Source organism: Grus americana, chromosome 17, assembly GCF_028858705.1.
Source record: "Grus americana isolate bGruAme1 chromosome 17, bGruAme1.mat, whole genome shotgun sequence".
Taxonomy (NCBI): Eukaryota; Metazoa; Chordata; class Aves; order Gruiformes; family Gruidae; genus Grus; species Grus americana.
The window spans coordinates 6031174-6314726 of record NC_072868.1 but is presented as its reverse complement, the minus strand read 5'-3'; the positions used below and the strand labels follow the sequence as shown (position 1 = coordinate 6314726).

The window sequence follows — 283553 nt, the reverse complement described above, 5'->3', positions numbered from 1 at the left end:
GCACCGCCCTTTTGCCCTGTTTCGATTATTTCAGGTGACTCTTGGGAACGACCACGGCCACGCTATCGGGGACCCCAAGTTCCTGCAGCGAAGCAACACACACATCAATGTACAAAATGACTTCTTCCCCGCGAGCCCCTGGGGACGGGCAGGCGTGCTCCGGGTCCCTGTCCCACGCTGGGCTGTCCCACAGGGGACACAGCAGCCCATGTGTGACAGAGGCCTGTCCTGCTGCTCACTGTCCTCCTGGAAGGCCCCAACATTTGGGGAAAAGGGCTGTGATTCCTCCTGCAGAGGGCACTGGGAACTTGTGCTTTTTGCTTTCCGGGGAAGATCCCATGGAGCCGGAGCGGCTCCCGCTTTCCCGCCTGCCCACCGCCCCTCCAGTCTCCCCCCGTTTTGGGGTGTTTGCTGCGTGTAACGTGGACAAAGATCTTGGCCTCGCTGGGGGAAACCGAGGACCCAACAGCCGTGGAGCTGCTTAGGTGTGGAAAGCCCCCACCGAGAAGGGAGCTCGCTCTCCGCTCTGCCTGGCCGCCCTTGCTTCTCCATCTGCACCAGAGCTGTGATGGGAAGTCAGCTCCTCTTTGGGTGACACCGAGGTAGGGTTGGTGGCTTTATAGAGCCCAGATGAGACGCTCTGCCTGTCAGCTCGATTTTGACAGCGCCAAACCACTGATCTCACGTAAATCCCCCAATTACTGAGCCTGAACATGTTTGACCACCTCAATGTGGAGATGCTCACAGCACGGATGGGCACCAGTATGAGGATACAGGCACCCATCTGTGACGGATGGGCACCCATGTGAGGATACAGGCACCCATCTGTCATGGATGGGCACTCGTATGAGCATACAGGCACCCATCTGTGCAGTGAGCACCTCCGTCGCTGAGGATGTCCCCTTGCACCGGGTTATTCCTCTCCCATTTTCCCTTGGCAGATGTAGCTCCTCTGAAGCGTGTTGCGAAATCCTGTCGCTGCAGTTTTCCTGGAGGAAGGAAAAAATGTTCGGCATCAGAGTGTCTGATTTTGATATTCTCTCCCAGAAAGGGATTTTGCTTTGCTGAGTTGGGTTTGCATCACCTTACATTCTGTAGTAACCAACATATTTTGGCCAGCTGTGATGGTGTTTCCCATCCCATTGCCCTTCCTGGAGAGAAACTGGAGCAGGGGGAAGATTTTTTTTTCCCCAGGACTGGAGTGAGGCCAAACTAAAACGATCTCAAAATCCCTTGTGAGATGGCATTTCTCTTCTGTTCAAGCTATCAGATGAGTCTGTGACCTTGCTCTAGCCCTGCTCTAGGCCCTGTCAGGGGATGACCATGCAATCCCCAGGGATGCTGGGGACCCCTCCGAGAGGCTGCAGAGTGGCTGACCCCACCACTGCCCTGGGGGAAGGCGCTGGCTCCGACATCTTCCCCTGAGGCTGAAACACCCCACGTTCACCAGACCAGCCTCGAGAGGAGGCTGGAGTCCCGCAGCCAAGCTCTTCTGCTGTGACAGATGGAAATGGGAACGGTTTTTTTTTTTATGAGATGAGAGAAAGAAAAAGCTAAAGGCCACTTGTGCAATTAAGTGCCTTAAATGTGGATTTTATTTCGATGTAATGGGATGGTTATTGCATATAAAAGAAGTGCCAGATGGTTGTTAAAACCACATTTACTAAGTTCTAATAACCATGCATTTGACCTGTAGCCCATCAATAGCTGCAATCCCTCATTATAAAACAGCTTGGCAGCCCTCGCCCCAGGCAGAGCCTCTGGCTGGTCCTTGCTGGGACCTCTGCACCGCAGCAGCACTCACTGTCCAGGGCAGGGCTTGGCCTCGTGGCACAGCTCTCTGGCCACAGGATGCTTTGCCCATCTCTATTTGAGCTTCAGTTGGTGATGGTGACAAGGACAGAGGGATAGGGAGGTGCGAAATAAATCTGCCAGGTTGGGGAGAGGGGCCAGGACCCCTCCATGGGTGCAGGGCAGTGGAAGGTCTGTGCACGCCCCGGGCAGAGGTCTCCTCTGCTGCCCCGCCTGGTGCAAAGGGGCTTGGAGGAAGGAGCACGGAGGGTGGAGGGTTCAGGATGGAGGATGGATGGGGGAAGATCATAGAATCATAGAATGGGTTGGGTTGGAAAGGACCTTTAAATGTCGTCTATTCCAACCCCCCTGCAATGAGCGGGGACATCTTCAACTAGATCAAGTTGCTCAGAACCCCGTCCGACCTGACGTTGGATGTTTCCGGGGATGGGGCACCAAACAACTCCCTGGGCAATCTGATAGAAGATGAAGGATGGAGGGTGGAGGACAGAGGAGGAAGGCCCTGAGAGGAGTGGGAAGCTGGGGTATGGCTCCTTCTCCTCCCCCCGTGGGAGCCTTGCTTAAACACGGGCAGGTGCGGGCAGGGAAGGAAAGGGGAGAATTTACAGAGGGGACTGCAGGTCTCATCCCCCGCTCCCTCTCCACACCCCCTGCCCGGGATGCACAGGATCCAGGCGGCTCAGCCCTGCAGCAGCCCCGAGGAGGGCAGTGCATGGCACCAGCCTTCCCAGCACCTCTGGGCTGGATCTGACCCCCATGCATTCAAGGGGAGCTTGGGACAAGCAGGGGAACGAGCCCCCAAACCCGTGAGCTGTGCTGTGGCATCCCTCCCCCGGTTCTGCCGGCAGCACGGCCAGCCTTCCTTCTTTGGTAAAGACTCCAACAATTCCCTTTTTAGGCTCAATACCACCAGTGCCGGGAAGGAACGGGAGCCCATTCCCCAGCCCCGCTGGGGTGGCTCCCAGCAAAGGGGCTGCCCGCAGGGCTACAGCCCATGCGCCAGCTGCCTGCAAATGGCTTTTTCAGACAGCCCTTCTTCAGGGCACTGCCTGCCTGGCAGCTCCTGCCTCGCTGGGGAGGCACCGCTGGTCCCCGCTCTGCAGGAGCTCGGCTGCTCACCCTGCATTCCCAGGAGCACACCTCTCCCCGGCCAGCACGAAGGTATTACTGTGCTGGCCACGGTCTGCTTTCTGTATTATTACTCCTGGAAATCTCTCCCTGATGAATCCCAGCTGGGAGACATTTTCTTTTGGGGTCTTATTAAATTGTTTATATGTATTTTTCTGCAGTGCCATTTGTTCTCCTCTCCTTGTCCTGCTCTGCCCCGCCGGCCCCCTTCATAGGAAGGGATGAAGGGCTCCCACGGTGCCTGGACCCGAAACCAGCCCTTCCCTCAGGTGTCATATCTGTGGGGTCCCCTCGCACGCCATCCCTGGGAGCCCTGCCTGCTACGGGGCTCTCCCAGTCAGCCCAGTCCCTACACTGGCAGGAGCCGGCAGTGCCTCCAGCATCCCACATCCTCCTGACAGCATCCCCAGGGCATGGCCCCCATGTGAGCCCCCACAGCATCATCTTCCATTGGCAAGGTGATTTACTGACCCTCCCCTCCTTGCCCCCCCGCGATGTGACCTGCATCCTGGCGCTGCCCAGCCCCAGGCAGGAGGATGGATGGGAGCGGGATGGGAACTCGTTGAAAGGCTCCAACAGATGGGTTGCGTTTGTACTGTTCCCATTGTACATGTTGAAACTCTCCTGTTTTTGCAGGATGATGTCAGATTTGGGCTCCTCGGCCAGATTCCCTCCACCACAGGGAGGGAGAGGGAGCAGAGGAGGTGGGAGCAGGAGCAGGGTCATACACCTCCCTCTCTATCACATGAGAGATGAGATTAAGCAGACAGGTGAAATGCCGCTGGCTCGACCCACTGCTTTTCCTGGCTCCCGTTGGCTCTGGCATGCCAAGACCAGGCATTTTCCTGGCAGCTTCACCCCCCACAGACCCTGCCGGGGCGGGGGGCTCATGTAAAGACCCAGCAGAAGGAGCCAGCAGCAAAACCCACCTAACTGGGGGTCTGGAGTGATTGAAGGGAAAATGTATCCGGGCCCATCCAGAGGCACTGGGCAGGCAGAAGTGGCTGGGAGGGGGCGGTGGGGGACCCTGCCTGCCTGGGAGATGCCAGGTTTGCCCCTGCATTTGCCCAGCCTTAGCCCGTGCCCAGTCCCACTGGCAGCACAGTGGCTGCTTGGACCAGGGTGTTTCACCCCTCAACATCCCCTGGGCTTCAAGCTGTACTGGAGGGGGTGACGCAGCATGGCATCCCCCTTGGGGGATATATGGAGCCCTGCCTTTTGGAGGTCCCCAGGGGGTGCTGGAGGGAGCGGGAGGGAGCCCCTAACCATGGGGTGTACCATGAGGGGTGGCACAGGTCCCCCCCCCAACCTTCATCCAGCAAGCTGCATCTGCAAACCACTCCCATTTATCCAGGGCCCATCTCTCTGGGTGGCTCCAGAGGCATCCCTGTCTGTGGGGCTGGGGGTTGGAGCGGCCCTGCCCCACCTGGCCCCCAGGAAGGGGGGACTCAGTTTCTCTGCTGCCCACCCATGTGGGACTGGTTGCTGAACGCTTGACAGCTTGTTTAGATAGAGAGCAGGGGGAAAGGGAATGGCAAGTCCTGCTTCTGGCAAGTCCATGGGAGAAAAGCTGCTGGGAGCTGCTCACCCCAAAAGCAGCACCTCCAGCTCAGACACCCCTCGGCCTCGGGGAAGCCCCCGCCGCAGGCAGCGCCTGCCCGCATGCTCCTCCCAGGCAGCCGCCCCGGGATGAATCCCAGCCCTCAGGCCTGAAGATGTTTCCCATATGTTTGGTACGACAAGCCGCACAAACCCAGTGGTATTGCCTCCTTTGGGGATGCTGCAAGCAGCCCAAAGCTGTGCCCTCTGCACAGGGAAGATTTGCCTGTCTCCACACACCCCCCACCCCACCCCCCATCCCCTGGGACCAGTGGCTGGGCAGGCTCATGGGCACTGCTAGAAACTTGTCCCAGCAAACCATTCCCCAGATGGGCTGGAAATCCTGAGGCTTTAGAGCTGGAAAGCCCACCAAGAGATAATGCCAGGGTTTGTACTGGATCCACTAAAACTCTGAGAGTGCTGGCTACTGAGCTGTGGCATCCCGGGCGAGCCCAGCACCCAGCCCCTGCCAGGGCCGTGGGTACCACTGCCGAGCAGCTCTGGGCTTCCCTCCATGCTGCCAGAGACAAAGACTGTTAATAGATATTCCCTGCTCCTACAACACCTTTCAGTAATGAAATCCTCAAGGGTGCGACTTTCTGGTGCATCCCTAAGTGACTCCGAAACCCTTTCGGAAGACCCTGCTCAGCAAGCAGGGGAGGTGGACCAGTAGCCTTGGGGATCAGCGATGGTTTAGCATGGGCTCTGTGTCTGAAGGCAACAGTGATGCTGTATCACCAGGGGGTGAGGCTCATCAGCCTTGGGATAGCAGGGAATTACCAGGATGGGTCCGAAATCATCAGCGTGGAGAAGCCTGGAGAACACCGCAGCCTCAGTAAATATGGAATATTTGAGCTTGAGGTCCTCTTTCTGGTTTAGAAAAGAGTAAATTCAGCATTACCCATTGCACTGCCTCCTGCTACAGGTGGGCAGGTCCTTACCGGTGTGCTCTTGGTGGCCCCAGAGCAAGGACATGGGCAAGTCACTGCAGAGCTTTGGTGGTCATGCAGAGGTAGCAGCCAGGCCAGGGAAAGGATGGGCTGTGCTCCCCAGCGCTGAGTGACCAGAGAAAACCCTTTTCTTGGCTTTGGCAGCATATGAGTTTGGGGCAGGATGGTGATGGGCACGAGGGACGACCTGCCACAAGAGTCCTGCACGTGGTAGAAATCCCATCTTGGCTGATAGTATTTCCCTTCCACTCCAGCTTTCCTTGAGTCCCTAAATAAGAAAAAAGCCCCCAGGGAGCACTCAGAGAAACTATTAAAAATAATTAAAATAAAACAAAATAAATAAGTGCAGAGAGATTGAAGAAATAAACCCTGGCTGCACGAGCGCCAGCCTCTTGTGCTGCTTGTGCCGATGCAGCTCCCAGTGTTTCCGAAACACTGAGCCCATTTGGGAACAGTCACCTGGAGATGTTATCCTCTCCCAGCTGGATCAGGACAGCAGGGATTTACCTCTCCCAAGCGCCAGCTGTCTGCAGGCAGGGAAGCAACAGCTATTTCTTTGCACCAGACCCATGCAGGGACAGCATTGAATTTTCCAAAAAGACCTTAGGAGCAGGATCCTGCTGAAGGAGATGAATATTTTGGGGCTGGAGCAGCAGCAGGGGCATAAATCAGCTCCAGGTTACAGCAGCCCAGCTTGTCCCTGCTGGGATGGAGCTGGCTGGGGGGTTTTGACTGCTGTCTCCTGCCCCACTACCCGGGGGACACGCTGCTCCTGCCCTGCAGCGGGGGGGAAAGAAACCCATTCCCAACATTTTTAGGAACTGCAAGTATCAGGTTTGGTTTGCTCTCCTACTTCATAAATATTCAACCATCAGATGCTTGAAAAATAGCGCCTGCAGTTTCCCCCAGCCCCCTGCGTGTTGGTGGGAGCAGCGCCTGCAGCCCCTGGCCCCATCCCGCCAGGATCCAGCCCCACGGCTAGTGCACGGGAGAGAGCCTGCGGCCAAAGCCAACAGCTCATAAACAAACCCCATGCCGAAACACCCTCCCCTGGGGTGCGGGTACCAGGCCCACGATGCAAAACAGCTTGGGGGGGGGGCAGCTGCAGGCCAGGAACCGATGCCCTGCACCACAGTGGTGGCTCCAGAGGGACATCCTCAGAGGGTGATGGGGATGCAGCTGCTCCCTGGGAATTTGGGTTTCACAGGCGCTTGCTCCTTCGAGCATGCTGGGACGCAATGCAGTGTCTGCTCCCTCTCCATCCGCCCCCGGAGCCCAGGGGGTGATGGGGTAGAGGGAGGCTTTTTGCAGTGGAGCCTGATGTTTCCCTGCTCCCTTTCCCCCACACCACAGAGGCAGTTACCGAGCCCACTCGACCTGTCGCCACCTGGGGATGCACACCTGCACCACTGGCACACGCCAAATCTGCAAAGCTCCAGGCTGCTGGACACCCCCTCGCTGATGGCTTAGCCAGGGACAGAGGGACAGCAGTGAGGGAAAAAAATAAACCCAACCCCTCCATTACAGAAAGTTCCCTTTTCGGCAGAGCAGTGCCCCTGCAAAGCCGGGGCTGCAGATGGGTGGCAGCTTTGGGGCGAGGGCTCCCAGGTGGGTGCGGGGCTGGGGAGCACAGCAGCCCTGCAGCCGCCCCCCCCCCCTCCAGCCCCTCAGCTGCCTGCACAATCCTGCAAACCCCAGCTCCTGCTTAGCTTTCCCCTTTCTTGCCAAAATCACTCCAGAGCATGTCAGCACGCTGTCATGTAAGGAATCTCATTTCGGAGAGGCTTTTTCTCTCTCCCTCTAGATACAAACCAGACACAGCTACGTTTTATTGGGTGTGAGGGCAGGGCTACCCACATCCGGCCTTCCTCTGCTCCCTCCTCAAAACGATACCAGAGTGGATTTGGAGGGCTTAGGCTGCTGGTTTAGGATACTTTTCACTGTGCATGCAGGGACCATCTGCACACAGGTACTCGTGTGCAGGGTCCACCCCCCATCCCCCAAGCTGTGGCAATCTTGCACAGAAACCACAGGAAAAAGCAAAATTGATCCGTGAGGCAGCTTTGGGGCTTATCAGGATGCTGCCACTTCCTCCCTCCACTGCATCGTTATTTTGAGGACTGACACCCAGTTCCCAGAGGAGCCCCTGGGAGGTACTCACACCCTCCTCTCAGCTCCCATCACCCCAAACCCCCTCAGCGAGGCCACAGCACATTCCTCCCCCCTCTTATTCCAGGTGACTGAGCAGAGCCCAGAGCCCTTTACCTGCCTGACCCCGGGGCTGGTCCTGTGCTCTGGGGATGGATAGCGACAGACAAGTCCTGGCCTGGATTCCCCATGCCCCTCTCAACCCCCCTTCACCTCAGTCCTGCAGCAAAACAGGGATTTCCCTTCTGCAAATAACTGTCCATGTTTCTGGATGCCTGGGGGAGGCAGGGAGCAGCTCCCCTCGGCCCCCCCCACAGAGCAGTGATCAGCAAGATCATGCATTGGTTTGGGTGATATTTATGGGCATGGGGGTAATTTCACCAATTTGCTGATTTTAGCACCGCTCCATGCCTGGGGCTGGCTGCCACCAGTGCCGTTTGCTGAGACCCAGTGGGATCAGGGCTCCCAGCTTAGCCCTGCACCTTTAATGGAAGATCCAAGGTGGAGAGTCCCTGGGTGGTGCCAGTGGCTCAAACACAGGCGAGGTCAGGCCCTGCGATGCCAGCAAGCCTCCCTGGTGCCTTTTGCACGCTGTCACATCTGGTGGGCAGAGGTTCCCCAGCAGTGCAAGCACCTCCACAAAGACCTGTGTTCTCCAAGCGTGCTCTGCACACCTTGCCCTATCCCACCACCACCTCGGAACCAGCAGTCTCTAGCTCTCCAGAAATGACTGGGCTGAGAGTTGCTGGGACAGAAAGTATTTGGGATGTCTAGCGGTTCAGGGAATGGGAAGTCAGAGCATCTCCCCAACTCCTTCCCACCAGTGCCTTCAACAGGCCAGGCAAGGTAGGGAATGGCCACATCTGACCCATGCAAACATCAGGAAATGTATTTTCTTCAGAGGTTTTCCTGCTTCACTGTTTGTTATTCTTTCACTCCTCACCTCTCTTGCTGCCGAGGAGCCACCGTCCATCCGCACGCTGTGAGCCCTGCAGCCAGGCACAGCCTGCTTTGCACACCCGATGTCATCCTGCCTTTCTGAGACGCTTGGCCTGGGAAGCAAGAATAATCTGCTTAGGTCAGTGAAGGATTAAAACCCTCTCTCAGTCTTTTGAACTGTCCACCTGCAGCCCCACAGAGGGGGTTTTGGAGCCAGGGGCTCTGGCCAGGCATGCGGAATTTGCCTAAAAAAGGCTGAGAGCACCGGTGAGCCGTGATGTCCCTGTGACAGAGGCACAGTGCCCAGGGGCTCCAGTCCCAGCCAGCCCTGCTGCTCTGTCTGCTTCTGCACAGGGAAAACCACCCACCCACGAGGCAGCTGGGGCTTCCCAGGAGACCTCACCCCCACGGCCAAGCCAAGGATGCTGAAATAAAATGGGAGCTTTTTGAAAGGTTGTGAGTGCTGATGCTCCCAGGAGGTGCCCCAAATCCCACCTAACCCCCTTCCAGTTCTGCTCATGGCCCGTGCCATGCCAGCTGGAACAGGGAGCTCTGTCCCCATCACTGCCTGGGACCAGAGAGGTGACGGATGGTGAGTCCATGGAACACAATTGGTGTGTCCAATTTTACCTGTAGTAACCTGGGAGTAGCTTTGCTTCCTCCTCTAGGTTTAAAGCTCATTCTTACAATATATTGCAGCCTTCATCATGCAAGACATATTCTGAGGAACATTTTGGATGCAAAGGCTGTTGTACTCGGTGAAGCATCCTGCCAGCAATGCCAGGCCTGGACCTGCTCCCTGCCAGATGTGGTCCTGAGTGTCCCCCAGAATAACAGGGAGCTGAGGCAGCACATCCTCTCTGCACAGCATCCAGCACCTCTGCTCTCCCTGTGCTCCTGCACCAGCCCAGCCATCCCTGACCTCACCTCTCGCCATCTGCAGCACCGGCCAAAGGTGTCCTGAGCAGGTTCTGCATCCCCAGGGAGGGAACAACCCCCTCTCCAGGGAGCCCTGGCCCACGTGGAGCACAGCTTTGCAAATGCACAAGAATTTGTTCAAGAGTTCACCGAAGTTTAAAGTGAGAGCTTGTCTCAGACGCACCCTCTGTGATGCTTTTCCATCCTAACTCACATCAAATCATCGCTGGACATTTATTGTTTCTGGGCATGCTCCAGTTCCTCCAGAAGACAGCAGTCAGAGGGCCCCTCGCCTCCTTTTTCTCCTGCCATCCCCAGGCTCAGCCCCATCCCCCCTAGTTTCCATCCCTCAAAGCCTCGAAACTCAACACCCCCAAAGCCCCCACCACGAGCTGGGCTGGATCAAGCCCCAGAGGGGTGAGGGCTCTGCACGCACCTGGGACAGCCAGTCCAGACCATGGACCTCACTCTGCATGGTGGTAACAGAAGAGTAAGCAGTATGGGAAGGGCTGGCTGGGAGCAGAGCACTGCAATCTGCAGAGACAGAGGAGGTGAGGAGATGCTGCAGGATGCCAGGATCCCTGCTGACTAGTGGTTGATGCTCCCTGCTGCAATTTGAAAGCTGCTGCAGCCTCAGGATAAGGTTTCCAGTACAAACACTTGGAGGTTTTCACTCCAAGTTTATGTTCCAGAACTAATTTCTCAATATTCATTTAGGGAGTCTGCTTTTCTGTGGGTGTAAATTGGTGTACCTCCACCACCTTGGAGAGGCCTGCACTGATTTATATCAGCTGAGATGCTGACCCCAAATTTGCAGTTTGCACAAGTGTTCCTGCCAATAAAACTGTTATTTAAAGTATTCACAGAAAGTGAACCCAGGAGGCATGTGAACATGGTCCAAACAAATCTAATTAAAGCTTTCATCCAGAAAATTCTTCCTTGCTATAGGACAAGAATCCATACATTAATACTTGTCCTCACTTCACTGGGGCTAAAAAACTCAGTTTGGAGGCCCAGGGTAACTATACTTGTGCCAGGCTGAGTACTCACAAGCCCTGCTGGCTCCAGAAAACCTCAGAGCTCCTTTGGTCTCCCCCTGCGTCCCCATCCTCACAGTATCTTTCTGGATGGCTCTTAGCTTTGTAAAGAAGCTCACTGCTTAATTCAGACCAGTTGGGCTGGGCTGCAGCAGAGCAGAGCCACATGCTGCTGCCTGTGCTGGGGAAACAGCTAAAGAAAACATCCTGGCGGGGACTGACAGGAGCCAGGGAGGACAGAGGTGCTAGCATCAGAGAAACTTGGGTGCCACCAGTTTGCAGAAACATGGTGGAGCTGATCCAGCTGTTGCATTTCAGCTGGCCCAACAGCTGGGGTGCTGGCTTGGCAATGTGAATTCAAGCCCTTTCTTTGGGTAGATCCTGTCTGATTTTAATCACTTGATTTACACAAACTGTCACAGGACACCTACCCAGGAGGAGCTGATTCAGCCCTTGCAGCAGCATTTCAGAAGGCTCCGTGTTACCCACTTACTCCCCAGGATACTAGCTGCAAAAAATATAGATACATGATGCAGCATGTTACAAGCATCACTGTGTTACTGCCTCAGTATTAACAGTGCCAGTGCATGAAACATCTCGCCTTCCAGCACCTGCACAGCCACCCTCACTTGCCACCCCAGCCCATGCTGCTGAGACACAAAAATCTACCAGCAGCCTTGCTGGCAGATGAAATATTTCTTCCCTGGCTTGGAAAACAGAAACAGGGTAGAGTCTCCCTTCCCTTCTTCCAGTGCTACCACGGAGGGGCTAAAAGAAGCTGTGAGCTCAGCAGGGGACAAAACATGGCAGAGATTGCATTTGCATCCATCTCAGCAGGATCAGGGCACACAGAAAGGGCAAGGAGAACCTGCTGCAGCTGCTGGGTGTCCCACAGGGTATGGGCACACATCGGCCCCAGTCCTGGGCTGAGCTCCTTTCTAAGAGCATCACTCCCAGGACTGATTCTCACATCACAGCAATGGGGCAGCCTGTGGGGATGCTGTACTGGTGTATCTCACGGTCATAAGTGGGAGACAAGGACCAGATCTGCAGGACACATCTCTGGCCCACTAAAGTCCAAAGATGGGGGCACATCATCCCTTGCTGGTCTAGCCTCTTCCCATTTTCTCTACTCTTGTCTTTCTCTCCCTTGTTTTAGCTGACATTAAGTGGGAATTACCCCATCACTCACCTTTTTCTTCCTCACTGCCTCTCCAAGAAGCTAACCAAACAAATTCAAACCCACAAACCACTTTCATTTCATCTGCCCTCCCAACACCCCATGTTTTTCTGCAGGATTCCAGCAAGATAGCCCTGCAGGTATTTTCCAAGACAGGAGAAACTTCAGACAGCACCAAAAATGTGTAGAATTTGGCCTATTCTGTTCCCTTACCTCTTAGTGACCTTCAGGGAGCTTTAGACAGGCAGCATCTTCCCTCACTCCCTGGCATGCCCCAGGACAGCTCCTGCCAGCCCAGGCTGCCTGCTGGGGAACAAGACACAGAAATGGAAAAAAAAAAGAAAGAAAGAGACAGGTGCAGAAAAAACCATGAGTTGACTGCTAATGTAAGAATTATTTCCATGCACATTCCTTGTGCAACCAAATGGCTAGAGCAAGATCTTTCAGTGCAAGATGTGCTCCTCATCCCTGCTCCCACCCTGCCTGGCCCAGGGCACTGCAGAGATGCACTGAGATGGGCATTACTGATAAGTCTGTGGTGGGAGCCAGAAGCTTCACACTCCAGGGCCACAAGTTGTTGCTCTTTGGGCATGCACCAGCTGTGGAGGGAGTCTGGCTGCTCAAGAGGACCCCCAAGTTTTAGGTTTATGTTCATCATATTCACCTAGGAGGTTTTGGCCACTGTACAGCTGGAGAAATCCAAGATAAGGTCTAAAACAGAAGGCTTGACCTCAGTGGTACCTTGTTATCACACCCCTTTCCTCCATCCCATTGCCAAGGAATTGCCCAAAGGCACAGACATCCTTGCCCCCTGCAGGGAACCAAGCCTGGATATCACAAAAAATTTGTCTCCTGTCACTGAGCCAGAGAGCAGCGCTGCACAGAGGAGACTGCTCCTTCTGCAGCACCAGGGCCAAACTCACTGCTGCAGCTCACCAGGAAAATCCCACACTTGGAGCAGAGGATAAAAAAGTCAAAGGTTATCTTTTGTGTGGCATTGCAGAAGGAGGCTGGGGCAACAGAAACTGCCCAGACATGGAGGATGCTCTTTCTCCAGTTCTCTAGCCAGGGAAGCAGCTAGCTTTTGCCCAGACACCATGGGTTTCATAATGTGTCTGAGAACAACAAGCATCCCTCAGGATGGTCCACTGAGTCATGGCTGGTCTGTCTGGGTATGAGGTCTCCAAGGGGTGCAAAGCCCAGGGCAGGGTTGTCTGAGGGACAGATACTCCCAGAACAGATGTCATTGCATTCCCACCTTGGCTGTGACATTAACCTTGACCTGGAGGTCTTGTACATCAGGAGCCAATTCATTGCCTGTGCTCAGCCTGAGGGAAAGGGTACACTACAAAAGGGTCACTCAAAGCCACTCAGGGGGCTGTGGGGGACACCTGCATTCCCTGCACATACCACAGCTGCCCAGCACTGCCAAGCATCCCACTGGGCTCCCCAGACAATCAGGAAGCACAGTAGGACACACACTCTGCCATCTCCTCCCTGAGAGGGTTTTACAAGCATGACAGATGAAATGAAAGAGGAGGAGAGCTGTAAATAAGCTAATTTGAGTGTCTCCCTGGGGCCTTGTCAAGTCAGCTTCAGCTCCAGTCAACACCTCTCACATCAGCCAGAGCCCAGCCCTGAGGGACCAGCATGCTAATGGATTTCAGGTGCTCCAGCAAGGCATGGAGGAAGAGCACAGGGAAGGCTCTCCCTCCTTCCCACCCTTGTCCCTCATGAAGTCCCCTCAGCTGGCTCCTGGCTCTACTCTCAAACATACATTTCACTGCATGATGCTAATTTCTAGGCTACCCAGCATGCATTTCTAAGGAATGCTTCTGACCAGAGTGGAAAAATATGCTTTCACCCCCAAATTAAAGTTAAATCAGGGCCAAAAGCAAACAAAAGAGCATGAAGAGTGCCCATCAAAATCAGATCTTTTTAATAGACATCCAGAGAACATTTCCTGCCCAGGTCTTCTCCTCTTGTTTCCTTCCCCTTTCCCTGCTCAAGCTGAAGCCTCTGAGCCACCATCCCACCTGTTTCTAACCCAAAAGCTCCTGTGCCACATTTCCCAGCAGAAGCAACGAGGAATTCAATGGAAAAGTAAAAGGTCAGGATGGAGCCATGCCAGGGCTGCAGAACACAGCTACAGCTGGGAATGAACTTCCAGAAAATGTCCATCCTTCCCAACGACAATCCTCAGATGTCCTAGAGATGATACACTGAATGCAGCTTGCCAAGGAGGAGAAGTCCTCACTGCAGCTCAGGAGCCCAAGCATCATGGAAGAGGCAATGGCAACTCCAAATGGCAACTGGGAAAAGCGAGAACCTGGTTTGCAAGTGCAAAGGAGCAGGAAATTAGGTAGGCAAGCATCTGATCTGTGACAAACTGGGCCACCGACACATGAGACAGGCAATGAAACAAAGAGCCACTGATGAACCCAGCAAGCCACCGTACAGCCAGCAGCAGATGTGTTCAATTAGCCCAAGAGCCAATATCCAACCAAACACCAACCTAGCCAGCAAAAAATAGACAATAGACTACTTGTTCCATCAAACAGATGAGTTAATAGCAAAAACGTGCAGGGAGTGAGTGAGCAGCCAAAAACCCACGCCAGCCACTCAATAAGTCAATTAACCAAAGACCCACATAATCAACCACTTAAGTAAAGCCGAGCAAATAACTCACAATGAGTTATTTATCCATTGAATTTAGTCTCTAGTTTTGCTTGGGCCATCTCTGTGAGCACATGTCAAGTCCTTCAATTGATTTTCAATTAATCTCATTTTGGCTTGTTTACTCTGTGCATGGCTGGCCAAAAGTTAACATTTGAACTGCACTCATTAGCTCTGATTGCCCAGGAAGATTACATGTTACTCTCTAGTCTCAGATTAGATAAGCATAGTTTTGCCAGTGAATCTCAGTCCCCAAAATGCTTGAACAAGACTGCCTAAGCAGCCAGGACATGGTGATCACATTATTCAAAGAAAGAGCTCAACAAGCTGTTATTGAGCACTTATCCAGCCATCCAAGTTCAACTAAATAGTCCCACAGGAAGGAGGCTAGTGATGCTGCTCAAACAAGATTGGGAAATTGGAGGGTTCAGGTTTAGTGCCCTAAGGTTTGGTCCCATTTTTGGGGATCTTCTCCATCACTGCAGGACAGTTGCTGAGGACATAGCTTCATGGCAGGCAAGGATGGCCCAGCTCTGCAACTACCACTCCTTGTCTAGGGGGTCCTCACACTCTACCTGGAGTATTGCAGTGTCTTCTCCAGGGCCACAGCAGGGCCTCCTGGCAGACCTCAGCTCCTGATTTAGTGTCACGGTTTGAGGAGTGCCTCCATGGTGGCCAGCTAGGGGACATAGCCAGGCCAACTCTTTCTGGCAATGGCTGGGGACATAGCAAGGCTCTGATTGCATCTGGATGCTCCAGGCATCACCAGAGCATTAAAATAACAGCAACACCACACTGAAAAACCCAGCCACCTAACTGGGAGCTTCTCAGAGGAGAGACTGTGTTCCCCACCCCACAAGCCTTTGAGGAAAGGGCTAAAGGTGGCATGGAGTCCAGGGCTGCTGTCATCCTCCTCCTGGTGCAGAAATGCCTCCCTCCCCTGCCTCATACCAGGCTTTCACCTGCTGCCAAGGGACCACCCATCTTCTCATGGTCAAACGTGAGCCCAGGCAAAGTCCTTCCTCCTGTGGAGCCACACCACAGTGGGATTTTGCCCATGCAATGGGTCACGCTGCATTTCACAGAGCCAGATGCCACCAAGACATGGCCATTTCTACACCAACACTATGAATGATGGGGAAGGTGCCGTTCCTGGCCTTTTCCACCCCAAACTGACCACAAAAAGAAACAAGCCAAGCAGGCTGGGCTAGCTCCAAGCATGGCCCCACACAGCTAAGGGAGCTTTATATCCCTCTCCTCCCGGGGCTGCCGCGAGTGCTTTGTATTCGGTACTGGCTGGGGAGGAGGCATGTGCTGCCGGCTCGGTGCTGCCAAACCACATTGTCAACTGCTTCGCTGCTGCCTGTGAATCTTAATCCCGCAGGCAATATATAACCAGCGGGAACAACAGCATCTTTGAAGCGCAAAGTGGAATATCAGAAGACAACTGCTATCTCCTGCCTCTCCAAGAAGCAGTCGTGGGGGCTGTCAGATTAGGACTAATAATACTTAGCTCACTTCAGCAGCCAGCTGAATCAAATGATCCTTACACACCCTTATGTCCTAATGAATCGTGTCTGATTTTTCACCCAGCTCTGAGCACGGAGCAGCATCACAGCTCAGACTTTGCTGCTTTCATACTCAGAGGGCTGCGCAAAAAATCACTGCCCTCATTACCCTTGCAAATCTGGCCTGTGTTTTTAATCTAGACAGCATCTCCTGCAGCTCCCACTGCAGATTTGGGTTTGAACTCGACTTTCAAAGAGAATTGACCTCTCAAAAGCCAAGCTCGGCTGCAAGCATCAGGCTTCAGCTTCAAGACCAAACAAAAACCACTGATTTCACATTATTTCCATGCAAAGCTATAAATCAGCTCAGGCTTGGCTTGACTCTAGGCCAAGGCTTGACTGAAAGGTTCATGAACCTTAAGGAATCTTTTGACAATCTTGGTCTGAGATTCAAATTTGTAATGAAACCCCAAAACAGTGAAGCTCTGCTAGTTCCATGTAATTTCAAGGTTTTGTTGTGAACATTTCATGCAGCTCTGGGGACATAGTTACACCAGCATAAACCCAGTTACTCCTTAAAAATCAATAGAACTGGCCTGGATTTATGCCGGTGTAAGAGCAATCAACCCAGCCCAGAAAAACAGAGTTATTTTTATTCCTTGCCTTCTGTTTTGCTAGAATCCACCCAATAAAAGTTCCCAGCCTGAGTCCAGACTGTAGAAATGCAAATGCCAGTAGAGCATAAACCCCAGCATGTGTCTGGAGGAATTTGTGTAAATCAACAGGGTTACTCCAGCTGCACGAGGCTGTTGCGTCTCATGCGAGTTGATCAAGCTCAATGAAAACCAAGAAGAACCCAAGGACCTTTGTCCCCATCCAAATCTGCTAGTGCCCTGAGGGGCTCCTGCAAGAAGAGACATTTACTGGGCTGTTGCCCTAAGTGGTGGCTGTTTCTGAAGGGCTAAAAAAAAGTCACCATGCCCCATCAGACTGACCTCAGGAGAGAGGTTCCCCCAGCCCCGAGAAGGCTGGCTCCTGCTCCCCTGGTGCAGTGCTGAGCTCTCAGCAGGTCTGTCAGGCTTATTCCCACTGATTTTTCCACAGAGCCCCAACTCTAATAAAGAAAACTGAGTTTGTGCTCTGGAAGGAAAATGCTGTGGGGCTCAGGGGATGCTGTCCTCCACCCTTGCTCTAATTTTATAGTGTATCTGCAGCCATGGGTCAACATCAAATTGCTCCAAATGGGAGAACTGATGTGAGGTGCTGGGCCAAAGCCCATTTAACTCCTTTCTGTCCCAGCACGGGAACCCATCTCCACAGGTCCAGCCGGATGGCTGCTGGGGTAAGGTACTTCTGCTCCCTGGCCTCCCACTTGCACAACAGTGAAATCCTGGGCTCTGAAGCCTCGTGCACAAGCAGAGCATGGCAGCCAGGTGGTGAGCTCCATTGCCCTGCAGTAACATCAGCCCTTTCAACAGAGCCGCTCCAGATGCGTGCTGCAGCAGCATTTGGCCTGGCACCAGTTACTGCTCCTTCCTATGCCAAGCGCTTCCTGCGGCAAGACAGCAAGCAGCAGGAATTCCCTGTATTTGCTTATTTTAAAAAGTTTCTTATTGTAAAGGTTTAAGACTTAACAGGAAGCTGGAACTGTTTATTTACCCAGGCACTTGCAGCAGCCCCAGAGGTGTATCGCAAGGAAAGGCTCTTGCTCCCCATCTGCACCCCAGCCTCCCCAAAGGCTGGCAGGCAGCTCTGCTTTCACAGCTCATTGTAATACCCAGAAAGCCACTGGCTTTCCTAGGCTAATCTCAGCTTGCCAGAGCTTCCTGCCCTTGGTTTAATCCCTCACCTGCTCCCAAGGGCTAAGGTGCTTTGGTGCATGCTGCCTTCCATGCTTTGGGAAGGGAGGTGCTAAGGCAGCCAGGCTATTGCTTTGGCACCCATTATCATCCTACCTGTACCGCTGAGAGCCTGACTTGGCCCTCTGCCTTCCCTCCTAGGCTCTTCAGAGGTGTTAAGAGGGAAACCCTCGCTCCCTGGCAGCATCTTGCTGACCCATCAGTGCAGGGGCACTGAGATTTAAGTGTTTGTCCGTGTAAGAAAATCCATCATTGATATGCTGCCCCTTGATCTGAATAAGTAATGGTGCCCATCTCAGAGGGGTTTGAGGTGTGATCAGTGGGACTTTGGGTGCTGGTTGTGCCAGGCTGGCTCCCTCCCACATGCCCTGGGCAGGCTTGGAGCAGGGTTTTAGAAGGGCTCCCCACAGCAATCCTCTGTACTGGGTGTGGGACTCATTCCCACAAACACTGGGTCATCCCATGGCCATGTTTCCTAAGATATGGCCTTTATGTTCCTGGGGATGCTGCTGGGGTGAAGGGGCCAATGTCACTGAGGGTCTGGTGTTCCCAGCTAACTTAGCCATATGCTGAACACACCACACAGGGAGTCAGACACCTCCTGAGACCACAAGACCAGGTCTTCTGTGGCCTTGCAGCACCTGCCCAGCAAGGCCAGCATGTGCCTTGATGCACGGGCATAGCTTACTCCTTATGCCAGGGTCTCACTCCAACGCACAATCCCAGCCAGTGTGGTACCTGTCTGCTGCAGCATTTTGGAGCTTCCCTTTAGAAAGCACAAGGCCTGCTGTGCTAACAAAGATAAGATTCCAAACCCTGGGTGCAAACATGAACTTTAAAGGAGCTTGGTCCTAAACTGACCCCATCTTTAAGTACACAGCAACCTTAATGTTGAGGGGCACCACCTTATTTATCATTAATACTGCTACACATTTGTACTTACATTATAGTTTCCAGCAAAAACCACAGCAGTAAAGAAAATATTAGCTCTTGTCTTACCAGGAGTGGAGTCCAGGAGCAAGATGAGCAATCAAGGAAGAAGGCACACCATTGTCAGAGAGTAGCAAGATCAGGATTGGGGTGGAGGATGAGCCAGGAGCCAAGGGCAATGGCAGCATAGGGGGTACCCGCACTGATGTGGTGTAACCCTGCAGGCACCAAACAGCAGGTAGAGCTGGGCAGGGCACATTGAGAGCCCCAGGAAGCAATGAATCACACCCAAGGTGCCTAGTCAGGAGCAAAAGCAGCCAGAAAGAGGACTGGAGATGACCTTCAGCACACAGCCAAGACCCAGACCCACCACTCCAGAAGCAAAAGACATGCCCCCAACCCAGACAGAGAGTTCCCTGAGGCTGAGCTTAAATAGAGCCCAGGGTCCATGGGCAGGAGTGTGGGTGGGGTGCCAGGTGAGGCTGGTCAGGCCAACTGATGTGCATTAAGGTGCACCTGAAGGTGCTGCGGGGCACCTGGCAGATGTGGGTGCAGTACTGCGGTACCGAGGGGAGGCTAGCCCAGATGTTTAGAGGTGCCAGGTGCCTCTCCCCCTCACTGCCAATAGCACAGAAGAAAATCAGAGTTTCCAGCATTCACCCGGCTTCTTCTCAGGGCTGTGAACTGGTGTTGGGAAGGTGGTTTCATGGCTCTGCTGTCAGCAGGGAGCAAGACCAGCCTCTCCCCAGCAGCAATGCCAAGCATCTGCCACAACAGGCCAGGGTTCCCCCAGCAGCAATTCTGGCAGGAACCTGGACCAGCCATCCATGAATTCAAGTGAGGGGCTGCGCGTTGAATGCCTTGCAGCAGACACCGGGATTTGGCCCCTGAACGCTACACACGAGGGGAGAGACCCCACTGGGGAATACAGAGTTATTCAAATTGGATGCAAGCTACATTTTATCTTATTGGAGTGGTTTTGGAGGTGATGTAATCACTCAGTGTGCTCGTACGTTTGGGATCAGGATGAGATGCTGTTTATCATGAGCTGACAAGTCAAGGAAGGATGCGAGAAAATGATCTGGGACTTCCCATGCAGGACTTGCTGGAGCTGCGAACCGGAGTGGAGACGTGACTGGAAGCCGTAAGGATTAATGGCCCCTGTGCTGCTGTACAAGGCGCGAATGAATGAAATTCTGTTCCCCTTACAAAGGAATGCCATTAATTCTAGGGGAGATAGTCCAGATTTTTCTCCAGTGCGATGAAAGTAGAATTTGGCCCTTGATCTTGCACAGAAAACGCCTGTCTAGCAAGTTTTGAGGCGCTTCTTTCCATGTCTCTTTTGATTTGATTGCATTTTCTTCTGTAGAAACATTTTTTTTCCAGTAAATGCAAGGAGAAAGGAAAAGGAGATAGGCGGGCAGGCAAGTAGAGAGCCCGACAGTCGGGAGTGAAGGAAAAACGATTGAGCAGAGGGAAGCTGTGCCTGGGACACGGGGAGTTGCTCCCCCCCAGGCACTGGGAAGATGCTGGGGTGCGAGGGATAAAAAGCCCCGGGGGTGGGAGATCTCCAGCACCTTTGTAGCCTCTTTGGCTGGAATTCATAAGTAAATATGGAGTTGACTGAAACTGCTCCTGCTTGCCAGCCAGCCCCTCTTCGGTGCTTGGTGGAATTTGGGGCGGGAGGGGTCCAGGTGGGATTCGTGTTTGCTCACATTCCTTTTCGTGTGCCAATTTCGGGATGCTGGTGCAAAGCAGAGGACGGTGGCGGTGTGGTGTGTGCGGCCAGGGGGGGTGACAGGCTCCCTTGGCTCGTGGTGGCTTCATGCCCCGGTAGCTGGTCTGGACTGGAGCGCAGGGGCAGGGTTTTGCAGTGTAGAGGACCAGGCAGGCGAGCTGGGAGCCTGGGGCTGGTACTGGAAGCCGGGCAGGGATGGGAACCCCAGCAGATGAGGCTGTGCCGTCTCCCAGCAAGGGCCCCAGGGAGCACGAGGAAGCAGTGCCCTCACTGAAATCCTGTGGGCATACTAATGCAATGGGTGCTCTGCCCCATGCGTGCCCGGTTCCAAGGAGATGAGCGTCCAGGAGGAACAACTGGGCACACGGCCGCCCGCCAGCCCAGCCCCTCTCCTCTGGGCTGTGGTCCCACCAAGTTTCCAGCCATGGGGTGCTCTGGGACCCTGCCAAAATACACTTCAGAGCTATTTTTGCTCAAGCTCTCTAACCTGTGGCTTTGCTATCTATCACAGCAGGGAGCTTCACCTAATTCCCTAAATGAAGCTGTTGGTGCCTTTTCTTACGGAGCAGCTGAGACGGAGCTGTTTTGCTGTGTCTCACCCAGAACAGTGGCAGACTGAGCTCTGCCGAGCTCCACCGCCTGCCATGTAGCATCACATTTGCCACCCACGTCCTGCTTGGAGCTTCTTCCCGCTGGCAGGATGCACTGGTACGACAATCTACAAGCAGAAGCAGCAGATGTTTGTTAAAAAAAAAGAAAGAAAAAAAAAAAGAAAAAAAAAGAAAAAAAAAAGAAGGCAATAATCCAGAATTTTGCTGATATAAACACAATACCAGCACTGAATACAACTGAAGGAAGACAAAAACATCCCAAAGACATAAAACATCAGGCCTCTTGGAGAACCTCCAGCCTACATGCACCAAACTCCGTCAGCTTTGGAGAAATGAGTGCTTAACCCCTTTTCGATCTTTTTGGCAGTTCAGTCTTCGAAGATTTATAGTGGACTGTTTGAATGAGGGATCTTCCTCAGCATGTCCTGCTCCTTTAATTACGGGTGAGAAAACTAACGGCCACCCTGCAGACACCCATCTGACCATTCTGTTCCCCTCCCCATGGGACACGTGGCCCCTTCCTCGCTGTCAGTCCCCACCGCCTCCGCAGCCCCGCCGACACGTCGTGGCCCTGCCATGGCACCGGGGATGTCCGTCTGCCAAACACCTGGTGCTCAGATACCCACTGGTCCCCATGAGCCATGCCAGGGCAGGGGGGGCCATCCCTGGGATGCTCTTTTAGGAGAAGGGTGCCCTGCTGCCGTGCTCCCCTGCCTGTACCAGTGATGCACTGCTGGGTGCAGGAGTCGGTGCGAGCCGGTGAGGGCAGGGCAGGCAGCATGACCAAGCAGCGTTGCAAATTCCTCGCTGCCGGCGCCGCTCGTTCCCAAGCCCTAATTACGACGGTGCTGCAGGGACCAGCCTGGCACGGCTGGATCCCGGGGTCAGGCCAGGCTCCGAGGGCCAGCCGTGCTCCAAAGCCAGCACTGATGTATTTTGACAGGACTTAAGGACACCTGCTACTTTTGGAGATTTTTCTCTTTTGCTAGCGAGCTTTCGAATGAGCGTGTGTGTGTTGACAGGGGCAGATATCACTGGAGGGTGTTGAGGAGGGAGCAGGAGGGAAATCTCTGGAGAACATGTCAGGAAGGATTTTGCTTGGCTGCTCACCCTACGGTGAGCAATGGGCACCAAGGAACCGACATCCCTTGGACCCAGCTTGTGTGTGCTAGCTTTGGTTCTGAGGCCTTACCATATTCTTTTTAACGGCACTTTAAAGCCAATTAGTAGCTTTAATTTATGGAGACCACACACATGCCCAACTCTTGTATTTATGCTGGATGGCTTCCATCTTGGAAACTTTCTTGGCTTTCTGTCCATCCCTGGGACGTTTCCAGGACTCCACCTTCCCCTGCCCAGCCCTGTGGCCTCGGGGGAGCCGATAGGATTCACAGCCAAAGCATCAAGAGGGAAACTGAGCTACCAACCTTTCCCATCCATCAGAATCATCTCCAGCTGAGCAAAGCATGTGCTCCAGGCACGGGACGCGGACTGCATTAACTCATCAAATAAAGAGACTTAAACTGCGTTCTGCTCCGTGGGTGCAATACGGAGAAGGATGAGTTTCTTTCATGCCAGTGCCAAGCCTCGTGGGCTGCGGCTGAGACTCTCCACCCCGACAGATCTAGTGGTCTTGATGGATTTGCTCCAAACAGGCGTTGGAAAGCAAAACCAACCCTGTATATTCAGTTCACTGGCTTTATTAATCACCCTCTGTCCTCTCTCCACCTTCTGCCCCGGTTTCCCTACTCTCCCCACCTAAGGAACTGCCAGCCCAGTAACCACTGAGGCCAAGCTCGACTCTCCCAGCCTATTTCTCCTGCTGCAGGGTGACACTGATGCACAGCGGGCAGGAACGGCAGGTCTGAGCCTCACCTGCCTGCGCAGGAGCTGGGCATGGGAGATCAGCTGCCTGCTTTAGCATGGGCAGGTCCTCAGCGGGAGCCACTGGGAGCGCAGCGACATCAAAAGGTGTTTTTCAGCCTGGGAGCTGCCATCCCATCCCACCTGGTGTTACAGTGCAGAGCTCCTTCGTAAAGTGCTTGGTGGAGTGATGTAGAGCCATGCTGGCCAGATCTCCCTGTGACTTTCCAGACGCGTTATATATATCTATGTATGTATATATATAGCTGCTGTTTTGCAGCCAGTGGGAAATGAAGGCTGTTCTCAGCCTTGTTCCCTTCCTGCGCATTATCCACGCTCCCCTTTGCTGGCATTCACTGGACCCGTTCTTAGCGTGTATCTGTGGAAAAGCCAGGAATTCAATAGGCAACGAAGGTGTTTGATGTCTTCTCAAACTGCTCCCCCGCCTCTCCAGGAGTTTTTTGCTGGGTTGGAGCGCTGGGATCGTGTGAGAAGGGCTGGAACGAGCATCACTGCACATCTCCCCTGGCGTCGGAGCCTCTCCATCTGACTGCTTTCATGTGCAAAAGGCAAAACAGAAATGCACCTGACCTATGAACCTTGGACGGGCCCTTTCACCACCTCAAAGCAGTTGACATTATCTCTGTTTTACCTCCTTCCTCTCTTTGGTCCAAAGCCTGGACACTTACGCCAAGTCCGGTTCTCATCACATCTGCTCTTTCAAAGAATTGGGAGGTCCCAAGACCAGTCAGTCCCGGAGTCAGGACTCTGACATCTGTTTCAGCCTTGTCTATGAGTCACTTGGGGAGCTTGGGAAAGTCACGTAACTATTCCTAGCCAGTGCAGCTGACTGCTGGGGTGGCGCAAGTCCCACCCCGGCGGGCCCCAGTTGGCCGCTTTTCTCCAAGGCTTCACCTCCGAGCACATGCCAAGTGCCTTTAGCTCTTCCGATGGAAAGGTTCTTGCAAATGCCTGCACGGTGTGACATCCCATGATGGGAATATAGCTGTCCTACACCAGCGATCCTCTGCCAGCCCATCTCCAGAAGAGGAAGGTGCAGAGATGCTCTGTGTAGTCTTGCATCAGACGTCAAGACTTCAACAGGCACATTCATGCAATGCCATTTTGTAGGATTTACTTGCTGCTCCCCTCTGCCCTGCGGTCCACTCCATCCCGCTGTTTTAGAGAGATTTCAACTATTTTATTGCATTTGCTTCTCAGGACCATAGTCTGGTCACAGCCTCCCTGGTGTCGAGCCAGAGAAGCACCACCGGTCCCAGCTTTAAGCCAAGGTTAACTGAGCAGAGCCTGGCCCAGTGTGTGTTAATTGTTCGCAGACTCATTACTGCCCTTCCCTGGTCTTTGTTGTTTCCGTGGAGAGGCTGGGAGCCACGGACCTTGTGCGTGCCGGGTCCCAAGCGGAAGAGCGCAGCAGGAATGGGAGCTGGCAGCTCCTGGCCAGGGGTTGTTGTGGGGGATTTTGTTCCACCGCCTCTGCTGGGGCTTTGTTTTCCCATCTCCATCCAATGAAATAAAGTTTCACATGTTGTGAAGTCCTGCGGATGGAGCTTGGGAGCTTTGCTTTTGCTTTCCTCATCCTTGCGAAGTGGCTGCCCGCAGCAGCCTCCCCACCAGCCCGACTGGCTTGAGTGCCACCTCCAACCCCCTTGGCTGAGCGGCACCTCGGTGCTCTCCTCCTGGGGACTCTGGTGACACTTTTCCCCAAGGACGAAATTTCCCTGGACAAAACCTGGTGGCTGTGGGACATCACGCAGGACTGTCCCCACCATGTGTGGCTGGGAGCGGAGGTGAGCACGATGGAGCAGTCGGGGGGGACAAGGAACCCAAGCATGGCAGGAGGAGGGGACCCTTGCAGGGACACCCCTGGGACTTCCCGCTCCTCTCACCGTGGGACCCCAACTGTCCATCCCAGCTCCTTGGCCAAGCTCGAGGCTTCGTGCCCCCGGGATTCATCCAGACCTTTCCCCAAGACCCCCCTCCCCTTTCCTGCGAGCCCGGGGGCTGTATGGGAAAGGAGGAGAGGGGGACAAAGGGGAGGGAGCATATTTAGGCCCCATTATTTCTGCTCACAGACGTGGCAGTCCCCGTGCACGCTGCAGCTCCAGCACTGCCAAGCACAGCCCAGCCTGCTTTTATGTTTCCTGCCTCTGCTCCCAAGCAGCCCCGGGACAGCCCAGCACCGAGGCACTGCACCGGCCAGGACCCCCGCCGAGCTGGCTGCACTGGGGAAGATCCAGCCCCCGGGGAAACTGCGAGCCCCTCTGAGCAGCACGGGGTGCAGGGAAAGGGCAAGCTGGCTGCGGGAAGAGGAAAATCTGATGTGCTGTCCTGGTGTCCTCTCTGCTGGTGTGGGTGAGGAGATGCTCACCAGCCAGGGTGATGCCACCACCTGCATTAACCCTTCCATGGGGAGAGCCCGGGAGGGGTCTGGGGCTGGATGATTTGCATCAGCACAACCCAGATCCAGCCCTGATCCCATGGGGAAGATCCTGCCCCTCCTGCTTCCCCGCTTTGGCTTGGGGAGGGGGGGCAGTCCCTGGGGAAGGCTGAGACACAGGAGCTGTGACCAAGGCTGTGTGGGGCATCACACTCATGGGAGCATCCCACTGGTTTGGCTCTCCTGGGACATCCAAATTAGTGTGACCGTCTGCAGGAGGTCACAAACCAGGCAGCCCTCTCTGCCCTCCCTGCTGTCGCCACAGAGGTCGAGGTCTAACCCGCAGCAGAGCAGAGAGGGTCATGTTCTCCTAAAAGTCAGGTCTGTTGTGGCCTGGCTCTTTCTGGGTCCTTTGCTGCATCCCAGGAAGAACAGCTGCATTTATGTTTTGGGAGGATTCCTGCAGAATTAGGGGCTTCCCAGAAACGGGACCTGGGTGTCACATAGGACACCTGGAGCAGGGAGAAGGCAGCCCCCCAGCAAGGAAAAGGCTGGGCTGGGAAACTGCGGAGCAGGTGGCAAAGGGAATTAGTCCAATGGCCCCAATCAGAGGCAGGCCGGTCCTTTTTTGGGTGCTCAGCCTCGGACCCCAGTTTCTTGGAAAACCATTTTTTTGCAGCATTCCCACCAGGCAGCGGGGAACCAGGCTGTGGCCCAGGTGGAAGCCTGCCGGCTCCTCTCCTTCCCGCCGCGTCCCCGAATCTGGCAAGCGCCACCGGCGAGATACAAAGAACAGACATTTCGTGGCAGAGACACACTCATGTCCCCACCATGTTTGCAGCCTGGCTGCTTTTGCTCCCCCCAAACAGGCAAGCCCGAAGCTTCCCCTCCGCCTCTGCTGCATTTCGGCTCCACTTCTCTGATGCCATAAATAAAAGGCAGGATATAAATAAATAATAATAATAAAAAAAAATCCTTGCATAAACACGTAACAAATCAAAATGACCCTGTCTGTGAATGAAGGGAAAGAAAAGGCGGGTCCCTCCCTGGAAGTCTCGAGAGCTTCCAAAAATAGGCTGCGGCCCCAGCCAAGGCGAGCACGGCCAGGGTTTGCTCGGTCAACGCCAGCTCCGGAGGGGAGCAGCGGTTTCCCAGCCGCTCCTGCCCTGCTCCAGTGCCCACGGACAGACAGACCACGTCCCACTCGCCAGGGGCATGGCAGCGGGAAATCCCTCCAAACCTCAGGGTGAAATTTTATTTTGCTGCTTAAAGCCAAGCAACCCACGGGCCACAAAACACCTCGCAGGAAGGTGTGCCGAAGGTGGGCATGCTGGGAGGATAAAAAGGGTCCCATGAGTGTGCATGCCCCAAATTTCAGCACTCAGCTGCCTTCCAGCCATCGTGATGGTTGTTACGCAGACCTAGAGGATTTTTCCAACTTTCCCAGGAGCCTCCAATGCTGTGCTCAGCACACAAGATCGGATGCTTTCCACCTCTGGACACCCCTGAGAGCAGCGGCTGCTGGGGGTGGAGGGTGCTGGGGTGGCTGGGGATGGCAGGGGGACTGTGCCGTCCCCACAGCACCGGGGCGATGCTGGCAGCAGCCCCTCTTCCCACCGTGCACTTCCCCAGGATCTGGGCTTCTCCCAAGCCTTGCTACAGGACGCTCCTCACGCCGGCCACTGCCTCCCACATCTGGGAACCATGAGTGGAGCAACGGGGCCAGGGATGGAAATTTGGGCTTGGCCCCACTGGCTTACCTGTCTCGGTCCTGCACCCAGCCCAGGGGCTGCGCAAAACCCTCAGCAGACCTTGGCATCCCCCCTCTTGTCGGAGGCACCCCAGGCCTCCCATATCTGGGCAGGCTCTTCCATCCCGCCGCGTGCGGGCAGGAGAGGCAGAGACGGAGCTGGAACTCCTGCTGAGCCGGTGGCTGTCTGCGCACGGGCAGCACAGCCAGCCCTCTCCGCCGGCCGGAGTCACATTCCTCCCTTAACCCGGCGTGCCGCAGTTCAGCGAGTGTGTGCACGAGCGCACACGTCCTCCAAGAGCCCCAGCCGGTGGCCAAGAGACTCCAGATGTTGGAGGAGCTGTGCACAGCTGCCGGCCAGCAGCGGCAAAGGGGGAAATAAAGAAATAAAGAATTGACACCCTTTCCTTTCCTTTTCCTTTCCCTTTTCTTTCCCTTTTCCCTTTTCCCTTTCCCACCCAGGACAGAAGGGAAAAGCAAGCCCCCAAGTCCAGGCTCCCTTGCTGGCACCCTCCCTCTCTCCGTTCAGCAGTGGTGCTGCCTGACCCGAGCACAGCAGCGGGACATTCCCATGTCCCGTCCATCCTCCTCGGTCCATCATCCCATTCCCCAAGGCTGGGCTGTGCCTGCAAAGTCACCCTGGGCAGAGCCGCCTGCCTGGCTCAGCGAGGGGAACCAGCAGAGACCGTGGCATTACTGGAAAGAGAAAATCTCCCTGAATAATCAAACAGGAGCCGGTGATCTCGGCTGTGCGGGGCCTGCCTGAGAAATGAGAGCATGGTGCAGGAATGTCGGGTATTTCCTTCTGCTCCCCAGTGCTAGAGCAGCCCCAGGTAACGGGCGAGGGCAGAGGAAGGGACCGCTGCTGCTTCCTCATGTCCCTTTGCCGCTGGGGAGCTCTGGGGTGACCTCTGAATCGTAAGCAAAGCTGCAGGGGTGGAAGGGAGACTGTGTCTCACTGGTGAGATACAGATCTGATGCTGTCAGCTCAAATGGGAAAGGAAACGGAGAAAAAGCCTGCAAGAACTGCAGGAGGTTTTATTCGAAGATTAGATCGATCGAAACCTTTCTGCAGTGTGGGAGCTGGGAAGGAAGCTGCCTCAGAGGAGGCCAAGTTCTGTATTTAAAACGAAAGCATTTCCTGGGCCATCAGCCCAGCGTGCCTGCAGGAACGGGATGGGGAGGGTTTCACACAGGCACCAAAAACGCAGAGGCCCACAGACCCTCCCGTACCACGTCCTCCTCGGCAGGGATGGAGAGGAATCACCCCTCAGAAGCGAAGGGGGATGCAGGAATGGAGAGACACCAGCCCCCCAGAGTTGAAGTCAGGTCACAGTCTCACTGCCCCTTGGTTGTGTTTCTTCCTTTGCGTGGCTTGTGGTTGAAACTCTAAACCGGCTCATCTGGCCGGTCAGCCGACTTGGAGCAGGGCTGCAAAGCTGGATCTTGGCGCAAGCCTCGTATCGGCTCCACATAACCCCCAGCCATTTGCACATGATGGAAAAGCACAGTAAAGCTTTTGCTTCCTAGTTTGCATAAGCACCGCTGCCATTTCCAGAGAGGATGGAGAGGATAAGAGGCAGCCGGCAGCTTTGAAGGCTGGGGCAGGATGGAGAGGGGCTGGTGCTGAGGGGCAGAGGGATAACGGCAGCTACAGCGAGAGGCTGCGCACGCAACGGGGCGGCGGGTTTCCATCCCGCTGAGAGCCGGGACCCGTGTGTTTTGGACACGCAAGCACCGCCAACGTGGAGCTCAGCTGAGGCAGTTTGAGAACCGGCAAAGACCCAAATGTTGTTGTGCCTGCGTAGGGTTCCCTGCTGCAGAACGTGGCCAATGTGCAAATGCCCCCCAGCTCCCCCCACCGCCACCCCCCCGCCCTGGTTTTCCTGGCCCGGTGTTTCCAAGCGTTAGGTGTGCGAACACAGCACTTCCCGGCAGCTGCACAGCAGATGAGCGGTTTGCTCGCTTGCCTGGCAATGCTCTGCTCTGCCTGCAGACACTCCCCGATTACGCGTTGTCTTCCGAAATGCAACCAAGCAGCAAAAGAAACGAGCAGCTCTGTCCTTCCCATTACTAAACTCAGAGGCTGAGACACCATCACCTCTATGCTTATATCCAGGGATGGGGGCAGGTCTCTGCTTTACCAGCTCCCAGAAGATGATTATGAAATGGAAATCCAAGGGAATAGAGCAAAATAAGATGACCCCAAACTTAAAACCTATGATTTTGCTTTTACCTATTCCTTCCTCCTTATGTTTGTTTCTGAGCATCAGCAGGAGGACTGGCCATGCCAGCTATACCACATGTGAGCTTTGGCTTAAATCAACACAAATCCAGTCCCTTTCTGTGAAGAATATTACATTTTTCTTAAAGAATTGCAGCTGAATCTTTTGTGTTTGGGACACTCCCCCAATCCCTCCTGGCGTCTCTGCAGGCCGGGGCACCCTTATCTCTTCCTGGGAAAGTCTTGTTGGATGAGTCCTGCCCTGCCATCTCCGTCTGGGTCGCTTGGAAAGGGGGGAGAAGTGACCTTGTTGGGGTCATTGAGGAGCTGTGACATCTGCAGGTGCTCTGCACGTTGCAAAGCACCGCAGCAATGGTGCCGGAGCTGTTTGCCTTTACTGCTCTGCCCAGGACGCAGCTCCCGGCTTCAGCTCTCTAACCTCGTGCTTTACAACTCAGCAATTCCCATTTTTTTAGAATTTCCCAGACTTAATCCTCCCTGGGTGTTGATCCTGCTTGTTGCAGGATGTGTCCTCCGTGCTTCTATCAAGCTCCTCACCACAAGGCAGATGTTGGTGGGGCTGGTCCAACCTCAGACCTGGGGTCCCGCTGCCTCCCCCCTTCCCGGCCCCTCCTGCTCGCCTGATATCCGATATTGCCGTCTCCGCTCCAGGCTCCTCAAAGGCCATTTTCTGCCGCTTGTCTGTTCTAATTTGAGTCTTCGGCGGGACGAGTCTGTCTCCTCGCTGGGTGCAGATCCAGCTCGTGACCGTGGCTTGGACCAGTCTGCGTGCGGCCGTGCTGCCTGGCAGCGGCCCCGGCTGGGGATGCTCTCGGTCCTTCCAGGGAGAGCCAGGCTGCTCGGCAGAGCTTCGCACCCTGCAGCAAGCATGGCGGTGGCAATTCAGCGCCCTTCAGCTGGGTCTGAGATGGGGCACGGGCATCCAGTTTGGCCCCTTGGGTCCTTGGGGGAGAGAGGGAGCCCCTAATGCACCCACCTTGCCCAGAGCCCTGCTCTGGCATGCAGAGGGCTGTGGGGGTGTCCATGTTGCCCACCCGCCTTTTTGGCGTGAAGACCCTTCCCCTCCTTGCAGCCGAGGCGCAGGGCTGAGCAAAGACCGTCCCTTGTGAGCCAGCATTGGCTCCCCTCGTGAGCAGGGCATCGCAGCAGGGACAGGATCGGGCCTCTCTTCCCCTGGCCTCTGCGATTGTTCGCTGTGGGGATGCCTGGCAATTATACGGCCTGCTGAAGTGTTGCAATTAGGGTATCGAATCATTTGGCAGCAGGAAAACAAGGACACAAAGCAGAGGAGGAGGTGCTGGTGCTGCAGGTGGACATGCAGGTCCAGGGGTGGGGGGAGCCATGGGACTTTCCCCTTTGGGGGTCTCAGTGTCCCCCACGGGGTTGCAAGATTTTTTGTCAGTGGGAGCACACGTTTTGCTCTCTCTTTTTTTACCTGGCTGAGAGTGTGTGGAAGTTTTATCCTCTTGAGAGCTCTGCCCTGCTCCCTCCCTTCCCTCTCACAGAGCCCAGCTCTCACCCAGCCTTTGGCTCCTCCTCGGAGCCATGCGGTGCCAACGCCACTGCCGCCGGGGCAGGGAGGAATCCCGGCATGAAAACGGGGAGGACCAGGACCACTGTTGCATTTCTGGGAGGAAGAGATGGTGGCTTTTTCTTTTTTTTTAAAAAAAACCAGAAATTGGGTACCTGCCAGGAAAAAAAAAAATCAAACATATTTTCCATCGTGTCTTGGCTGTGGAAGTGGGGTTGTGACAGCCATGGAAAATGGGAGGGATTAGGTAATATGCTGGGATGTAAATAAATAAATAAATTAGGGAGTGGAGGTGGAGGAGGAAGATCCTAGAGCAACCCCCGCCCCCTTCCAGACCCAGCACCCCCCCACCGCCCCAAAGCCCCAGTGACCCGTAGGGAAGAGGCTGCTCCGGGAGGCGTGCTGTCCCGCTGTGTGCTGGCGCAGGGAGCACGTTTCGAACCGCGCCGAGAGATTCTGGGAGCAATAAAAAACAGCTTTGGGGTTTTTTGGGTTTTTTTTAGCCCTCCACTCCCCCCTCTTTTTTTTTCATTCACTGCATTTCCTACAATCTGATTTTCTTCTCTCCAGCAAATACAGGTTTCAGGTTCCCGAGCATGGGGCTGCAGTTTGAGAGGAGCAATGGAAACTCCCTTGTGGTGGGAAGGGGCCAAAGGCACGGGGGTGCCGGAGGGGAAGAAAAATGGGGCTGTTCTCACTGGGGTGTGGAGGCTCACAGGGACAAGGAACTAAAAACCCCACGCTCTGCCCCGCACCAGGCACGTTTTTCATTCAGTCCATCCTGTCTGAGGCTGAGTGTGATGATGCGTCGGGCTGGTGCCATCTCCCATGCTGGAAGAGGAGATCTCAGAGGGTTTCATCACCCCAAAGCCACCCCAGGCCCCATGGGTGACCCACGGGGGGATCAGAGCTGGGTTTTCCAGTGACTCCTACCCGCTGCCACCTCTGTCCCCTGCCCATGCACATCCCACGGGGCACTTCCCTGCCTGGCTGATGGCCAGCGTGTTCGCCTTTCCCAGACAGCTGGGGGAGAAGCAAAAGTGCTTCTCCCCATTCCCGAGCAAGATCTTTATTTACAGGGACTTCAAATATTTATCTAAAGCGCAGGGCTGCGGCGGGGACGTCAGCGCGTGGCAGCTGGGTCCCCCCACACAGCTCTCGCTGGGCGCTGCAGCTCTGTCGTCCCTCCTCACCTTCAGGCCATCTCCTGCTCTTTATTTATTTCCTTGAGGATCTTCCCTGCAGTAAATCACTGCTGGCAGGGTTGGTCTGGGGGTGATGGGATTCAGCTGCCTGCTGGGATTTTGGCTGTGACCTGCGGGAGCATCTTTCCTTCTCCTTATTTGGGCTGGATTAATCCTCAAAACAAGGAAAAGCACCAGGATCTCCGGAGGCTGTTTCCCTGGCCCAGGGAGCTTTGAGGCAATTTGGACAAGACCTTGAAAGCCATCCTCTTTCCTCTCTCTCTCACTGCCTCCCATGAAAGCCCCCTCCTTGCCAGGTATCATCTCAGGGCTCCTTCGTGCTCCCCATCCTGGCTCCCGAGGAAGCCATTTCAACCCAGGGCTTGCTTTCCAATTAGCAAAGTATTATTTCCAGCCCTTTGCAGTGCCAAAACAAGCAGGGCTTTTCCAATCGCTGCTCCCTCAGTGGCAGCTGCCAGGGCTGCGTGTCCTGACGGCTTCAGCACAGGATGAGTTTCTAACCCGGGGTCCAGCTGCTGGCTCTGGGGCTGGAAATGGCATCCCTGGCTCCTCAGGTAAGTGATGGGGGAGAAGGGGAGTTCACACCTTCTCCCACTTCCCCGCAGCCCCAGCACCCCCAGCTCACTCTCCATCCTGACTCACTGTCATCGTCGCCCTCCATCAGGATGTCCCCCCGTGCCCTGAGTGTGCACCCCCCATGGGAGCCGGCGGATGGAGACTCCTTCCCAGCTCCAGCCTCAGCGCAACAGCACTTCTGGTTTTCATATTTTCTCTGCTTTTTCTTCCCTTCTCTTTGTACGCTTCTCTTCACAACTGCAAAGGCAATGGGCAGAGGTGCACAGACAGAAGGGTGTGCTGGGATGGACACAACCCAAGAGGGGAACACTGCCTACACCACCAGGCTGGAGGAGGAGAGGAGGCAAAGATGCTCTGTACAAACAGGCTCTCCCGCAGTGCCTACAATGTGGCTTTCAAAGGGTGGGTTTCAGTTCAGATCTGCCCTGCAAGAGCAGTTTGCCAAAACCCTGTAGAGAAGACCCTGAGAAATCTGTCTTTCTTGGGGGTCTCCAGGTTCTTGGGGTGCAGCTGTGACTCACCCCTCAGCCCAGCCCCAAAAGCAAGTGCCTGGTCCAGGTGGTGCAGCCCCAGTGTGCAAAACCATGCAGATGCCTCATTAAAACAGGGTGGACTTCAGGAAGATGACCTTGGTGGGAGTCCCCAGAGGTACTGTGACCTTCATCTCAGTGAGGTTGCCCAGGGCACATCAGGGAGCATCTCCCAAGTGGTCCGTTGCTGCTGATGGGCATCAGCTGGGAGATGCAGGGACAGGACCAGGAGGTGTCTGGAGGATAGGTCCTGAGCTGGTCGTGGGCTTGTTAGGAATTAATTCCCAAACAAGTTTCTGAACGTGTTCCCATTTCCATCACCCATACAGGCTCCTCCAGTGGAAAGGCTGTCCGAGAGCGGCTCAGCCTGGCGAAGACTGGCTGCTCACCACAGCCCGTGCTCTCATCAGATAAAATATCCAATGAGAAAGAAAAATGAGTTTCTGAATTAGATTTTGGCATGAATAAACACTCGTGCTAGAATTTGCCAGTCTTTCAAGAACTGCAAGTATTTTCCCAGTGTCAAATGTTCATGCAGATAATGTATAAATAATGACCTCGATTATGTCAGATATTACAATGAGCAGAGCTCTGGGCTTTGGTTTATAAGAGTTTCTGCAAATCAGTGTCTTAACTTTTTGTTCTTCTTGGTAGATTCCTCATGCTCCAGTGCTTTGAGGCCAAACGCCTGTGTTCCTGGACAGGGCTGCGGCAGCCCGCCAGCACCTTCCTTGCAATGGGACCAAGCGGTACGTCCCCAGGACATGGCAAAGGGGCGCCGGGTGGTTTTGGGAGAGGTGTGGTGTGTGTGACCTCCTGGGGGGCATCTGGCCACGTACCATGGGTCAGGCAGCCCTGTCAGAGGCAGGTCCTGCAGCTCTCCGAGAGGGAAAGCCCAGGCTGACCTGCAGCCCGGGAGCTGCAGAAGAGGATGAGGGAACATCCAAGAGGGAGCTGGGTGTGAGGGGGCCCCGCTGCAGCTGGTCTGGGAGTGTTTCCCTGTGGGGCTCAGCAGAGCAGGAGGAATGTGGCAGCCAGCAGTTGCACCTCGGGAGAGAGCAATGCCATCCCTGAGGCTGGGGGGCATGGGGCTCCTCCTGTCCCCCCCCCGCCTCTGTGCCTCTTGGGGGATGGACCTGAGACAGGAGGGTGGAAGGTACCTGGGGGAGCTGGGGGCTTTCTTGGGTGTGACGAGCAATTAATGATCCCTGATTCCCCTTGGAGCATGTCTGGGGATCAGCCTCTGCCCCTGTCCCCATCGCTCATGGGAGCGCCTGGCATGTGCAGAAGTAAGTCTTTTTCCCTCGCCCCGGTCCCAGGAGCTGCTCCCCAGAGTCACGGGTGACCGAGGAGGATCTGTCTGCCAGAAGCACAGAAAAGCACCAGATCCAGGAACTTTGCTACTTTTCCAGCTAGAGAAATGACATCCACAGGCTGTGGGTGAGGAGAGCTGCGGTGGGAAGTAGCAAGGCAAATGCAAACTGAAGCTAATCTGAGGCTCTGTTTTTTCTCCAGATTGCTCTATTTATTCACAGACTTTCTCTGATAAAATTGGTAGAAAATCAGAGGCAACATACACTGCCTTCCAAATGCAAAGGGAGGGATAGAAGAAGAGCCAGAGAGAGAAGGCAGCTCCAGCAAAGAGTGCGATGCAGAGGGGCCATCGAAGAGGCATAGACAGAGTAACTGCACTCAGTTCGAGAGCCCGTCTCTCAGCAGCCTCCATTTGCTGCTCCTTTTGTGTAGGACTTTCCCGTTCATGTCCAGTGTTTGAATCTGCACGTTAAAAAAAGAAAGAGATGGAAAATAAAGACGTTTTGTTTTCAAGGCTTGAAGTAGCTGGACAACATCTCCAAGATGATGGCTGCAAAGATGAAACCAAAAGCAGCACCAGCTTCACGTCAGCCTGGAGCAGGGTTTTGGAGCTGGTGTCCTTGTCTCTTCTCTCCCTGTCCCTTCTTCCTCTTGCCCTCGGCTTGTCAGAAGCTGGCTGTGCGTTGTCCAGTTGGGATGCTCACAGGGCACAGGAGGGACTTCACAGCAGGTGAGAAATGAGGATGATATTAGGACTGCTTTGATTTTAGCCAGAGACTGCAGAATGGGAGAGAGTCTGCAAAAGAAAGGAAGGAAAAAAAACCCCCAAAACCCCAAAGACAGCATTCTTGCAAATTTCCAGCAGTTTTTATTGTAGGTGGAACTGGTAACCCCACCTGTAATGAAAGTAGCTGCCACTTCCATTTACAAGGCTCTGATTTCATTTGCCTTTAACTTTGTCAGACTCTAACCACTTGGCCTGAACTTCTCTAGGCTGGCTGCACATTAGCCAGAATAGCACCACCGTTTGTAAGGACAGGGTTAAGGAAAAAGAAAAGCATTTTCTGCACGAGAGCTCTAGCAGCCTTCTGCTCTGGCAGGGAGATGCACTTCACCCAAAGATGCGTCTGCTGGCAGTGAGATGAAAAGCTACCCAGGTTATAACCTCTGGAAAACTCAAGTCTGGCAGGTACATATGGCAGACAAAAGGAGAAGCTGGGCTTAAATTCATGTCTTTTATAACCTGATGTGGAAGGAAATGGTGCAGCCTTGCTCCGAGGCACTGAAGGTGTTAACCCCAAGCCCCAGCCCCTGTACAGAAAGCAGAGCTTCCACTGCGATGTGGCAACACAATTGCTGAAATCCACACAGAAATTTACCCTTCCAGTCCAAAGAGGGGATCTGCTTTCTTTCTCCTCGCTCTCTGCCTTTGGGGAATTACATGCCAGGAACGAGCCCAGCCGACATCACAGGGAGCAGCCGGGACCCAGCGCCGGGTACCTGGGCTGTCCCGAGGGCAGCAGTGTCCTCTCCTGCCAAAAGCTTTTAAGAAAGTGTTTGCAATAATCAGTCACTCTGCTCTTTTATTACTTGCCAGAAGAGCTTTTATCACGTGGCCTCATGTGGATTTGCCTTTCAGACGTGTCCAGGTCTGTTCCCGTGCCTGGCCACCTTGCCGTCGGTGCAGGCTGCAGGAGATGTTAAGGACCTGGCCCCCGGGTCCACGGCTCCTCGCTCAGCTGCTCTCCATGTGGAGGGAAGGAGGAGGTTTTACTCAATGTAACAGGCTGGCATGGAAACCCCAAAGCTTTTCTTCCAGTGGGTGAGAACCTGCCAGGCAGCAGACGTGGCCAGGGCCAGATGCTAGACGGGGAGCTGTGGGCACGCTGGAGATGGAGATGGTCTCAGCATCAAAAGGCAGCAGCAGACATAGAGTTTGGGATGAAGGTGGCTGAGTGGGGAATGAAGGCGAAGGATCACCCCCCTGCCAAGAGTGGCTGGGGCTGGGGTCGGCCCGGCTCTGCCTCCTCCCTGCCCAGCAAGCCCCAGCACAGCTGCTGGTGGGACCAGTGATGTGGCCTCGCTGGCTGCGAGGAGCTGGACCTTGCTGCGACGGGGTCTCAGGCTGCAGTGGGTGCACACGGTGGGTTTTCCCATAGCGCTGCTCTCTCCTGATGTTGCTGAGCATGGAAAGCAGCTGATGGTCTCTGTGCTGGTGTGCACCACTGTCTGTCCAGGGCAGGAGGTCAGGCAGTGCTGCACAGCCCCCCACCAGGCACCCCATCCCTCTGCAGGTGCCCCCCAAGGAGGATGGAGCAGGGGGTGCATATGCAAGAAGTGTGACCTGGCTGGGCCCCAGGGAGGGGGCTCAGGAGGGTGGGGAGCATTCGGCTGGTGGGTCAGATGTCTCATTTCTCCTTGTGCCAGGGCTTGGCCAGCCATGCTCTGGAGAGAGGAGCACATGGCACCCCCCTGCACGTTCGCTGGGGGTCCTCAGGACTGGCATCTTGATGTAGCAATGAAACACCCTGTCTTATGTGGGACTTATGTGTTCCGACTCCAGCAGCTTGGATCCATCCCGATCCAGCTCCACCCACCATTTAAGAAACCCGCTCCCTTTCTTGCAGATAGATGAAGCAAGGAAGGGATTTTCCACTATTCTTGTGCTGGTCCCATTCTGACCTGCGGACAAGACTGATAATTTGTGTCTGGGTAGCCAAACCCCTTCTCTGCTGCTGCTGCTACTGCTTCTGCTGCTGCTGCCCAGGGTCTGCTAGCATCAGGCAAAACCTCCTCGGCTGCAGGACCAGCTCTGGGCTGGGATCTGCAGGCAGTCGGCATATGGCCTGGACTGTCTGAGGAGCTTTGGAAGAGCCAGGATCGCAGCCATGACGCCAGAGAAAATTGCACCATTAAAAACCTACGGAAGGAACAACTGGTAGATGCTCAGACCAGATCTTGGCCGCAGCACCCGAGTTAGCCCCTCGCCCTGGCCAGGAGCACCGAGGTCTCCTTAGCAACCACACTTCAATATTTAGCACCAAACACATGTGCCCAAATGACCTTCCAGGTCCTTTCCAGAGTGTTGCTGCTGAGCTGGCTCCAGGAGCACGGCAGCTACCGAGTCACCGCCAGCTCAAGATTTCCTCTGTTTCTCCCAGCTGAGCACTTACTGGGCTTGCCACGACCTGGTCCGCTCGGCACTGGTGAGCTCACGGCCAGGGTGGAGTCTTCAGGAGAAACAAGGCGAGATGACCCACCGGGGAAGTTAGAGAAAGCCAAGGTCCAGAGGGTCCATGGATAGAGACCATCCTGTCATAGCCACCAGATGGAGAGGAAGGAGATGTGTCTGGAGATGAAATCTGGAAAGGGGTGGAAAACAAAATCTGGCAGGAAAGCCTCGATCCCATCATTGTCGTGACTTGCAGAAGGACAGGGGAGTTGGTACTGACGAGCACTAGAAGCAGACATGAGACCTGGGAAAGGTCCATGGACAGATTGCACCATGTCCATGAGGGCAGTGGGTCTGACTTGCAATAAGGAGCTACCAGGAGCTGGGGGAGAGACAGACACAGCCTGGAGACTGACTGCTCGGCCAGGACGATGGGCAGTGTTGCCTGTGCTCGCAGGGGCTGGCACAGCAGAGACTCAAGAGAAAGTCAGCAAAACAGAGAGGTGGAGGTTGCAGGAGCTCATTGCTTAGACTACTAAAAGGTAGAGTGAATGGTGTGAGAACAGGACTTTTAGGGACGTCTAGGGATGACACAAAGATTAGAAGTGATGATGAAATCCAGTTGGGGCTCTCAGTCAAGACTAGGCAGAGAGGAGATGGGGTGAAGTGCTGGAGAAATGTGTGGCCATGAAGTACTTCGGCTCTGAGGACTTAGCTGAGAGAGGATGGGGTTTCTTTTGGTTAGAGAATGAAATACTATTCAAGGAAAGGAAGAGCACCAGCATCCCTCTGGGCCCATTGCAGAGCAGGTTAACAAAGCTCCGGGCACAGAGGTGGGTCTTGCTGAAGCATTTCCAAAATTATCTGGACCGGAAGTTTTGGTTTAACCAAAATGTGAGGAAATTGAAACATGAGTTCATTTATCCTGGTCACCAAAGCTGTCAGGGGAAAGGACCTGAGGGCTTTCATCTGAGGCTTTGGGAGCCTAGCACTAACTCAAGCCAATATTTGCTGCTAACTTCCTAAGCTCCCAGACCCACAGAGGTCACAGTCATTGCTATCCCTCCTTCACCCATTTTAGCTATTGCTGTTTTGGCTTTTGGTCACCCCAGCTTCTCATTCCAGTAAGTGGTTGCTTATTCCAGTTGTCATGAGAAGCAGGTCTGACACTACTGTTTGAAAACCATGGATTTCCTTCCTTTTCTCCATTCATCTACCCTTCCACCCTTCCATCCCTGTAGTACCCAAGCACTTCCAAAGCAAACTGCATTTACTTCCTGTAGACTCACCCAGGAACCCTTCTCCTCCCAGCTCCAGGGAGCTAAGCGGAAAGTCCTTGGCCCCAGTTTGGAGATGTTAGCAAAGCCCACAGCTTGCTTCATCACGCTACACCTTGATGACAAAAGCGACCCTCTGCATCCTCCAGCTGTTGGTGGGCTCCTCACATGCAGCTCCCCAGTCCCACAAGCTAATACTCCCCCGCACTAGCAAAATGAGATTTTGGGTGCAGTCTGCCCAATTCTTTTGATCTCAGAGGCTCCATGAAGCCTACGCAGACCTCAGAGCTTGGGACCTGGTGAATCCTCCAGCTTTGCCCCTAGCACTGCACCTGCCTTCAGCCTGAAACCTTCCCCTCTGTGCCTCCGAGCATCAGCATGGAGGCACGGTGTGTGCACCGAGAGGAAACAACCCTGCCCCGAGCAGGAGGTGGGGGGTGTTTTATGAGAAGCAGTTACAGCCATTCTTGGAAGACTTTGGCTCCGAGCCCCTCTGCCACATTCTTAGGAGAGATCATATCAAAAAACTATTTTTACTAAAAATGTAGTGGTAACAGGCTCCAGATGTCCGTTGTTATGTAATAGGGTTTGTTTTAATGGATCCTACTTCCAGATGTGCGGCTTGGACTCAGGGCGTCTGCTTGGTCCTCTGCGGAGCAGGAGGGAGCAGCCAGCTCTCCGTGCCGTGCAAGAGTGGGCAACTGCCTCCATCGCGGACAGGATCTTTCCTGGCTCGTGTGTGTTTCCTGAGCATTGCTTTTCCTTGTCCTTCTTTCCGGTACAGCATTAGTCATCCTGGGCAGCCGTCTCTGGTCCCACATCTTGTTTTGGGAGGAGGTCAGTGAGAAGGGTCACTGAGCACTGGTTTGCTCAGCTCCGCGTGAGAAAGAAGGGGGCTCACGGGCAAGGCTGGGGTAAGGAGCAATTCCTGGAGGCTCCGTGGTCTCCCATGGGACTCACTGGGATTGCCTGTAGGCATCACATCACCATCACATAGATGAGAAGGGATTCACAATAACCAGGGACTGAGGGCTGGAAGCTAAAGGGAATTAAGGGACTGACCAAAGGGAATTAAGGGACTGACCATGTCTTGACGCGCCAGGGCCCATTTTGTGCTTTCCAAGCTGTGAGAAAAGCCCAGGCAGGATGGCTGCTAGGAGGAAAGAACCAGACTGGGGTTTCCTCAGTCAGAAACACTCTGGACCTGCAAGTGGAGAGGCAAATCAGGGGCATCTGAGGAAAGAGACTGCCACCTTCCCATTGAGCCTGTGGGAACAGCCTGGTAAACACTGATGGGAACAGCCCACACATCCTTCTGGACCAGTTACTATGCTGCCATTGATGTTTGCCTTGCTTCATCTTGCCTGGTAGAGGTACACTTTCCTGCTGGAGGCTGGAGAGGTTTTAAAGGCATTTTGGGGCATGGTGGTTTCTCCTTCCCTCAGTGCAGGTCTGGGTGCTGCAGGTTCAGTGTCCCCCTGTGATTAGCTGGAAACATTGGCTGCTCACCCCTTTGGTAGGAAGAGCTCCAAGCAGGGATGGAGGAGACGTCTGGATCCTAGCTCCTAGGTGGACAAGGGGATGAGTGGTGCATGCTAAGCCAAGGAGGATTTGAATTCAAAGTATGTGGCTCTGTGCCATTGCTATTAGCATCTGCTAATAAAATGCTAAGACTTATTAAGTGCCCAGATCCAGGAGGGAGATTTAAGGGGGATGCACTTGAACTGAAAGCAAGAGGCTTAGGTTCTTTCCGGATAGTGCAGAAATGCGAGCGGCCGGGGGCCAGCTCTCCCGAGCAGCAAACGTAACCACTGCCTGATGACAGAAGAAAAGAGCTGGAGAGGCAATACCAACGCTGTAACACCCCGCAGGACATGAGTGTTCTCCTGAGTCGCAGCTCCAAGGGGAAGGAAAGGGGAACGGGCCAGTAACAGATCTGCAGCCTGGGGAGGGGGGCCTGATCCTGCAAGATCAGGTCCTGCCCCAACATCCGTGACCTCCCAGGCTGGGACTTCCGAAAGCAGCTCAGGCAAAACTGCAGCGAGGGAAGTTCCCTTTGGGTTTGCTCTGTCTCAGTTTTAACCTCCCTAGTGTCAAAAAATAAGCAAAGACTGGTGGGACAAAATCACTGCTCAGCTGGAGCCTGGGAAGTCCAGGGGGGAAAAGAGCTGCCCTGGGCTCTCAGGTTCACGTCCCATCTTGTGCTTGATTTTATCTGGACCGAGACTTTTGTGGAGCTGTTTTTGCTTTGCATTGCAGCCACGTGCTTGTCTCAGCATTTTGATTTTTTGTTTTCGCCTCTTTGCAGAGCAGTGCAAGGTGTGCTCCGGGGCTCTGCTGCGCACATGCAGGCTGCCTCGGCCACGGAGCCGATCGGAAAGCCATCTGCTCACACACGAACGGGGAGGTTTCCATGGTTTTGTGAAAGAAAGGGACTCTTTTTTTTTTTTTTCTTTCTTCCTGTGATGAAGCCATACGTGTGCACAGATAGCAGTGCCAGAAATGTGGTGTTTATCAAAGGTGTATTCCCCACACTGCCACGGCACAAAGCCCCGGTGGAGGGGTGAGAGGGGAGGGAAGGGGAGAGCGGATGCAAAGGCGTACCCATCCCGGGAGACAGCCGGTGGAAGGTGTGGAAACGAAGCTGGGCTGGGGAAACGAATGAACGCTTCAGCCCAGGCCCTCCCCCCGCCAGCACGTCCATGTAAAATGTGGAGATTAGGTGGAAAATCCATATAGAGGGGAAATGTATGCCTTTAGCAGAGTGGGTCTCCAGACAGGCCAGCTAGATATTTTGAATGGATGTCCTGGCACACAGAAAGTCCTCTCTTAGTTTCTTTTCCTGTTTTGGCTGGTGTTTCTGCTGTTAACCCTTCCTCCGTGGGAGAACAGCGAGAGGGAAAGAGGCGACAGTCCCTACTCTGCTTAACCAGGGCAGCAACGATCCCTCCAAAACGTTCTGAAAGTTGCAAGGGGGGGAAACATTTCGAGATGCGATGTGAGGGGTAAACACACGGGACTGACAACAAACAGCCAACGGGAGGAGGAAAGTGCTCTGGCTTGTTTTCTGGCTGGCTCCTGGACTGGCAGGGATGAGACACAGAGGAGACTGAATTAACTTCCAGGCTTAACCATTAGTCATTTTTACAGTGCAAATGGATTTCTCCAAATACATTTAAATGTCAACACCCTTGGGAGAAAGAAGCCTCATGTGGCACTCAGACGGGGTGAGTAAATGTGGAAAGATGAGCATGAAAGAGATATACAGGCAACCAGGAGATCACCTCTGCAGGCTCCTGTGCTGGGCACACTGGTGCATGGCAGGGAGCAGATGTTACTCCCAAGTGCCATGAGGCACTCCAGGTTTGGCCTTCGGGCCTGGTCCCTTGCATGGTAAGAAGGAGATGCACAAAGGGAAGAGAAGGGAGTGTTGTCAAACATGGGCTTAGACCAAGGCAGGGAAGACTGATGTCCTGGAGGATGTTCTCCTGTCCTGTCCTCAGGTCTTCTCCTGGCCACCAGATGGGTTAGGGCAAGGCACATCCCCACTCTGGCCACCTCCAAACTGGGGAATAGAGGGATGAAGAAAGAGTCAAGCCTTTATCTCCTGCTTGGCACTTCTGTGACAGACAGAAGGTTTTATAACCCCCCCACCAGCTAAAATCCATGATTTGGGGGTCCCGGGAGATGCAGTAGCACAGGACAGGAGGGCAGAGCACTGTGAAGGCTGCACACCCCAGCGTGTTGAAAATACTACTGCTAATTACACAATGGGTTCCTTATGTTCCCTGGAAATGCAATATGCGAGAGGACTCCCAGCCAATTCATGTTTTAGGACAAATCAAGGCGATATATTACTCGACTCAGCTCCTAAATTTGGTCATACTTTAGCTGGTGTTTTCAGACATTTTTGAGTTAGGTTGGCCAATGCCACAGAGAAAAGTGATGGGGCAATTATCCTAATTAGGAACAAATGCATTACTCCTGCAAGTTATTTGGTGCTTGGAACAAGCCCTCCCCCATTGCGTGACTACTTTGCACAGAGTTAACCCCTGCTGAGACCTCTGGGAGGTCCATTTTTCTGGAAGATGAGAAGGAAATCCAGTGCCCATCAGATTCTGGGGTTAAAAGCCGGGCAACGCATGAAGCTTGCACAGCATCCGGGAACAGCATCAGCAACTTCACTGGTACTAGGCAGCTTTTCCCCTTCCCAGGGGTTGAGGACAGGCTGTGTGTCCTGCAGAGGGGTGAGGGACCAGCCCAGGGAAGCCCAGCAGCCCTCAAGCACAGAGCAGCACAGCAGCGATCAGCCTGGGCAGCGTGTGTCGGATAAGGCAGCATCTTCACCATGCGGATGAGCAAGTCTCCTCTTGCCTCATCCTTAAATCACAGCCTGCAGGTGCTGGTGAAGCCATGTGCCTGTGAGCCTGTTTTTGGGACTCTGGAGAAGAGCAGGATGAGCTCAGCCAAAGACCTGGCCCTTCCGAGCCAGCCACTGGCTTTGTAGATTTGCCCCTGCATTGCAGCCCCCCGTACCCCAGCACCCAGGGGGCTTCCTACAAGAGCAGGGGGCAGAAACTCCTGGCCCTCTATACCATCATGTTTTGCCTTTTTCCCCCCTTTTTACCAGCATCCCCAGGTGATTTTAGAAGCAGTAAGGACTGTCCTGCAGCCAGCTCTGCTTGCACAGACCGTGTGGGATTCACGCCCACGTTTGTTCGCAGCAGCTTGTCCCCCAGCCCCGTCGGAGAGCCCACGGGCCAGCGGTTTAACGAGACGGTCAGGGTCTTGTGTGGCATCAGTCAATGAGGAGACAGAACCTCATCCATCCCCCAGCCCTAATTACAGAGCTCTTAAATGGGCTACCAGCCCCAACATCCCAGCATCGTTTTGGGGCTCCAGCATCTCAGCTGGGGCTGGCTGGGGCTGGCTGCCGTCCCCACGGCCGGGCATCATTTGGCGAGGTGGGCTCCAGCAGCTTGCTGTACCTTTCTGGCAGGCAGCCCTGTCCAAAGCCAGACCCCCCAATTTCTGCATATCTATCCCCCCCTCCATGTGAGTCTGTGGCTCACACGGAGACCCCGTCGCCTGCCCGAGCCCCACAGGGAAAGCCAGGGGGGTGACAAGGGACACGGGGGGACTTGCTGGGAGAGGCACAGCCTGGCAAACCCCCGTCTCCGCACGACTCCCTGGCCCCATCCGCAGCGGGCGCAGGGGCACAGGCTGGAGGAGCTGCTTGTCTCCAAAATCCTTTTTGCTTTTGTATTTTGTCTTTCCTTCTTCTTTTCCTGCTTTCTCCAGAAGGGCCCAGATGCCTTTACTTTGGCTGGGCTCCCTTGGCCAGCAGCCCGCAGAGGCACCAGAAACGCCGTGTGTGAGTGCGTGAGCGTGTGTGTGCAATATTAATACACAGAAATGGAAGGCGACCAGCATATAAACATTCTTTACTGTTTGGGTCACAGCCCGGGGAGCTGTAAGAGCTTTTGTGCTGAGTTTTGAACACACAGACTAAATAGAGAGGGAACGAGAAGGGCAGAGAGGATGAGAAGCTGGGAGAGACAGGGTGGGAGAATGAGAGGGAAGGAGGAGTGGGGAGGACCCTCGCCAGACCATGGAGTCTGATGGGAGCACGTGTGGAAGGTGTTGGTGCAGGGCTGGGAGCTGCCGAGGACACCCACATCTGCTCCGCGCAGAGGGCTGGGCTGGAGGTGGGGGAGAGACCAGCTTGGGGCTGGTCATCGCTGGTGTATTTTTTTGCATTAAAGCAAAAGATAAATAATAATGACAAAAGGCAGCAAGCGGCTTGAAGGCTGAAATAACCAGGATTCCTGTGCAAATCTCGTTAGAGAGGCTTAAGTGTCTATTTGGGAATAAGGAGGAGGGGGCTGTGCTGGAAGCATTTCTGCAGCCGCCAACGGGAAGGACGGTCTCTCCGGAGCTAACGAGACCCAGCTGGGTCCCAACTGCAGCCGAGAGTGTTAAATCAGAAACTATTCCGTCAACAGCCAGTTTGGCCAAATATGAAACATTTCCAGGGAATCAATGGCCGGTGCTGGTGACGCAGAAGCCAATAGTCTTGACTTCTTTTCCAGAGCCTCCAGAAATACACTCGTCATTTTGGACTTAAAGGGACAGATCGCGCTTTTTCCACTCATCTCGGCGGCGTTCGGCTGAGAAATCCACATCCCAGCAGCAAGAGTGATGGCTGGGCTGGTTTAATCCACTGGTTAATGCTTGTGAAGGGCCCCAGGGGCTTTTGGACCTGCCAAGCTGCTCCACATGACGAATCCGAACTGGACGCATCCTCCCCAAATGTTTTCCGTCGAGATGAGCTCAGATGGAGGACTCGAGATTTGCGCAGCTGAGCTCGGACCACCGTTGCTTTTGCCCTCCGCCGACGTCTGAGCCTTTGACCCTCACCTGTGCAGAGCACGATGGAAACCAAATGTTCAGGACTTGCACGTGGGGGTCCAAGGAGAGGTGGGGATCACCAAACCCCCTGGCACAGGCAGGGCTCACTGGTGTCTACCTTTCTGCTTGATAACACATTTAATCTCTTGGTCTGCAAGGGGAACCAGCCAGCACATCTCCAACACGTTTAGCTCTTTTAGGAATAAAACAGGGGAGATGGTGTAACTCTTTCTCTAGGTCCCCAGCCCCTCAGGTCTGCTCCCACTTCCCAAGGCACCAGGGCATCCCAAAAGCTTACCCCAGCCCTCCTGCCAGCCTGAGTCATGCTCATCCCATCCCAGTGGAGAAACAGCATCGGTGACGTATGCCAAGTCACAGCTAAGCAAGACAGATAAATCATTATGGTATGCAATAAGGATCCTTGGCGATAACACAGAAGGGGAAAAATTGGCAGAAAAAGAGTATCGAATAAATGTAAACTGCTCGGACAATGGAACAGTAAGAACTGTGGAGCTGTATTTGCTACAAATCAGTCTGTATTGCTATTTGGAGCAATGCAAACTCCCCTCCTGCCCACCTCTAGGCTTGGCAGTGCACAATACGTCCATGTCCTCAGGCATCCTCCCCCTCTCAGAGACATCCTTTCCTGTTCCAGTCTCTGACTGATGCATCGTGTCCTCCATCAGAGGAGATCTGGTTGTGCTCTTTCCCCCAAATGGCTGCATTTTAGTTGAGGGCATGCCTACATCCGCAGCTTCACACTGTAAAAACCTCTGAAAACCAGTCCTCTGCCATGACTAACCATGATTTTCCTCCATGTAGCCAAAAGCTGCTGACCGGGGCACACCGGAGCAAAGCTGCCAGCCTGCTGGGACAACGGTGACATGGTCTCACTTTGCCCAGGGTGTGCTCAGACATACACGGCTCTTCGCACTCTGCATGGCTCATGGCCCCCAGCCCGGCAGGTGAAGGGCACTCTGCATCCGCAGCATCATTAGCTGAACGTGAACTCCCAGTTGTGCCTGGACTTTAAAGGCCTGGTTGGTGGTCTACTCCTGTGAGCATGGCTTTTATTGGGGGCCAGGGAGATGGAAAAAGGAGCCAAGCATCTTGTTTCTCTTTCCCTGCTGTAGGTAGCCCACATTCTCACCAGCTGCTCCGGCTGCAAAAATAAGCCTGGGAGTTCTCCTGTTAAGCAAATTTGGGGAAAAAGCAAAGTAGATGGAGAGGTTAACCTGGGGTGGGGAGGGCTGCACCCAGAAACTGGGCAAAATTAGAAGCAGGAGAGGAGAAAGGGGACTCTGCTGGGGCATGGCAAGTGTTTCCCATCATTTTTGGGGTGACAATGGAGCAACCTGCATCCAGAAGGCACCGGGGTGACACATGCCTTCAAGATGGTGAGGTCCCAGACTCCCTGCAGTGGCTCTGAGCAGGACAAGAGCTCAGGATTCAGTCTTGCCCAGTGAGGGCAGAGCATCGGCAGGGTAAGTTGAGATGATGGCTGGAGAAAGAGCTTGCGGCTATGCCAGGAGGCAAATGGAGAAGCCTGTCCATGGGCCATGTCCCGGTCTGTCCTGTCCCCGGCACCCCGCTGTGCCTGCACCTATTGCTCATGTTGACGGCTCCCCCTCCATTGTGTTTCCAGAGGTACTTCCAGCATGGAAAGTTCTATTTAAAGGGCATTTTTCCTGTCTCTTTTTTTCCCTTTTGGATGAGAAGCCAAGGGGCTGTAAAATGCAGAGTTTCCCACCTAGCTGAACTAGAGGAAATGATGCTGACAAAAAGTTTAATTTACCCCATCGCAGCAGTAACAGGCATCAGTTTTTGGAGAGGGACAGAAAAGCTGGAGTGGATGAGGTAGACCTTGGCTTTGGAGAAGAGGGGCTTAGCTCTCCCACCCCTCTCTAAGCTGCATGCAAGGCAGAGCTGGGAAGATCTGTGGGGGCAGAACAAATCTGCCCCATGGCCCTTCTACTTCTGGCAGCTCCCGGAGCCAAGAGGGCTGTGAAACACCCTGTGTCTCCGGGCACTGAGCAGGAGACCTTCCCGGTTTGAGCTGAGCATGCCTTGAGCTGAGCAGAGCATGCTGAAGATCTCCAATGGCTTCGGGCCACCTCTCCCCCGCCAGTTTCTCCTCCCGGGGATGTGGTTGTGGAAGGGTTGCCAGTGCAGGGCACTGCAGCCCGCAGAGGCGGTGTGGGCAGATGAGGGCTCCTCCATCCTGGCGGGCTCGCAGCAGGCTGGCTAACGAAGCAGCTCCCACGCATGCCCAATCAAACCTGGTCTGACTCTGCCCGACGTTCAGTGGGGAGGTTAATCAGCTCCTGGGAAACCTCTGGAAAAGCAGGCAGGGGGCAGGTCTGTCAAAGGCGCCGAGGGGGAGGGAAAAAGCATCATTATTTTTTTTCTTTCCCTTCTCTCCGCGCCGTCTGGGAGTGAAGAGCTCACGTCAGAGGTCACCGCTCTTGGGGGCAACACCGGGAAGTCACCGGGGTCCCTTGGCCAGGGGCTGCCCAGGACCCGCCAGCCTGTCTGGGATACAGCATGCCCGTGTGCCACACACTGGGGTGATTCCCTCGGGGGATTAGGCTTGATTAACGCTAATTCCTCCGCTCTGCAGCATTTTTCCAGCCTTGCTAGTGTGCTTGGTTTCAACACATGCTGTGGGACCCTGCTGTAATGAGTGGACAGTTTTCCTGGTGGGGCTGATGAATCTCTCCTGCCATCCCCTGCCATCAGGACAGATGCTTTGAGGAGTGCTTCGGTCCCAAAGTCACCCAGACACCAGTGGGACATGAGTGGGGACCAGAGAGGGACAGTGAGAGCCAGCCCCCACCGGGATCTTGAATTTCTCCCTCCCCTCCAAGCAGAGCAGCATTAGTGAGGCAGCGATACCCCTCTGCAGTGGGTCAGGTTCTCCCCTAGCCCAGCCTGGCTGTGTGGCTTCTGGAGCCCTTTCCAGACTCCAGACCACTGCCAGCATCCAGGTTGCAGCAAAAGTGAGCCCTGAGCCCATCCCTTGTAGCAGAAAGGGCAGGCTGAGAAGTGCCAACGCAAATGCCCGGGGCAGGAGGCCAAATCCAGCTCCAGCTGGAGGTTTGGTTACGTTGGCACTGCGAAGGAGCGCAGATCCTGGCCCTCATCTGGCTGCACCAGCCAGCAGGTAAATAAGAGGCATCCCCTCCTCCCCAAGCCCTCGCCGCTCCGCAGCATTTGCAGGCAACAGGGTCTGACCAAATGCTGGAGGTCAGGACCTCCTGGAGTCACTCATTCCCAATTAACAAGTCAGCTGCACACCAAGACCTGCCAGGTTTTGCAAGAAAGCAGCCAGGGACACACGCAGGTTGGCTGTGCAAGCGCTGCACACCTCCGCCGTGGGACCTTGCCTCCGGCCGCAGCCAGGGAGCTCTTTCTGGGCCACAGCCAGGCTCCCCGGGGAAGCTCCGAAGAGCAGCTGAAGATCCTGGACTTATTTGCACCCTCCAAGCCAAGCACACCAGGATCTCCCTCCTGCAAGCGAACACATGGACATTTCCCTTTGCTTTCATTTTCTGGCCTGGGTGGGTTTGGGGACAGCACTGTCTGTCCTCAGGAGTAGGGCAGAGCAGAAGAGTTCAGACTGGGATAGGTGCTTGGGTGTTGTATGTCACTGCTGGGCTGGTCACCGGGACGTGTCCCCCCTGCACACAGTAGCCTCAGCCACTGAGACTGCTCAAACTCAATGATTCTTCAAGGCAGCCTCAGTTTTGGGAAAATGCTGGCACTTGCCACTTGTATCACCCTTCTGCTGTTCTCTTCCCACGCTGAGCTCAGCAATGATCCTGTCGCCCCCCAGTTCCCCTTTTATTCAGAACAAAGCAAAAGAATTATCATTTTCAGGTGGTTTAGTTAATGGTACAACCTTGTTTGTTGTCCTCTTGCGTATGAGGAGCTCTGCCTTGGCTCTGCACCACCCTCTCCGGAAGATGCGTTAGATGCACCTGCAATGGCAGTGGTAGCCAAAGCAAGACCTCTCCTGGGGCAGCATCCTTCCTGCAGGCTGCAGATCACCTTGGGGAAATTGCTACTCTTTTGCACATTAGACCTCTGTGATGGGGGCATTTGAATTCAGACTTTCCATGGTGAAACCTGGAAATGCTGCAGCTCTGCCCCAGCAATGCCTCTAAATGCTGTGCTATTCCAAACTGCTAAATAGTTAGGATCTAAGTATAAGGAGCCAACCTCCCCCCCCCGATTCGGAAGCCACACTGGTCAGCACAGCCAGCTTTGCATGCTGCAACACTGGGAGAAAACGGAGATAAAAACATCCTGTAGGGCATGAGCAGGATGGTGATTAATCCTTGGAAAGGGCTAACTGACATGACCATCAATAACTACAGTAACTTGTTATGGCTGCCTCATTCCAGGAGGATTACATGCCTGAACACTCCTTAAAACATCTAATGAATGTCATTTTGTTTTTACTTTCGGTGCTCATGCAAGTGAAGCACTCAACAGTGCCGGCCAGAACCACGGGGAGAGCCGGCAGGGCTGCTCCCAGCTTCCCACACACCGATCCACCACACACCTCCCCGCTGACCTGAAATTTCCTCACTGGGTGCTCCCACCACCCTGCGGCCAGGTCTGCCCTGCCAGGAACCTCATGGATGGCCACGTCCCGGGTCTCGCTAGCTTCAGGTGGCTTTGGGTGACATCTCACTGGAGGACATCTACCCCATGGCATGGACACCGTGGCTCACGCCTTGCTCTTCACAGTGACCTGAAAGCAGTGTTTTAGTCAAGCAGAGCATGGGTCAGGTTTTCCTGTCTGGTGCCCATTTTGGGGGTTTCTTTGGCAATCGTCAGGGAGGAAGATGACAAAGGCATGAGCCAAGATGTGTTTGCCTGCTCCACCTTCAGTCTCCTCCTCCTTGTCCCTACTGAGAGAACAAACCAAAAAGGCAGCAGACCTGCCATTAAAGGCCAAGAGCCATGAGCGCTGCAGGCGTCAGTAAGCCAAGGCGAGGTGCAGAGTGTCCAGAGAGGGTTTCCCAGTCACAGCTATGTCTTGGTATGCACCACCCCAGGCAATGCCACTTGCCTGGGTCTCTGAGATCCATGCTAACTACAATTCCTCTTAATTTTGCTGAGGAATGCTATTTAGAAAGGTAGAATAGTGGAAGCAAAGCTGCAAAGGGCATTTTTTGCAGTGAAGGACTGTGTCATTTTGCCTTTCCTGCACAGACAAGCCATGATGCACTGCATCCTGTGGTGTATCTGTGGCAGGCTGGGAATCACTGCAGAGATGCTCACCCGACTTGCATGTATGGCATTTCAAGAGAGGGGGAGAGAGAGAGAGTTTTGGCAAGGATTGCGTACAGCTCCAGATCCCAAGGTTTACTGCTCTGCCTCATTCATGCTGTACAGGGACAGTATCAGTGAAATGCTGGAGCCAGGGTCTCTGCTGTGTCAGATCCTCCAAAGCCCCACCATGAATCCATCGATGTCAGGGAGCACCCTCGTTAACAGCAGCTGACGATGCGGTCTCTTGTTTCGAGGAGTGGTGATCTTCAGCCACTGCAAGTCACTGCCGGTTGCTGCTCTTGAACACGTCCATGTCTGGCATTTCCCTCTCTCAGACACGGGTCCAGGGAAGGCGTTTTTATTTTCTGCTTGCAACACTCTCTGGGTTCATACCAGGCTCGCTCATCACCCCCATGCGAGGGGCAGCCAGCAGTCCTACCTCACCCCCCTATGGTTTCATTTTTTGGGGGTGCTGGCAGCTTCTTGCCTGCTGATGCTGTGGAGACTTTCTGGGCACTTTCTGGGCTCACAAAAAGGTCTGGAGATGCTCTCTGGACTCCTGCTACCTGACCCCACCGATAGTCTGAAGCCATCTGGAGAGAGACCTCAGCACCGAAGGGGACATCAAAGCAGACCCTGCTCCTCCCTGCATCCTGCCAGTGTAAGCATCCTCACCAGTTAGTTACTGGATTTCCTCAGACATGAGACTGCAGAGACACAGCCTGAGCCCAGCCCCGTGCGGCAGCTCTCACCTGACCTTCCCTGATTTCCTCAGCCCCGGACGGCTCGGCTTTTCCTATTAGCAGAGGACCTTTTTGCCGCTTCTTGTACTCTCAGCCTCATATTTCAAATTCCTTCGGAGCTGTATCTGGTTTTCATTTAAACATATTACATTTAGAGATATATATATAAAAAATACAATGAGAAAGGATTTTCAAGGTAATAAATGGAACATGCGAGCCTAATTATTCAGGATGACCCAATGCAATTCGGTAAGTCCAGCGAGTTGTTTATATTGGCAAGATGAGAACAAAATATCATTGGATATGGTCATTACTCTTATAAGATTTCAATATATATACATTGTCAGGAGTCCCTGAGTTATGAAGTCCTCCTCGCTGGAGGAATAAACATGCTGGGTAGTAATCCTGGAAGCAATCAAAATGCCTTCAGCTCGGTGCCTCTCTCCCATGATGTCTGCAGTCAGCCCTGAGCCTGCGGGCTTCGGTCACAACCCAGACTCACACATAGATGGTTTATCTCGTGCTGAGGCCATGGGCAGAGCTCGGCGAGTGAGCAGAGGCAGAAATAGGATTCTTGGCATTTCAGGTTGAATTACTGGAGCCGTCTATGACCTGCCTCACTGGTCAAATAGGAAAAAATAACACCAGGGACCTGGTTTCACTCTCAATATGGCTGGAGGAGCCTGAAGGGCGTCTGCTCCTGTGTGCTGGCCTGGGAATATCCTTCAGATGCTTTGGTTTTGCGGAGGCAGAACTGGCTGCTCTGCAGTTTGTTCAGGGCATCCCACACGGGGTGCTGCTGCCCCCCATTCCCCACCCTGCTGAGCATGTCTGGGCGGCAGCTCCTCTGGCTCGGGATGCAAGAGCAGGCTGCGGCAGGCTGCAGGGAAGGAGAGGGGAGAAAGGGCTGGCCTCTGTTCCCACCTCTCATGCACCCCTTCCTGCCGCTTGAGAAAAGCCTTCCGAGCATCCTTGTTCCTAAAATCTGCTCGTGACCCTTGGAAGCGGGGCACCGTGGGGATGTGAGTCAGGGCAGCACTGGGACAGCAGATGCTAGAAATGCAACAGCAGCCCTTCGGCTGCCATGGGAGGCCTCCAACCAGATAGAAACCATTTTGTGATGGCGACACACAAGCTCCTCCAAGAAACAGGGATGATGGCAGCCGAGCTGCACCCTCATTTGCTGTGTGCATCCCTGGGTTTGCCTCTCCTGGGACCGCAGGGACTGTCGCAGGGTGCAGGGGCTCCGGGGCTAAAAACACCCAGCAAGTCAAAGCAGTGGCTCCTGTCTGTGCAGTGACACACTGCCTACCCCCCGCAGTTAAACCCCTGCTCGTTCCCAACGGGGCAGCCAGAAAAATCCTGGCAAGGCTCTCTGACGGGAAAAGGACCTACCCCTCAGCTGGTCCTGTGTCTGGGGGGTATAAATCAGCCCAAAAGACAGCGTTTCTGTTTCAGGGAGCAGTTAACTTTCCACTGAATGCACTGAGCTGACAAGCAGTGAAGCCTTGGCTGTTTACCCCAGAGCCCAGGCGTCATGGTCCACATGGCTGGAAGTCTCAGTGGGGCTCTATTCACTTTGATTTTACACCAGGGTTAACTAGACCCCGGTAATTATCCCCTTTTAACAAGGCAGTGTTTACACCTATGAGAAGGGTCAGCTCCTGACTTGCTCACCGCGGCTGGAAGGAGAGTATTGCTCATGGCAGCTGGAGAGGTGAAGTGACCGTAGGGGGGAAAGAAAAGACGGGAAGAAAGAAAGAAATGGAAATAGGAAAGGTGATCTTAAAGCTCAGATGAAAAATATCCCCCATGATCCTTGACTCCATGGCTCGCTCCCTCCCCAACACTTCTTCCACCCACCATGCTGCGATGCAGCCTGAGTGCACACAGAGATAGTTGGAAGCTGGGATAGGTTGATGGATTTCTTAGCTCCTGGGCTATTAAGTGTCTGGACCAGCTAATTTTAAAGCAAACAAGCAAAAGCCAAATGACAAATTGTTTGGGAGGCCCTTCAGCAAGAAGATGGGGTTTTACGACCACCAAGGGCACTATTGCTGCCATTAAATCTGTGGACATAGGGGAAAAATAAGATCTGATTTATTTGGTGATGGTGAAAAATATTATCCAAGCTATAATTTATTGATCATTGCATCCTCCCGGTTTTCAAGGCCTCTTTCTTGTGCGTATGGAACATATACATATTTTTCCTTGCATATGACGCTGAACACATCATTGCTCCTGCAGTTGAGGAATTTTTGCATGCTCTGCTGGCCATGGCACATGAGCCAGCAATGCCAGCAGCCCCCGCGGGGCAGGACTGGGCAACAGCTTTCTGCAGCGAGGGACAAGTCACCTCAGTGCTGGGGCTGCTCTTCAGCAGCAGCGATGGCGAGGAGCCGTGTGCTTACGGGGAATAACTTGACACTGGCGGGAGCTGCCGGTCCCATGGGGCTCATCCGGGTCAGTATGTACAGCCCAAAGACTTGGGCATCTGTCCGCCTCCTTCCTGCTGGACACTGATCACCAGATCACCGCTGTAGGCTCCTTCCTCTCCCCTCCTGCTCCCCTTGTCCCGGTGCCTGCCCCCCTCCTGGTCCCCAAGGCGTCATGGAGACATACGGAGCAATACTGTCCTTGGGGAAGGACAGACTGGCCCCTTGCACACCCATGGTGAGGAGAAAGCAGACCTCGAGGAGCTTTCATATTTGCAAAAAGGAGAGCAGGGACATGTTGCTGTCCCAGTACAAAACTACCACGGCCACATTGTACCTCCGAGCCATCGCCTCGCAGCAGCCCCAGCGCTCACCCCAAACTTCCTGCAGCAACATTTCCCAACCGCTTCCAGCCACAGGCTGTACATGGTTTTCATTTCCCAAAGCAAACAAGGGCTCGGTGCCTCCCCGAGCGGGGGCCCGTGGAGCCCAGCTGCCTCAGTTACCTGGCCCAGGGAGCAGGATTGCTTCCCGCTGCAAGCCCGGGTGGTGGGAGCAAAATTCAACATGGCAAATGAAAAGAGGGCAGCCCCGGGCCCCCGGGAGCCTCGCTGGAGCTGGAGGCTCTCTAAGCCGGTCCATCTGGTGAGGAGAGAGCCGGGCTCTGCAGGGATAGCCGGAAATAACAGCAATTTATGCAGTTATGTTTCCAGATTTTTTTCTCTAACCATCAAATAATACCACAAGAAAAAAAAAAAGGAGAAAGGAAATAGAAAAAGCAATATAGGGACCAGAGTTTTTAATCCTCCTTGCGTTCCCAGAGAAATCCAGGGCCTCTTTCCACCCTTTAACTCACTCCTGCTCTCTGTTAGAGCCTCCTCCAGCCAACCCGGCGAGAGGAGCCCAACCGCTCTGCAAACAGTCTGGGCCACCGTTTGCCTGTGCAAAGCTACCGAATGCAAAACCTGATCCCTGCAGCTTCCAAGGTGAGCTTGGTGGCCTTTCTGTGACAGGTGCCATTTGCAGAGCATCGCACCCCCCTCCAGCCCAGCAGCCCAGGGAAAGCGGGAGCCGGTACTGGGCGACCCCCGTGAGCCGAGGGCTGCTCCTGGAGCAGCATGGAGATCTTGGCCTCCCACCCCGCCAGGACGATGCTTGCTCCCAGACAGACGTTGCATTTCCCCGAGGCGTCTCCTGGACTGACTCGCTAGCAGTTATCACTGCAGCCCCGGTGTGCTGTTGATCCAACGGTAGCTGCAGCTCTACATCACTGGGGAATTACGAAAAAACAATTTATAGAGGGAGGCGAAGCCTCTCAGCCTCTGCACTGGAGCTGTTCTCCTCTGTGCCCTGCACAGCCTGTGAATATTACAGTCCCTCCCAGTGCTCAGGACATGTTTTGGCTCGGAGCAGAGCCCTGCTCTCTCTGCAGTCACCCAGCACCCAGGGCGCTGGACCGAGGGGTGCAGCCCAAGCGCCAGGCTCAACGTCACGGAGATGCTCCGAGCTCCTGGGCCAGCATCCTGCTTTGAAGGAGAGTGCAGGAGAAAAGCAGCCAGGCGGTTGGCGAGGTGGAGAGCCCGGGCAGCACAAGGCCTGTGCAGTTTGCAATGTGGCTGCTGCTCATTTGTTTTCTTGATTTGGGGAGCAAAGGCCGGGGGCAAAGGTGGGTCACCCAGACCACCCACAGCCCTTGGTGGTGACAGGGAGTGACAAGGCCAAGAGGGACCTGCCATCCCCTTCACACCAGAGCCGCAGCCAGGCAGGGGGGTGCAAAGCTGCTGAGCACAAGCTGTGGCACTGATGCACACAGTGATACCCAGCTGCTCGGCCACGGCTCCCAACAGCCTGAGGATGGGCAAGGGCCAGGATTGCCCGGGCAGCAGGGCTAAATCCAGCTCTGTGACAATACACTGCACAGCCTATTTTTCCTCTAGCATCTGGAAATGAGGTGAAGAAAACATTTTTGGTTGGACTGAGGGTTCCTATCATACCTCTCCAGTTGGGAAATCAAGGAGAAGATTGATAGCTGCATCCTCCCACTTGTCAGGCAGAAAATGAACGGTGCCCAGAGAGCTGCTGGGGCTCCTGCCTGCGGCACAGAAGGACCACAGTACAGGTCCCCATGCCCAAATCTCCTCTTAGGAGACCAGTGAGGGAATTTGACTGAATGAACATCCCAATTAATGTCTCTTCCTAAGGCTTCTTTCTTGCTGAGGGAAGAGGATGTGGTACCCAACCAGGCTGTCCCACATCAGCAGGGAGAGGGGGCCCTGGGAATGATGATTTCCTGCCTCAGCTCTGAATTAAACCAGCAAATATTTTCTCCTTATTTTGGAACAAAGTGGGAAGAGGGTTGTGCTGCTTCCAGGAGAGAGTAGTGCCTTTCAGTGTGCTCATCCATCAGTTGGACTTGATGCCCAAAGCATGGCAGGGGGTTTCTCGGATTGCCCAGGCCCGCTGGATGGGGGTGCCGGGGGACAGACTGGACTCGGGGCGACCCAACCCCTGTTTGTGCAGATCCCCCTTGATGGGAGCAGGCAGAGGACATGCAGCCCTCACACTCTCAAACAGAAGAGGATCTCTCTTGGCACTGGAGCTGTTTTCCCTTCCCAGAGTAAAATGCCCAAGTACTTGCTATATTTGGACACTGGGGTTTTTCAGGAAACAGAAAGAGGCTTGTACAAAACTCCGTGTTCACCTCTGGAGATAGCTCCTAGCCTCCTGACCCATTGCTCTGTCGGTGCCAACCCATGCGCCCTCCTTGCCCTGCCAGCCCTTCCCACAGGCATTGAGGGACCCCAAAACGCCCTTTGCCCATGGCAGGCTCCGTAAGCCCCAGCCAGCCCCCCTTTCACATGGGGAGAGGCTTAGAAAAGCTGGCGGAGAGCCAGCGCTGCAATGGGAAAGAGCAGCAGTGCCTGACTCTGGCTGCCACCGAGCCCTGGGAGCGAGGGCCGCTGGCGCCGGACGGCAGAGGGCACTGAAGATGGTGAAGCCATCCCATAATAAGAGCTTCTCCAGCTTTCCTGGTGTTTTTTCCTTGACTGCGAGAAAAAGAAAAAGGTTGCTTTTTTTACTGATTTGTTGTTAAAGGCTTGCCACTGCTTGCGGTGCCTGGGCTGGGGTCCCCATCCCTGCCACCCGCCTGCGGCTGCGGGGCAGCCCTCCCTCCAGCGCTCCCCCTTTCCAACTGGATGGCTTCCCAGCAAGGAGCAGCAGGAGAAATCTTGGCTTCTGGTGGGGAAACGCAGCCAGCGCCGGGGAAGGGCGGGGAGGGAAAGCGATGCATTTCCAATGCTCCAGCACACCATCCTCGCAAGCATCCCCGTAATTGCAGCCACATGCTGGCTCTCACAGCCCTCGCCTCGCTCGAGCCCCAAATCCCCTTCTCCACTCCTGGGGCTGCTGTACAGCCCCCGCCGGCCCAGACATTCCTTTTATCTCCTGCTTTAGGCCGAGAGAGAGCTGCACCCGTTCTGCATCACAAACCTGCAAACCCAGCGGGGCCGGCAGGGAATTTCCAACACACCCTTAACCTGCAGAGGAAAATGATGGGCCCTGGACTAGACTGGTCCCCAGGCCCTTCTCTCTCTTTCTTTCCTCCCTCTCTCGTCCAGCATGAATATTTATCCCCTCGCCTGGGCTGCCTTCACGCCGGCCGTCGCCATTGGCATTCCTGCAGGAATTCCTCCTTCTCCCGCTGCTGAGTGCAGCCCGGGGCCGGGGCGAGGGGGAGGCAGCCCTTTTCATTTCCAATCCCCCCATCCTCGATGGAGGGTAAACATTGTTCCTCTCACAAAGGCGGGTATTGTAGCAGGACGGGGAGGGGGGAAAGGCGAGCGGGAGGAGGCGCGGGGGAGATGAAGTGCGAGCGGGAGGGAGGGAGGGCACGGGAGAGCCCCCTGAGAAGAGGGCGAACGGGATGTGAATATAAATTCTGTAAATATTTTCTTTAAGGTGCTGCATGTAATCCCAGGAAATAGATCCAGTTTCACGGGAGAGCGGAGGGAGCGGGACTGACTTTGCTATGGGTTTCTCAACATTAATTAAAACCCTGATGGAGAGGCAGAGGGAGCATCCCGGGAAGCTTGGGAGAGCACCAGAACCTCCCCCTTGCCACCTTTCTGCCTCCCCCCTGCCACCTTTCTGCCTTCCCCCAGGTCTAGACACCGGCCAGGCAGCACCTTGTCCCCCATGCTGTCCCCACTTGCACTCCCCAGGCCCTTCTCCTCCTGGATAACAAGTGGCCAGGCTGGTAAAGCAAAATAAAACGGGGTTTGAGTCCTGCAGTGAAGGGTTTACTGCCCATCAGCCACATCTCCCTGAGCAGGGACAAGATCCTGAGTTAAGGTGGGGGCATGTGGCACCGAGGGAGGGTGCAGGGACACCTCAGCCTGGGCATCACCCAGTAAAAGTCAAGCACAAGACTTGAGATTTGTCTAAAGCGGACATCCCCGGTGATGAATACAGGCCCTGCTGGTAAAGCCAGCAGCAGCTGTGGGACAGCCCCACCGGCCAGGAGCTGCTGCGTCCATCCTTCGCCCACCCCTGGCCCAGCTCCCCTTTGCCCAGGGAGAAGACAGGAGGTGGGATGCCCTGGACTGGCACTGGTGGCCATGCCGGTGGGGAGGGCAGCTGCCTGCCCCCTGCTCGATGGGGCAGGGGCTTTCCCAGCCCTCCCACAGAGCAGCCTGGAGCGGATGAGCCATTACCCCATTCCAGTCAGACGAACCGTTGTGTCTCCTTCAGAAAAGGATTACCAGAACATCCAATTATGCTTTCTCTTCTGCCTGTCTCGCCTCCTTTTGATGCTTTTTGGCATTGTACAAAACCACTGTGTCCTGAGCCAGGATTTCCATGGACACTTGCTTTAATGGTGATTCTTCACTTGCCCAACTCCATCTCAGGAGCCTCATTTACTGTCCTGCAAGCACACAGCTGCTCTTCCCACCCCACAGCCCACTTGCCTTTGGGCATCGAGCAAAGCATCCACCACCAGGCAGAAGCCAGAGTCCTGGCATGGCTGGGGACCATCGCTGCATCCCATCACTCGTGTGGGAGCTCGGCCTGCATCCCGAATTCAGGCCTCTGGCGCAGGGGACCTCCCGATGCCTTTGACACCCACTGCCATCCCACAGCATCCCCCAACGAAGGGCAGAGGCTGGGAGGCCACCATGCCTCCACCTGCTCCCCGAACCACATGCAAGCACAGAAATTCCTAATTCTAAGGCACTTCTAGGAATTCAACAGTTACTCTCTATAATTATTAATTTTTAGCCCCCTTGCTCACAGGGGATCCCTGCCACCGCCAACCGGTCCCCCCATGCTCCCAGGGGAACGGATGCCGCAGCCACAATCCCCTTTCACCCGGGGCACCGTGAAACATGGCATTTGCTGGTCAGGGCGATGAGGAGGTCAGAAGTATAACCGCATTGCAAAAGAGATTAGAGCCATTCAGGGAGGTCCCGGGGGCTGTGCAGCAGGCAGACCCGGAGGTGTGCCTCACCCTTTCGCTGCCAGGAGGATCACTGCACACTTGCTTCATTCCTCCTTCCCCAGTCCCCATCGCTGGCTAATATCTGAGAGGGGACGTGGGGCTCCACAGACTTTTGATCTGCCCCAGCACAGCTGCTCCCAGACCTTTATGTAAGGGATGAGAAATGCGACTGAAATAACCAACAGAGTGAACAGAAGCAAGTGTGAAAGACTATAAATAAATATGACACGATAACTGTGATCACCACTAAATAAGTTTTAAATTGAATTGGTGGTATAAATAGAGTCGAAAGCAGCGATGCCACCAGCAGGCGACATGGGTTTGAGGTGGGGAGCGACTGGTGTGATGCAGGTGCAAACATGGCGAGGCCACACGCGTGTTCTAACTGTCCCGCTGCATCCCTGCTGTCTGTCAGCCATGGAAGTGGTTATTTCACCCGTTCCTGCTTTGGAGGAGGAGATGAGCTACAGCCGGTACTTGGGAGCGAGTCCTCCCAAGGGTGAGTGCCCGTGGAAGGGCAGCTGGGGGCACTGGGATGGGGAAAAGCCCGCGGGACCCAGAGGCTCCTTCACCCTTCTGCTCCCAAGTGCTCTCCCATCTTTACCTCCCCTCAGCCCCGACAAACCCAGGGGAACTGGACAAGGTGGGATGTGCAAGCCCACCCCTTGAGAGGCATGAAGAAGGTCAAACCCCCATGGCAGCCTGGGCCGCTCTCACCACCCCCTAGAGCCCACCTGGGCAGCCGGCAGCCTCGCACGTGGCCTCCAAGCAGCCATAAAATGGGGTTCAGATTTCCCTTTCAATGTTTAAAATCTTTTCTCCCTTTTTCTTTCCCTTCTTTCCCCAGCAGATGTGTTAACTCTGGCCTCAGCAGATCTGGGCTCTTTGCGGTGGTGCTTACAGCCCCGTTTGCAGCAAGAGCCGGGCGTGCGTTGACTCTCTTGCCAGCTGATGCAGGAGCCGTGCGAGCTCCTTAAGGCAGTCCCTTTGCACCTATCCCTCACCTCCCAGGCACCCAAATGCTCCGGGCACCTCAGTGCCAAACCCACACAAGAGTTAAAGTGCTGCACCTGCTATAAGCACTGCAGCTCCCACGTCCCTGGGACAGCATCCCACGTCCTTGGCCCCAAAACACAGACCAAGGAGCAGAGACCACAAACCTGCCCCTCCCGGCATCCCAAATTGCCGCTGCAGCATCACTTTGGTTGACTTTGCTATTCTGGGCACAACGATTCAGCAACAGCCCAGAGATGCTCAGCAAACACTAAATACTGAGATCAGCCACAGCAGATCCCCGCGGGGACCGTGACGGTGCTGCTGTCCGAGCCGTGCCATGGCAGGGCTCACACTGCCAGCCGCCCTCGGTGCCAGCGCAGGATGCTGCCAGCACCACGATGCTCAGCAGCACGTGGGAGAGGACATCCCACCCGTGGCTGGTGGGGCAGAGACCTCTTCCAATTTTATCCACACAGGATTTGCCCAGCTCAGATTCACAGCAATCCCAGCAGGATGGAGAACTTCCCTAGCCTCTTCTCCACCTTCCTCACCGTGGGTCCAAACCCAATCTATCTGCGGTGTTCTCCCTCCCAATTAATATTTGGGCAAACACCCCCTTGGTATAAGAGCATCCAGCTGGGTTCAGCTCAATGCAGAGGGCTGGAGCTGGAGGGAGAAGGGGGGAGCATGTGTGGGAAGGGGTGAGGGGGGCTGCAGATCAGGGCTGATATGGCCTGGCATTTTGGCAGAATTTTCTAGGACAGTTTGTACAGTGTCTTCCCTATACAATGGTTATGTCTAGCCACCGCGCTGCAGCTCTCATTTCCATGAGCAAGGAATTCAACCGAAAAGTAAACAGGAAAAAACGTTACATCTCACAGTTTATAAATATATACGGAATTATTTAGGCAGTCAGGCCAATTTGCACAGATGCCGCATATATGCTGTGACAGATCTCTATGTTGTTTTGGAGCCTCCCCTTGTGAATGGGAAACAGGGCTGGTTTCTCGCCATGTCTGCATGAAATATCAGTATCCTCCTGCAAGCTGGCTGCCAGCAGCGAGTGCTACGGCTCTTGGGAACAGCGCTATGAGCTGATGTGAGCTATTTGCACGTAGTGCTGAGAGACTCGAGCCCCCACATTTCCAGCTTGGGCTGCACGAGGCTTTTGGGAGAGGCAGGGAAGGTTTTCCTGGGGATTGCATGGGGATTTCAGCCTGGGAATCTGTCGGGGCGATGGGACAAACCATGCTTTGGTGAGGTGGGTGGCATTTTGGAGCCCCAGTTCCCTGTGGCCAGCAGGGTGAAGCTGCTGGTTCCCAGGGCTTGGGGACATAGAGGGGTGCAGGCAGGGCAGACCTGCCTCCAACTGCACCAAAAAACTGCTGCCCACAGGAACGAGGGTCCCGAGCCCCCATCCCATCAACCTCCTCCCCCGTGAGCATCCCAAGGCTCCCTAAGTCCAGAGCCACAACTCAAATCAAAATGATGGTACTGGGCTTTTCCCGACAACGTCCCTTCCTCCCCCTCTCACACCCAGCCTGAGCCCAGAGGTTTATTCAACCTGACAGCCGAGTGACTTGATCATTCGAAGCAACATCTTAATTACAGGACATCCTCCATGGTGTTTTCTGACTACAGCCAGTAAAAGAAACTTCTCTTCCCCGTCTCCCTCTGCCCCCCCCAGCTCTGCTGAGCCGTGCCGAGCCACGAGAGCTGCTCAGACAGTGGGGATATTGTTTTGGCCATTGCCTGAATGGCCCAGCCTCCTCAGCTGTAAAATTACCTAGAGGATAACTAAACAAACCCCAGACAAACACTTCTTTAAAGGCACTGCTTACTTTGCAGCAGCCATTTCCCCCTGCCCACCACATGTGCTCACGCTGGGTTTTCTTTTCCTCCCTCTCAACGGCGACACAGTTGCAATGCCCTTGCAGAGTATTGCATGGGGAAGGGGGGACAGTGAAGCGTAGGGGGACACGGGGGATGCCATGGGCTCTTCTGGACCAAGTGCTGCTCAGCCCCAGCTCCGGGCTTGAGACCTCACGATGCAGAGGCATCAGGAGCAAACAGGGAGGCAGAGACAGCAAATCTTTGGGCTGGTCCGTGTCGGAGCTGGGAAGGGGATAGTGGTTCAAAGGGTTCAGACCTGACCCATTGCCTAGAGAACTGGGTTTTTCCCCAATGGGAATCGGTCCCACCAGCCTGGTCCAAAGTCCACTGAAGTCAGTGGAAAAACTGTCCCAGGCTCCAGCATCATGCATGACCCGATGGGACTGCTGAGCTCCTAAGGATGAAATCAAGCATTAGGGGACGATAAAGCCCCTCCGGACTGGGCTGGATGAACAGGGAAGTCAGGATAGGTCCCCTCTGGGAGGTTTTGCTGTTTCCAGCTATCCCTCATAAATAGGAGAAATGTTCTGGCCAAATCCTCGTTCAGAGTCAATCTAAGCATTTCCTGACTCGGTGTTGATTTCACAGATTAAAGCTGGTCAAAACCAACCTGGTCGAAAACCAGCCAGCATTCGTTTTTGAAAAAAGACCTTGAGGAATTTCATTCGAGTTTGTTCTGACAGGAGGGGCTGTGCTTTTCCCCACCCGGAAGCTTGTTTGCTCTTGAAATATGTGAAATAAACACATGAATGCCAAGCCCCAGTTACAAGCAAAGAGGCCACTTTCTGGTGCAAAAGCATTATTTTTTGGTAAAAATATGGGATATTAGTCAATCTGGGGTTATGCCTTTAATTCCAGGTCTACCAGTGAGCCACTAACCAAAAATATTACAACTGCACCCAAGTTTCCATGTTCACATGAGGGCTGCAGCAACAGCCTGGGGTTTGGCAAGACAGGAATTTAGGATCAAAAATCTCATTGATCCCAAAAGAAAGCAGGGAGGATGTTAAATAAATCCCTGCATATTCCTGCAGCCGGTCAGAGGGAAGCTTTCCTTTCTGGTCTTCTTGACCCATTCAGATAGAGCGTGCCCGCGCAAAGACAGGGGTGGAAACCCAAAACACAACACCACGGTGCGTGCTCTGAAAATATGTGCAGTCCAACTGAGGCAGATCCCAAACTTTGGCAGATTCCTAAGATCAGGAAATTCCTTGAGAGTTCGGGAAATTCTCCAAGACTGAACCCAAGCTATTTCACTTGCAGAAGATATCAAGTTCTCCTCCTCTTCTTTTTTTTGTGATGGGTCAGTGGGACCTTGGCGAGCACACGCTGCTGTACAGTGAGAAAAAGGATTAGCAAAACACTGCCCAAGGCCAAATGCAGATGCAGGGCCCGCAGGAACAGCTGCTTGCAAAGGGAAGCCGGTGAAGCCAAATATCAGCCACGAGGTCCCAGCTCCAAGCAGGTCTGGAAAGAGCCCAAGCTGGTATCAGTTACACTTTCTTCCCTGCTCCTTTGCCTGTGCATAAATAACCGCCCGTTATTTATGGCCGTTCCCCATCGCACACCCTACACGCGTGCCTGCGGGGTCACCTCAGAGGATGGGGCAGAGCTGGCTGCAGCAGGGGGGCATGAAGTGCCCCTCTTCGGACCCGAAAATAACTCCCCCCTCATCCCCTTGCCTCCAGCAGCATGGATAATGGCAGGGTTTCAGCCCAGCTGTTGCCACATTGATCAATTCAGAAGTCATCCGGTGCTCAGGGACGCATGGGAGCTGCGCTGCACATGGCTTGGAGCAAGGTGTGGGAAACCACCTCCTTTCTGCCCCAGGATCCCATCTCCAGGAAAAGTGGCCATGGTTAGGCCAAACCAGGCACAAAACAGAATCGAGCGTGTAGGATAACTTGTCCCAGGCTCGCAGGGCTGCTCTCCATCATCCACCCCAGAAACACGTATTTGCCACTGAGACAGTCCCCATCCAAGCAGGCTGTTGGAGCAGCCAGGAAAACTCCGTGTGGCTTCTGCCCCCAAAACACAGGAGATAGCGGAGAAGACAACCCTCAGGCTGCTGCTTCGCAGAGCCCTGCGGCAGCCTCTGCGCTTGGCCATTGCCTGCTCAGGCCCACCACGTGCAGGGAAACCTGTCTCCAAAGCCACCTCTCAGATCCATCTCTCTTGCTAAAGTCACCCAGCAGACCCAGCTCCCCGCCTGGGTTATTTTCCTTCACACCTGCAGAAAGTGGGTGCCCAGAGGCAGTCAGCCCCCCAAGCATCCCAGCACCACAATGCCAAGCAATCTCTGCGCTTTGCAGGAGTGTCAGAGGTCACAGTTAGCTCAACTGTGCCTTGTTTCTGCATAACTTAAAAAAAAATCAGCAAAGAGGTTCATTTGTACTAATGTCCTTCAATATTCCCCAGGTCCCAAAGGAAAAGTATTTTCTTTCCGCTCTTGTGGTGTTTTTCTTCCACTGTGTGCAGCAGTGAGGTCACCAAACAGGTTTTGTGGCTAAATCACTAGGTTGCTACCATCATCCTGTTCCCAGGGAAGGCAGAAATTGGCCCAGCTGGACACGCAGTCAAGGAAGAATCTTCATGAAAGCCAGAGGCAAAGCTCTGCAAAGGACCTTGCCAAGCCCTGCTCAGCAAACATACCAGTCTATGGGCATTTCTTTAAACCAAAATGCCATGCTGCTGTTCTCTCCACTTCCAGTGAAAGTGTTTCTTGCACCAGGGACAGTCCCTACAGAAAAGCATTCCCACAGGAGATGGGAAGGACCATCTGAAGTACAAGCTACTGCAACAGTGGGGAAGTGATTAAATTATTTTGGTAACACATGAGGTCAACTTCTCCTGCTGAAGACAACATCCCCACAGCCTTGCAGCACGCCCCAGCTAGAATGCTGCGCAGCGCTGCTTTGGGAGACCCTTCCCCAAGCATGCCTGGCTGCAGGTCAGGCCAGCAGGTAGCCCTGAAGCCATGCGATTCCCCCAAAGCCAGGACTCCCCAGACACCACAGACAACAGGGTTTGTAGGTTACTGTGTTGGTGTCAGGGGATGAGCTGGCACCAAACCCCTCTCCTGAAGCCACAGGATAAGCAGCTCAGACACCTGATCTCATAGCTGACCCTGCTTCAGGCAAGTTGAACCATAGACCCCCTCCACCATGGTCTCAGCCAGGCTGAACAAGCCCACAATCTACTGCCAGAGCTCTCTCCAGCAAAGCCAGGAGGGACATACCTCCTTGCAAGGGCTCATGCTGGAAGAACCCCTCCTGCAAAAGCTTCCCAGCTACACCAGTACTTTCCCTCACAGAGCTGGCTGGAACCCTGCTCCTGCCAGCACAGCTCTGTGCCTGACCCAGCCTCAAGCCCCCACCCTGAAGGCACTTTCCTCCCCTACCACCTTTCCTTGGCTTCAGAGATATCCTTGCAGGTAGGCAGGAGCTGACAAACCTTTTCCTTGCAATAGAGATCCTGCTGCTCACCCCAGATCTTTACCTGCAGAGAAACCTCTGCTCACATACACCTGGCTGCAGAACCACACAACTCCTACAGCCAGCAGCACCCAGCCTTTTATAGCATTGCCACGCTGATGGGGACCAGCTGAGATCAGGGCTGCTCCTCCCTGGGGCTTACAGGGCCAGCCCGCCCCAGCACAAAGCCTGGGTCCAGCCACATCCCCAGTGCCCCACCATCAACATGCTGAGGTTCACTGGGAGGGTGTCACCTCCTCCTTGATGGGTCTTCATCCTCCTCACCCTGTGTCCATGTGCTGCTGCATCCAGCCGGGACTGCGCCTGGACACTGCTCCTGCTCCATCTCCATGGCTGTTGGCTGTTAATGCTCTCTTGTCCCCAGGGTCCTGGCATGGCTGGGAAGGGGTTTTTTAAAGCCCATCACCCCTGTCCCACATGAAGGACCTCCTGCCTGCCCCTTGCCCTTGCTATATCTCCCCTGCCAGCCTCTTCACGCATTTTCCTGGAGGAAGGATGCTAACGGATATATAAATAAACCAACCTGTGTATTCTTCTCCCCGCTCAGAACTTGTGTAACCTGCGGTTGACCCCTCCTAGTCCTCCCCAAACCACAGCCCCACTATGTGCTGCCTGCCGCCGCCACCGCCGCTGCTCTGGCATTTTTATGAATGGCCTTGAGCCCAGGGAAGAGATGTGAGCACGGATTTGGAACAGCTCCATCCCTTCTACCGCACGCGCTAATCTTGACAAATGATCAGCGTGTGGCTTTCGAAACCAGAGATAAGGCTGTCTGACCACTTCAAGTCACTACACTTTCCCACGAAGAAAGGGAGTTTGTTCTCAGCCCCCGGCCGCAGCTTCCTCCGGAGCCTGGGCAAACCCAGGTGCCCCCTGCCCCATAGCTGGGGGGGGGATGACACACTGCAATCACGCCCCTTGGGAGCGGGGCCAGGGTCTGATTCAGAACAAAACCTCAGCAACCTCCAAACAAGGCAGATGTTGTGACATTGTCTGGGTTTCTGATGCTACTGGCTGGACCACGGCTGCCTCCTGCCTGCAAGCCTGCATCTTCCCGTTGAGACCAAGCATGGAGCTGGGATGTGGCAGAAGCATGCACTAGGAACTAGCAAGACCTTCCAGTTCTGCAGCTGAACCATGACCATGGTGGGCTTCCTGGAGCTCAGTTTTAGCTGGGAACTGGAGCACCTGGAGAACTTCAGGCCTTACTGGGGACAGTGCTCTCCTTGGACTGCATCTGGTATTACAATGCTGCAGTCCTGTCGCATTTGGGACATGCATCTTGCCTGCCAGTTTGGGCAACGCAGTGTCCCCGTTCCTCCCTGGGGCTGGGGAAGCAGCCATGGGATAGCTGCAGTGTCTTCACAGGGGCTCTGAAACCGCAGGGTGAGCCCTAGGTGGATCCCGTTGGATGTGCACCTGGGAAAGCTGGGCTTTCCAGAAGTCTCCTTCTCTCCACAGACACAGCCCTGCTGCCAAGGGAAAAGGCCTCTGCGAGTGCCAATTCAAGGAATGCCTTTGATCAAGGGGAACCATCAGGGAGAAACTCTGCCTCTAAATTGAGCTGCTCTCTTGCCTTGCTACTTTGGGAAATGAATTTGTACTTGGAAAAACTCAGGCTGGGAGAGATCTTGGGAAGACATCCAATCCATTTCCCTACCCCAAATTGGTCCTGATGGCTCAATACAGTCTCCTCCAGGGCTATATTCATTTTACTACCAGATTTTTTTTTATTATTAATATCCAACTTAAATTTCCTTTCCTGCAGTCTGCTCCTATCCCATGGCAACACTGAGGGCAACTCTCCTCTGACCACTGCGCCTGGTGCACCCCACCCTGCCCAGTGTGGCGGGTGCCTTTCCAGCAGTGGTACCTATTTAAAGCTCAGGATTAGGGTGAACAAGGCTGGACCTGGCCAAGAGCACGTGAAGCTGAAGAGCCCCTGGACTGTCCTATCACTTTTCCTATTGCTGCGCTGGCATACGGGAGGGTTTGGTGGTGCGAGAGCGCACACCCGCTGTGCCCTGTGCAGGCACCAAACATCGTACCCAGGTGGGAAAGGAAGGTCAGGGGCTGCTGGCTTGTTGACCCATGAAGGGAGGCAATTATTCAGCTGATGAGGCCATGCAGGTGTTAATTAAAAAGCATGTGAAGCAGAACAGGTCACTGTTTGGTGTCATCCGCTCGTGAAATTAGCCTCATGGTGGTTCACCCAGCCCTCCCTGAGAGACAGGGCAGGGGAAGAGCAGCCTGTAGTACCTCTGCTCTTACCCTCATCTGCAGCTGAGCTCCTGTTCCTGGGTACCTCCTGGGTCCTGCCCAATGTCCCTGCTTTTTGGCCAAATCTCTGCTGGTTCCTTAGCAGGGAAAAATGTCTACCCACACCAAACTGGCCCGTAGCATAGCTGTGCAGGGGTGAGAGGGGTAACTGAAATAATAACTCCCGGCAGTCCAGGTGGAGAAACAAGCTCCCTAGTTACACACCGAGCTGGTGCAGGAGGTGCTCACATGGGGATGCTGATGGACACAGCCTCCCAGGTCAAGGAGGGATGTCCTTTGGTGGGGTCTCAGGTTTGCCCAGCATCCAGATTCGATCATCGGTGGCTCTGATCTGATCCCGTTTACTCTCCAGCCAAGGCCAGGAGGGAAAGCAGAGCTTTCCTCTGAGAAGCACCAAGGGCTGGTGCTCCCTGACCCAAAGGTTGCCAGTGAGCAGGTCTGCGGAGCCTTTTGGCAGCAGCTCGGCGGCAAAGCCCTTCCATTCTGCTGGAGAGCTCAGTGCTCCGCATGCGCTTCACAGCTCTGGGAGATGGGGCTTGGCATCTTCTCTGTCAACCCCTGGGACATGCCCATGTCAGGAGGATGCCCTGGTAGGAAGGAGTCTCCTGCTTCTTCTCCACATGAGCACTTGTCCGGAGCCAGGATGCTGTGCCAGGCTCCACACGAGCACCCTCCTGTGCCCGGCCAGAGCTCGCGGTGCGGTGGGGACCGGCAGCAGCACGGCTGATCATCAAAGAGTCAAACTCGAGCTGCTCCCTGAGAAATACAACTTAACGAATCCCAGTTTCCTGCCACTCTGTGTCTCATGGTTGGATTAGCTCACAGCTAATAAGGCACATGAGAGTTTTTCCCATGGTTTGGGGCACTCATAATGGCTCTCTCCCGTGTGGATTCTTTGATGTCTTATAATAGAGTTGATGATGAATCCATTTCCTCAGTGGGGACCCAAGTTTGGCACTCTCTTGTCTACCCAGATGCCTTTTTTTCATAAAACAATTAGACAATAGAAAAACAAAATGGAATTCAGTCTCTCTGAGGATCCTGCCTCGCTATGAAATCTGGCAGAAAGTGACCCCGAGTTTCAAAAGTGGGGTTGGACGGCAGGGACAGGCAGACAGATGCACACCCCCCCCACACTAGAGCAATGGCTCCCACCTCCTTCCCTTTCACAGCCAGGCTGGTGAGAACGAACGAGCACCCTTAACTCTGCCCTGTCGTGCCCGTTCACCACAGCACAGGCTGGAAGGCCAGGACCAAGGGCTTTTTCTAAAACTGTCCAACACCAGATGTTTTTTTCCTGAGGCCTCAGACACACACGTGCAGCACGCTGTTATTAAAACTGGCTCATACTCCCCGCGCACAGGGAAAAAAAATTAAGGCTGTGCGCAAGGTTAGTTCTCGACTTTGGCATCCAGCATTAAACCATGCAGGCTTGGTCGACTTCTGTTTGTTTTTATAGAGTTGCTTATAGACCGTCCCTCCTGCAGCATCCCAGCGGAGTGGAACAATCCGATGCACCAGCTGGATGAGAAGTGCTTCATGTGCTGCCAAATATACCATGTAAAAACCATAATGCAGCCACCTCTGGGGTGCAGCCTGACAAGCGCCCGGCGGCTCGCAGCAACACCCTGCAGCAGATTGAACTGAGAGGAGGGAGCCGCTTGAGAGGATGCACTGGTTCATTACACAGGCTTCCTCCTTTTGGTTTTCCGCCTGGTGTTTCCAGCCTGCCTCCCCCGGCACAGCTCTGCTATGGATTTTTCTTCCCCTGCTAATGTTTCTGTATTCAACTCAGACCGAGCCAAAGGCTCCTTTTAACTGAAAAAGGCCATTTGTCTCAGTATCTTATCATCTCTGTCTCAGTGTCAGCCCAAGCCTTGGATGCCTCCTTCCCCCAGCAGCAGGTTTCATTCCTGCATTTGGGATCCCACCCAGCCACCCTTTCTCAGCCACTTCTTGTTTTCCTCCAAGAGTTTTGGAGAAGCATTGCATGCCTCGCCATGGTGTTTCCCTGCCCAGACTGACTTGGGGCTGGCCTCTGCCAGACGAGGCAAGAGCCTCATTGAACCCCTGGTGTGGCCTCGGTGGGATGCCCAAGGGTGCAAGTGGCCCAGTCTCTGCTTATATGGCAAAATCTCCTGCTCCCCAGCATGGCCTCACCTCTGTGGAGCTACGAGCTGACCTCTACTGGATAGCACCAGGGATGTTAGCCCTCTCCCAAATTGCCCGGTGTCTTGGGCAGGGGTCCTCTCCCCCTCACCCAACAGCAAAGGCTCCCCATGGCTCACACAAAGGGTCTTACACGGCTGTGGTTAACGGTGCGGTGCCTGGGGAGTGCTGTTGGGGCACCCAGCACCCACTGCTGTGGGTCACATGCGGGTGGGGGCATCAGGGCGCAGGTTAGCAGGGATCTCTGCAGCACACAGGAGGGGTAGGAGACCTGAACCTGCCTTCCAAAGCCACTTGGGAGGAAATGCTGTGGGAGATCCACGGGTCTGCAGGGAAAAGCAAGGGATGTCCCCGCTCTCCTGGAGCCTGGAACCGAAGCCCAAATCTACCGGGGAGGGCTGATGTCAGCTCCAAAACAGCACTGCTTCCCTCTTCCCCTTCCTGCAGAAAGGGTGCTGGGTTCGCTGGGCCCTTGGTGGTGCCGGAGGCATCAGGCTGGTGCCAGTCAAATGATTGACAGCTGCCAATCTCCAGCGTGCCCAAGAGACAGAGTTAAGGTCCCTGCAGCCTTTCTCTCCCCCTGCGCCCCGGGGTGAAGCAGAGCAGGCCTGCGGGCTGGGGGTGGCCGAGGAGCTGTGCGGGTACCCCGCGGCTCCAAACCCCGCTGCACCTGCTACCCCCGCCCGCTGCCCGGGGAGGGGGCAGTGGGAGAAGGTGAGGCTTTGGGGCCGAGGCGGGGGTGCGATCCCCTTCCAGCTCCCGCCCGGGCCGGCAGCGTTCTCCTCCCGACCTCCGCTGGGGGCTGCGCGGGTCGAGCTTCAGCACCGCGGGGACTGCGCGGGGCTGCGCGGGGGGGGTGTCTGGGGGGTGGGGGTGGGGGGGCCGCTTTGTCTCCCCGCCCGCGGGGCCGGGGGTCGGCGGTTGTGGGAGGGCGGGAGGAGGAGCGCGGCCCGCCCCCGCCGCCGCGGTACAAAAGGGGTCGGGCGGGCGGCGGAGCAGCGTGTGCCGCCGGGCAGGGCAGGGCAGGGCAGGGCAGGGCAGGGCAGGGCAGGGCAGGGCGCAGCGGGCGGCGCTCCGGTCCCCTCCGCAGCGCCGTCCCGGCGGAGCCCGCGGCCGCCCCGTCCCGTCCCGCCCCGTCCCGCGCCACCGCCGCCGGGCCCGGGACCATGCGGCGGGCGCGGGCTCTGCGCCGCCGCGGAGCTCTGCTCGCCTGCCTCTCCCTGGGGACGCTGCTGGCCCTCGCCGACGCCAAGGGCGCCTTCTACCCCCCCGCCGCCCCCCTGCCCTACGGCGGCAGGTACAGCCTCTACACGGCCGGCTCCAGCCCGCAGCTCGGCCCCGGCAAGCCCGTGGGCAAGCACAAGTAAGCGACCCTTTGCGCGTCCGCGCAACCGCTCCGGGGGGCACCGGGAGCCGGCGCCGTCCCCGGGCATCGGCCCCAGGGTACCGGCTGCACGGCGGGGCTTTCCGAGCACCGCCTCCCGTCGGGCATCCCTTACCGGGCACAGACCGCAGGCACCGGGTACCGGCCGCACGTCTGGGCTCAGCAGGCGGCATCCCCGGGGGACCGGCTGCTGCGGGCACCCCTTGGTGGGTACCCGTCCCCCGGTACGGATCATGGGTACCATCCCCAGGGCTCGGTCGCGGGCATCCCTTGCTGGGCATCAGTCCCTGGGCACAGCCACGGGCGTCCCTTGCCCCACACCAGCTGCCGGGTACTGACCAGGGACTGGTGTGCAGGGTGGAGCAGGGGTGTCCCTGTGTCTCCGTGCACCCCCTCCGTGTAGAGCAAGGTGGGTGTCTGCTCAGTGCAGGGGGGGCGGGGGTTGTGTTTCCAAGAGGGAGCAGGCTACGTGCCGGGGGGACACGTGTGTGCTGCAGTCCCATGTGGGACAGGGCTGGGGGGGGCAGTGGGGTTGGGGATGCCTGTGTGTGTCTATGGGGTAGGTGCATGTACCTGTTCCGCATGACACGGGTGCGGGGCTGTGATGTGCGGGAGAGGAGGATGGCAGCGCGCAGACCTACGCGTGAAAACGCAGATTGGTTTGGAGGGAATTTGCCCATTTGCTTGTAAAGCACATACTTACTAGAGTTTAAATATATTTTCAAGTAACCTGGAAAGCTCAGGCAGAAGAGGAATGCGGGCTTTACACTTAACTGTAGATTTTTTCCATTCAGTTGCAGAAAGGCTGCTACATTGGTGGGGGGCTTGCTTCCCTCCCCGCTTGTTTGCTAGAACCATTTCTGTTGGGCTGCTTTGAAAAGGGGAGGATGTGGTGTTATGAAGAAGTTGAAATGAATAACGTAACATTCGAGACGAACAATACTGGCAGTGCCAGTGAGAGCTTTCCAAAACCCGTAACATTTTCCAGCTGCTCACTCTTAAAACATCAGGCTGGAGCTATAAAACTGCTAGCCACAGGTAGGTGAGAAAGAAAGGGGTTTCTAGAAGGAGAGTGAGCCAGAACCACCTTAACCCAAGTAGTCACAGGTAGGTAGTGTTTATTAGTAGTGACTAGTAGATCTGCATGTGTTGGCTACTAGCTTGCTTACAGAGGGGGTTAGCAGTGTGTTTGTAAGCAGATCTTGGATTTATAGATAGACAGTGATTCTAAATTTCCACATGCACACGCACACATGATCTCCCTTCCCTCCAGCTAAAAGTGGCTGGCCTTCACTCTTGCGTGGCCCGTGCACAGAAAAATGTCTCACTTTTGGAGGAGCGAGGAGCAGTGCGGATCCCTGCGCTGCTCTGAGCCTGGCAGCTTCTCACTGGGGCAGAGCCACTTGCATCTGGGCCAGTTGCTGCTGGGAGCTGTGGTGCCCATCCCAGGGGAGCAAAGAGAGCCCTTGGCGAGGGGCTGGGGTGGAGATGTGGTGCCGCTCCTGGGGGGAGCGAGGGGGATGCGCTGGGGGTGTGGGGTCAAGGGGTCCCTGCTGGGAGGGAGCAGGGAGAGTCAGGGTATCAGAGGGAGGATGAGCCTACTTGCACCTTGCTGCTTCACCGAGGAAGCTTCTGCCCCACGTGGGCTGTTGGAGGTGGAGGAGCCTGCTCGGGGCCTCTGAAGGGGGGCACTGGGGGCTTGTGGTGGGTCTTGGCATGGGAGGGGGACGTACTTTGTCTTCATGTGTTTGCCATCAGTGCTTGTCTCTCCTTCACCCATCTTTCCGCACTCAGGGTGAGCCAGAGCCCCACTGCTCTGTCACCAGAGGGTGACAGTGGGAGGTCTGGAGGGGGGGGCTGTGCACACACTCACATGCACACACACACACACACACATGCACACATTCACTCCCCCAAACAGACGACACTGCAGTCCTTCCCAAACCCTTCTGCTCCATCGTGACTGTCCCAGTCCCTTCCCTCACCTCCACTTGACAGAGGTGTCTCAATGCCATCCAGACCATCATCATGCCAAGCCCGTGAGAGCTGGGCTGAGACACTGCAGCTTGTTTCTCCCGTCAGCCCCGAGGCTGCTCTCCGCAGGCCATGCAATGGTGATGCCGGGGGACCACGACTGATTCTCAGCCTGTGCCCAGGCAGCCGAGCCACAGCGACCCCAGCTCGCACGGGGAGAGCTGGGTTCTCCCGCCTCACTGAACACCTCGTGGCACCTGCAGCTCACGCTGGCCCATCTGCTCCATCCCGCTGACCCTCCGTCTCTGCCTCAGCTCCATGCTGTGTGCCTGTGCCCTCTTCTCCTCCCACTCTGCCATCTGCCACATCCCTGTGCCCTTAATCCCTGCCTCACCGCACATCCATGCTGTCTCTGCCCCTGTGGACCAAGTCCATCTGCTCCTGCTGGCAGCCCTGCCTTCAGCTGGAACAGCCTCGGCCTCCATCTGTCCAAGCAGTGCTCCCACATCCTTCCCACACAGCCTTCCTCCCAGCCACCTCATCCTCAGCACCTGGGTTTGCTGCCTGGCTCAGGAGAGGGTCTGTTCCCACAGCTGGCTGGTACCCTGTGGCACTCAGCTGCCAGCGCGATGGCAGGAGGAAAGAGGCTTCACTCTTTGCACTGCCCATCCAAGGGATCTAAAGAAGTTTCCAGCCCCTGTCCAGCTCGGGACCTGTGTCCTGTCCCTGCCTCCACGGCGGAGGGACCTGTGATGCTGCAGCCCTGCAGAGCGGCCAGCCTGCATCTCCTCTCCCTCTGCTGACTGTAGCATCATGCTTGGTCCAGGTGTGACAGTACCCACAGCAACATCCAAAGGCTTTTGGGGTGCCCCAGTGTTGGCAGCACTCCAGGAGCTGCAGGAGGATGGACCACCCCTGCCAGATGCTGCTGGAGCTATTTCTGGGATGCTGTTCCCATAACTGCCGTTGCTGGTGGGATTCTGCTTGTGCCCCCAGCCCATCTCGCCACCCAGGTCACGCCGTGCTTAGCCCAGCCCAGCTCCAGGGCTGAGGCTTCGGGTGACCGCAGCTGCGCTCAGCACCCAACCCAGCCTCCTGCAGCGCGATGGCACCACAGATCTGCTTGGGGGGGGTTCTGGGTTTCTTGCAGACAGTGAAATTGCTAGCGAAAAATCAGAAGGCGAGGGTGCACAGCCTGTGTCCAGCACCGAGACTGGTTGCTCAGGCAGGGCTCAACTGCGGAGTGACCGCAGCTGGGGGAGGACAGGCAGCCACCAGCTCTGAGTGACATTGCGGGCCAGGCACTGCCTGAGGCTGCGCGGAGAGCCCAGCACAGCCGAGGTGAGCAGAGCCGTGTTGAGGGTGCAGGGGTTTAGCTGCACCCCCTTAACCCAGAGGAGAGATGCCCGGACCAAGGAAAAGGCTCCTCATTGCTGGGGAGCGGCACCCTGGCACCCGAAGGGCAGCGAGCGGGGCTGGCGGGGCTGGGCAGCGCTGGGTCCCATGGAGGTCCCTGGAGCTGGTCGGGTGAAGGCAGGTGAAAGCAGGGTGCCTGAGGACACCCAGGAGCAGGAGCCGATTCACCCAGGCTGGCCACACCAGGAGCGCCTGCCTGGCCCTTGCCTGTGCACCCAGCAACCAGGCTGGGCACGGGGGGGACTTTGCTCTGTCCCCACTCCCTGCACTCCCCCAGGTCCCACTGCTGTCCCTGTCCCAAGTGGGTGGGCAATGCCCCCTCCCCAGCAGCTGTGCAGGCTGGGGGGTCCCTCCAGCTGCCGGCCCCCCCAAGACCTCACCGGCAGCGTTAGGCAGGGCAGGCAGACCTGCCTGGGGATGGGTCGAGTAGCCGGGGTGCTGCTATCAGCTGGGGCGGGGGTGACGGTCCAGGGCAGGGAGTGATTTGTCTCGCTGTGCTTCCCCCTAGGAGCTACTGTGCCTATGTGGTGCAGCGCAACGTGACGTGCACGCTGCAGGACGGGGCCGAGAGCTACGTCAAAGCCGAGTACCACAAGTGCAGCTGGGGACCCAAGTGCCCGGGGAAAGTGCTGTGAGTACAGGGGATGCTGGGGCATGGTTCCCTTCCCCTCCCAGCTTCAGGTCGCAGCTCTCCTTGGGCTCCCGAGTCCCCATGCCATCCTTCCGACCATCAACCCCCATTTTCCAGAGGGCAGTGAAAGGGGCTGAAGGGCTTTTCCTGGACGAGGCAGTCAGTGGCAGGGCAGCGGTGCTGGGAGGAGGCAGGATGGGATCTGTCAGGAGGGAGAGGGAGCTCTATCCCTCATCAGAAATAAGTCAGGAAATCATGGGAAGCGGAGAGGGGGGGATGCGTACCCATGTGCGCAGGGAAGTGTTTTGTTAAAAACCTGCAATTTGGCAGAGAGATGGCAGCTAGGTGGGAGCCTCACCAAGAGGAGGAGGGAATGGAGCCCGTGGCTGGGGATGGCTGAGGGCTTCCTGCCCCAGGGAAGTATTTGCAAAAGTCTCTGCCGATGCTGGAGGGAAACAGCCCGTTGTGCCACAGCCGGAGCTGCAGCCGGGGCAGGGTGGACACTGGGGCTTTGTGCTTTTCCGCGCTCCGCAGCCCCTGGCCGGGGATGCTGCTCCATGCAGAAATGCTGCACTCCTGCATCCTCCCTGGGCCCGCCGAGAGCAGCAGAGCTGAGCACCAAGGAGAACCGGGCTGAGAGGGGCTTTCATCGGAACCTGGCACCCCTCCTGCAGCACTGGCACACGGCGCTGCAGCCAGCTGGGACTCGCCATGTGCCGGCGGTGCCGCAGGCTCAGCTCGCAGCCGCTCCAGGCAGAGAGGGCTGTTGGACCTGCTCGCTGACTCGCTGGTTCCTTGCTCCCATTGCAAGTGCTTTAGTAGCATTTGCAGACTTCAGGACATCCTGCAGCTGCTGGTACCCGTGGAAGAGACCCCCAAAACCTCTCCCATGTCTGCCGTGCCCGCTGCTTGGCTCCTCCAGCCCTTCAAACAAAACCAGAGCAAAACCAGGGTGTTTTCTGAAAGCGGCTGGACCTGCTGCTAGACTTTTGCACAGCCTTGGATGCTGCATCCATGCACGAGAGGGAAACTTCTTTTTTTCCACATGCTGGGGCCATCAGCTAATGTTTGTGCAGCTGCAATAAATACTTCCCCTTGCTGCTGTTTGGAGCAGGGGAGGAAGGGTTCGGAGGTGCCAAAGGGATCCGGGCTTCTCTGCAGAGGCTGATGTGATGCAGAGAAGGTGCCTTGTCTTCTGGATGCCATTCTCATCCTCGCTTCACCCCCTGACAGTGGCTGAGCACAACAGTCTCCTGCTGTTGTACATCTGGGCAGGTTTCTACACACCAAGAAGGAAAGACCATAGAAACTTGGCAGCATCTGTGAAGAGGAATAACAAAAAGAAGAGCTTGTTTTGAAACTGTCCCGTGCCTTTGGGAAATTGTTGATGTTGAGAAATTTTGAAGCGATTCAAAGAACAGAGGATTTGGGTTTGCTTTCGCCTCCTGCCCTGTGGTACGTACAGAGGCGGCTGTATCGCACTGGGAGTCACGTGGAAGTGGCATTGCCTGGGGGATGCAGCCTGGGCCGGGGGCACCGAGGACTGGTGAGGGACAGGGAGGACAGGACTCAGCCCCATGTGCTGCACCGAGTGACTGGATAAGTGCGAGTGCCTTATGCAGCCCCTCTGTGCAGCACGGACGGTTGTGCCGCCTCCTCTGAGACCTTCTGCTGAACGTGCTGGAGAAGAACAAGGGCCCGATTGTGCGTGTTGTTGCAAAACAGCAAACTTCAGGATTTTCAGGCCCTGGTAAATTCAGATTGGAAATTTCCAAAAGGCAGGTTCAAAGCATTTGGCATTTCAGAGGTGGTGAGGAACATGCTGTCTTCAGCCCTGCGCAGCTCAGCTCGGCTGGTGGGGGGAGCAGGGGTGCTGGAGGGTCCTGTCCCATCCCTGCCACCTCCCAGGAAAGTGCCATGGAAGAGCTGGGAGCAGCTGAGTCCTCCTCACTGGGCTGGTGGGACCCCACTTAGAGCGAGAGCAGACAGGGAGGGTGTCAATGTCCAACCGGGCAAGGAGGTGGGCTCCCACCCTTGTTTACTGTGTACGGGAGGGGATCTATGTTGTAATGCCCAAACTGGTGATGGAGAAACCTCCCAGGCCATCCCAGCTGGGGGCAGAGGGAGGTGTAAGGACCCGTCCCTCTGTGCACACCCCATGGCATCGTCCCCGGTGAACCTCACCAGGGCTCTGCTGCCCCACTGCCAAAGCTCTCGCCTGCAAGGCCAGCCCGAGCCACATAGGCTTCCCGTCAAACTGATGCCCTCTACACACGGAGAGACTACCTTTCCGAAGGCATTTCAACCCTCCTGGAGGCTTCAGAACAGGACTAGAATTGAGAAGAGGGTTTTTGTACCCCACTAGGAAAGTCTTTAGGTGAATTCAAAGTGCAAAACACACCCACAAGAAGCCCAGCCCCCTCCTGGAAGTGATCCGAGCTTGTGGGGGTTTTGGAGTCACTTTCATCATTTCACCTCATGCTCCCCCAGACCAAAAGTTGCCAAACTATGTGGCATCTGTCACAGTGGTTGTCTATCGAGCCAGAGACCACAGCTGCTACACTTAGAGCTGCTTTTCTAAACTAACATCAGGAGTCCCAGGTTAAAAAAAAATCCAACAAACAAACAAACAAAAACCTCTCCAGAAACCACAGATACATAAATAACTGCTCTGCTCAGATAGACCCTCCTCATCCCCAGGCTGTTCTCAGTCTTCTCTAGTTGTGTTACCAACTTATTGGGGAGAACTCTGCTCTTACCGTGTGCTGTTGCACCTGCACCTCATGGTCCAGTCCTGGGGAGGGCGGGCACGTGTTTTCGGAGTGCTGGTTAATGAGCTGTGTCCCTGATGGACACTGCTAATGCTACATCGAGCTATGGTGCAGGAAGAGCTCTTGGAGGAGGTGGGTCATGGTCTGCAGGGGCAGCACACGGGTCTCAGCCAGGCTTTCCCATGTGCCCAGCTTTCCCACATCCAACAGCACCCATGGCCCTGCTCTTCTCTATTGCTTACGCTGAGGTTGCTTCTCTAAACTGTCTTCTCTCTTCCCCCCCTCTCCTGGAAAGGTACCGCACCTTCTTCAGACCCAAATACAAGATTGGCTACAAGACAGTGACCGAGCTAGCCTGGAGGTGCTGCCCGGGCTTCATGGGAGAAGGGTGCCACGACAGCCCGACCGACCAACCTGGCCTCCTGCCCCAACATCCCAGCCCTAAAATGCCTCCTGGGCAAAAGATGTTTCCAATCCCCAGACTTCCTCCCCATCCAAAAAGCCACCCTGACCTGTTTCCAGGACCAAAGAAGAATCAGTATGGTGAGATCTCGCTCCTGCTTCACATCCCCAGGTTACCACACAACGAGCACACTCTCAAACCTCTCTGTTCTTCCTGTTCCAGCACAGGGCACGAACTTGGCAAACCTGCAGTGCATGACCTGCTTTCTGATCAGAGACCTGACATTTGATTGCTTTGAGGATCACTTGCTTTTTCAATACAGTTTCTTTCAAAACACACTGCTTCAAAATTGCCTTTCCTTATTGCTTTTTTCCATTAATTTTGGGGTCAATGAGTGTCTCAAGATGAAACTCCCCCGGGCTGTTCTCATCACCTGCTATTCAACTTGAGAGCAGAGGGCTTGATCCCATGCAGTGGAAGAAAGAGGGTTTCCTGATCTGCTTCAGGACAGATGTTAGGGGAAAGGAGGACGGGTGGGCTGATATTTGGCTGAAATGATGAGAGGGAGGCAGGAGCTAATGTTAGCATGGGAAGGACTCAAATCTAGAAGACAGCCAAGGAGGGATGTTAAAGGAGCACCAGCCCTGACTGTCCCCTTTCTCTTTCCCTATGCAGGCAGGAAGCTGCCCGGCCTCTTCGGGGACCGCCTGGATCGGCTGGAGGAGGAGGTGAGGCGCCTTTCCCAGTCCTATGACAGCCTGCACACCATGGTGAGCGGCCTGGGGGACCGCCTGCGGCTGGCCATCCAGGAGGACACCACCAAGATGATCGGCTCCCTGATGAACAGCCCAGGCACGCCTGACTCGACAGTGGGCTTCGGCATCATTCCTGATGGTTTGGTGGATGTGGCGGACAAAGCCGACATCACCACGTACCCTCCCATGGGGGAGATCCTGACCAAAGTGACGGAGGTGAGCGACGTGCTGAAAACCAAGGCAGATTTGCTGCACGAGGTTCGTGGCATGGTCCTGGACCATGATGGGCAGATCAAGCATCTTCTGGAGTCAGCCCGGCCCTCGCCCCTTACCTCCATCGACCTGCTGGAGGAGTACGTGGACACACGGCTGAGCAACCTGCGCGGAGAGCTGCTCGATGGCTTCGAGAAGAAGCTAGGGAAGATCCAGACCACATGCGATTTCCGGATTCAAGAGGTGCAGCAGCAGTGCGAGGAGGAGAAAGCTGCCAACCTGCGGCTGCAGCAGACGCTGGATGGGAAGGAGCTAGAGATCAAGAAAGAGATCTCCCAGCTGGAGACCCAAATCCAAGGGCTGACGGTGGTGGAAAGCTGCTGCAGCAACCTGGACTACCTCACCGATCGCATGAACATTCTTGAGAAAGGTCTTCACAGCATCTCCGAGTCCCAGAAGAACTTGCACTCACGGCTGGATGGGGAAATCTCCACTGTCACCTTAGGGAACCTTTTTGAAGGGCGCTTTGAAGACCTGGAAGCCAGACTCAATGCTACAGAGAGAGAAACAGGGAGCTGCTGCTCCAGTATCGGGGACAGCATGAGAGGCATGGTGGTGGCAGAGGTGGATGGCATGAGGACTGCCTTTGAAGACAAAATGCAGACCTTGGAGGACAGGTTCATGACCATCGTGGGAGAGTTGAACAATGCCAGTTCTCCCGTGGGAATGGACGGAGCGGTGGTGCCTGTGCTGGAAGGGGAGCTCGCCAGCATGAGGAAACGCACGGACGAGACACTGGAGGTGTTGCAGAATCGCCTCATCACTCTGGAGAGCACTTGTTCCCTGGGCTGCACCTCTGCCTCCAGAGATGTGGAGACCTTCCGGACAGAGATTGAAGACTGCCAGAACAAGAACCAGGACCTGCTTCTCCGGATGGACAGCAACTACGACCTCCTGCGCAAGCTGAACGCCACCATCCTGGAGATCCAGCGGCGAATCGAGGAGGAAGCATCGGGGGCTTTGCAAGGGGAGATCACCTTGCTAAAGATCAACCTGAACACTGTGAGCAAGTCTCTGACGGGGCTCAAGGACTCTGTCTCCCAGTACTCAGACACCGTGACACATGTCAACTCCTCGCTGGATGAGCACGAGCGGAAGATCGAGGATGAGGTCCACTCCATCCAGGAGAAAGTCAATGACCAAGGCTCCCAGCTCTTCTTCAGCAACCGGCGTGTCCTGAACCTCAAAGGAGACTTGGAGCGACTCAAAGCCAGGATTGTCAGCGACCTGAGCTCCTGCAAGAACGTGGCCCACGACCTGCAGCAGGAGATCGCTCACTTTGATGACCGGGTGGCCCGGGTGGAGAGCGTCTGTGGCAGGCTGGGTGCTGTCACGGGCAGCCTGGACGGCATCAGGGATGAACTGGAGAAACACACGGGCAGTCTGTGGGACTACATGGACCACATGAATGGGACCCTGGCTGCCCACTCTCAGGAAATAACGGGACTGAAGGACAACCTGCTGGACTGCCAAGCCAAGGTCTCCGAGCTGGCAGAGCAGGTCGGCCACTTGGAAGAGCAGGCGGAGGGGAAGCAGCATTAGCTGCGCTGCCACGTGCTGCTCCCTTCTCCTCGCCGTGAAGGGCAGGATTAACTTATATCACACAGACTCGCTCCAATGTGACAACAGTTCTTGAGATAACTTTTTTAATGAAAAGATAAATTAAAAGCTGCTACAAATCCTTTTTTTAAAAAAAAAATCTTATTGGCCCCACTTTTCCGTAACTCTGCCATAGGGTACTTGCCTCCCGACGCTCAGCAGCTGTCCCGACCCTGGTGCAGCAGTGTCCCTGCCTCCGGGCTGGGGGCGTTGCTTTGGCTCCTGGGCTGATCACCCCAGAAGGACAATTCAGGAGGAAGCTGGAGGCGGGAATGTGGGGGTTTTTTTTATTATTTTATTTTTGTGGATTTATCACTTCTTGAAGAATAAAACCCTGTAGTTGTCAGTTGAGGAATAGAGTTTCTCTGACCTAAAGACCACCTGCGTCTTAATCCAGGGACTGAGCAGAGCCAGGGCTCCTTACAGGGAACAAAACTCACCACAGGAATTGCGGATTTCAAAGAACACATGTATTCACACATCCCCCTGGGAACTGCCTTCCCCTCTCCGAGATGGCAGCCCTCCTTGCGCACGGTAAATCCATTTATACTGCTCACTCCTTCATGCAAACGCACATGCCTTACTGAGCTGATGCATTAGGAAAACACACGCATGCATACGGCATGTGTATGTATATTTTTGAACAATCCACTGTCATGGTGTTCATCTGATCGCAAAGTTCCCTTTTGCTGCTCCCACGTCCCTTGCCATATTTCGAAGAACCACACTGAGCAGCTAAAAACCACCGCAGCAGCATTTGGGGGAGAACCCTGCGGTCTCTTGGGGCTGCCGTGCTTTGCAATCCCACTTCACTGTGCTCCCTGGTCACACCTGGGACCGACACAAAGGGTTATGGAAAACTCGTGTCTTCCCCAGAGACTTGTGTCTGTAGGTCTCTGCAGAGACCAAGATGGGCATGGAGCAGTCCTGTCCCCCAGCTCTAGTTCTCGCCTGTTTTATTGCTTAAACTGTGAACGTGGTTTCCCTCATCTCATCCCGGGGCAGGAGCTGCAGCTACTCCAGGGTGTGAGCATGAAGCTTTCCCTGTCCGGCAGTGCAGGAGCAGGAGCCTGTGTCTTCCTCATGTTCCACCGAGCCTGCTGGGATGCCAACAGCCCTGAGGACCCGCACCAACACAGAGCATCAGGGAGGGGGAGGCAAAGCACCTTTGAGAAGACCTCTCGAGACCTCTCCTCAGCCCAGCCTGGGAATGAAAAAATTATTTACCCAACTTGACTCTAGTTTCCCCCAAACACGCAGGTTGGAGAAAGTTGTACGTGTTCCTCAGCAACTCCAGCCTTGCCCTATGGAGCAGGCACCTGGACTGTGTGGCTGTTGCACACAAAACCTGCGTCTCCCAGGAAGCCCAGCATGGGTGTCCTCTGCTGCTCAGCCAACAAGGACTTCATTACCAGAAAGGATGAAGAGAAAATTAAAGAGCCTCCATTTTAACAGCTCTGGCACTTTATAGCAGAGGAACATTTTTTTCTGTCAGCTCGGCATTGCAGCTCACGGACCCTGCCACACCAGCTAGCCTTCAGCTCCCACCTCACGCCCATCACCCTCACCACGTCATCCCTGCTCTTCTGCACCACAATTCCCCCCCTGCTCCCATCCGCCTCACAAAGGAGCAGCTCTGTGCTCTCACCAGCACAAAGCAGCAGCAGCTCCCAGCAGAGATGCATCTGGGTGCCTTTTCTCCTCCATTTCCTCCTGTGAAAACTGGACGAGCTCCCTGAAACAGATGCTTCCAGGCTGGGGAGGACCATAGGGATCACCGAGTCCATCGTGTTACCCTGACGCTGTAAAAGCTCCTTCCCCTGCCAGAGGCGCACGGGCCATCAGCTGTACGAGCAGGGAGAGGGGACCTGGCCTCCCACCGCTGACGTAGCCCTGCCAGCTTGCAGGCTGCCGGGTGCTCGCAGCACCAGAATCCACTCTCGCTGCTCTGAGCTTTGCCGATTTGGAGCTACGCCGCAGCTGCTGAGACGCTTCTCCAGCAGAGGAGCAACCTCCAGCTGCCTTTGGGCATCCTGCAAAACCTGCTCTTAGACAACAAAACCTTTACCCCCCCACCCCAGCCCACGGAAGGAGTCTCAAGCTAGCCCCGGGGGGCTTTGCGATGGGCCAGGGGAGCCCTCGCTGCACGGGAGCATCCTGCCCGTGCTCCCTCCTCGCCCTCTCGCAACAGGGAGAAAAAGGCCTGCAGCAACCAAAGAGAAAACTAAACCACGGGCCAGGCTGACCCCTTCCCAGGGCTGGGTTAGAGAGCACCTGAACAGCAACAGCTTCCTCCAGCACAGAGGGAGCCAGGACTGGCCATAATAAAATTAGGACAAGGAAGAAGTCTGTCCTTCCAGAAAATGGTGCTATGTTTGGACTATTCCTGACCAGTCACTTGAAGCTATGGACAGGTTATATTTCAGTTCTCAACTATTCATGTTTAAAAAGTGAAAGGAACTTTGTACAAAATGGGGCATTTTTTAAAATTTTTTTTTTCTTGCAGAGAGGGAAGGAGATGATGCCTGTGCAGTTGTTCTTGCACAGACAGCGTTTCAAGGCAGTTGATAACTGATCCTGTTAAAAGGCTGTTTTGTTGTTTTTAAAACCTTGTACATTTGTTCAGATTTTAAAAAGCTGAAAAAGTGTTTGTACTGGAAAGGAAAAAAATAAAGTATTTCTTGCTGAGGTTTCCAGGATCAAAATGACTTGTGTGACTTTCAGAAGAAAGCAGAGCTGGAGCTCAAGCAGGAAGGCAGGCAGCCTAGGAGGAGATGATTTGCTCACACGCAGCAGTCAGGGAAGGAGAAGGTGGATGCCAGACTGGAGGAAGGAACCCAGCAGTGCTCCTGCCTGTTTTATTTTATTTTGTGTAATTACAGGTACAGCCCCAGCCCAGGGACACCAGGCCAGCTGAACACACAGCAGTGCTGGCACCCAGGTGTCAGAGGCAGCGTGGGGACGGGCTGGTCACATCCCAGCCCAACCCTGCGTTAGGGCAGCTGAGCTGGACTCAAACGCTCCAGTACGGGGCACAGAAATAAGCTCCTGGCACAAGAGTATGGCAGGCTACGAGCACAAGGGAAATTCACCCCCTGTGCACATACATAATGCCCAATGAATTTTGCAACATTATCTGAAGGTAGTGGGCAAAAAAAAAAAAAATTCCTTTTCTAGTGCAGGTGCTGCACAGGCCGAGGAAGCTGGCTGCAAGGCTAGAGCCCCTGGGCAGGGCACTTCAGCAGGATAAACCCAGCCACGTTTGTAAAAGGACACGGAGCCCAGCTCCCACTTCCCTGCAACAGTGGACGAGAGGCAGCCTGGATTAAGGTACTGTTTATTAATTATTGCTATTAGTGAATATTAGTGAAGAAACCTCAAAATGCCAACAGCTTCCATTATTCACCTTAAATTGTTAAGCCACGGGACAGCTTCACTCCATCAGCTACCAAACTGCAGGTAGCTGCGCTGTCTGGGAACACTGGTCATACTGGAGATAGAAATAGCTATACCAGCAGCTCATCAATAAATAACAGTGACCCACCACCACCTTTAAAGAAGAGCCAGGCTTTAAAGGTGTTAAGAATATTAAGAAAAGAGCCAGCTTATAAGAATTTCCATTCAGTAACTGGAGTTTGTGTAGAGTCAGAGCTCTCTCTTGCTCCCCTTTGGGTGTTCCTAATGCAGAACATAACCCACATTAGAAGTGCAAAATGCCCGAGCAGCAAACAGGGAGGAGGAGATGTGTCTGGAACATCCAGTGCTGGCAGAGGATGCACAGTAGAGACCTGACCCAGGGTTCTTCAGGTAACGTGGTCAGGAGAAGGCCTCCAAGTCAACAGCAGGCAGTGAAGGTCTCCAGAAGGCAAAGTGGCTGTACTCAGGACACACCAGAGCAATGCTCCCACTCTGCTCCAGGGGAGGGAAGATCAGCTCCACCAGCTCCGACAGCCGCTCGTATCTATGGTGGTAAGATAGTGTCAGCTTACTGCTGCAAAATCTAAGTCATTGGGGCTTTTTTTGCGTTTCTACCCCACAAGATGCTGCTCTGGTTAAACCCAGGTCAAACTGAAGGTACTGAGAAACAAGCAGGTTGCTTACGTTGACTTGTGGTTCTTTGTGAGCTCCTGGATCAGCTCTCCTTTGGGGTTGACTGTGAATATGCGGCTCTCTGGCAGGCCCACTTGCTTGTAAGCATAGACATCCTGCCCAAGGAAGGTCAGCAAGGTGTGAGAGCTGCAGGAAGGCATCACTACCACCTGAGCCCTCCCTCTGCCCCAGGAGACCCACTCACATTTGCTCGGTTCCCAAAGGCTGCATAGAAGGGCAGCTTTGTGGCAAACAAGTTTTGGATGTCCATCAAGCAGGCAATCTTGAACACCTCTGGCTTCTTCTCAATCACCTCCCTACAGCGCAAGATGCATGCACAGAGCAGAGGTCAGAGTGGCGTCAGTGGGTCTGGACCGCGGGCAGCCAGGCTGCACGGGGCACAGAGCGCTTTGAAAAGAGGTTTTGTGCATTGCAGGAGCTTCACCATGAAGCTCCAGGAAGGGCAGGCAGTTCCCCTGCTGCATCCTGTGAAAGGCGTCCTGCACCAAGGAGGCCAGAAGCAGTTTAAGGCTGCGACATCCCTCAGCATCAAGCTGGGGAAGGGGGATGCCATCCCCAGGGACACAGGAGGTGCAGGGCTGGGGAGGAGGAGAGGACACAGTACCTGTGGAAGGCAGAGAAGAGGCTGCTGGGGGCGAGCAGGATGGGACCCTTGGGGAGGGCACAGCCTTGATCATTGACCCATTTGAGGTAACCCTTGGTGATGTGCGCCATGCCGATGGCTCTGGCTGAGCAATAGAGGAACTTGTAGCCATTCCTAGAGAGAGCACAGGGGAGGCAGCTGAGCTCTGCCCTGGACAAGGTGTCCTCCCATTCCTGCTCTGAGGTGGAGGAGGAAGAGGGAGGATGATGCCAAGTACCTGGCCCAAGCCCAAACCCTGTTCACCCCTTCGGCAAGCAAGGTGGCTTCACAAACACCACAATGGCTTGCCCACCCTGAGACTCAGGCTAAACGGATCCATCCCCACCTGCCTCACTGCTGCGAGGCCCAGGAGCAGTGCCGGAGGGGGACCCCTGTTCCACCCTCCAGGCCCTTCGCCGCAGCTGCACACCCATCCCGGCTGCAAAGCGCCCTTTGCCGCTTGGTACCCGTGTGCCCAGCCGGGACCCCCAGGCCAGCACCCTTTATCACACCGGGCTGCCTGCAGCTTGTGGGCAGCTGGACGCAGCCCCCCAAAACAGCCAGCACGGCTGGATGGGCAGCTCGGGCAGAGGGGTACGGTGCTCTTGCGGGATGAGGAGGTGGCAGGAGGCAGCGAGGTGTCAGCGAGGGCAGCCCCAGCGCCCCGCAGCCCCGTGTCCCGTCCCCCACCCGAGACATCCGCGGGCCCACAGTGCCTCTTAGCGGCCACAGGTGCCGGGGACGGAGCGGAAGGTCCGGGCTCCGCGGGGACCCGCTGCAGCCTCCGTGGGTGCGGGGACAGCATCGCACCTCGGGGCGGGTCGGTCCCGTGGGGTAGCTGGGCACCGATCCACGGGGCTGGGAGCGCCGGGTGGGCCCCCGTGACACTGCTGCACAGCGACCCAGAGGTGTGTTCCTGTGACCTCTCGGGTACAATCTTGTGTGATCTCTTCAGCGCTCACCTACATCTCCCCAGCAAAGCCTCCACTGACACATGCTCCTCCCAGGGAAAGCAACACAAGCATCTGCTCCCGGGGGAGGGCACCTGCTTTCACCCCCCAACATCATCTGGACAGGAGAGCCAGCATCAACCACCACCGATAGCCTAATTTTCTGCTATTTTGGCCAGCATCAGCAAGTAAGGAGCCCTGACTCTGGCTCCTACTCAGCCTCTCCTCCATCATCCTCCCACTTCCCCTTGGCCTCGGTTATTCCAATACCTACAGGTGGATTTTGTGGAAGAGCTTAGCAATCCCATGATGAGTCCAATCTTTTCCCAGATGCGGCAAGATGTGCCCAAGAGCATCCGACCTAGAAGGAAAGGCAACCAGGTTAAGCTGATCCAGCCTGGTGGATATCCAGAAGATGATGTGGTGTGTGGTCCTTCCTGGCTGCTTCTGCAAGCCTTGAAAGGACACTTTCCCCTAATGGCAGGGAACAGGGATGTGGGGTGGGAGAAAGGCCCTTTACTTGGTGATGGTGCCATCGATGTCCGAGATCACCACCTTGTCATCCCAGTTCCACAGGTAGATGGTGGCCTCACAGCGGCATGTGCCCTGGTATTGAGTCGTGACACTGAATGCCACCTCGTTGGGGCCATCCTGCAGATTCAGCCTTCCCTGTGGCAGGGAGAGAACAAAAGTGGTACACTAGCACCAAGTCACACCAGCCCAAGGCTTGCCAGAGGCCAGACTGCCATCTGGCCAGACCAGGGACCCCTTTAGCCTCTACAGAGTGGCCACCCAGGGGTAAATACGTGGATGCCCTATAAAACCATGAGATCAGGAATAGAGAAATCCCTGTTTAAGGGTTATCTCGCCTCTACACACACAAGCAGGCAGCAAAGGAGTAAAGTACATACAATTTGTTCGGAGGAGAGTCGCAGAGATTTCTTGTAGGTTGGCTGAGATTTCTGTGCAGGGGCATCCACTGCTAACATGTCCCCAGCATGCAGGGGCTCATCATCACTGGATAACACCTCCTCTTCCTGCCTACACAAAGAAGGGAAGGGCAGGTTGGCTTTACTCTGCAGACCATGGCTTTCCCCATGAGCACCAGGGGATAATCTGGAGGGGACCCTGGACAACCCACCCACCAAAAAGCAGCCATGGAAGAGCTTGGCTGGACCAGTGCCAGACAGAGCCTTAACACAGCTTTCTGCCTTCATATATTAGGTAGACTCGGGAATAGCTGGTCATTTAGGAGGAGAAGAGATCAAGAGCACACACAGACTCCTAAAGGTGACCTGGGAGGGAGGCGCTCACCTCTGCTGAGCAGAGTCATGCTGCAGCATCCCCATGTTGGCTTTCCCCAGCCTTGACTGCTGCAACCAGAGAGTGGTGTCATTAGCTCCTCAGTGTCATGGGCAGGAGCAGGGGCTGCTTTGCTTTACTGCCACTTGGAGCAGTGATACCAGAAAAGAGGTGGGGGACATGGTTCTCACAGCCACTGCTGCAGACACACCTCCTCCACCGGGAATTCTCTCCTCCTCCAGGAGAACCACCACCTGCTGCCTCTCTTGGGCATCTTCTCCTTCACCAGTCGATCAATGGTGCTCTGTGAACATGGCAGAACACGGGATGAAGTCAGTCCTCAGACCAGGGAGGCTCAGTGGCCAACAGGCTAAGGAGACCCTTGCGCAGGCAGGATTTCCTTTGCAAAATTATTCACAGGACAAGATGTGCAACTCCTGCCACATTGTGAGCCAAGATGGTTTTGGGGTGAAGGGTACAATGGCTTTTCCCTTCATGCAGAAAGGAGAGAGATCTGGATGCCTTAATTCCATACAGTCTCAGCCAGGCCTACAGAGCCCTGAAGCAGGATCATGCAGTCCCAAATCCTCCAGACTGCCACGGCCCCTGGCTCTGACCAGTCTTGCACAGATACAACCATCAGAATAGGAGATTTTTGATAAGGAAATCTGCTCTCCAGGCATCAGTGGTAAAAGCCACCCTGAGGTACCTCTGGGAAAAAGGACAGACCTCAGTATTTGTGGGCTGGAGTGATGTTGAGCTCTGCCCCAGACTGCCCGCAAAGCCCCAGACAAGCGGCTTGGCCTCTTGCAGCCCCACTGCACGCTTCAAGTCCTGCTGAGAAGCATGGCCAGTAAATGTGTTGTGCCACTGACCTCAGGAATGTTCTTCTGGAAAGCCTGCAGGGACAGGACCATGGGAGCAGCTACTGCCCAGTTGTAATACCTGGAAGAAGCAAGAAGGATGGGCACGTCACCACACCTGGAGCAAGGGCTGTTTCCAGATCACCATCCTGCAGCATGGTCAGAAGGTCCCTCCCACAACTACTGCGGTATAATCATTGTCTGGGATGGAGTCACACTCCCGCAGGAGTGTTTCGTTGGGGACAAAGGGGCCACATTGGTTATCTTGGGATGATGCAGCAGGAAAAGGAGACTACTCACTTCTTGTTCATCAGTATCACCAGGTTTGGGTCATCGATGAGTCCTGGATTCTCAGCAAACTGCTGGTAGGAGATCATGTGCTCCATGAACTTCTCTGGTGGGACAAAGGCTGTGTCATGCCACTGGCATATATAATGCATTTCAGGACAGCAGATTCCACCTTCCGTCCCACCTACCGCGAGAGATCTGCCTGCTGCCCCCCAGGCCTCCGCACAGTGACAGGGCAATTGCAGGCATCAAATCAGCATCAGAGTCCGTGGGGCTGTCAGCAGGCAAGTCAGATGGCAGCTGGACACACAGAGTGTTGCTAGGGTCTGCCACAGGCTTTGAACTCTGCTCTGTGTCACTACCAGCAAGAGAAGAAACAGCAGAAGCATCAGGCAATAGCTTTAGACATACCTCCATCCTTTGCTGTAAGGGAATTGCTCAAGAAGGTCTGAGCTTGGCTAGCTGGGGTAACCCGTACCTCCTGGGGAAATAGAGAGCCGCTTGCTCCTCATCCAGGTTGGAGAGGTCTTCCAGGTAAACATCACTGGGACCCAAGTGAGGACTTCTTTTGGTGGATCCTCAATGCACAGACAGAAGAGAGAGAGCTTAGCTGAATCACCTTTCCAACTATCTCGGCATCTATTGAGAAAGCTAACAGCATTTTCCTCTTTCATATTCGTATATCATAAAAAGGGCATCTCTCTTCCTACTTGAAAAGCTACCTTAAATCAACAATAATAGCAGTACCTCAAGATGTCTGTTCTGGCATGAGACCACTTGCCAAGTGGACACAAAGGACAGGCCAAAGTCCTGCCTATCTTCTGCTATGACAATCTGAGGGTGCCATTTGAAGTTAGCACCATGCAAGATAACACTTTGTAGTCTCCCTCTTTGTACAATGAGGAATCCCAAGCGTCTCTTCAGGGACACAATTTTATTCTGAATTTATCCTGGCTGGAAGAGTAAGGTTGGTTAGCACAGGTAACAACACAAAAGTTGTTAAATACACTGCCAAGGGAGACACATACACGCTTCACTCTGTGTGGTTGTCCACCTGAGTTGGTACAGATGAAGACACAAGTCAGGCCAGGCGCTGCCAGACACTTCAAGTTAAGGTATGGTCTACTCTGCTGAGAAATCTTCTAAGCACACAAAAGCAGTGACATCCAAGGATGGACTTAAAGAAATGTAAGGCAAGAAAGCCTTCCTGGGGAGCCGAGTAGTCACTGAAAGGAGGAAACCTGAGTAATGTCTCTTCAAAACAAAGGAGCTGGTAGCACATGGAGAGGGCAAAGCAAACGTGTCACACCTTGGATACCCAGGGTGGTCATGAAGGAGTTACACTGAATGAACAACCCAGGCCCCTCATCCAAGTCAGATACATCTCTGGGCTCAAACACCACTTCCAGCAGCACTAGTCACCCACTCACCTTGTCTCCTCTGGCTTTCCAGCTGGGGCTCAGGGCCCTCTGAGCCCACCTGCTTTGGAGCAGCAGCTCCTTCAAAAGGCTCCACATCTGGCTGAACCTCTGGCACAACACTCCCACCTCCCTCCTGTTTCTCTTGTGGGGTTGAGGAGACCTCCAACAAGCTCTGTGCCCCCACAACACTAGAGATGTCCTCAACAACAGACACAGCGGAGGAACAAGGTGCACCCTGATGTTCTGCTGGGCTTGGACCTCCTCCCAAACCTTCAGAGGTGGCAACAAGATGGGTTGTCTCATCCACTGGGACTGGTGTCACAGAGACAGTAGGTGCTGCAGTAGCAAAGGTCTTTGTGGACTTGGCTGGTTCAACTCGTTCTGATTTATTCACCTCAAAGAAAGCAGAAGAACAAGTTTGAGGATGGGAAGTTGCCCAAAGCATCAGGCAGAAGAGGACAACTCCTCTAAGGCTGCCTGGCCACAGCCTCCACTTTCTGCAGGCCTTTCAGACACCCCCCTTCCCACCAGCTGCTAAAGACCAAGAGCAAGGACTCACCTGAGGGAGCCTTCCCCAGGTCCACTGCATGTGGGATTCAGCCCCTAGAGCAAAACTCTCCTGTGGTCTGATCTCCAGCTCAGAGTCACTTTTGGGAGAAGATGGATGGCTGAGGATGGGGCTACAAGATAAGGGAACGTTGGACATCATCTGCCCTACAGCCCCATGCTTTCCTATTGCTGCAAGGATATTTGGGGCCAAGAACCCTGTGAGGTTGGTTTCCCATAGAGTCAGTTCTGCCCCATGTGACTGTTACGTACAAACGAGCAAGACCTGTGGGAAGCTGAGGCCCAAGGACATAGCGTTATGTCAGTGCTATGCCACTGGTTGTACAGAAGCAGCTCAGCAGCAGAGGCAGGAGAGCCCTGTGCACACAGGCTTCTTGCATCTGTGACCATGGCCACAAGTGTCACTCATTGGCTTCGAGCTTTTCTCCAGCCACAGCATATCAGGCCAGGAAAACCCGCTTCTCCTGACACCCCCAAATCCCTTTTCCTTACCACCTCCCCAACCCTCACCAAAGCCGAGAAGATTGCCTTGGCTCTGCCAGTTACCTGTCCACGGAGGCCAGCTCCCCGTCAGAGTAAGGGTGCATCGCTGGGGACTGCAACAACCCAGTTTCTTCTTCAGGGAGATCAGCAAAGGAGAAATACACTGAATCACTGCAAAAGAGGTCAGCTATGCTACTCTTGGGCACCAGCCTCCTCGCCAGGAAAGCTAGCAATACCCAGCTTCACCATTTCCACTGGCTTTCTACTCCACAGGAGGCTGAGATCCAACTCAAAACACTATCCTCATCTTTCAGTACTGCTGGGCATCACCAAGTGAACCTACAGGCTTGACCCACCACATCACCCTGCCGAGACCAAGCCACTCACCTGGGGGCTGGCAGCTTGCATGGCTCCTCCATGGACATCTCACTTTTGGTCTCCTCACAGCCTTCTAACTCGGAGTCTGACACCTCCTTCCGCTTGGGCTTCCTCCTGCGCCGCCTCCTCTTGCGCAGGGTTGCTTCAGTGCTGGAGGTCTCCTGCCCATGAGAAGGCTGAGCAGCAACCTCTGGGCTCTCCTCCCTGGGGATGGGGGATGTGCAGAGGTGGGAGGGGATGCTGTCCTGCAACAGGGATGAAGAGCCCATCAGTTCCAAGGTCCTCTCTTCCAGCCTGGCAGCTCATGGCTCTCATCTATGCAACGACCAGCACAACCAACATCACCAAGCCCTCAGCTTGAGGGTGGTTTTGTGGCTAGGCCCAAAAGAAAAGGTTTCGTACATGCAACATGTGAATAAAAACCAGCAGGGCTATCCAGCTACAAGCTATAGACATCTTTAACATGGGCAAGGAGAGGCAGGCAGGAGATGGCATCATAAGACCAAAATTACAAAGGCTGCAGATAGGATTCAGCTCTAGAGCCCTCTCCCTGCTCTCAAACCCAGCCCAAGCTAGCACCAACCACCAATCAGCCTGGGAGAGAGCGGCCAAGATTTTTGGAAGCCACAACTAGTCTCATCTCCCTTCCCAGTGGAGCAGGCAGCCTGCCATAGCATCTGGCTCACTCTCATCCCTGTCACAAGATCCCCCAAGAGGCCAAGCTCCGAGATATCTGCCTGGCTGGCCAGCAGCCATGCCCAGGGAGGGAGGACAGTCCGGGATGCAGATATTTGGTCTAACACTCCCTCAGGGTGCTCCAATGCTCAGATCCTCCACACTGGTTGCAAGGTCCTTCAGGTAGGAACCTTCCCAGACACACAAAACATCATAGGTGATAAAGAAGTCACTCTGGGGAAGAAGAGCAGTCCAAATCTGGTCCTTCCGCCTCAACCCTGCACTTCCAGGTGGTCACAGGAGGACACAGACTTGCAGCACCTCTTCATAACCAACCTCATTCTCCTCTGACTCCTGGACAAAGAAGGCCTCTCCATTGTCACCCAGCTTCATCTGCAGGTCCACAGGCTCCCCATTGATTTCAATGTCAACCTGGCAAAGGGCAGAAGAAGCTTGTCCATCTGATCCTGCTCACCCGTCGGTGTACAGAAAGGCACTTCCCCAGGGAGGGGACAGGTTAGGGCTGCTTGCAGGGCTGACAGCCACCCAGCCTTCAAGGAGAGGGACCTCTCCCAGTTTTCCCCAGAAGCACAGTTCTCTTCCAAAGAGGATGGGTTTCATTCAGGGGCACCCCCTCCAAAAATCACCAAGGCTCCCATTCCCCTCAAACAAAGTTCTTCCATAACCTGTGGGTTAAGGAAGATCCTAGATCTGGAGACACCAGAGAGGAAGCATAGTCCCAGGGCAGACACCACTTACCACCTTCTCCTTGGAGCGCAGCACACCCAGCTTCCCAAAGCGCACGTGAAATGGGGAGCACTGGAAGGAGTTATCCGGCTGCCTCACCACGACCACATCGATGCAGCCTGTCAGAGTGGCGGGGTTCAGACCCCGGTACAGCTCCTTCACCGTGACGAAGACTGTCTCAGCAAGCTGCCCCACGTAGTTCATTGTTTGAGACTGCAAGTGAGACACAGGAATAGACTCAGGTGGGGAAAAAGGACTCCAGCAGCTAAGGGCAATGTGAGTTTACTCTAGGAGAGTCATTTCACAGCTGCAAACACAGCCCCATCATGGGGACAGGTAAGTCTTTAGGGAAACTGAGGCAAACACATGAAGGGCCTTGAGAGAGATCAGCCAGGGCCTCTGCAAGCACCAGAAAACAGGACAGAAGCCAGAGCACTAGTTATTGCATCCAGTTTGGAGGAGAGACCTTTACCATAGGGATGCACCATCACATTTGCCCTTTCCGAGGGCAAATACTACCTCACAGCAACACTTTGCAATCAAGCTGTCAACATCCCGTTCAAACAACAAATTGGTTGGCAGGAAACCTCCTGCCCTGCGCTGTCCTTAGGAAAAACTCAGGGCAGAGAGGTGGCGAGTCCAAGGAACTGCTGCATACACCACATGCTCGCTTTGAGCCAAGTCCAAACCCAACATTTCCCACTCGGAGGGGAAGGCATCCCAGCTAGGCATTGCCAAATCAGCCAGACATGGCCCTTGTTAGAGCCAGAACTCCCTGGTCTCCATGCATTAGCCCCTGCTGCCATCATCCACCTTCCCAGGGAATCCCAGCAGAGGGGCTGTGCTGCCCAGAGGACACCCGGACAGCTCTGCAATGATGTTGTCACAAGGCGCTGCTGCACTCTGAGGTGGCACAGCTCCTGGTTTTCATTAGCAAGAACACATGGAAGGAAAGCCTTGCCTGCTTCCTGCTCATCCTGTTGCCCACTCACATCCTCCAGCTGCTCCCCAAGTAGAGACAATTCCCCTCTGCCATGCTGGAGGAGAGGCATGGCTGCAAAGCTGGAGATCCACATGGTCCATGCTGGGGCTCGCAGCACAGCCCTGCCTCCAGCCACACAAGATGGCCCACGGGCTCCAAACGGCTCTCGTGCAGCCCCCCTTCCTGAAACTCACCACTGGTAGGGCCCCTTGGTCCATGCATTGAAGTCCCTGGAGTATTTTCTTGTGGATCTATGTTGGGGTGCTGGTCCCAGCCCCTGGGCCAGAGGAGCCCCTTGCTCTGTTTGCTCAGCACTCAGCAGGACAACGGTCTTGGTGCCAGCGCATCACACCAGAGGCTGGGAACCACAGAGGCTGAGCCCAGCTTGCCGAGCTGCCAGCTCTGCACCCCACCTTGCCCCAAGGAGAGGATGAGGACATAGGATGACCACTTCAGAAGGACCATGAAACTAAAGGAAACCTCTTGCGCTGGCAGCACAATCAGCCTATGGCACAGTGCCCCTGGGGGCTCTCAGCACAGCCCCCAGTGCACATCCAACCCAAGGGGTGACCGGTTAGAGTTGGTTCCTTACCCAAAGGGATGAGGACAAGCAGGTGCCACCCGACGAGCCCTCTGCCCCAGCAGGCACCCAGCCTCTCCGGTCCGTTTTGCACAAGCTCAGGCCCGTGCTGTTCCCAGACATCCCTCGGGGAAGGCAGTCTGCATGGGGAGACGTGGTCCCCACTCCGTGTCCTGTTCCCTCTACTTCTCCCTGACAGCCAGGAATAAGCCCAAAGCCCAGATCCTCCCGGGGGGGTGGGGCCACAGCAGGGAAGCGTTAGCTGCCTCTCGAAGCTTCAGTGCCTCCATCAGCTCCACTGAGAGCAGGGCCAGGGTCACGGGGCCACCCACCAACCTGCTGAGCCCAGCTTTCCCGGGCATCGCTGCTGTTGCGGGCAGCCCTCCAGCTGCCTTCCCCGCTGTGCTGCGGGGCCTGGCAGCAAACAGGAGAGAGCTCCTCGCTGCAGAAGGGGGGATTTTCAGAGAGGAGGAACAATCGGGCTGGCCCCGATGCTCCCAGGGCAATGCTGATGGGCTCCTGGCTGGGGTATACATTGAGACAGACCTGAAGAGTGCATAGGGGAAATCCCAGGCAGATAAACCCACACAGCTCGTAGGGTTTGGGGTAGGGGCTTGGAAAGAGTCCCCAGGAACAGCCCCACGCTGAGCAGTACCTTCACAGTGAGCACAGGGTGCAAGGGCTTGACACAGCGCCGCAGTCACCCAGCAAAACACGCTGCTGAGCACCTCGGGCCAGGGCCACATCCCCTCTGCAGAGCCAGCGTCCCCCCCCCTCGGGATGCCATGCCCTGTTGCCTCAATGCACAGCTGCCCCCTCCCCAGGCACCTGCCTGCACGCTGCTGGGGACCGGCCCAGCCCCGGAGCTCGGGGCAGGGAGAAGAGGACAGCTCTGGTACAGTTTCCAGCTCAGTGGGTTTAACTCCCTGAGGGCTTCACCCAGGACAACCCATGACAGGCAGGGAACAAAGAGAAGATGCTCAGACTTCCACAGCTCTCAGCAGGTCTATTTGGGAGATGAAGAGTAAGTTACACTCTAGAGAGAGATTAATAGGTGAACAAGGCAGGAGAAAGGGTTTTCAAGCCACCCCAAGAACACCAAGCCACATTCAACAAATAAACCCTGCAGCAGAACGGGGCACCTCTGCCCTTCAACCCCAGGAACAGCAGGATCACAGCCCTTCACCGTGCAGCTCTTGCAGAGGGCAAAGGGGGCAGTCCTCCCCCGCGGAGGCAACACAGCTCACATCCATCTCTCCAGCTAAAAAGCCTCCCAAACCAAACCCGATGTTTTGCTAACACCAGCCTGCTCTGCTCCCAGGCAGCAACAAGCTGCGCCCCCTGCAAGCAGCACACCCTTCCCACCTTGCACATCCATGTTCCCCATCCATCACACACTGCAAAGTGCCTGGGACCCTCCCCATTACCTGGACAGCTGCTGAACCTCAGCACCTCCTCAACTTTGGGGCAATGAGCCCAGAAACCCCAGGAACCACTCTCTGCCAGCAGTAACACTCGCTCGCCTTCAGCTCCTCCTCTCCCTACTGCTTCCTTCCTCTCACCTGAGCAAGGGGAGGGCCCCGTCTCCCAAACAGCACCCAGTCCTCACACCGTGCCTCCCGCTGAGCCTATGAGGGCTCCTGGGAGGCTGGAGGGTGGATCTGGGGAGGCAGCTGACACCTGCATGGAGCAGCTGTGTCTCACTGCAACCCGCTCGTTTGCTCCAGCAGCTCCAGGCAGAGCTGCCGACTGCCTTGCACTGATGGAGGCTCACCCTTCCTCCCTCCTTCTCCAGCCCACCACCCTGCAAGGTCACTGCAGCCCAACCCACCAGGCTGGAATTTCCAAAACCAGTCCTCCTCTCATTTTCCAGACCACATCTCCCAGCATTTAACCCCTCAGGGTGCAAACTGTGCAAAGCCCCAAGTCTCAGCACTCCAGGGGAGACAGCCCTCTGGAAAAGGCGCTTACAGAGGTGGAGTGCACAGCTCTGGGAAAGATCTGCCCTTTAAAAGCTGCCTTGCAATGGCTGGAGAGCATCCTCACGCAGCCGTGGCTGGGCTGAGGACGGTCCAGAGTGGGAAGTATCTTGCTAGAGAGCCTATGCCTGATGCTAATTTCTCCCTCCTCCATAGGGCTATAGGGATTGCTATAGGGGCACATGGACTAGGACCATGAAGGGTGGGTAGGGCAATAATTGCTTTGTTGCTCACTTAATTGCTCCTGAATGCAAGATCGGGTGCACCTTGGCCAGGTTCAGACTGGGAGGTACGTGGAAGGCACTGGTGTGTGGTGCTTATACAACTGTGCAACCTTGGACTGGGATCAGACTGGGACACGGGGACCTCTTGCACAAGCCAGCCCATGCCCCGGGGGCAAGCAGGGGAAGGTAGCATTTCCTACCAGGGCAGCATTGGTAGGACACAGCTAACGTCACCCACCCTCCTGCAAAATCCTCCAAGGCTGCTGCTGTGCCCTGCTGTATGCTGCAGGGAGCCTGGCCTGCCCGCTGCACCCACCCTCGGTACCCCTGGGTGCAGCCCTGAGGGCTCCACAGACTTTCCCTCCCCTTCTCCCAGCCTCCAGCCCTCCCTGCCCTTCCCCTGCACCACAAAGTCCCAGGGTGCGGGTACCCTGCCCCTCGGCAGCCCCTACCCGTGGCCCCATATCCCCTCTCCTCCTCCATCATTAGGGCTTTCTGCCTTTATGGTGGGGTTTTTTGCCTTTTTTTATTCCCCCCCCCGACCTTAGGAAAGCTTTAGGACACAAAGAAGCACTGAGCATCATTTTACAGAGACACCAGCAAAGCCCCCAGTGAAGCCTTAACAAGACATAAAGGGAAGGAGTGGGTGGCCAAGCCCCAGGGGCTCCTCTGCCCTGCATTATCTCCAGTGGGATGAGAAAAGAGAGCATGAGTTGAAAGAAAAGCACAAAAAAGCAGAAACTTTAAGAAAACTGAGGCTCTCCATATCTCAATGGGCCTGACAGCGGTGGGGAAGTGACGCAGGAATAGCCAGCTGGACTCAGGTGAGAAACTGAGGCAGTGGGGTTTTTTGTTCCCCAAGAAAGTGCACAGGCTCCACCAGACTATGACTCCCCAAGGGCAGGGATGTGGCTGGTGTGGGCTCTGCCCCACGACCACCCGACCCGCTGCGAAGGCGATTCCCCGGCACCCTCTGTGCTGAGTTTTGGAGTGACGTGGGTTGAGTGGCTGCGACTCCCGGTCTGCGCAAGAGCTGGTGGCACTTCGAGGATGAAGGCTCTTCTGCTGGTGCACGTGCAGGGCTCTCCCACCCATCACTCGTGGAGCTGACGTTGCTCCGTGAGAGCAGGGAAGTGCCAAAGCTGGAGGGTGGCTGCTTAGGACCTCTTTAGTCCCTGAGGAGAAGGGTCCAAACCACCCAAGTTGGTCACAGCTGATGGGCTGATCTGCAGAAATGCCACAGCTCGTTCCCACGTAAGCCCTGTTACCTCCTGTGCCTCGGTTTCCTCAGCTGTGCCACACTGGTAAGGTTGATGGCAGTGGGAGGCACAGAGACCCCCCCTGTGCCTGTACAGTGCCAAGCACAGCCTGGGCACGAGGTCCCAGACCCCATACGGGAACTTTCCTAAAGGCTCTGACAAACCAGCTAAGGAAGGAAGCCTGTTTTCCAGCAGCTTAATATTTCTGAGAGCTCTACCCCTTGGTGAAATCGGGCTGAAAGCAGCTACTGTGGGTGGCCAGGCACGGCTGTGGTCCCCGAGGAGGGTGGGCCGGTACCAGGCAGCACCGGCTGCTGACCCCAGCGGGGCTCGTGGGGAGCACGGGGTGGGCGGCTGCCACCAAACCCCACAGCCAGGTCACCAGGCACCCACGCCCAGCGGAGAAGGAGCTTGCTGTAACCTCAGTCTAGACACCGCGGGATGTGACGTCTCAGGTGTTTTGTCCTTGTCACGGCATCTTAGACTAGTGCTCCGTGATGCCACCGGAGTGGGTCTCACCCAGGGCGGTGGTTTACACCCTGCAAACCGTGGGGTTGGAACACAAACCCCAGGGCTGGAACACAAAAGGAAGGACAAATCTGGGCTGCAGATGCCTGGTACCCGGTCAAAAATGCAGAGGACACCATTTCTTCCTTAGCCAGCTGGATGGATCCTCAGGTGAGCACAGAGAGGGCAGGCAAAGCCCACATGGGCAGCTCGGCCTTGCTGTGGCTCCAAGCCCCCACCCTCTGGACATGGGGACAAGCACTTGGCCCTGGGGCACCCTGCAGAAGGACCTTCCCCCATCACTCACCTCCAGGGCTCCTCGCTCACCACGTTTCCTGCGCTGGCCCTTACGCCCCAACTCCTGACACAGCGGGCTTTGCTCATCCCCCAGCGCCTGCAGCACATCCCCAGCTGTGCCACGGCCGCACTTGGTGACGTCTGTACCTCCCTCCGTGCCACCCTACAATCCAGCCCTGGGGCATTTTACTTACCTCTTCTTTCTCCTCCAGAAAGCTTAAAGCACTTTTAATTGCCATGGTAATTTTTTGCAAAGCCATATAATTATTCCTGGCTCCTGCCAGCTGCTTTTCATACCCCCTCTTGCTCCCCCTTTTTTTTTTTTTTTGGAAGGTAAGCCCTGCAGATCCATCACTCCCTGGGCACGTCACCCTGAGCACCCCAGTTTCTCTGTGCATCCTCCCCCCAGGACCTACTCCAACAGGGAGAGGTTTATTTTCCCTTTTGGGAACTCCACAACCCACAGATGTTTGCAAAATGAGACGGCTTTTTTTATTAGTCAACCGAGATGCAAAATTTTCAGCTCCTTGCATTCCAATGGAAAAGCAAAGCTCACACCCGCCTCCATCTTGGCAGCTTTCGTCCTGCATCCCCTGGTGCTCCCCACCCGTCTCGGATCGCAGCCTTCACCCCGCACGGGCTAGCGGCATGGCCGGCCACGCTCCGGCCCCTTGGCGCTGCCTCACCGGCTGTGCCCTGCCTCCACTGGGCAGCAGTGCTGGAAGCCACGATCCCAGCGTATCCAGCGCCTCTCCAGAAAAACTCCATCTGTCCGCTCGGCAGTTGGGAGCACCCCAGGCACTCGCTGCCTGGAAGACTCCTAAATTTTTCTCTGTTCCAGAAAAACAAGTCGTGTCTTCAGTCACAGGGTGGGAGAGGGGACAAGCCGTGTCAAAGACAGGCTTGTTTTTCCCCCTCTTTGTATTTCGACAGCTGCTGCAGACGAGCCAGGCCAGAGCCAATTCTTCGGCTGCCTCCAAGGTGGGGGCTGATGGGGGTTTTGCCTCCTCCCTCGGTCATCACATTATTTCTCCAGGATTTTCACAGCTGCTTAAGCTTGCCTTTGAGCAGCCCGGCAGTCCCTTGGGACACTTCTCCTCAGATCCCCCCCTTGCTGCCTGCTTCTTCACGGGTTTGGGGTGAAACGTCTGGAGGGAGGATGGATGATCCAGCCAGAGAGACCCGGGAAGCCAGCCAACCCGCCTGCCTCCATGCTGGCTGAGACCCGACACAGCTCAGCTCATTAGAGTCACGGCAGAGGAGCAAGAAGCTCTGCCGGACAGGAGGGAAATGGAGTTGACAGAAAGGGTCTCACTCTGCTGTGCAGAAAGCTGGGGCTGGGACAGGAGCAATCCTTTCAGCCACGGAGCTCAGCTGGGAGCTGGGGACACCGGTCCTGTTTGACAGCTGGAAGCCCACCTTGCCAAGCCACTTACTGCAGCGTCCAAACCCTTTTCCCACCCCTGAGCCAGGCAGCCGTGTTCTCCTGCCCCGTTTCCCACACTGGAAGGATGCTCTGGATCCTCACTGCTCTGGGGCAAGATCTTCTGATGGCCTCTAGCCTGGCCCATTTCTCCCTGGGTCTGCTCTGTCCTTTAACGTCACCACTGCCCTCCTCACCCCGGGGTTTCCTGAGGAGCTGGCAGAATCCAGGCAGCAGCCCCCCAGGCTGAGGCACGGCTGCAAAGATGCCTTTTCCCGAACGCTGTGCACCGAGCAGCATGCTGCAAACACCGTCAGGTGAGAGACGGCCAGAGCCATCGAGTTTATTGGGCTGGGTGACCCAGATGTGGAGCTGACAGCTGTCAATCAACCCGGCAGGTCCAAGGTCCCTGTGCCAGGCAGCTCCCTGGAGCAGCTCCCTGCTGCTGGTGGGGCTGTCCTCCCTAATCGCTTCCCGTAGCGACCCCCGCATCCCCCCCAACGCTATGACCCCCCAGGGAATCCCTACGGGAGGTTGGGATGTGAAAGGGCTTTCCTGGTATCCCGGCCCCTTCTCCCAGCAGCCTTTTAAGAGCAGGGGGAACGTACGGGGAAGGCTGGCAACGCTCCCTGCCCCCCTCCGCCGGCCAGGCAGGGGCTCCCGTTTCCTTCCCTGGATCAACAAAGAGCTCCAGGGGCTTGTGAAAGGGGTGATTCAGCAAAAGAGGACAAGAGGAGAGGCAGAAGCACCAAGTCAGCACAGCTGGATGGGGTGAAATTCCCATCCTGTGAAAGCCGCAGGGAGCGAGGCTCAGGTGCCCTGCTCCCTCGAGGATGGGGACAATTCCTGGAGGTCCAGTGGCTCTGAGTGCTGGCCCTAGAGCCAGGAACACAACAGGAAAACAGTGCTGTTGGAGTTGGTTTTTTTTTCTTTCCCATTCCCAGAAAGATCAGGTCAGGCTGGCGTGGCATGTGATGGAGCTAGTGGGAAAGCTGTTTTGACGGAAGAGGAGGAAATGCCATCCTCAGTCGCCAATCACAAGCATTGAAAAAGCTGAATTACGGCCGCAGGACTGGTCAAAAAACATTTGTTCTGGTTTATAAACATGCTCTGCTGATTTGGCTCCTAGTTTCTGATCTGTTATAAGTTCACATTTCTTCTGTAAACACAAAGGGTTCAAGCTTACTTAAAAAGAAAAACCAGAAAACTACAATTCCCACGCAGCTGCGTGGCTCCGAGAGCCAGGGCTCGCAGAGAAATCCAGCCATGCTCTAAAACCAGGAGAGCTGATAGCCCTGAGCACTAAACGGTCCTGAAAAATGAAGTCTCTGAACTTGCACTGAGAGCCTTTAGCTTTTTTGTCCGAGCTGCTGATAATCCAGCCAGGACTCACGCTTTAAAGCCAATGACTTTAGATAAGTGACATCACATTTACATCAACGTAACTGTGAGCAGAGTGTGACCATTAGCTCTGAATCCAGGAAAAGCGGGATGACGTGCACATTTAGGCAGCTGGAAAATCTTTTATCTTTTGTCCAAAGCTGGTGTCTTATTTCAAGGCAGATGATGTTTCCAAGCCACACTTTATTTAAAAAATAGTTGGTGCTCTGTTCGATCCCCGACCTGCTCGTAGCATGCTATTATTAAATGCTGCCAGAGCGCTTGGGGTGCGGCGGTTTGGCCGCCCCAAGAGCACCTCTCCAGCCCGGGGAGTGCAGCGATGCCCGGAGCCGCTCACCCTGCAGCTGGACCCCCGGAGCCCCGGGCCCGCAGCAGCCTCCACCCTGCACCGGGTGGAAAAAACTCACTGCCCGGGGGGCCACAGGCCGGGAGCGGGAAGGGGCAGGGGGCTTCCAGCCACCAAACCACCCGTGCCAGGCTCCATCGGGCGCTGGCACAAAGCGCGGCGCTGCCCACCCGAGAGCTGCTCACGGCGAGGTGGGTTTTTCTTTGCAGCACCGACCGTGCTCACGGACGGACTGTGCGACGTGGCACGCGCCTGACGCGTCGCCCTTCTCGCAGGCCCACGCGCGAGCCCAGCGCGCCGAACAGCAGGGCACGCGGCCCCTCCGTCCCCCCGGCCGGGCTCCGCAGGGCCGGTTCAGCTCCCGAAGCCGGCAGGAGCCACCCGCTGCGCTTTGGCTGGGGCGAGGGACGGAGCTGGGGCACCGAGAGGTTGCGGCGGTGACAGAGGAGCAGGGCCCCGGCACGCGCAGGGCACCCGCTGCCCTCGGTGCCCGCTGCCCGGTCACGCCATCCTGCCCGTGTCTGGCTGCGCACTCGCCGTCACCCTCCCTGTGACCCTCCCGTGATACCCCCGCTACACGCACCCCACCGACACTCGTGTGCCTGGTACACGCACCCGCTGACCTCCCCGGGGCGCGCACGCACCCGCCGCACAGCCGCGATGCAGACGCCCGGTGCTGGCGCTCACCGCTCTGCCCCGCACACGCGCCCGGCGCAGCCACTCGCCGCCCTCCCCACCGACCCGCGCGAGCGCTCGCCACCCCCACAGCGCGTGTCCACAGCGCCCGCCGCCTTCCCGGTGCGCGGACGCGGAGCAGCCGCCGCCCCGCCCCCCGGTGCACGCACGGCCGGTGCGCACACACAGACACACACAGACACACACACACACACACACACACACAGACACGCACACAGACACACGCACACAGACACGCACACAGACACACGCACACAGACACGCGCACAGACACACGCACAGACACAGAGACACACACCCACCCCCCCACCCCCCGGTGCCCGGTACCCCGCTCGCGCCGCCCCGCCGCCAGCTGAGCCGCGCGCAAGCGCGCGCACCGCCCCGGTCCGGCTCCGGTGACGTCACTCCCCCCCCCCCCCGCGCCCAGGCGATGGAGCCTGGCTAATGCCGGTGTGTGTCGCGCCCGCCCGCCCCGCGCTCCCCCCGCCCCCCGCCGATGCCTGGGCTCGGCGGCGCCCGCCCGGCCGCCCCGCTGCGCCGCCCGCCCCGCCCGCCCCGCGCTCGCCGCCGGGGCCGGGGCCTCCGCCGGACCGCGCCGAGCCGAGCCGCCACGGCGGCCCGGGGACCTGCCGCGGGTGAGTGCCGAGCGCCCGGCGCGGCGGGGAGGGTTCCGAGCCCCTCGCCTCGCCTCGCCGCCGCGGTCCCGCCCGCACCCGGTGCCCCCCCCCCATACACCCCCCCGCGCCGTCCCGCGGGACCTGCCCCCGCCGACCGCCAACCCCGGGCAGGTGCGGGGGGCCCGGGCAGGCGGGACCGGGCCGCTCCCACGCCCCCCTCCCTTTGCCGGGCGCCCACCCGGGGGTCGGGACAAGCGTGTCCCTCCCCCCCGTCGCCCCCGCCCCGGTCCGCCCAGCCCTGCCGCGGGGCCGGGGAGCCGGCGGGCTGCGCCGCCCTTTGCTGCGATCAGCTCGACAGCAATTACAATTTAAATTAAAATAAATCCAGTTAAAAATCTGCCGCCCGGCCGGCCCGGCCGCCTGTGGGAGCTCTGCGTGAGCGCCCGGCTGCGTGGGGCTGCCCGGGACCCGGCTGCCTCTCCCTTGGGGCCGTCTGGGTTGGGCTTTTTTCTTTAGTCTGGATCTTTAGAGGAAGAAAAGTCTTTTTTTTTTCCAGCCTTCGCTGGCTGCTTGCTCCGGAGACTGTGGGGCAGCTGACCCCACTCGTGTCGCAGTTGGGCTTTAGGAGGGTTGGTCACGGGTGGGGTTTTTTGTGGCTCCTGCTGTTGCAACGACACCGGGTTTAACACGCCGGGCCTTGGGACGGACCGGGATGCGAGCAGCCGGCATCTCCCTCTTCGCACAGGTAGGGAAACCGAGCCGCTGCTAAGTGACGTGCCCAGGGCCGTGTAGGAAATCTGTGTCGGAGCTGGGACTCAACCCCGGATCGCTGCGTCCTGATTTGGGTCGGTGCTTGCCTTGCCTGGCCGGGGACAGTGTTTAACACCCTCGGGCCGCCGGGGTAAAGTCCTGCCCGGCCGTGCCAGCCCCCTGTCAGGGCTCCTGCGGTGGCAGCCGGGCCTGTGGCCAGGTGCCAGCGGACTGAGGCCTCTCCGCTCCGAGCGGCGGATTTGGGGAGCGGGGACGTTTCGGTAGGGGGGATGCGGGTCCTCGGCGGAGAGCGGGTGCGCACCCCTCGGGCATCGCGTTTGCTCAGACGGCTGGGGTGTCTGGGGAAGTGACTGCGCAGCTCGTGCTCGGGGCTTTAAGCTCTGCACTCTCTTCGGGGCGTGCTTAGTCTGTGCCCTCAAAACTCAAGCAATAAGGTTTTTCCAAGGGGTCCTCTTCTAGTCTGGTTATGAGATGGAAAATGGGGGAGAGGTAGGTGTTGGGGAGAAGTAGGTGATGAAGGTGGTGTGTCTCATTAGGCCGACTGCCGTGCCTGGAAGAAAAACCCTCTATCCAAGCCCTTCTTGAGCTGTGTTTTCCCATTTCTGCTCCCCCAAGGGAGCGGGCTCTGCCCAGCCACGGGCTCTGCCCTCCACCCCGCACGGCAGGGAGGGTTTCGCTGCTCTTCTCCCTGGCCACCTACCCTGGCTGCAGTCCCCGGCCGAGGATCGCGGTGTCCTGAGGAACGATTCTCCATGGATAGAAAGCCAGAAGTTTACTTCATTATCTGGAACAGCTTATTCTAAACTAATTTCTCTTTAAGAGATGAGGGGGAAGAAAAAAAAAAAGCAACCTAGAAGATCAGAAGCATTTTATTTACCGTAGAAGAAAACAGCAATTTAATGATAACAGTTCTGTTAACTAGGTTGGGTCTGTGACCTTGATGTATTTTACAACTCAGGATGCATAGCTGAGAAGAGGGAGCAGACTGTTCCAGTCTGTTTATTGTTTCCTCTTAATTTATCCCAGTAACTCGCTGAACGCGAATGCCCACACAGTTTTGGAGCCCTGACCCACCTTTGGGGGTAGGAAAGAGGAGGCTGTGGGATTGCGTTCTGCTTCAGATACAACCTAATCTGTAGCTTGTGTTAATTATATTATAGACGGGTTGGGGTTTAGCATAGGTTTTTCTCACAGGGCTCTGCCTCCGCAATTCTTGCTACTGTAAGAAAGCCGTAGTAACTTGAAGCCCCAAAGTCACTCGCAGGAGCACATCTCTATCAATAAAATCCTTGTTGCAAAGCCAAGCAAAACCAGCCCCGTGGGGGCTGCTGGCGTTGGCCGGGGAGACGCGAGGACCAATGCAGGCAGCGCGGGCAGCCGGGAGCGGGGACGCCTGGAGCAGGTGAGCCGGGCTGGTAGCAGGAGCCATCTGGATGGTCGGCGGGGGGAGATTTAAACGGCAGCGTGGCTCCGCTTCTCCTTTATACAAATGTGTCCCCTTGCTCCGTGAGAAGGTTTTCCTTCTAGTTAGACCTCCTCTTCCTCCCCTCCAAAAACGTGGTGCCCTTGTGTATGCAAGCTTTATCATCCGACTCGGTTACTATGGTGTTACTATGTAAAAGCAGCTTATCTCGTAGCTCCTGGAATTACCTACAACTTGGGTTTACAGTCCAACCCGGAGATGTGGGTCTCTGTCCGTCCCTTGTCAAGCCTTTCCCTGTTTGTGCGGTGGGACGGGTCCGGAGCAGCACCGTTTGCAGGGTACGGCCGTGGCTCCGTCCCCCAGGAGCCTTCTCCAGGTTACTGGGGGCGAGGAGCCCGCTGCGCCGTGCGAGGCTGTTGCATCGCTTGCTGTCTCCTCGTGCGGGGCTGTATCCTGGGCAGTGATGAGCCCTGGAAAACCCGCTCGTGTTCATCCCCTCCAGGGACCGGGCTGCCCGCTCCCTGCCGAGCGCAGACAGGGCATTAGCTCCCCCAGAAAACTGTTGGGAGCGGAAACAAACAGTTGAGGGTCTGTGGAAATCTGTGCAAACAAAAGGCAGAAGATGGGAGCAGACGTCTCCCCCCCGCCTCCCCATGCCCCCATCCTGCTCAGCTCCCCCCCAGCCTGTGCGAGCAAACCCATGTGGGCTGGCTTGTTGCTGCCCGCATTGCTGCAGCGGGTGCCTTGCTCCCCATCTCTTGGTTTTGTTTTTTTTTTTTTTCCTTTCTGTCTTTTCCACCTGATTTGCACATAAAAAAAGCACGAGGGAGATTGGTCCCATGGAGAGGTCCTTGGTTTGCTGGATATTAATATAAGTTATTGTCACCCTTGTTCTTGCAGGGAGCTGGCATGGCCCTGAAATAGGGGGATTTGCTTGGGGGAGCAGGAGCCCAGAGCCAGGTCCAGGTTCCCCCCGCCTTGATCGTCCTAAGGATGATTTGCCCCGTGCAGACTCTGAAGCACTCCCAGAGGTGCCTTTCTCTTTGCCTTCACTAAATCAGAGCCTGGGATGGTTATGTTTGTAACTTAGGCACCTGTTCTAGGTGCAATGGGTCTAGTCCTGCTACGGAGGCTAATTTGGAGAAGATGCTGCGTGCCGGTGCTTGATATCAGGGCGCTGCGGTGCAGGTCTGCAGCGTCTCTCCCTGTTGCAGCTGCGATGGCTTTTCTGCTTTGTTGAGTAGGAGAGGGGCGATGTTTCTAATTATAAAGGAAAAAAAAAAAAAGACAAAAGTCTTGTACTTCTCCCCCTCTTTGTTGGTTTGTTTTTTCTTTGGACAAATGTTCTAAATAACAATGCTTAAAATGCAAATGGAGCGAGTTTGCATGAAGTGAAGTCACTCGATAAGCGCTGGCTGGATGAGGACGGTGGTGGAGTTAGAGGAGCTGGTGATGACACATGGCACCAGAGCAGAGCCGCGGCGGTGGGGTTGTCACCAGATGCAGTCACAGCCGTGGCAGCCACGGCTCATCTCTGCGTGCACGATGAGGGGACGTTGAACTGAACTCTCTTTTTATCTGTGTGCTCTCCACTCCTTGTTCCTACTTTATTATTTTTCTTTTTTTTTAGAAATAGAAAAATCAGAGTATGAGCCTTCTAAACTCTGCCTTCAATTGAGGTGATGGCTCTTCTAACATTCTTCCTACTGAAGGCGAGCGCCGTCGCCGCTCCAGCCAGCCCCCCCATGTGTTTTAGCACTTGCTTGGGGAAGAAAGAAAAAAAAAAAAAGAAAAAAAAAAAGGAATAAAATAGCATGATGTTAAGGTTGCAAAAGTTTCCAGTATAGCTCCACCCAAATGCTCCTGCCCAGTAATGCTCAGAAAATTCAGTCTGGGTGATGGGGCTTCCCTGCCTGCTGGGCTGCTCAAGGGGAAGGCGAAGAGCTTTTTGGCTTTTTTCTTTTAATACAGAGATGCTTGAGAGGGCTGCGTCAGGAACAAGGTGAGGAATGAGCCCTGGCGTTTGGCCGGCAGCGTGTCCTTAACGAATCACTTGGGAGGGACAGGTTTAAACAGCGAGCGCTTAAAAATTCACCGGGGCAAGAGGCAGATGAATCAGTTGCAAGGGGTTTCCAGCGAGGCAAGGCAGCTCTCTGCTGTACATGTCGGTATATTTTAACTCTTCTTCTCCTGAGTAAGCGTCTTGAGGTTGTTTTCAGTCTGACATTGTGTTCTACAGGTACAAAGTGGATCACTTTGCTCCCGTGAGAAGGATAGGAAGGGAGCTAGTCGCACCCAGAGCCCGGCTTGGCGTGCAGGATGCTCGTGCGTGCGCTGCTCTTGTGCTTTGATAAATAAAGTTTTCATGAAACTTATAAAAACTTCTCTTACGGAAATAGGTCAAGCAAATATTTATTTCCCTAAGGTGTCATGCCAGTATTGCACAAATACTTGGATGAGTAGTAATTTTATTTTTCCCTGCTTTGTATTTTTTTTTAAGCATATTCAGTGTTTTTTCCAGTGATATAGAGAGACACACATTAATAATTGTATGTAATCGGTCCTGTTGGTCTCTCTTCCCATCTGGAAGTCCATGCATCTCCTACGGACTCGTGCTCTACAATTACAGTGCTGTAAATCAGAAGCCATGACTTTTTTTTTTTTTTTCTCTTTATATCCAGGTGCTTATCAGAAAGCTGGGGGGGGATGTTGTTTGTTCTTCGGAGGAGTTCAGGTCAGTGGTGGGGTCAACTGCCTAAATCAATTTAAAAACTCCCAGAATACAGCAAATCTGAACAAAATGGTTATACTGGTGGTTCGCTTTCCCATCCTGCAGCCCCAGCCGTGGTGTTGGTGGTGTTCCTCTGGAAAGTAAGTCCAATGTTTGGGTTGTCCCACAGATGGAGGGTGCGGTTCCTGCCGAAAGCTTGTGCCCTGCTGTCTGGTGGAGCTCGTTCTTCTGTCTTCCCCGGATAAATCAGGAACCAGTCAGTATCTGTTTGGCTTCAAAGAGGGGTTGAAACTTCTTGCCTGCTCTACAAATGGTAAAAATAAAGAGTTTAGTTTAAGAGGACCAAAATTAGGCTTGAGTTCTTGGATACTTGATCCTGTAGCTCTTCATCTCCAGGTCTCCTCAGCATAGGAGTAGCCAAGGGTCTGCCGTAGTGTGCTGGAGGACTCGTAGTATACTTTGTGTAAGAGGACATTTGAGATGAAGGTGTCTGGGATGCTTTTTGATGTGTAGCATATTTAATGAACTGAGGTCTTGCATCTCTGTGTTGAGGATCCAACGGTAGTGCTGGCTCCTTGTGCCTGTGCAGAGAGCAGGCTTCAGCGGCTGGAGACCTTCCTGGTGGCTCCAGGTCCTGCCTTGGGGCACCACTAGCAGAAGGACCATTTCAGCCTCCAGTGCTAACCGATGTGCTGGCCCTTCTCTTGCAGCCTGTGTCGTGCCTTCAGGCTCCGATCAACCTTGTAGAGGCGGTCACCTCTAAACCAGCACCTCGAGCACGGTGCTCGCGGTGGCTCCGGAGACCTTGGTGGGTCGGATGTGACACCAGTGGGGCTGCTTGACGTGCGTTTTTTCACAGCCCTGGCAAGGCGGGTGTGTTTACTCTTTGCATTAAGGTTAATTGGCTCTTACGTGGGTCCCTGGCTGTAGGGTGGTCATTAGAGACAAGTCATCCAGAAGTGCACGCAGGAGGTGATGCGAGCCTGTTGTGTGTTACGCTTTGGTTTGTTAAGCAGGATGTAAAAGCGGACTGCTCTTCTGAAACGTATCCTGCTCTTTCTTTCTTTGCTAGGAATCGTTTCCGTGTCAGAAAATATTTCAGACAAGGGGAGTGTCTCTGTTTTATAGAGGCAGAGCTAATTTAAAACCAAAAATCCGGGCACAAAACCCCTCAGCTGCGCTAGCAGAGGGGAAGCAGACTTGTGGTCTGGCCTCAGAACGAGCAGATGAATGTGAATATTTCGTTAAGACCATAATCCACCTGTTAGGCTCCGCTCCTCCGGTCCTGCGTGTACCGTGAAGTGCAGCGGATGTTTGAAACAGCAGCCTGCGCTCCCTGCTCCAGTGTCTGGCGTTTTCATGTTGCTTTACAAACAGGAAAGATGGAGACCGAGGGTGATGTTGCAATCACCGCAGGTTTGCGGGTCCTTCGCTTTTAGCTGTTTTCCCTCCGCGGCTGATAGCTGTGTCTCAGTGGCGTGGCGTTGTCCTGCTCACCCCGCCCGGGTTGATGGTGCTGAGCCACGTGATGGTGCTCTGCCACGCGTCAGCGCCGTTTCTGGAGGTTGGAGATTTGGCAATCGCGGTAGTGCTTATAAAATCAGTAGAAATGAAGGTGCTTTGGAGGAGGCACCCTTGGAGCCAGCGCACTGGAGGTTAATTGTGCAAAACCCCTCTCTGATGAGTAGTCGTTGCCGTGTCCACCTGGACCTGGCCCTTCCCCGCGCTCCGTTTGCTGCTCCGCGCTCTCCTGACTTTGCTGGCATCCTCCTCTTGCCGACCTGCACGTCTGGATCACAGCAAGCCCCCGATCCCCCTCTGCCTTAATTTAGGAGGGCTTGTTTGCCTTCTTAATCACAAATGTCGGCCAAGTGGAGAAGGGTACGGGTGGTGTGAGGCGGTGGAGGATGCTGTGAACAGCAGAGATAGTGATGAACATGGAAGGCTTGCTTTGCCTTCCCAAAGCGTCTGCTCCGGAGATGTCATTGCTGTTCTGCCTTCTACTGCTCGGAAACGCTGCCTTGTGCATCTGTTCTGCTGGGGTTGAGTTTGTCAGGTCCTTGTAGGCATGAGACACAGAAGAAAATAAAAAAAAAAATATGGAGAATTTAAAATGTCATTGATTTTATTTATTTTTTTATTTTCTTTTTCTTCTAATTTAATCAATTCCCTACTGTGCTGTAAATTCCAAATGTGAATGGGAAATAATCCCACCAGTGCAATAATTAGCATGTAACCAGGAGATGAAGAAAACCCAAACTGCTGATCTGATTGGTGAATGCTGACTATTTTCCGAATTAATTTCAATAATCACATCTCCCATTAAAAAGAAGACAGGGTGGGGAAGAAGTCTTAAATTTTCCTCAAGCTCAATGTAGTGAAAAATGGTATGTGCAGTGCGGCTGTTCTCCATCTAATTATAAAAAAAGAGATGCGGGAAGTTCTTGAAACTGAATCGCAGACACAAAGGATTGCTAATTTTGCAACTGAGAAGCTCAATTTCAGTTGCTTTTGCGGGCGGGGCATAGAAATTGTAAGTCAAATATCTGTATGTTTATGTAGGTGTGCGACAGTAAATAGCCTACTGGAAGCAGAAAGCATTCCCTTGCAGCGGTGCTTTGCTGCAGGATGCAGAAGTCAGTCCACTGGAGGCCGTTAATGGTGAGAAGTGTTCCCGTGTTCCCGTGCATCCATCCAGCTCCCCAACATTTTGTTGTGCTTTCAAGGAACGGGTGGAAATCACCATTTGGGAAGGGGCAATTTCAGAGCATCCAGGAGCTGGGCACCCTCTTACCACAGGGATCTGCGGCTGTTTTCTGCCCTGCCTTCCTCCCCTGCTTTTTTTGGCCAGTTCTGCCCCAAAGGTGGGTGGTTGGAGAAAACCTCTCTCTGCCTTGATACCTCCATGGTGTCGTGTCCAGCCAGCCCCAGGACAGGTCACCCCTGCCCCCCTGCCGAGCTCTACCTGGCAGCTGGTGTCATTACGCACCTGAATTCACATTCAGTATTAGCAGAGATGACTTTATGTCCTAATGATCCCCGCCCCCCCCCCCCCCCCCCCCCCCCCCGAGCAGCCCTGGTCATCTCCTGGCCGTGGCCACCTCACCTCAGGACTTATTTTCCAAGAGCAAAGCACAGGTGATGCTGTTACCAGGTGTTGAACCAGAGCATCACTTTAGAGATGCTTTTTCATTCCAGTTTCAATTTAATTTCAGCAACATTTGCTAAGTTGCGATACAGCTTGATGCTTGTAGACTAAAAATATTTTATTTAGAAATCCAGGGAAAGGTCTGCTGAAGCCCTGGCCCTACAAGCGTTGCATATGAGCGTACCACACTGTGCTGCAGAGGCGAGAAATCCCGCTGCCTTTGATGGAGCAACCTTTTCAGGAAGGTGTTTGCAGGATTAGGGCAATTGGAAGTGCCTGTTCTATGCAATGCTCGCTCTGGCATGAAGCCGGTGATCCGGTGTGCTCCCCCTGTTTTTGGCATGGGTGACGAGAGGTGCCCAGAGTCACCCCGTGGTGTGACAGCCAGGAGGGAGACCAGGTCCCAGTGAGCATCCCTGGTGTGTGGCTCTCGGGTCCTCTCCCTCCCAAAGGCTCAGGATATGGTGACGTTGTCAGATGTTATTTAAAAAAAAAAAAAAAAAAAAGTTAGGCCAGTCCAAGTGCTTTGAAACAATATTTATTATTTTATAAATTCAAGCCCGGCGCTCTGTGGGAAGGTATGTGAGCGGATCGCTACGGTATTTTCTTTGCACATTTTCTTAATGTTAGAGACGGTCTCAAAGAAGTATCGCATTGTTTCATTTCCCCTCCACACTTCATGTTTTTCTAAAAATAAAAGCTAATGTCAACAATCCTACAATAACGAATGAGTGAATGTGCATGTCCTGCAGCTGATTAATTTTTTTTTTTTTTTTGTGAAAAGCAAGATTTAGCTGGTAATCACATTGAGCTATGGATAAAAATATATCTTTTCAACCACCTCACTGATGGCTTTTTCTTTTTGCCTTTTTAAAATGCCATTAATCAAGTTAGAGGCTGAAAATACTCTCTCAAAGCAGAGACCAAGAAAAGTCACTTGAGGTGAGTAAACAAGTTGGCTTCTTTTTTTTTTTTTTTTTTTTTTTTTTTATGAAAGCCAAAAAACCAGCCCACTGCTGCTACGTGTGTTACGGGTACCTTAAATACAGAGTCTCCTTCAGTGCTGACAGGCATCCCAAACACCTTTTGTAATAAACCTCTAATTATAGCTTAGTGACTCCATAGGTTCTCTGGATCAGCTTGGGAATATTGCACCGAAAACTAGGGAGAATATTTATATTTTCTGCAACTGATGGGTGAACCAGATTTAGAGCTGGACCCGGTGAGCGTGGTACATAGTGATGTATTTATAGAGTATTATAGAGTTGTGCTTGCTGCTGCATGATACAGTTTTGGGGTTAAGCTCTGCATTTTGGGAAATACTTCCCGAATGCATCGATGTGGGTTCCTGAATCCAGACCCCAACTGAGCTGGTTGGAAAAGGGTTTGGCTGGTGGCCAGCTCCTGCAGCCCATCACTATCTCCTGACATCTGACACTTGGATTGAAGCCTAGCACTCAGAACCAGGGACTTCAGTGAAAATCTTGGCTTTTTAAAGAAAAAAAAGATCTCCAGAGCTTTGCAGTTACAGAGAAAAACTGGAAAATGGGAATTCTTGGTGCAGGGAGATGCCCTCCTCTCGCCACCCCATGTTAGCCTGGTTATTTCCCAATATCCCAGACTGGGAGCTGGTGCCGTGGGGTTCGGGGCTTGACTGTTCTAGAAGTTGGCATGGCTGATACTGGCAAGTTCATTCTTTTCTCCTCCGTTTATTTATTTCTTTCCCCTTCATTTTAATACCATCTCCTGGGAGATTCCAGCTGAAATCTATTCATTGCTGAGATGTTTCTTTTTCCCTTGCGTCGTGGATGCCGGGTCCGGTTTGGCTGTGGTTTGTTTCTGGCACGGAAGGGAAGAGCAGCAGGACAGAAGAGCTGTGCTTGCCGTTGGGTGTGCATGCATATGTCCCTGCAAAGATACCCTGTAAGTGTTACACACTTCTGTTGTGGGCTCAGCTCTCCGTCCATGCCACCGGGACTTGTCCTCCTCCATCAGGACCTGCGCATCCCCCGGGCTCTGCTGGACCTGCCTCACCGTGCCTCTGGAGTCAGCGTGGGGGCTTATTTCCATCTCTATTTCCCTTGCAAACTTGAATTGGAAGTTTGTGAGAGATCTGATGGTTACGGATAACAGCGGACAGCTTTCTGCTGGTGCAGAAGCTCTTGGAGAAGTCTGGCACGTGCTAAGGGATAGATAAGGAGAGACTGCGGGGGGGAGGATAGGGAGATGTGGGGGGTGAGGGAGAGCAGAGCAGGACCTCCTGTTTTTTTTTGGCAGGGTTAAGTGGCTAGGTCATGGACACATACCCTGCCTGGGCAAGCACGAACTCCAAAGTCCGTGCTTGCAGCCACGCAGGACCTCCGTGGCTCCGGTCCCACGTGTGTAGTTGAGCACTGGCTGAAGAGCTGGTGGCACCGGGGACAGCTGCTGTCCCCTGTGTTTGCAAAGCATTTGTTCTGATGGTGCTTCCGGGGCTGAAGTTCGTAGCATGGTTCCCCCCCAAAAATATTCAGAAGTCACCAGTGAGACACTGCAAAATCCTGAAGCTGGATCAAATCAAGTAATGAGCCACCAAAGGTTCCTTCTGCTTGGCCATCAGTCCTTGAAAATCTGAATCACGTACTCCTGCTTCAGAGTTTTTCTCCCGAATTGTGCCTAGACACCATTTCCCCCCCACCCCAATGAAATCTGAGGTTCTCATGACCCCAAGGGCTGAAGCCTCTCCTAGCCGATGCTCCCAGCAAGAGCATCTTTTCTTTCTCCAAATATTTTGAAGCTCGTGATAAAATTGTGAGGCTTTGGCAATGCCAGTTTGGGTGCTATTTGTGTGCCAAACCCTGCTGAATACATCTTTTATCGCAGATTTGTAACAGTAGCTGTTGGAGGGGGAGCTTCAGGGAGAAGCGCTTTCAGAAGAATGCTTTTATAAAGGAACACTGTCCTGAAAAAAAAAAGTGCCTTGAAGTGTGTGTGTGGGGGCAGCCCCCAAGCCCAACATTTTTCTTGCGTTCATGTTGTAAAATTTGGGCAAATAAGGTTTTGCTTCCATTTCTAGACAACTTTGTCCTGTTTGTACAAACGAGCACTGTTGTGCTCCAGGCATTTTGGGGCGGGGGGGGGAGACATTTAGATTCTGAGTAAGAAACACAAAACAAGCATTTTGGCTAACTGTCCCCAGGCTGAGCCGGGTGCTCAGACAGGGCTCGTTTGTGGTAGGAAGAGCAAGCCGGGAAGACCGAAGATGGATCCGTTCATCTGTTCCACCTCAAGCAGAAGGAGAGTTTAAGGAGAAGACAAGGCGGTAGGGATTCTGAGCAGGAAATGTAAGGGAGGACGTATGGCCCCCTCGTATAGCCCCTGGGAGGGGGCCGTGGTGCGCTCAGCTCTTACATCTGCTCTGGGTCCCACTGACCTTCCCTTTGTGCCCACTGCTGAGCTGAGCACTTTCTGGTCTCTGCAAGAACCACGTATTTCTCGATGGCAGAAATGCAAAGTTTGTCCTCCCACACATTTGCCTCGCAATTAAAAATGCATTTCCTTTAAAAAAAAAAAAGGATTTTTCACGCGAAAACCTGCTTTAAAATTACACTGGTGTCTGAAAGTGTTTTGGCTGCTGCGTTACAGCCAACACCTAAGGATGCTCTTGCTGAGCATCCCCCTGCAAGGAGGGAGAGCGTGGCACTTTGTTCCGTTTTTGGTTTTGGTTTGGATCATTATACACTGTTCTTAGGTAGCCGTTTACTCTCTTTCCCATCTCTTTGGCACAGAAGCAAGAGAATAAAACATTAACAGAGGAATATGATTATAATCCCGTAAAAATTGACAGAGGAATTCGGCAGTGGTTGCAGCCTGTGAATGTAATATGTAATATTTTATTCATTTTTTAAAAATGATTAGACTTCAAGCTGACAGTTTAAATGACAGATCACCCTAATAAGATATTGCGGACAGCGTAAAAACTGTCAGTGTGTTTTTTCTTTGCGAACTGTGGAGTTTGCAAGGTCCTGCACCAAAAAAACCCGTAGGATCCTTTGCCCTTAGCCAAGCTGAGATAATAATTTGTATTATAATAGTATTGTCACTGCTGGCTCCCAGGCTTTTTTATACCTGAGTTAATGGCAGTGCTGCCCATCCCAGTGGGCTCAGGGGGATTTCTTCTCAAAGGTTTTTTTGGTTTTGTTTTGGGTTTTTGTTGAAAAAAATTATTTTTGCTTTTGTTGTCCCTTTGCTCCCACAAACCATTTGTGAATGGGACCAGTAACTGCAGCTGAAAGAGGCTGGAGGTAAGGGCAGAGGAACTGTTCAGATTCATTATTGAACATATTGACTGATTAGATACGTTTTTGAGCATGGAAAGCAGGTCCCAGGGGACTCTCAGAGTTCCCCATCCCAGAATATCCCAGCTCACAGCGGGAGCTGGAGCTAACGATGCCAAACCCTCCAGGCAGCGCAGGAACGGAGCCGCAGCTTCCCACGTCCTGGGGGATGCTGTAGGCTTGAGATTTTTGGATGAAAGGAAAACTAGTGCTCTTCTGTTTCAGCCGGACTGGAGAATCACACAGATGATCAGGCCTTGTATAAAACATGTAACAAAATGATGATTTCTGCTCTCAAATAATAGACAGTAAAATTTAGATATTTGTGTCCCCTGTGGTCCTCAGAGCATCCTTACGGGCAGTGAAATGAAAATGAGAGGAGGGGGAGTCTGCTCTGTTGTTTCCTTTTCTTAGAGTGAGAAGCTGACTATCGTTTGCTGAATTTTTAACACTCAGTGCTGCATATACCCCTTGTTCTAAATCCGACCTGAATAGGATTTAAAATTTCTAAAACTTTGCAATAGGATTTTTTTTAACTTAATGGGAATAATTCCATAATTCCTTCCCTTTGCAATGGAAAAAATGACTTAGGTAGACATGAGTTGGACCATGTCTCTATCTGCTTGTAAATTGTTGGAGACTGGGCATAAAAGTCATCTCTCCTTAAAAAAAATAAACATCCCAGAGGAGGTGGGTGTGTAGTGGCAGAATGATGGGGGAAGGTGTCCTCTTCTGGCTCTGGCAGGAGAGAGGAGGTCCAGAGGGTTATAAAGACATTGACTGGAGGTCTAGAAACCACTGGTCTGAACAAGCCTGAGTCGTTTGGCTCTAGATAAGACAAGAGGGAAGGAGGAAATATTATCTTCAGGTGCCTAAAAGTGCCTAAAAGGGAAGGTGGTCTTTGTTTTCTGCGATCACAGTGGACAGGACAAGAGGTCACAGTCCTAAAATTGTAGAGAAAAACGTTCAGATTAAATATCAGGCAATACTTTTACTGAAAGTAACAACCAGATTTGATGGTCTGAAGAGCTTGTGGACCATGAGTTGTTGGAAGATGAAAATGGCTTGGAAATATCTTTCTAATATTTCCTGATGGTCAGTCTTGTGCCATGAAGGTGCAGTTTATTCTCCTGCAAGTGGGAGTTGTCTCGATGCTTTCCTGTGCTCCCACAGCACTGGCATGGAGTGGTGAGGCTGGAAAGGGTGGATTTCAGTCTAAAATAAGCAAGAGATGACAAATGATGTTCTGGGGCTTAAATTTTCAGGCACTTAAAAAGAATGAAGTAACTAAAGATAATGTAAGTTTGCATGCCTCTCTACAAAAGCAGATGTTGGCTAGAAATATTTTATGCTCTTTCATTCTAAAATTGAATGTTGTGGACGTTAAATTGTATGACTTGCCTCTCTTGATACAGCCTTTCCAGGACACTGGTTCACTTCAGTTGGAAGAGAAAGGGAGGGGGCGTGAGCGATGTTGCCTTTAGCATAGCTACTCCTTAAAGAACTGTTGGTAAAGACAAGCTCCCAGCGCTGTGTAAATACAGGAGAAATAGAAACAGCCACTTTAGAGATCCTAAATGGTAACTTGTCAGTCCTTTAATTGTACCTTGGGAACGGGAACCTTTTTAAGCCAGCGTCCCACCCGCAGCAGAGCCTGCAGGACCGGACGGTCTCTGCCGAAGCTGTCTGAGCAGGTTCTGTGCGCCTGAGGATGCTCCACACGCATCCTTTGCAGGTCGGGACTGTGTTCTGCCATGTCCTCTGCACGCTCTTTCCTCCAAGAGGCTTATCACAGGTGCCGATCTGACACCAACTTACCTTTTTTATAAACTTTTATATAACTCTCTTATAGACAAGAGCAGGGACAGGGCTGTGCTGTTGATTTGCAAATGAGACGCAGAATCTCAGGCCAGGTAAGAGAGTTACTTCTTCCTTGGTCATAACTCTGCATCACTGCACATCACCTCTTTTTCTTCATAGCCACATAAAGCAACTCAGGTCTCGAGGTATGAATGAGCTTTTCGCTCTTTGCTGGATGTAACAACCACCTTTAATCAACTTCAAGACCATCTATGAGAGCTGCTAAATCGTAACGTCGTAAACAGGGCTGCGACGCTCACTGAAGGGAACCAGAAGATGTGTTGAACGAGGCTTGTTTTGCTGTGGGTGTTGGGACACGGAGTGGCATGGTGAAGAAACCACGCCGTGTTCCTGGATTTTGGAGCAGAAGGTCCCACGGTTCTTTTTGTCTTTTTCCATATCATTTTGCTCTTCCACAGCCCGACCTCCGGCGGGGCAGCGTGCCCAGGGCAGGGCTTGGGGCTGCCTTGTCTGCTTGTGCGAGTATCAGGTTGAACCGGGCTCTGGTCTGCAAAGAGGCTTTGTTCTGGGACAGCATTGTTCCTTTTCCAGCTGCATCAAAAAAAATAAAATGCAAAAGAGAGCAAGAAGAGAGCTAACAGCTGTTTAAAAAAAAAAAAAAATCTGAGATGAGGTTGCCAGGTGAAAGGAAAACAGAAAAATCTCTATTCTTGAGGCTTTGCAGTGGTTTTGACTTTTAAATGTATAGACCCGGTGTGTGCTCAGATCCCTGCACAGGGATGCTGCTGGGAGGCTGCGCTTCTCCCTCCCTTTTCACAAGCCCACTGTCCCAGGTGGTTCAGATTTAAACCCCCACGTACATGAGGATGACTTATTCTCTGTGTTGAGTCTGATATTTGGGGAATATATTCTCCGTTCTTGAACTGTTTGCAGGTTCTGAGCCTCTCAACCAAGGCTGAGGAAACCATAAGACTCAAAGAACGGCAGTGGGATGTTAATGCTGATGGTCAGCGGCTCTGCCAGGCACTGGGAATGCCTGAGGCGGAAGGACCTGAGTGTATCGTGGCTATCAGATCCTGGCATTTAATATTTGAAAGAACTTAGGAAAAAAGCATTCCTCGATCGTCCTTGTTGCTGTTCCCGTTTCGGTGATAAACGTGCTGCTCAGAGGAAGCCCCAACCCCTGCCACCTTGCCCCAGCTCTCTCCTGTATCATTTTACTCGAAGCATCAGCTTCAGGCAATTCAGGGAGGAGCTGCTAGGGTAACAGTGGCTCACGGTGCCAAATTTGCAGGGTTTTCGGTTCATATTTCTGAACAAGGTTTTGGGAAACTCAGATTTTTCTCTGCCTCCAGCTTAAGTTTCTATTTAAACCACCTTTAATTTCAGGAAGCGCGAAGCCGCTCAGACTGCTGTGATCAAGGTCACTCTTCTTAATTTAGGTACTCCAAGGATCATGAAATCTTGTTTGCGAAGTCTTAGGCATATGTTGAATCCCTCAAGAAGCGTGTGAATAATATTAAACCTACCGTAGCGGAGAGAGCTCGTGTAATAAAGGGAGAGGTAACGTTATCGGAGGAGGAATGGCAGGGGCCGTGCTGTTATCACTTCGTTTGGGAGATGGTTGTGTTGTGCAAGTCGTTACAGGACATTTACACAAATTACTGGAATAAAAACCCACTCCATCAGCAGTCTAATATTTGTTTCTTATTAGATGTTAAACTTTTTTCTGGCATAGAAAAGGTTGTCACCTGTTATGTCAAGGTCCCGGCATTCAACACTGGGATCTTTCCAAGTGTGTTGAAACCCAATTTATTCAGAATCAGCCTTCCCTTCATTTTAGGGGAGAAAAAAAAAAAAAAAGAAAAGCAAGGAAAAAAGAAAAAGCTGTGGCATCTAGCAGGCATTTCAAGCATTTTTTCTTGTTCTCTGAACTCTTGTGATTTACCAGACTTGGGGCTGAATTTTCCCCCAGTTTTGTGCTCATTTTGCATATCCCATGAATTAAATCGGGGAAAATAATATACAGCAAATAACATACAGCAACCAGTACCGTGGGTCTGGGGGAAGCTTTGTCCCCGTGGGCCTTGCAGCAGGGAGTGTCGGGACACCTGAGTGCTTAGCGAAGAAAAACCTTTATATGTCCCTCAACACTTGTCCAATTCCTTTGCCTTTTTTTTTTTTCTTTCTTTTTCTTTTTTTTTTCTTTTTTTTTGTTAACTCCTGCTGGGGTTCGGTCTGTGCGGTTACAGCTGGAGTGGAAGCTTCTTGTCTGCAGGACTGTGGAGGGGAGCACCTTCCTAAGCTGTAAGGCATCTGTGCTGGTTATTTGGTGAAATCTCTCCATGCCACTTCTTTACTTATTTATTTTAATCAAAGAAACTCACTGGTTGTGTGCAAAGCGTGTGGTCAGCAGGATCCAACCTGAGGGGCAGATCCGCGGGGCTTTGCCAGGGGACATCAGGGGACAGGAGCTGGCTGAAGCACAGAGACACTGGGGACGTGTTGCTGGGGGAGGAGAACCTGTCTCTGGCAGCACCAGCAAACGAGCATAAATTTTCCTTCATTCTGGAATCACAACATAATTTTCTTATTTTTCATCCTTATTATGAATTCTGGCTCACCTTTTTCCAGGATGACTCTTTGTTTTTTCAGTACGCTGTTTTCTCCCCCGGTCTGAACTTAATCCCAGAAATCCACTTGGCTGGTTATCCCTTTAGACGGTTAAGTTTAGAAATTATGAAATACATGGGGCTGCTACTTCTCCAGGGATGAGGGAACGAGGACTGGACGGCAGCAGAGGAAAATGGAGGGGAGAGAGGAAGCCCACAGCTACAAGCAAGGCTGCAGGTTATATATAGCCGCAGGCTGCAGCAGTGTTGGTCAGGGTGCTCTGATTCCTTCTTTAAATACGTTCTCGGCCATTGAGGTTTCCAGTCCTGTTAATGAACCGAGCCCACGAGTAGTGGCCGAGAGCCGGGGAGCAGCGTCCCTGGTCTCTAGCGCGTCGTAGCTGGGAGGTTTTTACTTTTACCGGGTTGAGAGCCAGCGCGGTTGAGTGCTCGGCGATTAATTCAGTGAACTCGATTAACTTCTGATAAATGATGTCTTTGCTAATTGAGTGCGGAAAAAAAAAAATAAAAATCAAAGATGCGTGTTTTGGGATGCTTCAGTGAGGATGTACTGTGGGAGCACGGCGGGGTGGATAGCACGAGCTGGGAGACACCTTAACCCGATGAGTGTTTTATTTTTACTTTTAGCCTTTACTAACCAAGGGTTGCCTTCTCCTTCGGAGGTGAAGCAGTAACTTCTGATGTAACGCCTTCTCTTCCAGCCCTGAATCCCGCGGGGCGCAGCTGAAGCGACTACAGGCACTTTAAAGATGCTCACGAGCGCGGAGGAGGAACTGGAGAACGGCGGGCTGAGGACGTGGTCCCTCGTGCAGGTAGGTCGCTGCTGCCACCTCGGGCTCCGGGTGCGATACGGACCGTGCACCTTTCTCTCTTAGTAGCTTGGGCAGAGAAATGTGGCGTATTTCAATGTATGGCAGGATGAAATAAGTGATCGTGCAATGGTTTGCTCCGTTAACCTTTGAGCCCCGCTCTGCTCCATGCTCGGTGTGGATCACGGGTTATTCTCCCACCTGTCCCTGAGAAGGAGGCAATTTTTATTTATTTTTTTGTTTCTGAATGTCATGCTTTGGACAGGCCAGAGTTCAGATGTCCCGTGCATTTGTACTCTTCTGGCCGGTGCTCCTCTATCTTTGTGTTAGACCATTGATTTATTTTTTTCCCCACTTCTAAGAATCCATATAACTTAATAAATGTTCATCTGCCCTGTGGCGTGGATGAGGGGTCAGGAGAGCGATGCATTTTCCCTTTGGCTTCTGTGGATGGAAGAAGTGTGCTTGGAAATAAAACTCTGGTTTTCGGTTGCACCGTTCCAGATTTTTGAAGAAGAAATTGGGTTTCATACCAGAGCAAAGCCATTTTACTTGTAAGAAATGAAGCTCAGTGGTTGAGCATTAGTGAGCAGACTGGCGGGAAATTCATTCGCCCCATTCCTGGCTGTGTGACACATGACAGTGTCCCCACAGAAATGGGAATTTTCAAAGCCAAGAGGGATTTCTACCCAGCTTGTGCCATGCCTGGAGACTGCTTGTTTCTAGACTTTATTAAATAATCAGCGTTGGGAGTGCAACAGCTGGACTGATGCAGTTTGCTGTAGATTTCCTGACAAACTTCCAGCTCTGCAGGCTAAATCCAGCCTGTGAAACTGGTAGGAATAAACTAACGGACCCTGCTGCAGCTCGTGATGTGCTGGGCTCCACCTGCACCCTCAGCCTCCTGAGAGCTGTCCTCCTTGAAGCTGCCTCAATTAATTGCATACTGGGTGGGTCCTCCAATACCTTATGGCAGTAGCCTTGCAAACGCAGCGAACGTTGTTGCTCTCCGGGTTGTCTTTATAGATTATAGATGGAGAAGCCAGCAGGAGGAAGAGGGTAAAGCTTTTGTAAAGAGGGTAAAGCCTTGGTAAACAGAGTCAGGGCCCCTTGGGAGGGAGAGTAGGGAGAAGGGAATTAAATTTTATATCCCTTGGTATTTGCCACTGAAAGATAGTAATAATGTGTTTGGATGCTTTGTGCGGAAGGTCACTGGGTAAGTGGGAAGGATTCCTTTGTGTTACATCTGCAGAAAATAATGTCGTTTATTACTCCAGGGCTTGCACCCAGAGACAGATCGGGGCATTGCAGCAATGTGTGTCATCCTCCCTGCGTGCTCGCGGACCTGCGCTGGCACACGGAGGCTTTCCAGTGTCTGCTTAGGGAGCTTTAAGAACCAACCTCAGGATCTCTGCTCTAGGACTTGGCCCCTTTTTCTCCACTCCTCCTTTTCCCCCACCCTCCTCTGGTGTCCTCTCCCTCCCAATTCATTTGTTTTTAAAACGATTGTGCTATTGTCTGCATCAATATGCACATAGTCTGTCTTGTTTTTCTCTTGGACTGAAAGTGCAAAGCAAATCTGTTTATGGTTTTGGTGAGCTAATTCTTCCCCACCCTAGATTTTTAAATAGACTCTTTCTTTACCAAGCTTGCAGGATGTATTGAAGTAATAGGAAAAATATGTTGTGTGTTAACCTTCCTTTTTTGTAAAACTTTGCTTACAACACGCTATTCCTAGCAGCGTATTTAGGAAGTGCATATCTGGATGCTGAAGCAAGTAGAAGACTTTGAAATCGGAAAATGGGAATTTAATGCATTTGGGGAGGAAACGTTTTGAGTTTTCAACTTTCAGTGCTTGTATTGTGGAGCAACATCCTAGTGAGCTGTGCTTAGTTTCAATTATTTAACTTCCCTTCCCCTCCTGCAAATCCCAGTTCTCGGGCTCGGCTGTTCCCTGGGCTGCCTGTTGCCTTCAGACAGGCTCCACCAAAGCCGCTGTTGACTGGGACCTTACAGATGAAGGTAAGAGCAGGGAGGAATGCTCTTGGCCTGTAAATAGTCCGTTGGATTAAGGGCTCGGTATGTCACTGGTGTGTTGGAAATGTTATTTTTACCTCTTGATTTCATCCTTCCTACGAATCAATCTTAGACCTGTCTGTTTAGGTTAACAACCTTTTCTACATCCTTGTGGGGGTTTGCAGAGCGAGGTCCTGCTCGGTGCACAGCGTTTTCACCAGGGTGTTGTGGCTGCTGAGAGGCAGAGCTTAGCTCCGCTGTGGGAGCTCTAGGAAAGCCCCAGGGACACCAGCGTCCGCGATGTCTGGCCGGTGGCTTGGCTCCCAGCACTTGTGCAGGAGCTCTCCTGCAGTCTGCCCACCCCGCTGCTGCACCTCCTCTCCTCAAAACCTGGCTATTATTTATTTCTGCTGCAAAACTGAGCTGCTTGTGACTGGCCACAGGGTGGGAGCTCTACGTGGAGGTGGCCATTACGTGTGCAAATGCCCTTCTCCAGCCTGAGCTTTCAGCCTGAGCTTTGTAGGGCAGACGTTGGCTTGGCTGAGGCCTCTGGGTACTCCTGTAACATAAATAAATAGGAGTAGGATTTCAAAGCAAGCAAATTTTTTACATAGTTGACGTCAGGCCTCTTCAGACCTGTGTTTAGGGCCCATGGATCTGGAGGCCCACGGCTGCTAGTTTGGTCTTGTTGCTAATAACCTCCTGGAGATGCTTCTGCTGAGCTGGTTCTTGCAGAGGGCTGAGGGGTTCATCCCGGTCAGACGGCGTGGCTGTACTGAACACAGGACCCACGGCGTGAAAAGCGTGTGGTGCTTTCACAAAACCGGGTGCTCTCCGTGAAATCTCCGGTCCCAGCTACAGCATTGAACGTGTTCCTCACTGGGGTTTACGGTCAGGTGTTGCGGAGTGACAGCAAGGTCTTCTGGTGAGTAGCCTTAAAGCAAGATGGGCTGGGGCAGGGTTGTCCCGTCGTATGGCTGTGATCAGCTGTTCCACCAGACAGCTGCCTCTGCTCTGCCAGTAAAGAAGAGATGGGGAAAAGATATATTTAATTTCCTTACCCTGAGAGAGAAACTTTTCCTGAGGGCAAAGGTTCACCTGAAAATCTGTAGCAGAGTGCAAAGTAAAGAATTCCACATTTCAAAGGCTTTGCAAAAGAGAATTGTCCTTTATCCCTTTAATTTGGTAGTGCTTGGGTTTTGTTGTTGTTTTCTTTCCTGCAACAGAGTCTTAGTGGAGGCAAAGTTCTCTCTTTTTTTTCTTTCTTCTCTCTTCCTGTTGAGCTGACGGGGTTTGGTGCTCCCTAGGAAGGTGATGGTTGGGGCTCACCGAATAACGCTCATTGTTCCCCAAGCAGCTGGCTGTAGCCCTGAGCATGGAATTGCAAAGCTGTTCTGGGATCTGACCCCAGAGGTCCACCTCTGTTTTCACATCTCCCCGGTCACTATGTGTACCCGTAAGGTTTTCCCAACTCGCAGCTCAGACTCTGTTTTCCTGATGCCCTTGCACCCCTTCTCCTCATCCCTCCCTTCCTACTCTTTATTTCTTCTTGACCTGTCTGCTCAGGACGTGTATACAATATCAGTTTGACAAATTAAATTGCTTGTACACAGAAAGATGAGGCCACTGGATGCTTAAATGCTGCATAACTTCTTGGCTAGACCCGCTCTAACTGTTTTGACTCCCCCCCGTGCAGCCCGCATTGTATTGCATGAAAGGCGAATTCCATCCTGCCTGGCCCTTTCCAAACTTATTGCCCAACACTTTCACTATTTGTCATCAGCTGAGAATTATCTGAGCGCTGTAGATATCCCCGGATGTGGTTTGATTGGCTGTTGTATTAAAAATTGCATCTGTTTATCAGAAGGATTTGGGGTTTGCTGTTCCTGTTTGCATGTGCGTGGGCTTCTCCCGGTGCTGGGGATCAGGAGCGGTGCTGCAGCCTGGGCTCTGCTGTTCCTCAGGGCTCTGTGAGCGAGGCGAGCTGCCCCCCAGGAAGGCATGGGGGTACATGGGGAGGTTGTACTGCTGGGGGTCCAACGGTGGCCGTCTCAGCGCCGCAGCCTTGCAGGAGCAGCTGGCCTGGATGCTGCCGAGATGCCTCCAACCAGCCCTGCCTGGTGAGGGTACCCTGAGGGTATGGAAGGCTCCAGCAAAGGCCATTTCTAGTTTCTGTGAATGGGCTGGGGTATGCCGAGAGATGCTACAGCAGATTTTCTTTAGGAAGGCAAAGACCTGTGCCCGTAGCCCGTGAAAGCGCGGATAAAGTCCATTCGGTTGTTTTTGTAGGAGCACAAAGTGGTGGCGCACCAGGTTCAAGGAGAGGCCTTGTGCGAAGGGAAAGACTTTTTGATGTTTCGCTCGGTGCTAAGGCTGCAATATTCTGTTTCATCCAGAGGTATTTATGAATGAAGATACAAATCCAAGGTGAAGCTTAGGAACCAGTAAGCTCTTACTCACTGGAGGCCACCCTTCAAAACAACGGGATTAACTGCGGAGGAAAACCACCTCCTTATCTCCCAGCTTGATCTGGAGCCTTACAAGCACTTTGGTGGTTCAGCTGTCTGCAGTGCTCGGGGAGTTGTCTGTTCCAGCACACCGAACATACTGCAAGTTGTATTTTATTTTATTTTCAAAACAACCCTTTGAGCCTGTTGGGCTGGAAAGGAAACTCGTAATGATTCTGTGCCGATATAATTCAGCATAATCTCTTGGCAGTGCTTTTGTGTGCGAAGTGGGACAGTTTCTGACTAAAGGTGACCCATTAAAAGAATGATCTCTGATAAATAACTAGACTGGGGACTCACAAGTCCTGGGTTCAATTACTTGCTTTGCTATAACCTTCCTGTGACCTTGGGCGAGTTATTTAAAATTGCTCTGTGCCTCATTTCCCTTTCTGTAACACGCCGGTGACAGCATTTCCCTTCCAGCCAGGAGCTGTGGCAGCGGGAAGGCAGTCCGTGCCCTTTTCCATAGCCAGTGTGTGAAGAGTCTGGATGGAGTAGAAAGCGTGACCATCTCACGGGCCTTTCTTCTGTTCTGCTGGGGAGAACGCGACAGGATGGTCAGTTTGAATGGGTTTATAGGTGCCCAGAGCTCTTGCTCTGTGAGATCCCGGCGCTCGCTGCGTAACTGCAGATCTGCACTGGCAAGATGGTTGCTCCTTGAGCTGAGAAGCCTTCCTTAGCATCGCTTTCAGTTCTTTCTTTAGCTTTAAATCGATGGTCCGTTTGGGTAGAGCAGCCTTCTCGTGCTCCTTTGGCCTTGGCATGAAGTTTTCCTTTAACAAATTCTTCTGCGTTTGCTCCTGTGCTGCCTTTCTCCTTTAAATCCGGGTGGACGCTAGGGAGAGGTGATGGCTTTCTGAATAAAGATGCTGGCATGTGAAGCCGCTTCCCCTGCAGCGTGCGGCCGTACCTTGGGCAGATTGTTTCATCCCTCCCCGCTTCGATTTCCTCGTTTCCAGTGGGGGGGTCACCGCATTGCAGCCACTGCTCGGCGCCGCAGGGGAGCGATGCTGAACCTCCTTTGTCCTGGTGGCATGCAGCCCCTCTTCCCTCTGCTAGAGCCTGATGGTCTGGGGTGGATCCAGGAGAGCCGCTGGCGTGAGACCCTCACCCCGTGTCCGCACCTCCGGCAGCGATGGGGCTCCAGCCGGTGCAGGATGCTGTGGTTGAGTAGATGGAAAGGAGCGTCTTTGAGACGTGGCAGAAAATCAGGCCTTGTGGTGTTTGTGGGTGGGCAAAAATGCTCCTGGGGAGTATCTGACTCTCCAGAAATAAAGAGAATACAGATATCTGTATTTCCCTCTGGTTATCTAGTTGGGCACAATGATTTGTGCGGGCTGTTGAGAAGCACACCAAAGCAACTTAGCAGCAGAATGTAAATTGGGGCCAGCTCTTTCATCTTTGGTGTGAATACTTGTCGTGTGAAGTTTTTCTCACCTGTGCAAGAGGCATGGCCCAGCACTTGGGAAAATCCATCCCTTTTGGACAGAAGCTTTGCTTTCATCTCTCTTCTGCCCTTCCCGAAAACCAAAACCTCAAACCCTTTTCTCTTCAAGGTATCTTGAGTTGTTTAATGACGTGCCGGGTGGGATGCTGCGAGGCTGGGCACCTGGCAGCGTGTGCTCTCCGGGGCAGGGTAACAGCTTGGGGCTGCTTCTAGGTTGTAAACCTCAGGCGTCAGGTAGGTCTGCCAGCTATTCCCTTAGACTCTGCCTGTAGCTGGGAACCCTCCCGCAGTAAAACTGTGTCTGGAACAGCAGGCCTGGCACTGGTAGAAGGGAAAAAAATCAAATTGTCAGTGTAGGGGATGGGATATCTTCAGGCACTTATCCTGTCTAAGCTGCTGCTTTTCCCCTTGTGTGGTTTGCGTGATCCTCACACTGGGACAACGCATATTAAGGCCGTTTTTCCCTAAGTTGTGTGACTTTTAATCGTTCAAGCCGCTTTGTGCAATGGGGAGGGGGAGCTCTGGACTGGCATGCATGTGCATGGAAGTTCACACGGACGTGTGACATCTGAACGCCTTCAGAGTTGTCTCTTGGAAGATCCTAAAAGGAGATGCTCTGCAGACAGGCTCAGCAAGCATCCCTTGGGGATAATCTAAAATGCCATGGAAATAGCTGCTGGCAGAGAAAGGGAGGGAGGAGGAGAAGATGCCAGGCAACAAGGAGGCAGCTAGCAGCAATTTCCTACCGTGGATGATCCCTGGTGAACGGTTTCAGAACACCTGTATGCTCTGAGGGACGGCAAGTGGTGTGTTGCTCGCTGTAACTTGAATATCCTCCTACGAGCTTGGCCAGTGGGGAGCTGTGGTCCCATGGGACCTTGCCCAAGATGGCAACTCATGTAACCTAAAAGGTGAGGGTATCTTCTTCTCTAGCAGCTTTTCACCACTCACCAGCACCTGCCAGGTGGTGATGAGACTTGTGCCTGATTTTAGAAGCGGGGAGAAGATGAAGGGTACGGATAGGAGCAGCTGGCCCTGAATTTGGGTGCTGCCCCTAGCGATTGCCAAGTCCTTTTGCTATGAAAGCAGATGGTCTAGAAGAACCTCAAAAAGAGTGACAGAATAGGTCTTCAGTGTTTGGACAGTGCTGCACACCACTTTCCCAGTTGACACTGGAAGGTGTGTGCAGTTTTACAGCATTAATCCAGGGAGAGTTCACTTAACGAACCCTCTCGCTCGGCTGCTCTGCCTGATCCTGGCCACTTGGGTAAGCAGCTTGACACGAGGATTTGCGTGATTGATCTTAAGAGCATTACCCTTGCGGGGTTTCACTGCAAAGCTACCTTGTCTGCTTCCGACTTGATCGGGGACGAGTCCTGCAGACTGTGAACGCTTCTTCCCCTTGCTCCCCTGGCACTGTAGGCATCTATTCGCTTAATTTTTTGTCGGCAGGTGATTATGGGTTTGTGTATGGAGGGAGTTCCTGCTGTCCTGAGCTTTATCCAGCATGACACACTGTCATTTTGATGCAATATAATTGAGATGCTTCCAAGTCTGGTCTCTCCCAGCCCAAGGAAGAAAGCAGGTAGCTGGAGGACCACGTTCTGCTAACGTGGCTACGATTTGGACTGCTGCCCTGGAAATGAAAGGCTCCATCATGCCGTTACCAAGCTCCTGAGCTAGCCGGTCATCCCCATTCCTGTATTTGCAGACTGCCTGCTGACACAGCATAAATGTTATTTTTACATTATCGTCCCCTGCGCTGACTCCTCCTGCGGTTTTCTTAGTTATGTTAAACAGAGTTAATAATGTATACTGTGCCATTCACCCTAATGATGATGATGAATGCTTTAGACTGGTGTAATGAGACCACCCTTCATTTCTTTCTGAAAAAGGAGGAGAAAGTCTTGATTTCTCTTTCTCTGAGGTTATCAAATAGGCCGTGGTGCTTTTGCTAGTGTAAATCAGGAATATTTCTATTATCCATGGCACACTTTGCAGTGAGAACTTTTCCATGTTCAGTTGAAGGGCTAGGAAATTTTAGATTCCTAAAAGACAGCTTTTCTCCAAAGGCTTCAAGTTAAATCAGCTCTTATGAAATGAGAGCCTTCAAATAGGCAAACTGATTTTTTTTTTTTAACTGACTCTCATATAATTTCATTCCTTGGTCATTCCCTTATTCCCATGGAAGAATGTTGTTCCCATCCTGCTAGTCCTGCACCTGGTCCAGTCCAGCTCACACGATGGTTTGTGAAGGGTGGGATGATTTCAAGAGGGCAAAATGCAGCAGTCGGCTTTCCTTTAAGCAGCGTAATGATAGAAAACAGGCACAAATCCTTTCCCTTTTTTCTCCCATTGCTCCCCTTTATGTCACCTGTCTGCATGCCTGATTTGGGCAAATAAAGCAGCTATTAGTAAACTCTATTTGCTGTTGTCACAGGAACGGACGAAAAGTCCTGAGACCTGTCTGTATTTATTATTTTTTGTTGTTTCTGTTTTTCTTTGTTTTATTCTTTGAGCAATTCATCTGGATTTTTGAAAGAAGTATTACTCGACAGTCTCTGTAAATGACAGAAGTGGCCAGAAAGCTGTTCTGTATCTGTGCAGCAGAATTTATAGGAAACAGGAGCTCGGTACTGATAGGCAGCTTCGCCTGCCTGGTGAGGAATTGATGGAAACTCTTTGCTGGGAGTGGGGGGTTGGCCCAGATGTCCTCCAGTGGTCCCTCCCAGCTTGAGCTGTTAGATGTTTCTATGGTACCCACAAAAGGCCCCAAAATAGGACACCGGGGAGCCGAGCTAGCAATGCGGCTCAGCAGTGGCCTTGATTCTGCAAAGGGGGCTGCGCAGGGCTCTGGAAAAGCAAGCGGTGCCATTCTTTCAAGGTGAGCCAGCACCCACTTGTGGGACGGGAGCGAGGTTTCTACCACGCGGGTGGAGAACATGGGAGCAAGACCCAAGCACGTGTGGCAGGAGCCCTTGGGGTTGGCACATCGCTGCCAAAACCCAGAGCTGCCGCTCTCCGAAGCAGGCAATGAGCCGGGGTGGTGAGGTGGTAGCAAGCCTCTCCGCACTTATATGAACGTATGAAATATTTAGAAAACTCATCTAATACAGCTGTTGGAGATGTACGAGTAACTTCACACCTGGCTGCACGCGCAGAAAGTGGGGATTTCCTCGCATTGTAAGGTCTATGGGTGTAGTTTTGAAGCCTGTGACCAAGACCTGAAGATAGGTTCGGTATTGCTTGGCAGTAATTGGGCAGTATTTGCATAATGATAGTAATTTCCTTGTTCTTATTTCCTAAATTTGGTTTACAAGACCATGTTGCAATGTGACTTAAAGCTGTAAGTATTTGTCTTTGTTGGCAGTTGGAAATGTAGTATTAGCTGTGACTCTTTACAGAAATAAGTGTTCAGTGTTGGAGCTAAATTGAATAATATGGTGGTGTTCCTATCTTAATCTTCCAAATAGCGCTCTTAAGTTCACTACATTGATGTTTGAAAGGCTTAAAAATAATCAACTCCATTGTATAGAGCTTTGAATACAGAGTGGAGGCTTAGTAATTGCTGGCAGTTCATGGGTAGACACGCTAACACATGGCAAGGAAGCAATTCTTCCAATGTGCCTGAATTTTTTAAATGAATCTCCTTGTATCAAGACCTCGTGATCCACAAATTAATAAGTACAACAATATTTTGAATAAAGGCTTGCAGGAGACCTCAGTTCAAAAACCAAAACCCTTTACTTGGGCCACCAAACCTTTTTGTAGCACCTCTGTTCGTCCTCATCAGGCTGCCGAAAGCTGTTTCCGTTCCACAGCTATTGAGCAGGGTAGATGGAGCGGGCTGGTGAGCTTGTCTTCCAGCCAGCAAGAGACTCCACCGGCTGGCCATCAGCAGAGAGCTGAAGTCCTGAGCCCGTATCCCGTATAGAAGGTAACAACCCAACTCCCAAAAAGGCCAAATACTTGGTGATTTTTTTTTTTAACGGTGTTCAAAAATTGAAGTCCCTGGGTAGTCAAGCGTCGAAGGGAGAGCTCTGAAAGCAGGGATCTGGGTTTGCTGATTTTTCTCGGAAGACGTCTATAGTTCCCCTGCGTCCTTGTGAATGAATTTTTAAGTGAGGAGTTGCAGAGGGCAGCTAAGGCAAGAGCTGGTTAGACCAGCAGGCACTATTTAAAAAGCAAGCAAACATAAAAACCAGGAGAGGGAGAGGAGGAGAACATGATTTGTTTATCACAACTGTACTTGAAACTAATTTTAAATGTCTGTCTTCTGAGAGTAAGGAAATTCCTTTAGCTTCCAGCAGTAAATAACTGGGATGCTTTCAGCTCACAGCTGACCTACAGAGAATGGTGAGTTTTCAACTAAAAAAATAATTGACTCTGCAGTAAGGACAATCCATTCCAAGTGTCACTAAACAGCTGGAGAAAGAGAAGAGTCCTGACAAGCACGGTTCATATCACAAATAACCCTTGAACTTTGTTCTGTATCTCTGCGTACTGTCCAGGGTGGCTTGACAAATTGTTTTGAACAAATACGGTTTTTAAACTAAAGAGCAGATGACAAGGATTGTGTTTGGCTGGCAGGTGCGTGATTTGGATTCCTGGATCTTGCCCATGGAGATCTTGAATGAAATCCCAAATCCATTTTTCTCTTCCTATCAATCCTAAAAGAAATGGTGAGTATTTCAGAGAAAGGGAGAAGTTTTTTCCCTGTGAGCACTCGGGGGTCAGTGGATGAGGGTTTGTGGTAGGGACAACGTAGTTCTCCATGCCCACTCTTCTCAGCAACGGAGTGGTGGAGCACCTAATGTTCAGAGGACTTCTGAAGGTCAGCCTCCCATAACGCAGCAAAGGGTTTGCTGAGCTCTCTTAGCAATCTGCCCTGCTCTAGGCCAGCAGGAATTATTGGGAAGTGGGACTTCTGGAAGTCTGTCACTTAATGTAGATATGAAAAAGGAGCTGGACTTTTTTGGAAAAAGGTGTTCTAGCTGAAGGAGCTGAACACTTGTCAGTCTAACAATATGCTTCTGAAGTTCTTTGGTTCAGTGCTTTAGGCCAAGGTATTGCCTATGTAAGGCAATGGAAGAAAACCCTGTGCCACTCTCGCAGAGTAGGTATGTGAACCCTAAGCATCAAGACCAAGTGGTAGTTCTAGAATTAGACGGCGTCCCTAATTTCCCTCTTCAGTTTTAAGTGGATGCAGCATTCTTCGCTTACAGTCTCAACTGTTGCGTTGTATTGTTGTATGGAGTTGAACATCTGCCCCTTCCAGCCACAAAAGTGGCTGTGTTCCAGTGATGGGTGGTTTCTTTCTATTCAGGGATCCTCCGAGGCCTGGAAAACCTTGAGTCTTAGGCATGACATACTGTCAACTGTTGCAGATCCCCTTGGCTCCCCTCTTTCCAACATCTGCAAGGCCAGTGTTGGCCATCTTGGTTTGTCTTTCTTGAATAGCACAGAAGGACCCTGGTCCTGCCAGCTGCTGCTGCTGAACGGGAGTGGGGCCTCACCAGAAACCTGTCCATCCAACACCGAGAACGTTTGTGGTCCCAGCCCAGGGAAGGTCTGTCGTCAGCTCCTCGGGGAGGGCTGTGCTGCTGGGACCACAGTGCCGGGTCCTTCCCCACCCATAGCACCCTGGGTAGTGGATGCTCATCCTCCATCAGCAGCTCTGCTCGAGCAGTGTTGTCCCACTGTGTGGCAGGGAAAGGAGCAGGCGTGGCACCCAGCAAACCTCTGCAGGAGTACCTTGCCCGCCATTAAAAATGATTGGGATGCTGGAGCAGGGTGGGGGCAGGACAAGGTGCCAGGTCTCTCAGCCCAGGGTTTCTTTCCCCCAGCATTGTGCCCGTGATTGACTGGCGTTCGCTTGGCAAAAGCCTTTTGAATAGTCATTTGGCTGATGGGGATGAGAGTACGGTAGCTGCTTGAAATCAGCTTGGGGAGGGGAAGCAAATAAGACTGCCTTTTTCTTGCTACTAGTGCTACTTGAACTCTCTCAAATGCATACTTCACGTGGATAAATGATTGCGGAGACGTCAACCTACCTAACAAGACTGCTCTTGTAAATCAAAAATGATAGTGCCTGCATACTTGCCATCCTCATTCAAAAGCCCATTCCTCATTAATATCGCTTTATATGTATTATTGCCGGTTGAAATGCCGTTCCTCTTCTCCCCACCCATTTCCTTGACTGGCTGTGACATACAGGAACTACACCCAGTGCTTGACTCGCCTCTCCTGACCTTTTGTAACTTGGCTCCAAACTCCTTTTTTTGGGTCTTTTGCAAAACACTGTCAGAAGGGAAAAATCCTTTGTTAAAACACAGCCAACTCCTGCCTCAACGTGGAACAGTTTGTTCTGCTAAAAGAATGAGCCAGTTCAGTGAGCAGAAAAACATTGCCATAAACCAGCGGACTCAATAAGCTGCAAAAGCCATCGGCTGCGCTCAAGGTCTGAAAGGACCACTCTGAAGAAGGATCCACAGGGGAGGAAAAAAAAAAATTAATCCACGATCCCGCCCTGCCAAACCCCGTTTCCTTGCTTTCAGCCAAAGTATTTTGCAGTTGTCTTTTTGGTTATAGCAACTGTAAGTGGGGGAATGGGAGCTGATGCTGAGCCAGAACGTAACGCAGTGTTCGGAGCTAGCATATTGCAAAAGGGCACAGTGGATGAAGTAATCCAAAAATGCTCAGCTGGGAAGGGGTTGCAGCACTGTAATAGTCTTCAGTCTGTGCTGCAGATGGGCTCCAGCGCCCTATGCTCGCTGTCTGGTACTATTTAGTAGCTCGGTTTAGTCCTTCCCACCCACATCTTGTTTTAAAGCTCTGGACACTCTTTATTTCCCTGGAATTGCTGCGGGTCTGTCCCTTACGTGGCCGCTCGGTAACTGGTGATCAGCCTGTCTTCAGCAAGCGTTTCTTCGTTGCACGGGGGACTTGGATGCTCGGTGAGAAAACCGTGTGACCCTCTAGCAGGCTTTTGGGTTTCTGGTTCTGCAGTGGGATCGTTTCGGTGCTGGTATAAAAGCTGATGCTGGTTTTCTTTTAACAATAAATGTTGTGCTAGCATCTAGAGCTGTGGTTCCCGAATTTGGGGTGATGGCTCCCAAACAGGGTCACCCATATGGAGGTGGACGTGCAAACCTGGAAGTGGGGTTATGAGCAGAAGTGCTGCAGAAGCACGGGCTTGGAGGCTTCCCCCAAAATGAGCCGCCTTGGGACTGGGCAGGCTGCGGCAGCGCTGAGAGCACCGTGGGCTTCTGTGCTTCAGTGCTCTGTTGCCATCGGGTGTGAACTCCTCACCAGCTTGGCCGAGCGTTTCCTGCTGATTTAAAGGACTTGTCAGAAATTTAACATGCACCAAGATCTACTGCTGGTTCTCACTTTGCTTTGGGAACTGGGAGTCTTTACTCCAGGCTCCCCGATAGTTGTTGGTTTTGGGGGTTGGTTTTTTTTTTTTGACTCAGAGCCGGTTCAGCAATTGCAGATAATAAAAATACAAAGTAGTATATTTTAGGTGTAATCTACCCCTTTTCACACGCGTTGCAAAGGGCCGCGTCTGCCAAAGCTGGTCTTGCCCTACCTAAATGGTGACGCTTGATACTAGGCCCTAAGCGTGGGATCACAAGGCGTGTTGGAAGTCCGAACGTGGTGTGGCAGAATATTACTGACCCCCGTGTGGCCGTTTGAGGTGTCGGTGATCAAGCAGCAATCACAGATCCCTCTGATAATGCAAGCAAAAAGAAAACCTCCTAGAGAAAGCACAAGGGGCTGAAATCGGAGCTCCCGTGCATTTATAAACACGACTGATGTTCTGCCCTGTTCAGGCACAAACCGGCCCGCTGGTATTCACCAGCTGAGTGTGAGGTGATGGGAGACCCAGATACCGATGAGCTGAGGGACTTCCTGAAGCTCCATTAATGCTATCTGGTGTCCTCTGCTGGTAGCGTTAACCTCGGAGCTGGCTCTGTCAAGAGATGATTATCCGTCTGCTGGACCTTTTCCTTTGGGGGAATGCCAGGAATGTTTTGCAACATGGACAAAATGTGAGGATTGAAGCTATGGAGGTGGGTCCCTGGGATGCTGGGACTGTGAACCCGGCTAAGGTAGTGTAACTCGGAGCAAATCTGTAATGAAGCCTCTATGCCAAAAGAGATTATTATTTTTTTTGGAAGATGTTAATGTTATGATTGCATAACATTTATTTTGTGCTTGATCAAATGGATGAGGGCAGAGGAAAAGGAGTGAGTGAATTAATGTAAGTGATGTTCAAACAGAAGCACGCAAAGCTCCAAGGGATGATCAGCGGTTTTGTTTTGATGTGTGTTGCGTTTTTTTTTTATTCCTGACATTCTCCTGAAATATAGCACACAGGCTTGTCTCTAAGGGGGGCACATTGCCAATAGTCTAAAGGTTATATTATCCTAGTGACCTATTTTTATACTCTAATCGCGTTCTGTTTCAGCCGCCCCTTTCTAGCTTCCATCTTGCTCAGTTTTATCCTCATCTGAAAAAAAAAAAAAAGAGCCGAGATAATTACCATTAGTCCCTGAGTGCTAAGGCAGCGAGCCAGCCTCTACCCAGGTAACGACGGCAAAGGCCAGTTGCTGCTGTTTTGGAAGCAGAAGAGCAATCCAAAAACACAGCTCGCAAATGGGTGACGACTTGAAACAGGGCGACGAGGAGTGCTACGGGAGAGGAGAGAGGTCTTCTCTTAAAGGCAAATTTTAAATGGAGAAGTACAGCAGTTTGTAGAAGGGCAAAATTTTAATGAATAGCTCTGTTTAACTAGCCTAAATGGAAAAGACGCTTTTCTACTCTAGGCCTGCCAAGTAATGGAGAATGAATACGATTGTTCGGTCAACCGGCTTCCACTGCCTTTAGACTGTACACGCGTTTTCAAAGCCAGGCTTAAGCTACAAAGCACCCTGACCAGTTGACATAAAGAGAAATTGTTCCTTAGTACAAATGTTGACTATGTGATGCTGCTTGAAGCTCGAAACTGCTGAAATTTGTGCGTGCGTTTGTACATTTGTGCAGCGCAAAATAATAAGATGCGAAGAGGCTTTTCTTGCCTGCGTGGCTTCTCTCGGGTTGCGGTTGTTTTATTGCTGGGTGCATTCCTTGTTCTTGTTGGGAGCACCAGAGTTTTGAGTGCCTGTAGTGTTAGTGTGGTAGCGATCTGCTCCAGAGGGGAAAAATCTCATTAACTGTTCATTCAGGGGAACTTGCAGTCTCATACAGGGTTAAGTGCCAAAAGAATTAAGCCTGTCACTCCTTGGTCTGGGTTATGGACCAGGCTCTGGGTGGCAGGTAAGTGACAGCCTGACTGGCCCTTTGCAGATGTTACCTGTAGGCACAGGAGTGATGTGCATCGCTTGCTGGGCTGGTCCTCTGCTGCTGGCATTTTTAGGCTGCTGGAGACTGTCCCATCCCATGACTTCCCTTCCAGCTGCAGGCTTTGCAGAATTACCCAGGGAGGATGCTGGACCCCAGATAGCCAGGATGCACAGCCACAGACCGGGAACCGATGAGCTCAGCCCTGCCAAATCTTGCCTTTTCTTCTCTGTTACACAGCCGTGCTGGCACAGCTAAGAGAGGTCCCGTCCACACCTGGGAAGTTGGGATTTGCTCCGAGGAGGTGGGCTGTTGCCTCTCACTGTGTCTGTCCGTAGTGAACCACAGGGATGTAGCCTGCAGAGCTCTTTGCCAAGTTGCCAAAGTGTGTCCATCCCCGTAGCGTGTTCCAGTGGACAATAGCTGCCCTGCTCCTGGCAGGGACTGTGTGGTGCTGCTGCATGTCCCCTCCCCGTGCTTCATTACGCTTTTCTTGTAACCAAAGCCTGGGACTCCCAAGTCCGTGGCCGTGAAACCCAGGTGAGAGCTAGCGTGGGTCAGTGTCTGGTCGAGGAATGAGCCTTTGCCCCTTCCCACCTCGGTCTGGAAGGTGCAGAAGTCTCCAGCCTTCACTCCTCCTGCCAGCCCGCACCAGGCACGTTTTGGCAATAAATTAATAAAACTGGTGAAACTTCGACATGACTTCCTCATGAACGGACTCCAAATGCAGAACAAATGTTAATGCCCAGCCGAAGGGAAAAGAGTCCTGGGACTGCCATGGCTGACAACAGGAGTGGCCACAGGACTGTGCCCCACGTACGCCTGTGCTCGCTGCTGCGTGGAGCTGTTTTTCCTCCCCTCCCCAGCACCCAGGGAGTCCCAGGCTGGGGAGCTGGCACCCAGCACTGCCCAGAGCAAACTGGGTGTCTGCTGTGCTGGGGGGGAGGCCCGCTGTGAAACACGGCGGGATTTCCCTCTTGGATCTGGGTGCTGCAGAGAGCACCCACTCGTTGGTGCTGGCCACAGGGATCTTTTATTTACTGGCCTTTACTTGCTAATTACCAGTGGGGAGCTGGGAAGTCATCTGTGGACTTTCCAAAGACAGACGTGCATCTTCTGGGCCTGGCTGGAGGTAGAGCCTAAAGGGGAGAGACAAAAAAACTCTCAAACGTCAACTTTTTTTTACCTCTGATTATTTTTTTTTTTTTCTCTTTTTCCCCCCCATATTATGCTATCAGCTGGGGCCTGCAGAGTGTCAGCTTAAAAACAAACCTCTGTTATTTAAAGTGCCAATATTGTGCTTGGCTTCATATGAGACAGAAACATCAATTTTGTCTCTGACCTGGGGAGTGTGTCTGCCTGCCTAGCAGGCACCAAAAGTGTTGAGAAAACTGTTATTTTACTTCTATTTTGCTGTTGATTTTTTTTAATTTTTTTTTTTTTTTTAAACTGAGCATTCACTCTTCATCATAGCCGCATCAAACACCGGAGCCCACAGCAGAGTACGTAGCCATCCTACGTGTCCACGTGGAGCCTTGTCCCCGGCGTGAGCGTGGGGCACCCGGGAGTTGGCTGGGCTGGGGGCAGAGAAGGATGACCGTCCCGTGGTCCCCGTGCCCGGGTGGTGGGACCGGAGCTGCTGTGCCCAGCTGGGCACTGCCTGGCCGGTGGTGCTGCCTGGTGGGTTTTCTGGTTGCTGTTTCTAGGCGAGGTTTGCAAAAGGTCACAAAAATTAATCTTCTAACTGGGGACCTTGGCACTGCGCAGAATGAATGTTTTGCATTAACAACCTAACTCATTAATTCACTGAAACATTTAAAACCAAACCAGTTACATCCAGCCAAGCTGGAAAAAGCTGAAAGTTCATACTCAGCAGTGCAGATTTCGAAACCTCCCTTTGTTAATCTCTGCAGAAGTAAATTTTCTGAAATTGCTAAGCTCACTTTGACCGGTCTCGGCATTGTTTTCCTCAGCGGAGGCAAAGCTGCTCTGCAGAGGGTTTGTGGTGTGTACCTGCGCCCACCGATGGCGATGGGAAGGCTCCTGTGCTGGGGAGGAAGGAAGCTGGTACGGGAGGTGTTGCAGGAGAGGAACGCTCAAAGCACCGTTGTTGGTTGTACACTGTCTCTAGCAGAAACGCTGCGTTGTTCTCATAGATTGGGACCTCGGGTTTCACAGTTTCCATCTATTATTGTTTTCTGAATTATTATTCCTCTGTTACTATTTTCTGAATTGCTAGGGGTAGCATATCTCACGGTGCTCCTTGAATTTGTTTGTAAGCTGGAGATGGGTCACTGGCCTGTGGCCTTCGTGGACCTCCTACCCAGAGGAGAGACGGTGTAGTGCAGGAGCAAGCTCAGCCTGCAGCTCCCCCTGCCCTTGCCACCACCTTGGGATGCAGGGCTGGCCTCTTCCGAGCCACAACCCTTGAGAAACTGATTGGTGGCCACCAGCCTGGCTGTCCCTGTAGCCACAACGTGGTGACAACAGCATAAAACCGCATCTACCAGTGGAGCAGATCTTTCTCACGGGGACCAAATTGATTTGACTCTGCTTTAAGTCAATTTTCCCTCAAATTTCCAACAGCAGTGGCAGGTTTAGGTGCACAGGTCGTATGAGCTGCTTACTCTGCTACCTCGCTATTAAGTTAGCAGGTATAAATTAAATAGGAACCATCAATTTAAGTACAATCCCTTTGTCCTCCTGGCTGCCGGGTAGCCATTCCATTCAGGTAATGTCTCTTTGCTCCAGTTCAACATAAAATAATACACAGGAAATCAAATTCTTCACACACAGCTGTACAAATTGGTCTGAGGCATTCGCAGAGGTGGTATACTGAGCTCTGTTGTAAGACTGGGTTTTAATTAATTAATTTTTCTGCTATTAATTTACCCTATCCATTAAAATGGCCTTGCTTTAATGACGGAGAAATCGGTGAATTATCCGTTCTGTTATATATTAGTGGTGTATTAAAGTATTAGTGCATTCCAGAAGGTGAGCAGTGAATAAAACATGCTCCGAACATGTGGTTATGCAACTGTTCCATGGAAATTAAACGGACAAACAGTACACTTGATTAATTTTTTTTTTTTCCCCCCAGTAAATTGGCACTGTGATTCACTTCCAGCTAAATTTGCAATCTGTGTTCTCAGGTGGCATTAATATCGGAGCCCCAGCAGGAGAGCTGTGGCGGCTGGGGCCGCTTTGATTGCATTTTTAACGAAAGTTGTTGGAGAGAGCACGGAGCTTGATGCAAATGGGCTGGTAAATGAAATGCAGAGCTTTTAGGTTCTCCGTAGGTGGGTCAGGCCGTTCACATTTACCCAAAATAATAGTGACGGCATGCTCAGGAGAGGCACTCTGTTAACGTGGCACAATGGGGGTCTTTGTGTATCTCCATTGCTCTGTATCAAATTTAGTCTGTTGACAGATAAAAATCATCTTTTTGATATCTGACGGCTCCATAAACACTAGGTAAGATCCGCCAGGGACTCGAGCTGTCTCAGGAATGGAGACTCTGGAACTGGATCTCTGTCAGGAGTTTGCTGGAAACAAAAAAGCTTGCAGAGGGCCCAGCAGTTTCTCCCTGGCCTGTCTTAGAGCTGCAGAATAAAATTAAAAAAGAATTCCCTTTTGCCGTTGCTTCCCTGACACGAAACTCCTTTCAGCCTTTAAAGCTGTATTTTGTAGCCTTCAGGCTGGTCTTATTGGTTTTTTTCCTAATTGACTCAACTTGGAAAGGTCATCGCACTCTGCTAGATTGTGTAATATTTAACTTAGCATCAAAAATGAGGATCTTGGGATTGGTGTCAAATGGATGCTGTTCCCCTCTGAATAGCAAAGCCCATTCATAGTCATCCAAGTATTCCACTTGCTCATGCTAATGAATAACTTTCTGGCCCTCTGCAGAGGGAAAGACTAACCATGAAAAGGTGGGATGAGAGTGGCATAAAGCAGGTATTGAGAGCATGCAATTCGCACTGTCTAAATCCAGATCACAGCTTTATACCTTTTTATTTATAGATTTTTAAAAAAAGTTATAATTTCTAGTTTTTCACGAAGCTTTAGCATAGCAAACAGTCTTTTTTTGATGCCAAGTTCAGTGATGACTAACACTATTTACAGGACTGTTTTGTAATCTCAGATCAGCCCACATTAACGGGAAGTTACGTTTTCCCATCAGTCTTTTAAAGGGTGCCTGAGAGTTGCCGAGGCCAGTCGGCCATCTAGGCTCTCCTGTTTGGAAAAAATGATGTCAGCTTTCAGTACAAATTTTTTAAAAATTTCTAATGAAGTTAGGGAGGTCAAATTGTACTTCCTCGGTTTGATTTTTTTTTTTTTTGCATTAGGACCTTTCATTCCTCTGTTCTAAAAGCTACCGACAAAAATAAGCAGAGGAGGTATTGCATAAGCACCACAAAGTCATTTGCCCGATCTGCATTTCTCAGTGCATGAGATCAGCTCAGAATATCTGATATGAGAAAGCTACTGGTGCACAACTGCTGTAACTGATAGGAGTTACCTCTGTGAGTCATCTGATAGGATGGTAAGTTGGTCTTTTTTTTTTTAAGTTCAAGTTTTTATGAGTGTTTTTATAAAGCTCCGTCGCTGTTACCGTAAATCCCAGGAAAATCTGGCACAGAGTCTTTGTAATATGAATCAGTGCGTCCATATGCTTCCAAGTGACCTTGCAGTCTGGAAAAAACCCATTTTATCCCTGTGTTTAAAGGGGGAAAAAAAGCAGAGTTGCTGGAAAAAAGGTTGATGGAGGGGTTAAGGCAGAGATGTTGCTCCCTTAGATGTGCTGCCTTCCCTGTCATCGGACCATCACCAGGCAAGTGACTCCTGGTGCCAGCTACAGCAGACAGCTTTACTGCCCTCAGGTTGTGATCTCAGGCACGGAGCATCCACCGTGCAGATGGCAAAGCTACATCAGGCCAGGAATAAGGTTGTGGCTAATGCCCCAGCCAGCCCTGGCCTTCCATAGGCTGGAGCAGATCGGGAACTGCTGTAGCTTCAGAAAAAGAAAAAATTCTTTTTTTTTTCTTTTTTTTAATGTGACAGATCTCTGGTCACCCCAAGCCCAGAAAAATGAGCTTGTGTTGCAGAGAAATTGCACTTTCTTAGCAAATACCCCCGGTGCACTGAGTTGTGTGAATTCCAAAAGCTGCGAAGGTGGTGGGAGGGGAAGGCTGGGGGCCAGGAACATGTGTGTGATGCTGCCCTTGAGTTTTCGGGCATTACCTTCTCTTGGAGCTCTAGTTGAAGACTCAACAGATGCTGTTAAATCAGTGACGAACTGTGCACGGGGTGGGGAGGGAATCTCAGAAAGGCTTTGCGGGGCTTGCTGAGCGAGAAAGGCTAAAATACATGGCTCTGGCTGCAGGCTCCTTGTTCCCTGCAGCAGAGCTCCAGGCGTCTCTGCAGGCAGAGAACCTTGGCACGGGCACGGTGCTTTGAGCTGGCGAAAAAAACTTCCCAACAGGATGGCTGGAAAATGCCAATTTTGAAGAAATCAAAATGTTCTGTGGGGAGCGTGTTGATATTTTGTCAGGTTTTTCTGATGGAAAGCAGGTGGCTTTCCCAGGGTGACCCTGCCTGGTATCGCCTCCTGCGTACCACTGAGCTGGGAGCCCGGGCATGCAGGAAGCCTAGGTGCTGCTCTCCGCACCGAAACACCGGTGATGGGTCTTGGCAGGGCAGGGCGAAGGGAAATTTCAGTGGCTTTCCTCCTCAAATGAGAATTGATGCGGGCTGTAAAAGAGGTATGTTTGTGTGTTTGTTTTTAAACAGGTAATTCATAGGTTGTATGTGTGAAAATACAGTAAATCCAAGGTCAAGTTGAATTTTTCCAGCCAAAGAGGCTGAAAATGATTTGTACAGTTAAATACCAGGACAGTTGTGCTTTGTCTAATGCCAAGGGAACTAACACCTCCTCCCTCTCCTTCTCCTCAGGTTCAGTGGCAAATATGAACATTTGTCAACATTTGACAACAACTCCTTGGGACATCATGAATTTGCTGGAATCTAGACCACAGAGCACTTGCAATAGCGCTTTTTAAATTTGAATTTAATTTAAATGAAAAAAATAATCATCTGAATCAATTGTAGTGATGGCTAGCAAAAGAAAATCCACAACTCCCTGCATGATACCAGTAAAAACACTGGTGCTTCAGGAGACCGAACTGGATGCTGTAGAAGATGATCCTGAAGGAACACAACAAGATGCTCCTGCGGAAGGGCCAGCAGCTAGCGATGCTGGTGCCAGTAACAGTAATAATGGAGCTTTGTCTAACGGGCACCGTGGTATTTCTGATAGTGACACTTACATCTGCAAGTTCTGTGACTTTGGATCTCAAGAAGTTCATCAATTCTTCGGGCACTTGGACTCTGAGCACTTAGACTTTAGCAAAGACCCTGCGTTTGCATGTGTTGCGTGCAACTTTCTGGCAAATAGCCATGAAGGGCTCTCACACCACAATGCAGAGGCACACGCTGGTGAAACGAGCTTCATCTGGAGGGTGGCTAAGCAGGACAATCGTACAACCGTGGAGCAAAGTCTCTGTGAGGCTGGCAGCAGCCACGACCTTCCAGGAGAGGTCCCTGAAGAAGGGGTGGATGGCCAGTCTGAAATTATCATTACCAAAACCCCCATCATGAAGATAATGAAAGGTAAACCTGAGGCCAAAAAAATCCATACGCTGAAGGAGAACGTGTCAAGTCAGTTGGGCAGTGAGTCAGAGGTGAAAGACGGAGAGCATTCATTCCCAAATGGGTCTGTGCCGGTCAGCCAGCCTGCTGCAAGTTCAACAAAATCATCTCATATAGTGAATGGCTCCATCATAGGAAACGTGCCTGTTCTGCCGGCGGGTGTTGCACAACTTGTGTCACTGCAGCAGCAGCCCCCCTTGCATCAGCAGCTACCTACGTCCAAGTCCCTTCCCAAGGTGATGATCCCCCTGAGCAGCATTCCAACGTACAATGCCGCCATGGACTCCAACAGCTTCCTCAAAAACTCTTTCCACAAGTTCCCCTACCCCACAAAAGCTGAGCTCTGCTACTTGACCGTGGTGACGAAGTACCCAGAAGAGCAGCTGAAGATCTGGTTCACTGCCCAGAGGTTGAAGCAGGGCATCAGCTGGTCACCGGAGGAGATCGAAGATGCCAGGAAGAAGATGTTCAACACCGTTATTCAGTCCGTGCCGCAACCCACCATTACAGTTTTGAACACGCCGCTGGTTGCAAATCCTGGGAGTGTCCCCCATCTTATTCAGGCGACTTTACCAGGCCATGTGGTGGGGCAGCCGGAGGGGACGGGGGGGCTGCTGGTCACGCAGCCCATCATGGCAAATGGGTTGAAGGGCACCAGCTCCTCCTTCACCTTGGCGGTAACTTCTGTGCCCAAGCCACAGCCGGCACCACAGCACAGCACAGTGAGCTCCAGCAATGCGTCGGGGGTGAAGGTGGTCAACAGCGGCCAGTCGCTGCTCACTGCCTGCCCAACAATCTCCTCACAGACCTTCCTGGATCCCAACGTGTACAAAAACAAGAAGTCCCACGAACAGCTCTCAGCCTTGAAAGGCAGCTTCTGCAGAAACCAGTTCCCTGGCCAGGCCGAAGTCGAGCGGCTGACAAAAATCACAGGCCTTTCCACCAAGGAGATTCGAAAATGGTTCAGTGATAGGAGGTACCACTACAGGAATGTGCGAGGCGGCCGGGCCGTCTTCCCTGGAGATAGCGCCCTCGATTCCCTGCCCGAAATAACCTTCGACGTCTCGCCCAGAGGAGCTGAGCTGAGCCCTGCGGCAGCGGCGGCCGTGCCGGCCCCTCACCACCCACCGCGACGGCAGTCATGGCACCAGGCGCCTGACTTCACACCGACCAAGTACAAAGAGCGGGCGCCAGAGCAGCTGAAGGCTCTGGAGAGCAGTTTTGCCCAAAATCCCCTTCCTGCGGAGGAAGAGGTGAACCGCCTGAGAGGGGAAACAAAGATGACGCGGAGGGAGATTGATAGCTGGTTCTCGGAGAGGAGGAAGAAGAAGGTGGCGGAGGAAAATAAGAAAGTGGAGGAGGTGGCTCGGCAGGAGGAGGAGGAGGCGGAAAATGGCGGCAGGGAAGGGGAAGACTCTTCGGATGAGCTGAGGGCTGCGAGCGAAAATGGCTCAGTCGACGCCTCCGGCAACAACCCGAACTCAGTGGAGCGGAAAGTGAGTCCCATCAAAATCAACCTGAAAAACCTCCGAGTGACTGAGTCCAACGGCAAAAGCGAGTTACCAGGGGGGGCTGGCGCAAATGAGAAAGGAGACAGCAGCTCCAACCGGCCGCCCACCCCTCCAAAAACCAAACTGAACTTTAAAAAAACAGCCCAGCAGCGGCATCTGCTGAAGCAAATGTTTGTGCAGACCCAGCGGCCCACGAACCAGGAGTACGACGCCATCGTTTCCCAGACGGGCTTGCCGCGGGCTGAGGTCATTCGCTGGTTCGGGGACAGCCGCTATGGCTACAAGAACGGGCAGCTGAAGTGGTATGAGAACTACAGGCGGGGGGTTTTCCCGCCGGGGCTGGTGGAGGTCAGCCCTGCCAGCCGGGAGGTGCTGGAGGACTACTACGAGAAGCACAAGGGGCTGCGGGAGGAGGACCTGCCCGGCCTCTGCGAATGCTCCCACCTCAGCGCCCAGCAGCTCAAGGTGTGGTTTGCGATGAAGGCGGAGGAGGAGAGCAGGGGCGCCGTCTCCGAGGAGGCCTGCGCCAGCGAGACGGTGGGAAGCCGGAAAGGACCGTGTGAGGCCGGCTCAGAGGTGATGGAGAGCAGCGAGTCGTGGGAGCCGGGCGGCAAGGAAGGCAGCGCCGGGGCCCCCGACGCCCCCGGCCCGCCGCCTGCAACACGACTCGGTAAGGCCCCTGCCTCGGGCAGGGCTGGCTCCGCGGGAGGGTTTGGCAGGTGAACACAGGGCACTGAGCATTTCCTATTTGGGAAACTGAGGCTTTAGGGAAGGGTTTAGTGTCTGGTCCTGCTGTTTGGGATTTAACTGGGGAAGCAGTGAGGAAAACCCCTGCGAAAGAGGAAAGGAGGATGAGGGGGGTCCGGCGAGATGCCGTGAGTGCGGGTGCCTGCCTGCCCGCCCCTGCCTGCCTTCGTCACTGGATGCTGCTTCCACTCTGAAGCCAACTCCTGGCTTTATTTTAAGCCTAAGTAAAACCAGCGGGAGTGTCTGGTCCCTTGACCTGCCCTGGGGGAAGGTGGCCCTTGGGTTTATTTATGAAGGGGATGGGTATTTGGGAAGGAAGGGGCCTGGCTGCTGTGTCCCATGCCACTGGCTCCTTCCATACCTCCCCCTGGCCTCGGGCACCAGACATAACCCATGCCTGCCTGCGCAGGCAAGAGTCTCCTCCCTTCCCTCTCGTGCTGCCGCTCTCCAGATGTGAGCATCCTTCTTTGGCACGGGGCAAGGCTCCAGTGTCGACGATGGAGGCTGCAAGGAGGGAGAGGACATGGAGGGTTGGTGTTTACAGCTGCTGGCCCTACCCCTCCTCCAGGACCTGCTTTTGAAATATGTGTGTGTATGTGCATGCGTGTGTGGAGGAGCAGAGGTGCTTTCCAAGCCCTTCATGGGCTCTTCAGAAGTGCAGCTGGGGGCTGTTTCCTCCCTGGCGAGATTCCCACCAGATGGGGATGGCCGAGCACTTGCCCTGTCCCGCTGCGGGCTGTGCAGCCCCTTGCCAGTGTGCTGGGCAGCTGGGATCTTCTCCATCCCTGCCACCTTGCTTTGGAGCCTCCCACACACCTCTGCCATGGTTGTAGGCCTTAAAATAAGTAAATAAATGTATAAAATCCACTAAAATTCATTGTTTCTCTCCCCTGTCTAACTTGGAGGAGATGGAGCGTGGGGTTGAATGGGGCCCTGCCCCTCTTGCAGCAGAGAGGTCTGGATGTGCATTGCCCCATGCGCTTTGCTGGGGAGCGGCTGCGGCCGCAGCAGCGGGCTGGGGAGGTGTTGCAGTGGGAGCGCTTTGGGGAAGGGTAGTGGGCCAGCTTTTGCGCCCACAGCAGGGAGATGGCCGCGCCCCTGCTAGCACCCTCCGAACGTGGCTTTATGCCACCCAGGCAAGGCGGTCCCATCGCTGCTTGTGGCACAGAGGCAGGAGGTGCTTAGCCCGGATGCACGACTTTGGACCACTGCAGGCTGCATCCTGCCTTAGCCCTGTCGCTGGCCAAAGCGTAGCTGCGCTTGGGGATTTCCTGACCCCTCTGAATCGGGCTAGCCTTTCTCTGCAGCTGGCTCCATCAAGGCTCCTGATTTTGCCCATCCTGAGGCACTTCTGCACCCCTTCCTCCCCACCCAGCACCCCACCTGGGTTGCAGACCCTTGCAGCGAGCCAGAGCATCTCTGACACCTCTGTTCTTTTTCAGAAACAGACTGAACTCAAACCACCAGCCCCGGAGGATCCGCTCTTACCCTTGAGAAGAAATTTTTGGTCTTTAAGAAACCCATGGGCCAGCCTGATCCAAACCTCAGGAGCAGGACGTGGTGATAAAGCACTGCCATAACTGAGACCTTTGAGCACAGCACATGAGAGCGCACACGTGCAAAAACTGGGCATTTAGTGCAGAGCTCTCGGTGGCCCAGCCAAGGAGATGGCTGAGAGCTGGCAGAGGCGGGGGTTCAGCTTGCACGCAGGAAAAAGGATGCTCTTGTTTGCTTTCCAGTGGACAGACTTTCAGATTTCATATTCATATACCGATGCCTACAGCTGCCTATACAAGCATAGCGAATCTCAGACATTGTGTAAACAAGGTCATTGCTTAGATATGGACTATCATGGCACAGTACTTTTTTTTTTTTTTTACTTTTTTTTTTTTCCATCTGTCCATTAAGGTGTTTGTTCTCTAAAGGTTGGCATGGCTGCATATATCCTCTCCGCCCTTTCTGGTCCTTAAGCCCTGGTGATGAAGGGCTTTGCGGGCACACAAGTGTGTGTGTGTGTGTGTGTGTGTGTATTAGGAAAGGAAAGGTTATCTGAGAAGAAAACTGCCAGTCTTGCACTAGAGTCCAGTGGGAGTTGAGCGAGATTTTAATCTCTACAGATGAGGTTAGATTTAACATTACATACTCTCCAATAAGTACCAGGTCCCAGACGCAGACAACCGAGGAGATGGAGTTTGGTGTCATTTGTCCCTTGCTGGCTAGCATATTTTTCTCCTGTGCTCCTGGAGACTGACTGTAGCAGGCTGTTAAATCTCCAAGTCTCCCTTTAATCACTGAGAACTAGCACATAATAATTTTTCTATCCTGACCTGGAATCCTTTTCATTGTTCAGAGAGAACAAGCTGTTCTTCAGAGAACAAACGCAGAGAATATGCAGCATTGCTGTGAGTGCTTCAAATCATTGTTGTCTCCAAGGGATCCACGAGGCAGCAGCTCTTCTGCAATCAGGCACTTTCCCTCTTGCAGCCCTACATGACAGATCCTCCTGCAGCAGCGTTGGTTAACTTCAAGTGTTTGCTCCAGTCTTTTTTTTTTCTTTTTCGTCTATTTTTTTTTTCCTCAGTTCATCTGCAATAGTTCTGGCGAAACAGCAAAATATATTTCCCAATTAACCTTCCTGCTTGCCGGTACCTGTACGTTTTTAATGTGCCCATGTTGTCTTGGGTGGTTGCTGTGTGATGCAACTACTTGATTTTTTTTTTTTAACTATTCTTTTCTAATAGAAAACGAGGTCTAGAAGGGAAACTCTTGAGCTGAATAGTCCAGCCAAATGCTGTGTCAGACCATTCTGTCACAAACTAATCAAATTGGTTCCATGTCTTACCTTCACTTTTGCTCTTGGAAGGCTATTCCAGAACTTCCCTGCCTTTTGAATCATTAGAAACTTTATTTAAATTTCTAGTTTGAATTAATCCGTGGCCAGTTCATTCCTGGTTTGTTTTGGAGCCAACATTGTCCTTTAACTTAAATAGTTTTTGGTGTTTATCCGCTGATGTATTTATGGACAGTAGTCATAGCTCCTTATTTTTGCCAAGCTAACTCAGCCAAGCTTTTTCAGTAGAAGGTTTTTATTTAGTGAGACCGTTTTAATGTGGGAGACACTATTGTTGGTGGTAAATGATATTTATTAGAAGGGTGGGTAGCAAGCCCCAAAGGATCGGATCCAGAGATTTACAAAAAAATCTGGTTTAAAACCAAAAAAGCTCTTTCAGAACCTCTTCCAAAGCTGGTGTCTGATTTCTACCTTTAATTGCCCTTGCTTTTCCAGTTCTTTCTTTGTCCCTTCTTCAAGAGGCCACCTTGCTCAACTGTTAGGAGGGATTTTATCTGCTCAGTGCTTTGCAAGAGAGAGGAGGCTTCCTCTCGCCTGGCGGGACGTGCCTACGTGGTAGGTGCCTGCAGCTGAGCTCACGTAGCTCCCCTGGCACACGGTGTAACCCCCACAGCCGAGTGTGAGCATCTGCTTCCGAAAGAGATGACCTGCACCCTGAAGAGAGCCGGGGTGACCTGCAGCACCCTGCTGACACCAAGGTCCCCAGATTTCTTTCTCTTTAGCAGTGCTGTTGCTACTCATGCTGTGGTTGGAGGCATAACTAGCAGCCGTCCCACCTTGGCCTCGGCTCAGCATCCCTGCGGCTCTCCTCCGGGAGAGCAGGGGCGGCCAGACTACGAAGATAGCCAGAGCCTCAGGGGTTCACCCTTGTGGGTGCGATCCTGGACACCCCAAAATGTCACAGGTGACGTGAGAATCTGGGTGGTCCTAGAGCTGGAGGTAGCAGATCTGGGAGTCGTGCAGCCCGAGAGTATGAGTGTATGTACGGTGTTACCTTCAGAGAACAAATACAGGTAGGTCATTTACTCTCTAGTGTCTATGTACGTGCAGGTTTATTTAAGTACACATATATACAGTTCAGATATGCCATTGATTCTTTATTGCATTAAGCTGTACATTAAAAATGTACACTTTTACTAACTACTTGCTATATAAATATGTTGGAAGTGTAGTTTGCCCATTCAAGGTGATTTTCTGTGGGATTTTTGGTGTACGCTTAAAGGCCTATGGCTAATTGGAAGAGTGATCCCCGCTCCATCTACAGAAATGCTTAAGGACTATGGTATGAACTGGTCCCTTCAAACCATTTGTCCATGCACTAGCTGAAATTTTTTGCACTTGGATTGTATTTGGCCAGTTTTCCACAAAAACTGAAAAGAGAAGTCTTATGAGCTAGAGGGAGAATTTCCCGGTGTACACAGAAAAACCAGCCTTGAGGGTTGGAAGCTGCTGAGGTTTCTGAGCTTTGTCTCCATGCATTCATACAAGCACAGCAGGAGTTTTCTTTCTTTCGGGTCGGAGGAATTTCAAAAAGTGGTTCCATGCAGACTCCCCTCGGACACAGCGACCGGGCTGGCAAGCCTCATTGCGTGGGGAGGGTAAGATTTCGAGACAAAAAAGTCAAAAAGTAATTGAGTTCCCTTTCTGACTCCCACATTCCTTGTTATCTGCATTTTTTTTAGTTGACTTGAAATCTCCATGAAAGTATAAACTGAAGAGTTTTTGAGGGTTTAGCTCTGTGGTCCTGTTTACCTATTTCATTGTTTTTGAAGTTGAGGAGAAGCAGGTGTCATCTCCAGACAGACATGGATTTTGGTGCAGGACATTAAAATATTGTATCTGAAACCGAAAGGAATAATTGAGAGGTGGCTTGACAGTCCCAGCAGCAGCTTTTCTGGTGTTAAGAGGAAGCGTCACCACAATTCTACACAGCGTGTGAATATTTATCATCAGCTAATCAAAGATGACTATCTTGACTTGAAAAGAGGGGCGTAAGATAGAGGTTGTGTAGCCAGTATCAGTAAGGAAGGGAAATTAAATCCTTCACCTCCATCCACTGTGTGTGAGTTTGGGCTTGACTGGCACAGTAGTAACCATCATTTTTAATCCATGTGAATCTTGTTACTTATGTCTCTGAGGCTGCTTAGATTAAGGGCACAATCCAATTGCTTAATAACCCGAAACCCTGATTTGTGCCGTACCTGGCTGCTGGTTCTGATGCAAGGAACAGAGTTACTTTATTCATTATCAGCAGGCCCTGCCGCGAGTTTTCTAGACGTGGCTCTGCATTTCATTTGGGTAGCATATTTTTCAGCTCCTTAATTAGCATTCTTTTTTTTTTTTTTTTTTTAGCAGAACACTAAACAAACCGTGATTTACAGGCTCCTGTTTGCACTTGCCTGAGAGCTGAGCGCTGCTGCACTGCAGGCCTGCAGCCACGGCGAGAGGAGCGGGCACAAGTGCTTGCTTGGATGCATGGCATGCAGTGGTCAGCGTACGCCCGCAGAGCTCCAGCCGCAGGTATTTAGCGCGGCTGCATGTCTCCTTCCTGCCTGGAGCTTGCATTTGTCACCACAAGAAGCCACCAGCAAAAGCAGTAGCTGCTAGCAGCTGTGATGAGAAACCCCGTAGACAGCCCACGGCTTAACGCAGAACCTTCACTGCCCGGGCCATGCTCGCATGGAAGCTGGAGCTGCAAGAGACCTGTCTGGTTAATTTTTGTTAGGTGTCCCCTAGGAGGAAGAGGAGGATGTAGAAGGCTTATTTTCCATTTAGAGTTTTGGGTATCTATATATATATATTTTTATTTTTTTTTAAATGAAAAGGAACAGGTTTTTGGTCACCAGTAGAAGTGTACTCTGTCTTCCCTGCAGCCTCTCTCTTAGGGACATTATAGAGGCGACCTGATGGGAAGGTGGTGTTTGGAAGCTGGGTCACTGAGAATCAGAAGAGAAAGATGATTTTCAGCACTTAGGCACAAATTAGAAAGTTAACATGATGCTGCACCTTCCTGTCAAGTTGTTAGTATTTAAAAATGCTGGTAAACTTCTCTCTTGTTGCCCAGATAATTTTGGCTTTGCTCTTTTCAAATCAACCGGTGGCCTGATGTGACTGAGCTCACTGCAGTATCCTTTTGTAATTTCTCAGTTGATCACAAAACCAGCAGGGTAAGATTAGGCAACACTACAAATGGAGGGGGATTTGAGACACTTGCAAGCTATACGTTTTGGGGTTGGTTTTTTTTTTTTTTTTTTTTTTTTTTTTTTCAAGTTTAGTTTCTGCTGTATGTTTTACTGGCAGTGGTCCCTGCCGGGAATGCCGGATTGGCATTGCAAATTTAAAGCAGAGCAAAGGAGCTCTGTTACCTGAGCAGTGATTTATTTTGTTTGTTTTCTTGTTACTGCCTGTTCCAGTAAAGAGTGCTCTGCCGGCTGACATTGGCTGTATTTTGATGGCATAATTAAAGCCACTTTTCCCCTGTACTGATAGAGGGTGGTATTAGGAGGACTCTTGCTTACTGGTGCTAGCGAAGGTTGGGCTAGGACTCCATGGCATAGAAAACTTCTTGCTAAAATTGCACTTTCTCTCTGCCCCATCTGGCTCGTGGTGGTGTTATGGGTACGTGGCTGTGATTCCCCTTGCACATACTAACATTGCACTAAAAGAGAGACTTTGGGAACAGCGTGTTGATCACTTTGTTTCTCAGCAGACCACAAAGTCAGCCTAATGGGGGTCTCTTTTTTTTGGGTTTGTTTTGTTTGTTTTTTTTTTTTTTTAATTATTGTTATTTAGAAATCATGCTGGTGCTGAATGACCTGGAATTTTTGCTTGGATTTATCCAAAGGAAAATGTAATTGTAGCTGCAACGGGACCTTTCATAAGGGTGGCCGTGCAGCTAGGGAGCAGAGCAAGGGCTCTGCCATGTAAACCGTCTTTGTACTGGGGAGGTGTGGGGGGTTCCAGTGGGGTTATTACTGTGTTGTTTTTTTTAAGACCACAATTTTAGATGGTCACCTTGGCAATCGTGTGAGACAGGAAATAGTTTTTACTTTTGGTAAAGGTTTTAAAGAGGGAAAAAAAAAAAAGTGAAGCTGCCTGTGATTGTGGGCTGTGGCTATTACTAGGGCTAGGGTAGCTTGTACCTGCTATGGACTTTACCTGCTCTTATTCTGAGGGCAAGAACTCCCTGTAGCAACAATGCCACTTCTGAGAAGTGAACGGCAAGTTTCCCTTCCTTTTGTATATGTGGATGTGAGGGTGGGCGAGGGGAAGAGCTTGCTTGTACAGTTTGTTGAAATGAAACCAGACATTTTTGGTTGTTCCTAAATAAAGAGCGTAAAAGACGAACGTGAGTCGATTAGTGATTGCAACTTGGCTTTGGGGAAGCCCCATTTGCTTTAAAAGCACAGCAACTTACCTGCTGCGGGGAAAGGCCACAAGTATGTGACCCAGCAACGTGCTGGAGCCCAGATACCTCTGTCCTAGGAGCCCTCCTGCAGCCTGGAGTCGCTGCCTGTCCCCAGTCAGGTTCAGAAAAGCAGGGTCAGCTCGCTTTTGAGTGAACAACATTAAACCTGGGGCTGCTCCTGGTTATCCCCCCCCCCCCATAGCTGCAAATTCCCTAAAGGCAGGAGGAAGGAGGGAGCAGCGCAGCCTGCACCCCAGCTCCTCGATGTAGCACTGGCCACATCTGCGGGGAGGTGGGCAAACCACCAGACACCCGAGCCACCACACGTGTAATACTGACACTTTTATTGTCGGTTAAAGCTAGAGCGGCCTTGTAAACGTAGAGTTTCACTACTGGCCCCATAGGCAGTGGCTATACAGGTAGGTAGATGCGATGCCGCCAGGACAGAGGTACCTGCTGCCTCGGTCGCGTAAGTCCCCCCTTGCCCGGCGTGCCGGGACCAGGTACAGCAGAGGATGGCTGCAAAGGGCCTCCGGCAGCTGCGCAGGAGCAGGATCTCCAGGAATACAGGCAGAGCAGCGACGGCAGAGGGCTGGGTGGGGTGGTTTGGTTTTTTGGGTCTCTTTCCTTGCGATTACAGACAGTTTCGTCTCTCACCTCGGCGGCTGGCAGGCTGTACGCACCGATGTGCTTCATTAAGGGCTTGGTGGTGAAGGTTGGTGGGTGTTTGGGGTTGGTTAGGGGCTGTGGGGTGGGTTTTTTTTTTCCAATATTATTTTTTTTTTAGTTCTCCACTGGAACACTCTTCAGCAGAGAAACTGGAAAAGCTGCCTGAAAGTAGGCCATAGCAGTGCCGTTTCCATAGAAACCAGTTCACAGCGTGCCGTGAGATTCACAAGCACTGGAGGTGCTTTCACCCGCCGAGATGGGCTACAGCCGGTTGTCCCCGTTGACCCGGGTCCTCCGCAGTACCCTGCAGGGGGGCACAGAGAGAGGGGACGCTGACCGGGGACGCTCCAGTGTCAAAAGCCACCCCAGGGGAGGAAAGGGGGGGGGGGGGCTCAACCCCATCCCCCATGCCTGGGGAAAGTGCCACTGGCTGCGGGGTGGCAGCTCCTCGTCCCACCCGACTCCCACAGACCCCAAAGGGGCGACTCCCCCAAGGACTAGCACAACTTCCATGCTGGAATTTAGGGTTTCCACGCAGCAAACAAGGCTGCAGCTGTGCTCGGGGTTAGCGGGGGGGCCCGCATTTGTCTGCATCCACCCAGGAGACTAAATGCGGGGGGGGGGGTGGGGGTGTCTCATGCTGGGAAGAGCTCAACAAGCACTGGCATACCTTCGCTCCCGGCTCTCGAAGTGGTCAGCTAGCTGCTCCTGCGACACACGGAAATCCTCAAAGGGCTGCTGGTACCGCGAGTCGAAGGACCCCTCTCTGCCTCTGCTCGCCAGCAGATGACTGGAAGCATCCCCTGCTCTCTCCCGTAGGGCTGAAGCAGTGAAGAGGTTTATTTCGCCATTCTCCTGCTTGGATCAGAAAACAAAAAAATATATTAGTAAAGGGCTTGGGATTTCAGAGTGTATGTCTTGTAGTAGACAGTCCTGGTGCAGGGCCCTGCTGCCCTGTGAGCTGCCACGCAGGGTGTCCAGGGCTCACGGGGTCTCAGGGTTTGCAACGTTTGTCTTTAACAATCCTCGCTGGCTCCCACCAGCATCATTTTACATGGAGAAATAAAAGAAACATCTGTCTTTGAAGGAGCCCTGCCCTCCACTTATGCCAAGAGGGATGGCCCTGGGCCAGCTGGGCTCCACGATACTGAGCTATAACTTCAGGGATATAGCTGACAGAGATGGGGACGGAGCAAATCTGCTTCCTCCGGCCTTTGCTGAAGGGATTCCCAGGCAAGTCAAACGCAGCCCAGGCAGGAACCCTGCCTGAAACACCCTGACCCACTGCAGGAGGCAAACCTAGCACTTGCCATCCCGCCAGCCCTCCGTGCAGCACTACAGAGCAGCACTGGACACTCAGCCGTCCCGCAGGCGCTCAGGCCAGGCAACGCCGAGCTTCGCAGCACCGACCCGCCGTGCGGAGGCGAGCCGAGCAGGACAGTGGGCAGCACCAGGCAGAGCAGGCAGCGATCGCAGCCTTTGCTCCTCAGCCCTGCGGCACTGTCACCTTCTCGTGCGTGACCCAGCCTCACCTTGCTAGGGAAAATGTCTATCTTGACGAGCAGGGAAGCCAGCTCCAGGTTCTCACTGTAGTTGTTCTTCAGGGGTACAGCTCGGAAACCTGCGGCACAGACAGCCCCAGCGTCACCAGCACAGACCTCAAAGGGTCTTTTCCAACCTCCCCCCCCCAGGTCCCCTCAAGAGGCAGTTGGTCCCAAGGGATGTTACCAAATGGCTTCTTCCTTCCTTTACCTGGTTGGGAATGTGACCTGTCACGGGGACAGGCAGGACTGAGCCAGCCTGGGGACTGACAGCGTCCTCCCATGAAACTCAGTGTCTCCCTGGCTAACGATGCAATTAGCAAACTGGTGAGGACCACCATGACACCCCTCCCCGTTTCCCTGAGCGCTTTACCTGTCTTCAAGCCTTTCACCAGGAAGGTGGCCTGAGCCAAGAAGTTCTCATCGCTGAACATGTCCTCCTCATACACCACGAAGCGGAGGAAGGCAAAGTCAGGGTTGCTGACCTGAAAGTGGAACTGCTTCGGGGTCCAGACAGGGTTCAGGCCGTTGTCCGCTAGTCACAAAACACTGCTGTCAATGGGCACACCCCCCCCGCCCCCCCCCCCCACACCGCGCCCCGTGCCCCCCGCTGCCCCCCACGGCTGATGCTGAGCTCAGGGGCAGCCCCCCCACCCAGGGCCAGGCTCTGCTGCAGTGCCCACGGCTCACACCACGGTCAGGAGTGGTGGTGGGTCCCTCTCCCTTCCCTAACCCACTCACCCACGATCTCAGTTTTCTGCTTGGCGTTGTCGTACTCGGCGCCGGACACCTCCACCTCCACGAAAGGACAAACAATTCCTCTTCCGTTTTTGGGAAGGTGCCGGGCTCCCAGGACCTGGGCAGAGAGCAGGAAAGACTTGGTAAGAGATTGGAGCAAAGAAAAAAAGAAAAAAAAAAGAAAAAAAAAAAAAGAAAAAAAAGTGTTTGCATACCAAGACATTTTCTTTCCAAATAAATCACCCTGGCTCTGCTAATTGGAGAGAGAGGAGACCCTGACAGCCAGCTCAGCCCAGCCTGCCTCTCGGAGAAAAACAGCTCCCACCCCTGGAAGCTGCTATGGTGTTACCGAGCACCAAATTTCACTTGTAAGCCATAAAAAAAGGCAGCTGAAGTGCCCCAGGTTCCTGTCCGCCGCCTGCACAGCCAGGCCTGGGACCACAGCATCCCTCCTGCCACGCTGGAGCTGGGCTGCCGAGCTGCCTGCCCCTGCCCGAGGCTACGCTGGACACCCCTTTCTCTGCCCAAACTTCTCGGCCCTCCCGCCTTGGCTTGAGGACAAAAAAGGAACCGCTCTCTGCTGCTGCTTGCCTCCTGTTCGTAGCACAGTCTGTGCTCAACTCAAACGACAACCTGCTTCCTTGCAGGAGAAAGAAATCCCAGCTCCCTCTTGCCAGTGGCCATATGTCCCTCCAGCGTGCTGTCGGCACGCTGCTGTTGCAGGGGAAGGACGTGCTGCCAACACTGGATCATGTGCTTTGAGTCATGCTGGGCTCGAGACGGCTTCTCCATCCGTGAAAGCTGGCTTTGGTGGGGACATCAGGCAGTTTTGCCAGAGGACAAAAGGCTGAGCCCGTCTCTTAAAGGTGACGGTGACAGGCTGCGGCACAGTGACTCTTGACGCCTGGTGGCTGCAGCTGCATCCTGGGATGCAGGAAGAGTTTGGAAAACAGATGGTGCAGGGGAACGGTGCCAGGGATTTTTAGGGAGACAGTGGGTATGGGGTTGATGGTGCAGATGGGACATGATGGGGTGTCCTCCCAGAGCAGGGCAGCGGCTGTCGGAGGTCCGATCACTCTGAAAACAGAGGTGGCCTCAGAGGAGCTGCAGTTTGTGAATGTTGTGAGAAACCTGTGAGGACCTAAAGGCAGGATCTCCGCTGACCCCTCCCCAAGGTCTGCTTGAGACGAAGGGACTTGCAGAGGACACTGCTGACCCACAGATGGTCCGCTCAGCTCCGAGACCACTGGGGATGCCTGTACGGGCTAGTGGGACAGTCACAGGTCCAAACACAAGAGCCATCTGGTTTGGCACAGCCGTGGCCTTCCCATCCCTCCAGGAGCTCTGTCTGGCGAGCTGTCCCATACCCCCGCAAAGCTTCTGCCATGCGGCTCCATGAGCTGACACGGGAAGGGTCCAGCCCCAGTCCCACCATCCAAGAAGAAAAAGATTCAACAAGCATCTGCAGTCCATCCTCCAGTGCCCCCCCACCAGCAGCCCCCCACCCTCTTATCATCACCAGCAGTGCAACACAGAAACGGGCTGAATAGTCCGCTCTGACCTCGAGCATCTTCCTGAGAGGGAAAGGGACACGGCAAGGTCGGTAATGTTGAGCCTGGACTTGGTGACAAGGAGGGGACAAGGTGCAACTCTTGTGTTACCCCGCTGGGAGCCATCCTGTGCTTGGGCAGTCCCGGATGAGCTCCAGGGACAGGGATGCCACCTCTGCAGCTCGTGGATGGCACCTGCCAGCACTGGGCCCTGGGCAGGAGGGGTCCCGGGGCGGGGAGCATCCAGGGATGCTCTCGCTACTCCTCTCCAGGTGCCCAGGGAGGTCGGTGGTGCTTCCCTCAGCAGCACCCACGGGTCTCCCCTTCAGCGAGGGCTCTCCAAGCCTGCACTGCAGGGCAGCTCTTAAGCAGGGGCTGAGGGGTTTGGTGAGGAGCAGCTGCAGAGGCCAGGAACCCGGAAAAAAACATTCTATCACCCCAAACTCAGTATAACCCCCCGGATCTGACTCCATGCTGGGAGGAGGTACTGACCTCAATGGAGATGGAGAGCGGCTCCACTCCCCGCAGCGTGCTCTTGTCGAAGGGGTCAAAGATGTCATCCCTCATGTTGGTCGGCTGCAAGACGTACCCACACTGGCCGCTGGACATGAACAAGGCCTGGTTCATCTGCATGGGCTTGTCTGGAGAGCACAGGCAGGAGATGGAGGAGGGGACACCCTGTGCCCTTTGCACAAGCCAGATCACCTGGGCTATCGGTCCCTCATGTGAAGCCCTTTGCAAGAGGACGTGGCCCATCCCTTGGCAATGCCGGGTGTGCCACGGCCTCACCGCAGCCTGCGCACACGCTGGGGCCGCGGGGTGACTTTCTCACGCACGATCTGCCCAGCTACCCAGTGCTCCATGGGTCACCCCTTCTTTTCCTCCCTCTCCTTTCCATTTTCCTTGCGCTGGCTCTAGCATTTGCCAAACCACCCTGCAAGATGCTTGAATTCACAAAAGGAATGAAAAAACCAGCAGGAAAAAAATAAAAAGCAGGCAGTTTTCTTGTGGGTTGGTAAGCTGAACGGGCTCACGGCAGGGTTGGGCAAGGGCCAGGGAGAGGGGAAGGCTGGCCTGCATGGCAGGAGCAGGGCTGGAAGCTGGGAAAGCTGAGCAGAGCAGCCAGCTCGACTCAGACCCTGCAGCCAGCTGGTGTCCCAAGGCTGTGGCTGCACCATCCCCTTCGGTACGTCCCCTTCGGTACCTCCCCTGCCCGCCCTGCCTGCTGCCGGGGACCTTGGGGGAACTCCCCGCTTCTTCTCCGCCTCATCTTGTCCTCGAGGCACCACAATCTCCTGGCTCAGGCCAGCTCCCCAGGTCAATCCAGCCCTCTGGAGCACATTTCCCCTGCAGCAACCACATGCCTGGGACACGCACACTGGGTCCTGCTCCCTGGTGCACAGACTGCGGAGCCCCTCCTAGACCCCCCCTTTGCCAGGACCAGGTCAGCAGGGCTGCAGGCAGGTGGGTGGGAGGAGGCACAGGGTACCCCAGGAGCCTGCCCACCTTCCCTGCCTCCTCACCTGGGGTCTGGAAGTTGAGGGCTACCAGCTGGCTGCCGCAGATCCACATGGGCAGGGGGTCGTAGTTGGAGGAGTCGAGGCGCTGACCCTTGGGGTAGATGCGGGAGAGCTGCAGGCGGTTGTACTGCAGGAACTTCTTGCCTTTGATCTTGTTGACGTACTTCTCCGCCTTGGTCTCGGGGAAGGAGGACATATCTCGGTAACAGGCCCTCTCTGTGCCGATCTCTGGGAGGAGACAGCACGGTGTAAGCCAGGAGCACGTTCCCTTTCCAGACACTTCAGCCATCCCAGACCCCTTCCTAACACCATCCTCTCCTCCCGTGGCTCAGCCACCCTCAGGGTGTGCAGATCGATGGCTGAAAGCATCAAAATGGCTCTCAATGACCGGGCACGATGGTCCCCAGCCCCACTCCCTCAGCAGCTGCTCTGGGTGGTGACAGATTCCAGCAACAGAGGGATGGGGAAGGGAACTTCCACCCCCTGGAGAAGACCCTTTCCAGAGCTGGAAACCAGTCCAAAGTGGTTTGGACACCTGCCCTCTGCTGAGATCTAGCCCAAGCAGCACCTCGGGGCACACCGTGGGGCCTGTAACACCACGGTGACTGCCGGCAGTGGCCACCAGATCGGCAGATGCTCACTCTCTTCATCGAAGGGCACAGGTCGGCAATAGACCACTAGCTCCGAAAGCTCCAGGGCAATCTTCTTCCTCCTCTCCATCATCTTCCCTTCAGAGAGCTGCCATGAGAGGGAGAGAGAGGTGTCAGGGCCCGGTGGGAGCAGCAGCGTTGGATAACCCAGCTCACCAACTGCGGTCAACGGCAGCGCTGGCCTGGTGTTGCCGTTCCTGCCCATGCCAGGGGAACCACTAGTAGTTCTGCATGGGGGGACACCACAAAAGCACCCGTGGAAAGGGCCCTACCTGCTGCCTGGAGCGGGACTGGCACCGGTACCAGCACAGGGCAGCTGTGGCCGTGTAGCTGAGCCTTGCCACCCTCCACAGATGGAGATCCCCCACCTCCCAAGGCTGCAACACCCTCCTGATGGACTGATCTTCCCAGACATCCAGCCTGAACCTCTCAAGCCACAATGCGTGGCCACCACCCCTTGCTGAATTGTCAAAAGATTACTCTGGCTTTATCATCTTTGTAAATGCTGTGCCAGTCATCACAGGATGCCATCTCGCCACCCACCCCCCCAGCCTCCACCCGCTCCTCGGGTCCTGGAAAATCCAGGACTCGGCAAGGAGAGGTCTCCCCTGCCAAGGACTCTCCAGACTCACCCGTGCGTCAGCTGTCTGGGCTGCCTCCCGGATCTTCTTCACCCAGTCCACCAAGTCCTCGTGCGTATCGGCTGCCACATCAAGGGACAAGCGCGACACCGAGGCCATGCTAATGGAGAAGACGAAGAGGCGGTTGTTCTTCCCCTCGGGACGGATGGCTGTGTGGGGAGAGGGAGCAGAAGGCAAGGTCACAAGCAGATGCTGAGCCAAGTCCTTCACACCACAGAGAGAGAGAGGAAGGGAGAGGACAGATGCTGAGGGAATCTCATGGCTGCCCTGGGACTCTTCAGCTAAGAGGAGAAGCTCCTGTTTCTGGTCACTGGAGGCAACAGATGGAGCCCAGGAAGCGATAGGTGAGGAAGCCGAGTGTATCCTGAGGGGGCTGAGAAGCCTTGCGGGGTCTTTGTAATGCCCTCTTCCCCCCATTCCTGCATCTTCCTCCCATTCCTGCATCTTCTTCTCTCTGTGCCCTGAAGTGCCCAGCTGGGAACAGCCACGTGGAGCACAACGTGCTCTGGGCTCTGGGGAACTGAGGGATGGCAGAGAGCTGCAGATCAGACCCAGCTCGGCCAGCGCCCAGGAGCCCCAGAACCTGGACCACACGTCTGTGAGAAAGGACAAATCCTCACAGAAAAGGCGGTGCCTACAAAATCGGTCTGAGCTCCCTTGCCCGTGGGGCGGCTGCCCCTGAGTGCAGGTTCAAGGCGTGCTGGAGCGGCTCCTCGGCACGACCCCGGGTACTCCTCGGCCGTACTCGGGCGGCAGGGACATGCCTGAGCCCCAAACCCCGGGGCACCCTCTGACTCGGGAGCAGCAGCGGAGTGTGTCACCCCACAGCAAGCACACACCGCAGACAGGCGTTCACTTGCGGCAGGCACAGGGGTGTCTAGAGACAGATGGAGACCAAAAGACCTGCTGTAACACCCCCCACTCCTCCATCCCTCCCTGGCACTCACCGATCTGGCAGGAGGGCACGTCCAGGACACCTCCGAGCAGGTCTCCCAGGGGGCTGTTCTCATCCAGCTGCTGTGGGGAATGAAGCACAGGCAGGATGGCGTTGGGCACGGCCCTGGGCAGAGCGGCCGAGCGCGGGGGGCTGCACACGTGCACTGCTCCCCACCACCCCTCCTTGCTCCGCTCAGGCACAAGCTCACCTCCCGCTCTGGCTCCAGGCTGCTGGGACCAGTAATTTCCTCTACGTAGTTGGAAGGGAACCACAGCTGCTTCTTGCCACCATAATCTCCTCTCCACCTGGAAGAGGGAAGGGGCAGCGTCAGCACCCACCACGGGATCCCAGAGCATCCTGACTGGGGGTCACGGGCAACAGGCAGCTCCTCCATCATCTGCTTTTAGGGTTCAGGAGGCTTTGGGGCTGTGCAGCTTGTGGGCAGTCCCCCAACAGACCCTACCCTAGAGGGGACACACCTTTGTATGGATGGTGACACCATGGTTTGACTGTGTCCCCAAGGGAAAAAGAGGCTCAGGACCTACTCACCAGCCTCCTTCCTGTTTCTCCACATTCTGGATGATGGCGTTCTTGGTGAAGGTGAGCTCATCCTCCCGCTGTGCCTTGTAGTCGAACAGGGCTTTGACTGCGCACTGCAATGAGGAGGGGTCCCGTGAGGCCGGGCAGCGGGTGGTCACACGGATAACAAGCCCACGGGATGAGAAGTCACCTCCTGCTGCAGATGTGTTTGCTGGGGGTGCTGTGAGGCACGTCATGTGCAGGCAGCATCCAACCCTGCTGCCAGCGGCTGCCAGACCCTAGTGACCCTTGCAGAACAAATCAAGGCCCCCGTTTATGCCAAACCAGAGGTCACAAGTCTGGTATGACCCCACACAGGCACCTTCCTTTGGGCCAGAGCCACCGATGGGTTTAGTTTGGAGAGTTCAGAACAAGAGGCAGCCCAGCCTGGGAACCTGCAGGCTCAGCCTAGAGTGTGTCTTTCTGCATGGTCTAGAAATGAGCGTGCAAAATAAGACAGCTCTTGGAAAATAAACAGACACTTACTAAACCCTCAGGCCCTGCAGGTTGTTTCATGCCAAGCAGTGAGAGTGTACCTTGAAGGTGGGCATGGGGTTGGCTTCCACGTAGAACCCGGGGTGGCGTCCCTCATAAAGGGCTCCGTAGTCTGGCTCCTGTTGAAGCAAAGGACCAGAGGTGATAACTGTGGCTCCGCAGGAGAACAGATTCCCTACCTTGGGGAGGTAGGGAGAACGCCCCAGGGAAGGCACAAGACCAAAGATGATGCTGCATACAGCAAACATGCCCAAGCCCACACTCCCTGCTGGCCTGGGTCAGAGGGGCAGCAATAAATCTCACTCAAGCCAAAAAGTGTTTCCAACAGGGCATGAAGCCCCAAGAGGTGTGGACTGTGAAGCACAGAGATGGCTCACACACCACCACTTCAAGGCACTAGCTCAAAACGGACCTGTCCATCATCCTTTGGCTTAGCTCTTCCAACGGCCGTCCACACTCACCGCTGTCCCTATCTTCTCCAGGGTCTCCTCGTTGATGGGGTACCTCAGCTTCATCTTGCGGTACAGCGGGTGCTTTTCATAGTAGCTGATCAAGTCGACCAGGCTCTCGAACTCGGAGTTGCCGAGCAGCACGGTCTGGCCCTCCTGCTGCACTCGGCAGTGTTTGATCTTCCCTTCCGCCCTGGCAGGTGGACAGACAGAGAAGCCACTTGGCACCTGGCAAGAGGGTCTCTGCCATCATAAAGACACCCAAGCAAAAGGTGCCCCCCGGCTGGCTGCTGAGCACAGCCATCGTCCATCAGGAGATGGGAGGAGGAGCGGGGTCCGAAAGGCTCTCAAGAGGCTGCAAGGTTTATCCAGGGCCATCCAGGAGGGAGAAGAGCTCTGGGAGGGCTCACGTCAGGCTCACAGCCCCTCTCCTGCTCTGCAGCATCCCAGCCCACTACCCTTGTCCCAGGGACGCACCGGAAGGAGATGGCGTAGGAGCTGGGCTCATTCCTCTTGCGCACCAGGAAGGCTCCGTCGCGTGGCACCCTCATCAGCATGTGCTCGGCTTGGGCCCGGGTGAGGTTAGCGTGGTACCACCTTTCAGGAAAGACATGTCACTGTGCACGGGTCTCTGTACATCCAGCTCATCCCACACCTCTGCCATGCCACGTGGTTTCCCCTCCAGCCCACAAAAGGCTGCCTGAATCCTCAAAGGAGGACAGGGAGCAGAGATCATCATATACATAACACTGCAACAGGGCTGTCTTCTCCTTTCTGTGGGACAGGCAGGAACAGAGCCATTTGGTGACACGCGGGATGGACGAGGGCATCCCAACCAAGCCCAGTACCTCCTTTCTTTGCACTGAGCTTTCAAGACAACCAGCTCCATCAACAATGAAGCTGGCCAGCATGGCTGCTGTGACACAGAGAGCCCCATGGGGAGCAAGTGGGGACCAGAGAGCCATAGCAGGGAAGGAATGACTGCAGAGAGACCTGGGAGGGTTTCCCATGGGGTCCCAGCTGCCCAGTGGACACGACCCACCCTCCCCAAACACGCACTCACTCTTTGCTCTCATGGGCATTGGTCTGTGGCACCGGCTCCGTCAGCCTCATCTCAAACTCGTTGCACCTCAGCGGCACCTCCTGGTAGTGGGTGATGAGGTCGTAGAGGCTGTCGAACACCAGGTTGTCCGTCAGGAAGAACTTGGGGCTGCCGGCATCCTGCCGCGAGTGGATCCGGCAGTGCTGCACCTTCCCGTTGCGCCTGTGGAAGAGGGAGGGGGTAAAACCAGGGTCGTCTGTGGAGATTTTGTATCTGCCTCAGGCACAGCTCCAGCCTGGACACGGCATTCCTGCCCCACAGGAGACCCATCGTGCAGGGGTCCCAAGGGACTTGGCCCTTCTGGGACAGAGACTTGATATAATGCTGGGGCACAGGAAAAGGGGAGAAACCTGCTCACGGACCACTGGGGCATGGGACCCCACCACTGAAGATGAGGACTACCCCAGGAGTGACACCGAGCAGTGGGCTGGTGCCTGTGGCCCTCACCAGAAGGAGAGGGTGTAGTCTCCAACGAAGGTCTCGCTCTCCCTGACGAGGAAGGAGCCGTCGGGGGCCCCTGTCTCGATGCAGTACTCCGTCAGCAGCCGCTCCGCAATGTGCCGCCCATCGCGTCCCGCTCCCAGCTTGCCGTGAAACCACTTCTCCGTGGAGTGAAGCTCGGTGCTGTTGCTCACCTGACAGGGAGAAAACCCACAGTCTTGGGTTACCGAGCGCAGGCGCGTGGCGCCGGAGTCTGCTTTGCTCAGGGGTCTTCCAACCAGGACCAGGGAGTTTCTGAAGCAGCTCCCACCCTTCCCACCACAGGATCTCCCCCTGAAGTCAGCTGGCAGTGGAGATGCTCAGCCCCTTGGGTAGTCAAGTCCTTTCTCTAGGAACAACTCACCGTCAGGCAAGGGAGCCCTCACCTCCTTTTGCTCTTCCTCATCCTCATTTCCTTGGTCACTGGTTGTCTCCCCAGAGTAATAGATCTTGCTGCTGGTCAGGACAAAGTAATGCGGGTTCCACTCCTGCAAGGAAACAAACTCTGAGCAAAGAGACCCCCTAAGGAAGCACCAAGCTGGCCTGCCACCCCTCCATGAGATCTTCTCTTCTTGATCAGCACCAACAGGGGTGATCGGGTTTGCGAAGGATAGTCACCAGCAACACTGATTTCAGCGGAGTCATGGGAGCTTCCAGGACAGCTCCCAGATCTGAAGCACGGGTTTACGAGCAGCAAAAAACCAGCACGTGATGATAGGTCTTACATACAGAGTGACTGCAGATCACACTGCAAACACCCCAGCACGTATCAAAAGGAGATGACCAAATGAAGAGCAGATCAATGCAAAAAAGAAAATACTCTGCATGGATTCAGCACGGGAGCTATCAGAGATGAGGATATCAGAGATGGTTATGCGGCTTTACTACTGCACTTTCCTGTTTTCAAAAAACCTGTTTCATTTGCATGTGACTTTGCCTTACGGATCCTCAGCAAAGCAAATCAGCTGAAGAAGTGGACTGCGTGTAAGTAAACGCACACAGTGAAATGAACGCTTGGCGCTTTACAAAGCAGAAGCTCGTTTAGGTGTGTTAAGTGTGTAGGCACTTGGTAGGAGGCAGACAGGTCTAGAAATGCGGGCCATCACTAGAACTTACTGCAGCACCAGCTAGCAGGCTATATGGATTACACAAGAGCAGCTGCAGTGCATCAGCCCAGAGCTCCCTCTAGCTCAGCCTTCTGCTTCTAACAAGGGCCAGCAGGAGATGCCCAGGGAAGAGTATGGGGCAGAGCTGGCATAAGCCCCCAGCCTTCAGAGACTCCTGAGAAACAGGGCAGACCAATGGTCTTTTAGATCATTTTCACCACAGCTCTTCCTTCCAGCACCACACAGTGCCTTACGGAGTTACCACGTCATTTACGGAGCCCACAGAGTGGGGCCAGGGTGACACCAACAGAGAGAGACGTACGTGATTGATGGGGTCTTCCAGGTAGAGGATCCCGTTCTTGATGGAGTTGCTGATGTCATTCTCTGAATACATTACAGATGTGGGTAACTCCTCGTAAGCACTGCCCTCTGCCAGCTTCTTGTGCTGTGGGATGAGAGCGTGGGTCAGGCACCTTGAGGGGAGCAGGCACCCAAAAAGCAGCATGGATTTCCTGGTGAAGAGGAAACTAAAACGCCAGGTCTGCTGCAGTGGGTTCCTCCAGACTAAAAGGACCAAGGTAAGACCCATGCCACAGAGATCATCAAGTGGCACTGAAGTCCCACCCTTTCTTCCCAGAGGTGACTCCTGCAGCAGAAATACCAACGTCCCCCAAGCTCTCAAGAAAGGCAGCACCCAGCTGCTGAGCTCATTTCCCAGCAGCTCCTCTGAAGCAAGAGAGCTCTGTCTCCACCATCAGATCTCCACTTCCAACCAACCCCTTCCAGAGGTAAGCAGCTGCCCTTGGTCCCTCACCCTCACCCCATCTGCCCCCATTCTCTCCACTTAGGAGCCTTGCTGGGGAAGGGACTTCACCTTGATGAGAATCTTCCTCTTGAGCTGGTTTGGAGAGGGAAGGCCGTCAGCAGAAATATCTACTGGTTTGGTCAAGAGCATGTCCCCAAAGACCTTCTTGAAATTCTGAGCCATGTTCCTCTGCTGAGCAATGCTGCAGTGGTCCTCAATGGACAGAATGACGGGGAAACTAGGAGAAGGGAAAGAGCCATCAGAACCAGCATGGTGTCTGGATGGAACCAACACCTGAGCTCTGTTTCAAAACCTGGCCTCTGTGCCCTCATAGAGCAGTCTGCATCAACAGCGATCCGTGCTGTCTTGAGCATTCAACGTTATCACCCTATAGCAAGGTGTCCCCACCGCTGCTGGCAGTGCTTGGAGTGGTGAAGGGCTGGTAAACCCAAGGGTGGTTACCCAAAATCTTCCCTCCCACAACTATTTTCTGGGAGAAATCTCCCTTTGGTTGGGAGACACAACGACACACCTTCTTCCCACCAAATCCCAGGCACGTGGTCTTGTGCAGGATTTCTGGATAAAGGTGGCCTTCACTTTGCTACAGCCTCAGCTCTACCCACTCTTTGCCTTCCTGGCAGCTCTGCTAGCTGAAGCCCAGGTCCCTGCTGTACTCACTCGGAGGTGACAAAGGCATGCTCCTTGATAGTGACCAAGACATCAGAGAACTTGATCTTGGTGGTTAAGGTGTGTCCATGGTAGATGACCGGCATGCCATCAGGACCATCCCAGCAATCCACTGAAAGAGACCCAATGGGGAAACTTAGCCCAAAGGCTGAAATATAGGCAAGACCCAGATCTGAGATGGACTGAACTAAGTGCTGCTGGGAACCACGTTGGATGATAATAAAGGAGCATCCAGATCTTTCTGGGGGACCAAAAGCTCGGGCACATACCACCCAGTCCCACAAATCTAATGACCTTTCAGCACATCGTGGTGACAGTGCTGCCACTGGCATGTCAACCTTCAGCCCTGCCTTCCATGCAAAGCTATCCCCGACCACCGCAAGCTGTCACGACGATGGAGACAGAAGTGCCGGCTCCGGGTACTCACGTTCGATACAGCGGCATCCCATGCGCAAGCAGCGGGCATACGCCTCCAGCGAGGACTCACTCGAGAACTGATCCCCCGTCAGGTACCTTTCACGTGAGAGAAGACATCAGCAAAGCAACACGCTCACCATGGGCGCGGACATCTGCTGGGACGTTGCAGACCTGCCTCTTCAGGTAAGGAACAGCGAGAGTGACGTTCCTCCAGACCTGCCATCTTCCCCAGGGGAGGGGTTCAACTCTGCCCCTGCTACAAGGGGCTGCGAGCACTAGTCTGAGGTCCAGCCTCTTGAGACAAGCCTCAAAGATTGCGTTGGTGCCACAAAAAGCCCCCTGTACCAGGCAGAAGCAGCCTGAGAGCAGGGTTGGACCAGCTCTTGCAGGCAGACAGGAGCTCGCTGCCTGCCCTCCAGGCTGCTCAGCTGGCTTAGGCTCTCGGTCCTTTAAATCTGCCACTGCATCCCACGAACAGGGAGCACAGACAGAGCCTGTCTGCAAGAATGCAGTTCCTGCAAGATTCTTCTAACAGCACAGAAGGAAAATGGCCAATTTCAGCCTGTCAGGTTTTTATCACATCTGTCCTGTGTGCAAGGTGACGTTGCTAATGGTAAGAAATGGCCAGAGTGACAGCCTGGGACCTGAAAGCACAGTCTGCGCAGATGTGCGCTGCTGACAACACCAGATTGGTGTTCTCAACTGGTGGTTAAATGATGGAGGGAGGACTGGGGCACCAAGAGGATGGTCTCTGATGTACTGACCCCAGGTTGGAAAAGTCGAATTGACCCATCAATGGGATCAGGCAGAATCAGGAGAATCCCACCCTGGCACAGGGAAGGGGATGCCAGGAGCGGCCGGGTGGAGAGAGCCATCGCCTAGTCCTTACGTGTTGTGTGAGGAGGAGATCCAGTAATGGGAGAGGGGGTTGTTCATGTTCTCCAGACACACCATGTCCAGTTGCGAGTTCCAGATGCTGTTCTCTTTGGAAAACAGGAAGGTGAGAAACTGCTCAGGGAGAAACAGAAGCGTGTTAATGATGCGGAGGAGCATGGTGCTGTGGTTCAGCTTCACACACATCTCACCCTCCGTGTCAGCAGCTACCGAGCTATTTTCTAAGCTCAGCACAGACTGACCAGAGGCAACCAAGACAGCACCCAGCATGCTCGAGTAACCACAGCTTCAGGCATTGCCACCTATTGCCACCTATCCTCTGAGCCATGCCAGCTATCTGTGTACAAATATCCCAGCTGGAGCCAAACGACGAGCTCTGCATTTTATTTTGCAGCTCACATGGCAGCCAACACCTAAGGCCATGTGGATCAAGGGACCTTTGCATGGGTCCAGACTGACATGGTCATCTCCAGTTATTTTTCTTCTTTTGTTTTCAGCTCCTCTTGCTTTGAAAAGATCCTTACATGCCCCAAAGGGGCATTAAGCCAAATGCAGCCCCTTTCCTCCCCTAGACGAACTGCCTGACGAGCACTCCCAGCTGCCCAGAAGTCACTCCCTTCACCAAACAGCTCTTGTGCAACATGGTGACCCACCACGTTCATCTCATATAGCAATGCAGCTTACAGGAGCCGTGATCCTTTAAGCACTGCCACCCCGCAGAGAAGACACAGTCAGCAGAGCTGTCACACCGCAGCACGCATCACACTCGGGATGTCACACCCTGCTACACCCCGCTCCACACACGCTAGGGTCCAAGGTGTCTTACTTCATCCAGAGAGAAATAAGGCTCATCGATCTCCCTCAAAGGGTCTCTCAGAAAGTTGAACATGAATTCCTGTACCTGGAGGGTATCTGCAGCCCAGAGCTCCTGCAAATCCCAAAAGAGACATAAAAAAGAAACCATTACACAAAGCATTATTCAAAACCACGTGCGGCTCGTCCAACTAGAAGCTTTAATGATTAAGGAGGCAGTTTTTAATGCAAGACCATCTCTGCCAGGAATTCAAGTGTCAGCACAAATGCCGAATAGCACGCAACTGCAGAAATCTGCCCTGTTCCTAAGTGGTCTTCATTTTCTCAATGCCATGCATTTTTCTCTCCAACAGCTCCTTTGCACACATCTGCCATCCCACCTCCCTTGGCGGCAGCAGAAGCCAACTCGGCTTCTTTTTGCTTCTGTTTCTCCCTGGGTGTCTTTCATTAGGCCAACAAAATGGCTGTGTCTTTTCTCTGGTTAACTTCCCACTCGTGCAGAGCACGGGCAGGGAGGCGGCGGTGGGAGATGGGGAGGACGGTACAAAGCAGGAGGCCCCAGGCTCTCGTGTGAGGCACAGCAGTGCTTTTGTGAGCCACCCCTGCCCTCTTGGAGGAGGAGACCAACAATGAGATGGGAGCCTGGCAAGAGTCAAAATAAAGGGTCTGTCCCGTCCACGAATGCGCTGCTTGTGCCTGCGTGCGTGTCTGAGCATGCTTGCTGTGCTTGCTGAATGCCTAGGACTGCTTTTAAACGGAAAGATCAGCAATCAAATCCATCAGCTGCTCCTCAGAGGCTGCTGAGACCTCCCGAGCAGACAGGATGGACCAGGGCACGTCAGCTGCTGCAAACCTTCAGTACCAGCCGGGACTGGGTCAATCTCCACTGACTGGTTCCTCCCTCCTGGGACCTCCACCCCTCTCGGATCTTCTACTCTTGGTCCCTTTTCTGACCAGGGTGCCTGGCTGAGGCCAGGTTTACCCTCACCAGCGCTCCCCTCCATCACCTCCTGCTCCAGGAAAGGTGCGCTCAGGTTGTAGCCGTGCCAGGCAGAGCACCTCACGGCCAAATCACCCCAGCTTCACGGCAAGGCTACCCTTGGAGTCCCAGATCCCTACCGATACCAGTGCCTACCCCCTTGTCCCTCCCCTGGGCCCGGGTCAAGCTCACCCTCTGGTACTCCAGCAAGAACTTTTGCAACTCCAGCAGTGACACCCTGAAGTGCTCAGACCTTTCTCCACCCCTGAAAGCAGAGAGAGAGAAGCTTCAGTCACTCACGCAGCACATCATAACCATTACCAGCATCGTGCGAGACGCCATCCACAACCACCATGGTGCACTCAAGCAAGATGTGCCCCGAGCAAGCAGCACTGCAAGAGCAGGGTGGGATGAGCACAGAGAGGCGAAGAGGACATGACAGCAAACACACAGCAGCTGAGGTTATATGGCCACATCTCAGAGCCAGGGACTGCTCCAGGACCAGACCAGGACTCACACTGCCAAGGCTACAACAATGTGAAACTTCAGTGAAGGGCAGCAAAAATCATCAGAGGGACCGATTTGTAAAAAAAATAGAGGGACTGGCTTGTACCAGAGTGAAAAGAACTAAATAGGTGAAGGGCAGTCAAGGGGTGATTGTAGACAGGACAGAGCTACAGGTATCCAGAGGACACGGACTCAAGGACGCAGGACAAGGAATGGAGGAAGGAATCATCTGTGGCTGATTATCTCAAAAGACTTGTCCGTGAATGTACCAAGCTGCAATGGACAGCCAAGGGCCGTGCTGGGGACTAACACCAAAAAACCCGAAAGGAATCGGGCAGTGCTGGCTGCCCTGGGCGTAGGGATGAACCAGATGGTCTGCTGAGGTCCCTGCACACTCTCCTTTTCTATGGTTACAAGAAAAAAGAGAGGAAACCATGGGGAATTACCTGGACAAGTTAACAAGTCTTTCACTCTTTAGCTTCTGTGTCTAAGTTCAAGCTCTTTTTACCATGGCGGAGCTGCGCCCAGGGCAGGGAAGGGCACCAGAGGCACTGCCTGGAGAGGAGCTGGAGGGCAGCGCCCTGTGCAGCCTGCACGGTCCCTGGCACTGGGGCCAACCAGCACCAACCACGAGGATAACCTTCAGGAGAGGGCTCAAGGTTGATTATTTCACATAGACCAACTGACCGGGTTTGGAGGTGGCTGACCTGGGCTGGATCTCAGTGGGGAGTCTGGGAGGAAGAGAGCCCTTACTGACCCCAGCTGAAGCGTCTGCAGCAAAGATGCTTATTCAAAGTGCAAAAAATGCACGCAGCACAGTGGCAAGCAAGAGGTGTGCAGCATGCTTCATCCCCAACACGCTGCTGCAGACACCAAAGCACATTACAGAGCAAAAGGAAACAACCCCTTCCCCAGCAAATACAGAGAATTATCCACCTTTCTAGGAACGGGACATCCATCTGCAAAAGAAGAAGCACAAGCATTAGGTTTGCACTCAACCTCACCAACATATGTGAAAGCACAAATCCATCGAGAAGGTAACGGGGATAGCAAACCAGCACCGTGCAGCTCGGCCATTGCTCACACACCGCCTCCACCGTCCCCAGCAGCCCAAGCAGCACCGTGCTAACCAACCCAGAGCAGTAACTTCTTTGCTGCCCATCATCCCTGGCCCAGAGGCAGGAGACAAGAGCTGGCAGCTGAGGGCAGTAGGGTTAAAAAGGCAATTAAGAGGGAGTGCCCAGTAACAAATATGGTCTCTTCCTCCCCTTCCCGGTCCTGGAGGATTCAGGATTTACCGTTTTCTGGGTGGTGAACATCAGGCTGCGGTAGAGCTGTGCAAACTGCCCGTATGTGACATCCCCGTTCCTGTGCTCCACGTCCTGTAGCAACAAAAAAAACCCTAGAAGTGTTACAGGGGCCACAGGCAACTCTGAACGGCCCGAGGAGTGTGCCCTCCCACTGGAATTCCTGAGGGAAAGAGAGGAGGGAAAGGCCAAAACCTGGCCAGACTTTGCCTCCTACCTTTGCCCATCTCTGCTGGGGCCAGCGGGACCCCGTAGCACCCAGGACACAGGCACATCCTGACCCGAGTTACGCGATTCCCCAGGCTCTCCCACACAAAGGCATCGCAGTGCTGATAAAAGCGTTACCGCTTACTTGAATAGTTACAAAAGGATCGGTTTAATTTTTGGTTTGCAGAGAGCATCTGAAGTGCCTGGAAGCTGCAAGACCTGAAGCGTACGCTCTCCTTTGGCCTTGGAGTTTAGTGCTGGTGGAAATGGCTGGTCACCACGGGATGACCCGTCATTCCTGGCTCTGCAGCGGTGCTGGCGGAGCCGGCCACCCGTCACTCGGTGGCAGTGGGCTGCAGGACCCGGGATGCAGGACCAGCCGGCCTCGCTGCCTGTCCTCCTGCACTCTGCCCCACCGAGGCAAAGCCCTAGACCGGAGCCAGGAGCAATGCAGGGAGCGGGGGAGGCAGGGTGGGGCGAGGAGAGGGTGCTGGCCACAAACGGGCCAGGGTGCGGCACCCAGTGGGAGCTGGCACCTCTTCAGTCGCCACCGTGGGTGGGGGCCCTCCCAGGAAAGGCTGGAAGTCTCTGCAATATGCAAACGCGCCGTGGGAGTTTAATCACCACCGGGTTTTGCTCAAAGGCAGGCAACAGGCTGCTGAGGGTCCCCAGTGCGAACGAGGAGGGCGGAGGGGGTCGCACACTCACCGTGAGTCTCTCCCGCAAGAACCTCATGTTGGGGACCCGGTAGTTGACCTGAGACAGCATGTTCTTCAGATCCTTGGCGGAGATCCTGGCTCGGCAGGGGAAAGAGGGAAAACATGTTCAGGAGGTCTGGGACGGAGGGGTCTCACCCTGGGACCAGGACACCACATGCACCGAGGGGCCATGCCTGAAGGGGCATCAGCTGTGACACACAAGGATGGATGCACATCCCTGGAAGGACACCGGGGTTGGGACCCAGGGCAGAACAGAACATTTTCCACCCCAATGGACTCTGCATCTATGCTGCACACAGGGAGCAGAAAGGTGCCTGCATCCCAACGGGAACTGCAAACCACTCGTGCAAGCTCCCAGCGCTGCAGGGCGAGTCCCAGCACTCTCATCCCGCTCGAGCCCATGCTGCAGCAGGCGCGTATCACCTGCTGCTTTACGGGAACGACTGGGGAGAAGCATTTTCCAAGTATCTGTGCCCCAACACGGATGCTGGGTGACCAAATCCCTTCCAACACCCCCTCCCTGGCCTGCAGAGGGAGCTGGAGGAGGGCAGGCTTTGCAAGTGGTTTGGACCCTGCTAATTTTATCCTAAAGAGACGAAAAAAGCCATTTTCAGCATCTAGCCACAGACACAGCGCTGCCACGCCGTGCCCAGCTGCGCTCCCCCAGCCATCGCCACACACAGAGCTGGTGTGGGGCACCCAGCACGGCTGTCCTCCCCCTGGGGCCCTTTGCACCAAACGTGCCAGTTCCCGGACCGGGAGGGCTCCAGTGCCAACCCCGAGCGGGATCCCGCACCCAGGCAGGCAGAAACAGGCAGCAAGGAGCCCTGGGCCGCCCCTGCCTGCTCCGGCGTTGCTCCTCCGTGGGGCAACGGCCCTGCAGCGAGAAAAAAACGCGGATGTCTCCTATCTGTGGGATTTAAGAAGCTGAAAGGTCTGCGTGCAATCATTTTCTGGCGGCTCCTGCCTTAAAAGCAAGTCCTCCGAGTCCACCCCAGCAATCACAGATGCTGCTTTTGCCCCTCCCCGAGCAAGCAGGAGCCCAGGACCCCACAGTATGTTCCTCCATCCCGCAAAGCGTCGGGCAGGTCTGACCCTGGGAACGCTCACGGCTCTGGGCTGCAAACATAAATATATCGGGGAAGATGTCCTGCGCAGGGGTTTTAACCCAGGCGCACGCTGTCATCTGCAGCAATGGGGACGGGCACCGTGAACCACCGCATCTCTCTTATGCTCTTCCCTGGAAAGACGACACACAGATGACACAGAAAGGGGGAGGGATGGAGGGAGCCCCAAGGAGAGGGAGAAACCGGCTGGTGTCAGGCGCTGCAGAGACGAGGACCTCCGCAGCCGGCGGGACACAGAGAGCCCTTGTTTCTGGGCTCAGAGCTGCAGGGGACCGGGATGCACGTACAGCCGGAGCAGGACCTGGCCTGGCTCCCGTGCCGTGCCCAGGGCCAGCAGCCCGCCGGTCAAGTACTGCGCAGGCAGCGTCCTGCCACTCGCTGGCAGGACGGGAAAAAATAAAAAAGCTGGCAAATGGCACGAGCGTCCCCCTCCCGCACAGCTGTATGAGCTACAGAGCCAGCATCACGCTCTCAGCAGAAGCAGCAGCTTTGGTATCTCCTCCTGCACCTCCACCTCCCCCGGCAGGAGCAGTTAGCCCAGGGGCTCAGGGTGGGTGTTTTGGGGAGGGGAGCCTGCCCTTTCCCTTCTCCAAGGCACCCAGCATCCACGGACGTGGTGCTGTGAGGCTGAGACCGCAAGAGAGCTCTCGGAGGGGCAGGAGGGGCTGAGCAGCAGGACCAGCAGTAGGCACCGGGCTGGAGACCCGCTGGAGCCAGCGCCCGGCTCTGGCGATGCTGGGCTGTTTCACGGGGGGGACATTGGACCGCAGCACCGCTCGTCCACGTGACGGCACCAGGGGAGGTGAGAACAAACCCCATAAAAGCTGTGACCAGCATTTCCCTCTCTGCTTTGGTAGGAGGATGGGGTATGGAAGGATTTTATTTACTGTGTCTTATTAATAATTTTAAAGTGTTGGAGACCTTACATAAACAACTTGGTACTATTTTGAGACTAGAAAGTAAAAACCAAATAAACAAACTAATTTCTTCTATGGAAGTTTTTTAAGGTCTTATGACAAACAGGCCAAAGGACAGATCCAGCCCTCTCACAGGGGATGAAAACATTCCCCAGTGCCGTAACTCTGCTCCCAGCCACGGGCAGCTCTCCTAGCCAGAGGTGAAACAGTCTCCTCCGCAGCAGTTAGGAAAAAAAACCCCAGCATCCTGTTATCCTCCTCTTTCCACCTAACCTCCCTTGGAAAAACAAATACCCAAAGGCCCAGCAGCCAGTGAAAACAGCCAACATCTGCTGGCGTGCTGGAAGGTATGCACAGGCACCCAGCCGGGAAAAGGCGGAAAGGAAAGGGCTCCGGCGCAGGAGGCTGAGGCACGGGGCGAGTGCGGGGTACGCGAACCCCAGGAATGATTTCTTCAGCTGCCAAAAACCTGCCCATTCTGAAAAGGACCAGGGATGTTGATAGTTTGCATGAGAAGTGTTTTTAAAAAAAACCCACGACTCACTGTTCCCTTTTCAAACCCATTTCCAGGCTGAGAAGCAAAAGCAAAGAGCCCTGGGACACCAAAGTTAATGCTGAAATGTCTCATAAGGGCAAAGATTTCATCCAAGAGATGTACATGTCCCTTAACTGCTGCCTCCACTTTGCAGAAAACATATGGATGCCTGTAAAATGGGGAGACCCAAAATCTTTCTGCTCTCCCTCTCTATCGCTGTTTTGCTCCTTTCGCCGCCCGGGCTGGAGCAGCAGCTCTTCCAGTTAAGTGGTTTGCATTGAACTCCCTTCCCTTGACTGACAGGTAAGGCATATATTGTATTTTGCCGGTTTAATTCTAAATGCTAATAGAAAGATTATTAAGACAAGCGACAGGAGAGATGTAACAGGCTGGCTTTCAGCTTGGCTGAACATGCCTTGGGCAGATGAATCTATACAGCCAATCTCTTTTGTCCTGTCTACATGCCATTTCATCAGTTTTACTATATAACCAGAGGAGAAAAAGGACCAGTTTTTTCTCCTTCTCCTGTATTCCTGCTCCAAAACCCCCACGCAGCCACCCCAGCACCTGCCTCAGTGCTCTCCATTGCTGAATTAGGAAATACTACGGCCGGTCACCACTGCAAACCAGTACATCATGTATAAAACCCAAGCCTGGATTCGAAAGGTGTGCGGCATACGCAGAGCAGCTGCAAGAGATTAAACGCACCTCTCCTTCCCTTTCTGCCTCTGCGAGGATTTACCTCTCCTCCGCAAAATCCCCGTGCACCCAACGGTGCTCTCGCCACGCCACGATATAAATCATTACAAGGCCAAGAGTCCAATGCGGTGGGATTTCTCCCATGCAACACACTCCCCTCCACTCCGAGCTGTGGACAGGTTGAATTTACGCCCTGGCAGTCCGACAGCGGGGCCGTCTGCCCGTCCTGGCTGTCACGGGGCAGCACGCTGCGGCTGGGAGGCAGGGACACAGCGGTGGGGACCAAAGTGGGACGAGAGGACCCAGTCGCTTCTCCTGATGAGTACGGAGCCGTGATTTTCGGCTGCTGATCCGCAGTCACCCATGGTTCCCCAGCAGCGTGCTCCCGGCACAGACAGCGGGGTTTGTGGGGTGAGTGTCTTGGCAGGAGCTTGCTGCCAGGATGAGGAGGACTCAATGTGAAGCACGGAAATTGGGAGCAGCGTGAGATCAATGCCGTTGGCAGGGGCCAAGCAGAGGATGCTCTGGAGCCCAGAGATCTGCCCAGTGCTCTGCAGTGAGCCCTGCCTGGACACCCGGGCACGTAACGGGGCAGATGGGGTCTGGGTGCTCCTCCGCAGCGGCGGGGCACGAGCTAATGTGTGAGTGATGTCTCCATCACCGTCCTCTCTGGAGCAGGACTGGAGGAATCCCCCTACCCCAGGGGAGCACATTAACGTGGAGATCAATGCTGAAAGGTTAACGGGCTCCGTCAACATCACAGGGGAAAAGGGTGTCCCAGGGATGAAAGGAGGCAAACGACAGCACCTTGGGAAGAGGAGGCTGGCAGCCGGCGTGCGGCCGGGGAAAGCAGGTGATAGCAGTGGTGGCAGAAAGCAGAGTGTGGTGGAACTCGCCTCCTCGACAGGGAAATGTCCCTTCCCTTATCTGCTCGTGATGGATCACAACCCAATTCCCCTCCCTTATCTCCTCATGACAGGTTCAAGCACGACATATCACCTGTGGGACATCACTAAGCGTTCACCCAAGAACCCCACAAGCAGCGGTCCTGCTGCAGCCCATCAGCCCAGAAGCCAAGCACTGGGACGATCCATGGCCTCCTGGACCTCAGAGGTGGAGAATAAACCAAACAGGATGGAGAGTACTAAACACAACCCGGCTCAGCCCTGATGGGGTGGCACAGCCGCTTGTCGTCTCTTTGGTGTCTGCTTCCTCGGGTGATTGCTCGGGTGAAGGTGTTTCACAGTTATGGGTTCTCAGGGTGTTACTGAGTCTAAACAGCTGGGAAATAGGTCAGGGAAGCAAGGTCATTTTTTGATGCTTTTTTAATTCAGTGAAAATAAGCCAGGAAAATACTGGGACTTGAATTAAGGTTCCTTGGAAATGAAAATTAAAAACCTAAAGAACTCAACAAAAAATCCAAAGCAAAGGTGGGGGTTTCAAGTCCAAGGTAAACCTTTCTGGCTCAAACCCTTCTATTAACATGCACGTCTGTGCAAGCGAGCGTTTTCCCTCTTACCTGTCTTCCCGGTTGCGGTCCAGCGAGTAGAACTGCTTGCGGAGCCACCTAAACAGAAAGGCGCAAACATGCACACGCTTAGCCCCAGCTCCTCAGCAACAAGCCCATTCAGTTCGGTGCTACCTCTGGAAGACGCTCGACGCCTTGCCGCCCGCTCCCACAGCCCTCCTTCCCACCAGAGAACTTGGCTCTGCTCCCCTTCCCGAGGCAGCCTGCCCTATTTTTATGCAGGCAACCTGCCCCCCTTTAAAATTGTCTCTGCCTGACAGTAAGTCCACAGATAAGACAAAAAAAAAAAAAAATCAAAGATATTCTCTTCTACGTGCCTCTGCGCTGAATTGCTACAGATAGCAGAGGCCGCGCACACATAAAAACATCTGTTTTGCGGTAAAGCTCCTTTTTCCCTGCACGCATGTGAGATCAAACTCTGGCCGTAGCTGATGTAGCACAGCAGGTCAACGGGATGGAGCCTCTCGAGCGCAGAGGCAGGAGTGCCAGGTCAGCGCGGCTCAGAGACTGAATCAGATGTTGTCACTGTGCTCACCTTTTTCTGTCAAAAAAGGACAAGAAGGGAAAAAAAAAAAGAAAACAAGTGCAGGACAAGGAGAAGTTCCTCACCTTTCAATCTGCAGGGGGGTGGCAGCCCGCAGGGTGTCTGCCACCAGCCAGTTCAGCCCCTTGATCCACATATTGACCTCGTCCTCGGAAGTGGCTGTGGAAAGCGCACAGGAGAAATGGGAGGAAGGGACGTAGAAGCCAATCACCGACCCAAACCTCTTGGGACCATCCCCCATTCCTTCCTTCATCCCCTCTCTGCTAACAGCTCCCTCCCGTGCAGATGCTCTGGCCGGCTCCTGCTCCCCTCCCATGGGATGTATGTGGCTGGCTGGAGCCCTTGCGCCTGCACGACACTCTCCCTTCAGTTCCCGAGAGCTGGGCGGTTATCTTTGTCCCCAAGCAGAGATGCTCTGCTCCTCCATAACCTCCCTGTCAGCGTTTCCATCCTTTCTGAGGGCAGAAGTGCTGTCTCTGTCCCTGTGTCCCACAGCACAAGCCAGAAGACAGATTTGTCACGGACATTAAGCATGTCTGCCTCCATCAGTGCTCGTCTCCGTGGGTTTAAACAAGACTCAAGATTGCGTACTGTTAGCCGAAAAAGATCTCATCCATCAGCTGAACTGCAGCCAGCGAACATGAGCCTGTCCTCCGTCTGAACAGGAGGAGACTCAACAGCATAAACCTCCCCTCTTTTAACAGGAAAACGTAAGGCTGGGAGCTCCAAGTCCAGCTTAAGTCAACAGACAAGGCGTTGGGGCAAGCCGAGACCAACACCTCAGGGGTACCGTGGCTTCGTGCGTTACCGTTTGCCACCGGCAGTGTTTTCTCGCTCAGAATTGCAAAGCAGAAGCGAGAGAGATTTTACCACTTCATGCGTGGAGCCGGTTACCACAACACGGCTGGTGAACGCCAACATGCCACGCTGAGATAAAACCCTTGATTTCAAGCACACATTTGAACTAGGGGCTTCAGTTCACCCAACTTTTGGGTTTACTGGGCAAATTAACTGACAACTAGGGTTGAATGTGTACCCTTCAGGAACCAGTGTCACCTTCTTCCAAACACACCCCCTTGGCGTGGTGGAAAGAGCATCTGCCAAGGGCTATGGTCTAGCTCACTTGTGGAAGGATGCATCAGAAGTTTGGGTCCTGTGGTGATGAGGTGCCTGCCCAACCCTGCCCTGGCACAGCCCCAGGGCCACGAGTGCTTTACCTTGCAAGCTGAGGGTCTTCAGCCTGAATTCTGTGCCATAGAGGACAACGAAGCAGTGAGACTGGTCCGGTCGGAAGCATGGATCCTCCTGGTACCGGTCAAAGTCACGTGAATTTTTTCCTGGACGAATCTCTTTGATTTCACGAATATCCACTAAGAGAGAAAGGGAAAACAAAAGGGGAGTTTAGCAAAGAGCTTGAGATTCCCACAAAGTTGGAGGAGAAGGAAGGGCATGGATAGAGCAGTTTTAGCCACCTGAAGACCTGGATTACCACCCATCACATGATGGCAGACCCAGGCATGCCTACGGCACCGGGGTACCGGGCTCTGAAAAGCTCAGCCCAGGAACCGTGTTTCCCTGGCTGTGCTGGGAAGCAAGGACGGGATGGCTGCCCCAGCCCGGGCAGAGAGCTGCCAGAGCTCCGAGGACAGCGGGTGGGTGCTGGGGACGGTGCCTGGTAGATGGACTTAACTGCATTCAGGCAACAAGCGTGCCTTCACGGCAGCGTCCCAGTCCTCTCCTGCCACTGCTGACAGCACGGGCTGAAGAGGGGACCTGCACCCAGAGCTCTAGCACAGCACTGCCAGTCCGGTCCTCAGCACGGCCACAGGTGCCCAGGTCCTCCCAGAGAAGCTGCCCACTCCTCTCACCTTAGACAAGTCCTTCAAGAGCCCCAGCTCGCTCCTCAACCTTGCAAAGCAGCACAGAGATCTTACTACTTATCCTGCACATCTCTCTTGCCGTGTGTACACGGTTGTGCACACACACGCGCCTGTGAGCACAGCCCCTTCTCACCGGTTCCCTAGGAACCCTCCACAGCCACCACCCGCTATTTACCTCTGTGTCCCCCAAGAATGGTTGGATGTCTCACCTGCGGCGATCCCCAGGCACGATGAACAGAGGGCAGCTCTACTGCTACCGCAAGCTCCTTCACCCTTTAGCTTCACACCTCACACTTTCCTCTTCCTCCACTCAACACACATCTGCAAACTGCACTTCTTTTTGTCTTTCAAGACAGCAACTTTTTTTTTTTTTTTTTAAGAAAGCTTTTCTGCAGAGGCAAACCCTCTGAGGGTGCAGCCTCCTGCCCAGCTGGATGAAATCCTGTTTGCAGCTATTGTGTCTTACAAACACTTAAGATCCACTCCTCTCCAACGCGCTTCCTCCAGGGAATGGCTGGAGAGGGCAAGATGAACTGCAAGCAACCAAGTCACGGTCAAGTGAAACCCTCAGCCGGTGCCCAGCAGATGATGGCTAGGGCAGGGCAGGCAGCACCACCATCACATCAGGCTTCTGGGACATGGGGACAGCATCAGGGCTGGTGTCACACCTCAGCAGCTGTCCCTGGTGGGCCAACCCAAAAGCGACCAAGCAGTGTGACCATGAGGGCCAGCCCACGGTGGCGAGGGCCAGCCCAGGCAGGTAGCGGCAGAGAACGGCAGGGCAAATCCAGGCATGGGGCTGGTGAGGCAGCAAACCTGCCTGGCTACGCGTGTGGGTGGTGAATCCGATGGTGCAGCTGCAGCATCATCCTGGCAGCTTCAGCTGTGGCCCGTGGAGAAGAGGAGCAGATAACTCCAGCCAGCTACCTCGGAACTGTGCTCCCCTGCAAAGGGCAGCTGTGAGCGTGCCGGAGCATTAAACGCCAAGCAAGGAGAAGGCGCTGAAGAGACGCTGGTAAGGGAGCATCTCACAGCCTCCCTCCCTGGAGGAAATTCTGGGAAAGGACTCTCATTGCCATAAAACAAAGAGAAAACAACAACAGCAACAAGAAAAAAAAAACCCCAAACCCAACAATCTTTGCTTCCTGGAAAAATAGTTTCTTCAATGCTCGAGGGAATTAAATAACAACATTTCTGAGTCACATTTCCAAAGCAGATGATGCTTCTGAGCAACGCAGGATGGAGATTACTGCAAACCTGGCATGTAATTCATCCCAATTAAACTCCACTTACTGCACTCACCGTGGATCGACTCGCCTTTCATTTCAATTTACTGCAGTTTAAAACTAGACAGAAATGCGACCTGCTCATCACCCGCAGCAGCCGACAGCACTGAACTGCATCGCGAGAGATGATGCTCGCTCCAAACGAACACCACAGTAAGCCAGACACAGGGCTTGACTTTGGGGAGACTCGTAAGCCCTACACGAGGCACGTGGGATCCTCTCTTGGCAGGATACACCGGGCAGCACCATGGGTGTGCGTCTGGAGCCTGCTCACTGCCTGACACGGGATGCATCTGGACCGACCACTGCAATAACCCTCCAAAGCTCATCAGCTCGGGACAAGAGCACAGAAAGACCCAGGTCCTTGGGGCTGCAAAGGGAGGACAGACAAGCTCCCTAAAATAAGCAAGGGTACGACTTTTCAAGGCATCGCCTACCCTTTGGAAATGAGCTGGCTGGAAGTTCAAACGTTAGCGTGCCCTGCCGTAACCTGCCCATGTGCTCACATCCTTAGTGACACAGCGTGTTATTTTAGCCCCTAAAAAACCGTAGCACAGTTACGGTCTTTGCATCCAGGACACGCACAGCAGGGCTGAAGACCAATCCTGTCTTTGAAGGATGCAGGGCTTGACCAACGCAGTGGGAAAGAACTGGCAGCTGGGTTTTCGTGGCAGTTTACCAGGCAATAACTACTGAAGGGAGGTGCGAAAATATTAATGGCCTTCCTTCGCATCACGCTGCAAACGTCTCGTCTCCGCTTTGGGATGCCGCAGCATGCTAACTATGTCCCGCACTCACCTCTCACTGCGTGGAGCACCAGCGGGTTAGTAAGTAAATAGTAAGAGCTATTGTTACAAACTGCATACCTAAAATCCACACAATGGAGAGAGCGCTGGAGCAACCGAGGTGCTTATCAAAGACAGAAGCACGCAGGGAGTTCCTAGGGCGAAGGGCAGCCTCTGCGAGGACCGCGCACCCGGAGGCAGCGGGGTAAAAACCTCCAGCCCACGCACGCTTGCAGCTGCTTGCTGATCTCTCTCATCCTCCCAAACATGCCTGCGTGTGCTGGGCAGAAGGCAGGTTAGGGTTTGGTTTGTGCAGCTCTCTTGCTGCAGAGCAGCAGAGCAGCCTCTCAAACCCCGCTGTCTCTACAGACTCAAACACCTTCCCGGCCCCCTTGCAGCGTGGAAGGAAATGACTCTCGGCAGGAAGCACACACAGCGAGCACAAATGCCACCGTCCCGACCAAGCAAGCGCCGAAACGCTGCTTCCCTGCACCGGCCCCTGCCTCAGTCCCACCCCGGGTCCCCCCTCCAGCACCCCGCTGCCAGCGCAGGACCGGGAGCCACCGTGCACGGGGGAAGGAGAGACGAAGACATCTTGCAGTACCCCAGGTCTCACTGGGGTTCTTCTCTCGCTGATTTAGCTCGGCGAGTTGCTGCAGCTCCTGGGGGTAACCCCAGCTTTGCAGAGCACCCGCCAGGGCCCGCTGCTGCAGGAGTGCACAGCTCCGGGTGGGTTTTGCAGCCTGGGCTGAGCACTGCTCAACCTCAGCTTTGCTACTGGCAGAAAGGCCGCAGGCAAGCTTGTGACCGGCTTGCGGGCCTGCCGGCTATGAAGGCAGAGCCTACAAGCCCCATCTCCCCTTGCCCTCCCCGCCTCGCGCTAACTCCTCTCTCCCACCCCCGGGTGCCGCTCTCCCCGTCCTCCCGCCTGTCCCCACCACCGCCACAGCCAGGCACGTTGTTATTCCAGACAATAACCCAAACTCCAACCCGTAACTATTTCCACCACAGCGTGCAAGAGCCTCAAGTCAAACGCAGCCGTCCTCGCACACCCCAGCCGCCCTCGTGCCGGTAAACAGGAAACCCAGCGCCCGCGGCAGCCACCCTGCCCGCCCAGGCTTGGGCTACCTTGGTCTTTTGATCCCCCCCAGCCTGCTCCCACCGTGGTTGCCGCAGCAAGTGCCGTTGGCTGCTGACGCGCTTGGATCTGCTCGCCAGCGCCTGCATTTCCTTGGGCAGAGCCCTGCAGCTTTGCAAACCTGCAAGGAGGGTTGTGGGGGGAGCCCAGACCCCCCCAGGGCAGGCAGGGGAACTTGGCAGCCAGCCTCGAGCAGGGAGTGGGAACTAAAAAGGAGAGGGCAGACGAGCAGAGGCAAGCTGGAAGCACGGCAGAGGCTCTCCATGAGTGCAATGGATGGAGAACTGCGGAGCGCATGCTGGAAGTGACGTCTAACCACTGCTCCGACACCCTCAGCACCAGCAGGCTCCGCAGCTGAGTGGTGGCATGGGCTCCATAACAGCTGCCCACGGGTCCCACCACGGGTCCGCGCCTTGGGTCCTTGCTGGGAAAGACCTACCAGGGATGTGGCCAAAGACCAGGGGATGAGCGTCTGGTGGGGCCTCAGCACCACAGGTCGTATGCATGCCTGGGCAGAGGAACAAGTGGCAGGTAATCCAGCATGAACCCCTCAAAGGTAAGTACCCTGTCACCAAGGTGAGCCACATCATCTCCTCCCCAAGCTGCCCTCTCCCAGAACACGCGGTGGAAGGCAGCAGTCACTGCAGAAGGTAGAAACTGGTCTTCATCCCATGCGGACAGTGGCAAGAGGAGGAAGAACTTGGTGCCAATAGCAGAGGTAGAGGGAAGCTCTCTGCTGGAACATAAACCCCACTGCAGTCTGGCAGGGCTGAGATGTCTCCGAGCAGGGACCAGCAACAAGCAGGGACAGATAAGCAGCGGATGAGATGGGAGGTCTGGAGCACGCTGGCCATCCTCCAGCCCTCCCAGGCGGGCGTGCAGGCAGCAGCCAGGAGAGGCTCTGGGAAGGAGGCGGCGAAGCCCATCCAGCGCGGAGATGCTCTAAGCTCCTCACGTGGTTCCATGTCGCACGCTGAGCCGTGCCGCGGCCGTGCAAACAGGTTGTGACCTTCACAGCCTCCCAAACTCCCCCCCAGTCTACCATCAGCAGAAAGGCCTGGCCCTCCACTTGCCTTCAGAACTTCAGAAAAAAAGAAAAAAAATAAGGACATGGTCACGTTTCTGGGCAAAGAGCCTTCCTTTCAGCAGGAGCGGGTTGCATCAGAAAGAAAAAGCTGGCCCCAGATCCACGTCCTGCACCATTTAAGAAGAAGAAAAAAAAAAAAAAAGAAAAAAAACCCCAACAAATTACCCTCTGATTACATGAAAACCAGATCCACCCTTAAAGTCATTTAAAACCGAAACTTTGTCCAAGCCTTGTTTAACCGCTGATGGATAGGGTGTTGTAACGTGTAAGGATAAGGACACCCTGGAACAGGCTCAGAGGGTTGCAAAATCTCCACCTCCAGAGGATTTTTGCAAAGTTGTAAAACTGATTAAGTAAAAAAAAAAAAAAAAAGCTGACAAAAAGAGGGTTTAGTCCAGATTACCTTCCAGGATAGATTTACCGGGGACAGCCTCCAAGAAAACACCCACGCCCTCGACAAGCATCGCCCGGTGCGGCACGTCATCCTGGGGACACACGGAGCAGTGACAGCCATGTGGTCACTCCCAGCCCAGCTTGACCTCAGCTGGCTGACAGGCACTGAGATCCTGCCCTGGGGCAGCAGAAAAGCCTCCAGGCTACTCACACTGGCAAAGAAAAAGTTGATTTTGTTTTGTTTTGTTTTGTTTTAAAAAAGGTCTTCCTGCTGTTTAACATTGTGGATCCCACTGAGCACAACCCTGTGTCATCCCTAGGCTTCCCATCATTGCACGGGGCGCTGGGCGGTCAGGCCCCCAGGGAAAGGCTGCCGAGGGAGAAAGAGTTAAAAAAGACATGATTCATATATGCATGTGGGTAAAAATAAGAGAAATCTATTATGCAACAGCGTGGAGAATAAAGTAGCACCATCTCCCTCTTAATATTTCCGTGGAAGCCCCCTCAAATGGGTATTCCGGCCAGCACTACATACCAAGAGCTGCAGAGTCTGGGGGAGGATTGCAGCCCACCTTCTTGTGCCGGGGTTCACCAGCTGGTTTATCACCCCGTGAACAAACCCGACCAGCCTGGGGCTGCTCTGCGCCCGCTCAACGCTTCGGATTTGCTGACTGCAACCAAACACCACTCAGCACAAAAAAAAAAAAAAAAAAAAAAAAAATCCCCCAAAAACCCAACCCAAACAAAAAATCCCGCATAACCAAAAATCCCCCATGATTTCAGAGGAACGGTCGAGCATGCACTAAGTGCTTTGCTGGACAGGGGCCAGAGCCTTCAGCACCTCGCAGTCTGGAGCCCCGTCGCCTGCCCTTCGCTATTTATCAAGCCCCTTCCGCCTGCAAAGCTCCGGGGGAGCCTGGCTTTTGTCCCCGCACGGACCCATCCCCACATCCACTCGGGATGCTGGAGGAATCGGGCAGACAGTAAGTATCCGAGCTTGAGTTTGGCTGGACTGCAAAAATTAAGGCTGCTTTTACAAAAGGCACGTTGCACCCATAAAGAATGCAAAAATGTGGGGTCCTGCCCTTTATATCCCCTTCACAAGAGCAAAGCAGTAACCCCAAGCGATTAGAAACATATTTCAGAGGACAGAGCCATGCGTCCCTCATTAGTATAGGTTTTCAGAGTGACGATAGCTCAACCTCTCAACCCCGCAAGCTTCCCTGAACAGAGGAGACTAAGGCAGACAGCGGAACGGTGAATTAAACGTCTCTGCACCGAGACGCAGCGATGGGGTTACTGCATCCTCCTCCCGGCTGCGCTCGCTGCCGCGCCTGCCATCAGCGCTGCTGTGCATCAGCTATCAGGTTTCCGAAGGACAACCTCATGCCATTGACGGACGCCGTATCCAGACAGGACAACAAGAAACCAGCTGAGGCCTCTAATTTGACCTTACTAATTTTTTGGAGGGCGAGAGGCTGAGGCATCTGTGGAGGCCAACATAAACACCAAACCAGCAGTGCCCCAGCAAATCCCTCATCCTCTACAAACTAAAACTGGCCATGCTGCCCTTTTAGCGAGGCATCAAAACCCCCGTAAAAAGCTCTCTCACCCCCAACTCCTGTCCCAGGGAGGGACACAGCCACCCTACTGCTCAGGGGCCATTGGGTCCCATTGCTCTTGTTGCTGCCACGTGCAGATACTTCTCCTGCCTCAGGAGAAGCAGCAGGTAAAGCCGTTTTCCCCTCCAGACCCTGCTCAGTTGTGTCTCAGGTTGCTCCGGCAAGTTGCTTCATCTCCCCTGCTACCCGCATCAGCAAAGCGCAATTTTTTCTCCGAGCCACTGCATTTTGCTATGAAGCGACTGTTACATTAGCTCTACCCCAGAAGCGGTGACATCCACGCAGAGAGCACCTTAGGAGAGAAGAAGCTGGAAAGAAAATAGCTGAATGGGCTGGAGAGGGGATGACAGGGAGCTCCCATCAGCCAGGATGACTGGGACTAGCCTGGATCCCAACTCAGATCCTGGCTCACCTCTCAACGATCTCCGTCAATCAGCGTGGAGCGGGAGGATTTGGCAGAGAGCTTAAATGCTGCCCTGGGAGCTGGCACCTCTGCCCAGGCGCCGGCAGCGCACGCCGGGCAGCCCACGCGGGGCACGCAGGGACGTGCCGGCTGCTCCAGGCAGCTGCTCTGTGGGCACCGGTGCTTCCTGCCTGCACCTCCGGCTGCCACTGCCTCCGCTGCGCCCCTAGGCCACGTGTCCCACGGCTTCTGAACTCCAGTTCCTCCCTCCCCTGTCCCCCCAAAAAATCCTTATCAGCTGCAGAGGAAACTAGAGGAGATGTGCAGGGAGATTAGGAGATGCTAAGCAGCTGCATCATGCTGAAGGTCGGAGAAGAGGATGTGAGGAACCACCCTTCCCTCCTCCGTCCCACACAGCCATGTTACAGGCTGGAGCAGGGAGGCCATGGTCCTGCCCAGACGTCCCCCTGCTCCTACAGGGCACTGTGGACCTCCTCTCCCCAGGCTGACCCGGACCTTGCTGCTCCACCAGTTTCAGCCTCATGCAGGTGGCCTCCGTGAGCTCACGGACATCCTCCCGATGCTAGAAGCAGAGGTGGCTGTGGGCTGGCAGCTGCCTATCCTGTATCGTCAGCACATCTCTCCCGCTCACTCTCAGCTGCAAGAAAATACGAGTTAAAAAACCAAAGCCGATCACCCGAATGAGTGAAGCAGGATGCTGCTCTCTCACAGCCTCTGCCCACAGCCCAGCACAGATCGGGGACATAAAGGCTGGCAGTTTCCACGCTGCTGGTCTCAGCCTTCCCAGGGGCAGCTCCATGCTCAGACCCCCCTGGCCTGAGCCTCCTCCCTGCCAGCACTGCCACCGTGCCCATCACCACCGCTTGGCCTCAGCGCAGCTGAGAAGGTGGTGTTGGACCCATCTCTACCTCTGGTGGGCTGCATGACCTCCGGCAAAGCAGCCCAGCTCCTTGCCCAGCCTCCACTGCAAGCCCCTTGGTTGCAGCCCTGGAGCTGCGGGGATGGGGAGAGCCTGTCATCCCAGAGCATCTGCTGCAAACACCACGCCGGTACGTCCACCCCAAAGCCAGATGAGAAACCACGACAGCAAATAAAGCAAAGGAGCAGAGGTGGGACACTGATCCCAAGACACGGTCACTTGTTCCAGTCACAGCCCAAGCCCCTGAAGAAGCACCAGGAGCCCCCTGGTCCCACAATCCTTCCATGTCCCACGAGCAGCCCTGCCTGCGGGCACCTGCAGCCAACACTTCTCCGATGGGGAGAGGGAGGAAGAGAGGCTTGGGAGAAACAGGGGTAGGAGACATCCCCCAATGCATCCTGCCCTAATGCCAGCTAATGGCCAGCAGTTAATTAGCAGGGTTATTGCAGGGAACACCTCCACACCCCCAGAGGGACCGGCTCTCCGCTCTCCCCTCAGGCTGTTCGCTGCCAGCAGGACCTTTGGCAGGGGTGTTTGTGGGGCTTGCTGGACACAAAAAGCAAGCGCTGCCCAGTCCCACAGCCAGGCTCTCCTCCCCGAGCAGATGAACTTCTCATACGGGATGCTACGCTCCCGCTGGCTCTCCCAGTCTCCCCCCAGGCTTTCTCCCATGTCACTGGAAACGGAATATCCCATGCAAGCTGGTCACTGGGGCTCCCTTCGCAGTCCAAGGAGGGATGGGCACTTCAGTCTAACCCTACACAAGCGTACAAGGTAGGTGGGAAGAAACTTCTTAGCAGATACATCTCTTCCACGACTGCTGGAGAGAGCACATCTGGCCCATACCCCATCGCTGAAGAAAAGGGTGAGCCCGTTTGAGATCTCCCCCCAGACACCTTCCCACCGTCCAACTCTGCAGTTTGGGGTCTCTCAGAGGTTATCTTCTCTGTCCGCAGCAAGGCGCAGGCACCCGACTTCAGGACAGCCACTGTGAGGAGGGGTGAACCCCGAGCAGCATGAAGTCTACAAAGTACGAAAGCAGAGTCACAGTTCATGGTGCAGAATTCACCCAGCGCAGCACTGGGTCTGGGAAGCACCAACATCCCCCTTGTTGGACACCAGCATCCCAGGGAAGGGAACGACACGTCACCCTGTCCCTCCAGCACAGTCCTGCGAGGGCAGTGGTGGGAGCTCATGGAGATGGGCAGCTAGATGGCAAACACGAGGTGAGAGCCCCAGCAATCCCCCTCCTGGGACGCTTCGGCACTCCCTCTTGTCCTCCATTGAAATTTTGTGCATGTGAAGTTGTGGGGCTTTGTACCAGGATTTCTGCATTCTACCAAATCCCAGGCTGGGCATCCAGAGCTGCTGGTCATATCCACTCCCACGCACAAGGCTGGCACCCATGAGAGCCCTGGACTTGTTGTCCCTTCACCACACAGGACATGGGAGCACATTTCCACCCCAAATACAAGCAGAGCTACCCCAGCTAGGGTAAAGCCTCAGTTTTTGCTTGCACAGATGCTGCCTCGCAGTCGGTGTCCCTTCCCCAGATGAAATAAGGCCGGTGGCAGCCTGCAGAGCCACCCTGCAGTCATCAGCCTGGTCTGTTTGAGAGGCACAAGCTTCCACTGACTCAAATGGAAAGGGGAAGCTCGGCACCGGCACTTCTGGACAGACGGTCTGTCTAGGGATGGCTCCGTAAGCCATCCCCAAGGTGACCTTTTTCCTACGCAGCATCGAGGGCTCCATCCCCCTCAGCTCTGCCTGGGCAGGAAATGTAATGACCTTACAGGAGCACAATAAAACGGAGGGAGGATGGGGGAAGCTGAAGATCTGCGAGCACAGCTCCTCCAGCCTGCCTCTGCCGCTCTCCCTCCCTCCCTCCCGGGTGGATGCGCAGTGGTCAGGAGATCTGAGAGGTTCTGCAGAGGGCAGGGATGGATCAATGGGGGCACCGACACTGCGCTGTGTCTCGGCATGGAAGGGGGGGAGATGCTCAAGAGAGCTGCTCCCTGCGTAGGTGTCCCCCATGGAAGGGCCCAACAGGGAGCACTTCTGTGCAACGTCCCCGCATCCCCCTCCTTGAGTTTATGGGGTCACTGATGTCCCCAGAGTCTCAGCCAGCTGGAGGACTCCTACCCACTGCCAGCGCTGCCTGGGTGGGGAAGGGGACGGGACCAAGCAGACTGGCAAAAAACAAGCAGGGAAGAAGGGCAGACATGGCAATCCAGCGGGTCCCGAGTGCACAAGGCAGTCAAAGGCACAGCTCACCAGCTCACAGCATGACAGCCAGGAGCTCGGCAGGGCCAACAAGGAAGCCCTGGTAGAGGTGGATCTGGGGGACCTGGGTGTCCAACAGCATCAAGCTCTCCTCGGAGCTTTTTGGGGATTTTTGCACCCAACATAGGCGCCGCCTTGACTCACACCCGGGCAGTCATGCCCCACCACAAAGCAAACGGAGACAAGAGTGACCACACACTGTCCCCAGGACAGGGCACAAAGGCAAGGAGTGAAAACTGAAGGACAGAAAAGATTTGTCACACCGGCAGCAAATGCCAGTGATGTTCAGATGCCGTGACTCAGTTCTCATCCATCCCACCAGTCGATGCAATCAAGTTTCCGTGACAGCGGTTTAACAGCAAAGATGACTGCTGGCCAGGACATTCAATGGGCAGCAGGGAGATGGCTCGTTCCTGTCCCTACCAGGGCTCAAGCTCTTCAGTGTCGGGGTAAAGTTGGGAAGAGAAGAACAGGATAAAGATCCCATCTGCTGCTGAGCCATTCGAGGTCACCGCAACAGCATGACCTCTTCCCCCACCATGCTCAACTCAAAAGCAGTTTTGAGACAGCAAGGACTGAATATTCACTAACGCACAGATGTGATTTCCAGATGTGTGCCCTCCCCTAGATCTCCCTGTGTGCCATTATCTGTGGGAGAGGCCCCAGAGGGCCATACGGTCTGCTCTGATAACGCAGGGAGTAGCTGAGGTACCTCCTCCTCCTCGGACTCCCCATGCAAGTCCCTTCCACCCGCCGTGCCATGAACCAGAGAGAGAGGCAGATGCAGTTACCAGAGAGGCTGCTGGTGAAATCAAACCTCCTCTGTCCCAAAGTGGTTAAAAATAGAAACAATGACTCTCCTCTTCACTCTTCACCAGTTTTGCTTTATCTGCACTAAACACGATGGGGCCACTGATGGTGCTGGCTTCACCTTCCATTGCCAAGGCAAGAGTATGGTTGATAACCAGTCAATGGCATCTTGTTACAGCACCATCCAACCGAAGATCTCCAGGCACCGAGCAGGTACTACCGGAGCCACACACCACCCTAGCAGGAGACATTAGCTTCAGTTAACGTGGGAGAAGCAGGAGCTCTTGGTGATGGTCTTCACACCAGGCTCCTCCACCACTTGGGTTTGTTTTTTTTCTCAGTGACCTCACCCAGGATTTATTTGATCTCCAGAACTGGAGACCTCCTGCTTGCACACCAACCTGCTCCATGGTTCATACCAAACTTGATGTGCCAATGCTCCAAAATGTCATGCCCTCATCTCCAGGCCTTTTCATAACAGGCCCCAGAGCCTCAGCTGCTGGGGATTATGGGGACCATACTCCAACCACCAGCAAGACCTTGAGAACAGGCTGACACAAGGCATTAAATGACATATGAGACACCAAAGAAAAAAGAAAAGAAGAAAAAAAAAAGAAATAAAAGAAAAAACAATTTCTGCTGCTTTGCTGGGACGTAGAGCCAAGCTGTGTCCCAGCAGAGCCAGCTCCCTGCTGCCCAGCAAGACGGGGAGCCCAGCACCACTCATCGTCTGCTCTGGGGCCCAGGACAGCTTTTGGGTCCTCTGAAGCTGAGGAGGGCTGTGAGTTGGCAAGGACTAGCAGTACAAAAACTGCAGGCTTGAAGGAGATGGGGGTATGCAAAGTTCCCCAGGATTCCGGCCAGAGGAACCAGAGGTGGATGAGCGACGGCTGTGGGACAGGCACTGGCAGAGGTACCCGAGCACGGCAGCTCAGAGAGACGAGGCAGCAGGCTCTCTGCTTCTGCTCTGATGCAGCCCAGGAGCACGAGAGCTTTGCCCTTCGCTCGTGCCAAGAAGGACCACGTCAGGCAGTGCCTGAACGCTCCGCAAACAAATGGAGCCAGCCCCCACCCCTCCAGCAGCTGGAAAGCAGATTTATGGGGTGCAGATTTACAGAGAAGGGGGTTAAAGTCCTCTTGGACATCTGTACTCCAGCACAGCCAAACCCTGCCCGCAGCCACCCCGGTTATCTGACCTGGCTTACAGGCTGGGGACCGCACGTGCAGAGACACCCCTTAGAGAGGGTGAGGAGGAGGGATGAAGGACGCACCGCACATGCAGGAGGGATGTCCTTTAACCACCACATCACCCAGCACTTCTGGGAGCAAGTAAACAGGAAAAAGACTCTCAAGCAGCTGCTCTACCCAGCGTCCCCGCAGGGCACAGCCTGCCCGACAGCGTTCCTCGACGTCCCCTCTTGGTGACAACGATTTCCAACCCTGGCAGGTCTCGCTCTGGTGCGGACAGAAGCTCAAATGGAGCAGGATGGGGCCCTGCACAGCGCAAGCCCGGGAAGAGAAGAGCAAGGCATACCGCAGAGCGAATCGGGGGAGCTCCAGCAGAGAGAGATGGAGAGCAGGACACCTCCGCGTTGGAGCAGCTCACGGTGTCAGGAGGCAGCAGAGCAGCCACAGCATCGCTGCGTGCCGCCGCCGCCACAGTAGCCTTCCTGCACCTGCCCGTCCCTCCAGGCACCACGATCCCGGCAGCGCAGCGGGACAGACTGCAGCACGGTGACTGCGCATCCAGCTCCTGGGTGGTGGGATTTGAAGCTAAGAGGGAAAATGCAACCCGAGGTGACCTCAGTCCCTGAGGACAATTTACTCCACGGGACGCTCCCCAAGGGCCGCGGGCGGGAAGGCAGCAGCCCTGCACGCACCCCCGTACGGGTAAAGGCTGGGGGTGAGCAGAGAAGCTGAGCTGCAAACACGAGGCAGCACAGCTCTGGGCGCGATGATTTAGTGCGTCAAGGCAGGAAAAAAAAGTCACATTCCAAGAAAAAGAAAATAAATGCGTTTGTAATGGGTTGAGGAGAGAAAACCCGTAAGGCATGGTCCTGTCCCTTCTGCCGTGGCTGTTGGCCATTGCATCTCAAGGCCAGCAGACAAAGTCAGCTCAGCAAAGCATCCCGTTCATAGAAGCTCATGTGCTGGACCACCAGCTTCGCCGTGCCAATTTTAAAACAACAACGTGGGTTTGCCTGCCTGCAGGCCCCCAGGCGTGCACTGGGGCACCGTATTGACAGCATGAGAAGTCACGATTGACCAAAACCTCAGAATCACAAGTGTTTGCCAACAGAAGGTCAGTGCTGCAGAGGAAAGCAAGGGAGAGGTCCGTTCCAGACTCTGGAAGGTTTTCCAGAGCTCTCCAGCCAGCCCAGTTCAGGACCCCCAGCTCAAATCGAGCTGAAGAGCCACCAGACCACACAGGCAGCAGAGGTGGAGCTGAACAGCAGTTTGAAAAATCAGAGACTTTCAAGAGTACGGGCTGTCAGCGTTGTAAAGCTCTGCTGACTTCTACAGATCCAGAGTCGCCAGCTTCTGCCAGAGACACCAGCCCTTGGCCTTTTGGGTGCTCAGGGTGCTCCGCAATCACATGTCCTCCCGCCACCTGATCCACCAAGGTGTTTGACACGTGACGGGGATATATCAAGAGGCAGCAAGGTGCTCAGAGATAAGGGGATCTGGGACAGGAGGGATGAGCCCGGCACAGCCGTCGGGCAGAAGCAGACAGCCCTGCCTGCAGCTCCAAGTGCTGGGGATCTTCAGAAAGGCAGAAAATTCTCAGAAATGAGGAAGTTTCTCATCTGAATCAATGTCAAAAAGCTCCTTCCATGTAAAACAGCTCTTTGCGCAACATAAAAATCCTCTAAACTTAAAGATTAAAACCATTTCAAAGGAAAGTTTTCTCCAGCACTGCAGAGTCCCTTTGGGAACGGCCGTTGTCACCGTGTCCCCTTCCCGAGGGCTCTCCCCGGCCTGGGAGACACCCTCCTGCCGCTGCCTGATGTAACACCTTCCGTAGAGAAACCACGCTCAGCGGAACAGATGAGCAGGGACGTCGAAGCGGAGGAAAAGCCATGAGATCACCCACCCCCGTGCACGGCAGGATACAGTCACTGCGCAGAGGATGTGCTAGATATTAAACCGATCTCATACGCGATACCGGCAGGAGAGAGCCAGCAGCAGCAAAGGCAGCGACCAAGTGAGCCAACAAGCCTCACAGTTACGCGTTTGCCGGGACGGTCGCAGGTTTCTGTGAGCACCCCTGGCTGTCAGACGCCAAATCATTCTCTCCGTACAGCTGCAGGTGTCTGTTGAACACACAAACCTTTCTTCGTTTATCCTTCTCTAGATAGGTATCCCTCCAGTTGCTCTATTTCAGCATCATCTTCCACCATCTGCTCTCCAAGCTTGTTTGGCCAAGGGGAAGAAGGGAGGATGCGGGCGGTAACTTTTCAAAAGCATTGGAAGGAATTCGAAGTTTAAGCCCCACTTATTTCTGATTTCTACTGCCCTTAAACCTCAGATCACACTAGAAAAGAAAAAAAAGTCTTCTCCACTGACTTCAGACATTTCCTTTTATTGTATTAACAAAGTTCAGCTGATGGTTTAAACTCAGAGCTGCACAGGGGTTTTGTGATCGAAGCCCCACACCTCCTCACCACATGCTGCGAGCTCTTCCTGGACTCCCCGCACCCCTCCTTCGCCGTGCGCTTTACACCAGGTCCTACCAAACCTGCAACTGTTCGGGAAGGGGGATGCAGCACAAGGGGCTTGCTGCAGCCCCAGCCAGGCCACCTGGCTCCGAGAAGCAGTCACACACCTCCGAACCCAAACCACCAGCCCAGCTTTTGGTTGACCTGCCATTAAGCCGAGACTATCGCTGTTGGCCCCTTCATCTAACAAGCAGCACAGCCCTGCTCCATCCCAAGCGTCGGCAAGTTTTACATCCCAGCCAGTCTGCCCATCGCGGTGCAGCGGTGTCGCTTGGGTCACTCCCCAAGGGACACAACAGTCCCAGCGCTCTCTGGAGAGGAAGGTCCCAGCCCAAGAGCAGTGCCTGAGTTCCCAGGATCACAAAAATGAAACGAAGGCTGCACCCCTGGGGCAACTTGGTGGTCAAGCCTGCTCTACCGCACGCAACGCCTGGGGACGGGGACCTTAGCACTGCACAGGGACGGGGACTTTAGCACCGACTGCCCTCCAGACTCCTGCTGAGACTGCAGGCAAGGCTTTTCTCCTCCAACTGCAATCTGCGAGATATGCAGAAGGTCACACGCCTGCTCGCGCAGGGACAGGCGATGGGCATCGCTAACAGCCAGCATGTCTTCGGGTGTTTGCAATGCACACCACTGTGATTAGATAACGGAGCTAAGCGAACGCTTCCTCGATAAGAATGACTACCCCCGCTGTGCGGGCAAGGGAGCTAAAACAAAGAGCAGCAGAAAGATCACAAATTGGATTTGATGACGGCTGGCTCAGCTCGGAGATGGGGCTCGTTAAAAATCCTGTACGAAATCCCGGGACAAAACTGCCCCCGGAGACGGGAGGTGACGGCACTGAGCACGCGAGGTGCTCCTCTGCAAAGCCAGATGTTTGGATGCAGCTTACTCAGATGCTCCTCACACCACACATGGTGTCCAGCCAACACGGCTGCCTGCAGGCAGGGAGAAAGCCAAGCCGCACCGCTTCTGCCCTGAAAACCTGGAGTGCTCAGGCCCTCGGCATCGGCGAGAAGTAATCAGTCTGACACTACGCAAAACCTCTCCAGCGTGTTTTAATTAGTGGGCTTAAAACCCCTAAGGCAGTATCTTCCACGTGGCTGACTGGCAAACGAAGGAACCTGACGGATGGACAACGTGGGTGCAGGTACCACCGCGGAGCACAGGTCTCCCAGCCCATTAACCTCTAGCTGCTCTCACGGTTGCAGAGAAGCTTTCGAGATGCCAAGGGAGGAGGCAATTTGTGACGTGTCTTCCTACTGCGTGAGTAGGGGTCTTCTAACCTGTTCCTCCTGGAAGACACTACCGAGAAGGGAAAGGAGATGACAAAGGGACATAAAGCAAGGTAAAGAGGATGTTTCAGTCTGGAGGTGGAGCTTGTTTGCTTTCCCCAGTTTAACACAAATATCCTAGCTAGAAGGGGACGGGTACCAACACAGAAACCCCCTTCCCCCAAGAAACTCCCACAGCAGAGCTTCAGCAGGGGAAGCTTTAACCATCACGATGGTGACAAGCCATGCTGTCACCTTCCCACAGCAGCAATTTCTGCCCCCCCCCCCCCCCCGCTCGAGGCACCCGCATCCTGCGGCCGTGGGGTGGTGGAGCAGGAGGGGGACCCGCCGGTGCGGAGGATCTGACTCTGCAGTTTGTTTAGCCGTGAAAGCCATTTCTGGCTTGCTCACTTCTCAAGAGCTCCAAGCCCCTCAGCTTATTCAGATGGCTTCAAAAAAATAAAATAAAATTTAAAAAAAGCTGTGCCTCGGTGGACTAATGAAAGAAGCAGGTAGCTGGAAAGAATGAGGCGAGTATGAGCCACCCTTCAGAGTCACTTTGTAGTAACATTTTACAGTTCCTGCCTTTTCTTTTACACAAGCGACGACTTTTCTCCACCTCCACAGGACTTGAGCTCATTTCACTGAAAGCAAGAATGCAACCAGGGTTTTTTCGAGGTGGTTTTTTTTTCTTTCTTTCCCCCCTCTCTCTCCCCTATAAAACAAACATCTGCTCCAAATTTTCAGCTCGCTCTCTGAGCAAACTCTCTGAATTTTCTGGCGCGTTTCAAGGCAAACAGATCAATTAGAAGCTGGCCTATAACCCCCCAGCATGTGAAGTTATGAATGCAAGACCCTTTTATATTAAAAAAAGAATTACGTAACACAGGAAGTTTAAAAAAAAAAAAATACATAAAAGACAACTGACTCGAGGGATTAGCTCGACTTTGCTTTGGGTGATTAACAAAAAGAATAGAAAATTATTAGAGCTCTTCCCACCGTAACAGCCAGGCCCTCTGCAGAGTTGATTAGCAAGAAAGCAATGCATTGGCAATTAGAGCTGGCTCAAACCCTTTTGGATAAAAACAAATATTAATTGGGGAAGGGGGAAAAAAAAAACCCAAAAACCTTTTTTTTTTTGCACAACCCAGGATTGCTTTTCACACAGTTTCAGTTTTGAAAAAGTACAGGGGAAGGAGGTGACCGCTTTTCAAACCAGAGGCTTCCCGCACACACAGGTTTGCCCCCTCCTCCCCATTCCTCAGCTGATTCTGCTCATTGAGAGCCGCGGCGCTGTGGAGCGAGCTGAAGAGCTTAATGAAGAGCAGGAGATGGGTCCTTTCCAACAGAAGAGGTTCTTCATCTGGGAGCCCAGCTGGCTGGAGCCCCTGCTGTGCCCGCTGCTGAGTCAGAGCTGCTCAGGGAGGGACAGGGAGAGGGACACGACACATGCTGACAATTAACACACAAGGTCACTCTTTATGCCACGCTCACAAAGCGCTACGCAAGGGTCACAAAGCAAGGGGACGAAGGAGAGGGCTGTCACACCAGCAAGGGCTCCCCCTTCCTCTCGGCACCAACCTACCACAGCCCCAACACCTCCCAGCTCGCGGGCAGGAGGAAGGCAAGGCTGGGCACTCTGACGGTGGCCAACAAGGCTGGCTGGTTGCCTGCACATCTATAGCACGTGCGGTGATGCCACCCACCCCGTCAAATACAAGGTGCTCCCCCGTCAGCATCCCTCCGGTCCAATCCCACCACTGTTAAGAGATGCTGTTCAACCCCAAGTGCTTTGTCGTTACGTGCCAAAAGCTCCTTCCAGAGGCCAGCTCAGATCCTGCTCACATCAGTGAGTAACTTGAAATAAAAGATGTCCCATCACCTTCCAGCACAAGTAGCATGGCCAGCAGGGCTGGCAGCCACACACCCGTTCGGTCAGGGAGAAGCTGTCAGACCGACAGCGCTCCACCGGTGAGGCATCAAAGGCATGGAGGATGGGGTTTCCCTGGACCTTCCTCCAGGCACGCTCCTCTCCAGCGGTGGGGTGACCTGAAGCCTGCTCAGGCTCTGCTCCCCTGTAAGCTCCAGGTCAGCATGTACCAGAAAGCCAAGCACCACCAAAACGCAGCTCTTCATGAAGGTGAAGGCGAACAACTGCTTGACTACTGCAACCACCCAGAGTTCAGACAAGCACCCACAGATCCTGGGGAGACAGCAGCTCCACACCACCACCCACAGTGATGTCGAAGCTCTGAAACGAGCGGCACCACGCCAAGGAACGATGACTGTGACTGTGCCCAGAAGCCCTCTCCTCCCGGCATGCCACAACTTTAGCCCGCGTACCTGAGGCCACCTGGAGATGAGCCGACTGACCCTCTGTCGCCTCACACACTGCCCCACCACACAGCAGGAGGTTTCCCGAGCTGCAGCCACCAGAGCTGTGCTCTTCTCAACAGGGTCAGTAATGGAGCCAGGTCCCCCAGCACTGCCCACCCCTACTTGGGACAAATACACATCTTGTTTCTGCAAAACCCACCAGGTCCAGATAAAGGAGCACAGATCCTCCATGCTGGGGTATTCATGGAAACAGGTACCGCTCCAAGACATGGACATCTACATAGACATGCCCTGAGTTCAAGACCTCTGTATGTGATATACTGAGGATACTCACCTGTTCTGAAGCAGTTAAAAACCCAGGATCATTCCTATTTAGACACCTAACTTGTGTCCAGGGGAGGCTGAAGCTCCTTTTTGGTCTCCATAACTCAAGAAACACAAGAACATTCATTACCGATCCATGAACAGAACAGCCTTTGACCTGTAGACCCCCAGGCATTGTCCAGTGGAGATGCTGCTCCATGTGAAGGAACATCTCACCTCCTGACAGCTGGCTGCTCTCCACCACTCATGACCAAACCATCACCGCAACAAAAAGCAAACCCCAATCTTCCTGCCAGCCCCAACCTCCTGCTCCCAGTCCGGCATGGCTTGCCTTCACGGGGAGAACTGGGTCAGTCATTGCTCATGGTGAAAGCTACCTTGCACTGAAAGGGATTAGTTTGACTCCAGATCACTTCCCCCTCTGGTTCTCACCATGGCCATGCGAACACTGTGCCGGTAAAGGGTGGTCTTCAAGGGGGGTGTGAGCCAAGAGGGGAATACATCTGTGTATTTGCCACGTGGAGCTGTCACACACCTGGGTTTTCCCCAGGCATCCTTTTTCCACTCAGAAAGCGCATCCGGATAAAAATGGGAAAGTTGGCCAACAACCTCGTACTGCTGGCCATCGATCGTGTGGCTTTGCCTCGCCTGCCTAGCTACAGTCACTATTTGTGTACACAAGCCAATATTTCCACCTGGAGCTCCCACGCTTCTGTGCAGGAAGTGTTAAAGCAAAGCTCTACTTCTCAGCCCTGTGAAGGAAGAGAGGCGAGAGGATGGGTGCTGCTCAGGGTGCTGGGTGACACCAGAGGAGGGGACTGAGGACAGGGTGAGATGCTGGGCTGCAGAGAAGAGGTCATGGGGAAAGCATCTGGCATCAGAGAGATGGGGCTGAAGAAATGGCAGCTCTTCAGGCTGATGTCCTCTCTCTCCAGCACGGCCCATCTTGCCTCTTGGGAGGGTCGCACGCACTGTGGGAACAACGTGCGTGTTGGGAGGAACGTGCCGGGGAACCCAGAGCCCACGGCCACGGCCAACTCCCCTGCAGCACAGCGGAGGAGCCCCAAGTAACCTTCCACTGTGACATTTAAAGGAACGCAGGGGAACTAGCTGTCCTGCGTTCCCCAACTCTTGCTTTTCTTTCACTAGAAACCTGTGAATTTTATTAGTTTTTTAATTTGATCCTCTCAGTCCCTGGGACACGCTCTGTGCTTTTACTGATCTGCTCTTGGCTGTCTGCACGGCACGAGAAGTTCTCGCAGCCACGACATTATCATCATTGTTACCACCCCAGTTTTGGTACAGAAGTTAAAGTTCTCTGAATTTCCCTGAAGTTAAGGTTCCTTGTAAGGACTGCAGCAGGTGCTTAGTTCTGCCCACAGGAACAATTGCCCACGTTGACATCAGTGGGGACCTCTGTCCCACCATGGGCCCACGTGGTCTGCAGACACAGCCAGAAACCAGTGCCTCGCCAGCAAAACAAATGGGTGCTTTGCCTTAGTTTAAGGACAGCTTAAACCCAGGGCTGCACTCTCCTCCCTCTCCCGCTGCCTCAGAGCTCCCAGAGGCCACTTTGGGAAAGGTACGAGGGAGCTTCGCATCCCGGTGATGCTAACGGAGCCCAAGGCTCCTTCCAGATCTGCCTGGAGACACCACTGGGCAGAAGCTAGAGGACTCCAAGGTGCTTAAGGCAAAGCAAAACCCCAAACTGGAAGCACCGGCATTTTGTCACTCTGCCACAGCGACATGACCCTCATCTCCACCGCCTTTCTTGACCTGAGCTCTTTCGTGATACTGAAAGCATCCAACCTTTCCACCCTGGGCCAACAGAACTTGCCGGGAGAGACGACAACCCCTCCATGGCCTCGCTGCGCCCCAGTCGCATCCCGCAGCGAAGGAAGGCCGGTGCTAACGCGCTGCCACGCCAAGGCCAGCGCCAGGACTTACGTCACATCGCCTTCGTGCGCGTCCCCTCTTCCTCACCTCCAGCATCGAACAGAGACACTGTCCTCACGCTGGTGTGCGTGGGGGGCGGGAAAGGTAATTTAAGAGAAACAGCAGTAACCTAGGAAACCAACGCCGAGGTTAAAAGTTTCCCAGTGCGGGGCCTCCTTTCTCTCTCCCCCTTCCCACCCATTTTTGTGGTTTTACATTCACATTTCTTACGAATCTTTTCCCCTGCCCGCCTCGTGCTAAAGGTCCACATCATGTGCGGGAAGCCGAAGCCAGCGGGACGCTCTGCCCGTAACTGCACCCACCACTGCAGACAGAGTACGCAGGACCCTGCGCTGACCGTGCTCCACCTGATCCTGTGCCATCGTCCTTGGGCAGATGCACGAAGGGGAGAAGGCAAGAGGAGGGAACTACGTTAACAATATTTTGGGTTGTTTTTTTTCTGCTTTTTGCCCTTTCCTTTTCATCTCATCTGTTGCTCTGAGACACAACCCCAAAAGAGCTCAAACTAATCCTGCCTCCTTCTGAGGCTCCTTACGGCTTTCGGGTGCTGTTAGCCAAGGCACCACCCGGGAAGAGGCGCCTACTTTATCCCAGGGGAAGTTAGATGCCGAAGAGGGATGCAGAAGGTCGGGAGGCGGCGCCGGGGGCGGCCATGGCGGTACCCGGCCCGCGCATCCCCCGCAGCAGCCCGTTACCGTGCGGCCGGAGCCGGCCCCGGGCCGGGACACCGGACACCTTCTCCGCCACCCCGAGCTGCTGCGCGGGGAGATGCCGGGCACAGAGACGCTGGGGTTTGTTTTATTTTATTTCCCCCCCCCCCACCCCCCTTTCTTCTTCCCACCGAGCCTCTCGCCGCTCTCCGAGCTGGGCAACGGCGGCTCCCCGGGACGGCTCCGACCGGGGCCGCCCCGCACCCATCGCCCCGAGGGACCCGGAGCCCTTTTCCTCCCCCTCCCGCCCGGCTTCCCCAGCCCTTCCCCGCCCGCACTCACCGGCTCCCTCGATCTTCTCGGAGCCGCGGCTCCAGGTGACCTGCCGCGTTTCCAGCTTCACCTGGAAAGTTTTCCGTTCGGGTCGCTGTGACTTTTTGGAGTAAAAGAGGGTCATGACGGTGCCCACCTCCAGGCTGCGGCAGAGGTGCGCTGCCTCCGCCTCGCTGGGCGCCCCGGGGCCGCTGCCCGGCCCGGCCGCCATCAGCGCCGCGAACAAAGGGGAGCGGGAGCGCCCGGAGCGCCGCCGCCACCGCCGCGCTCAGCACCGCCCGCCGCGCCCCATGCCCGCCGGCTGCGGGAGGAGGAGGAGGAGCGAGGAAGGAGGAGGGAAGGGAAGGGAAAGGGAGGGAAGGGAAAGGGGCGGTGGCGCGGGGCGGAGCGCGGCCCCTCGCGGGGGGACGGGCACGGGATACGCCGCCTCCGCGCGGCTGGGGCCCGCGTGGGGTCCACGGGGAGCTCTGGGGAATGTGGGGTCTGCGGGTGCCTGGGCGCACCCCCGCGGTGTGACACGCGTGGGGGGGTGGGGGGCGGAGCGCAGCCCTCGCGCGGGGGTGTGCGTGTGGCGTGCATCCCGCTGCTCGCGTGGGGTCCCGGTGCTACGTACCCCACGGCGCGCCCGCGGTACCGGGGGTGCCCTGCACCCCACAGGCATGGCACATGTCGGTCCCCGGTGTGCCACGCACCCCACAGCACGGGATACCACGGTGCCCTGGCACCCCACAGCACGGTTTGCATGGGGTCCAGGGTGTGCCACACACCCCACGGCACAGCGCAGCACGTGTGGGGTCCCAGGGGTGCCGCATCCCCCAGCACTGCATCCCATGGGCCATGACCCCGGTGCATGGCTATGGGGTCGAGGGGCTCAGCCCCCCAAGCCTCCTGCCACTGCCCCAACCACCCCTGGCGTGCACCGCGGGGGCTGTGCAGGGCCAGTGGGCGCACAGAGGGACACAGACGTGAGCAGGGCACAGGCCAGGTCAGCAGCTGCCCCTGGGAGCCCCTCTCCTCTCCCTGCCCTCCTGGGGACATCCCCAGCTCTGCTGCGCTGGGACAGGCCAAGCGGGGTGGCTTTTCCTGGGGACAGTCCCCTCTGGCTGCCGTTGGCACGCTGGCATGGCTCCTCACCGGAGCCGGGCCTATGGCTGCCGCAGCTTCCTCCCTGTAAATCATGGCCGCACCAGCAGGGAAAGCGAGACAGGGTTTGCAGGGCAGCCAGCGGCATCCTGTCCCCGGGGGATGTGTAGGGAGCCAGGGGTCGCAGGAGGCTCTCCAGTCCCGCTCCAGCCCTGGCAGGAGACCACACAAAAGCAGGGTTAGCGAGGGGATAAGCGGTTGGATTGGGAAGCATTTCAGGGCCGTTTACTCCATTCATGTAGTTAAAGCCTGCAATTTCCCTTTCAGCGCTGCTGGCCTTCCTCCCTGTGCCCTCCTCCCCATCAGGGCACCCCAGGGCAGGCTGCATGCTCGGGCTGCCCTGGGCTGGGGACCGTGTCCCAGGCCCGGTGCAAACACCGAGGTGCGGCGGGTACATCGCCCCACCCCGACAGGCGACGCCTGCCCAAGGGCAAGCACGGCCCTGCTGCAGGAGAGCAGCGCAGGCAGGGATTTCCCACACAGAGGGGTTGGAGGGGAGGTACCCCTATATATAAACATATAGATATATGTATATATGTGTATGGGTGCAATATACACAGACACACGTATGCATGTGAGTTTGCAGGCCCATGGCGAGGCAGCACGTGGCCAAGCAGCCCTTATCTCACCCTCCAGCTCAGGGGCGGGTCTGGAAGGGGAATCGTTTGCTAAGTGAGGCACCCATCACCGAGTGCACCCCAAATGCGAGCAGCCCCCCCCGTCTCACTGCTCCACTCGCCTTCACACACAAGCACAGACATGCACGTGTGCACACGCAAGCAGCCCTACGAGGTTCCCGGTTGTTTACGGTCCTACCCAATGTCTGGGCATTAAAAAAGGGAAGGACAAACGCACTGACATAAGAACCTAAACCTGCCCTTATAAAAATGACCGGTGTGCGATAGCACCGTAAGGGGTGACGGGACCCTGAGGAGCTGCTCAGCTAAGGCAGAGCTGCTGGGAACCTGCTGGTGGGAGCCCCGAGGTGGCCAGGTGAGCCGTGGGTGCGGGACCCTCTGCCCTGCTCCCAGGGAAGCCGCTCCTTGCTTGTGTAACGGGCTCGCTCGGGACCGGCAGGAAGCAGCCGGCTCCCAGTGGTCTTAAAATAGCTGAGCATTATGGGCACACCCTTGTTTTTGAGGGCAAACCTGAGAGGGGAGCGTGGCCATCGAAGAACCAAAAAAGGTAACTCCCTCACTCTCAAATGCTGCCTGTTCACGCTGACGGACGGCGCCCATCACGGCCTCTCCCCAACCCTGGTGGCCAGGACATGGAGGCGGTGGCTTGTGATGGATATTTTTTCTTCTCTGAGTTTGACTGATCACGTTTTAGCACGCATTAACTCTCCATGCCCACAACGCTGCACGCTGAGGAATTTCACAGTTTAATGTGACAGCATGCGAAGCCGCTTTTGTCTGTCTGCTGCCTGCCAGCCTTGTTTTGTGGTCCTGGCTCCTGCACCAGCCAGGCTGCGGGGAATTGCCCCCAGCCCCTCAGGGCAGCAGAAACTTCCATTATATTCCTGTTATCCTGTCCCACTCTACCCTGCCCGGGCTTTGGTCCGCAGTGGGTCAGACAATTTTACTTTTGAAGAAGTGCCCTGGATCATGTTCATCATACAGCAGCGGAGGGGTGGGCTCTGCAAGTCTCCCCTTGCAAACCCCTCTGGGAGAAGTTTTCCCCTCTGCGCTGCCCCACACCTGCGGGGCCCCCACAGCCCCAAAGTGTGGGGTGCCAACCCCCCGTCTTGTGGGATTCATGGAGCAGCTGCATCCTCCACCCAGGAGCAGGCAGCAGGCTAACAGCCAGGTGATCTCCGGCTTAAGGACAGCCCCCAGCCTTGCTCAAGGGCTGTGGAGCAAAATACAGGAAAACAAAACCCTGAGGCCACTCTCTGGGGGTCCCTGCAGCCCAGCATCCCTCTGACACCAGTGTCTGGGAACGGACACGTCCCTCTCCCACCCCAGGGACTGCGCATGGAGAGGAAGCGCCCAAACCTCACCCGACAGAGTGGCACTCAGCATCTATCCCTGGGAGAGATGCACCACTCCAGGTTATTTATTTGTTCCTGTTTGTTCTGCCCTACCTGGGGTGGGTAAATGAGAACCCAGCCCATGGGCTGGAAAAAATCACCATTGGGAAGAGCTTCCCCCAGCCCTGCAGCGAGCAGGATCTGGAAAACCCGCAGGGACAGTGGTGCCAAGCTACCTCGCGCCCTGGGGTGGTGGTAGCAGAACACAGAGCAGCACAAGGCGGTTTTTTGCCGAGGATGGAAAGCAGACCTGCCCGGGGCCGCAGAGCTGCTGCGGATGCTGGCACGGAGCCTGCCGTGTGTGCAGCGTGCTCACCAAGGAGCTGGGGCGAAGCCGTGTCCGCAGTCAGGGCTGCCCGCCCACCCCCGGCATCCTCCTGCCCCTTCCAGGCATTGCAAGATCCCTCTGGATTACAAATGGGCACCGGATGGGAAACCAGCTGCAGCTCCAGGTTCCCTCTCCTCACTCCCTGATGTTCCTAAGGGAGCACAGGCTTGTTCTATATCCTAAATTCAGCTGGTTTCAATTTCTAACCCTTGAATCCTGTACAACTTCAAGGGGGATGGGGGTGCATCCAGCAGGCGTTTGCAGCCTCCCCTTGGCCATCGGGCCCTGTCTGTGCGCTCACAACAGACAAGAGCCAGTTTCAACCTAAATTTTGCTCCCTCCACTGGTCACATCACTGCTGCCTCAGTTTCTCTCACTGCCAAACACAAACCCTGTTGCAGGGCAGGAAAGTTGTACCAGGGTGGTGGCACCGGGACAGGCAAGGACCAGGCGCTGCAGTGGTGGGATGCAAAACGGGATATGGCACATGTCGTGGCCATTTCTGTTTGCACAGTGAGTCAACGGGATCCGGGAATTCTCTATTTAAAGTGGTCCTGACCCTGCTGTGCCACTGGCAAAAGTACAGATTAAATCCTCCTCAGCTCCCTGCTTGGGACAGAGCTGGCAAGGGAGCAGCCGTGCTCCCCGGCGCTCAGAGAGAGCCCAGCGCCTTTTCAAGGGCTGGTCCTGCACCAGCACAGGGAGAGACACAGCACACTCCAGCCCAGAACATCAGCCCAGCCTTGCACCTCCAGGTTCCTTTACATGGAACAGCATCTCCACTGGACGACGCCTGGGGGTCTAACAGGTCAAAGGCCCAAGAGCCAGGACCCCCAGCCTGGCCAGGGGCACCCCACCATGCCTGGGGGGGGAAGGCGGATCTGCTGGCAGCAGTGCTGGGGTGGGGGATCCCCCATCTGCAGGAGCACATCCCTCCCTGCTGCGTTTAACAGGGCAGGGGGAGAAGCACATTTCCGTGCTCAGCAGCGTAGGGTATGGGAATTCAATTCGGCCAGGTCTGAAGGCAGGGAGGGCGGGCTGTATAAATAGAAAGGATATTTTTACAGGCTGCATTGTTCCAGGCACAGGCAGGTTGGGAGCACAATGAACCCCTTTTCCCTCTCTGCTGGCATTTTCTCCACTGCACCTTGGAAAGGCCCCAGAGAGTAAACGGGAACTCCTGCCAAACTGCAAGGTTTTGAAGCCACAACAAAGCACCTGAAAACATCGTGGCAGGGAGCAGGAAGCCCTGCTTGGGGGTGGCTGCTGAGAAGCTGCTGCTCCTGTGGCTGAGCCACCCCCGTGGGGTTTGGGAGCCCAGCAAGTGCTGCCCCGGCATCAGGGTGCCTGGGAGATGCTCATGGAAGAGCCCATGTCTGCTCCAGGCTCCCCAAGGACTCCGGGCCTGGGCTGTTCTCCAGTGCCAGGGAGATGGAAGCATCCATCAGCCTCCTGCCCTTCCCAGCCATGAAGGGAAGGAGAGGGTGCTGCTCTCAACACCATCTTCCTCCCTGCGGAGGGCTGTGGGCTAATAAAAGGCAGCAGAGAACCCACGCCGGGAAGAGCAGCTCAAGTCTCACCGCATCCTGCTGCTCTTGCTCTCTGCTGCACCAGGCAGGGATTTTCCCGGGATCAGGTGAGGAGACAGCCGGCGGAAGGCAAAGCAAACCAATGCTGAGGTGCGCTTGCATGGAAACACATGGTGACCACTGGACAGGTAGGGGTAAAGCAGGAAGGATCTGAGCAAGGCAGTGACAGGCCCCATCCTTCCTGGCTGGGAAGAGCACGGGACTCCCCTCTGCCAGCATCAGGCATTGCCAGCTCCTGGGGTCCATTGTGTCTCAGCAGGAGCTGAGGATCCCAAGCTCATACAGCACAGGGGGGACCAGCCCCTGCCCTCAGCCCCCCATCCTCCAGCTCCTTGCTCTGAGCAGTGCTTGGGCACCCAAGAGCAGCCCCACTTCCCTGCAGCACCCTCAGCCCCAGCTCCTCTCTCCACAGCCACTCTTGCTGCGCCAGCTCCAGCACTGGGCTGCTATTAACCTGCTTTTCGGAAATCCAAATACAGTGCCCTTCTCCATGCTTCCTGGTGCACCCAGCTGCAGGACATCCTCGCTCTCCACAAATGCAGCCTCCTCAAAGGAACATGAGCTGCAAACCACCTTGCCACAGGGGTCACTCGAGCCCAAACAAGCACCATCCCACCCCTTCTCCCTGCCAGAGCTCAGCCTAGCTGCGCCCCAGTTCCTGCTACCTCAGATGACTTCCTTCCCATTTCTCTAAAAGCAACAGCCTCCACTTCTAAGGACACTTTGAAATACAACTGCAAAGCCACACTCCCCATGTTCGAGTCCCACAAAGGATCTTCACCCGGCATCTGCCGCCGCTCCTCAGGGTGAGGGCAGGCTCCCAGGCTTGCTGTGCAGGCTGCACTCAGACAGGGCTCCAACAGGAACCAGGCAGCTTATCAAAAGCGAACAAAATACCTTCAGGCAATTCCTGCTGAGGTTGGGAACTGGGACTGGGCAGCTCACGAGCAAGCAGCAGGATGACAGGCTGCCAGGACAGCCTGGTCATTTCTCTGTGCCCCTGTAACCAGGGCTCCAAAACACACCACACTGATGCTGTAGGACCAACTCCACCCATTGAAGGTCTGGCTACATGACCATACCGACCAACCAGATCACAGGGCCACCACGACAAGAGAGCAGCAACAACAGTTACCCAAAACATAAGGGCAACCCCAGCTGGCCCTTGCCACGGACTCAACATCCTCTGTGCAGCCCTGTTGGCCCGAGGTGAAAGAACACACAGACGCCAACACTCAGTTAAGTTGTAGGAATTTATTTTAAATAACCTACAGTTGATTAAAAGGGAATTCATGATAAAAATAGAAGATACTTGTTGAGGAAAGGCTGCAGGAAATGGTCTTCGCACACACACTACGCTAACAATGCCTCTAAAACTAATGATTATAGCAAAAAAAGGTTTCACATTAAAATTCTGCTTTTTAATTTTTTAAAATTTTTTTACACAATTACAAAAGAAAAAATAAAAGCCCTAAAATCTTGATTATTTTCCTTTTTGGACCGATGCTCATTTCCCTCGAAATTTATTGACCTGTGAAACTTCTTTTTACACAATAAAATCTTTCAAGTAAAAGAGGGGAGTGGGGCTTAGAAAAAAAGGGGGAAAAGGTAAAACAGTCTGACAAACCTAAAAAGTAGATAATTCTTGAAGTGTACAGAGCATGTTCAGAACAAAAGGTGACGGGAATGTCATTTGTTGCCAATTTCACTTGTTCTCAAATTCCACACACATCTCCCCATCACACGGTCCCCTCCCTCCACCCGCTCCCCAAATCTACACGATCTTTAAGATCAAGAAGAAAAAAAAAACCCTGTTTAAATATTTTAAAATAATTAAAAGAAATAAAAATTCACATTTAAAAAAGGAACACTCAAGTCAGGAGGCTGATTTCCCATCACGCTTTGCTCTGAACAAATGGGGTGGATATTTGTAATTCATGTTCCAATGCCATGACTGTTTCAAGTGACAAATTAAAAAAAAGATTTAGGTATTTCCATGACTATAGTGACAGCTGTAACAGGTGCGTTGGGTTTCTTAAATTTTGTTTATTTGTTAAATTCTGAAATGGGGCAGGAGGGGGAGGGGAAGGGCAGGGGTTAAGGAGTCCATTTTCTATTAAAATATAGAAGTTATTGCAAAACCCTAACTGTAAAAACGCACCAATATAATTGGATTTTGTATACAGTAGCTAAAGATTCCCACGCTCTCAGTGTGATGGTGAATTTGCCTGGCGGAAGGTTGACAAATCCCCCATCCACTTGCCCTGCCTCAAGAGAAAAACCACACAAACCAGACAGCTAGAATTTGGATCTCTGAAACATTTTTAAATAAGTTGTCCATAGGACAACTGGCTCAGCTCCTTTAGGATATTTCCAGGTTATGCTTTCTGCAAGATGTTGGCTGTTTTATCTGATGCTCACTTGCCCCTTTCCTCCCCCTTCCCCAGCATCCAAGGACAAGTAAGGCTCACAGTTTATCAATCTCCCTAAAAACCAGGCTACTCCCCCTTTTTTTCCCATAAAATTCAGCTCATTAAAAACAGGTTAAAACTCATAGTCTTCTTCTGCCATGTCGATAGCCCAGGCAAATTTCTCTCGTTGGGTTTTGTTGTAAATCTTCTCTATAGGAATTCCCCACTTCTTACACCTGCAGAAGAGGAGATGCGGTTAGAGTCAACACAGCACAGGCACCCAACTCCTCACTGTGCAGAACTGCCCTGCTCTGCCCCAGCACCTTCCCAGCTCTGCTCCGTTACTAGACATAAAATCACAGACTCACAGAATGGTTTGGGCTGGAAGGGACCTTAAAGCCCATCTAGTTCCAACCCCCTGCCATGGGCAGGGACACCCTCCACTAGACCAGGCTGCCCAAAGCCCCACTCAACCTGGCCTTGAACATGCCACCCAGCTGAGCAGGACCAGCCACCCAGCATTCAACCCTGCAGGTTCTCTGACCCATCACCTCCCAGCGCAGTGCTGGCTTTGTCTGGCGTGTTACGCTTGCCTCGAGAAACTTTTATAACTTTCCTGAAACTATTTGAAGACATAAGGGAAGGCCACAGAGAGTCATTGCAGGCAGCACAGAGGCACTGCTCTCAGCCACAGCCCTTGTCTGCTAACTAGCGGACAAGACACGGATGAAGGAGCAGTTCCTCCCAGCAGACCCCAGGCAGATGCTTACCAAGCAACGGAGATCCTGGGATCCAGATAGTTGAGTTTGGAGGTGCCCAAAGCGATCTGCTTGTTCTCCTCCCTATCTGTAGCCTGAACCTCCAGCTTCATCAGTTGCTCCTCAATCCTCTGCACTGCTTTCTTCTTGCTCTCCACTGTCCTGCGGTAGGAAAGAATCAAAGCATTGAATTCCTAATGCCCAGCTAGGCATGAGATGGCAGCACTGTGGGAACCCAAAGGGACTCTGCTCAAGGTAAGCAATGCCACCAGCCACAAAGGGCAGCTGCGTCAGCACAGATGGTGACACAAAACACTCAGCACATGCAATTAAGAATTGACATTTTCAAAGAGGCAGAGCAGAAATCTTAAGCAGCAGTTTTGTTTTTAAGGGTTGGAAGCAACAGCCTGAACTGTACCAATGCTACACCCACTTTAAAACCAGCTCATTTATCCCTCTGTAATAGTCATGCTGTGATTCTGCTTTCAGAGCTCCCTTAACTCAGCACCCCTGTGGCTATTCTGCAGAGCCCACACAGAGTACATCGTCTGCACTGTGGGCTTCCAACAGAGCAGAGCAGAACCCAGGAAAGTGCGTATGCAATTGTGTAACTCCTGGCTCCCCATTAAGCTGGCAATGCTGCACACTGGATCCATGGCTCTGCTTGGTCCTGGGCAGTGGCGTGGTTGAGCACTGGCTGCTGCTCAGCTCAGAGACACAGTGGAGAATAACGCTAACAACCACCCTATGGTCCTCAACTTAAAGGCCATTTCTTCATGCGCAGAATAAAGAGGGGACCAGAAAGCCTGAGGAAGTCTTCCCAGATACAGGCTGGGGAAACAGAATACAGGGTGAAGGAGCCATTTGGAGCTGAGAGCACTGGGAGCATTGCACAGCCTAGTAACACCAGCCTTACTTTTTAGACTTCTCATCCCTCCGGACCTTGGCATCAGCTTTGGCGCTTTTCAGTTCTCTCCTGGCATCAGCTAACTGCTCCTTCTTGGCATCGATCTAGGAGAGGCAAAACCAGATGGCAGCACTGTGAACAAGCTGCTGACAACTGTGGCAGTCACCCCTGGGCAACATGACCCAGGGAATGATTTTGTGACCACGTTCAGAATCCACCAGTGCTCAGAACCGCTTCCGCAGAACAATTAGGCCATTGGCCTTTGCTGCAAAGCCTCGTGTGGTGAAATATTCCCCTCGGAACAGAGGGCCCCACTCACTTCCAAAGACAAGGTGGCACTGGGAGCCCTCTCACACAGCTACAGCCAAGCAGGCAAAGGAATTGGCTTGGCCTGGGACTTGGCCACAGCCCCTCCAGGCAGCCTGTCCACCTCCCCTGTATCCCACCAGTACCAGCTCTCTGACAGTAACATGGAAGGATGATCCCTGTTTCCTCAGCAGGAACCAGTTCTTGCCCCAGATCCTACAGGCTGAAAGCTATTAAGGCTTCAGGCAGTTCTTGTCCAGTAAGTTTAGGATTCAGGGAGATTTAGCATTCATTTTGCAGCCCCTGTTCAACCATTCCCCTTAAATATCCCCCAAGCTCTAAGATCTAGGGTGAAGACAGCCATGTTAGGTGTTACAGAAGCAGGGGACACTACAGTGCCAAACCAGAAGTCCTTATTGTGAAGGTTACTCTAAAGCCAGACCAGGAACAGACCTAACCCCTTTGGACCTCATGGCCTTCACCAGAAACAATCTGCAAAGGAAGAGGTCAAGTCAGAGGGGCATAACGTACCACGTACACCCAGCAGCCTGGGATTCACGCAACAGGAGTGGGTGCCCACTCTGGGTTCTTTAGGGACAAATCATAGGGACTGCTGCTCAGAAGCTCAGGCAGCAGTACATATAGCGATGGGATGAAGGGCAGATAAAAAGGGTCTGGTCTTGGTCTTTACAAGTAAAGGATGACTCAAACTGAACGGCATCCCTTTCAGCTCACTACTCCTCACCAAGCAGGCCCATCTCTGAGGCAGCAATCACCAACTTCTGACAGGGAAAAGCAGGCTCTGCTTCCATTTCACTCCAAGTGAAAGGAAACGTGACTCCCGAGACGCAGCACTTGGAGCCCGGGCCCAACCCAAGAGCCGGGCAAGGGTGGGGGTACCTTGCTCTGCAGGTTCATCATGGACTTCTCGAAGGTCTTCGGCGGAGCCCTCTGGTGGTTACACAAAATGGCAACCGCTCTGTTGGCACGGTTATAGGAAAGGATCTTTGCTGGGATGTTGTCGTCCGCTGCAAAGTACAAGGAAGTGGTGAACAAGTGGGTTCTCCAGGGCTGTGCAGCCCCAGCAGTGTCCCACCGACTCTGCAAGCTCAGTCACTGCAGAGCTGACCTGCCCCTCAGACAGGCCAGTCTCCGCACTGCGGTCTAATTACAGTCGTAACAGCTTGACCACTTCCATCCTGGGCCCTAACTTTCTGGAACGGTTTCTTTGATAGCAACAAGACAGCATTTGCCACTCAAAAGAGGGGAAGCACATCCATGCTCAGAGCAGAGGACAGCAGGACCGTACTGCTCAACACACTGTTGGGCCTCACAGATCCAACGTGCCCACTTTACAAAGTTGTTAAAGTGCGAGCTAGCAGCGCTCGACAGAGGTTGTGAATGAGCTGCCGAGAAACATGGAGCTGTTACAGAAGCATCTGGCTTGCCTGCCACCTACAGCACTTTACAATTAACAGAAGGCAAAGAAGAGATTTGGTAAAGAACAGGCAAAAACTAGCAGGCACACCTTGGTATCCTCACAAGTCAGCTCTGCCCTGCCCCAGTGCTGGGCTTGCTCAGCTACCCCAAAAGATTGTCTGGCAGCAGATTTTTGGTCAGAGCTCAGCTGTCCAACATTTGCACTGGGAGAACTGCAATGAGGAAGTTGTGTACAGATACAAGCCCTATGGCTAAGCCAAGGAAACCAGGTCTGTATTGCAGGATAAGATCTGTTCCCCTCACATTTCAAGGACAAGACTTACGATTAGTGAGCTCCTTGAGCTGCTGCTGTAGCGTGATGGAGGCATTGTAAGTACGGAATACCTTGGCTGTCAGTCCCTCCATAAGGTCTTGAAGGTGTTTATTTAAGATACTGGTCTAAGGAAGCAGAAAGGAGATGACAGTCAGCACTAGAATTGTCCACAGCATTTGTGACATTTCTGGACACACAGCTGACAGAGACATACAGCTCACAGCTGAAGTCTAGCGTACTCAGACCTGACCACAACAGAATGGCCACAACATTACTGAAACCACATGAAAAGTGAACAAAGAACCAACAAGTATTAGATTGGTATTAAGTACTGCAGGTGGCCAAAAAAGTTTTCTTCAGTGCAGAGGTTTTGGTCCCCAACAGGTAGAAATCTGCCTGTCCCATCCCAGGGAAGGTGCCTGAACCACCACAGTGCTCCCATAGAGCCAAATGTGCAGATGGGGATGGCATCTGAAAATCTGTCACCTCACACAATCATCTTCTCTGAACTCTGGAAAAAACCTCCCCAAGTCAGAGCCAGCCAGGCTCACCAGAACCAAAGCCCATCGCTTCAGGAACCTGTGGGCACAGTGGACAATACAGACACCAGACAGACTCTTAACGCTGTCAGGCCCCTCAGGCCAGCTCTGGAAGAAAATTGCCACTGAAACCATTTCTAGAACAGAGCAGCTGTTACTGCCTGGTGCAGTGAGCCTGTTCATGGTGCTCTACCACCATCCCTCACCATTAACTATGTGCTTACATTGAGGCGGTCAAAGAGGTCATCCTCAGGCTGCTTGTTCTCCATGAACAGCTGAAGATTCTTGAACACCTGCAGGAAAAGAAAACCGGTCACTTCAAGTACGCAGACCAGACAGTGCTGGGTAGCAGTAATACGTAAGAAAGCAACACTGCCAGGGAGCCACTTAAACTGTTTTCAGGCAACAGTGACAATGCTGGACATTACTTCCCAGCAGGCAAAGACCCATCTCTCAATACAACACTTGTATTGAAGGTTCCTCCCCAGCAACAGAAGTCCTGGGCATTCAACGCCCTTTATCTCCATCCTTTAGATCAAGGTTGCAGGAGGGCTGATTCTACTCTGGCTTACCTCTCTAACAGAGAAAGAGACCCCAACGCTACCACCTTTCCCTTACTCTCCACCATTAGTCCAACCAGAGAGACTCCTGAGAGTGAAGCTACCAAAACAGTCCTCCTCATTGCTGCATTAAGTTTCATACAGTTCCATCCTAAACAAGTCTCACCGGGGTAGGGAGAATAATCAAAGCATCTTTGATTATACAGAGACCACAAATCCCAGCTCTGTGTGCTCCAAATCCCCAGTTACCAGCTTCTCAACAACACACATTTTTCTTTTATAGACACCTAATATACAAAGATTTCCAGTTCCACAATAGTCACTTCCCCATTGTAAGCACTGAAAAAGACACCAAGAGATACCAACACCAGTAAATTTAAACTGGAAAAATGTCATCATCTTTAAACAAGGAAATAAGAATATAGCAGCCATAGTTTGGGGTTTTTTCCAGTTATTTTGTTCCCCAAGAGGCCAACATTTACTGCTGAATGTCATTACAATTACCACAGTATTATACATGTAGTATCTAAAATATTGTGCAGAGCTGTGGGCCAGATGCAAAGCTATTACACCCACAAAACCAAGTATTTTTGGATAGCGCCCTCCAAGTTCACACTGCTAGGTGGGGATTTATTCTGGAATGAGGTCAAGGTCACGGCAGATTTTAAATTGGTGGTTAACAAAGAACTAAAGGAATTAACATTGCCTAAGAAAGAAGTCTTGGTTAGTTCATAGGCCAGAAGTATCAGTGCACCCACTTTGTATGCTCTGGAGCACCCAAGATCTAGACCTACCCCAGTGAGGGCTCAGCTCTGACATGAACAAAACCACTGTGACAGAGAAGCTAGTATTGTCAAAGCCCAAGCTGAACTGCTACTCTAACAATGCCGTCCAGCACTGTATTTCAGAACCTTTCATACTATTACTTGTCATATGGGCCTAGAACTCTACCATCTACAGGTGACAAAACCAACTTTGCTGACCAAGAAACTAATCTAACATAGCCGTTAGAGTTATGTTACGCCAAATCTTGACACTGAGACCACAAGGAATCATAGAATGGTTTGGGTTGGAAGGGACCTTAAAGATCATCTAGCTCCAACCCCCCTGCTGCGGGCAGGGACACCCTCCACTAGACCACGTTGCCCAAAGCCAGATGTTTAAATATATCAGCTGCTGGGTTATGTCGCACCCCCAGCAGCCTTATCTTCCATGGCACTGCCAATAAAAAGGCAAGAACATTAACTGACTTATTTTCTGGCTAGGTATCTGACCGGTGACAAAACACTGTTATTGCCACCAAAACCGCATTGACCACACTTTTCTGCAATTCCATCTGTGTATGTGTTTGTGGAGATGCCTTACCCTCTTCTCAACAGGGACTTTGTTGTAGTATCGGATGGAGTCTTTTCCGAGGAAGTCAAACTCAACCACGTATTCCTGGCCGTCCAGTTCAGGATGCAGCTTGATGTGTTCTACTCTCAGAGAGCAGCAGCCCACGGTGTCAGCCGTCTCTCCTTCTTCTTTTTCATTACCAGCTCTCAGGGCAAGCTACATTTAAATCAAGACAAGAAAGGTAAGTATTTCAAACCATCCCAGTATATGTATAGATGCTGGAAACTTTCAGACCTGGCCTATAATCAGTAGTGTCCATAGAAGAAAAAGGAAAAAATGCATTTGAGTGGATAAAATTGACACTTACAAAATTCTAATAAAAATAACCTTAAGTTCTCTTTAAACCTGTTTTAAATAACCCTATGCTAAGGTCACAAATCTACTAGAAAAAACTAATTTTATTAAGAGAAGTTTAAAGCAAGATTTTTTTACCAACTTTCACTCATTAGGTAACTCAAACTGTAAGACAGTTACGACTAAAGGAAATCTATTTCAAAACATTTGATATTTTTTAAAAATCAAACCGACTTCCATGTGAACTCAACTTGATACAAAAAAATCAAAGTTCAGTTGCTCATGATCCTACCTCTTCACTGCAATGCTAAATAAATACACTTTAAATAGCATATAGGACACTTTGGGTTATAGAAATAACATAAAGACTATATTTGGCTGCCTAAAAGTATGTTTTAACAGTACTGGCTAAACCAATTTCTGATTTTTGAAGAAAAACCTTCAGTGTTCAAATGAAACTACATTTATCCAAATCAAAGTTCCCTGGTTTACACCAAACTATTTTGAACAAAACCTGTTAATTTAGTTGGTCAAGACACCATATGCTACCAGGGCAACAGCTCTCTGGGAACTGGTTTTAAGTAGCTTTAAATGCATCAATGCAACTGCAGTTTTCTTTATGCTGTGGTGAAAAAATTAGCATAATTATGAAGCCTCATGACTGCGACCTCAAACTAAAGGGGTGACAAACCAGCAGGAAAACTGAAACAGCTGGAGACAAAAGGCCCACACAAACTTCCCAGTAATACAACTGGGCAATTCTGGAACCAGGCTGTGAATTTTGCCTGAATGAAAACAATGCTGCCTGAAATAGCCACATTCAGTACAATAGTTTATTGCTCTGGATTCCAGGTAATGGGAAGGAAAAGGAGATGGGAGCCTGCCCACCAGGAAGTCTCAGGATACCTTAGTAACAGGGCTCAATTCTGCCTTAGTAACAGACACACAGCATTCCTGAGCAGGACAGGAAAGGTAAGAGCGTGCTGGGGAATGAGCCTTACCTTATCAATGAAGTATAGCGCCACAGCCCTCTGCCGTACTTTCATCTCTTTGGATTTCCAGTCTTCTCGATATTGATTTCGGATTTTATCTACGCACTTCTTCAACCTCCGAGCTGTCTCATACTTCTGCCAGTCCTTCTCACCCTGCAGAGAAAGTTGGAATAGAGTCAGCATTAGAAAGCAGGCAAAGGACCAGTGACAATCTGCATCTCAAGGCTTTGCAAGTCTGTGTGTGGCAAATGGTCTCATTGTACAAAAGCACTGAGATTTTGCTGCTGAACAGCTCAGCTTCAAACTATGCTGCCACACAGCTGTAGGTAATTCAGATTTCCATGATATTAAACGCTTCCACGGAAGCGACTATAAAGACACAAAAGATATTATGTCTTCCATGCTTCTCAACACATAAATGGTTTCCTCTGCTTTATTCATATGACACTTATGTTCTTTCAGCTGTGTAATTAAACACCCATAAAACGTAAAAGCAACATCAACAGTTCATCATCATTATTATATATTCAAGCCATGGCAAAAAGAGGGCATGAATTCAGAGAACAGCAATTTTTCCCCTATACTTGTAGGACAAACCCCTTGCTTCCAATCCAGGAAAAAAAACTCTTAAAAAAAGACTTCATGAGAAGAACGTAAATCCTACCCCCGAAACTGAAGGCTGCTTATCTTAACAGGTTTATGATTGCTTTTGTGGAATTGATGCATTGACTGGTTATTTGCACCCACAGTGGGGTTTGTTTTCCTTTAGTCATGAGCTCTTTATCAGCCTTCTCAGTCAGTAGCCTGGCCACAATTTTAATTTTACAATTGACTAATTAGCAACCCATGATTAGAACTTCACTACATGATCAGACAGGGGAAGTTAGGGCAAAAGTAGGTAAAATATCTGCCAGAGCAAGTCTGTTCTTGCATAAATTGCTTCCTTTTAGGTTTAGACAGAGTAAAGGATTCCTACTAGGAATGACACAATGTCATCAGTGTAGGATGAAATAACAAGACAGCTTTACCTCCTCCCTCTCTCCTGGCCAACAGTTACATTTGCTTCTTGGAGACCTGACCAGTAAGATTCTATGGTTTTTTTCCTAGATCTTTACCTTAATCCTTGAGCTAGGGTTCAACATGATGTATTTGATGGAGCCTTGGATGTTCTCAGTCCATGACACCAGCCAGGTAACCTTGTTGTCATGCCGGACCTCCTTCCATTTGTGTCCTGGTGGAGGGGGAGGGATCTTGGAATCCCTGCGGAGAATTACAAAAAAGCAAATAAAAACTATTTAAAGATACTTTTTCCTCTGTTTTGATAACGTGGAAGTAATAAAGACCATCACGGAAAGAAACTGAGGCAACATAAAATACCTATTTCACAAGCAGGAAATCAAGTGAATCAAACTGAACAAAGATCAGAAATGTAACTGCTATCAACACGCATCTGCCAAAGAATTATACTACAGGTGGGAACACATACTGCTAGGACCAGCCTTGATTTGTGGATACTGCAATAACGTGGACACTTATTAGGACAAGACTGAAGAGGAAGCCCACCAAACCTTAGCCTTTGATATCAAAGACAACAAAGTAGGGCAACCTACTTCGAAGAAAATAAATTTCTGGCAATACTAGCAGGAAAGACTGTTTAAGCAGATAGTGGCTGTAGGCACGAGGAAGAAGATACGTTGACAAAGTTCTACATGAAACCCGTGATAGCCTTAGTCATACAAGCAAAGACTGAACAAGTTGCTTATCCATATAAGAAGATAAGCAGCATATATATTTCTACACGCTTGAACATCAATCTGTATAGGATTTTAAAAAAGAAGCTATCCTATCTTGAAAGCAAAGCCAAGATGTGAAGCACCCAGTGCTCACTTGCTGCAGTTGATGATGATGTCTTCTGGCATGATGCGTCTCTTCAACATGCCCATTTTGGGATGGTTCCCACGACCTCGGAAGAGACCTGGGGGTTCAATCTTAAAGTTGGCAATCCTCTCCTTGTGGTTGTCCATCACACAGTAACCATATTCCTTCAATAGCCGCTCATTCTCCTCTTTGATTTTCTGGAAAAAGCCAAAAGCAAAGATGATATGCTATACTCGGCACCACACACTACTCTAAACACCAAGACTTAAAAAAATTCATATTTGCACCACACTAATGCTGAAGACCCAACTCAAAACCAGATCCCCATCATGCCACATGCTGTATCAACACACAGAGCAGCAGATTGTCAAGAAAAGGATTCATAAAATGCAAGCAGCACAAAGAAAGCGGAAAGAATGTGCAAAAACTCTCTTAAAACTTGTATTTGAGGGAAACAGATTAGGACCGGTGAAGACAGCTACAATTTTGCCACAACAGAGGCATTTACCTCTATCCACATACCACAGCTACAAGGGCAACCCCAGCACAGTACTGCTGCTTTATAGTCTATATTCCACATTTGACATCCACTGGACTTTACATCTTGTTGTTTATACATAAACCCCAGACTTCTGTGTTTGAACTCAGTATTGGAAAGCAGGCGGAGGAATGTCTCCAGTCTGCCGCATGTCAAGCCTGTGTCAGCAAATGGTCTCATAAGCAGAACACAGTCTCCTAAGTAAAAATGTGCTGAGATTTCACTGCATACTTCTGTGCCTGAACTCTAATTATATAGAAGGAAAAATAAAAACATTGCCGCTCTAAATAAAACATCTGACCCATAGACAGCACTGGTGCACCAGCTAAGAAACTAACAGAAAAAGCCACTTCTCCATTGCAATAGCTACCATGGACTGGAACTGGGAAAGGCTCACCCACGTTTATCACATGGAAACAACAGTAAGACATGAGCTCTCTATTTTGGGTGGGACTCCTCTGACCCCAAAGGCCACACTTCCCAAGCTACCAGGCCCCTTACTCAAAGGACAATTACTGTAGCGTTACAAAAGATCAACTGAGAACTTGGGGCAAGTTTCTAACTTTCATTGCAGTAAGTCTTAGTCATCTAAAAACTATTTAATTCTCTCCCCACAAGCCACTGTAGCCATGCTACTGGAAAATAAAATTTGTTTTTTATTCAGGAAACTGCATTACCTGATATTTAAGATTTTTCTCTAGTTTTATTCACTGATGTCATTGCTGCATCCCTTCCACCATCCCCAATTCCGCCCTCCAAACCCAAGGAGCTTCTAAAATGAAGATCTATCCTTAACTGACTACCCACTGCTCATTCCTGGCCAGGGACCAAGGCTACCCACAGAGCTAGCACCTCTGATTCTCTTTATTTATGTAAGCAAGATCAGGAGCCTTAGCCCTATCAATATCATTTTAAGTCAGGATGAAGATTCAGCTGTAAACACAGTGCTTGCCCTACCCTGGCTGCACAGTAAAGACTCTTACAGTTAACATGAAAGTAATAATTTGAAACCTAGCAAACACTGACTTATACATGGCAAGGCAGGCAGAGGAATAATTATACAAAGATGTTTACAAGCCAGCTAAGAATCAAGAAGCATCCTAGAATTCCCTCTGGTACCTGTTTCTCTTCCTTGGACATCTGTTTCCTAGCTTCCGTCTGAGCTTTGAAATACTGGCTCATGTGGGTGAAGTCACACTTGCTGAGGTTGGTGATAGTGCTCTTCTCTTCAGAGGTCATTTCCTTGCAGAAAGAAAGTACCACTTTAAGTTTTCATACATAGTAAGTTTTCATGCATAGTAGAGCTTACCCTACCCCAGGCAGTTTAATCAGGAACAACAGACAGGTTCTCACAGTAAACCCCCAAGAATCCCCAAATTCTTGCACGTGCTCACCCCAGCTAAGGTCAAAGAGAAAAGGACAAGCAGCAGAGCATATGGAGTGCTGGCCTTCCAGCAGTTTGATCTGGGGTGCTGGACAACGCTGTACCACCTCCCCAAGTGCTCTGAAAGGTGGCTGGGACTGTTGACGGACAGGGAGAAAAATCCAGTAACCTATCTAGGAAAACTGCACTGACTGATCTAAAGGTTTGATCTTACAGCTCAGAACATGACTGAGGTGAAGTTCTGAGGTCTTTGGAAGGGGTTTCTGATGTAAAGCTGGCTCTTCAACAAGGCATGCAACAGTCAGATCAGCTATACCCCATCAGACTAACGGGCAAATTTGGTTGAAGAAGTCTGGCTTTGTTGGTTTAGAAAGGTATTTACAATAGGGTCCTTCCTGGTGAAGCTACAGGACGGACTGGAAACCTCGCAGCTACAGTCTGAGGCAGGTTTTAGTCGCTATAAGCTGACCTTCCTATGCATGGAACAGTAGCCCCTTTTCACTGCCCAGCGCCGAGGAGACACAAGCCATGCCTGAACTCACTGCAGCCCAGGACTACATGCATACCTTTCTCCAGTCTTTGAAAAAGTTTTTCCTGAAGATCTCCTTTGTAGTGTACTCGTGATCAAGCATTTTTGCAAAGAATGTGGCAACTTCTTCTGCTTTGGTGCTCAGCTTCATGACTTTACCTACAAAGAAAGGTTTTCTTTTTAAAGAAAATGGTAAACAGGAATTAAAGCCAGGAGGAGGCTATAGTAACTACCTTAAAGGGCACTGTATTTTCACCACAGATTTTTTCTTAAAAACATTACATAATACACCAAATTGGGTGGAAAACGGAAACAGAGGAGCACAATTGCTTGACTTTCATGATAAACATTTTGAAAAAAGTTTCCTCTGGAATCTAAACATTAAAAAAAGCAATAGCAATCTGATGAGATAGGTCTGAGAGACACAGGGCAGGAAGGGGAAAAGGCCTCCTGCAGGAAACCCTATGCTGAAACATCTCAGCAGTGCATACACTCCTGGGGAGATACAACTGTTTGAAGTGAAAGAAGCAAGGGATTTTATTAAGTTTCATATTCCGGCACTCAAACATATGGGAAATACAGCCTCTGTATTCCTCTTTACCCACTGAGGGACACCGCTTTGGAACACCCCTTCTAGCCTTTAGCTATTTCTAGCCAGGAAGAGCCCTTCCTATGTATACACCACAAGTAGGCTGGAAAGCAATGCCAAATATTCAACTCCACTGCAGGGAAACATGTCAGGATTCTGCTCGTCGTTCCCTTTGCTGTGGGGATGCACTCCTGTGTATCCAAATCAGGCTCAAAAGCTAGTAATTTTTAAGAAAGATTGAGCTTTCGGTGAACAGAGAGGTCACATTTCAGCTTATCTGCAGGACTGCAGTACAAAGTGAAATTGCTGCAAGGGAAGACTTTAAAACACAAGGGAAAAGAGGCTGCTGCAACACTGAAGCTGCGGATTTGACATCTAACATTCCTATCGAGCATCCTTCTGGTCCAGATTGCATTCCTGATGACACACGAAGTGCCAGAGATCCCTGTGAAGGATTTTGCATGCAGCTCACATCTCCGGCTAGTTGCAAGAAATATTTAAAGTCCCAACGGCCTGGCAGAGTGTCAACACCTGTGGACTTTTTAACAACCATTTTACTGCACAAAAGTCAATACAAGAAACACTACTGTTGATTCTATGCTCTCGGGAAAAAAAAAAAAAAAACACCCCACACTTTTGATTTACTACACATTTTAAAAAGTTGCATCATCTCCAAAATTAAAGCATGGGAGTCAGCTATAAAGCCTTAAGATCTATAAACCCTCGTAAAACAGGACTTAGCAAAAGGTCCTCCCAATGATCTGAGAATATTCCACAATTAAATTAAACCAACAGTAACTCTGCCAATTTTTAAGCTGCAACCTAAAATACAGCATTTGTTTGCTTATAACAGGAAATGGGGGAAGGGAGAGACAGCAAGGGAAACAGTTTTTCTAGGCTGCAAGTCTAGCTTGAAAGACGCTGTCGAGTTAGTAACACATTATGGGGCTAAAACAACTGATATTTTTCCCAAATAGCTGAAGGCTCAGTCACCTTTATCTAATCACTTTAGAATATATTTCACTGGACTCAATTTCCACTTTTTTACAACGGTTTGAAAAGGCTCTTAGTGACAGGGCCGGACATTTAAAGGAAAAAAAAGCTATTTATTCCAGACGCATGAATATTAAGTTACCTGACTTAAAAACTGAAAACCAGAGAGCAATCGGGGGACATAACAAGCAGAAGAGACCACATGCCCATGACTGAAATGCGACTACCACCATCTACACTCTTACCTTGCCCCCTCTACAGAACAACATGCAAGTTCAAGGCACCTCTGAGGTATGAGCAGTATATTGTTAACCCACAGTAACTCAAACATATAGTCAAGCCCTAAAAGATGGCTTTGGCATTTCAAGCTCCTTCACCGAGTCTGGTATTGTAGACACTAACAATAGCTCCAGCAGTCATTACATTAGATGAAAACAGGCAGTCTCACCACAATGCAATTGCTAGGCAAGGGACAGATTCCTCCAGTGAGAGCCAGCAGCCTGGCAGCTGGCTGGCCAGCCACAGCATGATTATCAGACTCTACAAATCATCCTAGGATAATCTTGAAATTAGACAATGCTTTGTGAGCACAGACAGCGGCTCTCAGCAGCTGCTGTGTAAATCAGACATCTGATTTTTTGCCTAGTTTCTCAAGGAAGACTTACATGATAATGCTTTATTTGCCAGACCCCCCTGCTCACCCCGTAACTGTTGAGCCTATTGATGAATTTCTGCCATGACAGACACAGAGGTTGCACAAATTCCTGCACTTCCTAGAGGTTTCACAAAATATATGGCTAGATAGGAGAGGAGCTTATTGCTGCCTGCACTGGAGGGATAGCTACAATGCAATTTAGCTCTCCCCTTCTCTATACAGGAGAGATATTACACATTCTTCAGAGAAAAAAAATTCCAACTTAATATAAAGTTCTTATCAAACCCTAAGAAAGAAGTCTGTAGACATCCCTGACCACTGTGCTACTGGCTTGGAGACAGACTTCAATGGGATGCAATACGTTTATTTCACTACATTGTCGCTGAAAATGAATGCCACCTATTTTTCAGTCTTTAAAAACACTGTGTCATGTCACATGACAACAGCATGTTGCTCCCAGTAGAGTTCCATGCACAGATGTCCCCTTCACCAAAAATTACATTTTCATCCATTCAAATGCCTCCCACTTAATTCAATCCTGGGTTAATTTGATCCTTCATTTAACATGATCACAGGACTAAAAGGAAGCACACAGGTCATCAAGTCTTCTCTCCAGCAGGCATCACATCATATAATCCCTTCCACATGAGCCTCTAACAACCAGTCAGCCCAGCATATTAGAATCCCACATCAATTAGTTCTACCACACACAATGGTTAATGAGTGGGACCATGACTTAGTGTCCTTAAGGCCAGGGTCATCCCATGCATTCCTACAAGATCCTAATCATCTGTATCAAAATTCAATTGCCTTATTCCACTCATATCACCAAATGATCATGAATTTCATCACAAATGATGGAAGTTGTAATTCATAAGGTTAAAGAAAACAGAGCAAGCCTAAAGGTGACTGGTGATGAAGTATTTACAATTATGTAATCTACTGGTTATACATTGCTACTCTCAGGCATAAGACACTCATACTCTTAAGTAACCTGAGAGATTTACCACCATAACAGAACGAGAACAAGTTCATCTGCGTCAACTCAGTTAGCAAATTCAGCAGGCTGTTCCTTTACTTCCACAGATCATTCCTTCACTTAACTGTTGAGGAACTTCTTTTAAGCTAACCACTACAACAAAACCACCTCCTCATCTCTTCAGTCCCCAGAAGAATGCCACAATACCCTGAGAAAGTTTATTTCTCTTCCCAGTAAGTGGAAACACAGCTTAACTCACCATCATAATAAAACTTGACATTTTCAGGCAGAGGTTCATATGGTGGAGCAAATACAGGACCTTTGTGCTCTAGGAACTTCCACTTAATGCCTTCAGGGTAGCGCTCTTCTTCCCACCTTCAAGACAGAAATAGGAACCACATCAATTTTAAGCTCCTAATTTTCACTGTATTACTATGTGGGTATAAGAGTATGCTAAAGAAAATCAGCAAGCAATCATTCCTTTGCCAGGCACAGATCAAGTACAAATATTCAACACACTGTGACCATTTATTTTCCTTTCCTCACCCCCCCCCCTTTTTTTTTTTTTAATAAAAGCACAGCCATGTCCATAAACAGAACACCTTGGGTCACAGGTTATCTGATGACACTATAGTCCTCATTGCCCACTTGCTGCTCTTTTCACAAAATCAAACAGCTGAAAAAGCTTAGAACTTAAGAAAATGAAGAATTCAGTGTTGCAAAGCAGCTAGGATCATGCCAAATTAGAGTCAGCTGTGATCTAACATCAGGCCCAGGATGCCTGCTCAGCAAAGCCAAACAATTATAGTATATTATGCAGCTGCTTTCAGATGTGGACAAGTATGCCATTAAGGGCAGAGATAAAGAAACAGATGTTCATTTACGACCTAAATGAGAACAAACCTGCTCAGACAAAAAAAGACTGAAACCTGCTCTCATAATTTTAAATTCATTCCAATTCTTTGGGTAAGAAAAGCATACTCAAAGAAAAACAGAGTAGCACAGGAAAATTGCAAACTTGCCTTAAAGCACCTCTATAAAAATGTTTTGCAAATGATGCATTAGGTATCACAACACAGTGAGGTATGCGCCACCAATCCCACATTCCAACCAAACTCACAGGGTCAGCAATTCATCTACAGAGAAAAGGGGTCCCAGCAGGCCAGAACCCCTAGTTCCCAGTACCCTGTGCCCAAGCTACTGATTCCACCCTCCTCCCCTCCCCTCTACACTTCTTTCATGATTACCAGAACATTACTGCTACATGCTGCTGGCATGGGATTCCCTGCTGAGAAAGACTATTTTACCTTAGTAATTAATCAACTGGAAGACCATTAACCTCTCACAGCACCCAGTCTTTGAATTGCCCAGACAACTTTGTTGAGCAGCCATGACACTAAAAAAAAGTTTAATCTTCCCTCTGATGTCAGCCCTATGGATTAGTCCCATTCTGGGTGCAAGAGCAGCTGAGAAAGGACATGTATGTACTGTGTGCATCTCAGGAATTGTGATGCACAAATACAGATCACTTCATCCCCAATGAGATAACAGGGTCACACTCACTGTACAGATAAAAGAGCTGCTGCTAGAAGACACTCAAAATGCTTCACTGGTGCCTGTACATCAATAATTTAGGAACAGCAACAACTGCATGGGACGCAGCACTCTGCTACAGTTAGAAAGGCTCCGTCTTTGACCACAGCACTAGACCTGACTTTTTCTTATGAGCAGCACAGTGACATCTTTCACAGCAAAGCACACAATCCCAGCTATCAGTACAAAACCTGCATGTCAGATTTCAGTCCCTGCACGGGAAAATGGCTTGAGTAAACTATGTTGATATAAGAAACTAATATTGACATTTGAAGTCTAGATCCCAAATATTTACATTTCTAATGATTGTTTTTTAAATTAATTAGAAGCTAGAAATCTAAATATTTTGTCAAACATAGGCCTAGGTTTTTCCACCCAGAAGCTCCTTCTAGCAAAACAAATCTAAACCATTCAGCTCTCCTCCCAGCCAGAAAAAGGTTATCCTCTCTGACAATGAGTCAAAAAGTGAGGGGATCATTCACAGTAGCTACTACTTTGCAGGGTAAGTTTGTCATTCTTGCTTTTTTAGCCATGGCTTTTTAAGCCTTATCTCTCTGGTATTTATTTGATGAGAAATTCTGTTCCTCTACTCATTCCTGTTTTAATAAAGAATGCATGTAAAAGGAGTACTAGAAAGGTAGTAGTTTAAATAGATAGCTGAAGAACCTTGTGCCTTTTGGGAGGGCTACAAGGAAACATGGGATCCATGGGGTGGTTTCTAACCCCAAAGCTACCAGAAAGTTTGCCTCAAAAAAGATGACAAACCACTCCCGATCCCACCTCCACCTTCCTAAAATTCTCGTACCTAAGTGTTAAGACAAAAGGTAAAAGCGAGCCTCCTGAGTATAGCCAATTTTTCATCCTCATTTGGTTTTAAACAAAAAGAGCATTACAGCAACACTGCCCAAAGCATCTCCTGGTCCTAAAGCAACCTCTACAAATGATTTTGTGGGAGCACGGAGAATGCTGGCTATTAGGAAAGCTGTCTTACTGATTTCAGCAGAAACTGTGCTAATCAGTCATACAAGTTCCTCAATTAAATCCCATATCAAACCTGTCTAGGAATGCCAGGGTGGTCCTGGAAGGTAGATTTAAAAGGAGGGTTTATCAAGTGGAATGAAGATAAAGAAGATTCTGGGGGGGGGGGGGGGGGAGAAAATCAGAATATACCTCAGGGATGTTACTTCAAGGAAATGAACTTGCTGTAACACAAGGTGGGAGATGTGCTCATAAGGTATACTTCCTGGATCACATATTCTTCACACACTGACAGGGTGTGAAAATGACCTCTAAGAGCTTCACATGGTGATGAATGAGACCAATGTCTTGGGAACCTCTAGCATCAAGTATTCACATAAGTGAGGATGAAAAAGCTCAAGGCGGCAAGCACTTGAGGAAGCAGCCAAAAAAAGATATCAGACATTCAGAAAATTGGCTCAGATGGAACATGAAATGCCCTTAAGAGACACAACTGAAGTGCAGATGAAACCCTGTCCAGCAAAGACACACTATACAAAGCTGCAGATGGACGACAGGAACATCAGAAGGATGCAGCTACCTGCTGCCAAGTTTTGCAAAACATGCTTTCAAAGGCAGTTTTCCTCAGCAGTAAGCAGAAATCGCAGAGCTTAACACAGCTACCTGGGACTGTGCTGCCAAGGCAGGCGAGAGGCAAACAGTATGGCTTTCCAGTAAAGCTTTGCTGTTGAGGATACAGACTACAATAAAAGGGAGCTGTGGTATCAGAATATTAAGTTAGACAGAACCAGCAAGGGCAGCTGAGACAAAGCCAAGAAGACAACAGATCATTAAGGCTTCCTATTGCTTCGTGTCCCTGTTTGATAATGTCAAAGCACATTAAAAAAATATGCTGTCAAAGGAATCAAGAAAAGTGTGGATTGCTCAAAAAAACCCAAACACCAAGACAGGTTTGTGGAGGGGCCTGAAAACCAAATTTCTGAGAGTATACAAGTATGAAAAAAAAATGCAAGTGCTGATGTTCTGAGGAAGCTGTGACAAAGAAATATGCAAAGACTATAAACACTGCAGAAGAATTTTTCTTTTTAAAGGTGAATCAATAAAAGTGACAATAAAAGGGTAAAAGACTGAACCTGAAAAGATTGAAGAGGATTGCAAAGGCATTCCCCAACACTACAGATCTAGTAGAAATAGCCAAATGATCTGAGAAAAGAAAATGCTTATGGAAACATCATCCCCCAAAGGTCATAAAAATACATTACCGGAGTGCAGAAAACACACATGCTTTTGAAAACCACATATGCATTAAACTGAGGGAAGTACTGAGGCCCAAATGTCAAAACGCAAAAGTAATAGCTCCTCAAATCCAGCAATAACAATAGCTTAATGTAGATAGTTAAAAAAAATCCAGCAGGTTTCTTACACAGAGCACTACTGATGCAGCACAGGCCTGTCTTCCAAATGAACCACAAAGTTCAGATTTATTTTTAAAAGGTTCTAAAAAAAAAAATAATTGAAGAGTGAGTGAAAGCACAACTTCAGTTGCTCAGCATGTTAGTTTAGGATTCTGGGGAAGACAAAGTGCTTTCCGTTCAAAACTTATTTTCAAAATTCATTTTCCAAACAGCCCAAATTTAACTGGTCACTTGAGCAACTCTCATTTCTGTGCCAGAGGCAGGAGCAGTTTTAAGACACACACAGTTGATATCCAGGAATAAAAAGGTAGACATACTCTTCTATTCTACCCTCTACATAACACAGATAAGATCTATTACGCATACTAGTTAATACATCTGCACATATTTATGTATTCCTGCTGATACCCCAAGCCCACAAGTTTTCATATTGCTCTGAAGAGTGTCAGCAAGGAGCAGGTTCCAGGCACAAAAATACCAGTATCTGATCATTATGGGTAGCCTCTACATTCTACAGATAGAAAAAAAACCCAACAAACAAAAAAATAAACAAACAACTTGGTTTTGGTATACCTTTGGAAAAGGTATTTCACTTCTACTTCAGAGGATGAACACAGTGAATGAGATATTTATTTAGAGCCTACCAGAACATAAGCCAATTATTCAGAACAAATCCTCATTAATCAATGAAAGAGAAAGCCAGATGTGCTTACTCAGTCAGCATGGGAGGTAACAGGGAAAGTCCAGGTGCAGAGGGTAGCCTACATGATTGATATATAGTTACCATTTCCATTTTTGCTCCTCTTCTTTTTTCGGCTTCTTTCTCTTGTCCGCTTCAGGAACTTTCTTATCTTTGCTCTTAGCTTTCTTTACTTTGCTGTCCTGCAAAATGAGTAAGAATCTGTTAGAACAAACCACTGTGTTTCCCCCTTCCCTGAAAACATGTTTTAAAACTAAAAGACTGTCTCTGGGGGTATGTAAGTTTGACCACAAACAACTGAATTCCTGTGGCCTCATTACATAAATGCACCCTTAGATCATCTTATTAAGTCAAAGTCTGCTGATGGTCCCACTTATATTTTAAGCCAAATTCTTTTACTTTACACTTGGGACATGCTAAGTGCAGACACGGCCAGTTATCCTGCCTCACCTGATAAGCAGCAAGTCTGGGCCATAGCAAAGTGATTGCTTAGTTATAGAAACACCCTCCTTGGCCCGCACTAGTGCATCTACCCTGGCAGATGCTACAGAGCACACTGAGGTGGTTTCTGAGAACGTGCTGGTATATGCTCACTATAGAGACACTTTCATTGAAGGGAAGAATTAACCACGTTGCCAGGAGGTGCTTGCAACATGTGCCTCACGAGGGTATTTTTGCTAGATGTGGAGCGTAGTTCATTAGTCTCAAATTATGGCTAACCTCTCTTTGCCAAGTCCCTCTCCAAAGAAATTTCCACCCTAGGCTTCATCTAAAAGCTTTGTCTTTCTAGCAGCTAATCTCTGTTTCACCTCCTCTGCTTCCAAACTGTGTTACATCATCTGTGCAATGACCAGATGTTGTTAGTAAGGCTCCTCTACCATCTACAAGCTACTTAACAGGAGGACTGCGAATTGCCCGGAAAAGGCTGGAAGTTCATGTCTTGGAGCCATCTTCTCCATCCGTTGTTTTATGAGTAGGAAAGTTTTCCTGACTTTTATACATTATGGTTTAGGTAAGTTAACCTGCACCACAGGTGGGAATCTACCACATGCAGCTTTGTCCCAGACTGGCCCCTGCCTCGCTCCCCTTGAATCAGATTCCCCCTGCTCTACATAACACCAAATTGTCAGCCTTGCTTTTCTTGATCATAGAAATAAACTTATTAACGTTACCTCTTCTTCCTCTTGTTTCCTTTTCTTTGCTTTCTTGATGTCTTCTGTTTTGATTTTCTTGGGTTTGTAATCAGCACTGCAAGAAAAAAAAAAGACTAGCTGATGAAAATAATCAATTTTCCAGTAAAAAAAAAAATAAAGAGAAGTCATACATATACAAAGTTTTTGTGGGCACAAGTTCACAATATTTCTGGCATGTTTCATTTCTGAAGAATATAGTTTTATGCCCCACTCTCTCAGAGGACTGAATAAACCCTATCCAGCAAAACAGCCTACAAAACCCTAAAACTCAAACTGTTACTGTGAATACCTCTGCACAAGTTTCAGACTGCTGAAGCAAAAATCTTCCTTGATGAAGAATCGATTCAAAAGCATTAGTAGCCACCCAGTGATTATATAGGGTGGGATAAATGGGCAAAAGCTCAGTGGCATGTTCCATCCCCAACTCCTTTTCCAGTCATCAGTCTGGGATCTGCCCACAAGGCTCACTTTTTGCATCCCTCACTAATTCAAACAATAGCAAAATTGACTACTGGCAAATTCTTAATTTTTCCATTGCGGACACGAGATGGGAGGTCACAAAAACTTAACAGAAGGCAGCAAATGATTACACAAAAGAAAAGATGTCACACCCATCTCTCTTGGAAACTGAGAAATACCACATAGGGACAGAATGCCACTATGGTTAAACCCTTCTGACCCTTTAGCTCCAGACTGCTAATAATGTCACACTACCTAAAGAGGTGGATGCACACAGATGGTGACAGAACACAATGTGATGTAACTGGGCTTTTATTTTCCTGGGTAGGTTACTATATCAGGCAAACATTGTGTGTATTTTTCTTTTGAATTAGAGACAAAAATCCTCAGCATAACCCACAACAGACTACTGTAGGTGAATCATGCCAAGCGGTGCAGGCAAACCTCTCCCCCACCCCCAAAAAGGTTGACAATGCTTTTTCTTCCTCTTGTGCAGTCATTTCCTCACCCAACAAAAACCACTGCAGCCACTTAGCTAGCATTAATACCTCACTTCCTCAGATTTATGGTTCACAATCTTTATCAGTGTCTTTTTACTACCTGCCTTCCCAGTTTTTTTCTTTTTTATTTACTAGATCTGCAACATTTCACAGCACCATCTGCAGAAGCAGGTAATGGTATTTTGCCTCAGACACCACAAATACTATCCTTGCCCTGCTCAGAGAACTTGTAACAGCATAAGGAGCCTGGTCTCAGACCTCCAATCACCCATCTGAACAAATTCATGCTAATGGCCTGAAATCCTACCTGCTCCCTTGGTGTTATCTTTTTAAAACTAAAGGGACCAGCACCCATGCCACTTACTCATCATCTTCTCGAGGTCTCTTCAGGGGTTTGGAGTCCTCTTTAGGAGACGCATAAAACCCATCATCATCTGGTTCATCTTTAATACGTGGTGGACTGCAAAAAGAAGCAAAGAAAGGTGATTCTAACTTCAAAGAGGAAGATTCTTGGAAACCAGCAGCAACTTAAGTTTTAAGAAACTATCATCTGCAAAATGTGCATGTCTTTCCGTCCTGGAATGTGTCGTCTTCTTAATACCCCAAACACCTGAGGTGTGTCATTCTCTGAATAGCCACAAGACAGCATAAGCAGAGAGTCTTTCAGCATCTACGTATTTGCCATTTCTCAAACAACATCAAATCCATTTCAACTGTTTAGATTTCACTGTGTCTCTGAGGTTTTTACTTAAAACAACTGGAGCTTCCAGCACTTTCAAATATACTTAAAACAAAACTGAGATGCATGCATGTGTGCAGTGAAATAGAGGACATTATTTAGTTTCAACTCAATATCCTTATGAGGCCTAACAAGAGAAAAAAGATTATCAACTAACCAAAGATTTGAAAACTATTCCCCTGAATCTTTTGCCAACTAAATACTGAGGCATGTGAAAACCAGAAAGAAACAAAGATCTGGCAAAGTTCAACTGATGAGTCTCTCTTCAGTATCCAAACTGCGGGAAGCAAATAATCCTGTCCCTTTCAACAGACCGCAAATATTAAATTAGGCTCAATGTTTTCAGTCATAATGTCCCAAGACACCAGTAATAACAAAAAAAATAGAGTATGAGTGCAAGAGAGACTATCCCTTTAAACAAACTCATTATTTCTAGATTTCACAGAAGCATTTCACTTATCTTCATAACAAAAAAGATGTCTCAAAGAGTCCAAAATTACATTTTGAAGCACTTAGCGCTGCTCCACTCAGGTAGAAAAAGTAACAGTGCCATCTTGGGCTTTCCCATTCATATTCAATCAGCAATTTCTATATCAAATTGACTCAGTTTAGAAGTCAACATGCAGATTTTTGCAATTGGATGGAGTGGGAGAAAAAAAGTAGCATTCTGCTTTGCCGATCACAGTCAACAAGAGACATACTGGAGTCTATTTTAGCTGGTAACGTGTCCATGAAGCAGAACAAGATAGTTTGCTCTTCCACAGCTGTAAAGCCATTGCAGTGCTGGCAGACACAACTCGGGGGAACACATACATGCTGCTATAAGAATCCATTTCTTTGGCATCGCCTACAATTAACTAAGACACAAGTCTACAGCATGTAGACAGTTGCAAAACATCTATGGAAAAAAGTATTTGTCCCATTTAATTTACACTCTCTTCCAGGCAGAAATCTAGAAATACTGTTCGTTAAGCTGCTAGGAGTTTTGTCTAGTCTATTTTAACATTGAAATATTTCCTAACATTTTGTAATAGTGAGAAATAAACTGTGATTATATTAGAAGAAAGGAGCCGTACGACCAAGCTGAACCTTGACTTGCATTGTTCCCAAGACTGTAACATTGCTCATCCTACCAAGTCTCAAGGAAGAAAATCAAAACCATCTGAGTTTTTCTCTGGTGAACTTGTAAAAGAACATTTCAAAAAAGAAAAATAATTACTTTACTCTTAGCCAGCTTTTGGCCCTGAAGAAGGCACAATTGTGATGGCTCCTTCAGGCTTTCCTCAAATACACAAAAAAATGCTCTTGGACCTAAAGAGGACCCAGTCACATTGATATGAGAACACCCAACGTCCCTGGTGAGATTAGCACACACATGCAATTCTGCTGAATAGTAGAGGCTAAAAAGAGTTACTGTAACTGTCTCCTACAGCATGAAACACCTAAATGTCATTGCTTTATTTCCAGAGTATCCCCAAAAGGACCTGGAGAGGGCGCCTCCTCCCTGTGCCAAGCATAACTACTTAGTTTGCATTTTTAAATAGGAGTAAGAAAATGAAACAGATGGAGGAACTCCTGTCAAGAGGGCACATTCAATACATGCAAAGAATAACTAACAGGCATGGACTAGACAGGTGTCTTCTCCCAACCTCTCTGCATCCACAGAACACGGTGAGACTAGAAGGATTTTGTTGGGTTTTGGGGTGGTTTGTTGTTGGGGTTTTTTTTAAATGGATTCATAAAACTGGACACATGACTGAAAACTATTCTTGACTAACAGATATGAACAGATGCATCCACAATACCACAGACCTCCAGTAAGTCAGTGGACCAGATTTACCACCTTAAAAATAACCAGTGGCTGGATTTAAACAAGTCATAAGAGATCTTATTAAGAAAAAGCACTCTTCTATCAATTGCTCACTTCAGGCTTTTAATAAGACTCTTTAGTGATGACTGATACAAAACCTAAGTCCAGGAGGCTCTATTATTAGTAGGAATTTAGTAGAGTAGGACATGGAGGCATTTTCTGAAGGTACTTCTGATTTTACACAAGCAACCTCCTTACTCGTCACTCCTTTGCAAAGGCTTTAAGCTGTGTAGTCACTTACAGAAGAGACACTCAGAGGCAATCTGGACTGTCTTTACAAGGCCCTGTCTCCAGAAGACTGCCTGCAGGGTTCAAGTACCAATTTTACAGTAGAAGTTCTTTTGACTCCAGCTACCAATGTTTCCATGGTTCTGTCCATCCTCAGCAGAATTCAACTATTTAATACTTGGACAAACCCAGCACATGCAGGCAGACACCAGGTATCCAACAGCTCCCATCTCTAGTTACTAGGTAAACAGATGAATTACCAATTCCCATAATTGAGAATGTATCATCTGAAGGGGTCAAAAGCATTCATTTTCTTCCCAAGACCAAGTGAGAGGAGTCAGACAGTGAGCACCTAAGAAAAGTAAAAATGCTACTTTTTTCAGATCATAGACCCGATTTCTTACCTGGAGAAACCATTTTCCTTTTCCTTCTTTATTTTTATATCACCAGAAGAGGATTTCATCTAAAAAACATAAAAAGTAGGAGCAGATTAGCACTGCCCAGAGCACCTTATGTTTTTCCAACATGCAACACAGGCAGGATTATTTAACTTGCAGAAGGAACCAAAGGGCACTGTGACTGTATCTTCATCCCCTATAGCCCTACACAACACACCAAAAAAGCAATGTTTTCTGTAAGTCTTAAGTCAATTCAGTATTTTCTGGCCCTCCAAATCCAATCTATTGAAGGAATTAAGTGTATAGTTTGTCCGACTTGCCTATGTTTGTCCTTGCATAGAACGAACATGATCTAACAGATTTTTCTCCCTTGTCTCTGCATCTAAGCTTGGCAAAGTGAAAAGTAATGGGAAGGAGCCAGCAGACACAGCTCTACTGTGAAACTGTTTCCATTCACAATACCTGCAGATAAAGCCCTTATAAGTTCATATCTAGCACTCTACAAACCAAGGTTCTGGGTCAGCATGGGGATAGTTCTCTCTAGGTCAATAAAAAACTTGGAAGTATAAGCCACATCTAACCCACTGAGTTTGTACCATTCCGGGGTATAAAACAGAAACATCCTCTTGTCTCTCCCACAGGAGACACCTACCTTCTCTTCCTTTCTCTTCTCCTTGTCTTTATCTTTGTGTTTGTCTTTGTGTTTGTCTGAGCTGCCATCTTTGTGTTTGGTTTTCTCCTTGTCTTTGTGTTTCTTTTCCGAGGAATCTTTGTGCTCACTGCAAGACAGAAGAGTATGTTTGCAGGAGGGGAACACAAGGAGGTTTTGATCAATACAGACAACTTCCAACAGTAAAGAGTCACAGGTTTTGATGATTACAAACCCTACAAAATAAGGGATCACATTAACAGGAAGATCCATCACCTACTCTTGTCACATGTCATCCATTCTCCTCAGGAGGAAGAGGAACAGGAGGGGAACATACCACAAAACCACAGCCGTCAAGTGCTCCACTTCAGGAAAACCCCTGTCAGCCTGGATTGCTGAGAAAATCCACAGCTGCTACACTTAAAGCTCAACACTTTAGGTTGAATTCCCACTGTCCCTGCTTTTCCTTTTTCCTAGTCCACGTAATGGTCAGTGGAATAGGGCTGCCAGTCCCATCAATGCCCAGGTCAGCTTTTGCTCAGACAACATTTTGTCATTGTAGCAGCTCTCATCTCTGGAACTTAAAGAGAAAACCGCTGATCTCTATTATTCCCCAACAGATGAGAAAACCAGAGCAAACAGGATATGTGATGTTCTTGTGTTTATGCAAAGTCAAACAGAAAAGGCAGGAATAATGCTGCAGTCCTCAGCCAGAGTTGTTTTGTCAACTTGTGCCTCACCAGGATGGGAACTCAAAGGTGTTTCCAAGTGAGAATCTGGTCTGCTACCACTCAGTTTGGTGCTACAGGTAACAGTATTGAGGGTTTAATACCCAAAATTCTTTAATTAGAGCAGAGGGAAAAAATGGCCCCAAGGAGAAGAAAATTGACCTTTTATTCCATTTCTACCTCCTCCTGATTTCTGAGACATTTGGATAAGTCTCAATCACTTTTTTCAAGTTTTTCTTATCAACCAGAAAGACACATGGCTGTTTTCAAATGAAAATGAGTTTTTTCACGGAATGGCTTGACCCCTGGAGCCAGAAAGTAAGGAAGCTCTCTCAGGAGACTCACAATAGAAACTGCAAGAACTGGCTACGAGGATTAGCAGCACTGTTGTGGAAAGCCCAGCAGCAAGCCCGTCAATTCAACAGGCTTTCAATACACACTTATCAGTTGCATGGACTCCCTGAGATCACCCTGAGCTTAAGCAAGCCAAAGGCACAGTGGAAGTCGGGTTGTCTTCTACTGGGCATAGTTAGGCATCAAGCAAGCTGCCTTCCTCATGCTGGCAGTGTAGGCTCCTCCTTCCTCAGCACTTGACTCTCCCATCACTACTGCTCTCTGGGACACACTCTGCTCTCTTAGGACTATGCAATGTAATGCAAAGCTTTACTAGAAATAGGTAGCGTCCTTATTTCAGTTATTTCAACACTCAAGTGCAAGCCCAAACTGATCTGGGGGAACACAGCCCTGAAAAACAGCAAGCCTGGAACACCAGGTAAGAGCATGATTTTTAAAAATGATATATGCTTCAAGTCTTCTTTCTATCTTAAAAACAGATTATAAAAGGGTTGGATGTTTGATGGCTACAGAAAGCAAGGAGCATATTAACCAACTCCTAAAAAGCTTGCATGCGATTAAGAGAAAGGCAACCACAGTTACAAATATGCCAACCCACATCCAGCTGTAGAAGCGCAGAGTAAAGTCCAACATGGAGTTTCAGAGCCTCACGTAACACTAGCAAGAATGGACCCGAACTTGCAAAAGGTCTAAATTATACAAGCTCAGAGTAGCGCACACTCCAATAAATACACACTGGCCTTCCAAGCCCAAGCAGCTGAAGCACGAAAATCCACCTCTGAAGGAAGTCACGTACTGTGTCGCACTAAAAGAGATCAAGAGGGAGGAAGAGAACTCAGTTTCATTTTAACTCTCTAACAACCTCTTTATACTACATAAAAAACTGTAAAGGAGAATCTAAACATTCAAAGACAACTGGCACTCTGGAAATTCTTGCAGATAGACACACAGCACCACATGTTGCCTGTGAGTGAAGATGCAACAACTGCAGACTATTCTTACCCAGCAGATCGTGTTGGGTGTGATCAGGACACACAAGTACATACACGGAACATCCCGACACTGGATCTCGGAAATCCATGAGATGCCCGCTACTCTTGCTCAGATCTGAAATCCCAGTTTCTGTACCCTGTTTATTCATCAGTATCTCAGACTCAAGACACCTATTTCGTTTTCCTTTGCTCTAACTAGATTCATTGACTATCTGAAAGCACAAACCTCACACGTTACTAATTATTTTTAAACTCAGGAAGGTCTGGAAACTTTGACTCGATAGCTTGTACTGTTATCTCTATGCTAGGTATCTCATTTACCAAAGATTTAAGTTTTACAGTTACAAAGGTATATCATCATACAGGAAAAACCATAACAAACAAACACACAAGGTTTAGACCCATTTTGTTCTCTGCACGTCTGCTTGCTTCTGACTCTTTCTTGTTCTTATTTGGTATTTAAATCCTACCTGAAATAACATGTTTTGCTCAGACAACAATTTGCATCTTCAAAGCATGGTACACACTGCAATCAATGGAGTTGGTTCTCTATGGTAAAGCCCACGGCAGTGTCTGTTGTTTGGGAGTTTGGAATAGCAATAAGAAAAAAAAGTTTAAGCTTTCAAAAGCACCATACTCATTCTAGCAGCCAGAAGCACTAGCTTTCAGTATGTGACTGGTAGAGTCCTGGGATGTACACAAAACATGACTAAAAGCAAATTAATAGATGACAATCTACATCTGCAAAGCTAATACTGCAAAAGGCAAAAAAATCCATTTGCTTAGAGAAGCTGTGACAATTTTTATGTGTGTTGAATGCTTACAGGCTACAGCTGGAATAAAAAAGTGCTAAAAAACTTAGGCTTGCTTAAGTAGAAGCTCAAATGACATCCCTCTTGAAAGAGAGCAAGTGACCACCATTGAAAAGCTGTTACGCAATCTAATCTAAAGCAAAGATTTTTCAGCACTAGAGTCAAGAATCCAGACTTCTAGATTCTGACTCAGTCTTAGTTGGGGGGGGGGGGTGGGGGGTGTTGTTGGTTTTTTTTAAATCACAAGACTATCCTTCCCCTTTGCAGCAAGCAGTAAATTTCTCACCAAAGCAATGTGGGCTCGGATAACCCAAGGAAACTCTGTCTCCAGTTTCATTCCGCGCCTTCATTTTCAAAACAGTATTGGTGGCTTGGCCCTGAGGTCCTGCTTGCTGCTGCTTCTGGCATGTGACTGGAAGAAAATCCCCAGATAAAAATCTGATTTCCATGTGCTACTTGCTCCAACGTAAGAGAGAGCAGCATAAATTTCTTTCCCTCATTTGTAAGCAGACTTCTTGTCAGCCCCACGTGTTTCTAGACACTGGACCACAGCTCTCCCTTCAGAAACAGTCCAAAATTTTCTGACACGTGCAATGATGAAGGCACATGCCCCTCTTCCCCAAGAGGGCCTGAAATCTGCATCTCCCAAAAAAGCTCGTTTGGAAACATGTGGATAACAAAGGCCTCAAGCAACAATCCTGAGAAGAGTAACTTTTTTTTCCTCCAAAAGCAAAGCAAGTTGCTCAGATATTAACTTCAGTCAGCAAGCCGAGCTGCTCTGGTCTTTCATTTGGCTAAGATACTTATGCACACCTCCAGGGAACACAATTTAACCACCACACTAATCTCAAAAGAAAAAGGCAACAGGATGCCATCCTTACCCCAAAGAAGGCGCTTCAGCCTTCTATCCAGAAAGTTATTTCCAGACAACCCTAAAGCTATTATTAGGAGGTACTGGGAACAGTTTAAAGATCAGAAGTCTGTCTTCCTGGCAGATTCAAAAATGAAGAAAAAATCACTAAGAAACCAAACAAAAAGGTCTCAAGATCACATGCACCCAGATGATTTTATCCTGAATTCATTTCTCAGAACACTGTGGATCCTTCCTTACTTTTCCTGCACTTACCCTTCTGCCAACAAGCCAGTTTGAAGCCACTGAAGTAGACAACAAAATGCTCATAAGATAGCAGGAAATTTCAGTGCAAGTTAGTCTGAAAAGAGGACAACTGGATGATAACATAGCTGCTCACAATCTGTTTTAGAAACACCCAGCCTTGCTGATAAAATAAAGTCTTCCTTTTCACCCAGATCATTACAGTTGAACCGCTTCAACAGCACTCGGAGCCTTATCCCTCTGAAGGTGCCTAACACTGACAACCTGCACTGTTTGTTTGGGTTTTTTTAAAGGTAGCAAAGCACAGCAGGACACTGTATTAATACAGGCAGAACCAAGGATTACATCATCTGGAGATGTATCATGGTACAGGCTTAGTTCAGACAAAGGCCAAATGAGTAGAGATGCATCTCCAAAAGCACTACAGCCTTTTTGCTAGCTTGCTTACTGTCTTTCATTTAGAGTTTTAGTGTGAACAAAGACATCTGAGGACCTTGGAGAGCCAAGGCTGAAGCTCAGGAAGCAGTGAATGGAACAGAAGCCACCATTTCCCTTGAAAGTATGGCTCTATTTCCCAGGGAGGATGCCTGCAGGAGGACAGGAGGGAGGAGAGGGAGAGGAAGGGAGCACAGGCACCTGGCAGCAGCTGCTCAGGCTACGATCACATGGGAAAGTCACAAGTGGAAAGTGTTTCCAAAGAATGGCAGATGTGCAGATCACAGCTTCCTTCTTCAAACTACAACAGACTTGCAGTAATTTAACACCGCATTCTTCAGGTGCCATTTATGCATGTTAATAATCCCTTCCCAGGCCCTTTCCATTCCAGCTTCAAAATCACAAGCTGGGAAGGATGCTTTATCTAAAGTGTCTTATTTCCTCTCCCTCTCATTTTCTGAGCTGTAATTAGCTCGTGACTGGAAATCTGCTACCAGCAAGCACCAGAGCCTGCTGCAAGCGGAGCTTTGCTTGCCTACTCAGGAGCTGCTACAATGCAACTGAAGTGTAAAATAACAGGGAGGTGTGATTTTAGTGAAACCTAAAAACACAATAGGGACAGAGCATAGGTTACGCAGCCTGTGTCTTGTTTGACGTAATACAGCATTAATGGAAATCTGTGATCATATTCAGGCTAACACGTACCAAGGAACAGCTGACTGTGCAGGGAACATTTCAGAAACAGAAGGCACACCAGCGAAGGACAAGTTTTCATCTGGCTTGCAGTATTTTATGCTCACTAGTAGAGGGTTATCATATGGTATTACAGGGGATGAACACATGAGTCCCAATGGTTCTGTTGGGATTTCAACAATACAATTAAAAAACCCTGAAATCACTTTTGCCAGATTTGAAAGGAGCCTTTTCACCAGTTTTCACAGATAATAGATCAAGCCTTCAACGAGAGAAACAAGATAAAAAGCTGGACTAATCAACAGCCAATAAAAATATTAGAAAGTAGAACAATATTCACACATTGAGACAAGGATCAGGCTTAGCATGCACTTTTATGGATGTGTGAGAATCAGGTGTACTACTAAATGAAAAGCAAAAATTTTTACTACCGGAAGGCAGTGTCACATTAGAAAGCTGATAAAGGTGAACTGTGCACTCAAATGGGGAATAAAAACTATACTACCTCCGCTAGGGAACAGGCAGGGCTAGAATCTTGTCTTAAAATTGCTTTTCCCCCTACATCACATATCCCTGCCTCTTCCTGTCCCCAATGCACACAGTTCTTAGCAGTTTGGGATCACATCATAAATTAGAGGAGGTGTGCAAGAAGTCTGAACTAAAATTTATCTTCATTCATGACTAGCAAACGCCCGGGATCTGTGTTTTTCCTAGCAAACCCATAAAACTTAGAAGATGCCAGTGAAGATCAGGTCTATAAATCCCTTGTGTTCCACACTCCTGTTCATCTCAAGCTGTGATCACAAGAGATTTAGTAAACGGAGAAAATATGCAATCTGACAGAAGATTTTTCTTCGTGCGGCTCAGATGCTTGTCACATTGACACCACAGTTCAGCACTGCAGGAGCAGCCTTTTCACTCCCGTTCCCTGTCACAGCCATTTCTGCACTCTCCAGCCTACTGGCAGCCCACACTCAGTGCACAAAGCCCAAGACACCTGCCAGAAAGACACTTGTTACTGCAAACGGTTCTAAACCCATCTCTAACAAGTCTTGGCTTCAAAGGACTCGTTATTTCATTATTTTACATGGTCTACTTGTTTGAAATGCTCGTCTCCCACAGATCAGAAACCTATTGCCACATCAGATTTGTTTCATTTTATTTTTTTTAAACCACTGACATTATTTAAAGGGTGTGTATTAGATTTTCTTTTGGGGATCAGGAAGTACAGGGCTGAGAAAAGGAGCAAAAGAAAACACTTTGCCTCATAGAGATTGCTTTATAGCGATGTGGATTTGTTCTTTGATAGGGATTTTTCTTAAGTGGGCTTTGCATTTTCTTTCCTTGAGGGGTGACGGAGAAGATCTGAGGCACACAAATGTTCTCTCCCAGTTTACTACAGCTGTAAATGAGTGGTTAAGATACACAAGTGTCATCTTGTGAGTGGGAGAGGAGGAAAGTAAGGAGCAAAATTAAGAAGTTCTACACACCACTCCACACACTTCTGCCATATGAAATCAAGATTACGTATTTTAAGTATTTCTGAGACTTATCTTGGCAGTTTAGATCCTTCAGAGTCTGGATACAGGAAACATTTATTCTGCATTGGAGTTGTTCTGCCTTCTTGATGCAGGTTTTATTTTAAGACTTTAAGTACAGGGAAGGAAATGAAATTGTCAAACTATTACAGACAGACATAAAAATGATCTGCTTCAAACACAACCGGACAATGTTCTCAACAGTGTACAAGGTCCAATGCAGTACTGTACTTCTCAGAATGCAGTTAGGGGACTCTACCTCTGTGGCATTTTATACAGAGTGTGTGAACAGACCCAAGTTTCACCAACAACAAACAATGGTCTGGATTTCTGCTAAAGCACCATTCAAGCTCTTTGAGAATTATCAAAGATCCAGCACGTCTTTTGCAATAACACAGCAGCTTTATTGAAGTACAGAATGGATTTTCTGAAGATTTACATGCAATTTACTAATCTAAGATAAACTTTTCTGAAGGATTCATTTTCAATTTTAGCAACAGGTAACAGGTTTTTATCAAGTGCCTTAAAAATTTCCCATACAGGTAAAAAACCATTGGTAAATCCCACACTCCTGTTACCTTGGAAATTTTTCGTTTAATTTCTAATGGAGAAATGGCTATTTTTCACTTGTTTTTCACTGTCAAAGGAGAAAGTTCAGTACAATCAGGCAGTTTTCTTTCCTTCAAAATTCTTCTGTGAAGAAATATCCCCTATCAGAATGGCTGTTACAACCCTCAGCAGGGCAGAGGCTCTCAGAGATCTGGTCCCCTGCGCTCGGGTTCAGCTGATGGTTTCGCTGCCAACAGGAAGTACTGGATGGTCACAGTGGAGGAACTGTAACATGCTGGCACCACTGTGGGGCTGGGTTTTGGAAGGGGCACTGTTACCACCGTTTAGAAAAATAAGACCTTCAGCCTAGTACAGTCTTTACAAGAAGTTGTAAAGAGACAGGGAGAGACCATGAAAACCTCTCGTATCATAGAGGCTCACCACTTATCTTTGCTGCAGAGGGCTTGAAGCTGTCGACCTTAACAAGGAGTTTTCTTTTACCAAAAAAACCAAACCCAAGCATTCCAAACTTGCTGATGACCAGTTGCTGTCAGTACTATGCTACTAAGCAGATATTAGCGAAAAAATAAACACACTTAAGGCACCCCTTTCAAGGTGACGGTACTATCTGAACTATGGGTCAAAAGTAACTGCTTTTTGAAAGAAACTTGTGCTACAGAGACAGCATCATGAAAACAGATACATCACTACGTGATTTTGTCGCCAAAACCGATGCAAGTGCGTCACCATGAAAATCTCTCCTAGCTGTGCACTTGGAAACAATTTTCTAACCTGTCTGAAAATCTTCCAAGCCAAGAGTTTCACATTTGTTAAAAATCTAAAAATGCAACACCTTTCAGTTAGCTTCCAGGCACAACTAGCTGACACCAGGAAAGATGGACATTTGCCAGCTCAGTGCCAAGAAAACCCTTTGTCTAAGCAGTAGATGGGTTAAAAAAAATAGCACCCCTGTTCAGTAAGCGCAGCCGGCTATGCACTTCTTCCATTTGCATATACACATCTGCATAACGAATCTTTTTCAGCAGTGATGGCCGTGACAATGAAGTATCAAAATAAACTGGAACTAGAACCAGCCCTTCAGATGGCTCTACCACAAAGGCCTAAGCCAAGATTTTTGGAACTAATGAAGTGTAGGCAATCACAGAGCCCTCACTCCTCTAAAGAAGAATTTTGCTTCGGGTCTTGTTATATCACAGCTAAGTGTCCTTTTGAAAGAGGATAATTCTCCAGCATTTCCCCACAAAGCAACTTCCTCCCCTCCCACTGCTGGCAAAATTAAAAGCTATTAAAAATGGCAAAGTGATCAAATGCCCCCTTCCCCTCTGCAGTGCAACCCATCCCCTTAGCAGTACGATAGCAATGGACACTGGACAGTCACACAGGCCATCCTAAAATTCAGACTTCTCTGTTCATCTTGGCTCTATCCAGGAAAGTATTTTGGTACGGTGACTGTAGTAACGAAGCCTGAACTGAAACTCAGCTTGCTTCAATCCTTCCCTGTAACTCACCATTCTGGCCTGTGCCATCCTTGGATTCACACCTTCCATGCAAACACTCGGCAGTCGCCTGGCCACAAGCACGTGCTCTGTTCAGGCCCTTCCAGCAACTCCCCTCTATGTAATTCCCTGCTCACCACAGATCTTCCTCCACCTCCATCCCCATGTTGTGATCTGCTGGGCTCTCTCCTTCACAAGACAATGGTCACCTAAAGCCTAATCCTCACAGACACAACTTACATTTATGGAATCACGTGGACAACAGCTGAATCAAAGGATTTTGGGAAGAAATGCTTAAATTTCAATTATGAGGTCAGTTATTTCTAAAATGTTTGTGTTAGAACTCAGCTGGCTTTACACAGCAAGCGGCCACATATCCTGTACATGACTGAGCACGAATGCGGCAGTGAAGATTTTTGAACACTCCTGAAGGAGCAATCCAACCAGAGCACCGCACATGTGTCTGCCTACATTATCTTCCCTGAGTACCACTTTCAAGACTGGATCTCATGATTCAGTGCTATAATATATTCATTTTTAAGGTGGCAGTTTGAAAGGCAGAAAACACTATAGAAAACTTTTGCCAGCTGTGCACTCAGCCTGGGACATCAAGTCCCACCTTGCATAGGGGCCTGAGGTGCAAAGCAATATTATGTCACCTCTCCCCAAAACATGCCTTGAACACACCCCTGCACATGCACACACTCCATCATGCCATCCATATATGTGTACCCTGTCACGGGACTCAAAGATGCAGTATATTGTGCTCACAGGACAAATGAACACTTAATAGATAAATAAAGTGACTGGAAGCTTTAGGCACAATGCCAAGAAAACACAATGCCTTTCTCACAGGAATTTCAAGGCAACACTGTAGGGGGGAAAGAATTACTTCAAGACAAAGCATGATTACATATCTCATGAGCTACACCTCACAAGACACATTAGCCATTCTTATCTCCTTTAAACTGTTTTGGTATTTATTGTTTACACAATTAGTAGCATGCAGCTTCAAGTTATAAGCCATAATTATTTCTTCCAGTTAAAAATACACTGACCATTTCCAACTCCCACATAAATAAGGTCAAATCATTAATGAATTCTGGAACTTTAAAGACAGTGCTTACATTACTCCTTACAAAAGGATGTTCTTTGCTAAGATTGCAGAATAGCTTTTCAAGTGAAGCAATGAACATCTCGAAATGCAAGACAGTCAGTTTTAGGGTGCAAGCTTGAAGATCAGAAAAATGACAATCAGAAATCAAGGCAGTATAGAGCAAAGAAGAGTGCAAACAATGTGTTCAAAGCATTTCATGTTTGCTGTGGAAGCCAGTAAATGCTGCAAGTTATTTGGCCTAGATTCCCTCCCCCTACATCAACCATTTACTTTCAAAGAAACCCAACAACATATGGAACAGTAAGGTTCCATAACTTCTCAAAAGGTCACAGAAAACTCAAAGTGCAACCCCAATAAAACAAACCCACTGCTCAGCACAGACTCCCTCCTTTCCATGCTTCTTTTTAATAGAAATCGTTGCTAACACAAGCTTTTTTTATTCATTTTTAGATCGTGTTATCACAGTTGCACAGCAATTGGTTAGTAACACTTGCTTGGCCATAACATAAACACTATCTGTCATTCAGCAAGTGTCACAACAGAAACTTACCCTCCAGGGACTGGTTTTTGCAGATTTCCTTGTCAATGTAGGCTCAGTGGCACTTGCACACCAGGAGTCACAACTAGGAAATCTTTTCTGAGTAACATCCTGCGTGTGATGTATTGCCCTGCGTTCCACCATACCAAATCACCACAGACAGACCTGCACGTCCTGGTTCTTGCAGTTCACAGCCTAGGCTAGCGTATCACCTGGACTATGGAATTCACCACCACTACCTCAAGAGCTACAAGTCATCACAGAGTAAATAAGTGTTTATGTTCAGTGTTGATGATACGGCAGGTGACTGGCATGAAACACCTTCCCCATGTAGTGGCAGTGTAGAGTATCAATCATATCAGACACAACAGCCTGCAATCCTTTCAAATTGATGATCTAACCCAGCAGAAGTTCATAACACTGCCTCAGTGCTGAGATATTCAGCCACTGTAGTAGCAGGCCAAGGACACCATCATTCTGAGGGACTGTCTTTCAAGACACTTCTAATTATCAGGAGGCTGAGTAGTCACATTAGGTTCATCTATGCTAAAACAGTGGAGTTTATACCAACACCCAAAGGACCTCCACATTTCTGACAAACAACTGGAACCACACACGCAAAAGATTATGAACAAAATTCAGTCTTCATGGAGTTAAACTAGTTTTCAATTCCTTTAATAACACTAAGCTACAATAATCTTTTAGACATTAGTATTTGCTCACATTTGCGAGATACACTACTTCAGCTACCCATATGGAAATGCATGCAATGACAGAAGTTAGGCTTAAAGCACCTACGCTCATAAACCACACTCAAAATGCAGCAATTCTGTCCTCATATTTTATCAGAGTAATTCTTGTAAGACTGCATGTGCAACAGTTTTAGCCTATGAGGACTCCATCAACTTTTTCCTCACCTATTACTGTGCTTGGACTTTTCCCGGTCTTTTTCCTTGTCCTTCTTGTGCTCTTTGTGCCGGTGTTCTCGGTCTTTGTGTTTATCTTTGTGTTTGTGAGAATCTGCAAGCAGAGAGGCAAAAAAAATTAAGAAATGAAGTTGGGAGAAAACTCCACGCCTCCCTCATGAAACTCTGCATTTTACCCACCCCATACCCGTATGTTCTGTGATTCAAAATTTTTAACAAAAATCTTTAAGTTTCAGAGGTCCTAAATGGATTCATTGTTCCTGCAGCATAAGTTAATTCATCTTGGCAACAGCTGCATTTATGTGGTCTTTAGTTCAATGACCTTTAAATGCTTTACAGACCCTGAAGAAATGCAACCTTTCTTATTTAATAAGCAAGAATGGCTATAGCAAGTTCAATCTTATTTGGCAGATGGGAAACCTAGCTTCCTATGCCTGTAAGTATTTCATGTCAAATAGATTATAAGGATACAGGAACAGAGCATAAAGCTGAAACGTTAGGCCTGCTGAATCCTAGAATTTAGACTGCTACTTCTGCAAGTATCTAGTTAGGACAAAGCAGCCTCCCCCCAAAATTAATCTTCTTATCCCCAACAGTGCATGACATGACAGGCACACAGCAAGGGAAAGGGGGAATAATGAGGGAAGAGGAAAAGAAAGTGTGAAAAGAAAAGAGGACTAGGAATTCTCTCCTCATGCTTCTCTTTTGCAGGAGACACTTACCTCCCTCTGATAACAGCCCCACCGAGAAAATCCAACATGACAGCTGTAATAAGTATGTGCTGGTGGTAACCCACCTACACAGGTCAGGACTGGTCCAAATTAAGTGACAGGTCAGAAACGGGAGATGGCACTCAAGTAAACCTACATGAACACTGTAATTTTATTGGCATCCATTTCTACTTCAAGTGATATTTCCCATTCTCAGTGACAACTGTACTGTACAATAAAGTCCTTAAAGCACCAAGGAAATAGATCCAGCACAGAAACAGCAAAATCACTGAACTGTAAACAAACTCATTTACAAGCATTTTTAGGTCTTTAAATGTTCTTTATGGAGCTGAGACTGAACTTAGCACCTCAAACCCACCTCAAAAGGCACTGTCATTTACAGTCAAGGTCACTGATGTTGGGAAGAATGGGTGCAGACCCAAAGAATCATCACTCCCCCCCTTCCTCAGGTTTGGGGTTTTTGTTTATTTTTTTAAACATGCTTCTCAAACCATCGAAAATTAAGTAAGTTCCTCAGGATACCTAAAAGGCCATGCTTTGGCAACTGTTTTCAGATGATAGTGCCAGAATTTCCACAGATCTTGGATGTAAGGTAGGAATGCTTAATTAATTGTAAAGATGTTACCATGCCTCTAAAAAGGTTACTATCCCCCACACTAAGGAGAAGAAACTGCAACACAAGGATTCTGTGACTTTCACAGTCACGTGGGAAATGCATTGCAGAGCCAGGAACAAGCCTCATCTTCCTGACTCCAAGTCTTTCACCGCAAACTCATTTTTCTCCTTAACTGACACCACCTCTCACAACCTCAAAACATGCAACTGGTTTTAGTGGAAACATACCCTTGGTCACATTTCTACAGAATATGTTTTTAATTATCACTTTCTATAACTTTAGGTATTGTTTTCAGACACCTGCAGTAAGACAACATAAACCCACACATCAATGCTGACATTCAAGCCTTCACCTTGCCTCCTGCATCTTTCCTCAATCCTCCTGAACTTGGCAACACCTCCTAGTGCTTACAGCATTTATAATTACATACTGTATACACTATATACATTCAAAGCACAAGATTTAGTTTTCTGTATTTTGATACACAGGCACGTGGCAGGTTATGTGGAACATTTGGTGTTACATCATAAAACACCTAAGAGTTTTCAAGTACCTGAACAGCAAAATCTAATTCACAGCAGTCATCTCTGGCAAACCGTGTGGGGACCGGACACCTACACTCTCTGAACTGCCAAGAAGCAATTTCTCAGTACCCTTCTTCCCACCAGGACAACACACATTTCACTGGCAAAAATATTTTTGCAGTGCATTTCACACTTAGGATTCTTCAGTTCAGCCAGTAGCTGGAAGCTCAGGCTGTTTGCAAACTGCCTAGGTTTTATTCCACAGAGAATTTACTCACTGATTCCTAAAGCACTGGCTGAAGTGAACAGCCATCTATTTACACTTGATGAATAGGTAAATTGCTAGAAAAACCATCATGATGCTATACATAGAACTATGTACACTCATTTTATAACATACTAATTTTTTAAGGAGGCACATACCAACATAGAGTCAATTTTTTTCTATCAACCAATCAACGGAAAAAGTGTGCAACTGAGCTCCATGCTATTCTCTTTAGAGCTTAGAACCACGTGATAGCTTTTCACCAAAAAAAAGAAGCCCAACACAGAACAGTCTTTTACCTTCCATCACTAGATTCCCTTCCAGCTGACTTGTGCTTTCCAGCTGAAATTAATATTTGGTCTTGAAAAGTAGTTCCAGGACTATACCCTGGAAACACTGGAGTCAGACATTTATTTCCTCAATCCTCTGCACTGCTTACAATGATTTGGTATTTTCAGACAATTAAAACCTGGTACAACAGCAAAAAAAGTGCCTGACCAGTTAAACTAGCTCTGCTTGGTAGTATTTGTCACTGCTCAGCTTTTCTTTGCTGCCTACCAACGGATTTCTAGCAGGAAGGTCTTTCATAGGGATATTCTGGCTAAAAGGCAGGCCAAAGTGGCTGGGAACAGGAGGTCGTGCGCGTGGTCTTGAAAGCAGAAGGGAAAAGTTGGCAGGAGAGCTTTCACCCAAGTGCAGTCAAGGCTGGATAGGTACTTGGCCTCTCACACTAGACAACGCTAAATTCAGTACATCCCTGGAGGTAAGTGTAGTACCTCCCAGATGCATCTGCTAAGAATTAAATTATTCTGGAATACTTGCCTAGTATTCAGACTCAATGGTGGTGTTTTCTGACACAATGCCATTAGATAGGTTAAAAATAATTACTTCAAAAGCGTTTATTAAATAGTCTTGAGCTGACATATGTACATCTTCAGAAGGCATTAAAGCTCTTGAACTTTTTTTTTTGAGGGTGGAGCTGGATGAAGTTCAGGAGACTGGGTCATTAAAAAGGACGGAATTCTTTTTTTTGGCGTATCACACAAAAATGCTTTGTTCCAGGACTGGCTTTATTTAGGAGTCCAAGTTGATGGTTTTTTGCTGGCTGACATGAAACAAATTGAGCCATTTCACTCCAGTTTGTGTACCCACTTCACAGAAACCAATACAGCATCACCTCCAACTGAACTACACAGGCAACAGATCACTGAACTGGGAACAAAACTTTAAGACAGTGGGCATCTCGCACCAAACCTCATCAATGTCCCTGTCTGGAATATAGCTTCTTTGATATATTTAGCATATTGATTCTTAGAAAAATCATCCAGCCTCCAATAAGTCTCTCCTAGCTTGCAGTTGATTAGCAGTTGACTACATCCAGCCTCACATGAGCTACAGGATGAGGTCAGACATAATCACACATTCAGATTTGTTTCCTGCCTTTTATGTCTTCCACTAAGTATGTCTGCTCCCTCTAACACTAAACAAGGAGATAACTACTATTCCTCCTCCAAGAGCATTAGAAAAATCCACTCTCTACTGTGAGCAAAGTTCAAACTTCCAAAAGGATTTTGGAAAATAAAAATCAAGGTTACAGTGGGGACAGGGGTTATGGTCACTGGGCAAGGATCCATTACCCCTAAGGCTCTCCCTTCAGTATCCTCTAACCCAAACAGAGCTTTTGGCATCTCTTCTGTTCTAGAAAGCTTGATATGTCTGGCACTGTATCTCTGTCTGTTAATGCTGAGCCTGGTATGTCTCCAAAAGATTACCACAGTCCCCGTACTATTCCTGCCATTCCCCCTGTACCTCCAACAATCATGAGCAGCTCTGCATTTTTGTATGTTGATTCATCTCTTAACTCTGTTTAATTACAAGGACACTCAATTTAAGGATGGGAAATTCTAAGCACTTTTGGTCTGTGGCTCTGTTTTGTTCCCCCCCCCCACCTTCGCTCCACCACTAAGTCTTGGGAAAGGCTGAGTCATAACCCTATTTGCAATACTTGTATATATGTATTACTGGAACAGTGCAGTTTTACTCTTTATCCAGGAATAGAGCTGTAAAAGGTTAGGTATCTCTAACTACAGCATGACAAGAACAGAGATGAAGTCAAAGAAAGCCCTCCTCCAGCAGGCAGTTGCCACCTGGAGAGGAAGAGTGCCAACGGATAGCAAAGGCAAGCAGTCTCCTTTTCTAATGAGAACAACCCCTGGATTAATAGATTAGCCTGGTGACAAAACAATTATGTGGGACTATACTGTTTTAATTTGTGAGACAAATCCATTTGCTTTTAAACTGCTTTTTAACACCATTCTTCACACACACACCCAAAAGATTACTTACATACCACAATCAAGGGAAGTAGGCCTACTTCCTACATTAATATTTCAGTTTTGACAACAACTTTTCTAATAAAATACTGACATCACAGAGAGGGGCATAAGTTCTTGTATGCCCAATCAGTACAGCTATCAATATTGTTTGGGAGAGTATCACTGACACATGATACAGGATGCCATAGATGCTGTTTTATCCCACTCTCACCACCCACTTTCATCCTGCTTCCATTTTATCCCATTTTCATCACTTTGCATTAGATTTTTTTTTTTTGTCCTCACTTCTTAAAAAAAAAGATGTGAGCAACAATCTGGTCCTTCTCATTTCTCCGAAATTAAGTGAGATACCTGGCAAATTAACACCTGGCAACCCCAATTTCTGGTCAAAAGTAGCTTTTCCAGATAAATCTATTAGCCTTCCATATTTGCTATCTTTCAATTCACCTTCTTGTAAGTTTTTGTGGGCACAATTTGAATACTTCATTAACCTGCTTACAGAAAGATTTCTGCCAGCAGGCTTTGTTCTTTTGAAATGTCTTCCTAGGTTCTGGGGATAAAGACTTTCTGTATTTTCCTTCTGGTTCCAGCAAGACCACAATTGCTTTTACTCTTGTCAGACAGCCTAGAAATACCTCAACTGCTATATAGGTTGGTATTCTGTCCATTCAAAGCCTCATCTCAATGCTTCTCTACACCGATGTCCAGAAAGACTTCTCCAGTTACACTGCTAAATTATGCAGCTGAAAGGGAGGTAATTCAGTAACACTGGATTAGTTCAAAAGCTGGTCAAGTTCAAAAACTTCTCATGAGCCTTCTTGTCACTTGAGACTTGGTTAGACCCTTCTCAGCTGAAACACCACCTCCATCTTAGACCATTTATTCCACAACTGCAGCTTTTTTACTATTTAAGCCAATTTCCTTCTCACCTGTTGTGATGCAAAAGCAAGCAAAGCAAAAAGACTCTGTATGACCTAAATGAAACAATTTTACTGATCTTTCTCCTCCCCCACAGGCTCTCCTCAAAAGTAGTCATCTTAAACCCGCAGATGATCAGAAAAAGGCCTCTCACTTTCAAGTTACTCAAGCTTTACCATTTGTTACCATTTATTTTGCCAAATCATATTGAGAGTTTTAATTTCTATATATGTTGGGTGTTAAAAGACTACTATTAAAATTATCAAGGTTCAGTTGCTGAAATGATGACTATGAATGTTCAAACATGCAAATATAGTTCAAATACTCTTCATATTCCTGGAAAAGAACGTGTACTTTTGCCTTAGGCATCTGATCAAAATGGTTTAGTGTTGCACTAACTTTTACAATATATAGATTCTATCAGCAAGTAGAAAGACTGTAACATTTAGTAATTATCCAGGATCTTTAACATGAATAGTGACGGGGTTAGCAGATTACCTAAACAGGCAACGGTAATCCCATGTGTAAAGGTTGCTCTGTCAGGTTCTGGACAATTGATAAATTGTTCAACTGAGAAAGCAACTACTGTGCAGAGATAAAAAGCCCATTTGCAGACCCCATATGGCTCAGAAGAGCAACCATATGGAGAAAGCAGCACAGTCTGAGGCATAGTGGATCAGGATCCTCACTGATAGACAGGTTATGGCTTTGGACTAGTCATCTGACTTTACATGTTTTGATTTAACAATTTTAGAGGCATGTACAGTAAGCCCACCTAACCAGTCTAAGAGGTTTAAACTTTACTAAAATATTTGTATTCCAGTTGGAGGAAGTCACAGTACAATCATAGTGTTCCAGTAATTGATTACACAGTGTTTCTAGAGTTTGTTTAAATGGATTGCCATTGCTGTAGCCCAAAAAAGAAGAAAGAAAAGCTACTGGACAGAAAGCAGAACTGCATCTAGGTATTTGACACACCACCTTTCCCAATAAAGCAGGGCAGACTAAAAGAAAACAGAACTGTAGGTATGAAAGATACAGAAACTGGAAAACATCTATATGCAGCTAGAAGTGTCAAAAGCAGAAAAACATACCCGGAAGGCATTGTTCAGAGAAAGATGATGGTATTGTGGATACACTGGAGCAGAAAACCATAATCTAAAATAAACTTCCCACATGAAACAGGATATGTCACTTACTGGTCTAATGGCCCTATTTACACAACTACAGAATACACATAAAACATTTACCCTGGAAAGGCATTGCAGGTCTGTTTGCTGTGCTGTTTTATTTCTCCAATAGCTGACTGCAAAACATTTGGAATTCTGAAGTGAGAGTGACTGAAACACCAAGACCGTGATTTGACTCCCCCATAACTTAAGCATGAAATTCATTAAAAGAAGCAAGACCTGGATTTTCAGTAGGTATCAAGAAAGGAAAGAAACTACAGTGATACTGAAACAAGACTGCCAGGCTTCTGCTTCCTCAGAGTGCCATCCTTAATGGCACAGACATACCTTTCAAAAGCAACTTGACACGCAACCCTTTACCAGTGTTGAAAGACATCTCCACAACCAACACTGCTACAGAAAGCTATTTCTAAATCCTTAAAGTCCTTCTTGAAGTCAAATTCAAATGAAGTACAATTACTGTGCTATCACAAACTTCTCTCCTTTCAGGTATACCAGTTCAGGGAGGCTGACACTTCAACAGTGCTGTTTCCCTCCATAAACCAGAATAAAATCTGAGTTTTATAATTCACTGCAAAACAACTAAATTAATTTTGACTAAGCACAAGGAGAACACACAAAGCAACTCTTGGTTGTGAAGCTTAGATCCTCAGTGATTCATTTTTCCATCCAAACAAGGGAATAGAAAAAAACAGCATGAAACCTTCATGAAAAGGGAGCCTGGGAAAGTAGAGCAGAATAACCAAACATTTTATCCTTTCTAAGGTAGGAACTTTATTACTAAGACTCCACCAGTGTGCATTCTTCCTTTTTCTAAGGGATCAAATGAAGAAATTTATCATCACTGAAGAGATTTGAGTCAACCTATTTTCCAGCCTGTAGTTACTGCAAGAGAAAACTCGTCCTGGGCTGAGCCAGAACTGACCACACATCACATGGTATCCAGTTCTGCCAATCCTGAAAACTTAGTACTTTTGATAGAAACAGAGTAAAAAAAAAAAAAAAAAAATCAATGACCTTACAACCCCTCTCCACACTTCAGCAGTTACTTGAGGCAAAAGATACTACAGGGACAGACAGATATTATGTCTTTTTCCTTAAAAGGACTGTGTTGGGAAACTTGGCTTCAGAACAAGACAGACCCCTTAGTTACTGCATTCTTTATTAATCTTGTAATTGGAAGGCCCTGTATTCCTTGCTGTGGAAGAGAGGGAAAGGAAGAAACCTGTGGAATGACTGGGTGATGAATACTGACATGGGAATAGAGAAATAGGTAAAAGAGTTGTCTCCAGCCATTCTCTGTCCTTTAGAATAGCTCCTACTAACTTCTTGAGAAGTTCTACTTACTCTCTGGCAAAATTTTATTATGCAAGCGAAGATCTTACACAGCTTTTTAAAAACAAAGTTTGCAAAACAAGATCAACGCACCTTCTGCTCCACCGAAACCCCAGGGCAACTTCAATCTAAGGAAGAGAGGTAAACCATGTGACAGAACCGCTAACAGTGAGAGCACGGTGGGCACAGGACCAAGTCTGCAAGCTAAGCTGTACACTCATTTAACCATCCCAAACTTTAAAAGCTTATCATGTATAGGTTAAGGAGGCCAAAAAACCCACAGGCTGATCACTCCCATCATGTGTGACTGAAGGCTCCGGGACATGAAGTTAACCTGAAGCAAATGTCATTGCTGGCATTTCATCAATCTAAACCAACCTGCAGAAGCTGGGCAGGTAAGCAAGACACAGTGCAAGAGCCTATTCAGGAAGAGAAGGACAGATACTCTCTGGTGCATGTTTTGAGCTTTCCAAATTTTTTCACTTATTTTCTGGGCACCTGATTTTTTCACCTGCTAGGGAAGTACCTAAATACTCTGTGGGTAATTAATGCTGAAGTAATTGAGATAGCTATATGGTATAGAGATGCCGACCTTAAGAAACTGCTACACTGTAAGCATTTTACAGCGAAACAGCTAACAGTGTAGACAGCAGCAGCAAGTTTAATGACCTGTCTGTGCCTTTTACACAGCCTCTTCTGAAAGAGGTGGCACATTCACATACACCCATTGTGCAGCAGATCTTGGTTGCTGTGTAACAAATGCATAAAATCACTGCTAGTAGAATTGCAGCAGATGATACTATACAAAGGACAAGACTAAGGAAGCCTTATAAAGCATGAAAATACATGTTTTATCAGTACAGAAAGGCTAAATTAATAGCTGCTTCTTACACATGCCAAAGGGCTCCCAACTGAGAGGCAACAATGAAGTTTCAATCCATTATTTGCATTCAAAAACAAAAAAAGTTCAACGTGAACAGAAACATGTGTTTCCAGGGATTCCCAAGATGCAAAACATTCTCCTGTAATTGTATAAATAAGAGTCAGAGACTGAAATCCATTAGTATGTTTCCACTAACAAAGCAGAATAAAACAGAACAGCAAGTTAAAACTTCAGGGAAACGACCAGCATCAGTGTACAGCTGAAAATGCTGCTGTGCTGGCAGGGAAAAGAGGAAAGTCCAGAGTAGTCACTTTAGGAAACAAGGTAAGAGCAACCCCATTCTTGTCCCTAGTGATATTTATTCTTACAAGGCTACACTCCTTTATGAGAGGTACTTACTCTTCGTAACCTCCTCCATTCAGAATTTGAGGACCTTGCATACTAACACTCTTCCCTTCCTGTACTGGGGTAGAAAGAGTTTCAACAATTTTTTTTCCTGCTGCTTTAAGAGCCTACACTCATGAATAAACAAAGTTATGCATTGCATGTACATCTTTACAGAAGCAGCAAAACTGAAGATAACACTTTTGCCTCAAGTTTCAAAAGCCATGGCCCATCATATCTCTGCACATCAGGAAGCCAGGATAAGGCCAACAGCAGGATCTAGGTAAAAACCCACCCCGTGAGCACTGTGGGACTCAGGAAAGCTCCAGGATGCTAGAAAAAAGGCACATTGGAAGCACATGCAAATTTATATGGTATATCTAAACCCACTTCGCTCCTAGCTGTTATGCCCAACAACTTTCAGTAAGCACTTACTCCTCCTCCTCCCACCTCAAACTAGCCCAGAATCACTTTCCACAGCCAGTGAAGGGGTTGGAAAAGTGGAAAGCTAGGCAACTGTATCAGCCAATGACCCTTTTTAAAGCCAACTCTGCCTGTATCTGAATATTGCAACCAGATCCAAAATGCAAAATTTAAGAGAAAACAAAAGGATAGACACAAGCTTGAGCTTATCTCTCTGGTTACAAAAGCCTTACATTCATTGCAAATAAATCTGTTTTCCAATTTGCTAATACACATATATACAGGACTGAGACCCTGGAGGACTTACGGGTATATAAATGTTGCTGAGGTGAAACAGCTGCTACCATCGGCTCAGGGAAAAAAAATTTTGCATAAATAAGTAGCTACAGGTAAGTTCCCTGTGGATTTCTTTTAGATGCACTAACACCAAACAATTTTTACTAGAGCATCTAATCTCTGGCTTTTCCAAATTCGCATCCATTTCCTCCCCATTGTGCAAAATGCAGTTAACATAACCGGCACAGCAGGAAGGCCAGACTCACTGAGAAAGCCTGGACAATTGCTCACAAACCAGTCTAGCATCCAGGAGCGTAAAACTACTTAAAATGTACCTTCTGTTGTGACTTTAAAGTGCATTCAAACAGATAATGCAAGAGGGACTAATCCTGTTTTCAGAGTTAGAAAGCAACCAACCTTTAGCACAGATCCAAGACTTAGCACAGAAACCGTCATGCAGTGCTGTCACACACAATCTTCTCTTGGGAAGAGACAAAGGGAGGGATGTACGCACTGCACCGAGGGATGGATGTGCCCCACCAAGGACGAGGACAAAGACAAAATGAACTGCCCAGGGTCACTCGTGAGTCACTCTGGAGGCCCTCCTGCCTCTGCCTGCCTTCTGTCCTGGTTCTCCAAAGCTTTTGCTGCAGCAGGGCAATTGCAACATTTACTGTCATGTTTAGACTTCGGAGCTATCAGGAACTGCTGAAGATAACCTATCCCTTACTTCAACACAATCTAAAGCAAAATGGTTCACTTAACCCTTATTTTTCTGGTTTGGAGGAATCCTTTTCCTTAAGGAGTTCTTGGCTAGCAATTTGGGCTGCAGAATTTTTGGGACAACACATTACTCCTCATCAATCCCCTCTCATGAAGAACGTACAAGCCAGGGTGGACTGAAACACTCGCTTTTGCTCAGCCACCAAGCACACTTACACCAGAGACACTTTTGCTCTTTGGTTGCTTCACAGCTCAGAAAGCCACAGTTTATGCTCAACTGTTAGCGTAAGAATCAAGCCTAGACCTTAAGTGAGGGGTGCAGTGCACGCGCTCCTGCCTGCATCACAGTCACAGGCAGGTGGGCAAAATCATCTTCTGGAGATTTTTGACAAAGAATTGCTCAGGGAACAGCTCAGAGTTACTTCAGTAGACTGGGTCAGGAGCAAAGAAAATCTTTTGGTGCAATCTGTGACAAATTCACACTGCAGACAGAGAACTTCATGTACTGTACTCCATCCTTAGACTGAGTCAGTGCCCCTAGCAGAAGGTTTTTCCGCCTCCAACTGCTCTTTGTACCATCATTAGAAAGGTGCAAACAACACAATTTGTGATGCAAAGTCAACAGCTGCTTACTGCATGCAAACTTTCAAGACAGGTGAATCAGGGAGAAAACAGGGGCAAACAACTCTAATTCCTAGTCCTTAGAGAGGCTAACAGAAACTTCTTCATTTTTTAATATAGCTGAGATCGATATTATTTTGGGGCATAAGAAGAAAACTTTCAGTTCTAAAAACTGCTGTGTTGTCAGAAATAATTACACTGCAATGATGTCAACTAGAAAAATATTTTCACTTGCTGGCTGTGTAAGATCACCAGCATTTTTGAATTCACTAAAAAAGTTTGTAAAGACTCCCTGAAATCCTGACACTTCCTCAGTGCAAGAGCTATGTCTGAACAGTAGCTCATGCAGGGCCTGTATTCGCACCAACACCACAGAGGGCAGAGCTGGCATGTTTGACTATCCTGGGTTTGACCCAGAACAAGAGCTCCCCTCAAGCAAAAATTTTACAGAAGATCAAAAAAAAAGCAGTTGCATTGAAATGCTTCTCTTGCAGCAAGCAATGCCTAGCCTCCTGTCAGCAGTCAGGATCACACACAGTTTATACACATGGGAGTGGTACAAGCTGTGCTCAGCATCCTCAGAGGAGAGGCTCTAATGGCATTCATTCAAAGCCTTTTATTAACCATCCTTTGACAACATGATGTGGCTTTGGCCAGTGCTCGTCTGCTGCTTGCTGTAGGGAGGAAAGACTTGAAGAGGCAGCACCCTTGGGAACAACATAGGGCCTCCGCAATCCTCAGTATTAAGAGTATAAATTGAGCCAGCAAGACAGAAAGGTGGTTGGTACAAGCTTTAAATCACCTCTGCCAAGCCGTACCACTGTTTTACACACTGGAGTCATCTGGATTCTCCTACTACTTGTTTAATATCATGCCTACTAACCTGAATTGATGGGGAAGCATGAACCAAAGTCTTATAAAAAGTTTGTTTCAGAAGACCAGGCATTTATATTATTTTTATCACACTCAAGCTGGTTCCTCACTGCAGGAGCAACTCCCACACTGATTCCAGCTGGTGCGGTGGGGTTTTTTTTCTATCTACAATCATTTATTTCAAGTATAGAGCTACACTGTATTGATACAGCCCAATTTCACCTCTATTCCCGTTGTGGGTGAGTTAAGTGATGGCTCACCCACGCCAGGCTAATTCCAACAGTTGCCTGCAAGCATCTTATCAGTCAGCTTTGCCACAAGTCCCACTCTCAAGACAAGGGAGGGAATTCAATTCCCCTGCCTTAAGAGACATTACCACAATTAGCATACAAGAAGAAACCTGATTCCAGCTAAAATACACAAGAAAGTAAACAAAAGGTAAATGTTTAATGACAGTTGAGATTTCCACGCTTTAACAGTACTCCTGAGTCTTCTGAAAGGAAGGGATAGAAGATGTAGAACAAAGCATCACCACAGCACTGTAGGTCACAGTAGCTTTAAATTAAGGCTATGATTGCAATACTTAAATAACTACTAAGTACAGCTCCTAGACATGGTGCACCAAATTCCACTGCAAGTCTTCAATTTACAGCAGTAGACACCAAATGTTACTTTACAGCAATAGACACCAAACGTTACTTTAAGTCATTGATTTTAATCTCATTATGCACCTGTAATCTGTTTATTTTGTTAAATCCAGGTCAAGTCTCACTAGCTGGCAACTGTTAAATCACACTGATACTGATACCTGAATATAAAATGTAACCTGTTAATGCAAGATAATATGCTGTGGTTATTTTATTATGCATAAACTCCTAACTTTTTTAATTAAAAAGCTCCACACAATATATCAGTTTGTTGAGGCTTTTTACAGGGTTTGGTTTGGGTTGTTTTTTGTTTTTTTTTTTAAACTAATGGCTTGCATCTTTGGATGGAAATCAAAGTTTTATTAAATGTACAGCCAACATTTTCATATTCCACCTCGTGCAAAACTCACATCTGCCTTGAATGAGACTTATGAAGGGCGGAAAAAAATTTACTTAATTTGTTTCACATCTAAAGTCTACTGAAAGAAAGCAAGCATAATCCTTGGAAATTGAACTGTACCAACTGCTTCTGGTTACCTCTTTCCTCCATTTTACGAGTAGTTCTTTTTTTACCTATATAGAAATAACTAGGTGTGAAAAGTTATCTTTCTTTTTTTCAGTTTTCAAATAGCTTCCAGTATCATAGTCACTAAATAAGCTGTTTAAACTGAAGGAAATATGCTGCAGGTGCAGTCATCAAAAGTTCGTTTATCACTGTACTTCAAACTCCCAAGTGCTTAACTAATGACTTCCATCATATCACAGGTTCTGCTTTATAACTACTGCAACATGATCACACTCTCTACTTTTCAAGTTTTCTGAACATGAAACCTAACATTATCTAAATATTTTAAGAGGTTGGTTGGTGAGAGGGTTAGACACATGCTCGAAAAGCTATGAGCACTACAGAAGTAACCGTACAGATCCAAGACTTTGCTTCTCTTCTTTAATATAACCCAAAATGAGAAAAACAAGTTATATAGCTTATTTTCAGGAGTATTCCAAATGAAAAATTAAGAAGTATTTCTTTCCACTTGATTACTTGACAGCAGAAATAGGCAAAGGAAACAAGAGGAACATCTAAGGCTATTTACAATCTGATAATTTATTCCTGAATGATTCAACTGTAAGGCTAGGAAAAACTATTTTTAAAAGTTTCTTGGCTGCCAGTTTTATATATAGAGGCAAATTTTTAAAATGTTATTATGATTCTTACTGGAGTCAAAATTAAATCAATACATCTGTGAAAATTTATTATGAATTTTACATTAAAGACTAATACCACTTAGAAAGCTGTAGCCACTCCAGCTGATTTAGCTGTTTGCTCCTACGCAAACAGCCCAGAGCATCAGCTGTACTGTTCCCTCCTATCCTCCCCTTCCAAGTATTTCAAGCCTGTGCTAGACAAAACCACTTCTGGGAGTGAAAGCCCCATCCGGGTACCCAGCAGCAGCAGAAAGCAATGCTCACACTCTTCAGAGTAAATTCTGCATTACGCCAAAGAGCCCAGCAGCCCCACCAGTTTCCAAAATACCTGCATACATCTAACCTGTTTGAGTCTGCATGAATTTCAGCACCATTACCTTGCAAGTTTTAAAGTGTACCAATTTATTTTTGAACTTGGATCTGTTTTACAACTAGCAATTATCTTACTTCCTGTGTTCCAGTCCCTGGCAGACCAGAAAAAACTCCCTCTCTTTCCCATGATCACAACTGTGACCTGTGATCACCTTTTACTCGATACTATCAGAAGTAAAAAGCACCCATACTGAAACACTGGAGCCTTAAGCTTTCCTTAATGATTGTGGTAGCATTAAGTAAAGCCTGTAAGTGGGGAAACTGCATGATGAGTAGCCCTAACACCATAAGAAAAATTAATAGGAATAACCTATTCTGAAAGTCAGCTAATGACATGAGATACTTAACTTCACATGCCATTCTCAAAACTAAGAAGCTGCATGGACAGATCAAGATACTCCTGAAGAAAGAGGCATAGTAAAATTGAACAGTAACATTCTCTTCTAATGTCTCCCAAATTTGTTGGGGACAACATAAATTCAAACTGGTTTCCTAAGGACATTTGTTTGCATCTCTAAGAGATGAAACAGTTCAGTAGTCTGCTCAAGAAAGGATCTACGACCAGAAAAACAGTTCAACATAGGTTTTCACAGCAAGAGACTTTGAGATTACCTTGAGATTAAAATATAAACCAAGATACTTTCTGCCACTACAGTCTGTGACAAGTGCTGGAATCTGGTCTGCTAGCACTTTACAGTAAGACAGCTACCCCGATAAAAAAAATAAATTGCAGTTTCTGTAAGTGAAAGCAATAACCACAGAAAAGTAGAACAAGGAGACAATTTGCTAATACCAAACATCACATTCTCAGAAAAAATCTAACTTTGCTACTGTGAAAACTGTGCAGTTAATGCCAAGTCCAGCATTTGTTCCAACAAGGAGTGCATTAGAAGTTGCTTTATGAACTACATGTGCATCTGACATACAGAAGTAATTCTGGTTTGACTAAGTGCAAGGGAAAACTGTACTGACCTACAGGGAGGAAACATCATTTGCTTCTCGGTGTGCAAAGACACTTGACAACCTATTTCTGTACTGATGCCTTTTTGGAGTATCAATCGCCTCAAGTAATTTGATCTGAGTTTAGTTCTGTACGTAAACAAACTCATTCGGATCACAGGATTTAGGAAATCACATACCTGCAGTTAGCAAAGTGCTAACCATGCTACCTAATAATAAACTATTTGGATACCTGGCAGTGATGGGAGGAGACAGTTAAGATGTAAGAAATAGCTTATCAGATGAACTGAGAAAGCGTCATTAACACTTGCTGACCAAATGACACTAACTTCAGAACATGGAAATAAGAGACCTATGAGAAACCTAGAAATTACAAACTTGCATTCATTTTTAAACCTTTGAACACTTCATGGATGCTTAGAAGAAAGCCCTCTGAATACCAGATCTTGTCTGAACTGCAAGCTAGTAGAAAAGTTACCTTTCCAGTCTCTGAAGCGACTATGATAAAAGTCACAATTATACTTGTTTGCAGTCCATGTACTACAACTTTTTTGAAGTACTTTTTTCAGTACTGGGAAAAAACAGCTGTGAGGGCTTCTTAGCTCTGTAGAACAGAGTCAAATTACCAAAAACTAATTCCAGAGCTGTGTTGAAACTAAACTGTTAATGCACACAAAAAGCCACTATAAAAACTCAGCTGAGAAAAAAAAAATCAAATAGCAAATTTATTTCAGCTCCACTCAAAAAGTAAATATTTGACATGTGCAAGTCAGTAGACTTCTTCCCTAGGACTCCTCTGTAAAAATGAAATGAAGAAGTGTTCCTTTCCCCAGTTCAATGGCCCTCCCAAAACACAAACACACTGATGTTATGCAAAGAGGACTCCTTGAACTACACACTAATGAGTTCCCTTTGGAATTTAAGGTTTCTTAGTCTGGATTAGAGCCTGAGCATGAGGCTCCTGTGCTTGGGTGGATGGGTGGGGTATTTACAAAAAGGGAGAAAACCCACAAGAACTCAAATTAAAAACAAACTAATTCTGCTGTTAATAAATGAGGCTCACATCTGTTTTGAACACTGTTTCATGTTCTTGTGAAATACAGCTACAGGGAACTTATTTTACAAAACAATGCTCCACAACTTCATTCTCTATAAAGGAATCTGTTTAAAAATACACACTGTAGCTTCAGTACACCAAGACCTTGTAAACCTCCCGATCCTTCAGAAAGGTGGCCAGGGCATTGGTATGTTTCTCATTCTAACCAAGTCCACTGGTGAGCAACAGGCAAAGCGCAACACAAATCAGTTCGTAGGAGATCCAATCCCCCTTCTGAACTAGCCATCCCTGCTGTCAACACCAAACGTAACCTATTTGCTCAAATGCACGCAGAACAGATTCAGTCACGTGCAAAGACAACACCAGTAGCTTTGAAGAAAAATCTGTCAGATTCCTGAAAGAGGTAAATATTGCACTGGATGAGTGCTGTAAGAGAGGCCTACTCATGAACACGGAGAAGACAGTATTTAACTCAGGCTATCATTCAACAATAAATTAACTTTTTTCTCTACACACAAGCTCACACTTTGACAGTGATGGATAGTGAAACCATGAACTGAAGATTTTGCATCACTGGACAAGAGTCAACACACGACTGGGCAGGAGGGAAGGGGCAAACATGTTAGACACAGACGGCAATGCTTGAAAAAGCTGAAGAATGACAGCTTTACATCTTCATTTATGAAACAAGAAATTGATGGACTCAATTCAAGTGCTTCTGCCTTTTGCCTAAGATTCAACTTAAGCATTAAATTACTGTGATAGCCAGCTTATTGCTAGCTGCAGTCTCCATCCACTGCCAGACAAGCTACGGACTGGGGCAAACAAGACTACACCACGCTGGGTTCTCCCAAGACCACATGCTGACAACTGAAGAAGCCAAGCGTAGGGAATCAAGCACCAAGCTGTACTTTCCTCTTTATACCTAGACAATTAGAACAGTCTAAAACCTAGAAAGAAGCTTCCTTTAGATACAAGTGATGCTGAATAAGCCTACTTGATTATAGAAGAAAAACACTGTTTATGACAGCTACCAAACTCCAGAGAGCAGCATATTTTAAATTAGAAGACTGTATCTACTCATAAAAACAGGTATTTCAAGGACAGCTTGCTTACGCTTCCCTAATGAAGTGCAGGTGACATACACAGCTATGATATGATTCAGACAAAAATGCTAGCTCATCTGAGAGGCTTCCTGGGTTTGGAGTAGGAAGAACACAGGAGGATGTAAGAAAGCAGTGAAAAAGGCTCTTGAAAAATGCCTGTTATCCACATTCACATCCAAAGGTATCCTGGACAGCTGGAGAGATGTTCCAATCTGCTGGAGCAAGACAAAGTAACCCAAACACCTACACAGCTCCAGTATGACAACTTGCAAATATCAGAATTATATCCTGACCCTGATTTGTGCCAGTGCTTCTTTACTAAAAAGATGGATCAAGATGACACCTACAAGATTGGGCAACACTGCAGAAGTTAATCAAGGTCACTGTTGTTAAGAGTTCATCTCTTGCATTGTATCTGTAGTCGTAGGAACCTACTGCCTCTGGATCTGCCAATTTACACTTGTGTACTGGAGCACAACTTGCACTTTTTCTACTGCCCGAAAGCATTCAAGACTTTTTGCTCTTTATACTGGAGGTGCACCGTTAGCAAACTGAAGGACTTCAGTTTTTAGCATTGGTTTTGACTAAGCATCAAGGAGAAATATCAGTAAAGAAAGCTTATTCTGATCCACACATAAAGGGGTTTCCTGTGCACAAGATGCATTACAACAGATACAGCAAACTAAACAGCCTCAGTGACATTCTCAGTCCTCAGAAGAGGAGCAGGCAGCTTTTTATTCCCCATCTGGTGGTCATTAACTCTAGTGTACAAACCTCAGAGTACGTCACTAGTACTACTCCATCCCTCCATTTTGTACACAATGCTTGTGTTGCAGTGAATCATACCCTCACATGGATCTCCAAAGAGCTCCTGCTTCCAGTTTCCCAAAAGGCTAGATTAAAATAAAGAGTGCTCGTCTAACTTGTAAGCGTACCTGCTTAGGCAAGTTAAAACTGGTACCTGCCCATCCCAGCTGTTTTATCTCTCCAACAACTGATCTTACTCACACACTTGCTAACATTCACAAATGAGAAGACATAGTATGCTCTTCCTAATGCTCAAGGCACAGTTAGAAGACACTTATAACAAGGTGGTATGTATGGTGCAAGAGACTAACCTGGAGAGTACTTGATACCAGAATGCTGCACACAGAGCAGGAAACCACTGATCTCCCTGCTGTAAATCCAGTAATTTCACTAGTTGCAAAACTCAGCATGCAACACTTTAGTATTTGTGAAATAATTTAGTACCACAGAAAAAAAATGCAGGCTTTAGCTCCCGAGATGAGTTCTGCATTCAAGAAAAAATTACAACATATGCTAAAACTGTAGAAGCTTTTTTTTTTTCACTGCCCTTTACTAACCACCTCAGTCCTCAGCTGGAGAGAGAATTAAAAATTGAAAACAAAAGTCCAAGTTGGAACTGAATCTTAGTCCTAGCCAGACAGCTTGATATCTATTTCTGTGCTGGAAGAAATCACTCCCACCCTGTTCTTATTTCTCCACCTCTGAGAAGAGCATAGTACTCCCTCTTCTTCTACCCTGTTGCCTATTTAAACAGCATGCCCTCAGGACAGGATAACAATGCATAGCACAAAGGACCTTAATCCCAGGAACGGTGTCCCTGTGTAACAGAATGTCCCTCCCCTGCCTTCAGCTTCAAAAGAGCCTCTTCGTATTCAACCCTTCATCTTCACATAGCCTGACCAGAGCACCAAGCAATACAGACTATGCTGATCGCTGGCAAGACAGCACTCACACAAAACCAGAAACTGGAATAAGAATTGCCAGCTTACTTAGCTACTAATCTCCCCAAGGGCAGAAAGAACTCCATCCACTGCAGAGCAGATGAAGGAAGACAGCCCTCCTATCTGGTTATCAGGTGTCCAAACCATCTCATGTCACAAGCTATGTAACAGTGTCCCCCTGCCACCACGTGTACTTTTCTCCTCCTAAAACTCTGCTTGCAGACCACAAAAATAGAAGCCTCTTAGTTGTTCTACCCTAACTCCAGAAATCTCAGCATTTCAGTTAGAAGACCACTACATGTTTCTCAATGCTATTTCCAGATACTTAAAAGTCTGCAACATATACCATACTTCAAAGGTGAAAAAAACAAGAGCACCCACTTTTCCCTCACCCTGTCCCCTAAAAGGTCTTTTTAGGCCACCTCTCCAAAACAAGAAACTGCAACCTCAGAGGAAGATGAACAGCTGTTTTGACAAGTCTGGCCCTTGTTCAAATACTGGAATATAAGCCTTGAGTAGTAATACATTGCCATCAATAAGAAGTTCAACTAAAGTACATTGCCCTGGCCCTAAAGCACAGGTCATCTATTCCATGTTACATACAAAGGAAAAACCTACCACAGTCATTCAAATTTAAAAGGTGTACAGAAGAAAAGTGGCAAATAAAGGAATAAAAATGGTCCTGGATAATACCCTGCAAGTTCCTATTCTCATGTGTCAGAAGCAGTGTTAGCTAATAGATCAGAGTAAGTGACAAGTGCCAGGAAAAATTAAAAAGCTATCTGTCCTTGGGTATTGCTCCATTCTTATTAATTATATTCATGACTTCTTACCATGAAGCCATGTCTCTGGTCAAGTGTCTAAACAATTCTTTTTAAAAATTCTTAAAATTATTCCAATTAGACACTGCCACACATCTTCTAGCTGCACCAAACTGACAAGCATTTGGATGGAAACAAGACAACTTCCAATCCCATGCACTGTACACTGAGTAGCGGAGTGAGCCCAACACTTCGGAAATTACAAGTCTTTTGATAAAACTCATTGCAGAGCAGCCAGACAAACCGTGCTCATGCATTAGCCCAGTGGGTTTCAGACAGGACAACCTGTATGTATGCAGTCTTATCCACACTGAACACGAGACCTCGTATTTCATTTGTTTCTACCATTTATTCCCTAACACAGAAAAATGCTCTACTACTGAGGTCCCAGATGCTTGCTGCAAAAATTTGTAAGACTGTGCAAATCAATGGTTGGTATTTCAAAATGAGCAATAAGTAGTAAAAGTCACCAGGGTCTTATTTTTAGAAAAGTAGTGAAAAATTGCATTATGGGAAAAAAAGGGACATTTTGAAGAATCACAACTATGCCTTCACTGAGAATGTAAGAGTCTTGCTCCCCCAAATAAAGTCATACTATCAGCTAATTACTGTGTGTCTGTTAGAGATTATGTCAGCTGTATACTGCAGCTGATGAGACCTAACAGACACTTAGCTAGTATATTCTCACCATGAAGCATGTCTTTAATGGACATAGATATGACCAAGCCAAAGATGAGTTACATAGACTGATCAAAATATTTTAGTGAAGCTACAAGTACACTCCAAGCTTTCCTGAGGCACAAATCAATCTCTCTTCAGTCATGGAAAGATACAGCCAGCTGCAGAATCACTCTGCTGCAGCACTGAATTCCATGAATGTCCATCTGTCTTTAACAGGCAACCATCTATATTGGGTACAATTATGAAGGAGCAAATCTTCATCTTTTCATGGGCACCATGAAGCTTAGCATTCTGCAACACTGCTAGAGAAGGAAGCCATTGTCTTTAAAACACTCCCTAAATAAACCCTTCTCTGACGAAGGTATAGTAAAAATACATGTACACCCACACTGCTCACAACTGCACAAAGCATATGGCAAGCTTGTGAACATGAACAAATACATTCATGTAAAGTATACCGATAAGGAATACAAAAAGATCTACCAATCAGAAGCTTTGTGGCTCCAAGACTGACAGAGCTTTCTATTAAAACAATGTCCCAATGGCCTGATGCTGTCCCTCTGTACCCTGCAATCATCCCAATTTCAGAAGTTACCATCTTCAAACTTAAAAACATATTTAAGTACTTTAGGTGGAGACACAGGTTGTTCTTCTTGATGAGGTATTGCCTGCTGAGGCTGAATGACAAGCACTTACACTAACTTTCCTGCTATGCCTCCCATATTTGAGCCTGCACTGCCCCCATCCCATCAAGATACGCATTTCAGACATTTTCCAGCCCCTGCCTCCAAAGCTTTTCAAGACAGGAGTAAAGCATACTCAGTGCTGTCCATCCTTGTGACTCCATGTTGTGAACTGGTATCTTTGAAACAACAGCAGCTGTCAGTATAAGTTAATTGTCTAAACTGAACTAATACTGGGACCATCTTCAAGTGAACCTATTGAGACAATTAACAAAGGAAACTTCCCCAGGGTGAAGCAACAGTATCACAGTATTCATGAGAGCTGTCCGGCCATTTCTTCTTTTTCACACAAAGTATGCTATCCTAGCAGACAAACAGGCCTTGAGATGATAGAAGACATCACTAGAACTTTGCAATAACACTCTAGCAAATTGTGAGGCAATTCTTATTTGAACCCCTGTCCCTCTTCTACTCATCTTTCCTCATTACAGGACTTCATCTCTATCATTAGGTATTAATAAGGAACTAATTGCCAAGGTCTCCCACATCCCCAAAAGCGTCAAGTCTGATCTCCACCAGTAGTGCTGGAGGATCTCCCAGAATATTGTTTATTGCAAGGACTGGCACAAAACTGTGTTTCATATCATCACTCCTGCTGGCACTGCAACACAGACTGAGGTTTAACAAAATACTACTTTTATTCCAAAGAAATCTGAGAATCATTGATGTTAAGTAGGTGTTACAAAAGCACCAGTGTCAGGAAGACTGACTGCAGCTCCATACTCGCCACTTTCATTCTCAGATCTGGAGCTCTCACTTGTTCATCAGCTGAGCAGCTTCAGAAGACGATTTTAGAAATAAAATTTTAACTTGAATATGCCTGTATGCTCATGTTTCTAAAGTCCATGGTAACTTTCAACAGCACTTCATACCTTGCAGGTCACAAGAATACAAGCTTAACTTCACCCTTTCTTTTCACTTCCAAATGTCCTAACTCTCGCTGTGGCACCAGAAGATATTACTGCAGTTCACTCTATGATCATTGGTTTAAAAAGCAAGCATTCAAGATGAAAATATTTCCAACTATAAATCTGATTAAATCCACTGGAACTATTTAGTATTTATGTCAGCCAGGACATTTTGAACAAATGTTGTGCTAAAAATACTGTAGTCTCATACACACTGGGAAACCACTACTACAACTTGTTCAGCTCAACTACTAAATAGCAGGAGCCTGCAGCAGAAAAGGCTCACTCTGCTCTGCCCAGAACAGCACTTCAACACAGTATTAATTCCGATGTTCAGCCAGTGAAAGCCACCAGAGGCACATGCGGTGGGAGCTCCCTGGAGCAGTTAATAGCAGTATCTGGGAATACAGTTTAAAAGGAATAATCCTGCTGTAGCAAAGAACTGGGGTTTAAACTGATTTTCTAGTTGTTCTTTCAAGTCTATGTCCTTTTCCTGTTCTCTTAACAGGAAGAAGCATTTTGAAATCTAATGATGATACATATTTAAATGCTGACAGTGCTAAACAGCTCAGAATGGATAGTCATGCAGGGAGAAGGTACGGCAGGGCATATTTGTCATATGCCGCTGTCTCAGTCAAATGAAACAGCCTCAGAAAAGCAAGGTGATAAACACCAATTTCTACAACCAATATCCTCTCTCAGATTTGGAAACCTAAGACACTGTCCTTCAAAACCACAGGCAGGAGTAGAATACATAATGCTAAATAGCATTTTACTCCCATGTTTTGGAGTGTGAGGTTTTCTATAAAATTTGGGGCAGTTTCTATAAAACTAGCAGCTGCAAAGGCAATTCAATTTAATAAGCCAATAAATATTTCTGAATGACTGCATGTCTTACAAGGATATGAGAAATTGTATTAGCACAATCAGCTCAAGCAGACTTGAAAGAGAAACCAACCCATCTTGAAAAGCCACTGAAAAAAATCTGCACTGATTTCTTATGTTAAATTGTCCTTTTCTCAAATAGTCACTGTACCATTAAAGTCCATCCCTGCAGTCCAATAACAAAAAAGCAGACACACTGTCAGAGCTCTGCTGATTTTAGCAGAACTACAGGAATTTATAACAGTGGTAAGAATCTGACCTGGAGCCTCTCTCTAATAGGGCAGTGGCTTGTGCTATTTCAGCAGGTATTACTTTAACAGGAATCCAGTGAAATCATTAACAGAGGAATTTGAGTCAATGAGATGTTAAGTACTTGCTATAATTACATATTATTGCAGTTTCTGCTGACAGCACAACTCAGGAGGTTGGAATTAAATGAACTATCCCACAAATATCTGAAGTCACAGTTGTAAATGAAATTAAATCTGAATTTGTGTTCGATCATATTTATGAGCTGTGTGCCTAATTTAGGTGAAGCCATGTAAAAAGCTGCACTTTTACATTGGTCCCCTGGTTAAAAATTGTTCATTTTTTACAAAGTAAACAAAGTAGCCCTGATAGCATATTAATAACAGATATCACTTAACACTGTAGTAAAAGGAAAAACATCTTAAGAAAATCTGCTGGAAGTAGGAAGCACACAGGCCATTAACCCCCAAAACACATCTTCCAGCACATTTAGGTAATTCTGCTGAGTTTTAACAAAAATAAAAGTTGGCCACAGCTAACAGAAATGCATTCAACTCCCCACTCCCACAAGACACCCATTAAGTTTTAACCCGAATGCTGAATGTGTCAGAACAATTAACACAACAGACCTCAAGGTCTTTACTAAAGCCCTTCTGAGGCTACTGCTGGGAAAATAGATGCAAACAACTGATGTAGCACATGATATTTAAGTGCAGCTTTTCAACAATACATTTATTTACATTTCTGAGAGGCATCAGAAATGATCAATTCACATCAGAGTACCCTCACTTGCAACAATTTGAAGATTCCTATAGTAAAGCTACACTGTTCTATTCTACAAGCCCTGCAATAGACTGCTGTGAACATGTTGAAAATCAACACAAAACCAAATTAAGAAATTTTGCAGCGATTGGGGTCTGACATTAAATACTTCTAAAATAAAAAAGCTAAGTGGTTTCAGACTTAAAACTACCCCAAGTATTGTTCTGCGGCTGTGGGCAGCACTTCTTACAATGCAGGCTCATCACCCAGCACTGCAGTCTGGAAGGGAACAGGGAGTGACTCAAGGCTTGTATTGGAAGGAACAAATTACATTCTTCAGGATTCACATCTCCATGTATCACAAAAAAGGGAAAGGAAATTTTCAGTGGAGAGATATCAATCTGCATCTAAATACCATTAACTACCTTTTGTGTTTTGGATCTCTTGCCAAACATTTGACATTTAAACACGCTGGTGAGGACATGCTCCCAGGGAACTTAAAAGACAGTTTCGCCCTGACGTGCACAAGACAGAGCACAAGAGTTTATCTTCAGGCTTCCTAACTTCACCAAGTCTGTTTAGTGCAGTAGCTCTGACAGCAGCACTAGCCCCGCTGTCCTTCAAAAAAACCTCTCACCCATCCAGCAGGCACCCGACGAAGCAGCAGCAAGACAGAACAAATCTGGTCTCCAACAGGCTATTTCACAACCATTGAAAAATCTTAAGGATCTCCACTAGGGTGCTTTTCAGTTTGCTAGCATTTAAATCGCCCCCACCTTTTACATGCACAGCTCTATCACACACAAAATGTAAGTTTAATGCAAAACACGCTGAAATTCTGTAACTTGTAGGGCATTTGTTCAGCACTCTTGCTATTTAATTTAAGTTTCCCTCTTGCTCGCTCCTCTTCATATCTTCACCCCGATATATACAGAGGTGCCATATGAGCACTCAGGCCAACATGAAAACCTGCCAGTTTCTGATAAGATGCTGCAGCAGCAAGGGCTTCTTCCCCCCACCCCCCAAAAAAAATTCACTGTTAAAGCAAGCCCCTCCTTCAAGCATGTTTCACTTCCAGAAGCCATCTCTATGACGCTGGGCAATCAAATTCACACTTTACTCCTGTTAATATACCTAAATGGTTATTACAGTGATACCGGCCGTAAACTGCATCTTAACGTTATTGGTCAAGTCAACCAAAGGAGAAAAAAAACTGCTTAGGGTGATGTCTTCCTGCACAGAAGAGAGGTGGATTTTACAGGAGTTCTGATTGCAGGCTGATGAACAGCCAAGACACTAACAGCAGTTAGTGGAATTTAGTAGCTTTGGAACACAGTTTGATTATTTTGCAAACAAAAGTAATTTTTATCTACTGCACTCTGCAAACACAATGGGAGAACAGCAAGTCAAGATAAATCACTTTTAGTCTCAACACTGTCCTCAGTAGTAAGGTTGCTATGTTCCACCTTAAAGCTCTTAAAGACAACTCAATAGAGTCCAAATAGATTTTGCATCTGAAGTGATCTGCAATTTTACCAAGTGAGAAAAAATAAATCAGAATGATTCCCTCCGAGTACATAGTTGTGACTCAACATTCACATCTGTGAAGGGGTCATTTTCCATGACCAAGCCATACTTGGAAATGACAGTTTTAGACTACCATTTCCCTTCCACAATGCTGAAGGCTGTGAGGACATTACTTGCAAAAAAGGCTCCCTGTTTCAGTGCAATATTGTTCTCAAGATGATTTGCAAACAGGCACTGCTAGGACTGAAAATGGAAAATTCTTTACAGTGCGTACTGATACTAAAAATACAGTTAAGGTGAAAAAATACCCACTATGGCCAAATTAAACAGGAGGGAGAATCTGGATATTGAGATGGAATGCAATTACCCAAGTTGGAATTTGCCCAGGACACTCTTGCTTAAAGTGATCTGGCTATTTAATGACAAGAAATAGCCAGGAACACATATTTACTGCTGGCATCCTCTCTCATACCTAATTCTACCCTGCTATCAATGAAACAGGTGTGTAATCAGATCCAAGCTCTCAGCTACAACCAGGGTGCTCCCTGGTGACCTGCAATGGCCTAGCAGATCCACCCCCACCCACCTTACTTCAGCTGCAACAACCTGTGTGATCACCATCTCAGGTAGTATGCCCATTGACCCAGTTATGAACATTAGGAACAACAGGAAGCTTCAAAGTGCTTAAGCTGCTCTATTACTGATAAGCTATCCAGAAGTCACCCCAAACATTATTAACAAAAATGTTTACTGCTGGTACATTCAACATTTAGAATGACTCAGTACCAGCCCCTAGAAAAACTTCCCTTCCCCCAAAGGTAAAGAGGAAAGGCAGCCTAAAAGGAGACTTTGGCTCTACTGTTAAGCATGGCCTAACAATAATCAAAGTACGACCCAATTCTAAACATCTGCGGGAAAAAAAGTACTTGAGATTCCTACCACCCACTCCCAATCTTTGCCACTAAATAGGATCAAACCAAGAATATAAGAGTTAGAGCCTCACCGCTGTTCTCAGATCCACACGCAAGAATTCCCTACACAGAAGTGCAAAGAACTCCTGTGTAGAGGAATCAAGACTTGGAGCAAGCAGAGGTGACTGGTTTTCAGGAAGATCAGTCCTGGTCACAAAGTCAGAGAGGACAGTGTCTATTCAGCATTATTCCCTTAACAAGACTAACAGGGTTACACACACCTTTCAGTGCTGAAAAGGATTTTGGATTTTAGGAGCCTCTGATCAGTCACAATGATGTTACATGACTGCCATAAAGTAATTACAATAGGAGGAAAAGGGTGCTGATACCTACACTAGTATGAATTTGTTGGGTATGCTTGATTTACCAGGAATTCAGTTTTTCTATCAAGGTGTCTTACATTGAATTTCTGTATTGAATTCCTCCAACACATGGTAGAAATAAAAACTGGAGGAGTTTTAAGTGCTGTATACCTAAAACCCTTACAAGAATAAAGCAGCACATGGCTACAATAGAGGAGAAAAATCCCTCCAAGATGTTCACTGGAAGCTGGAGTGGAAAGGTCAAATATGCATCATTTTCCCTATGTAAATCAGTACATAACTAAAGCTTACCAGGGAGTACTTTTCCCTAAATAAAGATGATCCTTAAGCAAATATTTCCCAGCATAAGAACGCTACAAGTATTCAAATACATGCTTATATTTAAGTTGCTTCAAGAGTTCCTTCTGCACTTCCTGGGAAATCCACTTTCTGTTAAGAATTATTCTTAGAACCCTACTACAGATTCAGAATGGAAATAAAAGTTCAAAAACTGCACATTTGCTACTGCTTGCTCCTATTGCACACACACACAATCACATTCCAATGAACTGACAGAAAGGTGCACCCAAATGTAGATTTGTAAATATTTACATGCAGTAACCTACAAAGCAACCAGGCACATGGACATCATCCAGAGAATGTGTTAAAAATCAGTATAAGTCAAGCAGGTATCTTCAACCATTTTTTTCTTCCTCTACCACCTCACCAGTCAGAGGACAGCTCAGAATTCCTTACACATCCCGAACGGTGACAATAACACATACACACAAAGGTAGGTTGTACGGCCTCAACTGCCCTCCACCCTGCTTAAACCCTTCAGTTTATCACCTACCAACTTGGGGGGGATTACAATTAGCTTGCTTCCTAGAAAAATGAATAAACAATCAGAAAAAGTTAGCAGCCATCAGGCTGATTAGAAAAGATAATATTATGCGTGCATATATATGAATATAAATATACAGAGACATATAAGTGTATATATTCATATATAAATATATACATATATATAAAATTACAGGACTCCTATAATGTTTCTGAATAAAATGAACAGTTAGCATGCAAACTTTCAGAAGTGATGCTGTCTACCTTTCTGGAATTGTCTGCACTGTTTGGTTTTATGGGTTTTTTTAATGCAGGCTTATTTTAATTAAAAAGCCCCACCCAACAAGGTAAAGTTACATCAATTAAGTAGCAAGGAAAGAAATAAAACTGATCTTAAAATGGATGCAGCAGATTCTTTTAAAGAGCAACATGTTGCAATCACCTTTCATTTTAGGGGAAGGGAGGGATTCCCTGAAAGGAACAGAGACGGGGAGCAGTGGGGGGGAGGGAGGCTGCGATAAAAAACGGCTTGGGAATTTATTTTAGTTAAAAACTTTGCTTTCCCCTCCGTTAAGAAGGGGCTGGGGGCCGGGGATCGCCGCCTGGTGCCTCTGTAGAAGGCTCCTCTCCGGCAGCTCGGGGAGGAGGAGAAGGAGAGAAAGCCACACAGAAGAGAGGAGAAAAAGAAAATGGCGCAGAGACTAAGTCCCGACCGTCGACAAGGCGACTTTCCAGGGAGGAATCGGGGCCCAAAGGGGATCCCGGGAGACCCGATGGGCTCGGATCGGGGGCCTCCGGTGCCCCCACTAGAGGAAGCGGGGGTCGGAGGGGGGCGAGGCCGCCGGGAAAGGGGCGCTTTTGGCAGCTCGATGGGAACAATGGGGCCGGTGAGCGAGAAGCCGGGACTTAGTCTCTGGGACGCCATGTCTGTGCGCGGCCGGCGCGGCGAGGCGAGGGGCGCGCCGGGGCCACACTCACCGTTCGCTCGGAAATCCGCCTCGATCTGCGGGGAGAGGAGACAGGGAGAGACCGTGAAAAACGCCGTCCCGCCGAGGGATTTTTATTTTGGGTAGGGGGGGGAGGAAGGGCGGGCACGCTGGATTTCCCCCCCTCCTTCATTCTCATTTTTAGGGAAATTAAATACCAAATGAGAAATAACCAGCGCGATGCAGAAGGTGCCCTCCGTGGCGGGGGGGAGCAGGGTGAGCCGTCCCCCGGCACTCGTACAGCTCCCGAGGTGACCCCCCACCACCACCAGGGGAGCGAGCCAGGGGAAGGTAGCCAGCCGCCCTCCTCCCTTTCTCCCATGGGGTCACACATGTGTCCCGTCTCCCCCACCTGGGCAGAAACCTGGGCCCGGGGCGGAGGGGGGCTGGGTGGATGGGGGGCGCCCATCCCGACGGGGGGGAGGGGGGGCGGACAGGCCGGGTTGACAGGGCTCTCCCCAGACGCGTGGGCTACCCCGGGCGGGGGCAGGCAGGGGGCAGCAGCAGGGCACGTCTCCCCTCACGGAGGGTTAAGGCGAGGGAGGGGGAGAATCAGCCGGGCTCCCAGGGCGACCCTAAGGGGAAATAAGGACCCTGCGGCCTCGGTGGCGAGAGTCCCCCGGGAGCAGGCCCCCGCGGGCGGTTAAGGGGCGCTTACCTGGGAATCGTTGTGCAGCTGGTCCCCGCTCATGCCGGAGGGCGCGGAAGGCCTAACGGAGCGGAGCAGGAGGAGAGGAGAGCTGAGGAGAGCCGAGCCGCGCCGCTGGGGACGCGCGGAGCCTTGACGCGACGGAGAGCGCAGCCCTGGCTCCACAACGGTTGTGTAACAGACTAAGTCCTCATTTCGGCGCACTGCGCAGGCGCGCTGCTTTTTACCGGCGGGGCGGGGCCAAGGCTGAACGTTGGGGCGGGAGTTGGGAAACGGCAGTTCGTGTATTTGCATCCGAGCCACACCCCCCTGCGCGCGAGCCGGCAACATTTGCATACAGACCACGCCCCGCCCCTCTACTCCCTCCGAACGCAACCGACCCGCTCGCCCCATCCCGCGCACGCTGCGCCGGCTCGCCTTTTACATACCTGGCCCCGCCTCTTCCTTCCTCTTCTCCAATCGCGCAGCAAAAGCCGGCCCTCATTTACATGCTCGACCCCGCCCCACCGCTCCTCTCCCCACCGCTGAAGGAACCCGGCGCATTGTGTAAGAACCCGTGCCTCACTGCGTACACAGTGCGCATGCGCTCCATCCCACGCCTGCGGGCCGCCGGCTGTATTTGCATACCAAGCCCCGCCTCTCGCCCCACAGGCCACACCCCCGCCCTGTTAGGGAAGCATGGCGGCGCCCTGACGGCGGAGGGGGTTGTGGGGCGGGCGGCCGTGTTGGGGTGCGGGCCCCCCCCGGATCCCCGAGATAACGGGCACAGTTACATCGTGAGCACCTCACAGCCCCAGCTGGAGGAACGGGCTGCTGGGTTTCCTTGGGGGGCCCTCGGGGCATGCCCCGGGCCTGGCTGGGGCCTGCCCCCCACCCCCGGGCAGGGTTTAACCGTGAACCGGGGCAGGACATCTCCTCACGGCGCCCGGGAACTGGTTATGGCCACACTTACGGCATCCCGGTCAATGCCGGGCAGGGCTGTGGCACGGGACTTGAGGCCTGACGGGCCTTTCTCCTACACCAGCTCTCCTGCGTCAGGCCCCAAGCCCACCAGCAGCCCATCTGGAGGGAAGACGCAAACCAGGAGGAGTTGCCCATCCAGGACGACACCACAGGAGGAACTCTGTGAGCTCGTCTGAGTCACACTCCTACAAAACCTGTATAAGCACAAATGGTCTGATGCGCAGTTTGATTTCAAGCGTTTCAAAATGATGCAGCTGTCAGTTCCCTTTGGCAGGAAAGGAGCCGAGCTTGGTGTGTGCATCCGTCCTTCGAGAGCCCGAGCGTGTGACTGACCTCTCGTTATTTGTCTGCACGACTGTATCAGGCTGGAACGTGGAGGCCGCAGTAACCATGCAGAGATTCCATTGTGCTAGGTGCTGTACAACTGCCTGCATCCAGATAAGGGTCATGCTAAGGAGGGACGCAGATCGGGTGGGTTTGAGCTGACGTTGAAGTCAAGGACAGCAGTGGTGCATTGCAAATGAGAGCTTTCTGCTTTAAAAAGGGATCAGCCAGCAAGATTTTTCTTCCAGCGTAAACAGGCCCTTAATTTTTTTTTCTCTCATGAGGAAACGGAGGGTAAAAAGGAAACAAAAGCTTTATTTTCTTTTAGCTTTGTGAGAATGAATCACATATCTTCCTAGAAAAACACCCCCCCCTGCCCCAACCCAAATCTGAAGACATTTCTTTCTGTTCTGCAGCATCTCTACTAAAGGGGTTTTCTTTTCGGTGTACTAAATGACAGATTTAGTATGCATGGCTGGTACATGTCTCACAGGACTGCCTCCAGTCTTCTTCTTGGAGCTTCCATCCTGTGCTGCAACACAGACTGTACCTTTCCTCAGCTTCTTTACACAACCAGAGCTTTGATTTGACGCTAAAATAATCCAGCGCTGCCAGGCTATCTGAAGAGATACATCAAATGTAAGCAGTGACAGAAGCCACCTATTTGCACTGCATATTTATATCCTGTAAAGGGAAAACTCTGTCACTTTCTTACAGTCTTCAGAAGAGGATCTGAGGACTTCCTTCTTTTACCGAGAGCGGGCAAATATTTCTGGCTCTAGAGCTGTTTATTATGCAAACTGCTTTAGTCACTGTTAGATTTTTAAATATAAACATAATGAAAAGGCTGTTTCAGACACCTCTCCTGATGGAAGAGGTGTTCGCCCTTAGCTCACAAGAATGAGATGAAAGGGGACTTAGCTCTGGGAACAGCCGGAGGTTTGAGCCCCACCTTGCTGCCATCCGAGGTGTAGAGGCTGTGTCCGCCGGTGCAGGACAGCCTGGAAGCGATCTGGCACCTCCAACTTTGGGCATTAGAGATTTCTAAAAGCCTTTTCTTTTGAAACAGTAATTTCATGTTAAATCTTACATATTTCTGCCTTGCTTAGGCGGATGTGTGCTGCCACAGGAGAGGGACTGGCTGCAACCCCCAGTGTGCTGCAGCCAGCCCGGGTCAGAGGAAAGGATCACTACCTCTTCTAGCAGCTGCCATCCCCACAGCGCACGTCTCATTGCAAAAGGGAGCTTCCAAACTGGCACATGAGAGGCTCAGTGCTGTGCTGTCTGGAAGAGTCTCCTGACGGCCAGGTAGGAGAGCTCTGAACGTAAAGGGAGCTGCCCGGTTTGTTAGCTCAGGTCCTGATAGACTGCTCCCACGGTAGCAGTGCCAGATCCATTAGTGGCAAGCAAAACCTTGCGCCACCTCCGTGAGATACCACTCATATGATGCAGGAGAGCTCTGTCTGAGACATCCATACCCAAACCAGGCAGAAGTGTCTCCCAAGGATTGCTTCCCACCTGCTACGTTTTGTGTCCGCTCTCCCACAGGGTTAGCTTGGGGTCTGAGTGGAGCCTGCAAGGAGCCTCTGCTCTGCTCTTAGATCCCAAGAGGCAGGGAGATATATGACTAGTTCAAAAGTGTATTAAACCATAACACCCGTGTGGCTACATCTGTTGCAACAAGCTGTATGATTAAAAAAACCATCTGATCGCACAGGACCGCCTCCAAACCTATAACCTGCACCATCACACTCCAGGAGTCTGCACCTCCCTCATCCCCTTCCAAGCTTACATCCTTCGTTGCTGGGGAGGCCCTACCACGGGAAGGGAAGGGCTCATACAGGGTACGCTGCTGTACAACCAGCTCTTTCCACAGTGGGGGCTGGCAGTGAAACGGTTAATACGCCTGGACCTGCTTCCCTGGGAGGCTGTGCACACCCCATCGAGATAAATGGGGGAAGTTCACACCTCTGAGTGCTGTTGTCTCTCTCTGTCTCTCCAGGGCTCCCTAGGACTGCAGTACATCACCATCAGGTTAATGTAGCCTAGGTGATTGCTTGCAAAAAGAAACGGCTGGAAACTACGTGTTTAAATTAAATCATAAATCGTCCTGGATATAAAACCTGTAGGAAACCCTCCAATTCCTGATCCTGGTGAATTGTGAGATTTGATTTATTTGGTGTACTCAGGGCTTCTCGCTGTGCTCAGGGTGCCTGTTTTGGGGGAGGGAGGTGGGTGCCTTTTTCCTGACCAGCTTTGCAGTCCCGTGTCAGGATGGGATCCTACGCTTTGCTCCAGTCTGACCCCCCACTCTTGTGCATGGACCAGATCTGCAAACGTGGGAAATGCCCTTCCCAGACCAGGCTTGTGGCTGCAGAGTGGCTTCAGCCTCCACTTCTGCACTGCTTCTTTCTGGATGCTGGAGCAGAGTTCAGGAGGGCCACAGCTCCCACAGACCTGCCTCCCGCGTGCGGCACTTGGACCGGTGGCTCTCAGGGGTCTCTGCAAAGGCTTTGTCAAAGGTGACCCCAAAGGCTGGGCAGTGCTCCGTGCAGCAAAAGCAGACTCCTTCCTTCCCCAGGCGTTGGACTCCATGGGGTCACAGTGCCCAGGCCAGAACAAGGCTGTGCTGTCCCAGGCCTAAGGAGCTGAAGGTAAATACAAAAGTGAGGCTCTAGGACCAACACAGGCCATGAAATCTATACATCCAAGCCCCTAAGCCCTCCATAGCTCCCTTTCCAAGCCATTGCCTTGCTTTTAGCCTCACGGGAAGCCATCTATATTGTGTTCCTTCAGTTAATTCTCTTTTATATTCAACTTCATTATATGATGCATTTAAAGTTTGAAAGTGAAAGAGATTTGGTAATTAAATACATCCCTATCTTGATATTTTTGATTACAGTATCAAAAGTTCAGGTCTTTGACCTTCTTTCAGAGTGCAGGAAGAAAAACACAGCATTGCCAACTCACCCAATTTTAATAGCAATCCCAAGTATCCAAGTTCACTTGTTTTCTTTTCCTTCATTTTATTTCATAAGAATCTCTACTTTGGTTAGAGGCAGCAGCAAGTTTCTAGCACTCATATATATTAAAATATGTATTAAAAAAAAAGTTTCTGAATATGAATCAAGTGCATTCTGATAATGAAGAGGTAACAAAAGACCAGTTACGAAACAGATTTAAACTGGAAAATCTCTTTTTTTAAAAGCCTGTCATGATTTTTGAGTCTTAGCTCATTTGTAAAAGCTATGGTTTGGGTACTTACATTGCTAGTCTATGATTTCTCACAGCCAGAGAGACCTGCCCAATGTGCAGAATTCCCGATCAGTGTAATCCTGTAAACCTGCTGTCGCTAGAACAAGGTGACACTTGTACAAAATAAGAACAGTGAGATATATGCTGCCGCTCTCATTTTTCATTAGGATAACCTGCTCAGAACACTCATGCCTATTACTATCGAATGTTTTGAAACTAAATGATCTCAGTGCTTTGAAACCTCTTTATTTTCCACTTTAATAAACCACAGCAATTATTCACAGTTTTATATGTAAGACAGGGGAGCAAATTAAGCAGAACCAGCAGATACCATTGTAAGTGGGAGCTTTCAAAGGTCAGTCTTAATTACCAAGTTTCACCTGGGACAGGAGAGGCTTGCAGAAATCCTGGGAAATTATCAGTTAGAAAACAATAGCTGATATTAATTGGACTTTATTATGTCCACATTTGTCATGGTTAAGGGAATCAGTAGTGGTAGAAAGGTTGGTATAATGGAAAGAAGAACATTTGGATCATAACCTAAGGAGTATATTTTCTCATAGACCCAGCTTTGTGGCTGCTGTATGACCATTGCCCAACACTGAACGCAGTCGATTGTATATATTCCACTATGCCACGTCACCTCTTTGCTCCTCGCAAATAAAAGCGACTCTCCTGCTTGAGGAAGCAACAAGAAGCTCATGAGCAGGACCTTGCTTCAGCCTGTCCTCCTAGTTTTACTGTGTAGAGCAGTGCCTTGTGTTTGGAGATTACCCCATCACCCGGCTCCTAGCAGCAGAGTGTGGGTGCTTTGGGAGCCCCAGAGCACACAAGAAAAGCCACCCTTGCATAACGTGGCAAGTGTAGGAGGCAATAGGATGGCTCTTTTTGAGTGTTAACGTGTCGCAAATATAAGTGAGATAAGGAGCCATTTCATATAAACTGTGCCCCTGGAATGAATTTCTCATGATTTTAGGCTAGCTGTTTTCACTTCTTTTTTCTCCCGTAGCTGATTTCAGTTGCTATGTCTCACATAGTAGCGTAATTCTGTGATGCAGATTCCTGACATTGCAAGGAAAGGATCCAAACACTTCTATTCGTATCAGAACTGCTATTAAAACATACCCAGAGTTAAATTTGGTACCCACAGTTAATAAATGATTCTCCTTCACAGTACAATGAGATAATATTTCCCTTCTCTGTAGTGTTTTCCATCCAAAGGAAAGAAGAATCCCCATTTTGGGAAAGAAACTGCTCACTTGGAGTGCTTCCATTTCTGGAGTTGCGCCACGTGAAGAATGCTGGGCCCAACTCCAGGAGATCTGAGCAGCTTAAACCCATCCAAAATCCACGGGAGCTCTGATACTCATCACTCCAAGCGCCCGGCCAGACATATCCCAGAGACCGCCCCACTAAACCTGAGAGCGCTTTTGAAATGGAGCCTTTAAAAACGTCTCTCAAGTCAGTGACAAGAGCTGAAAATTCAGCGGAGGCTTTTGGTACAGCTTTACGCCCACCCACATGTCAGCGTGCCATTGCCCTCCTACCCTAAGACTCATGCTAAAGACCAGCTTTAGCCTGAGGGCTTTGAGATAGCCTAAGTTTAGCTTAGTCTGGAAAACCCTGTGGAAGAGAGCCCCCGCCCCAGGGAACTGCCCTTTTGCTAGCTTGCCTTGGGGCTGGAGGGGAGTCTGGCCAAAGGTGGGTGCATTCTGGCTTTAAAGCCTGATTGAGGTGCGAATTGCTCCTGCCTTAGTCAGGAGGTGACATATGGCCCTATTAATGGCTTTATTAGCTTCGGTGGTCCCATGCAGTCCGTGGTCCCTCCCAAGCAGGTGGGTTCTGCTGACTACAGGGCTTCAGGGGCTGCTCGGTTCCTGCTCTGGCACGGACTTGCTCTTGGGTGATGCTCACCGCCGTGGCCGTGCTTGCCATATTGCTGCTTTCACATGGCAGCGGTGGATGGGCCAGCAGGGACTGCCATGAAAGCGCTGCACCTTGCTCGGTGCACCGGGCTGCTTGGGGGTCCCATCCTGCGACCCCCTTCAAGCACGGGCTGCTCTCCTTGGGTAGCAGTGCCAGCAGCTCTTACCCGGTGCCTCAGCTCTCAGCAGTGCCTCCGAGGGTTTCTGCCACGTGGGATCTCAACAGGCAGATGCAGCATCCATCCTCTTCTGTGGCTCTTCCCAGGCTCTGGGTGGGCGTAAAAGGAAAATAAGCCGGGAAGTCTTTTGCAAGTTGACACTTTATGGTAAAACTGAGATGGGGACAGGCCCTGCTTTTGGGATTACAAACCCTCACTACTGGCCCTACACTGGGGGCAGTCTGGCTTTGAGCCTCTCTGTGCCTCAACTCTTCACCTGGCAAATAAGGCTCATAGATCCTCCCTGTCAGGGCGGTGGGGTGAGAAATGCAGGTGTGGGATCCTCTGCTAATCAGGTGAGAATAATTCAAAGCAGTCAGGGCTTTTCAGGTCTAAGCTCATCAGCCTGATTAACAGTGCCATTTACTGAGCAGAGGTAGCTCAAGGCTAGGTCCACGAAGGGCTGCCCTCTCCTTGGAGATGGGTTAGACCTTAGTACCCCCTCACAGTCCAGGAGTGGCCTATCGGACCATGCCCAAGTCCAGCCTGGGTGCAAATCCTTGGCTTAATATCAAGATGCAGCAAACTATTAGCAGAAGCAAACGCAGAGTGTGCCAGGATGGTTCATTTAGGGCAGGACTGCCATGGTGGTTCACCTCGCAGAGTGAGCCAGCAGCACTTGCACCCGTGGGTGCTGATAACGAATGCGATGTTGCAGTGGGATGCCGTGACCGCAGGCTGTGTCACATCAAGCTGGAGAGGGTTTTGGGAGACGCTTGTGTCTAAGCCTGGCACTGTCCTGCCGTGGGGCTAAGGCTGCGAGCTCTGAACATCCACTGAGCTGCTATTTCAGCTGCTTAATTGACTCTGTAAATCAGAGTTTGAAGGGCCACTGTTGGAGTGAATCTGACCAAATTTGTACATTTTATCAAATTAGATAGCTCTGTATAAAAATGTCTATATTGCTGGTTTAAAATTTATTTATCATGGTTTTAGCTGGAACATAAATCTTTAGTTAGTTAGTATTGTAACAAAGCTACGAAAGCCTAAGCATGAACCCTTGATCAGGAAATCCACCAAAACCTCAAGTGGAAATAACTACTTTAAAGTAATTTTGTCAGGGAGGAAGTAATATACTTTATAAGGAAACAATAATCAATATCAAATCATTAATAAAAATAGTTATGAAAATTATTTTTTAAATTATGAGGGGGTTTTTGACTATTTGGCTTGTCTTTT

At 51.0% G+C, this 283553-nt stretch overlaps 5 protein-coding genes across 16 annotated transcripts; 2 read left to right on the top strand and 3 right to left on the bottom strand.

Annotated features, from left to right (window-relative positions):
- The first annotated feature begins 71264 nt into the window (after nucleotides 1-71264).
- On the top strand, nucleotides 71265-81247 carry EMILIN3 (elastin microfibril interfacer 3). Its single transcript, XM_054845829.1, has 4 exons — nucleotides 71265-71461; nucleotides 75381-75503; nucleotides 78570-78817; nucleotides 79353-81247. The coding sequence occupies exons 1-4, from the start codon at nucleotides 71265-71267 to the stop codon at nucleotides 81245-81247; spliced, it is 2463 nt and encodes an 820-aa protein (XP_054701804.1).
- A 3384-nt stretch (nucleotides 81248-84631) lies between these two features.
- Nucleotides 84632-103770, bottom strand: LPIN3 (lipin 3). Of its 3 annotated transcripts, none has more exons than XM_054845857.1 (20): nucleotides 103732-103770; nucleotides 93723-93923; nucleotides 93300-93395; nucleotides 92298-92533; nucleotides 91974-92081; nucleotides 91420-91540; nucleotides 90870-91254; nucleotides 89918-90017; nucleotides 89628-89797; nucleotides 89452-89545; nucleotides 89164-89233; nucleotides 88500-88592; nucleotides 88301-88359; nucleotides 87898-88027; nucleotides 87507-87655; nucleotides 87261-87347; nucleotides 86019-86171; nucleotides 85599-85710; nucleotides 85406-85509; nucleotides 84632-85265 (listed from the first exon to the last, which is right to left on the bottom strand). In XM_054845857.1, exons 2-20 carry the CDS (start codon nucleotides 93912-93914, stop codon nucleotides 85121-85123), a joined length of 2604 nt encoding a protein of 867 aa, XP_054701832.1. In that variant the 5' UTR covers nucleotides 93915-93923; nucleotides 103732-103770; the 3' UTR covers nucleotides 84632-85120. The 3 variants fall into 3 exon arrangements, with proteins under 3 accessions (XP_054701832.1, XP_054701831.1, XP_054701834.1); XM_054845856.1 differs by lacking the exon at nucleotides 103732-103770 and adding an exon at nucleotides 96700-96801; XM_054845859.1 differs by lacking the exon at nucleotides 103732-103770 and adding an exon at nucleotides 96700-96801 and having other exon boundaries at nucleotides 88301-88356.
- Nucleotides 103771-103919: 149 nt separating this feature from the next.
- ZHX3 (zinc fingers and homeoboxes 3) lies at nucleotides 103920-153151 on the top strand. Of its 9 annotated transcripts, none has more exons than XM_054845327.1 (4): nucleotides 103920-104039; nucleotides 121566-121676; nucleotides 142944-145880; nucleotides 147400-153151. In XM_054845327.1, the coding sequence occupies exons 3-4, from the start codon at nucleotides 143102-143104 to the stop codon at nucleotides 147408-147410; spliced, it is 2790 nt and encodes a 929-aa protein (XP_054701302.1). In that variant the 5' UTR covers nucleotides 103920-104039; nucleotides 121566-121676; nucleotides 142944-143101; the 3' UTR covers nucleotides 147411-153151. The 9 variants fall into 9 exon arrangements, with proteins under 9 accessions (XP_054701302.1, XP_054701298.1, XP_054701294.1 ...); XM_054845323.1 differs by lacking the exon at nucleotides 147400-153151 and adding an exon at nucleotides 141338-141534 and having other exon boundaries at nucleotides 142944-146936; XM_054845319.1 differs by lacking the exon at nucleotides 147400-153151 and having other exon boundaries at nucleotides 142944-146936.
- A 396-nt stretch (nucleotides 153152-153547) lies between these two features.
- PLCG1 (phospholipase C gamma 1) lies at nucleotides 153548-201903 on the bottom strand. Of its 2 annotated transcripts, none has more exons than XM_054845317.1 (32): nucleotides 201591-201903; nucleotides 179576-179728; nucleotides 178424-178517; nucleotides 177806-177853; nucleotides 172998-173082; nucleotides 172074-172157; nucleotides 171712-171734; nucleotides 170461-170533; nucleotides 169303-169404; nucleotides 168472-168590; nucleotides 167593-167678; nucleotides 167157-167277; nucleotides 166548-166716; nucleotides 165996-166118; nucleotides 164954-165055; nucleotides 164535-164722; nucleotides 164049-164249; nucleotides 163463-163582; nucleotides 162998-163178; nucleotides 162578-162655; nucleotides 162012-162115; nucleotides 161671-161767; nucleotides 161473-161542; nucleotides 160517-160674; nucleotides 159876-159972; nucleotides 159238-159462; nucleotides 158207-158355; nucleotides 156168-156282; nucleotides 155800-155961; nucleotides 155418-155506; nucleotides 154556-154743; nucleotides 153548-154189 (listed from the first exon to the last, which is right to left on the bottom strand). In XM_054845317.1, exons 1-32 carry the CDS (start codon nucleotides 201790-201792, stop codon nucleotides 154147-154149), a joined length of 3849 nt encoding a protein of 1282 aa, XP_054701292.1. In that variant the 5' UTR covers nucleotides 201793-201903; the 3' UTR covers nucleotides 153548-154146. The 2 variants fall into 2 exon arrangements, with proteins under 2 accessions (XP_054701292.1, XP_054701293.1); XM_054845318.1 differs by having other exon boundaries at nucleotides 154556-154740; nucleotides 201591-201897.
- Nucleotides 201904-207907: 6004 nt separating this feature from the next.
- On the bottom strand, nucleotides 207908-275898 carry TOP1 (DNA topoisomerase I). Its single transcript, XM_054845462.1, has 21 exons — nucleotides 275699-275898; nucleotides 275033-275057; nucleotides 246160-246262; nucleotides 234859-234985; nucleotides 234213-234271; nucleotides 231336-231431; nucleotides 229992-230067; nucleotides 228904-229001; nucleotides 224393-224508; nucleotides 220955-221076; nucleotides 220124-220246; nucleotides 218476-218663; nucleotides 217704-217848; nucleotides 216598-216741; nucleotides 215273-215458; nucleotides 213572-213640; nucleotides 212819-212933; nucleotides 211956-212083; nucleotides 210759-210853; nucleotides 209855-210004; nucleotides 207908-209320 (listed from the first exon to the last, which is right to left on the bottom strand). Exons 1-21 carry the CDS (start codon nucleotides 275729-275731, stop codon nucleotides 209218-209220), a joined length of 2301 nt encoding a protein of 766 aa, XP_054701437.1. The 5' UTR covers nucleotides 275732-275898; the 3' UTR covers nucleotides 207908-209217.
- Between the last annotated feature and the right edge of the window lie 7655 nt (nucleotides 275899-283553).

Bases quoted from the DNA above. Each gene is read 5' to 3' on its own strand.
- EMILIN3 (XM_054845829.1), top strand. From the start codon at position 71,265: ATGCGGCGGGCGCGGGCTCTGCGCCGCCGCGGAGCTCTGCTCGCCTGC. The intron at 71,462-75,380 runs GTAAGCGACCCT...GCTTCCCCCTAG, and splicing joins AAGCCCGTGGGCAAGCACAA to GAGCTACTGTGCCTATGTGG. The intron at 75,504-78,569 runs GTGAGTACAGGG...TCTCCTGGAAAG, and splicing joins AAGTGCCCGGGGAAAGTGCT to GTACCGCACCTTCTTCAGAC.
- LPIN3 (XM_054845857.1), bottom strand. From the start codon at position 93,914: ATGAACTACGTGGGGCAGCTTGCTGAGACAGTCTTCGTCACGGTGAAG. The intron at 89,798-89,917 runs GTACGGGTTACC...TCTTGCTGGTAG, and splicing joins GCTCTCTATTTCCCCAGGAG to TGACACAGAGCAGAGTTCAA. The intron at 85,510-85,598 runs GTGAGTGGGTCT...TTCCTTGGGCAG, and splicing joins CCTTTGGGAACCGAGCAAAT to GATGTCTATGCTTACAAGCA.
- ZHX3 (XM_054845319.1), top strand. From the start codon at position 143,102: ATGGCTAGCAAAAGAAAATCCACAACTCCCTGCATGATACCAGTAAAA.
- PLCG1 (XM_054845317.1), bottom strand. From the start codon at position 201,792: ATGGCGGCCGGGCCGGGCAGCGGCCCCGGGGCGCCCAGCGAGGCGGAG. The intron at 179,729-201,590 runs GTGAGTGCGGGC...TTTCTCTCTTAG, and splicing joins CGAGAAGATCGAGGGAGCCG to TGGATATTCGTGAAATCAAA. The intron at 159,463-159,875 runs GTGAGCATCTGC...GTCTCCTCCCAG, and splicing joins TGTGCCCTTCGATGAAGAGA to AGATCGGCACAGAGAGGGCC.
- TOP1 (XM_054845462.1), bottom strand. From the start codon at position 275,731: ATGAGCGGGGACCAGCTGCACAACGATTCCCAG. The intron at 221,077-224,392 runs GTGAGTTAAGCT...CTTTCTTTGTAG, and splicing joins TGTCAAGTTTTATTATGATG to GTAAAGTCATGAAGCTGAGC. The intron at 209,321-209,854 runs GTAAGCATCTGC...CCTCTTCTGCAG, and splicing joins CCCAGGATCTCCGTTGCTTG to GTGTAAGAAGTGGGGAATTC.